The 283,362-nt window shown below is 32.7% G+C and overlaps 32 protein-coding genes and 1 non-coding gene across 57 annotated transcripts; 18 read left to right on the top strand and 15 right to left on the bottom strand.

Annotated features, from left to right (window-relative positions):
• The first annotated feature begins 5,700 nt into the window (after positions 1-5,700).
• On the top strand, positions 5,701-13,758 carry LOC100804771 (protein STRUBBELIG-RECEPTOR FAMILY 3). Of its 2 annotated transcripts, XM_006597346.3 has the most exons (14): positions 5,701-6,265; positions 6,586-6,715; positions 6,904-6,972; positions 7,294-7,359; positions 7,481-7,552; positions 7,805-7,876; positions 7,972-8,037; positions 8,154-8,219; positions 8,502-9,243; positions 10,558-10,829; positions 11,141-11,279; positions 11,773-11,909; positions 12,033-12,189; positions 13,404-13,758. In XM_006597346.3, exons 1-14 carry the CDS (start codon positions 6,166-6,168, stop codon positions 13,464-13,466), a joined length of 2,151 nt encoding a protein of 716 aa, XP_006597409.1. In that variant the 5' UTR covers positions 5,701-6,165; the 3' UTR covers positions 13,467-13,758. The 2 variants fall into 2 exon arrangements, with proteins under 2 accessions (XP_006597409.1, XP_014623770.1); XM_014768284.3 differs by lacking the exon at positions 5,701-6,265 and having other exon boundaries at positions 6,853-6,972.
• A 6,692-nt stretch (positions 13,759-20,450) lies between these two features.
• LOC100779263 (katanin p80 WD40 repeat-containing subunit B1 homolog KTN80.1) lies at positions 20,451-30,931 on the top strand. Of its 2 annotated transcripts, XM_003545813.5 has the most exons (18): positions 20,451-20,798; positions 21,409-21,539; positions 21,957-22,074; positions 22,402-22,628; positions 22,740-22,842; positions 24,430-24,500; positions 25,052-25,126; positions 25,211-25,354; positions 25,848-26,022; positions 26,550-27,071; positions 27,524-27,580; positions 27,659-27,927; positions 28,637-28,762; positions 28,981-29,055; positions 29,187-29,299; positions 29,500-29,616; positions 29,704-29,772; positions 30,325-30,931. In XM_003545813.5, exons 1-18 carry the CDS (start codon positions 20,774-20,776, stop codon positions 30,383-30,385), a joined length of 2,478 nt encoding a protein of 825 aa, XP_003545861.1. In that variant the 5' UTR covers positions 20,451-20,773; the 3' UTR covers positions 30,386-30,931. The 2 variants fall into 2 exon arrangements, with proteins under 2 accessions (XP_003545861.1, XP_006597408.1); XM_006597345.3 differs by lacking the exons at positions 20,451-20,798; positions 21,409-21,539 and having other exon boundaries at positions 22,397-22,628.
• Positions 30,932-32,739: 1,808 nt separating this feature from the next.
• LOC100804245 (uncharacterized) lies at positions 32,740-38,343 on the top strand. Its single transcript, XM_003547086.5, has 5 exons — positions 32,740-33,463; positions 35,861-35,910; positions 36,058-36,135; positions 36,327-36,939; positions 37,457-38,343. The coding sequence occupies exons 1-5, from the start codon at positions 33,317-33,319 to the stop codon at positions 37,994-37,996; spliced, it is 1,428 nt and encodes a 475-aa protein (XP_003547134.1). The 5' UTR covers positions 32,740-33,316; the 3' UTR covers positions 37,997-38,343.
• Positions 38,344-43,209: 4,866 nt separating this feature from the next.
• LOC100778191 (uncharacterized) lies at positions 43,210-50,684 on the top strand. 6 transcript variants are annotated; one of them, XM_014768056.2, is made up of 17 exons: positions 43,210-43,492; positions 43,606-43,687; positions 44,785-44,889; positions 45,014-45,121; positions 45,368-45,403; positions 45,615-45,725; positions 45,839-45,919; positions 45,992-46,110; positions 46,720-46,821; positions 47,269-47,385; positions 47,465-47,530; positions 48,331-48,397; positions 48,834-48,887; positions 49,338-49,433; positions 50,116-50,142; positions 50,258-50,293; positions 50,398-50,684. In XM_014768056.2, the coding sequence occupies exons 3-17, from the start codon at positions 44,830-44,832 to the stop codon at positions 50,551-50,553; spliced, it is 1,236 nt and encodes a 411-aa protein (XP_014623542.1). In that variant the 5' UTR covers positions 43,210-43,492; positions 43,606-43,687; positions 44,785-44,829; the 3' UTR covers positions 50,554-50,684. The 6 variants fall into 6 exon arrangements, 5 of the variants coding, with proteins under 5 accessions (XP_014623542.1, XP_006597402.1, XP_006597404.1 ...); XM_006597339.4 differs by having other exon boundaries at positions 50,255-50,293; XM_006597341.4 differs by adding an exon at positions 44,374-44,457 and having other exon boundaries at positions 43,221-43,687; positions 50,255-50,293.
• Positions 50,685-54,129: 3,445 nt separating this feature from the next.
• On the top strand, positions 54,130-61,020 carry LOC100777657 (secretory carrier-associated membrane protein). Its single transcript, XM_003545811.5, has 13 exons — positions 54,130-54,538; positions 55,178-55,243; positions 55,783-55,899; positions 56,024-56,086; positions 56,803-56,836; positions 57,082-57,204; positions 58,220-58,282; positions 58,388-58,481; positions 59,661-59,706; positions 59,795-59,862; positions 60,353-60,401; positions 60,556-60,621; positions 60,723-61,020. The coding sequence occupies exons 1-13, from the start codon at positions 54,482-54,484 to the stop codon at positions 60,807-60,809; spliced, it is 933 nt and encodes a 310-aa protein (XP_003545859.1). The 5' UTR covers positions 54,130-54,481; the 3' UTR covers positions 60,810-61,020.
• Positions 61,021-65,285: 4,265 nt separating this feature from the next.
• On the bottom strand, positions 65,286-67,052 carry LOC100776783 (uncharacterized). Of its 2 annotated transcripts, XM_014767337.3 has the most exons (2): positions 66,452-67,052; positions 65,286-66,091 (listed from the first exon to the last, which is right to left on the bottom strand). In XM_014767337.3, exon 1 carries the CDS (start codon positions 66,901-66,903, stop codon positions 66,463-66,465), a length of 441 nt encoding a protein of 146 aa, XP_014622823.1. In that variant the 5' UTR covers positions 66,904-67,052; the 3' UTR covers positions 65,286-66,091; positions 66,452-66,462. The 2 variants fall into 2 exon arrangements, with proteins under 2 accessions (XP_014622823.1, NP_001240061.1); NM_001253132.2 differs by lacking the exon at positions 65,286-66,091 and having other exon boundaries at positions 66,174-66,992.
• Positions 67,053-73,750: 6,698 nt separating this feature from the next.
• LOC100776247 (PAP-specific phosphatase HAL2-like) lies at positions 73,751-77,994 on the bottom strand. The gene is made up of 3 exons (XM_003545808.5): positions 77,483-77,994; positions 74,697-75,384; positions 73,751-74,258 (listed from the first exon to the last, which is right to left on the bottom strand). The coding sequence occupies exons 1-3, from the start codon at positions 77,886-77,888 to the stop codon at positions 73,955-73,957; spliced, it is 1,398 nt and encodes a 465-aa protein (XP_003545856.1). The 5' UTR covers positions 77,889-77,994; the 3' UTR covers positions 73,751-73,954.
• An 8,313-nt stretch (positions 77,995-86,307) lies between these two features.
• On the bottom strand, positions 86,308-92,205 carry LOC100816862 (lysine histidine transporter-like 8). Of its 3 annotated transcripts, XM_006597337.3 has the most exons (7): positions 91,870-92,205; positions 90,774-90,958; positions 90,253-90,638; positions 89,091-89,224; positions 88,358-88,785; positions 88,135-88,266; positions 86,308-87,255 (listed from the first exon to the last, which is right to left on the bottom strand). In XM_006597337.3, the coding sequence occupies exons 3-7, from the start codon at positions 90,621-90,623 to the stop codon at positions 86,770-86,772; spliced, it is 1,551 nt and encodes a 516-aa protein (XP_006597400.1). In that variant the 5' UTR covers positions 90,624-90,638; positions 90,774-90,958; positions 91,870-92,205; the 3' UTR covers positions 86,308-86,769. The 3 variants fall into 3 exon arrangements, with proteins under 3 accessions (XP_006597400.1, XP_040865840.1, XP_003545851.1); XM_041009906.1 differs by having other exon boundaries at positions 90,253-90,958; XM_003545803.4 differs by lacking the exon at positions 90,774-90,958.
• Positions 92,206-95,999: 3,794 nt separating this feature from the next.
• On the bottom strand, positions 96,000-97,998 carry EN1 (endonuclease). Its single transcript, NM_001248396.1, is given in 9 exon segments — positions 96,000-96,124; positions 96,327-96,400; positions 96,494-96,558; positions 96,660-96,755; positions 96,845-96,928; positions 97,024-97,079; positions 97,302-97,409; positions 97,542-97,722; positions 97,861-97,998. Coding segments are annotated over 9 exon segments (927 nt in total).
• Positions 97,999-99,943: 1,945 nt separating this feature from the next.
• LOC100775705 (60S ribosomal protein L26-1) lies at positions 99,944-100,681 on the top strand. The gene has a single exon (XM_003545807.5). The coding sequence runs from the start codon at positions 100,128-100,130 to the stop codon at positions 100,566-100,568; it is 441 nt and encodes a 146-aa protein (XP_003545855.1). The 5' UTR covers positions 99,944-100,127; the 3' UTR covers positions 100,569-100,681.
• A 266-nt stretch (positions 100,682-100,947) lies between these two features.
• On the top strand, positions 100,948-101,030 carry LOC112999656 (small nucleolar RNA R38). Its single transcript, XR_003264867.1, has one exon. It is a non-coding gene; the product is annotated as a small nucleolar RNA R38 (small nucleolar RNA).
• Positions 101,031-102,713: 1,683 nt separating this feature from the next.
• On the top strand, positions 102,714-105,041 carry LOC100813682 (quinone oxidoreductase PIG3-like). 2 transcript variants are annotated; one of them, NM_001253315.2, is given in 6 exon segments: positions 102,809-103,114; positions 103,203-103,382; positions 103,465-103,546; positions 103,724-103,831; positions 103,977-104,135; positions 104,699-105,041. In NM_001253315.2, coding segments are annotated over 6 exon segments (978 nt in total). In that variant the 5' UTR covers positions 102,809-102,862; the 3' UTR covers positions 104,896-105,041.
• Positions 105,042-105,197: 156 nt separating this feature from the next.
• On the top strand, positions 105,198-108,601 carry LOC100820072 (transmembrane protein 184A). 3 transcript variants are annotated; one of them, XM_026125594.2, is made up of 4 exons: positions 105,198-105,842; positions 106,176-106,614; positions 106,762-107,052; positions 108,006-108,420. In XM_026125594.2, the coding sequence occupies exons 2-4, from the start codon at positions 106,225-106,227 to the stop codon at positions 108,213-108,215; spliced, it is 891 nt and encodes a 296-aa protein (XP_025981379.1). In that variant the 5' UTR covers positions 105,198-105,842; positions 106,176-106,224; the 3' UTR covers positions 108,216-108,420. The 3 variants fall into 3 exon arrangements, with proteins under 3 accessions (XP_025981379.1, NP_001341908.1, XP_025981380.1); NM_001354979.1 differs by having other exon boundaries at positions 105,340-105,842; positions 106,179-106,614; positions 108,006-108,601; XM_026125595.2 differs by lacking the exon at positions 105,198-105,842 and adding an exon at positions 105,876-105,991 and having other exon boundaries at positions 106,179-106,614.
• A 3,054-nt stretch (positions 108,602-111,655) lies between these two features.
• Positions 111,656-117,939, bottom strand: LOC100810456 (pre-mRNA-splicing factor SYF1). 3 transcript variants are annotated; one of them, XM_041009888.1, is made up of 7 exons: positions 116,282-117,939; positions 114,949-115,133; positions 114,686-114,856; positions 114,013-114,465; positions 113,359-113,921; positions 112,913-113,196; positions 111,656-111,910 (listed from the first exon to the last, which is right to left on the bottom strand). In XM_041009888.1, the coding sequence occupies exons 1-5, from the start codon at positions 117,786-117,788 to the stop codon at positions 113,481-113,483; spliced, it is 2,757 nt and encodes a 918-aa protein (XP_040865822.1). In that variant the 5' UTR covers positions 117,789-117,939; the 3' UTR covers positions 111,656-111,910; positions 112,913-113,196; positions 113,359-113,480. The 3 variants fall into 3 exon arrangements, with proteins under 3 accessions (XP_040865822.1, XP_040865823.1, XP_003545847.1); XM_041009889.1 differs by lacking the exon at positions 111,656-111,910 and adding an exon at positions 112,206-112,452; XM_003545799.5 differs by lacking the exon at positions 111,656-111,910 and having other exon boundaries at positions 112,763-113,196.
• Positions 117,940-124,643: 6,704 nt separating this feature from the next.
• On the bottom strand, positions 124,644-126,510 carry LOC100818999 (syntaxin-124). Its single transcript, XM_003545804.5, has one exon. It carries the CDS (start codon positions 125,962-125,964, stop codon positions 125,050-125,052), a length of 915 nt encoding a protein of 304 aa, XP_003545852.1. The 5' UTR covers positions 125,965-126,510; the 3' UTR covers positions 124,644-125,049.
• A 960-nt stretch (positions 126,511-127,470) lies between these two features.
• Positions 127,471-138,205, bottom strand: LOC100807252 (B3 domain-containing protein Os07g0563300). The gene is made up of 14 exons (XM_006597336.4): positions 137,851-138,205; positions 135,482-135,563; positions 135,242-135,340; positions 134,708-135,035; positions 134,250-134,586; positions 134,035-134,131; positions 132,383-132,557; positions 131,502-131,581; positions 131,006-131,050; positions 130,654-130,917; positions 129,981-130,030; positions 129,454-129,567; positions 128,648-128,718; positions 127,471-128,551 (listed from the first exon to the last, which is right to left on the bottom strand). Exons 1-14 carry the CDS (start codon positions 137,979-137,981, stop codon positions 127,788-127,790), a joined length of 2,637 nt encoding a protein of 878 aa, XP_006597399.1. The 5' UTR covers positions 137,982-138,205; the 3' UTR covers positions 127,471-127,787.
• Positions 138,206-144,306: 6,101 nt separating this feature from the next.
• LOC100805656 (sphingosine kinase 1) lies at positions 144,307-149,304 on the bottom strand. Of its 2 annotated transcripts, XM_003545793.5 has the most exons (10): positions 148,736-149,304; positions 148,519-148,641; positions 148,320-148,420; positions 147,567-147,639; positions 147,225-147,311; positions 147,058-147,135; positions 146,803-146,873; positions 145,416-145,715; positions 144,794-144,916; positions 144,307-144,666 (listed from the first exon to the last, which is right to left on the bottom strand). In XM_003545793.5, exons 1-10 carry the CDS (start codon positions 149,052-149,054, stop codon positions 144,475-144,477), a joined length of 1,467 nt encoding a protein of 488 aa, XP_003545841.1. In that variant the 5' UTR covers positions 149,055-149,304; the 3' UTR covers positions 144,307-144,474. The 2 variants fall into 2 exon arrangements, with proteins under 2 accessions (XP_003545841.1, XP_006597398.1); XM_006597335.3 differs by lacking the exons at positions 148,519-148,641; positions 148,736-149,304 and having other exon boundaries at positions 147,567-147,642; positions 148,320-148,405.
• A 2,506-nt stretch (positions 149,305-151,810) lies between these two features.
• LOC100802994 (calmodulin-binding protein 60 C) lies at positions 151,811-157,083 on the top strand. The gene is made up of 9 exons (XM_003545790.4): positions 151,811-151,967; positions 152,071-152,296; positions 152,916-152,991; positions 153,563-153,621; positions 153,774-154,267; positions 154,336-154,496; positions 154,611-154,814; positions 155,165-155,408; positions 155,880-157,083. Exons 2-9 carry the CDS (start codon positions 152,184-152,186, stop codon positions 156,434-156,436), a joined length of 1,908 nt encoding a protein of 635 aa, XP_003545838.1. The 5' UTR covers positions 151,811-151,967; positions 152,071-152,183; the 3' UTR covers positions 156,437-157,083.
• Positions 157,084-163,156: 6,073 nt separating this feature from the next.
• LOC100803180 (heterogeneous nuclear ribonucleoprotein U-like protein 1) lies at positions 163,157-166,486 on the top strand. 2 transcript variants are annotated; one of them, XM_006597332.4, is made up of 9 exons: positions 163,157-163,327; positions 163,634-164,397; positions 164,482-164,670; positions 164,751-164,859; positions 164,983-165,041; positions 165,155-165,317; positions 165,445-165,521; positions 165,623-166,121; positions 166,194-166,486. In XM_006597332.4, exons 1-9 carry the CDS (start codon positions 163,186-163,188, stop codon positions 166,301-166,303), a joined length of 2,112 nt encoding a protein of 703 aa, XP_006597395.1. In that variant the 5' UTR covers positions 163,157-163,185; the 3' UTR covers positions 166,304-166,486. The 2 variants fall into 2 exon arrangements, with proteins under 2 accessions (XP_006597395.1, XP_006597396.1); XM_006597333.4 differs by having other exon boundaries at positions 163,168-163,327; positions 166,269-166,486.
• Positions 166,487-173,604: 7,118 nt separating this feature from the next.
• On the top strand, positions 173,605-174,844 carry LOC106796036 (uncharacterized). The gene has a single exon (XM_014767451.3). It carries the CDS (start codon positions 173,838-173,840, stop codon positions 174,669-174,671), a length of 834 nt encoding a protein of 277 aa, XP_014622937.1. The 5' UTR covers positions 173,605-173,837; the 3' UTR covers positions 174,672-174,844.
• Positions 174,845-184,139: 9,295 nt separating this feature from the next.
• LOC100802661 (external alternative NAD(P)H-ubiquinone oxidoreductase B2, mitochondrial) lies at positions 184,140-189,378 on the top strand. The gene is made up of 10 exons (XM_003547084.5): positions 184,140-184,507; positions 184,933-185,182; positions 186,350-186,556; positions 186,752-187,002; positions 187,383-187,605; positions 187,752-187,856; positions 188,157-188,429; positions 188,526-188,647; positions 188,760-188,879; positions 188,972-189,378. The coding sequence occupies exons 1-10, from the start codon at positions 184,416-184,418 to the stop codon at positions 189,057-189,059; spliced, it is 1,731 nt and encodes a 576-aa protein (XP_003547132.1). The 5' UTR covers positions 184,140-184,415; the 3' UTR covers positions 189,060-189,378.
• Positions 189,379-197,998: 8,620 nt separating this feature from the next.
• On the top strand, positions 197,999-200,126 carry LOC100788707 (uncharacterized). Its single transcript, XM_014768158.3, has one exon. The coding sequence runs from the start codon at positions 198,243-198,245 to the stop codon at positions 199,920-199,922; it is 1,680 nt and encodes a 559-aa protein (XP_014623644.1). The 5' UTR covers positions 197,999-198,242; the 3' UTR covers positions 199,923-200,126.
• Positions 200,127-202,153: 2,027 nt separating this feature from the next.
• On the bottom strand, positions 202,154-203,252 carry LOC102667247 (protein MAIN-LIKE 1-like). Its single transcript, XM_006598247.3, has 2 exons — positions 202,884-203,252; positions 202,154-202,771 (listed from the first exon to the last, which is right to left on the bottom strand). The coding sequence occupies exons 1-2, from the start codon at positions 203,250-203,252 to the stop codon at positions 202,154-202,156; spliced, it is 987 nt and encodes a 328-aa protein (XP_006598310.2).
• Positions 203,253-205,192: 1,940 nt separating this feature from the next.
• On the bottom strand, positions 205,193-208,461 carry LOC100786563 (vesicle-associated protein 4-2). The gene is made up of 7 exons (XM_003545779.5): positions 208,099-208,461; positions 207,368-207,438; positions 206,998-207,079; positions 206,787-206,899; positions 206,472-206,549; positions 205,769-205,888; positions 205,193-205,656 (listed from the first exon to the last, which is right to left on the bottom strand). The coding sequence occupies exons 1-7, from the start codon at positions 208,340-208,342 to the stop codon at positions 205,594-205,596; spliced, it is 771 nt and encodes a 256-aa protein (XP_003545827.2). The 5' UTR covers positions 208,343-208,461; the 3' UTR covers positions 205,193-205,593.
• Positions 208,462-210,332: 1,871 nt separating this feature from the next.
• Positions 210,333-211,277, bottom strand: LOC100783932 (uncharacterized). The gene is made up of 2 exons (XM_003545777.4): positions 210,883-211,277; positions 210,333-210,742 (listed from the first exon to the last, which is right to left on the bottom strand). The coding sequence occupies exons 1-2, from the start codon at positions 211,126-211,128 to the stop codon at positions 210,575-210,577; spliced, it is 414 nt and encodes a 137-aa protein (XP_003545825.1). The 5' UTR covers positions 211,129-211,277; the 3' UTR covers positions 210,333-210,574.
• A 4,249-nt stretch (positions 211,278-215,526) lies between these two features.
• LOC100780695 (putative PAP-specific phosphatase, mitochondrial) lies at positions 215,527-219,487 on the top strand. Its single transcript, XM_003545776.3, has 9 exons — positions 215,527-215,700; positions 215,802-215,898; positions 216,041-216,143; positions 216,792-217,003; positions 217,317-217,376; positions 217,672-218,048; positions 218,471-218,549; positions 218,627-218,677; positions 219,218-219,487. The coding sequence occupies exons 1-9, from the start codon at positions 215,615-215,617 to the stop codon at positions 219,362-219,364; spliced, it is 1,212 nt and encodes a 403-aa protein (XP_003545824.1). The 5' UTR covers positions 215,527-215,614; the 3' UTR covers positions 219,365-219,487.
• A 6,159-nt stretch (positions 219,488-225,646) lies between these two features.
• LOC102660551 (transcription factor MYB102) lies at positions 225,647-227,585 on the top strand. Its single transcript, XM_006597330.4, has 3 exons — positions 225,647-225,959; positions 226,071-226,200; positions 226,545-227,585. Exons 1-3 carry the CDS (start codon positions 225,827-225,829, stop codon positions 227,386-227,388), a joined length of 1,107 nt encoding a protein of 368 aa, XP_006597393.1. The 5' UTR covers positions 225,647-225,826; the 3' UTR covers positions 227,389-227,585.
• An 8,836-nt stretch (positions 227,586-236,421) lies between these two features.
• On the top strand, positions 236,422-241,001 carry LOC100819724 (probable serine/threonine-protein kinase abkC). Of its 2 annotated transcripts, none has more exons than XM_006597329.4 (6): positions 236,422-236,620; positions 237,224-237,432; positions 237,571-238,912; positions 239,445-239,711; positions 240,359-240,514; positions 240,664-241,001. In XM_006597329.4, the coding sequence occupies exons 2-6, from the start codon at positions 237,413-237,415 to the stop codon at positions 240,781-240,783; spliced, it is 1,905 nt and encodes a 634-aa protein (XP_006597392.1). In that variant the 5' UTR covers positions 236,422-236,620; positions 237,224-237,412; the 3' UTR covers positions 240,784-241,001. The 2 variants fall into 2 exon arrangements, with proteins under 2 accessions (XP_006597392.1, XP_014623695.1); XM_014768209.3 differs by having other exon boundaries at positions 237,224-237,450.
• Positions 241,002-241,844: 843 nt separating this feature from the next.
• Positions 241,845-247,527, bottom strand: LOC100802129 (lysine-specific demethylase JMJ25). 3 transcript variants are annotated; one of them, XM_041009885.1, is made up of 13 exons: positions 246,847-247,527; positions 246,618-246,754; positions 245,794-245,899; positions 245,570-245,702; positions 245,429-245,492; positions 244,607-245,333; positions 244,225-244,365; positions 244,042-244,146; positions 242,994-243,527; positions 242,844-242,916; positions 242,677-242,762; positions 242,237-242,356; positions 241,845-242,120 (listed from the first exon to the last, which is right to left on the bottom strand). In XM_041009885.1, exons 1-13 carry the CDS (start codon positions 247,321-247,323, stop codon positions 242,049-242,051), a joined length of 2,775 nt encoding a protein of 924 aa, XP_040865819.1. In that variant the 5' UTR covers positions 247,324-247,527; the 3' UTR covers positions 241,845-242,048. The 3 variants fall into 3 exon arrangements, with proteins under 3 accessions (XP_040865819.1, XP_006597389.1, XP_006597390.1); XM_006597326.4 differs by having other exon boundaries at positions 244,042-244,365; positions 246,847-247,511; XM_006597327.4 differs by having other exon boundaries at positions 244,042-244,365; positions 246,618-246,745; positions 246,847-247,501.
• A 5,491-nt stretch (positions 247,528-253,018) lies between these two features.
• Positions 253,019-256,648, bottom strand: LOC100801604 (equilibrative nucleotide transporter 3). Of its 4 annotated transcripts, none has more exons than XM_006597323.4 (11): positions 256,401-256,647; positions 256,211-256,307; positions 255,612-255,728; positions 255,414-255,518; positions 255,069-255,224; positions 254,820-254,963; positions 254,565-254,670; positions 254,172-254,347; positions 253,925-254,085; positions 253,345-253,603; positions 253,019-253,233 (listed from the first exon to the last, which is right to left on the bottom strand). In XM_006597323.4, exons 3-11 carry the CDS (start codon positions 255,651-255,653, stop codon positions 253,123-253,125), a joined length of 1,260 nt encoding a protein of 419 aa, XP_006597386.1. In that variant the 5' UTR covers positions 255,654-255,728; positions 256,211-256,307; positions 256,401-256,647; the 3' UTR covers positions 253,019-253,122. The 4 variants fall into 4 exon arrangements, with proteins under 4 accessions (XP_006597386.1, XP_006597387.1, XP_006597388.1 ...); XM_006597324.4 differs by having other exon boundaries at positions 255,612-255,690; XM_006597325.4 differs by having other exon boundaries at positions 255,612-255,663.
• Positions 256,649-261,074: 4,426 nt separating this feature from the next.
• On the bottom strand, positions 261,075-264,142 carry LOC100801056 (equilibrative nucleotide transporter 3). Its single transcript, XM_003547081.4, has 10 exons — positions 264,038-264,142; positions 263,859-263,910; positions 263,659-263,763; positions 263,389-263,544; positions 263,070-263,213; positions 262,534-262,639; positions 262,193-262,368; positions 261,945-262,105; positions 261,599-261,857; positions 261,075-261,484 (listed from the first exon to the last, which is right to left on the bottom strand). The coding sequence occupies exons 2-10, from the start codon at positions 263,898-263,900 to the stop codon at positions 261,374-261,376; spliced, it is 1,260 nt and encodes a 419-aa protein (XP_003547129.1). The 5' UTR covers positions 263,901-263,910; positions 264,038-264,142; the 3' UTR covers positions 261,075-261,373.
• A 5,623-nt stretch (positions 264,143-269,765) lies between these two features.
• LOC100800514 (cation/H(+) antiporter 15) lies at positions 269,766-273,270 on the bottom strand. Its single transcript, XM_003547080.4, has 3 exons — positions 272,863-273,270; positions 271,547-272,542; positions 269,766-271,459 (listed from the first exon to the last, which is right to left on the bottom strand). Exons 1-3 carry the CDS (start codon positions 273,082-273,084, stop codon positions 270,158-270,160), a joined length of 2,520 nt encoding a protein of 839 aa, XP_003547128.3. The 5' UTR covers positions 273,085-273,270; the 3' UTR covers positions 269,766-270,157.
• Positions 273,271-275,500: 2,230 nt separating this feature from the next.
• Positions 275,501-278,267, top strand: LOC100799985 (putative cyclin-D6-1). Of its 2 annotated transcripts, none has more exons than XM_014767481.3 (6): positions 275,501-276,272; positions 276,358-276,438; positions 276,590-276,685; positions 276,789-276,987; positions 277,079-277,209; positions 277,299-278,267. In XM_014767481.3, exons 1-6 carry the CDS (start codon positions 276,108-276,110, stop codon positions 277,437-277,439), a joined length of 813 nt encoding a protein of 270 aa, XP_014622967.1. In that variant the 5' UTR covers positions 275,501-276,107; the 3' UTR covers positions 277,440-278,267. The 2 variants fall into 2 exon arrangements, with proteins under 2 accessions (XP_014622967.1, XP_003547127.1); XM_003547079.5 differs by having other exon boundaries at positions 275,504-276,272; positions 276,352-276,438.
• Positions 278,268-283,362: the final 5,095 nt, after the last annotated feature.

The raw sequence follows: 283,362 nt of genomic DNA, 5'->3' as shown, positions 1-283,362 counted from the left end.
GGGTACACTGCAGATGGAAGATTTATTACTAATTAGGTTGTATAACCCTTTCTGATGGTGCTTGCGTTTAGATAAAAACATGCACTTGGTGGATCCCACGGCTGCATGGACGCTTTTATGTGCAGTTTCAATACATTTTGCATAAAATAATTAAGATATGACAATTGTTACAAGGATGTGCCTCATCATAATAATGTCTTGGACGTTGGACCACGACTTGCTATATGGAAAAGCCACATGAAGAAACAAATTAATCAGCGTTGGAAAAATTAATATTTTGTTGGCCCGTGACGCTGGCAAGTGAAATCGTTGGATGTTTGAAAAGATTAGTAAAAATATAATAGAGTCAAATAGGAAGAGGCATGATGAGGACTTTAGAAAGCTTAACTGGAATGGAAAAAATAATGTAAAATGCACGGTAAATAAAACGGATCTGGGTCTTGTCAGTATATGTGTTGGTCCACCCTACATTTATGCACGAGCAGGGTGACAGTAGAAAGAGTGTTGTTAAGTGCATTTAACATTTTTGTTATGTTGGTGCACTCTACATTTTTTAAAAATGATAAAATTATTTATGCTAATTTTTTTTGTTACAGATCAACTTGATCTGTAAATTTTAAAAATTAATTTACGGATTAACTTGATTTATAAATGATATTTTTGTCTTTTCATGATTAGTATTAGGTGTACTAATAATAATGCTGGATGCACCTAACAACACTCCAATACAAACCGTGATGGCTTAGTGTTACATGAACCCCACTACACTCACAAGGATAAATTACTGCAGTTTAGCCGAATAACTTAAACCAATTAGACATAAAAATGTTATGTACGCTTATCAATAGTTCTATTTAATTACAGGTAACATGATGTAATTGTATTTAGTGTTGAACTAACGACTCCTCTTATTTAGATGTAACCGTGATTAACGTTTAGAATATACTTATATCACTTCTTATTGCTGCCACCCACATGGTAGACTTATTTTTTTAATTTCAACCTATACGTTAAGAATGTGGAATAATGCAGCATGCAGAACAGGCCTAATTACCAAACATAAAGAATGCAAAGAAACTCGACTAGCCGCTACAAGTAACGACTTATTTCACTAATTGAGTTTTTAAACATAAATAATGTACGGATCAGCATTCATCAAAAACATTTTGTGATTGTGACCCAATTGAAGTCTGGAAAAGGATTAACCCCTTAATGGAAGAGTACAAGAACCTCTCATAAAAAAAGGAGAAAATATATTTCAACAACTATTTCTGAATCTAGGAAAATAGATTTTAAAAAGTGAGATAAAACGAGAAATGTGATAGAAAGATGAAAATGAGTTGTTAAAAAATATTATAAAGTATGTATACTAGAAAAATACTTAAAAACTGATTAGCATGTCCATGTGGAACGGATAACATAAATCAAATCTATATTGATGAACAATAGAATGGAAGACAAAATGGACAGATCAACAAAAGAAGATGGGTGTTAGCATTATTTTTTTAACAAAAAAGCAATCATCACTCAAAGTGTAAACATTGGTTGAAGCAAAAGTTTTAAGAAACAGGGATGTAGAGTATAAACACCCCATTTTAACTTAGGATTCCAAAACTCAGTCAGATTCACCCTGTTGCTTCTTGGGGAATATTCGACCTGCATCAAAACTGTGCAAAGATAGAAGCAGTACGTTTTTTTGGAATGAGTGCCATCCTCAGACAGAGGTAATTGGCAAATGCTTTTGCATGTTGATCAAACAAAACCTCCTTCACCATCACCCACTGTTGCTCCATCTTAACATGACTAATCATACAAATGAAGGTTTTATTACATAATGCTCTAATTGCTTTTGTTAAATTTGTAATGAAAGTTCTCTTTAATTACTTGTCGGTTGTACTAATTTATTGTTACAGTGTTGGAGCTTGTCTTGATAATCCCTCATACATAATTTCTTGTAATCAAAGTAACAAAGAAGATTTTGATATTTGTTACATGAATATGCAATCAAATGTTAAATCTTCCAACACAATAATATGAGTAAAAAGGAAATCTGTTTTTCTTTAAAATTTTGAATTTCAACCTTAAAATAAAAAGGATAAGTGATGAAAGAATTTTATCTCCTTAAATAATCTATTGAACTCGACTTAAATTGGATGAACTAGCTGCTAGAATAAAATAAAATGAAAGGTACCATTTGATAGAGTGGAATGAAATGGAAAAAAATGAGGTGAAAATTTTGAATTAAAGTAAAACGTAAAAGTATAAAACTCATCAAATTTTAAAACTTTTACTCATTTTTTTACTTTTTTCCACACAACCAAACACTACATAAAGTAACTTCTATCTAATGAAAATATAAGACAAAAAAAAAAAAAACAAATTAAACTTGTTTTTTGTTAGCACTTACGTATGTGTGCGAAAAATGAAAGCATGAAATGCACATAGTTTCGTGTTGGTTCATACAATAAATATTTCCTGACATTTAATAACTTTCCTTTTTCAATGTTTGGAAAAGAACAAGAAGGTGTAAAAAAAAAGAAAAGAAAATAACAAGAATCAAACAAATAGGCCCAAGGCCCTAACCTAGTAGCTACTACATGGCATATTGAACTCCAGGCAATTTCTTTGTACATTCAGTGTTTTTCTTGTACACCCAATACTTTCTTATTTTTTCTAAAATTATCCCTCATAAATTTACGGATGGACAATTCGCATGTTCATTTGACATTAATATATCAAAATTAATTGTCACAAAATTTATTATATAAATTTACATGTACATTAAATATAAATTAGAAATTTTAGTGTTATATATAACGACATTAACTATTTTATAACATAATTGATCTATTAGTTCAGTTGGTTAGAACATTATGTTAATAACTTAAAAGTCATATATTTAAATTTTGCATGAACTATTAATTTTAAATTAATTTGTAAAATATTTTAAAAAAATATGTAATCCATACATACATATGAATTGTCAATTCATAAGCTTGCGGATTATGAATCCGCAAGTTTATTAGGAATCCATAGTTTGTTAGGGGTAATTTTAGAAAAAATAAAAAAGTATTGGGTGTAAAAAAAATTCTGAGTTCACAAAGAAATAGCCGAGCATGTAATTTTTTTCAAGCCCAATTACCCATATCAACTCTTTGTGCATTTCTTCCTTCATTAAATATGGCACCCTGCAATGGCAACATTGCAATATGACAATAATTAGTAAACTTACATAGCAAGCACAACAAACCGTGGCAGAGGAAAATTTAAATAAAAACAATATAATTATAACGTGGATATTTAACCCCATCCAATATACTCTTCTAACCACTTTGGTTTTAGGGTATATTTGGGCTTTTCCAAACCCATCCTAACACGCACAAAAAAACTGTTAAAAGAGTAGGACATGGTATTTATTCCATATTAAATCGACACGTAGGTGAAGAACGAGCAATGAATTCACCATGCTAACGGCTAAAAACATTGACTTACTCCAAATTTCGTTATGCTGTCCTTGTCTGCTTCCAAAACTAAACCAGAATCAGTCTATTTAAGGATTAATGAGGTGAAGAATGAACGTATTGTTCAATAAACAATAATTAACAAGAGTTTTGCCAGTTTGGTCCTTTCCATAGAATTAATCTTTTGTGGACAATAAATATATATAAAAAAAAATGGTAACAAATTCTAACAAAGAAAGTTCAAACTCATGTAGAGGAATTTGGTATACTTGATCTATCTTGTATATATAGTTATATACAGGTCTTATACCTATATACAAATGAGGGGAAAGAAATTACGTGAAATAAAACTTTAAATTAACCAAGTATACCTAGAACTGTGAGACTAATTATACCAGTAACAATAAGTTGTCAATCAGTTGGACTTTCTCATCATTATTATGATTAAGCATAAGAACTAGTCATTTAAGTTTACTTTTCTCAGTTAGTGTAAGATATATATATATAATCGCACTAAACTGGCCGGAGGTCATTGATTGGATTTGTTTGATCCATTCTAATTCTAAGCGAAAGTTCCACAAAAAATGTTATTTCTAATATTTGTAAGTATCATCAGATGAAACATGCAAATTACTTAATATTAAGATACACGAAAAAATTCTGGTCTGCCTTTTTCTTTTCCCCCTTGATTCACAGAGACTCGTAACCAATTTAATATATTAGAGAGCTGGTAACTACGGAACGATCTCAAGGAATCTAAATTAATAGGATCCTTTCATTTCATCCAATTTGTAAAAGTTGACAACGTTAGTTGAAAACTAGGAATCAAGCATTTGTGGTTCAGAACCCTTTGGTGCTTTCCATAGTTAACTGCATGGTTTCGTTTACGGCATTGAAAGTTTATATCAGTCAACGGCGGGTTGTAATGTGGTGTATGGATTTCTTATTTGTCATCCAAATAATCCTTTCCTATTGGATCAGTCCATTTTAGGATAAATGAGTACTTTCATTTTGGAATCCATGCTTAAGTCGGAATATCGGACTTCAAATCTTAGTTAAGAGACTCGAGCATCGAATCATTTGTGTCAAAAACTTTTAGTGAAATGTGATCTTCACCCAAATATAAATTAATTGTACTTTTGCACTACTTAAGACACTCTAAATTATTTCATCCATGTATCAACCATCTTGTTTTCTTGTTTCTAGTCTAATTCTTACTAAATTTGCTTATTCTGTGTCGCAAGTCAATACTAACTGCCACGAAACCCGTTCTCAAATCAAAGGATGACAAAAGAGTGATAAAACAAGCAGTGCCGTGGAGTGCATCTATGAAGGCAACTTAAGACTCTGAATTCACTTCATAATTATACAATTACAATAGTTTCACATATTATATAAAATAGGCTAACTTGCATGTTATCCCTTCCAATTATTATATGTCAAAAAACTGTTACAGTTCAGAACTCAACATCTCAACTACTTGAATTTAACATATGCAAATTAACCCTTGGAAAGAAATCAATATATAAAATTTAATAAATTGAACCGATACATTTTAAGCCACATGAAAGTATCTTGCAATTAACGGATAGTTGAAGTTTTTTTTCTTTTCATTTTATATATTTTAGCGGATGAAATATGTGTATTTTTGTAGATGATTAAAATAACGTTATAATAATAAATATGGAAATAATTCTTAATTATACATAACCGTAGCAATAAATTCATAGGTACTACTATATCAGTGAGATTCATATTGTTGACTCACAAAATTTCAAATTATGAACTTGACTACAGCTTGCAATTTTAGGTTGTACAAATTACAACGTAGTATTCTTAATAAGTAGTACTCCTTCTCATATTTTTTTGTTGATATTTTAGCTTTCTAATTTTTTTTCAAAAATAATTGATATTTTAAAATTTAAAAGTTTAATTAATATTTTTTCTCTTAAATATATTATTATTTAATATTCACTACTACTAGTAATACAAGTATCAAAAATTAAGATATTAAATAAAAATATATTAGTCTAATTTTTAGTTTCATTAAATATTTATTTATTTATTTATAATAATGTTAAATATCACAAGATGGGAAGATGATTGTATATTTTTCTTCCCGTTTCACAGTTGGTCCAAATAAACTTAGCAGAAATCCCATAATTCCTTCTGTGTGGGAAGGATGGTGGACCCCTCAATAGACAATTAAATATGCAAAACAATTTTTGAATGATGGCTCAAAACTTAGCTCTGTTTGTCTCTGCTTTTGAGGAGAAAGACAGAAAAAAAAAAAAACGAAACATAGTGCCTCTACTCTCTACACAGTCACAGTATCCTAATGTGCTTTGGATGACGCTACTTCCTTTCTACAACATAACCATCATTAGGGCTTTTTTCAACTCCTCATTGCATTTCCCACTTTTTGTTTTTCATTTACCTCTTATCCTAAGTCTCCTTCTTTCTTTCTTTCCCATTTTCTATCTCCATATCATACCAAAGCCTTTTTCATTTTGGCCAATTTTTCTCTGCCATTTTTCATCTCCCTTTATTTTCTTGGCTCTGTTCTGAAAAGGGTTTGTTTCCCTTTTCAGAATTACCTGGAATTCTTGGGGAAGTTTCTATCTTTGTCTTGTTCTGTTCTGTAGTGTGTTTTCAGTTTTTTAAGTTTTGAGCTTTACTTACTTCAGCATACTCCTTTGAGTAAATGGGTAACATGAAGTTGGAGTTGCATGTTGGAGTTTTTGTCATCTGCATGGTGATTCTCATAGGGAGTTTCTGTGTTGGAGATACTGACATGGTTGATGGTATTGTTAATGCCTAGTTTTATTTCTATTTTCTATTTTATAAATATCATGCTCCCTTTACTTCTTAGGAAAGGTGTAAGAAAACCAAAGAAAAATAGCAAAATAAATTGAGGAAGAAAGTTCTAATTCTACTTTATTTGTTATTTTAGCTTATAACAACTCTTTTTATTTTTTATTATGCAATGTTTGGATTTTTGCTACAACATAGTATCTTCTACAATGCTTTCTCTGCATAGCCATGCTTGTCTTCCTTTGAAAGTTGATGGTTAATCTCACTTGGTTAAATATCTTGCATGTTTTGCTATGTGTTATGGCCACAGTTGCAGCAATAAATAGTCTATATGTTTCTCTGGCGTCACCACCACTTCAAGGGTGGAAACCCGTGGGAGGAGATCCATGTTTGGAGCTGTGGCAAGGTGTGGCTTGTGTCTTCTCCAACATAACTGCAATGTATGTCCATCCTCCCTTTCTTAAGTTATTATTTGTCACAATCGTGTTATTGTTTTCATATTCTAGGTAATTGATTTTAATTGCCAAAGGGCAGTGTTACATTTAGTATTGCATTGAATAAGTTGTTTGATTGATAGTGCTGAATGTAAACACCTGGGATAAGGCTCAGTTGAATTTATATATGACAGACACCTCGGAGGCATGAATTTGGGTGGACAGCTGGGCAGCAATTTGAATTTCCCATCCATTATAGAATTGTAAGTAGTGCTTTTTAAGATAATTGTACATGTGCCGATTGCTCATGCGAACATTTCTTGTTTTTCAGAAGCACAACATTCAGCAGTATTTATGTCCACTGTGATTTAAAATGAGTAAATCGGCCATATTGCATTTGCTTCCTTAGTAACCGTAAAAATACTGAAAATATGTACACTAGGCTCCTATTCGCCTAAAGTCACTGATTCACTGGTTATAACAGCAGTCAGTTTTGTTTAAATTAATCAATTGGGAAAATTTAGCTCTTGACCGGTAGTATTTTTGCTAGAAAGCTCATGAAGCTTTCTGTTTCAATTGCACAGGGATCTTAGCAACAACCACATTGAAGGGCCTATTCCATTTACTTTTCCCCCTACTCTGAGGAGCTTGTATGTTATCATTATCATCTCTAAATTCATGACTTTATTGTTGTATTTAGTAAATGGTCTGTTGATAGATGCATGTGTACAAGTAATACTTAACTAGTTATTGTTCATTTTTAATATTTAGGTCTCTCTCAGCAAATCAGTTAAATGGAAGCATTCCAGATGCCTTGTCCTTATTAACTCAATTGTCAAACTTGTAAGTTCAAAAGATATCTGCAACTCATGATTCCATATTTATTTGTTATTATTTTCCATGTGTTTCTCCTTTTTGAACGACAAATGCTGCCCATAGATCATTAAGCAACCTTTTCAATGGTTAAATCCTAGATTTATTTGTCAGCTTACTAGTTTGATTAATATGTTAGAAAATGATGTTAAATCACATTGGTATTTTGATGTCTTTATTCCATTTCCATACACAATTTGTGGAAATCCTATGCTATGCTAGGGACTTGTCAAATAACAACTTGAGTGGTCAGCTACCTTCATCAACAGGGAGTTTATCATCTCTTACCACATTGTGAGTAAAATTTCTTGCTATGAATAGATTCTTTTTTCCTACTTGCAATGAGGTGTTGATTGTTATTGATTCATTTATTCATTTTGCACTTGCAGACACTTGCAAAACAATCAACTTTCTGGGACCCTTTATGTTTTGCAAGACCTTCCTCTCCAAGATCTGTACAATTCTTACTACCAAAATACTTTTTAGATATATAAATGAATAATATGTATATCCTGCAACTGCATCAATCCATAGAACTAGAATTTTTTACTTGTGATTTATTATTATGTAGGAATATAGAGAACAATTTATTCTCTGGGCCAATTCCTCCAAAATTGCTGACTATCCCTAATTTCAGGTGAGGCATGTTCTGTTTTGTACTCTTATTAGCCAAAGTTCCCGTTTTTTCAAAACCTTTGTTCAAAGTATGATAATTTTGGTCTTCCAGCAGAAGCCACATGGGAAAATTTCCCATTGCATTTTATTAAAATACGAGAAATAACAATAAATCATGAATTATTACACTATGATTCTTTTATTCCAGATGTTTCATGCATGGCATAGTAGCTTTGCATATTATTATAGGATAAATCTATTCATTACCTTATTTCTAGTTAACATAGTAGCATGTCCTGTGCAGTAAAAATGGGAATCCATTTAATACTACTATTATTCCATCACCTCCTGCTGTGGCCCCTGCACCTGTAGCTATAGGTTCATCCCCCCAAGAATCGCCTTGGAAAGTGGCACATGGTCCTTCTGCCCTGACAGCACCAGTGCCTGCAAGTACTAGGAAGTCTGTTATAGCTAAGAGCGTCATTTGGATTGCTGGTGCAGGTCTTTTAGTATTTATTATATTGGGAGTTTTTCTTTTAATGTTGAGGTGCATTAAGAGAAGGCCGGAGAAGAAAAATGCAAATAAACTTGATGTGGGTGTGTTTGTGGGACCTTTGAATAAACCTACACGCAGTGACTCTGATGTTGAAGCAGCTAATCAAGAGGAGAAAGGTAAATTTGAAGTACCAAATAGAAGTACAGATTTCATTCCAAAGGTTCAGGAAGAACAAGACATATATTGGAAAGTAGTATCTGCAACATCAGAAGGCAATAATGGTCGTGAATCAATCAACACTGGAGGGGGTTCCAAACTTTCATCCCTGCAGCCACCACCACAACACTTTCTCCCAACCAGTCCTGGTGAGAAGGTCATTATTAATCCGGCTATAACTACACAAGTAACCAAAAGACAAGTCATGTCAAATTCCATCAGAGTTTATACTGTTGCGTTGCTTCAACAATATACAAATAGCTTTTCCCAAGAAAACTGTATTGGGGAAGGTACACTTGGGCCTGTTTATCGGGCTGAGCTCCCTGGTGGAAAGGTAACATTATTTCAGCTTGTATGTTTTTATTTATACATAAAGGATTCTTGTAGCTATATAATAATATGTTAGCTTATCAGCTGGTATTTGACATTCTTTCATAATTTGTATTCATTGCCTCTCAAATGTGGCTATACTTCTCCTTATCAATGCATTCTTGTTTGTTTTTAATCTTCTTCTTCTAGCAATAGGGATACTTCTGCTTTTCCCTTTTGTCTTGCTGGGACCTGGGTTTTCTTGAGAGAGGAAGAACTTGTTTGTGTTGTTCAGTTTTTGTCTGTCACTGATTATGTTGTGATCATATTGAATAGTATCCAAGTCCAATCTATATTTTATTTCAACAATATACAAATAGCTTTTCCCAAGAAAACTGTATTGGGGAAGGTACACTTGGGCCTGTTTATCGAGCTGAGCTCCCTGGTGGAAAGGTAATATTATCCCAGCTTGTATGTTTTTATTTATACACAAAGGATTCTTGTAGCTATATAATAATATGTTAGCTTATCTGCTGGTATTTGACATTCTTTCATAATTTGTATTCATTGCCTCTCAAACGTGGCTATACTTCTCCTTATCAATGCATTTCTTGTTTGTTTTTAATCTTCTTCTAGCAATAGGGATACTTCTGCTTTTCCCTTTTGTCTTTCTTGGTCCTGGGTTTTGTTGAGAGAGGAAGAACTTGTTTGTTGTTCGGTTTTTGTCTGTGTCACTGATTATGTTGTGATCATATTGAATAATATCCAAGTCCAATTTATATTCTATTTCTATGTGGACCCGGCCAATGCTTTCAAAAACTAATCTTCTGATGACCTATTTGAGAACAAGTTCTGATTGGTGGTTTGGTCCTCTAAGCCATTGTGGTCTAGCCAGTTCATCTGCAGAAATGCAATTCACGAACACTGATTTGATCATTGATATTTCTTAAAACAAATTTTAATATTGGTTAGTGAGAGCTTTTAGTAAACCAGAAAGTATCAACACTTAGTACTACATACAAATACACTCCCCCTTTACTAGTCAATCAGTCACTACAACATGTAGTTGTGCACTCCTGGCTATCCATTTTTGATAGTTCTAATCCAACAGCTAATATTGAGTGTTGCATTGATGTGCCCATCTTGGGTGTGTGCACCATTGATTTTGGCTTCCCTCATACTTTAGTATGATAAATATACTGCTTTACGTATTTTGAAGCTCTCTGCGCAACCTTTTTAATTTCATTGCTTGTGATGATGTGTAATTATTTAATTTTCCTGGCTTCACTTCAGTCATCTGGTACTTCACATGCTTATGTCTTTCAAATGTTCTTTGTAGCTATTGGCAGTGAGGAAATTGGATGCTACTGCTTCCATGGGTCAGAGTCATGAACAATTTCTTCAATTGGTGTCCAGCATCTCAAAAATTCAGCATGCAAATATTGCAAGGCTTGTAGGCTACTGTGCTGAGCATAGCCAACGACTACTTGTATATGAGTATTGCAGTAATGGGACTCTACATGATACACTGCATGGGTATGATAATCATTGTATCAAACTCCCATGGAATGCACGCATTCAGGTGGCACTTGGAGCTGCAAGAGCTTTAGAGTGAGTTTAGTGACCAACTCAATTTATTTCCATGTTGTTTTTGCTAGATAAACTCAATATTGGTCAGCAAGTAATGCCTTTTGGAGGTGGGAAACATGGCTTTTATATTTCAGTCACTTTTATCCTAGAATGCTCCTTAACTAGCCATTGGTACAATTGTAAAGGTCTTTTAGCATGACATAAAATTGAGTTTCTGTCAATATAAATCAGTTATGTTCTAGACTATCAGCAATAGGCTAAGGCATTGTTTTTTTTATTTTATTTTTCTCGACAGCCTTAACTCTGATATACCTTTTATTTTCTTGAACCAGGTATCTGCATGAGAACTTTCAGCCACCTATTGTGCATCGAAATTTTAGGTCTGCTAATGTTCTTCTGAACGACAATTTGGAAGTGTGCATCTCTGATTGTGGATTAGGGCCATTACTCTCTTCTGGCTCTACTGGTCAGGTATCTCTTTTGTTTTAATTTCTTCAGCTGTAAATTTTCAACTGATGTCTAGCTTGGGCTCATAAGAAAACATTTGGTTGGACATTCTTGTAGTGCTATTCAATGTTATGGAATAACTGGCCTAAAAAAAATTATATTCATATGTAAGCAGCAATTACAAAAGCATATGATCAGATATTTTTTATCAGACCTGTCAACAATGATGTCTGCCTAGTGCTCAGCAATTTTGATTATAAAAATTCTTAGGTCCCAAGAACTCAAATGAATTGTCTGGTTCCATAAACCCTCTGAAGTGTATAAAAACTTGATGACTTGGATTCCAGTTCTCCCAGTATTCAGAATATCTGAAAATCATATCTTATTCCACATATTAAGAGAGTTTTGCTTTGTGCAAGATGGCAAAATAATATGGTTATGGACAATGGACCTAAGATTTAAGTTTAACTCTTCTATTTATGTGACTTTTGACTGACACTGGTGCATCTAATCTCAGTTATCAGGACGCCTCCTTACAGCGTATGGTTACAGTGCTCCAGAATTTGAGTCTGGAAGTTATACGCAGCAAAGTGATGTCTTCAGTTTTGGTGTCGTAATGCTAGAACTTCTCACTGGACGAAAATCTTATGAAAAGTGAGTAATTCCATTAGTAATTAAGATAGTTGTGTTCATTATTCCAGCAATGATACCTAAACCAGCTTAACAGAAACCATGTTTAAAATATTGAATTTTGCTAAAACACCATACATGATTTAGGTCACTGCCTCGTGGAGAGCAAGTTTTGGTCAGATGGGCAGTCCCTCAACTCCATGACATTGATGCATTGTCAAAAATGGTTGACCCCTGCTTAAAGGGAACCTATCCTATGAAGTCCTTGTCACGTTTTGCAGATATTGTTTCTTCATGTATACAGGTAATCTGAGTTGCATGAATGTGATGTGGGTATGAGAAGGTGCAGCAGGTATGGCAGGATTTATAGAAATACAAAATAAAAAAAAAAATAGTGATTGAATCATAAGATAACTATAATTTTCATTATTTCTAACACCAAAGGTTTTCGAAAAGCTCCATAAAATATATTTAGCAAAAACATTAAAAAGAGGGACATGATTTGAAAGGAGTGAAACTGCAGTTTTGCATGGACTTACCTGTACGTGAGTGATATCATGTACCTACTCATTGAGTATTGGATACTGAAACCATTTAGGAGTACCCTTCTTGCATCATAGCTGGTAATTTTCTGTTCTACTATTCTATACCAAAGTGATAATGCTTTTAGGAAAAGTGATGTTCGAGTTGCATGTTGTCTCCTGGTTGCATTGCACAAACGTAATCTTTAATGATCAAATATCAAAATATGCATTGCTTTGTGGCTAGATAACATGATCTCTAAGAGTGTGTTTGGACGGAGAAATTTTAAATTCTGAGAAATTTTAAATTCTAAGAATTTCAAATACTTCAATTGAAATTCTTTTATTTTCCAAATTTTGTGTTTGGATTAAAAAAAATTAAAATTATGAGGATGAAAAAATGAATAAAAAAAAAGAGAATATATGGTTAGTGTGTTAGTTATAGTTGTTCCTCTATGCACATCCGATCAATATTTTAGGAGCTCTGACAGTGTTTCTTGAAGAAGACGGTAAGAAGAGAATCTTAATTTCTCATCTTTTAGAAGAAAATTGAAATTTCAGATTTTTAGTTGTTTAAAATTTTATTTTAAAATTTCAAAAATTTTAAATTCTTCGTAAAAAGTATCCAAACAATGAATTCGTAAAAAGTATCCAAACAATGAATTCTAAATTATAGAAATTCAAATTCTTTGATAAATTATTTTTCTCGATTAAAATTCTCTATTCGAATGCATTCTACATTCTAGTGTACTTGGAAATGTGCAACTATGTCATGAATAGCCACTATTAGCTTTTAAGGAAACATTGTCATGAATGCAAAACATATATAGCCAATCCATACTAAGTAACTACTAACTTCATGGCTAAGATATTAAACAATGTCACGATGTTCATTGTTTTTTTCTTTTTCAGACAAAGGTCAAAAGAAGAAATATATATATATATATATATATATATATTTATAAATATTAATATATTATTATTATATTTTTTCCAGCGGGAACCTGAATTCCGGCCGGCAATGTCGGAAATTGTTCAAGATCTCTTGCGAATAAAGTAAATGGATATGTAGCTATCTGTGAGAAAATGAACTACCTTAGCCATGAAGTAGAGCCGAAGATAAGCTTTTGTTCCTAGATCCTCATATCTATTTTTTTCTTTATTAAATTTTGTGAGCCAAAGATATTTTCCTTGTGTGTGGAAAATCTGCTTACTAATGTAATTATGAGTTAACAGCAATGGTGTACCATAGTTTATACTTCATTACTCATTTTTTTTATTAAGATAAATTATATGGGGTCAGATTCATGAAAATGTCCTAGGTGTTGCTAGGTGCAGCTAGCATTTTTCCATTTTTCTAATTTTGCCCTTCACTATGGAAAAATTTCTTCCATAAACTCTTCCGTAATCCTTCCATAAGAGTTTTTTTTTTTTTTACGGAAAAACTTCTTTGTAAGCATTGGTGTAGACTGTGGATACTATGATTTTGGGCTATGTAATATGTATCATGTGTAAAGTATGAACCTAACAAAATTGTGTCACCCTTTTAAGATACGGCATTGGTGCAAATTGTATTTCGGGGTTTGCATGGTGATTTATGTTTTTACTATTTTGTTGGTTGAAAATCTGTATTTAGGAATAAACTGATATTCTCGAAGTTGTCCTAATGTAGTTACTTAGTAGCAAGATTATTGCGGATATCGATAATTCTGTGACTGTTTTTGGTGTTCGGCCAAGTCGAAGTACTAAATTCACTAAACGGATAAACAGGGAAAAAATATTTTTTTTAACTATTACATTGAAAATTAAGAGTTTTCAATTTAAGAAAAGTTCATATTATTATAAAAAATCCATATTGACTTAAATTTGATCTCAATGCGTTAAGGCGTCAAATAAGGATGAATTGTTTGACTTTTAAAGGAAGAAGTCAAGTCGTACTATGATTTGGAAGTACTCCATCTTTTAAGAAACTATTTTTTAACTTTTAAGAAACCTATTAAAAAAAGTTTTTGAATTGATTTTTTTTCCCGTAAGAAACACAATAAACAGGGTTAATAATTTAGATAGACGTGAAAATATCAACTTACTTTAAACGGGTGTTTGAAAATTCTACCTTTAAAATATTTCTAGCAAAATAGAATATATTAGTGTATCATCAATAAATTTATTTAACTGATACAATTATGAAATAATAGTTTATGTAATAACAATGTAAAGTAATTTGTTAATTTTTATAATAATTATTTTTAAAAGTTAGATTGATAATAAATTTTAATTAATTGATAATGTAAACGTTTTTATGTTGATAATGTGTATCTATTAAATTCTATAATTATTATATGATAAAATTTATAGAAAAGTAATATAATTAAACTTATTGTTTGAATATAAATTTATTTTATATTCTTTTATATAAAATATCTTTTAATATATTTGAATGATCTTGCAAATGCGACTAGTATATACCATGCAAGAGAATGAAGAACCTTCATCCAATAAATAGGCCGAAACAATGTAGGCCATGTCAAAACATTGATCCCAGTCAATGAGAGCATGGTCAAATGTCGTTGTCACATTTTAACACCTCTGGATGCATTATTTCCCTTGTCGTTTTGTGCTGGTTTAAAAAGAAAAGAAAAGAGGAAAGGTAAAAGCCTAATACAATGAAGGTGAAAGTTGCTGACATCGAAAACGACTACATCAAAATTTTAAAAAAAGGACCCAAACGACAAACCATGACGGTGCCACGGGTTGTACGACAATTTTTCTCCGTTTGTCCGTCAAATATTTATTAATTTAAAATATGAAGGAATTAGTAGGAAAATGGAACTAGTTCGATTTTCATCCCACGGCTTCAAAGGAATCTCTGTGTTCTTGTTCGTTCCTGTCTCTGTAGTGGGTCACATTTCACAAAAATCCACCTTTGGATTTTTATTTATTGGATTGGATTGGAAGAAAACAAAATAAAAATGTTAAAAATAGGAAATAAGTTTCAAAATAATTAATCATAGATTTTTTTGTTCGTTTATTAATACAACGTGGGTGAACTCAGCTCTACACACGACACGAAAAGAATCTTGCAAAACAAGTTCTAAACAGTGTAACCTAACAGAAACGTACTACCAATAATGCATTTTCCTATCCTTGTGCCCTCCAACCATTTATGGATTGATGAAATTTTTATTTGATGATTTTGTTTTACGTAATCCAAGCCAAAAGCCTACAAAAATTATATTTTTCTTGCAATTTTTTGTGCTTAATTTTTCCCACAATTTTGAAGCATTCGAAAAGATGAAAACGAGATTATATTATAAGCTTAAAAGAATTTTAAATTGTGTTTAGAAAAATAATGTTTCATCTACTGGAGCAGACATTAGCCTGTGGTGCCAACGCTTAGTCAATGATTCCCTTTTTCTTTACTTATTACATTTATATAGGTCACGGCTATGATTCTCATGATGCAAGGGACATTCATGTTTCAGTGAATGTGGTGTTTGCCAAAACATTCTCTTGCTGTCTTGCACATGAAAAACATTTCACTTTCACCAATTCAACCCCACCATCATAGAATTGAGAAGTCCAACATGATAACCTTCTCTCTCTCTCTTTTCTTTCTTTGGGACTTCCTTTTATAATTAAACTCCATGTAATATTTTTCGGCAGGTTCAAAAAGCAATGATAGAGGGAGAAAAAGGTAACCAAGACAACAAGGCACACACATTGCCGTTGGAAAAATCATTTGAGGGAGAGAAACCAAGTTCAATGAATGTGAATAGACTTTGAAAGCTGTGTTAATAATTTTAACAAGTATGTAGAGAATTGATTTTGTTTCCAAAATCATTATTTTGATGGAGGGATTTTTTTTTTTTTTTGCAGTGGAAAATAATTGCATGTGTTTACAAAATTATTCCTGTAATTTTATGTAATGTTACTTTAATAAGTAATTATACATATAATTATATTTCTAAAAAATGTTAGCTTATCCAAATATTTTGATTGAAATTACTTTACTGTAAACTCACTCTTAATATATTACAATTTTACAAAGCTACCTTAAATTACATCACCTGTCTAAGGCTATGTTTCACAAAAAACTATGTTGGGTAAGCAAAATTAACTGAAAATTTAACTAAAGATTGAAAGTAGTTTATTAAATATAAATATTTAATAAAAATTATCTGTTAAAGTTTTTAAAAATTATAAAATGATAAAAAAAATAACTAAATTATATTTCATTTAAAAAGGATAATCAACATAATTTTATAAATATATTAATGATAAAAAAGAAAATAAAATATAAGAAGTTTGAAACTAATATTTTAAAAAACAATAGAACTATTAAAAAATTTATTTATTAAAAATAGTCGAATAAATTTTTCAACTAATTAAAAAATTAAAAAGTAATTAAAATGTCTCTAAGAATGATAATTAAAAAAACACCTACTTAAACACACACATTGAGTTTTTTTTTTCATTACATATTATTATTTATTTATACTATAATGATAATGTGTTCTTCACTAGCTCAACAGGAATGGATTTTCTGTTGCAAATAATTAAAATGAAGGTGCTATTCTTCTTTTATTCTTCTAAACAGACAATGAAAACGGGTTATCTATAGAAACTCCTTAAAATTAAGAGTTAGATGAAAAAAATTATACAAGATTGTGTACCTCTTAGACGAATGACCTTTTGTTTATATACTAATTTTTTCTCTTCTACGTGAGTGCCATATTTGTGTGAAAACAAAATGATATCGGTACGTGATTATTCCCTTTTGTGATCTCCATCAATTGTTATTTGATTTTTTTTACTGCAATTTTTATTTCATATTTAGGAAGTGTGTTGTTGTGTAACGCATGTATATGATGTGTCTTCGTTATTGAGCATACACATCTTTCATATAAAGTGGCTCTTAACACCTATTGTGTTTTTACTGAATCAATTTAATGAATTTGTATTTATTTCGAATTAATTGGATTGTTAAAGAGTAGTCCAAAATTTTATGATGTACACGGATGTGTTTGGAAACTTATTTGATCTATGTCGAACAAAAGTTTTACACATTTCAGTGCATAAATATAGAAGCAAGGTGATTGTTGAATTGACGTTGAAAATAGGTTTACTTCAACCCGAGTGATATCTAAACATACACTTGGATAGATTGTGGAAAAAAACATTAATATCTTCTAGTAATGAACACGTAAAATATTTGAACAATTGAGATTTTGAAATCACTAAATTCAACTACTCACATGCAATTAAATTTTAGCTTGCGAAAATTGGCCCACTGCACTAACTATAAGAAATGCTGATTGCAACAAATTCGAATTAATTGAAAGAAACATTTGATCTAAACCAATGTACAAGTTACTGGAAATCATATACAGATAGCTCCCAACTTCGTTTGACACACTAGGAAAGAGAGGGAGGGGGCAGGGGAATGTGCTGCAATTGGATGATGAAGAAGTAAGGTCACTTTAAAAGTAAGTATAATAGTAATTAACAAACTTATTTTTTAAATTGTTTGACATGAGTACGTTAATTTCTAAGAATATAAAAATCTTACTCTAGTTAATTAAAATCACAAGTATTAATTACATTACATTCTTAGAAATCAAACATTTTAGTTTTTAAAAATAATCATCGACATAATTAACATTTATGATTTTTAAAAAGCTAATGAGTTTTCATATTTTTAAAGATTAAAGTATTTGCGGACATGTGAAATAAAAAAAAAAACAAAATAAGAAGTGTGTTCTAAAAGAGGATCACTTATATATCTACTATAAATAGATTATAGTCTCTAGAGTTCATCCTCTTAACTAACTATTTTAACGCAGTTGATATATGGTCATCCATATTATTGAATGACAATGAAACATATCCCGTTCTAAGTTTTCCCCAACATAATGAAAAATTAAAGATGAAGAAAGGAAGATTATGTCATAAGGAATCTCTCGTCGTTCGACAGAAGTCATTTTCCTGGCTTTTATTTTATTCTCTTCAAACTGCTTCTTATTCAATTGTTAGTAAAATTACTCAATAAATTAGGTAGAGAGCGAATGAAAAGTATTTGTAAATATCTTTAAGGTTTATACTTATAATAATAAATAAATATGATTTGAACATTTTTATGAATGAAATAGAATAAAATTACTTTCTTCCTTAAAAAAATAATAAAATTATTTTGTGTAGACACTAACGTACAAGACGCAATAAAATAGAATAAAACCACAGCCACCGGAGCAATTCTTACCTCACATCAAATAATAAATATAATATAAAAACAATTAATCAATGCCTCAAAGAATGTTATATTACAAGTCAGCAACAAATAAACGGGCTTTTAGGTAATTTCACAAGTATAACTGCAAGATGTGGAGGGCATTTGAGTCCGAAGAGGTCACAGTAGCCGTGAAATTTATGTTTTATAGAAATTTTATATGTGTATTTAATATTTATAAAAATTTATAATGTTGTTTCAACTTTCAAAACAATTATTTTTTTCCATAACAAAAATTATTTTTGGGAAACATAATTAAAAAGCAAAGCACTAATTTCTCAAACATATTTTCTTAAAAAAATGATAAACTTACAAATTTAACTTAAGATCTTTGTTGTCTAAACACTATTAATTACATTTTTTTTCCAGTGCAACACAAACCCGTCTTTGCTGGTTGCTCCACCGGAGCGAATCTCCTCAATTTATAAAAAAAAATTCATAATCTTAATTTAAATAAATAATAACTGTTCTATTAAAATTAGTAGTTAGGATGAATTTTACCAAAACTCGTCATTTCATTAAAGTTACAAACTACTTTTCAACCCTAATTTCATTCTCTTTTTCCAAATCAATTTGTTGTAACAAGATAATTTTTAAAAAATTGACAACGAACAATCAAAAAAAGATACGATTACTTGGAAGTTGTGATAACTTTTGTGACGGATTTACAAAGGTTAGTGACAAGGGATGAACAAGTTTTCAAAAAACGACACGATAACTTCGGTTTTGTGTGATGGTTCTAGCGAATAGAAAACGTGACCGTCACCGTGACCAAAGAGCGACACCGATAAAGTTTCATTATAAGACACCTACGGCGACGACCAGAGGGCGTGTCGAATCCAATTTCTGGTATGATTTCCTCTTCTTCTTTTTTTATTCATTGCTAATTCAATAAAATAAATAATTTTTCTCTATTTATGAATAGGATGACCATTGATTATTTTATTATTATTGATAAAGTTGATTTTTGTAGTTTTTTAATTTTGAGAAAATTAAAGAAAGTGAAAAAAAAACAATGGACAAATGCTAGCCATCAATGAAATATGCATTTATCAATTGTTCTAGTGTATTCTTTTTTATCTAGACTTGTCGATTATTATTCTAAAATGAATTATTTCGAGAACTAATTAGTTTAATTAAGTTGAAGATTTTGACAGTGTTTGATGGGTATTTTTTTGTGTTTTCTATTAGGATGAAAAGGTGGTCATAATTGAAATTGTTTTTGTTGTCATAGGACTAAAATTGGTCTCTATAGAAGCTTTTCTTTTAACTGCAAGTTGTGTCAAGGAGAAAAAACTTTTTGTAGTGAAATGAGATTTTTGGAAGGGTTTAAAATTGCATTAATATTGTAACCTGACAAAGATAGAAAACAAGAGTCAAGATGAGCAAGATTCCAACACGAGAGATTTTTTAGTGGATTTTGTTCAAAATCCGTGAGATATGCTTATATGGAAGTTTAAGATGAAAAATTTATTAAGAAATTTTTTATATTGAAATGAGTTGAAAAAGGAAGTTACATAACAAAGTAACTTTTCCATTTCAACATTTAACGTGACTTAAAAAACATGTAAAGTAAAAATGTGATATAAATTTTAATTCAATAATTATTATTTATTTAAATTGAGATTCTATTTTGTTTTATAAAGGAGATCCTTGCTCCACACATAATTAATGTTAGAGAAGAAATAATAAATATTTTTTTAAAAAAAAGCAAAAGGAAAGAAAGTATTTATTGAGAAAAATAAATTCCTAGTCATAATTTTCATTCCCCGTTCTCATTTCTCACTGTTGAATCTGAATTCTTCTTCTTCTTTTTATTATTATTTTGAAACCATTTCTCATCTGACACATCTAATCCAATTCCTACCTTCCGCTTCGGATTTCCATCTTCACCCACCGAAGAATCTCTTTCTTCTTCTTCTTCTTCTTCTTCTTCTGAATCGTTGTGGAGTAGTAACAGGTGGCAGCACCAGCAGGGGGAGCCATCTTTGGAGTAGACCCAAGTTCTGAATTGATTCTTCAGTTAAGAAAGGAATTTCATTTCGGCTTCTCAAGCTGGTTTCTGAGGTGCCCAACAAAAAATGGCAAAGCGTGGATACAAAATACGTATCCTTTTTTTTTAAGACAGAAAAAAATCAAATAAATGTGTTTTGCTAGAGAGAATGCTTGTCTGGAACTGTTTTTGGTTGTTTTTATTTTAAGAAAAATAAATTAAAATTATTTACGTGTAGCCGAGTTTCTATTGAAGTCTAGGTTAGGTGTTTTTTTATTGCTTCAAAAGCTTTTTTTTTTTTTTTGGATTTTTTCTTCTCATTCTACCTTTTGGTTATCATGTTATGGGAGAGGGCAAGGTGGGATTTGGTGTGTTTGTTTTCTGGGGAAAAAGAAGTGATGCAAATTTTGGACGTTATGGTGATTTTCTTTTTCTTTTTTAACATTTTTTTTCCAATTGGTTGCCAGGAAATTGTTGCAGAAGTTAAAGGGAATTTTCAAGGTTTTTTTTTTTTTTTTTTCCGTCCCCTATCTGCACACATTCTTGTTTCTCTCTGTGATCTTCTGGAAATCGGATGTTGAAAGATATAAAATTTTGATGTTTTAGCTTAAAGGGTGTTTTTTTAATTTGTGGGGTCTTAATTTATTTATTTACCTCTTCAATCTGTTGTTGGCTGTGTTGAGTGTATTTGATAATGTGAATTCCTTAGCCAATAAACTGTAGAGGAATTTGTGGCTCATTCAGCAAGCGTCAATTGTTTAAATATTGGAAAGAAGGCGTGCCGTCTTTTCATTACAGGAGGGGATGATCACAAGGTCAATCTGTGGACAATTGGCAAACCAACTTTTTTAACGGTCAGTGCCATTGCTGTCTTTGTTTTTCTAGCATTCTAGTTAGGATATGGCTACTGCTAGATCATTCACCATTGATCAGGCCACTTTAATGGAGGGTCTATTTCTATTGTCCCATACTTAATTTGCAATTGCTATTGTAATATACTGAAGGATTTGCTTTTAGTTTATTTTAAGTTGTAAGTTTTGTTTTCCTTACTTATCTGTTTCACATTTTTGGCATTGCCACTATAGGAAGGATACTGCGAAACTGGGATTTACTACCATATTTAGATCATAATAATATATCATCTGTAATATTTTTCCTGATTGGATTCCCCATTATGAGTTGTGTGTGACTTTCTTTTGATGGCAGTAGTGACAGGTGGCATGTGTATAACTGTGACCTAACAATGCTTGACTTACTGTAAATATATGCAGAGCCTATCCGGTCATACTAGTCCAGTTGAATCTGTCGCATTTGACTCAGGAGAAGTGTTAGTTCTTGGTGGAGCATCGACAGGTGTGATAAAGCTTTGGGATTTGGAAGAAGCAAAGAGTAAGTCAATTAGTCCACTCTACTGTGGTGAACTTAGGCTAATATTATAATCTAGAATGATGTTTATTTGTGGGGCATTAGATTGTAAACTAGAGAAATGAAAACTGGATGATCATAAATAAATACTTGATTAAAGAATTATGAATTTGGCAGTTTGGCTATATACCTTGCTTGCATAACTTTATAAGGGATTCCATAAGTACTGCTACTGTTGCTGATTTTGAAATATTAAAGCATTTTTCAATTCTTGGTCACCATATAGGTTCCCACATTTGAAAATTTATCGGTAACACTTCTAATATATTTGTTATTGTTCTTGAAGTATAGTGGTTCGCACTGTTGCTGGACACAGATCCAATTGTACTGCTGTTGAGTTTCATCCCTTTGGTGAATTTTTTGCATCTGGCTCCATGGACACTAATCTAAAGATTTGGGACATCAGAAAAAAAGGATGTATTCATACATACAAGGGTCATAGCCAGGGTATCAGTACTATCAAATTCACTCCAGATGGCCGTTGGGTTGTTTCTGGTGGATTTGATAATGTTGTGAAGGTAACAATATGGACATTCTTAGATCCATGATGCTATAACATGCAATGTAGATTTTAATGTACGCAATTTTTATACCAATATATCATGAATCTGCCTCACTACAATGTATAGGTGTGGGATCTAACAGCTGGGAAGCTCTTACATGACTTCAAGTTCCATGAAGGACACATTAGGTCAATAGATTTCCATCCGCTTGAGTTTCTTCTGGCTACAGGTGATTTACTGACTTTTGAACAGTTGAAGCATTTAAGAGTTAGGGCCGTTAAAATCTAAAGTATATCTTAAAAAAAATAAGGTAGAAATTTTATGGAAATTTATTTGAAGAGTTTTATGGCAAAATCTAAACGGGCACTAGTGTCATACTTTAGTATATTTAGAATTTTTGTTAGGTCTTGGGTTCAATCTTATTTGAAATTTGACGAATTCAAACCTTAAACCTGTGATCAGTGTTTACAGTTTTGATCATTCATGACAATAACAATGACATCAGTACAATATAATTCACATTTTATTCTTTATTTTCGTGGATGGATCATTTACTGCTGACCTTAGTAATGAGCAGTAGACTATGAGCTCCCAAAACTTCCTGTTAATTTTAGATGATCTGAGAAAGCCAGTATAAAGTACTAAATGACCCACTTTTTTGTTTATTCTTTCTCAGACCTTTGTTAGATCCATAGCTCTTCCAATACAGATTGACTTCAGTCTTGGACATTTCTGTAACATACTTTAACATGCTGTTATAAGAATCTGTGGTGGATAAGGTTTTCACATCTTTGCTAAGTTTGCACAGATGGATCTTTCACTGCCGACGTAAGTAATGAGCAGTAGACTCAAATCTTGAAACTCAATAACTTTTTGATGATCAAAGTAACCCAAGCTAGAGCACTGAAGTATAAATGGTTTCGTTAACATCTGCCCTGAGGGTTGATTTTAAACAATTAAAACCAGAAACTTTTTATTGAAAAAAAAATTACATGGAAAAACAAATGTGCAATATAATAAATGCTTTCTTTTTTCCCCAATAAAAACTTTCTGCTTTTATATAAAATATTTAACATGCTGCTACATGAATCTTTCGTGAATAAAGTTTTAATATATGCAGTTGTTGAACAGTGAAACGAGTGGTGTGGATTCCCAAAATGCCAATTTAACAAAAACCTAAAACTTTTAAGTTTTAACTAAATCTCTAGCAGTGGCTGCCAAATTTTTTATCACTTTCATAAGTTTTGAAATAACTCAAGTGCATGAATTTACATTAGTATAGTCCAGTTCAGGGTTAACTTCTAGGTATTGAAAATTTTCCTCAACCTAGTTAGACAAAATTAATTAAGATAAAAATTAATAAAATAGAAATTCTAACAGCAAACAAATATTAAATCTAATTAACCAACTTTAAATTGACTAAGGTTTATAATCTGCCTATTTTAATTCTAATTTCATCTAGATCAAATATCTCATACCCAGATATTTATTTATAAAAAATAAAAAATATTCAGATATTATCACACTTTTGTCTCAGGGATGTGAAATGTGTTGTATGGTTTTGCAAAGTATCAATTGTAATGTATTCTATAGTTGTGTCTTCTCGACCTCCAAAATCTCTACAAACTTATTGTTTGTATAAATTTGATGTTAAGATGTCCCACATTGGATAGGAATATGGCTAAAGTACATTGTTTTAAGGCCTGTGAAATCCCCCCCTCCTGAGCTAACTTTTGGGGTTAAGTTAGGCCTGATTTATTTCTAATATATAAGTCAATGAAAAAGCACTTACTGAAATTCACAAACTGTTTTGCAGGTTCTGCAGATAGAACAGTGAAATTCTGGGATTTAGAAACCTTTGAATTGATTGGATCTGCTAGACGCGAGGTATCTAAACTTTCTGAATCTTTCTAATTCTGCTTAAAAGGAAACAATTATATCGATTTATGCCATAATTTGTGCTTGCATATCTGTCTGTTCTCTCTCTTTCACAAAATCTCTAGACATGTTTTGTACTACCCCTAAGTACTAACTTCCATGATAACTCTTTGTCAACTAGTATGCTGAATCACCATTCTTAACACTTCTTTCCAGTTTGTCATCGCATTGTTGTTAGTTTTAGATAAGTTTTTGGTCAAAATTTTTTAATGTAGTTATGGACAAGAACATCTCTCCATTTTCTGCATTTGTCAGGGTTAAATTTTTATTTTCTATAACCTGCAGATTCTAGTGTCTTGTCTTAACTAAAAGCTTATAGATTCCTAAAATGATCTGGTATTCTATATAGTGCCATATATGTATCAAACTTATTGCTTTTGAAGCATGCCTAACTGTCCACAATGCCAAACACAAGCACAAGTGTGGTGCACACACACACACATTTTTGATAAATATTAATTATATTACTTTTCTGAATTATATCATATTACTTTTGTAAGGCTACTGGGGTACGCTCAATAGCTTTTCATCCTGATGGAAGGACCCTATTTACTGGACATGAAGATGGTTTGAAGGTAAAAAAAAGTTAGATTATATAAATTATTAATGCAGCATGTGGAACTGATTAAAGATGTCATTTCAATGATGATATATTATAGGTGTATTCATGGGAACCTGTTATATGTCATGATACTGTTGATATGGGATGGACAACACTTGGTGATCTTTGTATTCACGATGAGAAACTTTTGGGGTGCTCATTCTACCGAAATTCTGTCGGAGTCTGGGTAGCAGATATATCGGTAGGATCCACTATTATCAATTTAGGTTATTGGTTTCTTTTACTTTTTAATTTAAACATTATCTATCTGTTATAATTATAGATTTAGCTTTTTTGTGATTGTGAATTTGTACTTATAAAGGCTGTGTAATGCCATCACTTGTGCCCTGCTTATGCCAATACTGAAATTGGGGAAAAACTAATAAACTTGAAAACAGAATTCTGGCACATATACTGAAGTACGTGGTGCAATAACACTCCAGGTTTGCATGAGAATAAATCTTTTTTTCTACCATTGCTCATTACTATTGTCGGCTACCAATCCTAGTGATTGGATTTATATACTTACTTTTCGATAGTAAATAGATGAGATAATATTTCAGAGAATTTGAGTATTAGCTGTAACATGAGTACTTGGCATCCATTTAGTGTGTGAATGAAATATATTTTGAGATGGATGTTTTATTCTTTATTTTCTGTTAGCCATATTCTGACTAGTAGTTTCAAAATTTCAGCTTATTGAGCCATATGGTGCTGGCTTGGATCCCAAGAAAAATGAAGGCACAGAACAAAAACTTGGTCTTCAGGGAAGTAAACTGGAGAAAGTAGAAGTTAATGTAGGACCAACCTCTGGGTTCCGCAGCATGTCTCCTGATGAGTCAAAGGAGATAAAGAATATATATATTGACTGTAAGCCATTGTTTTTTTTTTTCCTTTTGTCTCTCCTTAGTTGCTCTTTGGAAATTGAAATTCTGTATTATAAGTTGCACTGTTATTGCCGCATTTGATGGCGGAGTGTTGCTGCATTTAATGCTTTGCAAACACAGATATTCCCTGTTGGTATTGGTTAACTTGATAGACCCTAGTTGTACTGAATCACTGCTCTTTATCTGCTTTAGCCTTCCATCCTTGATAATGTTGATTTAAGTTGGTTTAGATTTGGATTTGTCAAGATTCTGAAACAATTGAGCCCGCAAGATTAATTGACAGGAAGCTGCCATTGCATCAATGAGTTGTTTTAGCAAAGAATATGTTTACAGTTTTGTTGAAATGACTTAAAGTGGATTTAATTTTTATGCTGACATCTAATGAATTTCCTGACATGATGAATGAGGATACATACATAAATACTTGCATAATTCTGGTGTCTGTGTATTATGATTCCTATTGTTTGCCAATTGTGTATCTAATAAAATGCTATTTTCTTCCATATAAAGCTTCTGGAGGGAAGCCAGTTACTTTACAGAGATCAGGGTCTTTAAGTTCAACAAAAGTAGATCTCCCAGAGGAATTCAAGGAAATTTGCAACTTAGGAACAATGAAGCAGAGTCCTGCAACAGGAGCTCGTGTAAAATCAAATGAACAAGCAATTAGAAAATCTTTCATTGCGCCAAACATTGTACCTCGTGACACTCCTGATGGTAAGGTATCGGCAAAATCAGAAAAAGAGACCATCTCCTTTTCAAAGACGAAACCTGGAATGTTACTTAGACCAGCTCATGTACGAAGAGCATCCACTGGCAGATTTGATGTTGATAGGTTTTCAGAAGATGTGAATTCTAGAACTTTTTGTGATACTGCTATTAAATCAGGCATCACAAAAGAACCCAGCTTCCAACTGAATCTAGGATTTCAAAATGAAGTTAAGGAATCTTGTGAAGATAAACATCCTATCAAGAATGTCACAGACAAGTTTGACAAGACTCTATCTCCAAGCAGATTTTCTGAACAAACAAAACGTAAGTTTTTTTATCCCAGCCTATATTTCTAGTTTGAGCCACATGCTACCTTAACCATCTCAAAGAAAGCTAATTTCTAGTCGTATTTTGTTGCTTGCTCTTTCATCATACTTGCAAATATTTATATTTGGCCCCTGCTTTTAAATCTGTCAAGATGTTATGAAATTCTCTGTAGTATAGCTTGCCTTTGATTTCCAACTTCTATTTCCTTTTGAAAAATAGTGAATAAACTATTGGCCAAGATTCTTGACAGACAAGTTCTTTTTAGGGATGTGAACAAGCAGATATTCTGACAAGTAGCTTGTTGAGATTTTGGTTCTGCTTTAGTAAAAGAGCTGAACTGCCATGTATAAAGGTCATTCAAACAGAGATGTTCTGCATACTTTGGCTTATTATTTATGATTGAAGTTGAGTCTTTTGAGTTTACAAGTGATATTCTCATTATATTTCAGGTGACGAATCCTCACCCTGCAAGGAAGAGATTAGTCCAGTTAAATATGTCAATGGAGGTTTGTAATCCCTTATATATGTAACTTTATATTTTATAAAAGCCACTGATAATTGAATATTTTTATGTTCTATGGCAGTTGCTGTTGTACGAGGAAGGACCCGGTCATTGGTTGAGAGGTTTGAGCGAAGGGAAAAGATTCAAATTGATGAAGATCAAACTAATGTATTCCTTCCCACAATAAATGAAACAAGAGAAAAAGTTCACAATGAAGATCAAATTAAAGCATCTCCTACACCCACTGCGGTATTCGAGAGGAGGGAAAGAAATCCCTTAAATGAAGATCGAAACAATGTGCCCCCCATTCCCAAGACAATATCTGAAACTGATAAATCTCCTAACACAGTGGTAAAATTCTATCTTGGCTTTAAAAAAGTTTTGATACTAGCAAGTAGCATCTGAGCATCTTCACTGTAGCTTCTATTTTTTTTTTTTTTTTACTGAAAAAAGTGTTATATGTAGGTCAGTATGCCCCAGTTTACTAGGCAATCTATACTTACTAACATACTAAGCTTTAAGCTTATTATGATAGGAAACCCAGACTCAACAAAATAAAGTAAAGAATACAAAATTAGACCTATCAAACTAATGAGCTTTTGCAATAAGCAAGCTCTTTTTTTTATCCAGATTGAACTTTAGTTTAAATGCTATGTTGTAACCAGTATCCACTTACAGCATTTCATAATTGTTGGTTGGAAATAGCTAGACAAATTGTAATTGTTTTAAAAAAAACTATTATCTATTAAAACAGACTCTAACATTGTACATGGTATCATAAGTTTAGGAGTTAGCTTCTCAGATCTTTTCTCTTGAACCTCTATCTGAACGCATCCCTATCTGAATTTGGAACATTGCTCTAGTGTCTTTGCTCTTGTTTCTGTTTTGATTTCTCTGATTTTTACTGTCTTTTCTTCTATAATGTACTAAATAACAAATGAAATATCATATGCCTTGAAAGATTGTGAAAGATCAAACTTAATCGTGCACTCATTTTCACGAATTGTTACTTTGGGGTAGTTCAACTAATTCATGTTTATTCTGTTATATAATTTTGCAGAAAGTTGAGCCTCAAATTTCTAAAGAGGATTCAAACCCTGCAAATGAAGAGGAAATCATTGAAGGTCTGATGCAAACTCATGATGTAACATTAAGTAATCTTCGCTCACGCTTGACAAAGTTGCAGGTAATTTTTGCTAGTTATTAATATTATTTGTTTGCGTGCTTGGTCCTTATTTATTAATACTTGATGTTTCAGTCTGTATTATTCTTAGCCAGGGAACTTATGACAGTGTTAGGCCACATGTCTGCTAAACAGGGCTAAATAAAGAAAATGATGAAAAACTAGAACCATTTATTAACGTCACCGACTGGTTAGTGGTAATAATGTGTGTGCTTTTGTAGGTGGTGCGGCATTTTTGGGAATGTAATGATATTAAAGGTGCTACCAATGCTTTGAGAAAGCTGCCAGATCAATCTGTGCGTATTTTATGAAGTAGTTGTATACCACTTGTTGGCTTATTTTTTGTTGTTTTTTGTACTTTCTAACTTAAAACTTATGGTTTTCTTATTGAATATATAGTCCTGAAAATAATTTCATACTGATGCAGGTTCAAGCAGATGTTATCAGTGTCCTTGTGGAAAAGATGGAGATTTTCACCTTAGATTTATTTTCTTGCTTACTTCCTGTGCTCACAGGCTTGCTGGATAGCAAGATAGAAAGGTAATTGTTTAATATTTTATAGGCTTGAAAACTCATGGTGGGATTTGAACACAGAACCCTATTACTTTCCTCATTTTAACATGCTGTAATATGGGGGCCAATATCTTCCAACAGGAGCTTTAAATATCATGTTTGTTACCATTATTGTCAGCCTATGTAAAAAAACTTGTGATAAACATTTACTCTGTTCTCATGTGCAGACATGTAAAGCTGTCACTGGATATGCTGTTAAAGCTTGTAGCAGTTTTTGGTCCAACAATACGTGCAACTGTTTCAGCACCTCCCTCTGTTGGTGTCGATCTACATCAAGAAGAAAGGTGACCTCCGTTTTCACAAATTATTCGTTTCACTTTCTCATCTATTTTATGTGAATGAAGCTAACTTGTATGAAATCTTGAGGACAGGCGGGAATGCTGCAACAAGTGCTTTATGGAACTGCAAAAGATCCAAATGACTCTTCCAATACTGATACGGTAATCATGCAGTCTTTAATGTTGCTTTCCTGACTAATTATGTAAATTGAAAACAATTTTGTAGAATTATTGTTTTTAATATAGAAAATAAGGGAAGACTCTTGCTGGTCTCTATTTCAGAATTTTGAAAATCCAATTGACATTGAAAATAACATTCTTATGTTGGGAAAAGACAAGTAGCGTATGCAACTATCTATTGAAATAGTAAAAGGCATATTAAAAAATTGCATTTGTGTTTCCCTTTTTGGCAGATTATTCATTTTTCTGGTAATAATTTGCCTATGGTTTTTATCAAGCACAAATCTCAGTTTTCCTAAATAAGTATTGTTTACTTTATAAACACTTTCTTTACATCCCAATCCCATCAAGGTTGTCATTATTTTTTGGTCTCTTCTTTGGTGAGGGACGTAGGGAGGATCCAATTGAATTTAGTAAAATGATGCTCAGTAGTTCTTTGAATACCATGCAACTTTCACTAACATCTCATTCACATGTAGACTCAGAAACCAAGAATCACAGCTTCATTTTTTATTTTTTATTTTTTTGCTGCAGGAAGGGTGGTATATTAGCCAGGTCTGCTCTAGAGCTAAATCTTGTTCTTCAGCAGTCCTAACTGATGCTGATGTTGTACGAACTTAAAGCCAAATTGTGAAGAAGTAACATGGCTCAATATGCTTTTAGGCAGGATTGTGCTTAAAACGTGAAGGTTTCATGTTGGGTTATTGAGATCATAGCCTACAATTTTGTCTTGATGATTTGCTCTATTAGCTGTCATCATCGGCTTTGTTGATGGAAGAGCTCTATATCTAATATGTTTGGGAGAAAGTTCTTTTACTTCATCTTAAGAGTTAAGGTGGAAGCAGCCATCTGAGGATCTTGGTCTTCCAACAGTCTTGAAGGCTTTGTGTCCATAACTTTCACTGATCTTGGCTATTGCTTGTATGTATTTTTTTTTTTAATTTGTTTTCTGGTTCTTACCGGTAGTAAACTAGTAGTGATACCGACCCAAAGTGGGGTTTGGTGCACCTTGGTCACTGCTTATAATAGTGACTATCAGCATTTGTATCAATCTGATGTATGTAGTAGTAGTCATGCATATTTCTATGTATATCTCATGTTCTATGTTCAATGAAATGGATCTTCAATTTTTTTGTTCAAACTGCTCCAGCTTCTGTTGATTATAGTGGCTACTATCTGTTCCTCCAGGACTATCATGTTGAAATCATGTCCATTGTGCTTATTTTGTTGTCCTTCAGGTAGATTAATGTTATTGGACCAAAATGGTTTCGGATTCCCTTAAAATAAAATTCAAATTACTACGAATTGAGACAAGACTTTTAAGAACATAGGTAAGTCACTAAAGCTAAGCAGTAGTTGGACATTGGATTAGACTACATTCTGAAGTTGTATACTATAGACAATTCCACGTCATCATATCATTGAAAATTTCATACGACAGGCAATCCTACGTCATCATACTATGGTGTCAACTTATTAATTGATATTATAAAATTCTACATTGGCATTTGGCAGTATATTAAAAATAATTTCTTATTGTGTTTATCTCAAAATAATACTTGCTATTATTTTGTTCGCGGAAGAAAACATACAATAGAAAAATCACATTCGACCAAATTAAATTAATCAAATAATAACATATACCTAATTACTGTCATATTTTTAAGACGGTGAAAGCCTTGGTGATTAAGGGTCTGTTACGTTGGTCCAAAGTCCAAACTGGTCTTGTATCATTCGCTATGATCATATTTTTGGTCTTTGTTTTATGCAACTTTGTTGGTTATGTAAGCCATGCAAATGAGCTTCATTTTAACCCTTGATAGTGATTGGCAATTAAGTTTATTTTATTTATTGGTCAAGACGGCTTCTAAACTCTAATGCTGTGGTCATTAGAAAAATGAAAAAAAAAAAAAGAGGCACACAGCAAGTTATTTCAGGGTAAACTCCAATGTGGATGATGTTTAGTGTTCAAACTGACACGTGGCGTGGGAGATGCCACGTTAAACAACGCAACTCCTAACATTTCCACTGGCATAACATTGAGTTGGATTTTGTCGTGCCAGATTAATCACTCCACGATTGAACAAGTTTTTTTTTTTTTAATATGTTAAATGATGATTTTACTTCTTTACCTTATGTTTTTGCCAAGTTTAATCATTCATCATTTAAAAAAATTATTTTAATTCTTTATCTTATTTATTTTAAAAAATCACTCTAATCTTTTATCTTTTTTAAAAGATTCAAAATAGTTTCTCAACTATTTAAATATATTTAAAATAATATTGAGTGTTATTTAGAGGATAAAATTAAATATATTAAAATAATTAAGAGATTATTTCGAATATCTTAAATAAAATAAAGTACTAAAGTGAATTTTTTTAAAAATAAATAATTATTTGAATTTGTAAATAAGATAAATGATTAAAACAATTTTTTAAAAAGATAAAACATCACCAAGAAAGAAAAAAAAGATAAATGATTAAAATAAGTATTTAGCCTTTTATATATTATTGTCTCTTTTAGTTGAAACCATACAAGTGCGATCAAACACATTGAATAATTATAGAAGTGCCAAAAAAGAAAAAAGCATCCCATAATTTTTCTTGTAAAATCTAACAAACCAGTTCTTGTCATTATATTGACCTTGATAACAAAATTTCTCCATCCTCAATCTTAATATGGCGCTATCATAACACGTACACAGGACCAACCACGAGAAACACAAAAACCCATCATAAAGCAAAACATAGCATTAAACAACTAAACCAAAGCATGTAAATTATGAAGATGGACAAATCCAAAAGCACGTTCTAATATTAGTTTTCCACCCTTCCCCCACTAACAAAAAGCTCGCAATCTATAAAAACAAAAAAGTCATCAATTAAAGAATATAGAGAAAGTGGTGGAGGGCATAATCGTTATTTGGCACGAAAATTCCCCCTATAAAACACACCACATATGGAGAGAGAGAAAATAAGGGTAGAGAGAGAAAGAGAGGACCCGTAATTAGGAAAATACAATTGTCAATTGTTTCATCATCCATTATTTTTTCCGATTTGCTTATGATGTTGTTGTTTTCTGTTGAGATCTTCTCACTTCAAAGTTGAAACCTTTCTGTGCGCAACAATTAGAATCCCTCAGCCCCTCGTCTAACGCATACTCTGTTATCTAAATTTGCATTCTTTTACCCAACAAAACCAACCCAAAAATTATAACAAAACATAACCTCTCAGAAAACCACCTTAAACCGGAAAAAACCACTATTTCCCCACAATTTTCGCCGGAAACCCGCTATTGTGCCTTGTCCCTCCATACCCACGTCACCGAAACCGGTTTTCCGATACCCAAAAGCCTCTTTTCTGGCCCCAAGTCATTTTTATTCCGTCTTTGACGGGTTTTTTGGTCGCCGGAAAGTGTGGTGGCTTTTTCAAACGAGGGCGGCGTTTACTAAATTGAGCCTGGTGCGTAGGATATTAATAAAAAAAGGTTGTTGTGGTTTTGGTCAGAGGCGTACACGTGTACGGTGATGGGAACGGAGGTGATGGGGAGGTGGGGCACCTGGGAGGAGCTCCTCCTTGGTGGGGCCGTTCTCCGCTACGGAACCCGGAATTGGAACGTCGTCGCCGCCGAGCTCCGGGCACGAACAGCTTGTCCCTACACCATTACTCCTGAGGTAAAAAATAAATTAATCATTCAATTAATAAATTTGATTTTTCTTTCCTTATTCTCTCCATTTTTTCAAAAATAAAATAAAATTCACTTGCATTCATTCAATATTATATACTTTTAAGTTTAAGCCCGAAATTCATTGCTTATTTATTGTTTTTCATTAATGGGATATCTTCTTCGATAAGAATGATATAAAATCGAAGCAATTAATATTTTATGAATATATGTAAAACATATTTTGATAGTAAAAAAATTACTTCATGGATTGATGTGAAAGATTTAGAAGAATTTTCATTTTGATTATTTACATTTTTGGTAGGAGTTGATTTCAGCATTATGGCAAAGGAGTTTGTTTGTATGTAGAAAAAAGGGTTTTTTTTAATAAAAAGGTAAATTTCATTGTATTTGTTAAGTTGCCCCCGCACGGTCACAGAATCTTCCAGGTCATTTTTTTCTTATAAAATAACCGTTGCTGATAGTCTTTCTAGTCGATGACACATTTGTAAGGAAGGGCCTTTTTTTTTTATCACGGGGTATAAATGGAAATCCAAAATCCTAGAAAGTAAAGATAAAGAGTAAAAATCAAAAGCAGGTAGCTTAGCAGTTAGGAAAATGAAATATTCATATTCAGGCAATTTTCTTTTACTTTTTTTGTGTATTTTTTTAATTCTATGGCACAACCATTACGCGGTCGTGACTCGTGGTGAGCCATCGCTGACTCGATTTCGTAGCTTATAAGTTATGATTAATTCCTATCAAACTAATAAATAGGTTATTCGTTAAAAAAAAAATAAAGTATGATGAATTATTAGTCAGCGAATTTTTAGTCGGTTTTATGAGCCGTTATAGAAAACCAAGGATTGTTTTAATCAAAAATAGAAAAGAAAATAAACGATTGTAACTCCAAGCCAATAGCAAGTCTTGGACCTTGCTAAGTAAAGAATATTATTAACTATAGATAAAGATAGTACATAAAAGAGATGGTTCAAAAATAGAAAAGAAAATAAACGATTGTAACTCCAAGCCAATAGCAAGTCTTGGACCTTGCTAAGTAAAGAATATTATTAACTATAGATAAAGATAGTACATAAAAGAGATGGTTAGAGTGACGATTCGGTGGATGACACGTGTCATGTATAGAATGGGTGGCATCCACGTGCCAATTGTTCTCTATAGGTGCTGATCACTTAGTCTAAATGCGTTACACATTCTAGTACATCATGACTTCCGCATGGTCACTGAGGTGCCACACATCCTTTTTCTTTGTTTGTTCTATGATATGTTAAATGGTAATAACCAATTATTTCTTTTATAATTATGCTAATCAGCATCAGCACATGCATGACACACAAATCGTGATTAGCATGTCCATTTTGGGTAAAATGCCCAGAGGTTTGAAAAAATTGCTTTACTAGTTGATAAATAATTTTGTCAATGGCCAAACCACACTTCTGTGCTTGCATGTCTGTGTTTGACTCACTTTGCGTAATTAAGTACTAGCTGATCTTGTGACCTTGTCATTCTGGCGTTGATAACTTCAACGCTAACCAAATAGTTCAATGAAGGGAGCACAATAAATTTAGGTGTGAAACTTGCACCTTAAAATTATTGTACAAGAATATACTTTTTTTTTTAATATTATTGATATGGAGTATTCACTGATTTGATAAGTAGATTTTGTGGGAAAATTAAATCTCTCAACTATCAACTTGTTGGTTGTACGAAAAGTATACCATGCCTTATATGGCAGTAACTGATGGGTTTCGTTATTGACTATTTCTGTATCAAATCATCAATGATATCATTAAAAGCATTACATTGATGGCAATTAAACTACTGACTAAATCTCCATTTTTGTCTGAGATTATCAGTGTTGTCTCTTCAGTCCCTGATTTTGCAAAATCCTTAATTTTGCGAGTCTTTTTTTTTTTTTCATTTTATTTTTCATCATCATTTTGTAAAGTCGCTTACTATAATGAGAATATTGTAAAGTTAAGGACAAAAATTATTGATAAGAATTTTGAGATTTGTTAAACTGCAACTTAGTTGGGATTTTTTTATTCGTAGGAGGATTTGTAATAACTCAATATCTTAGTTGTTCGGGTTTGATTTGCTTTTGCTTTTTTTTTTTTTTTTTTAGTTTACAGTTACAAAAATATCATCTTATCTTTTTTGCAATATTTGTTGTTTCTAATATAGTATTACAAAAGAAATGAAAATTAAGATATCATTTTTATAATTATAAAAAAATGTCAAGTAAAAAAAATCAAATACCACCATAAGTCAGATTGGGCTTTTCAATTAAATAAGAAATGTTTGATTTTCTTCATACTTATCACAAAAAAAGTGAAAAAAAATTACTTGGTGAATATTAATTATAGTAACGATATTATTTTTGTAGGTCTGTAAAGCCAAATATGAAGACTTGCAACAGCGGTACACTGGGAACAAGTAAGTAGAATACATTTCTTTTAAAAAAAAAATCCCAAGTTTTTAGTACATGTTTTCTGGCTTGAGATTTAATGAAATACTCTTTGAAGATTGCACTGCTGAAGTTGTGTTGTATCTCATTGAATTGTGGTAAAATGTCATTCTCAGGGCTTGGTTTGAGGAACTTAGGAAGACTAGAGTAGCAGAGCTGAAAAGAGCTCTGGAGCTGTCTGAAGATTCAATTGGGTTAGTTCCATTTTATTTTTCTCTTCAAGCTCAGATTTTTGTGAGAAGACAACAAAGTATTCATTCTTAAATACAGATCTCAATTTCTTTGTTTTTTTTTTTTCTTTACCTTGAATGAAATATCCATTGGAATTGTTGGAAAACTAGTATACTTTTTTTGGGTGTAGTTTACTAAATATCTTGGTTCCCAGGTCTCTCGAATCTAAACTCGAAAGCCTCGAGGCTGGAAAGAATGAGAAAAAAGATGATTGTCATGTTGACAAAGGATCAGCTGGTCCAAAGTTACATGTAGCTTCACAGAAATTGGAAAGAGTTGAATCTTCCACTAAAGAGACATCAAAGGATGGGCTATCCGCTGGGAGTTTCACACATGAAACCAGGACAAACTGGTCTCCTGAATGTCCAGTTCCCGCAGGGTTTGCAGAAGATATGGAGACTAAGCCCGAGGTTTCACACTCCACTGAGCAGGCCAAAGTTTTGAATGTAGATGAGTTGACACGTACTATATATGAAGGACAAGGAGGAAGTTTTAAAAAACGGAGAGGGAAGAGGAAGAGGAAGGACTGTGGCAGAAATATGAAGGAAGCAAGTGTTGGGGAAAGTGACTTGTTAGATTCGGCTGATGTTGTGTCATGGTGTAAAGAAAGTTCTACCAGCAACTGTGGTGAAGTTGCCAAATCATGTGGTGTAGATGATCAAAATAGGAACTTGAAAAAGGATAGGGTGGAAGACATGATGGAGATTTTGGATTTTATTTTTGAAACTAAAGGTGCTTCGGCTTTCCAACGCAGACTTGATAGTCAGGTATGTGTAATTAAAGTCTCATTATTCCATCTTTAGCTAGTTTCTGAGTTTTTTTCACCATAAAGCCTTTGATGATAGGTCCATTAGTTTCATAGATGCAGATGCACTGGATTTAGTAAGCTACTCTCAGACAAATGGATTTGGATTTTTACGTAGTGGCTTGTGATAGTAGTTTGTTGTTCTCTAGGGTGCATTTGTTCTAGTCAAAATACGAAGGTCCTCCAGTTTGGCAAGTATTTGGCAGTAGGACTGAATATAAACTTCACTAACCTTAACTGTTTCTACAATGTACTTACAAATGAAATTGAAACTACTAATTACTCCATTTTCACTCATACATATATTACACCTCATCACATCAAATTTTACCTCTCCTTCCTACCATTACCAATCACACCATCACGAGGCATATGTAGAATTTGCATACCTTTGCATTTTTTTTTTGAAACTGTTACAAGTGGAGATCCGAGGCATTAAGTAGTCATTAAATGACTTGTGCACTACTATTTAACAACAGAAGAGAGGAAGGTACAAGAAAATGATCCTGCAACACATGGACTTTGACACTATAAGGTCAAGAATTAGCAGCCAGACAATTAAGTCAAGTGTAGAACTTTTTCGGGACTTGCTCCTACTTACTAACAATGCCTTAGTCTTCTACTCCAAGAGCACTCGCGAATACAAAACTGCTCTACTGCTTAGAGGCATTGTCACCAAAAAAATGAGGGAAAGTTTGAAGGGTACGAGCAACAAAGCCACCACTCAAGCTACTAATTTTCCTATTAAATTACTTGTGCATAATCCTCATGTGAAACCAAGAAGTGTACGGCCAGGCAACAGAAAAATAGTTGCAAAGGCAGTTGGTGGCAAGAACTCTGCATCTGGGGAGTCACATGGAACTAAGAAACCTAGTAAAGTTGATTCTCCATCCTCAGTGGAATCCTTAACTATGAAGAAAAAAGGTTTTGGTAGACCAAAAAAGGTTGGACGTGGGGCTGCTGCAGGTCAAAGGCCTGCAATGCCAATGAAGGGAAAGAAAAGAGTTAGGACTAAGTGATAGTGCTTTAACCAATAGGTTTGTATGTACAAAGTTTTTTTCCTTTTTGGTTATATAGTATTTTTTTTTTCCTTTAATGAAGCACTTAGTCTCATGCAACAACCAAAAGGAACTTTGAGTTTGATAAACTGCAGAGGGAAACTAACTACAATATATGAAATAGTTCCAAACTATAGTAACTAATATGGAGAAGTTTCCAATGGAAGTAGTCACTCCTTTTCTTTTTATTTTATTTTATTTTTATTTACAGCATTTAAATGTTGCTGTAAATTGTAAGTACGAATTTTGATTGTACCAAAAGTGCACTAATTTTGATGGATGAGCATGTTAACGCGGGTGATTAACTTGATTTAGTGTTGACCTTATGTTGGTTCTTGATTGATCAAAATTTCATGTTAGTACTACTTTATTGATTAAATATTTTATTAATCGAATATATGGCACAACAATTGCTTGAAAAATAATTATTAGAGCACAAGAACAACAACTGGCAGACTAAAGTTTATCATCTATCTCAACTAGTTCCTTACCTTGACCTATTTACTAAGTTATTTAATGCATCAAATACTAGTAGGCGTGGAAATAGTTTGGGACAAGCAAGATTGCTTAAGTAGGTTTGACCTATTTAAAGAAATTAAGACGCAAGCCAAATTTGTAATATGTCATATAGTTTTTTGTTTTAGATTTGTTCTATTCTTTTAAAAGTCTGATTTGACTTATTAACTTAAAAGTCTATTTCATATTAACATTTTAAGATAAATTTGAGTTATCCCTAAATAATCTATTTGATCAATAGGTCATGAAAATTAAAATCACTTATACTCAAGGCAAGCGACATGGTTGAAAATAGGAAGGCTAAACTTTGTAAAAGTTAAACATGATTTGTTCATTCGATACAAGCCTAATTTTAAGATCCAATATTATTTTCATGATAACTTAATTAAAAATATATTTTGTAAAAAGACTTCTAAATATGACATAAATTTGTTCTTCAATAAAACTATCAAATTAGCTCCTTACGTAAGTCAACATTCTTAAAATTTAAAAAGATAAATATATAATTTTAATACATAATAAAAAAATATATAATAATAATGCTAACAAAAACCTCACCTGTTCTCATCCCAAAATACCAGATAACATAAGAGCTTATATTAACTATATCCTGTCTTACTTTCATGTCTCATCATATTTATTATTAGTGTGGTGGACTGACTAAAATCTATTTTTTGCTTTTTTTGTTTTTTAGATATCTTTTGTAATTGTATTTTTGGTAAACTAGAAATAATCAAGTCCAGAATATATATATATATATATATGTGTGTGTGTGTGGGGGCTATACATAAGAATGAAACTTGGACAAAGATTTTTTCACTTTAGCCCACTTAAAGGGTAGAAAGGTACCCAACCTTTACAACAAACTAAGCAAGAAAATCCGTACCAAAAAACTATCTGTTGATTATATTATATCCTCTATCCCAATATGTAATAATCAGAACTTTTTGGCTTAAGACTTGCCAACTTTTCCTTCCCCAAAACCAAATCTAAATTCGGGATGAATCATCTTATATATATTCCTATACCAAGGTCTGCTAGCTGCTGGTAACTTAAATCTGCTACCACAAACGGAAATAAGTCAGCCTATGAAACCAATAACCAGATTTCAACAATTCAAACAATCTATAGGGTTCAAGGACCATAATGTAAGAGAGTAATTAAACTCAATAAGGAAATAGCTTTATTGACCTAATGAATGATTCTTTAAGTAATTAATGTATGCATATACACTTTGATTTAATAAGCATCTACTTTTTTGGTACATTAAATTATAGTTTGAATTTATAATCTCATGTAACCTATCCTAGTCTTTTCTAACTATCCCCTATACACGACTTCAACAAATTTCATTAAATATTTACGTAGAGTTTTTGAAAAGTTAAATATAAACTAATTAATATTTTTTTATACATAGGAAATAAAGAAAGAAACAAACCTATAAATCTAAGATAATGAGACATTTTGATCATATATATTAGGTTAATTTTTAGTCATGCTTTTCTTATTTCTAAATCTAACCAATCATCATTATGATTATCATTATTATCATGATTGTTTTCACTATAATTGTCATTGTAATTATCACCGTGATTGTCAATAATAGTGGTAGTCACGACAACACTGATAATATTGATGACGACAATGGTAATCACTGTGATAATTATTATGTTGGTGATTATGATGATGGTTGTAATTGTGATAATCATCTTGATGTAAATTAAATTTTTAAAATGTTGAGTTTTTTATTTGATAAATTTTATAGAGATTTTATGTTTAAATAAGTTTTTATTTTGAATTTAAAATATTTTAATCATAGTCTTTTATTTTGATTTAACAGTTAAGATTAATCATTTTATTATTATATAAATGATATTATATATATATATATATATATATATATATATATATATATATACGTGTGTGTGTGTTAACTACATCGCTCTGACGTCTTCATGTTTTTCAAAATAAGAAAATTTATGAAATTTCAATGTTTTTGTCTTCTTTCATTACCTAACAGGTGAGATGTCATAGTTTAATAATTTTAAGTATGTATGGTTGGATACCCTCAAATAAAATAAAAAACTTTTTTGACATATATTTTGGTAAGGTTGCATACATCTTTTTTTTTTTTGTTAATAGACCCGTCTTTTGTATTTTTTAAAAGATAGTCTTATACGTTTGTAATAAAAAAAAAAGACACTCTTTTACGAATTTGATCCCTTTCTGTTTTTTTTTTTTTATAATTAAACTGTTAATAGAATCTCCGAATCCAATTTGGATGACCTATCGTTGATCGAACTTAAAATAAATTACTCAAATTGTATACAGTTCCAATAGCACGCGGCAAGATTAAAAAAATTAATAATAACAGTAATAGAATTTGCGATCTACACCAACAGTTTTATATCAACATTTCTCTTTCATAATGCATTTGGATATTTTTTAAAGAAGATTTTTTTTTTGGGTATCGTACTATTTTCAGTTTTTCACCTGCTGGCTGCTGCTGTGCTTTTAAATTTGCATATTATCATTCAAAATATTGTCTCACCCCTTTTGTACAATATAACCAAATAAGAGAAAAGAAAAAACATTTATTTCTTTACATTTTTTTAACCTCTCCATTTTTGTTTAGATTATTTTCTTATTCTATTCCGGAACAAAACTAAAAAGAGAGAGTAAATAATTGAAAAAGCCAAAAGGGCTGCATTCCGTGATGACATTTACTTGGTTTTTTTTGCCGTTTTGAAATCTTCGCAGCGTGCATGTGGGATCATAATCTCCATCACATGATGAGTGAGTGTGAAAATTAATTAAGTACTTCAATGCGTGAGTTGTGACAAAAGGGTCAATTCAATAATTTCCCTAAACTATTTAATGAACAGCAAAAGGTGAATGTTTGAGAGAGAGGACGTGTGTGTGTGGAGAACTTAGGGTATTTGTTAGGTGAGGTTGGTTCCCTACCACGACATCTTTTCAGTAGATTTCTTAATACCCGAAGCTAGAATAAGAATAAGGTGCTACATTTTAGTGGTGCGGGTCCAAAGGCTCATTTAAATATAATCATTTTGGACCTTGATTAACTTTTGCTTCCCCTATGATTGATACAAGCTGAGGCTCCCTCTTTTATCACCTATATTTTTATAACCCTTTTGCAAATAATTTACCCTTCGTCAATTGCTAGTATATATCATTAAAACATGTTACTTGTCAAAGATGAGATGAGTTTTTAGTAAAACTTAACTGCATACCAATAATACCATATAGATAACACATTCTAAAATTAGAATGAAAGAAAACACACTACCATTTTTAATTTTTTTTATTAAGACATTAAACTTACATTTTTATTTAATATTTGATTATCCAGTGTTAAAATTATTATTATTATTTTTTTAAAAATAGCACGAGTAGATTTTTTTATATGATAGAATGATTAGATTCTTAGATATTCCTTGAACAAAAACAATGCATTGCTATCATTTATCCTTTATTATTAAATGTGCAGTTTTCCAATTCCAATTATGCCAATTCTTTTGTCGCTTTTTTAATATCATAAAAATAAAAAACGTGGTTTGCTTGACGATGGATAGAGAAGACTTGGTTTATGTGACTGTTGGAAACCGACTCATGCAGCAATGCTAAACCTAGACGGAATCCTGCTTTGGTAATTGCAAATTGCAATGCAGGTGGCATCAACTTACTGGATAAAGCTGTTTCACGTCAAACTCTACAATATTAAAAAATAAAGTTCTTTTCTCTATTTTGCTTGCATAATATGATTTAAAATTTTACACTCTCATGGTGTGTTTAGTCTTTCTCTCAGAATTCCTATATTATAATTTAAGAAAAAATTATTAATCCAATATAGTATCATTTTTTTTTGGTTAAAATCACTATTTTAAGTTCTTATTACAAACAAAAAATGCACTTATATTTTTGCTCTTGCTAATGGTGAATAAAATTTAATAACTCAATTATTTATCACTTGTTGAAGTATTTTATTTTATATATTTACGGGAAACAGATGTCAGTAGGACACGTTTTCAATTAAACAGACTACAAAAACAGCCACAGTTGGTGACCTAAAAAATGTTATTATTATTATTATATTATTATTATTATTACAAGGCCCTGCCTCATATCACAGCATTTTATTTTAATTTTTTCTTTGTCAGGAAAACTCAATTTCACAACCACACATTACGCCCTGATCTACTTCATTTTCCAATCATTAGTTTGAAAATCCTCTACTAGAACGAACTTACAAGTTACAAACCTCGACTTCACGTGGTTGGTTTAGTCTTGTACACTATTGTACAAACACTTTGAAATGTAGTAGCATATGTTCATTTGTTTTTGTTCGAACAATATACTTACCACAATCTTATTGATATTCAGCAAAATTTTACGAATTGACTTAAATTCAACGAAAACTCATTAAAGCTGGTATTTTTTTTATGTGATTTATATTTTTTACAATAAATGATTATAAAAAAAATTAAATAAATTTTAAAAGGGATAAATAATTACTAACACGACACAAAACAAAACCTCAGAGCTAAGTAAGAAGAGGTCAGGACTTACAAATCAAATGGTTACTAATTTGGTTATTAACTTTATACAGTTGATATGTATTTATTAGGCTTAAATATCTTTCTAATTTTTACAGAAGAAGGAAAAGAGGGAGAAGTGAGAGTGAGACAGAGAGCGAAAGTGACGGTGTGATTAGAGCAAGTAAAGTAGTACTGTAGTGAAGAGTAACGACATAGATGGTGTTAGCAGGTGGGACTGATAAAGGTTTGGTTTTGGTTTTGGATGAGAAGAGGAGGAATTGACACGAGTGAGTGAGTGAGAACAAGACATTGCACTTGTCATCATCATCAAGCTCTACATTTCTTTATCATCAGTCAACAGACACGCATGCATTCATTTGTTCAGGTTCTCCTTTTAACATCTTCATCTTCTCTTTTCTTTTGTTGTCTTCTGTGCGCGCTCTCTCTCTATGCATTGATACTGTTTCTTTTATTTTCATCTGGGGTTCGCCGCTTCAGCTGCCACCGTTCTCGGTATCTCATGTGATCTTCAAAGTTTGTTGCTTTCAGCCTTTTCAAGCTGTCCATTTAAGTTTTTGAGGTTCTTCCCTTCCCTTTCTCTCTTCCTTGGCTTGCTCTTGTCTTTTACTCTTCTGGGTCTCCAAGGGAAGATCTGGGGTGTAAAAAGATGCTGGAAAATCTTCAATCGTGTTGCCAGTTTTACCAGTCAAGTATTTTAATTTTTGTGTTTTTAAAATTTTGGAGTTAAAGTGAAACTTTACTCTTCTTCGAAAGACAAAAAATAACGTGTGGAGAGGGTTAGATCTGACTGAGTTGTTGTTTCCTCTGTTTTTATCGGTGGGAGTTATTTTTACTCCTCTTTTTATTTTATTTTATATCTCTGTTTAATTTCTATGGGGAGGAAACTAATGGGGTTTGTTGTTTGTGAACGAAGGACTTTTGGTTCCAAGTGTAGTACACTGTTTTGTACCGCTGCGCGTTTTTACAATTTTTTCATGTGATCCTTGTACTTGGGGGAAATTCCAAGGTTTGCAGTTGTGTTTCCGTGATCCTTGGTGCTTATGTTGTAAGTCATTGACGACAGTTTCGGAGATTGCTCGGGTTGCTTTATTTGAGCGTTGTTTTTGGTATATTTTATCTACAAGTTTGGTTGGTGCGTGGATTTAGCAAGCTGGGGCGTGTTCTTTCCATCATCGCTAATATTCTAAGCATGTGTTTCCCTTTCTTCAATCCACAAATATTATCTCTTTTTTTTTTTTGGGTCAGTTATCACATTTCCCATGCATAATGTCTCCTTTTGCACAAAATATAGTTAGTGTTCTGGCTGCCTGGTTTTACACATGAATGAAGGTAATTCAGTTTTGCAATAATGTGTTTTCTGTTTTGGACCTTAGGTAGTGTCCAGCAATTGAGCTCAAAGGCAATCGTTACTTTTTTTTTTTTTTTTCAATTTATATGTCTGTGCGTGTACTATAGTATATTTTTTAGGGCATGATAGTTTTCTATGCCTATATATTTTGTGGTGTTGAAGAACATAGATTATCGTAACTTCAAATTTCGTTGTTTTGATCAGTCGGATTTGTTATTGATGCCAAATTATGCAATGTTATTGAGGAACTAATATGTTAAGCATTGGCTTGAAATAGCTTCTAAATTCTAATGCTTTATTTATGTCAGAGCAAGCAGTTTTTTATGAGGACCGAATAAAAGATTCAAATTTCTATGACGTCTATCAAATCATTGAGATGGCTGATGAGAAAAAAGAGTGGATTGTCTGATGGGGTCTGTCCTCTTTTCATCTAATCTCATTACTTTGGATTTTGTTAGGGGAGTTTGTTGTAAAACATTATTTAGCTCTTAAGATTCATGTGTAACATCATTGTTGTAACAGTAGTTTTTTGGTCAGGGTAAATCAAGTTTCAAGATGAAACATCTGCCTTTTCTGGCAGTTTTGTGCACGATAATGTTATTCATTGTGTATAGAACCACAAAGTATCAGTATCACCAAGAAGAGGTACGAGATCGGTTGAATTCTTTGGGCTATCGTTGCATGTATGTCATAAGAAAGGGCCAAAATGTTCATTAAATGTCTGGCTAATTGATACTTAGCAATTTATCATCTTATTAAAGAGGAATTGGTACTGCTTTATCCTGAGTCCTATAACCATGTCAATAAAGCATTGTTAAATGACCATATTCTTGTGCTGAGTGTTCTAACTTAATTTCCCCTCCTTTTCTGTTTATCATTTGCCACTATCAGATTGACAAAAAATGGAGTTTCTGGGGACAACCAAAGGTAAAATCTATAATGTTAGATTACTAGACCAAGTAGCTTTCTGATTCTCTTTTTTCTAGGTTTGATCTTTGATGCTTTACAAACACCCTGCTGGTTATAGTAAATGATGGCAACGATTGCTTTCAAAATTTGTGATGAACCTGTCTGTTTCACAATTCTTGCCTAATATGATTTTGTAACTTGGATAAATATTTTGAACTTGTTGGTGCAGGTGTATCCTTCAACTTATGGGAAGTTGAAAGGCTTGCCACGAGGTATAATACATGATAATTCAGATTTGGAGTTAAGACCATTATGGTCAAGAAGTAGTTCAAGATCAAAGGTCAGAATTTTTTTGCATTATTCTTCTATATTTTGGTTTTATTGAAACTGTCAGATGATAGGTTAAATTTGGGAATTTGTAATGATTGTTTGGGGTTGTTTATGAAATTGCAGGCTGTTTACTCTAACTCTAACTTACTGGCAGTTCCAGTTGGTATTAAACAAAAGCAGAATGTTGATGCTATGGTGCAAAAGGTATTTTTGATGACAGCTTAGATTATTCAAATTATTTGAATCAACATTCTTTAACTATTTCATTTATTTCAGTTTCTTCAAGAAAACTTCACAATTATTTTATTCCATTATGATGGCAATGTGGATGGATGGTGGAATCTTGACTGGAGTAGCAAGGCCATACACATTATTGCTCGGAATCAAACAAAGTGGTAAGTATGAGACCTGTCATCCTAATGTCTTTTTTTTTCCTCTGAAGTATGTTCATTTAAGGGAGTTTGCTTTAATTATTTTGAGGAAACTGTAATAATAAATAAATGAGGCATATTATATCTTCATTAAGTAAATGATTTTTTGAAAATCAAAATGTCTCTTTGACTCAGGATGAGCTGGTTAGGCTATGTAAGTGCCAACGAAATTTGGTAAACATTTTGGCTGCTCTCAATGTATTAAAATCAAAGTCTTAGTTTTTTTTCCCATTTTTCTGTTGGGAACCACCACTGAAACTGAAAATGTATCATTTAACAATATCATGTTAATGCCTAGGAAAGGCTATGGGATTAGCTATCTTCTGGTTATATATGATGAATTGGGCAATGTATCACTGCTTCACCCCAGGCTCTTTTAACATGGTTTTGTTATGGTATCTGTATTCAGTATGTTGTAACTCTGCACATATCAGACTGCTGGTTCTCTTGTGATAGTTTCCCAAGATTTGTAGTTTTATTACTAATTTTATATTCTTTTGTATGCATACTCACTTATATATGTAGTTGATTTTTTTTTCGAACTTACATATTAATTCATGAGTTTTTTGTCAGGTGGTTTGCAAAAAGGTTTCTACATCCAGATATAGTGTCTATTTATGATTATATCTTTCTCTGGGATGAGGATCTAGGTGTGGAGCATTTTTCACCTTCAAGGTATTAAGGATGCCTCTTTGCTTTCCTACTGCTGCTACTATTTTGATATATGTGTGCAGTCTGCCTTGATATAGGCTAGCAGGAATATGCAATACTGGTGTTAATTTTATGAAAAAAAGAATCCAATTTTATTTGATTACATGATGATATGTTAGTTTATTTTTATTTTTTTCCATTTTAAAATTTGATAGCTGAATGAAAATTGACTTTGAATTTTCTGCCATACATTATAAGATTATATTATCCTTATTAGGTTTGTTAAGCTTACATTAGGTTGCTAAGAAATCTTTGCTTGTCAGGGGTGGTAACAGACAAAAGAGGTTTTTTGTTGGGTTTATATTCTTAAACCTGTTCTAATTGTAAGACTAGTCAGTAACATCTCTTACAACTTTTGTCTCATCAAATCAAAGAAAGAATTAACACGGGCTTCTTTTTTTTTTTTTGCAGATATGTTGAAATTATAAAGAGAGAAGGTTTGGAGATATCTCAACCAGCTCTTGACCCAAATTCAACAGAGATACACCATAGAATTACAATTAGAGCTAGAACCAAGAAATTTCATAGGTGATTTTTTGTTAGCCTATCCATAAGCACTTGCTAAACAATGCTTATTGTACTTACCTTGATGTTTTCATTGAAGCAGAAGAGTCTATGAACGCAGAGGCAGTACAAGGTGTTCAGATTTAAGTGAGGGACCGCCGTGCACTGGGTAGCTGTTGCTTTCTCTGATCCTGTTATAGCTGTGTAATATTTCAAGATGTTTGTGCCAGATCTTGTTGATGCATTTTATCGTCCCTCCATCGACCATCAAGTTGGCAGGATATGTTTAAATTTCTTCCAAAGTTCATTTAAGCCTGTATTTATATTGTAATTAGGAAAAAATAGCTTATTGTCGACTCAAAAGTTTTGATTTAATAACAAAATCAAAGCAAATCACTGTGAGGCCAACTGAGTTATATCAAAGGCAAGTATGTCTATCATGTAGATGATGCTGTTTTAACGATTATTTTCTTAGGTAAAAGGGACATGTGCTACTGTCTTATGTTCTGTTTCATGTCAGCCATGGATGACTCATTTCTTTTATTTTGTTAGTCACTATAATATTTTTTTGTTTTTTTATTGTTAGGTGCTTCTAGGATGATAGTGCAAAATATGATTGAATAGAGTGATTCATAGAAATATATGGAATGATGCAACCTATAACTAGGTCTTTCTGCAAGATTGCTTTTTGAGAATGTTATCTTCGAATTGCTTTGGGTGCCCTCATGTTGAAGTTGAAATGATGCTATACTGGAATTGTCTCTTTAATTATGTCAGAGGATGAAAAATGCTGTTGGTTTTGTTATGTTTTAGTTGATTACCTTATAATATACTATGTTTTCTTTCTCTGGACTTCTGAAAGCATCACAAGAAATATGATAAGACAAATTCCTTTGTGGCGATTTATGATAAATCTTGGCATGCTTGTTGTGTTGTGAATGACACAGAACTTCAAAACAACTTGTGTAGGTTTGTGGAAGGTATGGCTCCTGTTTTCTCTCAATCTGCCTGGTACTGCACTTGGCATCTTATACAGGTAATATTACTTCCATGGTTCATAGGAATATTAAATCTAAGTTCCAACTACACATTGAAGAAGCCTTTCAAACTTTTCCAAAACTTTTGTTTCTTCCAACTGTACTATTGTGTGGTACTTACTGTGGACAACTTCAATATTTTGTCCAAAGTTTTATTATTGTTTTTTTCAGTTGGGTCAGTTTTTCAAGTTACCAAAATGCAAATAGGTTTTCTGAAATGAGGTTTGGCTTTGGCTGCTGTAAAGAATTTTTTTCTGATTCTCTTGATTTGCTTGCATTTTGTTTTGGTGGGCTTCCTGAGTTCCTAGTGAAGTTTGACCTTGTCTTGATGAAATTTTTAGAAATCTATTTTTCTTATAGATTACTAATAGATCAAATAGTCCATTATGTTGGTGTTCAGTATTGTCTCATCAGTATCACTTGTATTTTCTCCAGAATGACCTTGTCCATGGATGGGGAGTTGATATGAAGCTAGGATATTGTGCACAGGTGAGAAATATGCATTCTCTGGACATTTTTGGTGGTCACAATTTTTTCCCTCTTTATTTCCTTTTACCATGATGGCACTTGTCTTTACGATTCTCATTGACATGCAACTCTGTTTTTTGCTTCTTGGTAGTGATTGCCAATCATGTGTATGGTGTCCACCAATGCTGCAGTGATCTTTCCTGTGCTAAGCTAAAAAACTTTTGCCCTAGTTTCTAGTACCCTAGTTATATGATGTTGGGCAGTTACTACTGCCTCTTACAAGAGATATAGTTATTGAATATTCTTTTGCACATTCTCATGCTACGTCACTAGCATGCAAATTCGGAATGTGTCATGTGTTGATCTATTCAATTTATCATTTGTATACTTGGCTGGCTGTTCTGCCCTTACTTTTTTTGCCACCATTTCTGCATGACAAGTATCATTATGAGATCAATGTCATTTTTCTAGGGAGATCGAACTAAAAAGGTGGGAGTTGTTGACAGCGAATATGTTTTTCACAAGGGAATACAAACTCTGGGGGGGAGTGGTCACAGAATGACAAAGGTATATGCCTTCTCATTTCATAATGTTGGAATTCATTTTTTATTGTGTCACTGCAAGCCAAAGTATAGCGTAAGTGCTCCAACATGGTATTATTCAATATTCAGTAGTTGTAACTTGAAGATACTCTTGTATATGCTACCACTCCTACTTTACAGAAAAAAAATTCCTTATGACCCTAAACATAAGAACAAACATTGTTTGTTACTTATCATTCCGTTATGTACAAAATAGTGTTCCTTTTGCTCTATATTGATTTGTCTGGACAAATTTGTGGCTTTAGTTATACCACTAGTAAAGCCTGTGTTGTTTGCTATTCTGTTACCAAATATGGATTAGATATTATTATCTATTTGATCTTACCTCCCAAAATTTACCATATCTTTTACAGTTTGATTAACATTAGCTCTCAGATTTATTTTCTTTCTCAATAAAAAAACTTTTAATCCTTGACAACAAAACCATTTTTTTATGCATGTTGAGTATTTGAGATGTTTAAATGGTTTGGAAATTGTTAAATAATTAAGATAGCCATTCTTGTATTGTTGATCTCAATTTATCAATTAGATTTAATAATTTTCTTGCAATTAGCTGAGGATGTGGGAAAGGGATTATTCTACCATTTTTAGTAGTTTGTTGTTTATCATTTGCTTCATGTCTGTGATTTTTGTTTCTTTCTCTGCAGGTTTCGAAACTACAAAGGACAACTATGGTATAGTTTTAATGACATTCTGTGATTCTTGTCTGTAATCTTATCTTATTTCATTAACAATCCTAATGATGCTAGTATTCACTTTAGTGTTGATTTTCTATCCTTTCCTAAGCAGAAACAAGGTGGAGTAGGAATTGATGTGCGAACTGAGGTGAGGCTTTGAAGCTTACTTTCAAAACCAGTTAGTTGTTGTGGCATTGACCAAAGAGTAACTTGCATTCACTGTGTTTATATCTTAACGTATGGATTGAGCAGATAAGAAGGCAATCGACATGGGAATTTGAAATCTTCAAAGAGCGTTGGAATAAAGCCATTGGTGCAGACAAAAACTGGGTTGATCCATTTAAGAGTGACCAAAGACGCATAAGAAAATGGCGTGACACGCAACGCCTTGCTAAGAACAATATTTAACTCTGTTGCATATCTTACAGTTTCATTCACAGGGCATTACCTTTTATTTATAGGCATAATTTAGTTTGTGTAGATGAGTAAAAATTCATTCAATTTTGAAAAGGAAAAAAATAGAGAGTTTTTCTTCTTTATATTATCTTGTTATGGTTCGGACTTTCTTAGTACCCCTCTCTCTTTGCGAGTTGCAACCCCCTACCTACGTGTTTAAATGCATTTACTAATTAATCACCATATATGCAACTTAGTTACGGATCAAAAGGTAAGAGTTTGCCATCATGTGATGGTTTTGGTGGTCTATGGTCCCATTTTATTTTTAAGATAATACAATGTGTATTTATGAATCGGAGTTGGTGGCACTTGCTGTGGATTAGGTTTTGGTTGTTTTTAAACACTTCTATTTGGTTTTATGTTACTTAGATGGTATTTCCTTAGAGCAATTAGAATTGGAAAACTTGTAAATTTAAGCAGTGGTGGTTAACTGAAAACTATTATTAAAATTTTAAGAATAAAAAATAAGTTTCATTTAGTTGCGGGTATTTCTCAATTACAATTAAGTTAGACATATCAAGAACCTTCGTCACAATGTATTAATAACAGATTGCTAGCATGACTTGGACTTTCAACTCAAGGCATTGACTTTTTACTCATAGTATTGGTGTGAAAGGAATTAGTCTTTATTTTTTTTCCTATTCTAATTGTTTTAATAAAAAAAATGAAGATAAATTTGTTCGTCCTTTTTGTAGAAAAAAAAATGAACACAGCTTCAACATCTAGAAGAACATCAAAAAAGCGTAGAGGGCACGTTTGTGTGGCGGCCTGTCAATGTTGGTGGTTAATCGTTCCCAATTATTTTGATTTTTAGTTTGAACCAAAGACTTGACAACTTTGCAATTTCAGCCAAGTAAATAGAACAAACAACTATAGATCTTGCTGTTGTTTTTATTTCCTATTTAATCTTGTGATACAAGATTTAAAACACACGATCAATGTTTCAATATTTATGAAAATTGTTAACCTTTTTTTTATTTCCTTGTTTTATAGTAATTAATTTTTCTAAAAATGCACATTAATTAATTGTTATGGGTGGAATTAGAGAAAAATAATAGTTCATTAATATTATAAAAGGGTAATTAAAATGAAATAAAAAAAATCTGCTAAAATGTCAATTGAAAAAAAATGGAGTATAATATTTTATGTAACACAAAAAAATAGAATTTGACTTCCAATTAAACCACCATTTTATTCCATTTTTTTAAACATCTAATTTAGTTTTTAGAAGGTCAAATATAAATCAAGGTACTAGATCATTTTAACTATTGGTTTATTATTTCTTGGAACTTAAGGAAGTATTCAAGTTTAAAATATATTATTACCAAAATTTAATAGTTAAATAGTCAATAGGTGAATATAAAATAATACTAAAAATATTTAGCCAATTGGATGTACTGTGGTGCAGGCGTGCAACATCATATGATTCATGCCACAATGAGGCTATTTTAGCATATATATAATAATTATATATTTATTAAAAAGAGAAGTAGTATAAAACATTAGGCATTATACTCTGACTCATATATTCCGGGAGGATAACGTTTGTGATATTTAAATAAGTATGCTGAAGAATGAACTGAAATAATTAAGAGTTTGGAACATATGCAAAACTCGTTAGTTAGATGGTAAAATCAATGCAAATATCTTTAGCAGAAGATTTAATTGCTAGGTTCAACTTGCAAAGGTGCAGGAAAATATAAGGTAACTTAAATGGTCAAAAGAAGAAGAAAAAAGTCACAAATTTAATTTTTTTTACTAATAAAACTAATATTCTAGTCCTCTTGTTATATATATATATATATATATATATATATATATATATATATATATATATAACTTGCAAAGGTGTAAAAGTTCAAACATTGCAATGTATCCCGTCTATTTTTTTGTCTTCCATAGAGTCGCCTATGAGTTTTTTTTTTTTTTTTTCTATTCACAATTCACTTTTGATGGATCCTTCCTTGAATTTAAACTAAAAACATACAAAAATTAACTACCTTCATATTCACAAGCATACAAACATACACAATTTCCGTTTGCTGAGATGAGGTATTTATATTTTTAAGATTACGCTGAGGTAGAAGCTGATTTTTTATTCATTAAACAAAGTGGAATTCGGTGGGCATTTAGTAATTAGTTCAGTGTGTTTTAAAGTAATAATTTTTCTTATCATCTTTTTAATGAAACTTAAAAATATTATTTTTCAGAATTTATGTTTTCTCAATTTTTTATCAGCAATTTTTGTTTTCTCAATTAAGTACTCAATCTTTTTAAGTTATAAAAATCTCAGCAAAAGATACAGAAGACCCTGAAAAAATACACAAGCATGAATAAAATTACATAATGATAAGAACGAAAAAGTAGTAGTTGGACTGTAATATTATATAAAGCAGACTCTGAGGATTTGGTATAGGTACCTAATACTCTTGAATTATTTATTTCGAATATGCTGCAGACATTTTGAATTCATTTTCTTACGAAAATATCGTAACGAAAGAATATTTAATTGAAGAAGAAAAAAAAGGTGTTTCAGCATCCCTAAGAGTTGCAATTGCAAGTTTGCAACAACAAACACTTAGCATCTCCACTGAGAACTGAGAAGACATAGCAACCGGTTTTAAAACTCTAAAGATTATACGGAATCAAGATTTAAAAATTTAGCTTGTTGCTAAAAACCATTACACTACGCATTTATACAAAAGAAAATTTATTAACTATTATTTTTAACCAAGGTAAGAATATAAGATAGACCTTTTAAATTCATCAATCAACTTGAAGTAATCTGGAAAATATTTATTTACGTAAGTCTTTAGAGCGTGACCATGACTGGGTTTAACACTTTAACGGACATTGATATTTTGAATAGATTAACTTTGGATGTAGAAATTTGATGATGGTCTACTTAATAGTCAATTAACTCAATATATACGTATTTGAATTAAATTATTTAAAAAATCGATTATTTTTAATATTTTGTTTAAAATATGTTAAAAATAATTATTTCTCATAATTTAAATGCTCCTAAACTCATGTTAAGCAATAAAATGGACTAAAGTCTAAACAGTGTTCTATGATAGAGACATTGTCAACTTGGAGTGGTGGAGTGGACCTACGTATAAAATAATTTTTGTATGAACATAATATTTATAAACATTGTAATAAAAAAATATAATATTAAATGATTCCAATATGAAATTTAAGATTGATTTTCTTATGAATTTAATTAAAATATATTACCAGTATAATTTTTCAATAAATAATTGTACACTACACTATCATTCAATCATAATATTTATATTTTTTTCTTTAAAAATATTTTTTATATTGATAGTACATAAAAATTAATTTCTATTATTATATGTGATGAGCTTTTAAATAATGACATCTATTAACAATTAACATCACGCTCGTACATAAATTACTCAAAACAAAAAACAAAAAGTCTCAAGCCGAATATGTAAGCACAAGAAGTACAAGCTATACTAAATAAATAAATAAAAAGTTCGATAATCAGCAACTTATTCATTTGTTTAAGGCTCAGCAATGTCATTCAATTCTTTGAAATATAGTAATTTTCCCCCAAATAATTTGTATGATAGCAACGTTGAAAACAGAGTCTCTGTTTCTCTGAAGCTGACCAAAGACCATTCTCCTGTCTAATTTGCTGGCATTATTGCCGTCTTGTTGTTTTTGCACCCAAATTCCCTTCCCTTGCATAACAAGTTTCAATATTTCCAATTTTAAGATTCCAAACACACCCCCCCTTCCTCTTTTTTTTATCCCTTTTCTGCTTTGTTCTCTGTAGAGTAACAGATCTTTGCATTCTCTGGTTATAATTCCGAGCCGGGTTTCTTGTTAGCACTGTTAACTTCCTCTAATGGCTCATCGCTACGATAGTAATCCCTTCGACGAAGAAGAAGTCAACCCCTTCTCCGTAAGTCCCTTTCTCTCTTCCCCATGAGTGTTGCTTTCTCAAAGTTGAGTTTTTGTTAACTGGGTATGAACTTTTTTCTGAACTTGGTCTTGTTCAGTGGAGTTTGAGCTGGAAATAATGGATATGTTACTGTTTTGGATTTTGGGTTGGGAATTCTCAGTGGTTGTTTGTCGGTTGACTTGTTTCTTACTATATTTGAATTTGATGTCACCAAAGAAACGGGATTTTGGGTTGTCTATGATTTTGTTTTCCTTGTAGGATCTTATGTTTTATGCTCATTTTTTGGGCTTTAATTTGAAATTGAGATCAAACGGCACCTCTTTCAAAACTTTTTTTTGTGCTTGTCTGTACTCTCTATACAGATACATTGGAGATGAAATGTAAGTAATTCATAGGGTAAGGGATAAGATCAAATTATGTGGCGGTAGCTGATAGAATCCACTTCTAGTCTTTCATGAGCCTAGCTAATGACAAATTAATGGATGAAGTTTGAATTTATATCGTATCCCCAGTTGGAATAGTTTTATATTTAGTTGCTCTAAAGTTTGAATTTTTTCGTCTGGGTAAAATTGTGTGTGTCGATTTATTTGCAATACATGCTCTTGCCTGATCCTTCAAATTTGGTATACACACTTACAGGAACCAGCTGTAAGGGGAAAAACATCAAGCCAATCAAGTTATAGCGGGGGTGCATTTTACACTACAGTGAGTTTGTTAATTAAGCCCGAGTAAATCATATTATTTTGTGAGCATTACTTTTATTTTTAATGATTCTAAAGGTCATGACCATAGCCCAGAAGTGCTTTAGTGAACAATCTTGTTTGTTCAACTTAAGTGAGCTAACTTGTAGTGGTGATGTTGTTCGCAGAGTAGGAGGAGTCATAAACTATTTTCTGCTTTAATCTTTGTGCTTGCTGAACTATAATGTCCGGGTCCCTGATCAACTTCCTTTTTATAAAGTATAATCAATGTCAAATGACTCCGGCACACTTCTCAGAATAATTAGCCCCACAAAAAAAAAAATCTTGATGATAAATATCACCCAACGTATTTTATTTTGTCCCCCGCCCCTCTCTGTATTGTCATGGTTTGAACTTTCATAGAGCTGAAACAGGTAGTAAGAACGAAAATAATCCTCAGTGTTCCAAAGGAAACCATTTACCCATATCTTTCCCAGGGTGAAAATAAATCATTCACAATTTCTTGCCTACACCTTATGGATCCTGATGTTCTAAAGTTTTCAGAATCCTGGAAGTGTTGCCCCTGCCACAAATTCAAGGCTATCTCCTCTTAATCCTGAACCCGCTGATTATAACTATGGCTTTGGTGCGACAGTTGATATACCTCTTGATCCATCAACGGTATGTATTATAAAAATTGAGGCTGTTGAAATGCCAAACCTCTTTCTTTTTCATATATAAATGCATTACATGTGTTGTGAAAATTGATTGTGGGTTTTCTAATTGTGATTTGTTTTAACATTAGGATTTGAAAAAAAAGGAAAAGGAACTCCAAGCCAAGGAGGCTGAATTGAGAAAAAGGGAACAGGTATGTTAGCGATTTTATGACCTCTTTTTGTACATTTTGTTGTTGAGGTTTCAATAGTTGATACAGAGGTTGGGACCTGGAACAATCCTTTTTTTTGTTGTGGTCTTTTGATTTCTTTTTACTTTTCTGCTTTTTACCCTCTTTTCTCCATGATATAATCTTGATACCCTTGCATACATAATTATTTTATCCTGAAAAACTAGTATTCACAGTGGAATATATATCTATTTATGACTGAGTTACTATTTATAAATTACTGGAACAAAATTATGTTTTGTTCAGAAACAATTAATTAGACCAGCAGTAAATGTGCAAACTATATATTGAGTTAATTAACTTAACCATCCATCTGGTTAATTGTTCCAAATTATTTTTATTTTTATTTGTATTATTAGCATTATGAATTGTAATTCTAACCTTCTCTTAACGAATAATTGATTCTGTGGTTGCTATATTATTTTTTTAAAGTTTGGACATTATGAGGGTGTCTGAAATTGTTGTGATTAAATGATGTGCTGACCACTGAATTATGCATCTTCTTAAATGCTATCTTCTACAAATTATGGTGTTTTCTGTTGTATGTTTAGAATGTGTTTGCTTATATTTATTTTTGGTTAGCTTTGTATATGAGAAGCCTTCTCTACTGATTCCTTATTAACTTCACATGCCTGGAAGTTCAGCTGTCTTTCTGTATATATTAATTTATCAAAATGCAGGAAGTCAGACGGAAAGAAGAAGCTGCTGCACGAGGTAATTTACATTTCATTTATATTTGTACTTGAAAATTGTTAGGTTTTTGTAATTCCAAGAATCTGAATAGGGTGCAAGAATAGAGAAGAATGGACAGTATAGAGGTTAAAAAATGAGTTTTAAGGGAGGTTTCCCCAAGTGCTTGGGTGCTTATCAAAAAGTTTGAACTCATGCTTTTTGCTTGAACAATAAATATTTTTTGGTCTACTTTTATTCTTCAAGTGTGTAATTACATTATTTTACAGCTGGAATTGTTCTTGAGGAGAAGAATTGGCCGCCATTTTTCCCAATTATCCATCATGATATTGCTAATGAAATACCAATTCATCTTCAAAGATTGCAGTATGTTGCATTTACTTCATTGTTAGGTAAGTTATCCCATCTTTTGCTCCATTGCAATATGTTTTGTATCATTGAGTTGTTTTTAAGCCATTCTTGAGGGCGTCTCATGCGCATTGATTATTTCATTCTTTCATTTCTTTCTTGAGTTGATTCTGTATGAAGGCTCCTCTTTGCATGTTCTCAATAGATGATTGTTTTTGTTCTTTGCTGTGTTTGTTTAATTTCTAAAGCTAATGGTAGGATTGATATAGTTTATTTTAAAATGTAAAAGGGTGCAATAAAGTATCAATTAATTTTTAAATTGTATGAAATTTTGTAGACTTGATTTACTTTATGAGTGCTTTAAACTCAATGCTGGATTGATGTAGTTTTTTTTGTTTTTTTTTAAGTTGTTAAAGGTGTCATCTGTCATGTTATAAAGTTTGATCCTTGCATATTGCAACATCGATTTTAATTGGCGTCAATGACTAAAACTTTAGATCCTGTAGTAATAATTAGCCAGGGCAATCTTTTTGTGAGAGAATACTATTTCTCATGGAGTTGGCCATTTTTCTGTTACAGTTACCACTGTTTGAGTTAGTTGGCCAGCTGCATTGTTAGTTGGAGTTGTTCTTTGATCTATATTACTGAGTTACTGATTGTACCAGGAATAGTATTTTATTCAATACTGAATCTTTTTTTTCTGAACTCCTATACTTTTCTTTTTTATTTTTGTCCTGCTTTCATAAAATATATAAATGAAAGGCTTGTGAGAAAATTGAAGACTTTAGGTAGGGAAATGTATGAGAATAGGCAGTGATTGTTAAACTGGTTTTGTCTGAATGTTTTAAACTATTGACCTAGCTGGTTGGCACTAACCTGTTTTCTTAAGTTAGTCAATGACATGCTGATTGCACTCTATGTTGAGTTTTTCTTGGCTTGGTGAAGATGCTGTTTTAATTTTATTATGGTTATAATATATAAAGTATCTATAATATGCATTCTTCAAGTTGTGCAATGGAATACTATCTGCTATTGATGATGAAAAATGATATTATGCAGGATTGGCATTGTGCCTCACATGGAATATTGTAGCTGTCACTTCAGCTTGGATTAAGGGAGAAGGTCAGTTTAGATATGAAGCAATAATTTTTCTGGGTTATTGAATGGCTCAAAATCCAAATAAACTCAACAAATTAAATGCATATGGAACTTGTCCTTGTTTTGTAGGAGTGAAAATATGGTTTCTTGCTATTATCTACTTCATAGCAGGAATTCCTGGAGCATATGTCTTGTGGTATCGCCCATTATATCGTGCTTTTAGGTAATTATTTCCCAGACTTACAGGCATTAGGCTGGTTAATTTTTGCCAATATGCAATTGCAAACTTTCCTATTTATATTGCTTCACTTGTGTGAGATCAAAAGTTGTTCTTGAGAGACTGGAGCATTATGGTGTTTTAAAGGAACAACCCCTTGAGGCTTTAACATTGTGATAAAATTTCCAACACAATTAGTGATGTCCATAACTAAATCAACAGTAACTGTATTAAGTTTTTAATAAGTAAAGGAACTAATTCTTTTGAATTTTTATCAATACCAAAGGAACAAGCTTTTTTGATTGTTGAAGAACTCTTTCGAGGTCAACTACATAGTTTTGTTACTCCATTCTGCTGAAAAGATGGTGTTATTCATTGGGTCATAGTTTTTTTATATTTTTGGCCAACAGTGAGTGGGATATCAAGCTAAACGAAGAAATTTGTTGTCCATGAGATTCAGATATCTCAGAAGTATAAAACCTCTAGTAGTGGGCTAATGATTTGGGGTTTTGGGTAGTTTGAGGGTGCTCATAGTTTAAATGTAAACTCTGTCATTGTACCTCAAAAAAGGAGAATAAGATCCTCTGCAGATATGTACTACTTTTGTGATTTAATAATATGGTTGCTTGATCAGAATACTCACTCAAACTATCTGCTTTTCTGTATGACATATTTGGAGGTTTCCACTATTAGGGTCCAAAATGAAACTGGGGTGATTTAACTTTATTATTTAAATATATTTCTGCTATCACATTATTCCTTTTTTGCTTGGGGATGGTATCTAGTCTTCCTCTTAGTAGTTATTTTGTTTTCGTTCTATCTATTTTTCAATTACTTTCAAAAGTAGAAGTTCATTAATTGCTTTTAGTCCTCTATTTTTTTGTCTTCTCTTATTGTTGACAATATGATACTATTGCATTTTTTCATATCAACCATCAAGAGACCTTGATGAGATGTCCAGTCCTGACAATTATATTGCATGAAGTGCTCATGAGAACAATAAACTAGTAACTAATAAACGCATATTATACTGTTTGGCCCATGGTCTAATAGGTCACTCCATTGGGTAATCCCCCTCCTCCTGCTTCAATCCTGCGCAATCAAACAAAATGTGCTTGCATATTTTGATCATTGTAATTTGGTTACACTCTTGATTTTGAATTTGTTCCATTGTTATATTTGTAGGACTGACAGTGCTTTGAATTTTGGATGGTTTTTCTTGTTTTACCTGGTAAATTGACTGTTCCGCTTTTATGCATATGAGCTTTGCTTCATATTCAAACAAAATTTACTAATCATGATTCACTTTGTGCTTGCAGCTTCACCTAGGATTCTGTATCTTAGCTGCAGTTGCTCCTCCCATAGTTTTCAAAGGAAAATCCTTGACGTACGATAACGTCGTATATATACACTTCATTAACATGACAATATTGCTTATTACTTACTATTTACATACAGCTTTACTTGTGCAATATGAAGGTTGGGAATTTTTAATGACTTTCTGAAAAACTTGGTCTTTGATAGTATACAATGGCTTTGCTTGATCCATGTAGCATTGTAGGAGAAAGGATTTTGTTGTTGATTTTTTCTAAAATAAAAGTAAAGTATATATGAAAAGATTTATAGAATTTGACATGACTTTGAATTTAGGACTTGTATATAATTATGACTTTGAATCTAGGACTTGTATATACTACATCTAAATTACCAGAGCTGAAATCTAAGTGATCCTAGAATGACTAAGTAAATCAAACTGGTAGCCATGTTTGTGAGAGTAATAAATTCCAGGATACAATAAATAAATACTATCTAGAAGCTGGTGTTATTTTCATTTTTTTGGGCCTAATTCTTGGTGCTATGTACTCATTTTGGTACAGAGGCATTCTGTCAGCCATAGATGTGGTGGGTGACCATGCAGTGATTGGAGTAAGTATGCTTGTCTTGAACTATTTATTAATCTCACATGTTGTTTAATTGTCATTTGTCACACGATCCATGTGACCATTTTAAGCAAAACCTTGTTCAATGAAAATTCTCTGCTTCTAAACGATTGATAATTTACTTTGCATTTTTCCTGTAGATTTTCTACTTTGTTGGATTTGGATTGTTCTGCATTGAAACATTGATCAGTATCTGGGTTATTCAGGTTCGAATATACATCTGAATATTTTTGGAAAGTGGAAATACTTAGCACTTTGACTGAACATAACCAAAGTTAATGTTCACTTTTTGTTTGGTTGCATACAGCAAGTATATATGTACTTCCGTGGCAGTGGTAAGGCTGCTGAGATGAAGCAGGAGGCTGCAAGAGGAGCAATGAGGGATGCAATATGATAAATTACTTTGTGAATCCCTGTGTTTGAATTGCTGTTGTAAATTACTAGACACATGTATTGCGGATAAAGTTATTTTACTGAGGTCTTTTTGTTCTTAGTTGTTTCTCTATTGTCTAAAACATGCTACCTGTTCACCTCGTCTGTTAAATGTATTTGTTGATGTATATTTTAAGTAGAAAGCATACACATAGTACAGTGGTTGGAAGAAACGTGCTTCTCTATATAGTTTTGGTTTAGTCCTATCATTCTAATTTCTAAAGGCTAGTTGTGCTGTGGATCCTTCTTCTTTTCCCATTTCCTCCTTTTCACTAGAAATGCATAGTTATTAAACTCATAAATATTTAACATATTACATATATTTAATATTTAATACTTTTAAAAGATTTAAAATTATAAATTGGTTTTAAATTTTCCTTTTATATCGAGGTCTTTTTTTCTTCATCAAATCTCTTGTTTAGTTTTTTAAACAGGTTATTTTTATATTAAATTTACTTTTTTATTTTTTATAACATGTGTTCATACCATTATTTAATATTTATTTTATACTTTTAAAAGATATAAAATTAGTAATTGTTTCAAAATTTTCCTTTTTTCCCAAATATATTTATTTTAAATCAATTCTTCTTCTCTCTCTCTTTTATAAAAATAGCAGTGATTCTACGAATATACATGAGTAAATTTTTGTTTTATGCCTTTTTGTTAATTTATTTAGGTTCGATAAAAAAAAATTCACATTAAAATATTGAATTTTATTTATCTGTATTTTGTCTATAAGATTATGTATAAAATGTAGGTGAATCTTACAGCTAAAAATTATGTAAAAAAAAATCATATTTGAATCTGTTTTAAATCTAATCTATCATATTTCAGATTTTAATCTCTTTTAAATTTAATCTAATCTAAAATGTCAGATTAGCTAAGAATGTTCAATTATATTACAGGGATTATTCTTTTGGTATATAAAATCCCATTAGATAAATCCAATCTTATCCATGTTTATAAGATTTACTAAGATTATGTATAAAATCTAGCAGAATCTTAAAGATAAAATCCGATTGGATAAATCCAATAGCCACTAATATTTGGGATTGGAAATAGAGAACCGTACACTATATAAAAGAGTGAAATTCAACAAAAAATTATTTCTCTGCCACATCACCGCGAAAACTGAAATTTCTTTCTTAAATTACTGTGAAAACTGTACCGACTCCCACATTTCTTGTTGTTGGGTTGCACAGATTGCAGCAGCAGAAAAACCGTGTTTTTTGTTGGTGGATTAAATTTGCACTAGGAAACATGGCGGGTTACAGTTACGCTCTAACAATGTAAAGAAAGAGGAAGAAGAGGATGTGCAGTCCTAGAATCTCTCTCGACTCTGAGCAATCTCTCTTTGAAGCCCTACCTCGTGATATTCTAGTAATTAGGAATTTTTATACGTTTTATTTGAGTGAATTTCAAGCTTGAATTTTGATTGTTTATAAGTTTTTTGTTTTCAAATGTGTTTTCTATTTTTCTTCATTGCAGGTTCAAATATCGTGTGGTGTGAACCATAAAGATTTGAAGCAGGTTTTTATGTCTCAAAAACGATTAGAGAAATGGTATGTATAAGTAACATGAGGCTAATTGCATTACTGTTGTGTGTGTAATTTAATTCTTGATTATTCTGATCAGTAATTATATTGTTTATTATATGATGGCTAAAGAACATTTTGATGTTGGTACACCAAAGACGTTTGTTTTTCTTAATCCATTTTATTTATTCAGCGAATACAAATGGGTTTAAGGAAATTGAAGCTCCAAACACTGGTTGAGGAAAGTAAATTGCAAGAAGTTGGATGACAATATCTCGCAGACCTTGTAATAAAGTAACCCAAAAAAACACCTAGTACAATGGTTGGATTAACACATTTTCTTAATGAAGAAAAACCAGTGTAATGCAATAACCCCAAAAAATCATAACATTATTCTTTAAAAAGAAGCAGTTGAAGCTAAAGCAATGTGAAAAGGCAGCAAAAATGCTGCTTTGCTTTAAGGGAGACTGCGAATTTTCATTGAAGATAGTCTTAGTGTCATTCTTGATTGGTATTCATATCATCATTTATCACATTGGTGGGTTATTAAGTGTGCTTACTTTTTGTGGAACAATTCTTAGCAACTCAGGGACCGAAGACCATTACAGTTGTATGACTACAACTGGCTGAAAAGGATTTCAATAAATAGCAAATATTCCTTGGATTATATTGGATTAATATAACTATATGTTAAATATAGAAAGCATAAATTTAAACAATCTTTAAGAAAAAATATTTTATTGATAACTAAGTTAAAATATAAAAATGAGAAAGATACATGACTGTATAATTTTTAAGAAGTGTGCCCAGATTTTGCCACACCTTGTGTTGAAAATCTGGGGTCACTTGTTTTAAATAATATTAAGTTTTGCCTTTAATAAAAATATTCAAATCTATAAGAATCGTTGACCCATTTAAAATCAAATGATAACAAATCTTGTAAAAATGTTTTCTTTTGCTTAATTAATCCTACTCATTTTCCCCCCTTTTCTTACGTGTTGGTTCACAAACTATTTTAACTCAATTATATAATTTACTTGCCATGTTAATTAGCCCAAATTAAAATTTATTAGAATGCGTTATGTGTCTACTAAAATGGTATGCGTACCGTCAACTTTTCGAATAATAATTATTGAACTCGTGAGAAAAGAAAAAGAAACTGTTATATTAAAAACGATTCGCATATCTGGTTGGAATAGATTCAGATTCATGTGATTCACTTATGGGGAGAAAAATAGTTTTCCATTTGTCGTTTGGATATGGAATATTCAGATTTGTTATTAATTTATGCTGAAAAAATATAGTGCATCACTTTTACACATTGCAGGATAAAATTAACAGAATCTTAACACTATGAAGGTACAACCACAAAAATAGTTTTAAAAAGATAGTCTGTATACGTTGACCGCTTGACGAGTTTAGAGGAACTTCATTAATCTTACGGTGGCTAAATCGGTGATGCTTCTTATAAGTTAGTATTATTAATATTTTACAACCTTTAGATTCAATGTTAATACAGGAGTAATTTCCAATGTTAATTTTTCATTATTTTTTTTAAGTAAATTACACTCTCATCACATGTGTTTTTTTTAATTGTACTCAACGCTTTTTCTTTTCTATATCTTACAAAAAATCTCTCAATTGTTTAGCTCACATTACATTCAAACTCTCTTCCTACTAAACACGGTTTAATAATCTAACAAAAAATAGACACATGTTGATCACATAACTTTTAATGAAAATTTATATCTAAAATATCATAATCTTTTACCTCACACTTGAATCCCATGTATTTTTATTTTCTTCAAATTGCGACTAACACTTTATTTTTTTGCATCTTATAAAAAATTTCTTACTTGTTTAATTCATATTACACTCAGACTTCCTTCCTCCTTAACACAGTTTGATTTAACATAATAGACATATGTTGGTCATATGACTTTTAATGAAAATTTATGTCTAAAATACCCTCATTTATTTCCTCTTACCTCCATAAAAGACATGATATCATTTTCAACCTGAAAATATTTTAACACTCTTCATTCTTTTTCTTTTTTCTCTAATTGAATGTAAATTCACCTTATTGATATGCATGTATTAACATTATTCCTTCTTTTTTTTTAGTTCAATTTTTTTTGTGTATGTTGGGTTGTTTGGTTGCTACATTTTTGTTGAACGTTTCTCGCAATACCTATTAATTGATTATGATCTTTTGCTTCAAATTTTAGTGTTTTGTTTCTACATTTGTGTTTTTACCTTCTTTCTTTGAAATATTTATTTTTGATGGCTAATTGTTTGATATAATGTCTCAATCAAGAGCGACATCTTCCTCAAGTGTTAGCAACAATGATGAGTCAAATATTAAAGGAAAAATTATTATTACCTTAAGAAACGATAAAATTAATTGTTAATTTGTTATTGAGTATTTAACGATGTTATTGAGCATTTCTAGTTTGCATGGTCTAATCATTGATCCTGAAAATTTCTACAATAAGATTAGGTAAGTCACTCGCATAGTTCCCTATCCCAGTCGAAGAACCCCTTTTTTCATTTAAGGGGGTTAAAAAGAAGATTTTCTTTTTCGCTAAAAAATTTTAAATTAAAATTGGATAAGTGAATCATTTTGTCAGTCAATCATTCATTGAATGATAAATCACTACAAGTGATGGAGATACGCGATTTAAATAACGAAAAATCAAATATTTTAAAATTGTATCTAAAATGACTGGAAAAATGAAAACAAGACCAGATATAATTTGATCATTTTGAGCAAATCCAAAATCTTTATAGACGAAACCAATCACTAGTTCCCAACCATGGATTGAATGGAATCCTATACATAAATCAGTTAATAGAAGAATAGAAAAAGCTTTTATTGTGTCACTTAAATTATATATAAATTCTCGAACCAAAGAGTTAATAAGAACAAGTTCTTGATTACCAAGAATAGAATAACCGCTTAGAATAAAGAAACAAATTATATTTGTCTAGAAGTGCAAAATCGTATTCATAGGATCTTCGTTGTGCGTTTTGATTAATTAAATTGTTCGTCTATTCACATATTTCAATTGACGTTAATAAAATGGTGGTAAAAGTAATATAAAAAAGTGGAAGGATATTGAGTACAATTTGAAAAAAACACTGAGATGCGAGTATAACAAAGATGTTATAATTTCATCTGCTCACATATTTCAATTGACGTTAACAAAAAATGGGATAAAAGAAATGTTAAAAAGAAGAAGAATATTTGGTGTAATTTGAGAAAAACACAAATTTATTCTTTTTTTTTATAAAGATCAAATGATCTTTTACTGAAAACAATCTTATTCGAATCCATAAAATAAATATGGACAATATTTTTCTCTAAGTTTTGATGCTACTATATATAGATGGCTTGAACTCGTTAAGCTAATATTCCACAAACTTAAGGCTAGTTGATTTAAGTGCTTGTGTTTTTCATTAAATTATCTTAATTATTGAAATAAATGTACTATTAAACACTTTCCAAATTTTAAACATACTGAAAGGCTTGTATTTTTTATAAAGACATCCATTAATAGAACGTTTTTGTATTTATTGTTGGGTGAGGAATGAGATCTGGAGTTTGTGGCTGAAGGTTCATATCACATCGACGACCTAATCTTTGTCTCTTACCATCCGCATCCAATAATACGAGAATTTCATGTCAAAACTGCATCTCCAGTGTAGGCTACACAATGCATTGAAACGAAAATGACCAAAGTTGAAGAGCAAATCCACATCATTAATTAAAATGGAACAGCAAGCAATTAATAATATACTATCTTTATATTATATAGTAACCAAAATTACAGTCCATACTTAACACTATCTTAATTTATATCTCATAATTTTTTTTCCACCCATAGATATAACAACACATACCAGTCAAAAACAACACCCAAAACACCAAAAAGAAACCCACCTACGTAGAGATGTATCTACTTTTCATTTATTTATCTAAAAGGGTAACCAAAGATGACCATATAATATAAGTTTAATCGCATACATAACAAATAATACTAGTACAAGTAGTGATAACAAGTGTTACCATATTATGGCTTAGCAATAAGCGATGCACTTCTTTTTGCAATCAACGGTGCAGCCACCGCCACCGCCACCGGCGCCGTAGCCCTTGCCGGAGCGGCTGAATGAGGAGAAGCACTTGGCAGGACAAGTAACCTTCTTTTGGAAACAAGGGCCTTTGTCTTTGCACAGAACGGTTGGTCGTATGATACCACCTTTAGAGGAGCCACCATTCGGACCTCCATACCCGGATCCGTATCCTCCTCCTATGATGCCATTTCCAAACCCGTTTCCAAAACCGGGTATGCTGAACCTTCCTCCGGGGCCAAAGAACCCACCACCATCACCTTGGTTGTTGTTGTTTTTGTTGTCCTTGGAGTGCATGACTTGATCAGGGTTGGATGCGGGTCGGGTTGCCAAGGAGGGTGAAGCTATGAAAAGTAGTAGAGAGAACAAAATGGTGATCGTAGGTTTCATTTTTGTTTTTTTTGTGTTTGAGCTCAAATTTCAGATTTTTGTTTGAAGAAGTCTAGTTTGTAGCTTATGTGTGAAATATGATGAGAGTTGAGAAAGGGGAGATAGTTGGGGAGGAATATTTAAATGTGTTAGTGGAAGGGAAAAAGCATTTATTGGGAGGGTGTGGAGGACCGATGGGGTGATTTATGATCTTCTAGTGGTTGGCTGCATTTATTATATTTACTTCCCACTCTCTTTCTGCCGTTTGGATCGAGTTTAAAGCACAATTCTAACCTTTATTATTACTACTATTATGTAATGCTAATTTCACTAGCTAGCATATGAAAGTAAGAAGTCAATACACGCCATGTCTTCATCATATTAATGCATCGAGTATCTTGTCATAAAATCAAACACCTAAACTTAAATGCAATATATTGCATGTGTATTTGAGAACTTTTTTTAATCAAAATTACAGTTTCATTTTAGTAATTTGAATCCAAGTGAAACTCATATTTAACTTAAAAATAGTACTATAAATAATCAATGTGCATGTTGTTAGTTTGGGTGGAATTGAATTCTAATCTCTTAAATAAGATTTTGAGCTCAAATTTTATAAATAAAAAATATAATTAAAAGAAAATATATTACTAAAAACGACCAACTATATTTTTTAATAAAAATTAGTAATCAATAAATTGGTAGACATTCAGCTACAATGCCATAATGACCCAAAATTGATACTATAAGCATCTACAACACCACACCTAAATTTTATTCAAAATCATATTCCGATGCATGAATTAAATAAAATTCCTTATAAATTTTTCAAGTTACACTGTTTTAACCTTTAGCAACTGTACAACTAAAAAAGTTCAATTTCCTTATAAGTCAATTTTATGTATGATTCGTTTGTAGAACTTTTGAAGAATTTTATGGTATGTGTAACTCCTTTACACGGTATTGGCTAACCCAGAAGTTAAAGAAAAGGTAATTTTTAGCAAAACTATGATAGATAGTTAGATACACATGTCTCTAGTTGATTTTCAATTAACCTGGACAAGGGAAGTTAAGTATACGTTAATTACTTCACAACGAAAGTACCAGTTCAGGTTCATGTGCAAAAGTTGTTGATTGGGTTGAAGCTTTTTCCAAATCGGTTTCTTCCTTTGAAGGCTGAACAAATTAAACTGTATTTGAAGTTTCTTGAGATACTAACACTGGCAAGTGGTCCATTTAGTGGATAATGGGATGGGATGACACATGGAGACTATGTTAGGCATTTGATCCTTCCGACATGTACAACTACTAGCTCATTTACAACATTATACAGAAATTCCACTATCCATTGCAGTCCTAGATAATCCCATCAAAACTCGACTTCCCATGTTCGTATCTCATTTCCCCAATCTCAGTTCTTACTCCCGTTTATATCCACCCATATATATTAGATATCAGTAATGCTATTTGGTATGAAGCTTCACTGAATACAAAATTCACTTGTTATAATATTACTGGATAAATATTAAATTAAAAATAGTAAAAAGTTAGATAATTGTCAATATTCACAATGGATTGCCATATATATATATATATATATATATATATATATATATATATATATATATATATATATATATATATATATATATATTCGTAATGTACAAATTCGCACTATCCAGCATCTTCCATTTGATAATTATTTAATTACGTTATACTCTAACTCTCATGAAATTAAGAATGTTCATAAATTTATCTAAAGTATTTTTTAAGTTATTAAACTGATAGACTGGATTTTTTTTAATAAACTGATCTAAAAAAAATAAAAAACAAAAAAAATTAAAGATAAAAAACACTTATTTTCTTTTATCAATTTTCTTCCATAACTCAAATCAAATTGTAAACAAATGCTAAATTGGTATTAATTTTCCTAGTCTACTTCCAATAAACATGATTTACGATGATTGATAATTTTGAATAAACTTGTATATATTATGTATCTGTCTTTTTATTTAATGAGTGTCAGTCTCTTAAATGAAAATTAAATTAGCTATTAAAGAAATTCATCTCCTGATCTGGGACTTTATCTTACTTTAGTTAAGGAAATTTTATTTACTTGTTGACTACAAATTAATAATTAAAAGTCTTGCTCCTTAAAATATTGGTAAAAATAAGATTAAAACTATGCATTTTTTAAAATTATGATTATATCATCATTAAAATAAAATATGATCATATCAATTTTTAAAAATAAGAATTATATATTTTTTTACTCTTTCTACTTCAATATATTTTTTATTAAACTACTTTTTACAAATTAAATTAAAATTTCCAAATGTTACTTTAATTTTTTTTACCTATTTACAGAAATACCTATAGAAAACACAATACTTACTAATATGATGTACATTATATATTGATATATTTTTTATAATGTTTCATAAATTTTTAATTACGATTTATCAAGTTTTATTAACAAAAAATATATTTTCACGTAACAAAATCTCATACAAATTCAACATGAGAGATATTTATGAACTTTACTGATTAATACATTTCAATTAATATTTTTAAGACACTCATTTATTTATGACCCATCGCGTCCCCTCTCCAAAAGAAATATTTGGACATCCACTAAGCATATAGTAGTACTATATTTTAAGTTTATCATCATGCCGTTTTATAAGGTTACATCTATACATTAAATTCATCCACCAAAAAAATCTATACATTAAGTTTGTCAACTTTGGAGGGTCTCTCACCGTCTCACGAGTCTCACCTGCTTCTGTCCAATATGGGAAAAAAAATTATAAGACTATGGAAGAATTAATTCTTCAATGTTATTTCTCCTTTATATTAATTATTACCCTTTCTGATCTATCTTATTTTTCGTACAAATTTTGATTTCATAGCCTTAATATAAAACTCAAATTAAAATAATATAGGCACAGAAGAAAATCTAGGTTTGAATCAAAGTAACTTTTACAAGACACCTGACATATTTTTCTAACAACAAATTTAACATAATAACACATAAATAAAACGTGTACGTTTATATAGTGTGTCAATGGATTTTTTTTTTCTGACCTGGAACAGTGGCACGTACAAGTGAAACTGAGGCTATGATGCAAATACTTGTTACTAAAAGTAGGGTCTTCATGTAAATTATAAAAATCTAATCGAAAAATTGAACAAATAAAAAATAAAATTATATTAAATTAAATTTAAAATATAATTTATAAAATAAATTTAATTTACTCTAAATTAATTTTATATACACACTTCCATGTGTTATTTATAAAACTAACATATCACTTGTCTAAAGTGAATAATAATGAAGTGAGTATAACTTTTTTATAACAAAATTATATTAATGTTACCGCCATTCTAGTCACCGTTATTTTAATTAATGTTCAGCATACAACAATTATCTCGCAACAACCCGTTTTAATTAAAGCTGTGCATGCATGGTTTGAAATCTACTAACCAATCGCAATGAAATGACAAGAACTTTTGCATCCTATGTCGTAGATAGATCGATTTTCCGCTTACCTTCGAACTTTCATATATTGCTGTCCTTTTCTAAAGGATGCAACATATTCTAGAGAAAATTGAATTATACGAGAAAATTAATATGTTCATATAGAGTTATAAAGAAAATTATCATCTTTATATTTTGTGTAATTTTTCTTAGAAAAAAAAAGTCTTATCAAGTTTATTTTATTTTTCAAGTTTTACTATATGCATAGATTGTCCTATTTCAAAGAATGCAGTAGTGTCAAAATTTAATAAGGATCTTAACCGATTCAAATTATATTAGTAGTTTAATGTTTTTCAATAAGATGTTAAAATACTAGAATATCTTAGATGAAATAAGTGCACGTCTGGATGTGCATCCGAGTAGTCAAAACATGTGTAACAGGTGAAATTTTTATGTCAAAATTATATTGAATACAATTTTTTGAAGTAATATTTAGACCCACGTCCAAACAAGCAGTAAATTGTTTATTTTTTTATGAAATTAAATAAACTTAATAAGCAGCTTATATACTGAACAAATTGCACAATTTATATAAACAAACACAATTGGCTATAGTGTTAAAACGGAAAAAAATCTATTAGGACTTTTTATTTCAGATAACAAAAAATGTCGAGTTATTTTTTTTTCCTATTATACATTCTCCTCACCATTTCAATATTAAATTCATAAGTGAGTTTTAAAACGCTGAAAATAATACAATTTTAATTGACATAATTACCTGATTTTATCAAGGATTTGTGCTACGAGCTGTTTTTTATTATAATTTTTTCAACTAAAAATGCAACTCACCAAATATAAGTTAATTGAATTCCATAAACTACTACTTTATTGACCAATATTAGGCACAGATGTAAACAAATACTTAGCCAAAAAATAAAGAAAAACACTTGACATTTGTTTCTCATAATGCTTCGGCGTGTCCCCAGTGACCAGACACATAAGTATGTGAGCAGCATGGTCGTTCATGAGCATAACATAACTATGCACATTTTTCTTTCATTCTCGTTGCCGAAGTACAAGGTTATTTCTTGAATTTGATAATTGAAACTTGAAAGTATGATCATTTTTGGTCGATCCTTTAGCAGACATGCAGTGATAGGACTAGTACTAGTTGGGATCTATATACTACTTTATAAGCGTCATTAATAACTCAAAGTAGTAAAAATCAGCATTTTACTCCTCGAGTTCACTTTGAAAGTAAAAATAATAATTTGAAAGATGATTAACTTATATATTTTAATAATTTAAAATTTTAACTGTTAATTTTTTAATTAAATAGTTATAATTGCTCACTTTGTTTTAAAGTTAATCTCTCACTTTAGAGGAAATAACCCATGATTTATATACAAATGGAGTTATTTCCTCTAAAGTGAATCTTATAGATCAATCAAATGGTATAACTTTAAAGTGAAATTTAATTACCAGGTAGGGTTAAATTTTAAGTGTTCATTTTTTAATTAAATAGTTATAATTTCTAATTATATGTAATAACTTTCTAATTATGTCTAAATATAAAGAATGAATCTTACGTATCAAACAAATCGTGTCAAACTTTTGCAGAACTGCTCAGCTAGATAATAACATAAATTCAAATACTTGTACCATCCCTCAATCCATTTTGTAGAAAACTAAATTTCCGTCTTCTGATTTTTCTGTTCAATGAAATTACTAGGTGATATTATAATGCCAACAAAAGTTCTATAGTTTGTTACGTGCTAGTTATCTCCATATTTAAAAACAATTAATTATGAACTAGAAAGTTAAAACATTCGATTTTCCTAGAATCAGTCTCTTGGAAAAGACACAAAGAAAGAAGAGAATATATATATAAAAAAAAAGGTTTCTATCAGGAATTCACTGATTGTATCATCCCTACATATATAGGTGCATCCATGATGGAACGAAACACTAGCCACAATGTACGGTGTGATTGTTGAAATAAACTTGCCATATCACCCCCCACTGAACAAGTTGAAGACTTTGGGGAGCCATATTCAACAAGGTCGGGCCTATCACAAAGATTATTTTTACGACTTTCAAGTTTGGATATACTTTCTCCCTCTCTCTATCCATTTGTTTAACTTAAAATTCAAAAGGAAAGAAAAATTGTTTCATTTTATAATTACACTTGTTAAAAGAATTAAACTCGATATTATATTTTTGCACAGTTCAATTCTAGCAACATTACGCTCATTTGTCAAAGTGTATTTTACTGATTAAGACGGGGGCTACTTAGTACCAGGTTGCCCTCCTATTCTCAGGTAAGCTCTAAACAAGTCAAAATTCTGGTACCAAAAAATCAAATTGAATGCAATAAATGAAGTTTCTGACTTGTGAAACCAACTGTGTTGCACTTGCAGCCTCATCAACTACACGTGTTCATCTAACAAACATCTCAATGTGACCAATACGCGTTTCCTCTGCAGCCTACACCTGTCATCACTGCCAATGAATTAATACAGTGAGCATATCTATATAAGGTGTGTTTGGACTTTGGATCATGTCTTATCTTGAACTTAGGATGGGTTAAACATTATTTTTTATTAGTTATGATATTTAATTTAACATTGTTTTAAAAACATGATTCTAAGTTTTAGACTTTTCATTGAATTTGAAGCTCTTAGAAATAGCTTTTGAATCAACACTAACTTGAGTTGTATTATTAGTCATGCTATTTGTTCAATGTGTACTCTTGAACTCAAGTCATTTTAGTAATTGCCCACAAAATCAGTTTTGGTAGCAAATTTCCAAACAATAATCATATTATATACTACAAACTTATGTTTACTTACAATCAATTCTATAGAACCATGTTAATTCAAAATTAATTCTACAAACACCTCAATTCACTTTTAATATGAAATATGAAGAAGTACTAGACCGTGAACGTATGGAAAACAGAATGAAATTAACAGTAATTCAATGATAAAAAATTATATAAATTGTATCCGAATGCAGCCGAATGCGTTGTTCAATTAATTTAGCACTATCAATCGGCGAATTCCTTTTATATAGTTGTCAAACCGGCAGTTCCAAATATACGTATTCAAAATGAATTGATTCACCAAGTACGACCACTTTAATGTGTTCATGTGCATTTGCAGTCTTGCACGTGACCATATGATACACACCATGAAAATACATCTCCTAAATTTATTATTTTCTTTCTGATTTGTATATATGTGAAATGTTTGGGACAAAATAAGTAAAAAAAAAAGAACAATTGTACGACACAGAAGGTGAACAATTGTATAGAGTTGCAACAGTATACAAGTCCATGAATCCCTCTAAAGAAGAATCATTTTCAGTAAATGGCATTCAGTATGCTAAGAAATTATGACAATTACGTGTTATTATACTGGCAAATAATAGAATTGCAGGCTAACAAACTTATATATTGTTAGCATTACATAAAAAATAACTGATGGTAAGGCAGGGGGATTTATAAGATATTATGTAAAACAGAAAATAAAAGATGAATCATTATTGACATTATTTGCCGTGTACACATGTAAGTCAATAGAAGCAGACTCAAAGGCTAGAAGAGCCCCAGCTGGCATCAACCGCATCAATGATCTTTGCATGTAGTGTGGCTCCAGAACAAGCAACTATGCCACGATCAAGGCCTTCTAAATATAAGCCTTTTGAGAAGTCTAGGGGAAGTCCTCCAGCATCTGTTACCATCCCACCAGCTTCCTGAATGATGATAACACCTGCAGCATGATCCCATATTTTCTCCTTGTAACCAGCCCTTGCAAACTTCATGAAAACCTCAGCATCCCCACGAGCTATTGCTGCATATTTCACCATGCTGTATACCCTCAATGGTTGTTTCCTGCACACGTGATGAAAAAAAGATATCTTATAAAGCTAAAACTAAGCTAATAAATTATGTTGCATTTGTGTTTTTTTCCCTAAACTAAAGATATGTTTAATTTTTCATCATTTTCATAGAAATAAATGGGAATGTAACTAGTTCTTTGAGTAAGGAATATGCAAACTGCACATTACAAAAATTCTGCTTTCCATATCATATTTAATCAGCCTCTTTATCTCAGGTACTAAATTAATGATTGGACCTTACTCAAGAATTTTAAATTTTAATGTGCATCTAGTACTGGTTTAACAAGGATACTTGAAAAATAACAAAAGATAGGATTAGTGCCATGCTAATATGTTTATAGGTTGACAACCTCACAGGTAAAAATCAAGAGAGTAAATAGGAGAGGAAGAGGGTAATTGATACTGAGATTGAATGAAAAAATAAATGCACCTGAGACCAACACTGTGAGCCAGTCCTGCTGTAAAAGAATGGCTTGAATTGGCCTTCTCAACTGGTTCACAGAAAGTGGCAAGTGCAGGATTGTCAATGGAAGAGACAGAAACTTGTTTTGCATGGTTTGGCCACACAAACATCTTATTGACATGGAGCAGTGGTTGCATCCAAGCCTTCCCACTACCCTTTTTAGCATATAGCACACAACCTTTGTTCCAAGTTTCAGAAGTTGGAGGAGTCAACTTGGATATAATCCTATGATAGCGGTGATGATAACTTAACCATTCTTTCCTCATTGGGTAGTTAGGACATCCAAGAACGCCAAGTTTCACTTCTCCATCCTCTATGAGTGCTAGAGCTACAGCATATTGATCTCCTCGTACAAATCCTAATGTGCCATCAACAGGATCCAGCACCCAAAATCTTCCAGTGGGACCCCCAGTTGAGTTACAGCGACTAATGATTTCAAGAACATCTGAAGTTCTGAGAGCTGATTTTGGCTCCTGAACTCCAAATCGAGGTGCTTCGGCTAGACATTGATTCACAGTTTCAACCACAGCTTCTAACAGTTCGGATGCATTAGCCTTGGAAAGAGTTTGAACATCTTCTTCAGCAACAATTGAGACATTTTGACTCCCTAAACATTCTGACAACATCCAGCTGACAATTGCTTGAACACTCCAATCTGTTTAAATAGCAAAATGAAGGGTAAATGAAACTTGTTGTGAGTATGAATGTATCAATCAAGCTCAGAAAGTTTTATCTGCAAAACACAACCATAACCAGACAAGCTTCAATCATCACATGACAATTTACAAGGAAATATATTGAGAGACGCAGCATAAATTTGATTATAGAATATAGATCTTTAGTTAAGTCATTGTAACCTATGATTATTCATACATTGGAACTTTACAAAGAGAATATGGTATGTGATCAACTTCACAATGAAAATCATGAATTCATGATTAATGAAATATATTTCCAATTTAGTTTACGCCTAATTCAAATCAATGCCAATAGCAGAATCTGAAGTTGAAAGCGAAAATGACACCGAGAAAGGTCTAATCTAACCAGTCAATTGAAAAACATTTTTTTTTTCAATAGAGAACAATATCACCAGTCTTTTGGAAAACTTCTATTCTTTCTAAAGCAGAATGCTCTGCTTCCAAAGTCCTAGATACAGTTACACTTGAAAAAGTAATCAAGCAAGGTGTTTATTAGAACAAGGACCTATAGCCTCCACCTAGTATATGGTCTTTCTAAGAATCTTCTTGATAGACATCTGAAGGGATTATATAGGTTTTTTCTGTTAAAAACTTGAAAAACATTTTTTTCCTCCTCCAATGTTTTTTTCTTTGGACTATTTTAAATATGATATTTATCCTCTTCCTTTATATTCATTCTTTTGTTCTAATAGAATTTCTTATTTTGTAAACAAAAGGAAAAGTAAGTTTAGATATCCTTCTATTTTTCTTGGAGGACAAGAGATCAGTTTGCAACATAAGTAAAATCATATATCCTTGAATCTGAATTGATTCAACTAAAACTGAGGAAAAATAATATATTTACGCGTATCAGGGTAAACAATTCAGTTAAGTCAAAAGTGGTTTGCTTGTAGAGCAAGATGAGCCATTGAAGTCAGCATTTAAATATAGCAGAATATAAACCAAAAGTGAAGCATATGCTATTCTACCAGGAAGCCACATCCAATATGGCAGATCAACCAGCTGGTAGCACCAATATATGGACTTTAGTTCTTGTTACACTATTCCATTCCCCTTGTCTCTACCTTATTGAAAACCACTTTATAAGATAAAGAGTACCACTGAGGTTCTTTCCACTTTTATACCCTTTTTTTAGCAGTAATTTATAGTTTATAGTACTGTATAACAAAATAGTTTGAAATACACTTTGTTTCACCAACCATATTATTTCCCTGTATTAGAAACGTGAACCTTTGAAAATCCATGAAGCCTCCAAATTCAAATGTCACTTTCCATACCAATGACTTTGTCTTGACTTAAAACCAGTTTAGGAAATAAGTATTGATTTGGTTATGTCCTCGTGTATCAGACAACAGAGACAGGGTTTGCATTCCACCCTTTTTGGTCTTTAAGAACCAAAGAACAAGCCACTTGTCATAATTTGATTGGATATGAATACAACTCAGGCAAAGCCGCAAAGGCCATAATGTGAAGTCTCCTCGCTAATTTAGTTATTTAACACACATAAACTATCTTTCAAACACATATTTTGACTAAAGTTCAGTATCCTTGACTCCTGCCAATGATTCCACTTTCTGTTTCAGCTTTTTTTATTTCAAAAGTATTGATGTTTATCAAATCTCAAATTTCATTAATTATTTTTCCCATGTATACGACCATTACAAGGAATATTGCACATACAACTTACTCAAAATACATTTCAACAAACAACAAATCACATTCACATCTTATATTAAATAAAAAATCATTTTTTACTAAATAAATTAATATTCTACACCTATTAAACGCTTCTTAATTTGTAAACTAACTTCAAATATCAATTGTTAAAAAAATCATTATTACCTCAAAGTTGGTGCAAGATAGCATAGTATCCAATGCACAAATCCACTTGGCAAATTGGGTTAAACCCATTTGCTTCAAAAACATTGTTTTGGGAAAAACAAGCATACTTAATTAAAAAACTAGCCCCCACCAACAAAGAATTCAGAGCAAAAACAGAGAATTATGAGAACCAAAAGCTTTAGCAAACTACCAAGTTCAGAAAACAACATTCACCTGCAACTGTAACCGGAGAATTGTCGTCCTTGGACTGAACCTGACGATGATTTGTCCCAGCGTTGGAAATCAAAGTGTCCTGCACTCTCTGGCAGAGGGAACACGCCATTTGCACTGCTCTAACAGCCACCTCCAATTCCTTGGAATATTCCTCTGACTCTGATAATTCAATTTCAGGCAAAGAATCCAACTTTTTATGCTCGTCCTCCATCACAGGAGAAGAACAAATTTGGTCGAATTTCGATACAAAACCAATGTGCTGCTTTGAGAGGTTGCAGGGCACTTTATAGTTGTTGGACCATGAACCTGATTTTACTAATTGGTTGGTCACTGTGAACAACACATCATCGTATCCCTTTCCCATACGTGGGATTTTTGTAGCAAAGCTTGGAAAATATGAAGACATGTCAAGTGTACAAAAAAATCTCGCTCTCTCTCTCTCTCTTATCAATGTTGGATAGTGAATTTTCTTTTTATAATGTTGAAAGTGAGAGAAGCAAAAACCGAATGGGATATTAATTGGTACTATTTGACAGCAATGATGATAATGAATGATCAACCCTATTTGTAACGACCAGGGAGAGTTCAGATTTCACTGTATTATTATTATTATTATTATTATTATTAGGGCTGCTTTAAAAAATAAAAAATGGGTATCAAGTTAAAGTGGATTTGTTTGGATTGGATGATTGGTATCGAATTTAAATTTTAAAATGCTCTTTTTTAATATTCGATAGAATCTTTTGTTGTTTATTAGGTAAAAGGTAAAGATAGATTTGAGTTGAGGTCTTCATCGTCCTAAAAATAATTTATTCCAACAATGACAAGGAAATGTTAGAAAACACCCCTCTCATCAAATAAATAATAAATAAAACAGAATTGCATCGCGGCAGTACGGAGAAAAAGTATTTTTTTAGTTGTCTGCTGCATATTGCGCCGATTATGTAACAACAAAAATATTGTGACAATTATACTTTATCATTCAACTAAGTGTTAATGGAGTCCTCTAAAACCGCAAAACCTATTTGGTGATTTCATGGTCCAATCCAACTATTAATCTTTTTCAAAATGTTCAACTCTATTTGACTAATACTAGTACATTATCACCCAGGCACCTATGAAAATATGTTATCCTCAACCTATCGTGAACGTGATAAAACTTGTTTGCATTCTGCCTTCTTATTTGTCTTAAAATTGGTTTTTTTTTTTTTTTTTTACTTTACCAACCATGCAAAGTAGGAAGACTGTTTTAGTTTTTTTTTTAAGAAATGTTTTGTTGTAAAAGAAAAAAAAAATTGTCTTGTAATTGATAAAGTGAATTGTTTTTCGGTGAACACAAATAGAGTAAATTATGATTGAGTGCACACCTACACATAAAATCTTGCCTTGTGATGATTTAATGGTAAAGGATTTGGGTACTTCATCTCTGGATTAAAACTCTTTACCCTCTTTAATGAAGAAGGAACAGAAGTGTAACAAATGAGTCATAATGAGCTCATAAAGACATTACACATAACCATAATCATAATTGGATCTAATCGGTCACTCTCTTGCCGCATTCGGAAATGTAACCAATGAATTTAGTCACTTGGGTCAATAAAGGAGGCTAATTAGTGACAACAATCACCATTGAAGGAGGAGCAAAATCAGTGCTGGTCCTGAGAGCGATAGAGGACTACTGTCCAGGGTCTCATTTTTAAAGGGAGACCAATTTTTTTAGTCTATACTTTATATAAATATTATAATAAAAATTTATAAAATTTAAATTAAATAAAAAATACTATAAAAACAAAATAATTACCTACAATTTGTTTCAGGGAAACAATGGTCAGTAATTAGTCTACTAAAATATTTCAATTTCTGGACAAAAACCAATTTTGAGAAAATGAATTGGTAAATTATGCACAATATTGAACAAAAATGATATTTTAAATAATCTTAATTATGAACAGATTATTAATAATTGTACACAAAAAATACAAAAATTAATTTTTAAATGATTACGATGCATAATTAATTAAGATCGTCTAGAACAAAAAAAATCTCAAGACCTATCCTACCGACCCTGAGCAAAAATATAAGTTAAGATGTAAAAGTATCCAAGTTCAATAGTTTGGCCGGTGATATTACTTTTTTCTTTTCAATGACTGATGCACCAAATTGGTACATAGTCACTGTGCGGTTGATGTTTGTGATTTGAAACTCAAAACTGTTTTTCTTGGACGATTCGCGAATCAACACAGTAACTTGATTAAGGACCAGTTTGGATTTCTCCTATTAAAACGTGACAGATTTTTCCTTACAAATCCAACGGCTGAGATCTATTAATACATTTTTTTTTTTAATGTTGTTGGATGGAAGAAAGATTTTCAGTTCCGTCTTGCCGCAAATACAAACGGACTTTTAACACAGTCGCATGAGCGTGCGAGAGTGTGAAAGAAAGAAAACACAAATCAGCCACCAGAAGCGAAAGATTAGAACACTGATTAAGCTGCTAATGTTGAAAAAACTTGAATAATTTGAAGAGTATAGTCATATTGTTGGCACTATCAGGTTCTAATGATAATGATGTAAAGCTCTTGTTATTTCTCAGATAAGCAATTCTTTCATGACGTGGAGCATATGGAAGTATGATCTCATCCAATCCTTTTCATGACGCGCATGTATATACCAGTTGATCTATTAATTATACGTGGTCTTTAATTTTGATGAGAGTGATATTTTGTTGCTGTAATCAATGGTTAATCAAACAGAGTTTACCAGCTGATTGTTGTACATGTATAGATGATGCTACTTGTTGGTTTTGATCCAAACCATCCATGTTCTTCTAAGCCCAGGATATATCTGGGCTTCCTGTTTGGGCCTTGACCCACCAGCGTGACGGAAGCAGATTTTTGTTTTGGAGATTTCTTCCTGAAGAAGGGTTTCGTTAGAAAAAGGAAATGCCCTTCGGTTTTTTGTTAACAACTAAATATTCATCACTTCTCTCTCTCTCTATCATTACATGGTAGGAAGTTTTTCGGTGTGAATAAAATACGAATGAATGTGAAAGAATTTTATCAGTTCAATAATAAATTAAAGCATATTTTAGATAAAACATTTACTACACATATCATGCTGAGAAAAGCTTGTTGTCTACTTCTTGAGCCTTCACTGTCCTGTCGTGTAACTACCCTTTTTTAGTTCGTCCATGAGGTTGTAAAAAGATAAATAAGGACAAAGTGTGTTTTGTAAGTACTCATCTCATGTCTTTTGTAAGTACACTTCAAATTTTGGTTAACAAAAAAAATTTTAGTGTGTTTGATTTCATGTTTAATATTCAAAAATTTCATTGAAATACTAGCTAACATAATTTTATGTACATGTTTGATTTCATGTTTAGGAATAGATTCTAAGTCTAAAATTAATTTTAAATTAAAACACCTTTAATTAGTTTTTACATTTATTAACTTATATTTAGATTAAAAATATTTAAATTCAAATCACATTATTTCAAAATCAGTTTTATCAATCATCATCCAAATAGGAGGGATGAAAATAAAAGAATGAACAAAAACAAGTGAAAAATAAAATATAAATTAAAGTTGATTGGAGAGAACAGAAAAAAGATAAGAAGAAAAGAGATACAAGTGAAAATAAGTGACAAATAATGGAGTGGATCTCAACATTTTTAAAATTATTTTTACTCTTTTTTTTCTTTTTTTTTTTTGCAGAAAATATATATGTATTAATAAAAGTACTAGCAATACCATGGTAAGTAGACTCAAATAATGCTGCCGTTATAACATAATATTTTTTACTCTTACCAAACAGCTCAACTCAATTCCATCTTCTTTTTCCGTCTATTAATTTCTCTCTTACCCAATAACCTCTTAGAGTTTAGTCAAAGTAAACAATCCTACTTCAGATACAGCATTATCATATTTTTTAGTATAATTTTGTGCATGAAAAAAAGTATATTTAAGATACTTTTAATAAAAAAAAATGTATATTACGATGTTACTTCCTTCATAGTTTCTTATCGTGTGCGTTAAAGCTGTGTGTCAGTACCACAGAAGCTTAATTAGTGAAAATAGATATCAGGGATCCGCTTTTCAAATATAAGAATCTTCTTTAATCAACCTAAGATCAATTGTAGAAAACAAGCCGTGATCGATACTCTCCACCGTAGTGTAACTAATATAAGCAAATTCAGTTAACTTAATTAATATTAATTACTTTAACAGTGAGAATGATTTCTACAATTGATCCTCCCAAGATATGCGCAGCTTGTCTAAATGCAATGTGACAATTGAGAATGTATTATTAAGTGCAACTTCTCCACCTAAATTAAATTAGTTTTTAATCAATTTTAAAATAGTTCTAAGAGTCAAATTAATTTTGAATTAGTTTTTAAATTATTTATTTTTTAATAAAAAAAATTAAATGAAAATCAGTCTGATTAATTGAATTGATTTATAAAAATAATTGGATTAACCGAATTAATTTTATAGAATAGTGCACTTATTTTTCTTAAATTAGTCTAAAAAAAGTCAATTCAAGTTAAGTTAAATTTCATTATAATTTGATTCAATCTAAACTTTTTTTTTTCACACCACTGGCCCCAGCAACATTTTTCCCTATAATATCGGGGACAGAATCAGAGAGATGGGCATTGGGTAGCACAATTCAACTACAAAGGCTACTTGAATCGTCTTAGGTAGTGGCTTCCCTGACTAATTCCAAAAAGCGTCTGTATCATTCAGTTTTAATTGGATCTACATGCTTAAGATTTATCAATTTAGATGCTAAATGAATCGACTCAAATATAACATTACTATATAATTTGTATTAGATCTAAAAAAATATAATAAATTATATTTTCACACTTAATGTTTTTGGACTTTACTTCCTTTTTTAGAGACACGACCTACTAACGTCAATTGGGTCATCTAAAAATTTGAATAGAGACAGATGGCCACAATTCAGTATCCCCTGCCACTGTTGCTCATCTTTCTTATTAGACAAAAAATGCTGATAGGAAAACGACACATCCAATTTTGTGGATTTGTCTATCATGTGTTGTTAGCAATGGAACGCAGATCAGCAAAGAAGCACCCACCAGGGATAGTCCCAAGAGAGATACCAAGAAACCAGCCCACTATCAAGATTATGTCTGAATCACACAGTATATTCTTGCTGAGTAGATATTAGGATAATAGCAATTACAATTCTGTTATAGGAAATTGGTTTGAGACAATAACCAATTCTGTTATAGTTCCCTTTTCAAGTTAGTTACAGGGCAGCTGGATAATTATTGAAATTCAGCTTTATTATCAAATTCCATGTTATAAATACAGCATGAGTAATAAAATCAGCAAGAAGAATGTTTACCTTTAGCTTGTAGCGTGTAGTAGATAATTAAACTCCTAACAGTCTTCAATTTGATTTTCTGTTTGGCTCACGTTGTCTGTCTCGGTTGAAATGTTGGGTGTCTCATTCTGGCAGTGACATATATTTTAGAGTGACGACTCACTTCGGATCAAACCATATCTACACTTCTCTCTAAAGGTGTCAACTTGTCAAAATATATTTTTTCTAATTTTATTATTGATTGAATTCACACGTGACAGCACAAGTGAGGAACATAGAAAGTCATGTATATATGGTCAAAGAAAGAGTAAAAAAAGCAAGTGGGAAGGGATTTGAATGAAGTATAGCCCCAAAGCGAGGCACTTTAGTAACATGCGGTCTATATAATAGGCAAACGTGGAAGGTCTAGAAGTAGAAGAAAAGAAGCAGATTTGGGTGAGATGAAGGATGGAAAAAGCTTTCCCAGGATGTTCTCTGGGCGTCCAATTCCAAAGAGGGGACAAGTGAAGGTTGCAGTTGTATTGGGCTTGGCTCATTCCATTGCTGCCATCTTTTGTTGTGGTGCTAATGAGTACAACAACTCTTGAGCAATGAGTTCAGTATCATTTAGCTGAATTTGCATAATTTTTGTACTTATCAAGTGGAAGCATTTTGTGATCTGAACTTTATTTATTTAAGCATGATCGCTGTCCACATGCGAAATCTTTAATTTTAGTTAATTGAGCAACCCTTCAACACTCTGCTCTGTACTTAACTAAATTAAGGAATTAACCATGTTGATCTTTTGTAGTTGGGCTAAAGAATTGAGCTTTGTTATACTATCATCTTTTGAAGGTCAGCTAGCTTAACATCCTGGCAGGAACAAATTTACCAATTAAAATGTACTATTTATTAAAAGAGTTAAAATGCTCGCATATTATAAATAAGAAATAGAGAGGTTCATGAAAGTGAAGTGATTTTCTACGCTCAAAAGAAAAGATCAGAGAGAGCGTTATGGAATGGTGAGTTGTGGTAGAAGCCACTTTTGATTTTGATTTTGATTTTGACGGAGTTGCCATTAGCTAAACGACAAAACCCAGGCTCAGAGATTCTACAGCACAAAGATCACACCATTACTATTACTAAGGCTTATCTTAATCCGATTAAATTATAAACAAATACTTTATTTACTACTTCAAATTAATAATAAATAATATTTTAATTTTTTGTTTATTTTAATATTTTTAAGAACTAAGTTAAGTTATTACTAGTTAGTACTTTTTTTAAGTATCATATAAGATTAAATTAAATCAAATAACTTTTTCACACATCAAATTGAGTACAAATAGATATCATGAATTTGATACCTTGGATTTAATATGCTAGAATTGTATGAATTGTTATTTTTTTTTTTTTAAGTGGGAATGAGCATTTTTTTAACACATTGATATTTTTACATCACCATTTTTGCATCATATATAAAATATAGTACTTTATATATATATATATATATATATATATATATATATATATATATATATATATATATATATATATATATATATATAAATAATTTATATTTTGGTTTATCTACTAATTTGTTTACACTAATCAAACGAAAAAGTAATGTGAACATTTTTAGGAGCGACTATATTCATTTAATTTTTGCATACAAGTTTTAAATATTTTTCTTTCACGAGATTGGAAAATACTTTCCTTTAATTTCCGTTTGCAATATGTGATCATTACATTTCAGTAGCAATAAAAACAAATGATAAATCTTGTAAAAATAATAATGAATAATGTATTGTAATAATGCATATAAATTCAAGTGTTCTTACATTAAAAAAAAAATAAAAAAATCAATGTGTTCGCCTAGAGAGTAGCATCGGGCCCCCTAAGTTGACCTCTTTCTCTTCTTTTATTTTTTGTTTTCATAAATATCCATTGACCACTCGACTCTCCTTTTCCAATTTTGACTACATGTGTCTTCCCCCACACCTTCTTCTGCCTCTCACTCTTTTCACTCGAGTAATATACAAATGTAATTGACGAATACTTCCTCCGAATTTTCCATTCAAATCAAGCACCAATTATTCATCAATAGTATGCATTATGTAATCTTTTTCCTTTCAAAAAGCAAAATATGTAACCTCTTCTGTCATCAGCATTGAAATTTTATAATCTTTAAGCATCCGAGTCACTGACGATAAGCATGTTATAGGCAATTCAAAACTTTTTCTGACAAATCCGTATAAAATAATAACTTTTGTTAAAATTAATAAATCATGTCCTATATAAAATACGTAATCTCTTGTGTCATCAGCAAATAAATTGATAAATAACTTGATGAATAATCTTAACAACTCGGAAAAAAAAAACTGCCCCATTGACGCATTAACAAAAACTTTTGTTCCATGAGATGATAGTGATTATTAGGAGAGGACAAACTAGTGTGAGTGTGCTGCTTTAAAGCTCTTGAAAGGAAAAATAATTGGATAAACCTTGAAAGGTCAAGAATCGAAGAATACATGAGCAAGTTGAATAATATAACGGAAGACATTATTGGGGAAGTTGGTCCATAATTGACGCAACGGCTTAAACAATCTTAAACGCATTTGAACTTTGAAGTACAATTCTTACTTAATGATTTATTTCTTTAATTTTGTCATCTCTCTTTAAAGCACATCATCAACCACATATGCGAGATTTCAAGTGGTATGCATAGTGCAAAATAAAATTAGCATAATTAAATTGTCTAGTATAGCTGTTAATATTTATATGAGCTAATTATTAGGTATAGGTTTTGTTCTAGCCAAACAGTCACCTTTTGGAACATGATCCAAGGACTAATAGCTGTTATTCCAATAGTATTATAACTCTAAAATGTGCTACGTATAGCTGTATATTGCAATTAGTTATTTTAGTTTTCGTTAAGTAAATTATTAGAATTTTTTTATCAATAAATATTAATTATTAATTTTTATTAATATTGTTAACGAGAGATTCAAACAAGTAATTTTTTTTTCTTTCATTCTTCTTTCATCATTAGACCAATCTTATATCTCCTATTACTGCTACTTACTTTCCTATTTTGTTTTTATACCAATAATTAAGAATTATTTTTCCTCACTTGCTGCATCAAAAATTAAATCACAAGCTTAGTTCTAATCAGATTTGTAATATGAATATCCTTACGTTTTGTGACATTTTAGGATTCTATTTTCTAGTACCGAGACCAAAATGAACTCCTTCTTCTTCCATCATCTCTTCTAAGATTATGTTCCAATATCTTTTTGTCATTTATATTTATCCCCACACTTTTCTTTTATTTCAAAATTGAAATTCTATAAATTTTTTGAAATGAAAGAGGATAAACAATGTGTCTTAGCAAGTTTGTTTTTCACTAGATTGATAGAGAAGATTTATCTGCTCCTCATTAACCAAATTAATAGTCACCAGTACAGAGAGAGAGAGAAAAATTGAAAGGAGGATTCGCTGAGAAATTAACTTTTGAAATCACACGGGTTACAACGTACAAATAATTTGAAAGAGTTTGACGATTTTTGTTGGGGGAGGGGGGGTTGTTCTGGAGGTCTCTACAAAAATGAATAAGAGCAAACCATTAAATGTTCTAAACATAACAAGCTATATCACCCAGTGAAAAGAGAACCACAACAAGAGGAACGGTGAAGGCATGGAGAGATACTCTTTAAACTTTAGTAACTTGCAAGGTCTAACTCTGTCTCCACTTAGACATACAAGGATCATTCTCTTCATTAATTATTGGCTTTCCTTTTACCACCACTTCTCACAATACAACCAAATCTTCCACCAAAGATAGCTTAGGGCGGAAGAAGACATGCACTAACTATATTATTAGACCATTGGGAAACGCCTAAAGAGTAGCATTACCATATAGTGCATGTGCATTTGCATGGCCTATTATTAAAAATTCAATTGGGCTTGAAGAATTTAAGTTTAAGCCCATCATTGACAATGCTCCAAATACCTCCAATGGAAAAGGCCAAGCTAAAAGCAACCCCCAGCCAACCCAGAATCCAATTGAAGTACCAATTGAAGCTATATTTTGGTGGCTGCTTAATGAGAACCCACATGAAGCAAGGGTATGCAAAAGTGACTGGAAGAGTGAGTCCTCCCAACAAACCAGCAAGACTTGAGAGGAAGGGAAGTGCCACTCCTATGAAGAAGGAGACAAATCCATAGAAGACTCTAAAACCTGATCTCACCCATATGGAGCAGGGACGGTTTGTCCTACTGGTGTAACCAGCTTCAAAACTGTCAAAAGCAGGCATTGAGTATATCTGGAAACTGCTCAAACAGTTGAACACAACAAGAAGGAAAGCTAAGGCTAGTATTCCTCTTGAGATGTCATGACTGTGAAATGCATACAAAGCAGTGAGAATCCCTCCAGGAGGCATCTGTAAGAAAAAAATTGGAAAAACTAAGGGTGCTGCATGCATGATGAATACAATTATCATTATTGAAGTAATATAAAGAAACAAGTTTAATTTATATGCACCATAAATAAAAACTATCAGAGGCGTCAGTCCCCACTCCCAAGATGGTTCGTTTATTTGTTAAGTATGAAATATAATTGTGTAACTTTATATTGTCTTGCGCAATGGTTCCTAAAATTGCATATTGTCTTGCAGCACTCCTAAAATTTATGGATCAATTGCCTAAAATAACTTAGAAATAACTCTATAGAATATTAACCGTGAAACAGTACAACAATCATGAAATTTATAACAAAAATTAATGTCCTGCTTTATTTTTTTTCTTACGTTAAGGATTCAAAGCTCCCGTGATATAATCTTTTCATTTCTACCATGATTAACATAAGTTATCTTTCGTATATTATAAAATAAATATATTTTATATAGATATCATATTATTATGTCATAAATATGTATCGTTGTTATAGAATTTAATGACTCATAAACTCACTGATATTTGAGTTTGATTTCTAAAAAAAAAAAAATTTAATTGTTATTATGTTCGTAAGATGAGCCTTCCAAAGTTTGTAACAAAAAATTAATAGAATTTTTAGGGAGTAATATTTAAATAATTATAAAATAAATAAAAAAATTCAATTGTCCCTTGAATAGACTTCTCGATCCATCCCTACATATATCTAATAGTAATTCACCTTATATATTGTCAAATCATATTTAATGAATTGGATGATATCGTAAAATAATCAAATCTTATTAGATGGCTGTGTAATACACTGACATTTCATATAAAAATCAGTTGTATTTCTGTGGCATCAAGAATCTAGTTTTCAGTTTACTTACTTGGTTGCCATACGCCCAAAAGCCACCAATAGCAATAGGGAAGAGGCACATTGCAATGAAGAAATAAGCAACCTTGGCTCCTTTCCACATTGGCACACGAGCCGGGTGCTTAAAAGTTGAAGGCATTGTGGACTGAATAAAATAGAGCATATCTAAATCACTAGCTACAGAGAAACAAAATTTTAGGCAAAACTAGAATAATTTATTGTCAACTCACAAGTACCTGAATTTCTAGGGCCAAATTGTGGCCTCTGAAAGAAAAGGCTATAATTCCAAGTGCATTCATGGCAAGAAATACAGAAGCAGAAGGTTGTGCCAAAGATAGGGGTTCATAGGAGATGGAGGGTGGCCTTTGTTGGCTTACAGAGAGTACCCAAACCATGGTGGAGTAAGTTATGGCTGTCACTGCCCCGATGAGTGAGAGTCCTGCAATTGAATTGAGGTTTGGAAGCTGAGACAGGACAATGGATAGAGAAGTGAAAACCAAGTACCATTCCACTGTGGTTAAAGGATTTGAAGTACAAGTGGGACCACAAACTATTTGGAAGAACAGTTTCATGGTCTCCCCTCCTATAAGAATCAAAGCTGTTGCAGTTCCTGCTGACAAATAAACAGTTGGGAAGAGAGCAAGCCAGACTCCTAATCTTTCCCCTGCAAAAGAAGGTACAAACTAACCATTACATAATACACATAGGAATATGATGTAAATATGTAATATCCTTTTCAAATTATGCAATACAAGTTTTAGGACAGCTATATGTGTCTAAATTTTCAATCTAGTTTAAGTAGCCAGCAAGTTCTTTGATGATGGCTTTAAATCCAAAAACGCAAGTTTTAGGGCCATATATTAATCAGCTATGCTACAAAACATTTCAGCATTGTTAATTAATTAGCCTTTTTTTAACTATGTTACATCAACTTGCTAGAAAAAGTAATCGAGGGAAAGACAAGCTTACCAAATGCTGCTTGTGCTAGCTCCACATATCTGTTGTATCTTTTACCTGGAACTGCTTCGTGAAGCTGAACCAGAATCCATAACGTGTAAAGTTGCCAACAATATGCTATGGTTAAGGAAAGAATTCCCCAACTCCTGCAACATATTTGGATAAAGTATTTCTAAGTGGGCTGAAATATTTTTCATAAAATAAATTGGACAAATTCCATATTCTATAGTGTATACAAACTTTTCTAATCAACTAAATTGGACAAATTTCATATTCTATTAGTCTCTATACTATTAGACGTCTACAAATAGAAAGATAGTCAAAGGACAGGAAAGGTGCTTCCAGAACAGTATTAGAAAATGGAAATTATGATAAAAAGATGCATTCACTAATCAATTGAATGACCAACATTAGGGGCCCCTCTATTTCATTAAAAAGAGATAATATGGACAAAATTATAACTGTTCCCCAGAGTCCTAGACAATGGTGAGTTGATTGAACTTTGGGAAAAGCAAAAAATAAAGGGCCAAATTGGCAAGCATCTTGATGCCGCCCCACCCCACCCCCTTGTTTGAAATTCCTTCCATTCAAGCAATAAAACCTACGATGAACTTCGATATTTGTAAAAGGCATGCCTCGCAATTCAAAACCATCTTACTTTCATGCGTAGGGCCAAGACAAGGAGACAATATTTTCTTTTTTCTAGAGAATGAAAGTAAAGTTTCTCCTACAAATATAAGAGAAAGAAAACAAAGAAAATTCGCATGCATATTACAAAGTAAAGCATGGGATATTCCTTCATATTGAAAAAAAAAAAAAACTTTAGTTAAAACGGCGTGCTGTCATTTTGGAAGATAGCAACAAGCTAATTTGACTAAAATCAAACGAACTTAACATGGGGGTAAGATACAATCTACACGTAGGAAGGTTAAGAAAATAAATTAAATTGTACAGTAATATTTTTTCCCTTGCCACAAATTTGAGGAAAAAGATTAGAAATTATATTGATATGATAAAGTATGTCACAAATTCCTTCAAGTAAAATTGTAAAAACAAGGAAGCCATGAATAAAAAAAAATGCATGCTGTTTCACAACAGAAATTTTGACCAGTGCAGTTGAACTTGAACATATGCAAAATGTAATGTAACGTGGTGAACAGCTAGGAAAAGTTACCAGCCAAGATAAGCAAAAGCAACGGGCAAAACGAGGGCCTGAAAGCCAACACCAGCATTGAGGTTGTGAAATGCAGCATAGTGAGCATTTCCATTGCGAGACTCGGTGATGGGAAGCCAAGCATCTTGAGGGTTGAGTTTGGTAAGGTGTCCCACTTCCTCCAAGTAACCCTTCATGTTTACAAGCACTCTCTTCATTGGCGTCCCTATTGGACTCAGAAACCTTGGTGATATAAAAGAAGTTGGGGTCCATGATTTTCCTTCCTTTGATGCTGCTCTTGGTGACCTCTGCCCCGGTGTCAGTATCTCCGGGGTTGACACCCTTGGTGTCGCCGGTATAGATATCAGTTCTGTTTCTGGTCTCTCCTCCATTTTATATCACTCCACCTTATTACAAAAAACTAAAATTCTTAGACACACACACATATATAAGGTACAAGTGTGGTTGCCTTATTCATAGATTGCCTTCTATTGGAGTAAAGGAAAAGAAAACCCCATGATAGTAATTTGGAAATGGATTACCTGCACTCACGCATTCACACAATCGTGAATGTGGACTGTCTAATTTGATCAGACAGTTAGTATTTTAAATGTGTTTTTTAAGTTGAATTTACTAAAATAATTCATCAACTGTTGAATCTTTATGACAGTTCTAATCGTCTAACTGCGTGCATGCGTGCTTCCTCCGACCACAAGGAATCCGGATCCTGGTAATTTGGAAAAGTCATGATACAGCAACACTTGCTATCATGCTAATAATACGCAATTACGCATCCTATTATTGCTTAGTTGTCAAAAGTTTTATACAATCTTGTTCGACAAAACTCGCAAAAGTGATATACTTTAATGACCAAAATGTCATAGAAAACAAATTAATCATTGTTACAAGATCAATTCGTAATAAGCATGAACATTCACAATTGCTAACAATAGCTTCCCGACACTTGATTAAAGGAGGAACATCAAAATGTCATGAAACAGAACACAATATATCGAAACCCAATTTGCTTACAGAGCTCCTTAGTTTATCACGAGTAAATGGAGCTAAGCTTATGCCCTGTTCGCAGTTTTGGGTAAAAGTCATATACAGGCACACTCAAGTCAGAAATTAAAGCTTCTTCAACCAGGATAACAAAAACTACACGCTTGGAATAGAATCTGAACTCACTTTGGATTTGTATGAAGGAAAGTGAGATACACAAAAGCCATTAGGAAATTCTCAAATGGGGATTTTGCAAATCCCATAAGGCCATAATGTATACACTAACATGCTTGTCATAAAGACTAGTTTTTTTGCAATCAAACACTCTTCCAGATCTTGTTTCACTTGGATTTTATGATGGTATGAACGCACAGGGAAAACACTTTTTACATATGTTAAAGATATAAACAATAACCATTTTCTCCATCAATTTTTTTTTTCAACCAACTCATGGTCACTTCACTAGCCCGAGTCCCATACTCCAATAACAAAAAAGAACCATAGTTCCGTGACCATGAAGAAGAGAACCAGATACTAACATAATGAATGCAACACTACACATAAAGAAGCAGTGTTTTCAGAATGACTGAACCAAGAACAAACAAAACATGCAACACCATGAAAGTAAATAAGTACCTTGATATACACCCACGCTTGGAATGAGAGTAGAGGAACTTAGATCACAAGAATAAGAAGCTGCGAGTGAAAGTTCAAAGAAAGCCAGACATGGTAGGAGAAAATATCACAAACGCAGTCTTCTTTATGAACAACAACTCAGAGTGATTGAGTTCTTCTTCACTCAAGTAATCTTTCTATAACATCCTTTTTTAATTTGTAAAACTTTCTTTGGAACTAGGTATTGATGGTGTATTACATTGTCTTTCTCGAAGTGCGGCTATATAATAAATAAATAAAAGAGAAAAATGACGTTGGTACGAGAAACCATAATGTTGTTTACGACTTTGTTTACTTTGTTTGAGGAAAAAAGAAAAAGAGTCCTTCTTTCATGTGTCTGTCTCTCACTCTCACTTTCACTGGGTTGCAGAGACAGGCATAGTAGCACAGTGTGTGTTGTGTTGTGTTGGTGGGGACACAGTAGCCGAAAGGAAATGCATGTGGCCGTTGATCATTCAGGCGGTGGGCCACGTGGACCAACTCAACGGCGCCGATTGGGTTCTGCCCGAGTTGACTGCTTGGCCCACTGAATCAATGTCATTGTGAACGTGAAGTGAAGGCAGCTAGCTAGCTAGTGCTATACGGTATGGGATTCAATCATTCATGTTACTTGATGCGTCTGAATCAAAAGCTTAATCAATCAATGTTACGGTTGTGAGGTGTCGACTGTCCATTATAGCTTTCATTTAAGGAAAAGTATTTGAAATAAATAAATAATTATTGAGATATATCAATTTATTTTGAATATGATTTTTTTATATTCTTTTATGATTTATAAGATAAATACCTTTTACATTTGATTCTTTAAGCATGGTCATAAGAATGATACTAATTAGGTAAAATTGTAAATTTAATTTTCTATTTGTTTTAAAATTTAATTTTGATCTCCTTATAATTTAATTCACGAATTTAATCTTAATTGTTTATTTTGATGATTATGTGTTCCACTTTTATTAAACTTTGATTGTCATGTGTTATATTTTTATTAGATGTTAACGTTAATTAAGTGTACAAAATTAACGTCCAATAAAAATATGACATGTAATAGTCAATGTTCAATAAAAGCACAATACATAATGATTTAAATAAGCAATTAACAGTTTAATTTCATAGTTAAGGACTAGAATATGAGATTATAAAAAAATAAAGACTAAATTCATGAATTTAATATGATAAGACCAAAAACAAATCTCGAAACAAAATAAGGGGACTAAATTTATAATATTGGCTGCTGCTGATTAGTAAGAATCTTCATTTAAAGCATGCTTTCATCCAGTAAACTAGTAAATGCATTCACTCTCCTGTCTTTGTCTTGTTATTTTTTCATCTAATAAAATCCCCGTGAGTGATACTAATATAAAATTGTTTTAACTTAATGAAAAATTAATTCTTAAACTACACTCAGTAAGCTGAATCTAGTTGCTAAATGCATTTCAAGTCTTGACACAACAACTTCTTGTCGTGATTTGATTTTTTTTTTCAAATTGCATATGTAAAACATTGTAATATGTTTACAAAGTAAAAAACTAGGTTGGAATTATCTGAAAAAGTAAATTTGTAACCTATTTGTTGAATATAAAGTAAATAAGTTTAGAGTATATACTTATATAATAAATATATAGAATTTATTATGTATATTTCATTTTTATACGAGTTTTGGTCGGCCCAAAACTAAGGAATGAATTAAAATATGATTAATTTAATCTTCTAGCGTTTACTGAAAAATTATCACAAGAGATTCACAATTTCAATAAAAAGAAATTGCTTTCTTAAATTCTAATTAAAACATAATAATTAACGGAAATTTTTCTTCACTTGCAAAATCGAATGCACATGACAATGTTTATTTATTTATTATAACTGGTGTGAAGGAAGCATAAGATCCTTTGGCAAGGAGTGTTTAATGATTCCACGAATGAACAATAATTTCTGGTGAATGGCGCGTAGTAGCAATGAGCAGAGCCCAGACTCTCTCAGTCTCGACTGTCAAACAAAGCATAAAAAACAGTGGAATGACAGATAGAGGGAGGAGGGACCCTTCTCTCAAATTTAAACCTTGGAACAGTGAAAGTAAGACAGTAAAGAATTTTTCTCAGAAATTACCATCAGCCATCCACCACGTGTAACCTCTGCTGGGTTTCGCGTGTGATTCTTGTTGATCACGAACATGACTTTGTTGCCATCATATACCACAAAACATTATTGTGTTGCTTCATACCAAATCATTTCCTTTCCTTTAAGCATGAAACTCTTACCATCATGATGTTCTATGTTTCATCATAACAGAGATGATATTATATCTTCCTATAAATTTATTTAATATCGGATAAGTAAAATATTAAATCATTTAGTATTTTAAAAACATAAAATGTATTTGATTATTGAGAGAAATGATAAAAAAATACAACATTATAAGGGAATTAAAAATTATTATTTTAACTGCTATATCGCTTTGTATAATCTAATTATTAGTGATTAAAAACTAAAAATGGATATATAGTGAAATAAAAATTATAGTAAATATACTATACCCTACTCCTCTTAATTTGTTGGCTAAGGAGGTACGTCATACTGATTTTGGGCCCATTTGTTATTTATTTATTTAAAAAAACATGTTTTTTAAATGAAAAAGTAAGTTTTGTTGTGTTGTGAGACATTCCGAAACGAAAATGCATTTTTGTTTTGTATTAGAAACGCACACCCCAAATAGAAAATGGAAACATATTTTCTTGAGAAGGAGTAATTTCATAAAAAGAATAAACTAAAGAAGGGGTGTGTCGATAAAAAAAAAGTGTGCCAATATCAATGGCCTAGACACTCTCTTACTCAAGTTAGCAATGATCCCACAATGTGTGAGTGTTGCTAGGTGCACCCAGCATTATTGTTGTTATACTCAGTATTTTTTAAAAATGACAAAACTGTTCCTACTAATTTCTTTCTTTACAAATTAAATTAATCTGTAAGTTAATTCCGTAAGGGATATTTCTATCTTTTCATGGTTAATGCTGGGTGTATTAATAATAATACTGGGTACACCTAACAACACTCCCAATGTGTGCAGAATGTGAATATGTGCCCAAGTAAAATTCTTGTGTGGTGATGCTCTCTTTATGCTATTTTGTTCTTCCTATCGGTTGGACTGGATAATAACCAATAAGGACTTGGACTCTAAGCCCCGTCTGTAACTATATTATCATATTTGTTTTAATGTAGTTTTCAATCATTTTAAACTTCTCTCTCTCACACACACACACACACACATATATATATATATATATATATATATATATATATATATATATATATATATATTAAAACAACATTGAAATATATATTGAAATATTTATTAGAATGTGACACGATTCACATTGGTAGATTTATATTAGATAAAAAGTAATAAATATTTATTATAAAAAATGCGTATTTAATTATGATTTTAAGTATAAATTAATTTAATTTAAAGTATCATTTTGAATACATTTGAGTGCAAAATAGCCATGCCACATCTATTTAATTGGCGCACACACACACACACACATATATATATATATATATATATATATATATATATATATATATATATATATATATATATATATAGTATAATATTGTAAATTGATTTAGTAATGAGATTAATTTTAAAAAATTATTATTATTTTTTATTTATTTACTAGTTTGTTTTTTTGTGTAAAAAAATGTAAAACGACATTTATTATACGTTGGACGGAGTATTTGCTTGCAAGCTTTAGGTGATGGAATATCTTATTTTCTCCCTCTTCCTTTCGATACCTCCTAATGTGAATTCCTGAAGCACGACTCAAATGATGGAGTCTCTTGTAGCCAACAGGTCTAATATAAAAAGGAAAATAGAAAAGGTGGAGTAAAAACACATCATTGCTTTGCTAGTTGCTATGCTTATCAATAATTCAATTTTTCTTTTCTTCTCGATTCATTCTTTAGCTTTGGGGAATTCTGCAATGCCTAGTACATGCTGAAATAACTTACAGCAATGGCAGGTTGTAGTCAGAATGTTAATGGACTAACAATTGAGAACAAATTCAAAACAACTTTATGTTGATGGGTCTGCCTGCCTAAGTTGCTGTTGCAAATCCTTCTTCAGAGTCAGCAAACACCTTGTTCAGAATCATGGCTAATCGAATTCCACCTTGAGCAATTCGTTTCATGACAAATGGCATCCTTGAGTCGAAGTAATCATCTACAAAAGCATCATATGTGCACAAAGTCACTACACAGAGTCCTTTAACTTCTAATGAGTCTACTCATCTCATGCTGATATACTAAAACCTCAAACTAATCAATGTTGGTGCAGTTTCATGAACTAGTTATTTAGCATCTAAACCGGCAATCTTGTTAGTTCTGTGACTATATGTCCTTAAATAATTGGTAGAATTGTTCACCTGCTAGAGTTGTTCCAGGTTGAACTCCTTCGTAACCCCATTTGCAAGCTATTTGTATGCTCTCTTTGGCCCAACTACATGATTCCAAAAATGTGAGGAATGTGAACATTAACAGCCAGAGAAAAAGAGATGGTGGGAACTGAAGGTGGAAGAGAGGGAGAGCTCACTTATTTACACACTGAGAGATATCATTACAATGTTTCCAAGATGTAACATCATCTGACCAGATCCCCTGAATAGAAGAAAATTGATTTTGTTGATTTCATTTGGAATCAATCAAACGTGTTTAATAAATACAATGAAGGGTGTCAGACAAATTGTAATTAGTCTTACATCAGTGTAGTTCCTCTCAATGTCTTGGAGAAGGAAGCTCACATCCTTATCATAATAGTCTGCTAATCCAGTGAGAATAATTTCTCTGTCCCACACCTATTGATAGACAACAAAATTAATAGTTGTCACGTGAAGAAGTAATTTGTGAATACTAAATGGAGAATGGAGATGAAATTGAAGCTTACATGGTGCAGATTAGATTTGTGCCTAAACCAGCGTAGTTCTATCGTGTTTCCTCCTTCGTCAGTTGTGAATCCAACGTGCATTGGCTGAAAACATAAGTAAAAATTTTTAGTTAATGTGATTGGTAAAAAGCTATACAATAAAACATGATAAGACTTTGAAAAGGTTTTCACACACATACCTGATGTATATCTCCCATGAAGTGTGACAAGAACAATAACGCCTCAGTCATATTATCTGTAAGATCAGAAACCAAGGCATTAAAGAAAAAATACAAGTGAAAATCCCTCTAATGTTATTCATAACAAAAAAAAAACAAGTTATTCTATGATAAAAATGTACGTTTTCCGTAGTAATAAGTTTGGTTGTTCTGTTAAAATTAACAATCCGGTTGTGAAAAAGAAAAAAAGTTCAAAACTTCTCAAGAGGGTAAAAAAGATAAGAAACTTGAATCCTTACATCTCCGATCAGATGTCCCCTCTTTGTAATGCATGAGTTGAGAAGTGAAATTTTTCACAGCACCTGCAACACACATATCCTCCACGCCTTGGGGATCATGGCAGTCCCCTATGGTAACAAACAGCAACAAAATTTAGCATTAATATTGGAAGGTTTATTGAGAGCACGTGACAATATTAATTACTAGCTAATCACACACAAAAAAAAGAAGATTAATTACTAGATAGAAGTAATGCTTACTTGAATACTGGAAAGAACAAGCATTATCCGGTGTGTCAATGAAATGAAGTGGACTTGTCCACCTATATTTGTACCAGTGTCTAATTTGGTCAGGCCATGTGCAGAGGGCTGATAGGTTACCTTTGACATGGTCAGGTAACAATTGGTACACGGCTTCCGATGCCTCAGGCTCTAAAAGTGCCTATTTATTTATCACACACCAAAGGTCAATTACTTTTCAATAATTAAGATCCCAATCCAACCACTAATAATTCTCTAGTTTGATAATGAAATGATAATTTGTGTTGGCAAAGTGGGGTTTGCATGGCTTGAATTTTACCTGTGCAATTTGGCATGTCATAACATGACCCTCTTTGCTCCAGGCAAGGGCACCAGGTACTCCGATGAAAGCTGAACTAAAGAACAACAGAAATCCAAATGGAAGAAGAGACATCCACAAACGTCTTAGTCTATCCATCTCTTCACTAGAATTATCTTTTCGGCTGACCTTACATGATTTGTTTCAGGATGGCACATAAATAGATATATAGGCATTTAATTTATGTGATTAGCTTAAAAGAACACGTAACATGGGTTTCATTGAGTGCAAGAATTCAATATCTATTTTAAAAGCATCGTCCAAGTTGACTTCAAGTACAAGCAAGATGGGGCGCATTATATACAACGAAATTAGAGTTCTAAGTTCTTTGCTTATGGTACACTGTTAACTTCAAGCAAGCAATACGTTAGTGGTAAGTAGTCTTCACATCACGATATACGCTGGAAGATGCAGATGCATCGTTATCTCATTACTAATACTATCTATTATTAATATCTAATTACTAATACTATCTAATTTCGTTGTATATAATGCGCCCCATCTTGCTTGTACTTGAAGTCAACTTGGACGATGCTTTTAAAATAGATATTGAATTCTTGCACTCAATGAAAACCATTCATGAGTTTTTTTCAAGCTAACCACATAAATGCCTATATATCTGTACGTAATGTGCCATCCTGAAGAAAACAAAACATGTAAGGTCAGCAGAAAACAGAATTTAGTGAAGAGATGGGTAGACTTAGAGGTTTGTAGATGTCTCTTCTTCAGTTTGGATTTCTCATGTTCTTTAGTTCAGCTTTCATCGGAGCACCTAGTACCCTTGCCAGGCGCGAGCAAAGAGGGTCATGTCATGACATGCCAAATTGTGTAGTTAAACCAAGTGGTTGAACATAAGTAATTAATATGCTGAAAATAAGGTTGAGTCGTTTGTGTAGTATTTGAGTTCGATCCTTAACAAAAACAATTCTTAATCAGACTTTACTTATCTTTAAACTAAACTTTGCATTAGTCAATCTTCATTTCCCCTGGTGGATCATAGGATTAACACAAAAATAAAATTATGTAAGTAAAATTCAATCCATACAATCCTCACTTATCCAACACAATAGAATATTCATTATCATAAGATTTAATGGTGATTGGTTGGGTTGGAATTTTGATTATGGGAAAGTAATTGACATTTGGTGTATGATTATTATTCCATTAATTAATTTGAGTATTGGGTACGTAATTTATTATACATATTCTAAGAGAGGATTTTGTTGCCCACAGTAGTTTTATATAACTTAAGTAAATTTATCTTTAATGAAGAATATCCATAACTTATATTAGTGTTTTAAAATTCAACTTGAACGGGTTGGTTTAACATGTTCAAATAAAATTTAGAGGTAAGGATAAATCATAGAACCTATAATTAAAAGTTACAATTTTTTATAGAACAACAACTAAAAGTTACAATAACTTAACCCTACACCAGATGAATTTATATACTTACATATATTTTTTAACTATACTGTTTCATCTAGTTTAATTAATCACTTATTGATTTGACTAATAATTCCCGAACCTAATATTCCTACCGAATCAAACACTGACTCTGAGTTTTAAAACATTGACTATATATATAATTAAGGTAATTACTTGTAATTATTATATATAAACTTAAATTGTATAATCATATTAATTAAGATAATTACCCAAATTCCATAATTTGGATTAGTGCTACCATTTAATTTCCATAGACTTTATGTTTTGCAATAATGATGATTAATATTTTGTATAATATTCACATTTAATAATTATCATTTGATATATGTTATAAATAAAGTATGATATTAATATTAAAATAAACATTATCATACTTAATTCTATTAATAATATTTTGATTTATAATTTTTTTTACAATAAGTATTAAGATAAATATAATTAAAAATTTACATATGAATAAAAGTTATATTTAAGTCACAATTATCTAATATTACATGTGAAATCAAATAATCAAATGCTAATTTGTCATGTATTACACAGATTCACATACTAACAATATTAAATACTAATAGTCATCCAAAAACACTGTCAGGCGCCAAAGCCATGGCAATTGTTTTAAGTTAACACGGCTGACCCAGATGTAAAGCCTAAGTACCCTGTTCCTGAGCAGGCCCATAAGCCCAGAAGCAAAAGCTTGACCTAGGTTACACATCAATAAATTGGATTGCAGAGGGACAGAGAAACCCTAGGGAGGAAGCAGCGGCAACAGAGGAGAGAAGATGAAGTTCAATCCACGAGTGTCGAGCAGCCGCCGCAAGAGCCGAAAGGCTCACTTCACGGCGCCGTCGAGCGTGCGGAGGGTGCTGATGAGCGCCCCTCTGTCGGCGGAGCTCCGGTCGAAGTACAACGTGCGGTCGATCCCAGTCCGCAAGGAGGACGAGGTGCAGGTGGTGCGCGGAACATACAAGGGTCGCGAGGGGAAGGTGACGCAGGTGTACCGTCGCAAGTGGGTCATCCACATCGAGCGCATAACCCGCGAGAAGGTGAATGGCTCCACCGTCAACGTTGGGATTCACCCCTCCAAGGTGGTTGTCACAAAGCTCAAATTGGACAAGGATCGCAAGGCCATTCTCGATCGCAAGGCCAAGGGTCGTGCCGCCGCCGATAAGGAGAAGGGTACCAAGTTCGCTCCCGAAGACATCATGCAAACCGTTGATTAGTCTCTTTATCATACAAACCAATTTTATGTATGGGTTTTGGTAGCCTTTTTCTATCTCTCCATTTTGCAGGATTTTGTTTTCTTTTCTTATGTTAATCAAACTGTTTTATCCCATGAGCTTATCATTAACTATTTTAATTCGTTTTCATGCGTGAGGACAGTGATGCCAGTTATTTCAAGCGAATCTCTATCTCGCTCGCACCTACGGATTGTCTTGTATTTTTCGTTAACGTCTCCGTTATGTGGCTAATGCTGAATATTCTTCATTTGTATGTGAAAATTTAGTACTAGAATGAATGCCCTGGTGATGTAGGACACTTTTTGTTTCTCTATGTGATTGTGGTGTATATTTTTATCGTTTTGTTTGGCTGAATGCACGGTGCTGTGGATGATGAGATCAACAATTTTACAGTTATCCCTGGCTGATGTAGCAGGTGCTGAAAACTTGTAATCTGACACACTCTTAAAATCCATGTTAAGTACAACAACTTGGGTGTTTTGATGCACCATGGTTGGACGGTTTTAACTTAAGGGATGCTTCTTTGGTTGAATTAAAATGTGTGCTTTCGAGAATGAATTAGGGGTTTATGCAAAATTGCTCTCTTTTGTGAATTTTATTTCAATTGATAGCTTTCTGCTTACTTGGTATTCCAATCATTGCAGTCCGAGCTTTCTTATTGTGTGGGGGAACATTATCCTACATTTCGAAACAGTGCGTAAATTGTCCTATGGCTTTTCTTAAGGTTGAATCATGTATTGGTTTTCTTTCCGGTGCTAGCTATTTTAGTATTGTTGATATATGAATTAACACTGTTATCGAAGATACTGGTTAACGTGAGAGCATTGTTCCTTGCATTTGAGTTCAATATAAATAAATTCAGATGAGCGAAACTTTCGATCATCTTTTCTTTTCAAGATAAAATGTTTTTTAAGTCATAGAGAGATGTCATATGAAGTATCAAGTCATGGATAGTATGATTTATATTTTGTTTTGATGTAAAATGGGATTGAAATAGAGCCTATGGTTACGTTCATAATGCAGTCTTAGTTGTCGAGTTTCTAAAAATAAGTTAGTTACAATCTGCATTCATCTAGTCCGAATGGAAGCCTGGATGTGAAAAAAATCAATTTATCTGTCCATAATCTGTGTAAAATCCGTAATTGGTTCAGTTGAAAAAAGTATATTTGGATCAGAACGAATAAATGATTTCTTTTGCAAAGGCAAATACATCGTCCAAAACCAAGGACGGGACTTGTATTCCTTAACAAAACTAGTCTAGCTAGTTCATTAGCTACTGTTCGTAGATCTGTGAGTGCAAGTTAAACTATGAACAAAATTAGTACACCCCCCCATCAAAGCATAGTCACAATAATCATCTTTGTTCCTAGCTTTCAACTGTTGTACGCTGCCAGAACTTCCCCATGTCTCTTATACTATGCCAGTACCCTTTTGCTGAATGGAGACATCAAAATTATCTTTTGTTGAAAATTTTGGTAACTTAGCTCGGCATTGGAAACTCATGAAATCTTTGGTCACCATTTCATTGCACAGCACAATAATTATTGAAAATTGTATTACGTCATTGCACCGGAAATATTAAAATTATTTTTTCTCTTTTAGATAATGGGAAATTGAAATGTAATTGGTTTGGGTAAAATTTCTTGCTTTTGTTTTTAAAGGAACCTTATAAGTTAAATTAAGGTTTAACTTCTAAAATAGTTGCCGAAAGGTTTTATTTTCAACCTTTGCGATAATCCGACTAAAAGCGAATTGTAAGTTAACTTGCAAGATTTCTAGATCAAATATCATTGAGAGGGAATTTTTGATTTTTCACCCACTTTTAAAAATAAATAATTAAACTTAATTCGTAGAAAAGAATCTAAGTTAAGAAAAATTAACAAGACTAAAATGTGTATTTTTGTACTCGTAGAAAAGAATCAAATTCAGGTGTAAAAATTACAACAATTCGCATGATTAACTTAATTGATAGATATATATTGTCGGATAATATATTAAAAGTCATTAAAATTGAATCAAATTTAAATTCTTATTTTTTTTTTCCTGTTGACTAATCTCGTCGAAAAATCTAGAATTTGAGAAGTCTCAAAAGTAAAAATGAGGATATTGGAACCGCTAAACAGAAATATATTTTAGAAAAGAGAAAAAAGAAAGAAAGATGGAAGACGCAAGTGAGGTTTATTAGGGGAAGCGTGGCTAGCAGAGACTAGAGAGATAGAATTAGAATTAAAAAGCGTGAAGGACAGTGATAGGTTTGGTTTGGAAGGAAGAAGAAAATGAAGGCCATAGTGATAACGAGGCCAGGAGGTCCCGAAGTGCTCCAACTTGAGGAAGTGGAAGATCCCCTAGTCGGAGACGACGAGCTTCTCATCGGAGTCCACGCCACTTCCCTTAACAGAGCCGATACCTTTCAGAGGAAAGGCTCCTACCCTCCCCCTAAGGGCGCCAGCCCTTACCTCGGTCTCGAATGTTCCGGAACTGTCCTTTCCCTGGGTAAAAACGTTTCCAGCTGGAAAATCGGTGATCAGGTACTCCTAATTGGGCCTTTCTCTCTTCAATTTTACTATTCACTGTCACTGTGAGTGAAATACAAGGTATGCTATGGTTAATTAACAGGTGTGTGCTCTTCTCGCCGGAGGCGGATATGCCGAGAAAGTTGCAGTTCCGGTAGGACAAGTTCTTCCGGTTCCAGCCGGTGTTTCTCTCACGGATGCAGCTAGTTTTCCTGAGGTTGCTTGCACTGTCTGGTCAACTGTTTTCATGATGAGTCGCTTATCTCAAGGGGAAACCTTGTTGGTATGTATGTCATCTCTGGATCTTACCTACAAAATTGCATGTTGAGCTTTGCTGACTTAATAAGCAATATGTTAATTCTCAGGTTCATGGAGGTTCCAGTGGGATTGGTACATTTGCAATTCAGATAGCCAAGTATCGAGGGTCACGAGTGTTTGTTACTGCAGGTTCACTACTGCTTTTTGTGTGTGTGTGTGTGTGTGTTTTTCAACAACACTCAATTTTCAATCAATTTATTTCAACATGGAGATTAGATGTCTGCTATATTGTTTTCAATTACTTGTTTATTGAAATTCCAACCAATGTTTGCCCAAATTTTATTCTACATATTGATTGCTTAACAGGAAGTGAGGAGAAGCTAGCTTTTTGCAAGAGTATCGGAGCTGATGTGGGCATCAATTATAAAACAGAAGACTTTGTTGCGCGGGTAAAGGAAGAAACTGGTGGCCAAGGTATTATTATTATCTCTTGCTTGCATTATGTAATTATCCAGCATTCATCGCCGCTAAATAATCTATATGGTACCACTATTGTTTGTGCATTTTACTAGTTTTACGGAGAAGCATACTTAACACTGTAACTGATGTGTGGTGGCAGGTGTTGATGTTATTCTTGATTGTATGGGAGCATCCTACTATCAAAGAAATCTTGATAGCTTGAATTTTGATGGAAGGCTTTTTATTATTGGCTTTCAAGGTGGGGTTAGTACACAAGCAGATCTACGCCCTTTACTTGCTAAGCGTCTCACAGTACAAGGTATTGCAATTTTTGGATTATACCCTTTATCAATATATGCTCTCGATCATATTCAGTTTCTACTTGTAAACATTTGTATGTGCAAGTATACTATTGATCATGGTGCCATCTCTTGTATGTTGGATGATGAAGAAATTAAAATTAAATAAAAAGTCAGTCACTTGCGTGAATAACTAAAAAATGCAAAGTAGTTTATGAACTTCTATGTTTTGGGTAGAGGGGAGAATAATCATAAAATTGAAAATAGTGGAAACTTTCTTAATTTTCCAATGACTTCTAATAAATTATGTTTGTGTTTTCCTCACATTCTTATATATCTTTCTGCATTCTTATATATCACTGTGGTTACTTTCCTTCCAGAGTCCAGACTTACCTGCTGCAAGAATAGGCACATTTCCTTCTGAATTTCTACTTTTTTTTATCTTCTTGAAAATGAGTTTTGTATGAGGAAACATTTGATGACAAACTTTTTTCATTATTGGAATGTTTTTATGGAGCATGGTAGGATCTAACTTAGAGTTGGTTGAACTTAACATTTGTGAATGATGGTGGATGCTGTGCAGGAGCTGGCTTACGCAATAGAAGTCTGGAAAATAAAGCTGTGATTGTTAGTGAAGTGGAGAAGAATGTTTGGCCTGCAATTGCCGAAGGAAAGGTTAAGCCTGTGGTCTACAAATCTTTCCCGCTTTCTGAGGCAGCGGAGGCTCACCAGCTTATGGAAAGCAGCCAGCATATTGGGAAGATATTGCTTTTGCCATGAAAATTGTCGTAAATACTGAAGTTCGTGACATACTTCTGGATCCTTTGTGTTTGGACTTGTTTCTTTGTTAAGATCTCAGGATTCTAATATGGTTGCGGATTAAAATAACAGCTAAAGGAATTGATATGGCAAGTTCATTTAAACAATCACACCGTATTTATCAATTGATATGATTGTTGAAACAAACACTTTTTCGCGTCTCTTCTTTGTGGCTTTTGCAAGCGACTGATTTTAGGAAAATTGAATATTTTAACTTTCCAAGTAAATACAATAAGAATCTCTAGATCTAATCAGACTCGAAGTAAATACATTGTTAGTTTGGATTGTGTCGATTGAGCCAACCCTGAGAAAGACTTACTAGTATAACATCACTTGATTACAATACACAGAAATCAGAAGACTACAATAGACTTGGCTTCTTTTATTCAAGTGATGTTATGGTCTTAGTTATGGCCGTCCAGCAGCTACTTCACAATCTTGAAGCTTTTCAGCCTTCCATTACAATCCGTATTAGAAGAACTCCAGTTAGAAAAGAGCCCATAGTTTTTCCAAAAGGCTCCTAATACTATTCGCTCAAGCATGCATACATGTTTTAGGGCATTCATAACAAACTGGATTTCATACCACGTTCCACTACAGCCTAACTGTTCAATTACTTTGAGCTTCACTATTGAGAAAATAAAGTTTTATTTTATTATTTGGACATGTTAAAATTTTGTTTCGTTCTCTCTATAAATATTAAAATAAAAGGTAATGTTTTTTTTCTTCTAATTTTACATCCTTATTTTATCAGTTTATATTTTATTCATGAGAATTGTCATGATTCATAAGAGTTTTAGTACGGAATTGGAGCCACGTGTCTCAATTATTAACTTATACAATCATAAACCCTTTCTGTCATCGCTTCCGCTGCCATTGAAAGAAGCTGTTGAATCGCGTCGAATAAGGTGAGTTTCGTTTCGTGCTTTCTCTTTTGAACTTCTTTCCATTTTCCTTTGGCTTTTCGTAAATCAAGTTTGCTTTTTTACTTCCTGTTTGAACCCGAAATTTGTCTTTTTTTCAAAACGAAGTGGTCCTTGTTTACGAGAGGAACTAGGTTGTTATGAAACAAACATGTTTTGGTCTTGGTGATAAAATTATAGTGACCTCTTATAATTATGAATTGAACTGTGGGGCTGATAGTATCAATTATAGTTTCCTTTCTGAGGGTATTGTTTCTTTGTTTGTTTCATGCTCTGATTTCCTTTTGTTTGATTTGATCCCTCTTTGAATTTCTTTAGCAGGTTCTGAAATTTTTAAGCTTTCATCTCAGACAGGGTGTAATAAGAAATGATAGATATAAGTACTCTCAATGCTGCACAGATTACTGTGCTGGGATCCGCGTTTTGTGTTATGCTTTCCATGCATTTCACGACGCAGTTAATGTCTCAGCATCTCTTCTATTGGAAGAATCCGAAAGAGCAAAAGGCTATTATCATTATCATCCTTATGGCTCCTATCTATGCAGCTGTCTCCTTTGTGGGTCTCTTGGATATCAGAGGAAGCAAGGAGTTTTTCACCTTTTTAGAGTCAGTTAAAGAATGTTACGAAGCTTTGGTCATTGCCAAGTTTCTGGCTTTGATGTATAGTTACCTGAACATATCCATTAGTAGAAACATTGTGCCCGATGAAATTAAAGGCAGGGAAATTCACCACTCTTTTCCAATGACACTCTTTCAGGTATGGCCTGCTTCTGCAGTCTGCACACTTAGAATTGTACTAAAATTTTGGGGAGAATGAATTTGATCTACTAACAAGAAATTTGCATATGTATATGATGTTTGTGATGTCATGGTATTCACAATTTTGTAAATCGATCTTCTGCAGCCTTGTACTGTTCGCCTGAACCACCATAATTTGAAGCTTCTAAAATATTGGACATGGCAGTTTGTTGTTGTCCGTCCAGTATGTTCCTTTCTGATGATTGCATTACAGCTACTCGGGCTGTATCCAACTTGGTTGAGCTGGGCATTCACCATTGTTCTCAACATATCTGTGTCGTTAGCCTTGTATTCTCTGGTGGTCTTTTACCATGTGTTTGCTAAAGAACTGGCACCACACAAGCCTCTAGCGAAATTCTTGTGCATCAAAGGAATTGTTTTCTTCTGCTTTTGGCAGGTAAACTCATTATCATTTATATAATCATCTGATAAGCTGAGTTAAATGACCACTTAGAGCCATAAAAAGCAGCACAGAGCCAACAAGAGAATAAACTCGATGTAGGAAAAATGAGAATGTTGTGTTGGATTGGGTGACTGAACACAGTAAGTAAAATGGGTATAGGCCGAGCATGTGTGGATAAGACTTAGAAGACTCAGTGAGGAGAGAAGACCAAATGGAAGGTAAAATAATCACTAGAGGTAGAAGAAGGCTAAGAAAAACAATAGGCGAAACAATAAAGAAGGATTTAGAGGTTAATAATTATTTTGTTGTCGTGATTTACAACAGAACATTATGGTGTTGTTATTTGATACTTTGATCTATGTAACCAATCTCACCTATTGGGTAAATGCTTGGTTGTTATTGTTGTTGTTATAAAACACTTGATCAAACTAACGTTTATTAATTGGGCACCATAAGTTCCTATTGTGTTATACTTTGGGGTGTATTTATGTTAAATACTTTAGTCGATTTGCATGGTCTAAAGATGATGATGACCCGGGATGTAGTTAGTAAAATTTTATAAATAAATCTTCAACACCTGCTGAGTATTAGCCTAGGAATCTGTCCATATTTATTAATCTGTCCTTGTTCATGTACAGATCTGTGTAATAAACTAATAATTGTATCCCTAGTATAAAATGTGAAATTAGGAATTAGAGAATAAACATTTATTTGTTGTAAATTGGAAAATCTTTCCATATTTGTCCCTGCATTGTGTCTATTTATCGGAAAGAATACAAATCAGAAGACAATTTGACCCTGAGATTTGCCTGATTCATCCATTTGTCTCACATTTACCTTCAATTCTTTTCCTAGCCCTATATCTTTATATTATCCTTCATATATAATTGCATCATCATTCAGGGCTTTTAATGTGATAATAATGAACTATCTTTGGCCATGTTTAGGGAATGTTGCTGGACCTTTTAGCGGCAATTGGTGTCATTCAATCTCGTCATTTGCGGTTAGATGTGGAGCACATTGAGGAAGCAATGCAGAATATTTTGGTATGTCTAGAGATGGTTATCTTTTCTGTTCTTCAACAGTATGCTTATCATCCTGCACCATATAGTGGAGAAGTTGAGAAAATGCTTAAACAAAACAAGAAAAATGAATGATATGATAAGGTCAAAAGAAAAAAATCAGGGTACAGAGATGTATTCAAGAGCTGTTTATTGTGGCGCTAGAAATACATGAAAACACTGATGCAAAGTGGATGTGTTATTTTTATAATGTTATTGTACTCGTACAAGGTTGCCCATCCACCACCTCTGTAACGTTTCCTTTTTGGTTGATGTTAAAAGAGATTAGTCTTTATTATTATTATTATTTGCTATCAAGTATCTAGTATCTAGCGTAAGGCCATTTGCTTGGGATGATAGTTGTTTCTGGTTACTGTCTCGGATACTTTTATGGTTTGAATCAAGGGAATAACTGATCAATATACATAAACTCAAACTTGAATTCCTTTATCTTTCCAACATTGATTTGGATTGCTCCATGATACTCCAGTCTTGATATAAATTTAGCAATAGTCCTTTATCTTTCCAACGTTACACAAGTTTCAGTTTTCCATCTGCATTGCCAAATTTACAGAATCTGCATTCAGCCAAATCGTGTAGTTTATTTTAGGGGGAAGGGAATAGAGGCAAGAGGGAAACAAATTAAATACACAATGACCTTTTGGGTAGGCATCCCACCAACCCAATTTTCTGCATTTATTGATACATACACTGAGCTCTAGAGATATTTCAGATTTCGGATCGGACCTGCACCTCTCTCTAGAGATATTCGAGTAAGTAACCCTATCCGTAATTATATGATTCTTTTTTATTGTATAATTAAAAAACAAAATATAGATAAGAGTTATATTTTAGATGAATCATATGTCCATTAGATATACAGAGATCTAACGTACGCCAGATTACATAGGTGTACAAAAATTGTTTCAGCAAAAAACCTAGGATTCCTAACCGTTTTAATTGGTTGTTTTATATCAAAATAGTTCAACTGCTTTAAAATCGGTTCTGAACCGAACTGATTTTTTAAAGCCGATACTTTTTAAACTGATTATGAATCGTTCTGGTTTTTAAACCAATTCTAAATCGTACAGGTTTTAAAACCGGTTCAGAACTGAACTTTTCGAACCGATTCCAAATTGGACTGGTTTTTTAAAACCGGTGCTGAACCGGATTGATTTTTCAAAACCAGTTTGGTTTCTGGACTGTACTACTTTTGTGAAACCAGTTCTAAACCAAACTTTTTTAGAATCATTTTTTTCTAAAATCGGTTCTAACCGCACTGTTTCTCAACAACCGGACCATTTTCAAGAACCGGATTTGAAAGTGGATTGGTTTTAAAACCGGTTCAAAACCAAACTAGTATTCAAAACCAGTTAAAAACCAAACTGGTATTCAAAACTGGTTCTGAACCAAACTTTTTTAGAACCGGTTTTTGGATCGAACTACTTTTCTAAAACCGTTTCTCAAAAACCGGTTCACTATTGGACAGTTTAAAACGGGTTCTGAACCAAACTGGTTCGTGTAACCGGTTTCAAAACCGGGCTAGTTAACAAACACACAATGCACTTTGGGGAAGGATTAATGTTGTTCCTCTTTGTAATTTTTCGGGGTCATTTTTTTTTCGTCAAACCTCTTCATCCGTAATTAATACCATGAATGTAAGCCTGTACGTAATGTTTAGTTTGATATTCTTTTTCTTTTTTCTGATTTTTAATCATGTCTTGGGTATATATATAAACATGTACCTTCTTACTTGACCGTTCCCTGCCATTTTAATTTTAGTGATATTTAACTTTATAAAATTAAATTATTAAATCAATTTAACAATTTATTAAACACGTGTTTGCCATCAATCTGCATAAATTTATTATGTGCAAACGATAAAACTCTAATTGATAAATTTAAGGAACAAATTAGCTAAAGATTTTGTGTTACATGTATTAATTAACTCCCAATGCTCTAGTGACATGGATTGTGGATTTGCCTATGAAAAACTTGAAAATAATTTACACTCTACCAGATAAAATTCAAAGGATAGAAATTCATTGAATAAAAATACACTAAGAACTAAGAATGTAACACGTGGCTCCTAATTAGATTAACCACCCGAACTAAAAAACAAAGTCAACAAATTAAATAACTAATTGCAAAAAAAAAAAAAAAGCAATGTGAAAAGAAGTCTAAAACATTGAATATAAGATCACCGGCTTTCGTCTTGTGAACGTCGACACAGTTTAAATGAAGTGACTTCAACCCAGAAATGGAACAAGATAATGAAACGAGATGAAACTGAAAATTGTGTCCCCTCCTAATTTTTTTTCTCTCCCCTTCTAAATAATTCAGTGGAGAGCTAACGAGGCACAAAAGAAATCCCAGACTACATCTCCCACTCCCTGAACCAAAAAGAAAAAATAAATTGAAAATTATATAAATTATGATCACGTATACTGGAACCGTGTTTAGTAAGAGCATATCCGTCCAAACATCTCTTAAAGACTATAAGCACTTTCTATTAGAGGTGGCCTAATGGTTTGTTTTAAGAAAAATAAGTTTCTTAAAGTTTTTGCAAGAAAAAATTTATTGAAAAAGCAATTATTTAACACACAACTACTCTTTAATTTGAGTGGAATAATCCCTATAATTTTGAAACAAGAAAAAAAAATGACAAATAAATTTTAGTTGTTAATTTTTAGTTAGTCTTGTAACTCCTGACTCTTTACAACATTTATGTGTATGTTAGTTTAAATTTTAATTTACTTTTTTCCAAAGCATATTACTTCATATTTTTAATATTACTTAATTTAACTATAATCATTTTTAACACATCAAATTGAAAAGATGCACATGTGAAATTTCGCTAATTTTCTATATAGAAGTCAGTAATTTTTAGTGTGGGACTAGATTTACATAACTTTAATGAACGCGTTTCAAAGTTTCCCTATTATGCTGATATATGTTTGGAATTTCATCGGTGGGGGAGTTTAATGTCCGGTTGCAATATTTGATTATAGAGTGGAAATAGAAGAAATATAGAATCCTGAAGAAATTGTTGTGGAAGGTGAGAAGTTGCTATCTCATGCGTTAGAAATATGCCTTGGTATCGTGTGGGGACTGTTACATTCTAAAGAATTACACAAGCACTGCTTAAGTAAGTCATTATGAGAGAGGCAAAATTTGTGGTAGAAAAGACCATTAATAAGAGAGAAATGAAAGTGAAAGGGTTAAAAAGATGAAGTTAATGGGCTTCCTTATGGCCCTAATGATAATGATATTGCTTCTTCAAGCATTCTTTTTAAAATGGGTATATTAAGTAGAGAAAAATGATAACATGAATGTTGACATCGTGCGTGGGTTTGTATATGAGAAGTTATAATTATTGTGGGAAAATTCAACAGATAAGTAGTCATAAAAATAAAAATAAAAATTCAACTGCTAAGTGTCGGAAGATATTGTTTTGCTGGGTCAATCGAATGTGGTCCAGGGTTTTGAAATGAGATAAGGGAACAAATTATATCTAAAGTAAGTTGATGCCATCATTTTGAATTAGTGCTTCAAGTTCATTGTAACCATGTTTCCATTGAACAATACTATTTACTTTACAAAAGCTGTTCTGTTCATCCATCAACTACCATGTCAGAATTTTCCACATTTATGCTCTTATATAACTTGTAGGTAGAATCATATCATGAAGATCCACATTTCATATAAAGAGTTAACCCTGTATCATTGGTCTAAAAACCTTCGCAGAAGCTAAGTAGATCACTAACACTAATTGAGAAGCTTGTTAGGTCCTGCGACAAAGAATACATGAGAATGGCCATGTTATAGAACAAATCAGTAAATAAGATTTTCCTTCATCTTCTTGGACCAATATATATTTGCATTAATAAATGAATTTCTTAGTTGACTGTAATTTTGCAATCAATCAACCACCTCTTGCCAACTGTTTCTAAAGGCCATCAAGGAAAAAAAAAATCCATATATTTTAGAAGGAAATTAAACATTTTAGCATAAGATATTTTCAGCATCAAAATAAAGATTCCGACAGAGAAGAATAATAATCCTACTTTAAAAAACAATGTACAATTTCAGAGCCAACTATTGTTCTATTCTCATAAAATTTGAACATATCGCAACAGAACCTAAGCAAATCCTCCCAGCCACTAACACCACAATTCATCATAACTTAAATATACACATGAGCTGAATTTCCTCGACCCGAATAAAGAATCCCGTAAGACCAGACATGAATATAATAACAAATTTTTTACGTCATTCCAGATTCCAAGCCAAACCATGACTTCACATCCTGGGTCTCGATCCATTTTTCCATCTGATCCCACTCGCAGTTTTCAACCATTAAAGTAAAGAAACGAGTAAAGTCAAACATTTCAGAAAACCACATATAACTCAACCAACAAAATAACACACAGGATGCATACAGAAAAAATAATGAGTGGGAAATTTCAAAACTGGAAAACTAAACCAACAACCCAGTTTTCATGTAAAAATAATGCATCATGTAACATTCTCCTAGTGAATTACTCCCTGATGCTGCATGCATCAAATTTCAACAGTGCCAACTCAGAACAAGAAAACATGTCCTACTAGGATAATTTATAGAATAAGATTGCAAGGCATTGTTTTCTCCATGTAACAAGAAAACGCTTTTCACGTTTCAAGGTTTCAAGCCAATATACATCAGGGAGAAAGTCTAAACAAAAGTTTAGGAATATGGATATTGATCCATATTTAAATTACATATTAGGATTGTGCAATTTGATGAAACAGACCTGATAATGACATACTCAATTTTTTTGCTCCCGATTAGAGCTCTTGGATGTTATACTCTGCCATTTGCTCAGTATCAGCAATGGTGTGACATATACAGTAGCACACTCGTTAATTCCTAATGTTGAATTTGTGGGTTCAAATCCTGGCTGCATAATTAAATTGCAACAATTCGTTTTTTCTATTTTTGACAAATCTACATCAGCAACCATGTACCCTGTTTTGTACTTCACTGTGATCAGATAACTTGTTGCACATTGCAGGAAAAATAGAGGCCGTTTTTCCCCTGTATTGAAGAAAATATAAAATCATGTCTCAAGTTATCAATGATGCAAAATAATGTCATAAATGGCAGAGAAACACAGGTTGGAAATCAAGTTATTTAGGCCTAGCAAGCATTTTATAACACCATAAAATAAGTATAATGAAGACTCCACTGGGGATTTACCGATTTAGCATTGTCCGAAAGTGTCTTCAGCATTATCTCTGGATAGATTGATAGTACATAACACAAACCAAAACTAATTTCACTGCAATCAAAATTTCATTGGGAATACTTAGACCAAAAATTTAATTTTGTCTTAGCCTCTTGATTCTCTCAAGAGCACCAAGCCGATTTTCATTATCCTTATCTTTTGTGACATCTACTTCTCCATTATTTTCATTCTCATCTCTCTTTCTAATCAAACCACCAAACACAGCAGAAGGAACATCTTTTTGTGCAATTTCAATCTTATCATCATCATCAGAATCACTTTCTTCTGGTAACTCGATATCCTCATGATTTGCACTAGTTTTTACCCCTCTATCACACTGAGATTCCACTCCAGCACTCACAAACCCAACTTTCCTATCTTTTGTCACTGTATTGTCAACTGCTGGGGCTAATTGTCTTTCTAAAGCAGCCATTTCGTCCTCGGGGATTCCAGCCTGTTTCAATTTGTCTTTGGCCTCATCAAGATTCACAGTTTGATCCTTCTGCATCAGATATTCAGGCAGTATGAAATGTGTCTGGAAAAACAGAAGAAGCGAGATTAGAATAAGTGCCAAATATCAGTGTTACAGAATTATAGGGAAAATGAAAATGAAAACTTAAAGTAACCTGGCTGTAGCTTGCAGAGACACTTCGCTTAATACGAAGCATTTCTCTGAAAGTATCTTCGTTCCCATGCAGAACCTCAAACTCGTGCCACTTATTCCAAAACTCTGGATCAGATCGAGGATCTGCAAACTGAGAGGCAAATACAAATATTCCACGGGCCCGGTCGATTTCTCCCAAACTTTTTTCCAACTCAGCATACTTCAAACACATGGTTTTGACATCCTTGTCTGGAAGACCAGATTCAATTGCCTGTTCATAGATCTCCCTTGTTTTGGGTACACCAAATATCTCAGCAGCACGAGCAATATATATTTCATACATGCTTAACTTCTCATTATTAGGAACAGCCTTAGTTGCTTGATCATAAACCTTCATAGCTCGCTTCGCTAATCCATAGTCCTCCTCCAGCTTGGCATATTGCAGGTAAAGTGGTTTCACTTGATCAGCTGGGGCCTGTTTGGTAAGCATGACCCAGAAGAAGGATTATGTTAGCATTGTAATGCATTAAAAGAATTCAAAGGTAACATTTGACACAGGAATAACGTTTATCCATAATGACACATTTTGAACACAATCTTGCTATAGGTTCATCAATTTAAAACTTGAAAAGAAATTATAATTAAAGAACACATAGATTTTGGCAATAAATAAATATTAAAAAAAATGTGCATACCGATTCAACTGCATTTTCAAATAGTTCTCTTGCTCTCTCCAACTTATTCTTTCCATATCTCCTCACAAATTTAGAGAGATATGTAACCCATATGTCTTTAACATGTGGGTACTTAAATATCTTTACACCTCTTTCATAAACTTTAAAAGCATCTTCAAAGTATTTATGTTCCTGCATAAATCATTGGAAGGAATTGTTCAATCAGCGAAAACCAGTTGAAGCAAACTCCAAAAGATTTACTGTACCATAACAGCACACCATACCTCCAGGAAGTATGCATAATTGATTATTATTTGTGGTGTGGCTATTCGTAAATCCAAGATCCGCTCATAAACAGCACACGTAGACTCCAAAGTACCTAGGCTTTCCTCCAAATCAACATAAAATGTCCACAATCTCAAGGATTTATGCAGCTTCATCTGGACTGGTTCATTACCATCAGCAGCCACTAAAAGTAAAGCATAAGGCAAATTTAAAAGTTAGTTCACTCTCTAAACAAACATGATAAAACCAAAGAATGACTTAAATTAAAGCAGAGCATATTGGGAAGTAGCAAAGATGGGCATGGTTAGGATTTTTACAAATCCTAACCATTTTTTTAAACCAGGTTTATGCAGGTTATTCGGGGTCAGAGACATTAAAGCAATTATATATCTATAGCAACAACTGAAAAATTTATTGCAAAGAAAAATACCAAAAGTAATTTCATAAATAATTTTTATCACGTAAGAGAATGTAACTGCACTACTAGACCATCAGCATACTAACTCAAAGGATGTGATATGAAATCAGTTAATCAAGTTGCTCATCATTCAAAAAAATAAAACCTCTGGACTCTGGTTTCCTTAACTTTACAAAATTCAACTGAGAATTTCGTAAGCATACAGGGCCATTTGGAATGAAGCTGTAACTGTAAACACTACATAATGACATGGCCACACTACAATCAATAAATCCTACCCACACACTAAATTCCAAATCCTACACCTTTCTAAGCTAGCTAGAGTAACATGCTGTGCCAATAAGCAAATAATAAACCTCATTACAGCAACTTACAATGACAGTTTAAACTGTAGTGCATAAATGAATATATGATAACAGGACTAACAAGCATCAAAGGTGTAAAAAGTAGAGGCCCAGTAAGTAGCTTTGCCCCTTTACTTATTAGAATCCAAATACGCAAAGCAATTAAATCCTACATGCACTCAACAAGCTTATCAACACTAACAGCAGCCCATCAAGAAAAGCCGGGACAGGATCACAACAACAAGTTATTCAAAGCCTTGCATCTGGCACAGTATTACCATTCATACAACACATTGCTAACCACAAAACATAATATCTTATTACATCATCTAAACGTAGGATTCATGCTAGGACACATAACAAACTACGGCTCCAGATGCAAGCCAACTCTTTATGCGCCAAAGATAGAAATGGTTTGATCAACTCTCAACCCGGATTACCAAAGCCATTAAAGTGGATTAAAATTTAAAAATGGACAGGACTGGTCCAGTAAAAGATAAGTTTGGGTCAAATGGATTTTTGACCCATACTTAGGAAGAAGAAAATGTAAACAAGGTGAACTGAGGTTACCTCTTCGTTTGACCTCAACTGATGGCTCTGCTGTAGCCCGCCTCATCAGCTCAAGTGCTCCATTGAAATTTTTATACTTCAACTCCATTTCAGCCCACTCACACCAGACACTAGCCAGATTATCCACAGTTTTGTAATTCACCTGCACTGCCTTGTCAAATATGACACGGGCATTGGCTAGATCTTTGTGCTGCTCATACAGTTTGGCAAAAGCAACCCACAATGTATGAGGCTTTCCCACTGCCTTCATGGGATCAATCGTCCTCACCGCTTCCGTGTAAGTGAGTATCTGCTTGGTAGGGTTCCCTTCAAAGAGCTTCACCCTCCGGTGCCACTGTTCAACATTATGAGGATTTTGACGCAAAAGCACACTGTTAGCCAATTCAGGCCTCCTTTCCATAAGGTAATCAAACCGAGCCAACCTCAAGTCTATGTCTTTCTTGTCATTCAACCAAAACCCATGTAAAATCTTCCTCTCAAAATCCTCCTCCACCAATCTTCCTTTGAAACGAATATCCTCTTCATCCCCTTCCTCAACGCCACTCTCTTCACCCTCCTCCTCATCACCCTCTTCATCACTCAACCCCATCTCCTCCATCTTGTAAGCAAGCATGCTCTCCTCAAACTGCGAGTAAGAATCAAATATAACACTAAAATCCCTGACAGTAATAACAGTAGACATGCCCTCCTCAAACACATCCCTTGCCTTCTCATGCAAACCCCTCCTAATGTAATACTCAGCCAACGAAGTCCAAAGCCTACCCACCTCATCAGTGAACTTCCTAATTCCACCCCTAATTATAGCATCCACATTCAACCCAGAAACCTCATTCGCATGGCGAGTGAGCAAATCACACAACTCCAACCAAAGCCGGTGCTTGGTCTTACCCTTAATCGAGTAAAATTGGTCATCATTGAGCACAGAAGCCAGCCTCTCAGAAGCCTCTTGCCAGAGACTCGAATTAAGCAAAAACTCAATAAAATCCTCAATGTGAGAAGGGTCATACTTCAAATACCTGCGATAAACCCGAAGAGAGGTCTCAATAGGAATACCCTTCTGGCTCACGAACAGAAGATAGGGCTCCCAAATGCGGTCGTGCTGGGTAACAGGGAGAGCGCAGAGAGCCCTATCGAATGTCCTGCGTGTGCGAGTGACCAATTTCTGATTCGTTAGGGTTTTCAGATACATGATCCAAATTCGCGGCATTTTGTGCATAGTTACGAGGGCGCGCTCGAAGGTGTTGTTGAGCGTGTCGTACTGTGAGTGAGTGACGGGGAGGTTGCGAACGAGGTCGAGGCGCTCGCGGAGGTAGGCGTGCCACAGCTTGTAGCTTCCGGGAAGCGCCTTCAGTGCCCGCTCGTAAATGACGAAGCGCTTCTTGAACGGAGCTTCAGAACGCGCAATCAGGTAGCGCCACCATAGCTTGAGGCTGAAAGGGTTTCGAAGCAACTCCTCTTCGTACAAAAGGTCGTCTTCTGAGGGATACAAATCTTGCGCAATCGCCATTCGTGCACTCTCTCTGTGTAAAACCCTAAACCTAACGCTATGAGTGTGATTAGAAAATCCGTGAAACTGCGCTCTCTTTCGACTTGAATGAATTTTGACGAAGGTTTGGAGGTGTTGGACTTGGAGTTCGCAGATACAGATACAGAGAGGGTTTGGGATTTCTGTGTTTCAATCTCGTGTTATTTTCTCTGGGCCGGGTCTCAACTGGCCTGAATAAAGGCCCAATGAATAAAAGCCCAAACTATCAAAATACCACTTACTAGTAAGCTTTTAATTTTTGTTGATTCAATCTGTACTCTAATATATATTTTTATTTTAATAATTAAAGTAAAAAAATGATGTATTTTCTCCTCTTTTGCCTCTTAAAGATTGAAACAATATCATTTTTTTCTTCTCTCAGTTCTAACGAAGGAAATGGGTTGTCGTGGTGGAAGAACTATAGGAAAATGTTTTACTTTGGAAAAGGCTTACAGAGATAACACAGATAACTAGATCCCAATTAAGTTGGCACTTCCCAGACTATAAAAAAGTTGTTCCTACTCAACCCTCAATATCATTCAATTATATTTTTCTCCTTCTGAGTCATGGTTGGAAATATATGTTCAATTGGGGGGAAAAGTTCATTTTTTCCAATCAACATATGAGGATTATTGTTTTAATTCAAGCTCGTTGTTGTATGTGTAAAATGATTAAAACGATTAATAACATGATAATAGAGTATCTAAGCAAAAAGAATGCTTATATTTTTCTCTCAACCTATAAATCCTTTATCTAATTATATTTATTATATTACTTGAACCATGTTAAAGATTAACTTTACAGTTAAAAATAAAATTTTAAGGATTAAAAAGAGAAAGAAAGATGGTGAGTTCATATCCTTCCACTAACTGTTAATATTGACTAAAAAAAGTATTACTTCAACTTTATTTTTCAAAGCATCAAATGATTGATAACATTAAGTATGTTAGAAAAGCAAGGTGGAAGTTAAGGTGGGAGATCTTTACATGTCTTTCTTCCCTACTACTCCACCGACTCTTTCTCTCTGCTTGTGGCTTTCCTCTGTTTTTCCCCTTCTTCTTTATTGGAGATGTTAGCGTTGACGTGTGCCACAAACACATGATATTGACAACGAAGAGAAAAGGGTGACTCATAATGTCATTTTTTGGGTTGCATATGGAGAGATTAGGTGTAACAATGAGGAAATTTCGTGATCATTGGTAGTTCTTTTTTTTGTTACGGGTTTGGGTTAGTTGAGGGGAAGTGGATTGCATGAAGCTTCGCTACTAAAGAGGTGAGTGCAATAGATTTCGTGAAGGTTTTGTAGTGGGGGTGGTTTCTGGAGGTTCACGATGGTTTCGTGACGGGGGTGCTTCACAACGTTCAGAGGAAGAAGTGGTGACAATGGAGATCACTAAATCAGTGCTCCCAAATAGAAAATGATAAAATACAAAAAAAAAGTGAATTAAAAATAAATGAAAAATTCATGGCTATTGGTTTTTAAGTAAATTAATCTCACGGACGTAAAACATTTTTCATGGTGGATTCCCACCTTAATGTCTTTCATACTATTTAGTGTTATGTCAATTATGGTGAATGTTTGTTTTTTTATTTATTGTTTTTTTAAGATTCGAGCAAAATTTAAAAGTATAAGTCAAAAGTAATATTTTAATATTTATAGTTGACCAAATAAAATGGGTTAATCTAGCTTGTTGGGGTTATCCACCTTGACTTACTTAGTAGTTAAGTCATTTCAAACTAATTTATTTTTTAGTGAGTCTATAAAATAGTAATTCGTTTTAAACTACCGTAATTTAGTAGGTTAAATGGGTTGATTAAACTAATATTAAAAATAAATCATTTTTGAAAGAAAAAAAACAAATCTTAGCATCTATCATGCTTCAAATGCAAAAATTTATAAAAGAATATAATAGTAGCAACAAATATTATTAATTACAATTAACTTCTAATATTTTAAACTTAATAAACAACAATTTTAAAAAATGAATAATTATCTTAATACCTAAAAAGATTTTTTTTAATACTTAAGTAACTCACATGTCAACCCAATCTATCACAAGTTTAACTTGATGGGTAAAGTTATAAGTGAGCTAGACCGTTTTTTATTTATGACAGGAAAAGTTTATTTTTCAACTTCGTCTAGCCCAAATTTAGGCTGGTCTAGATTGGTTCATAGGACTATGACTCATTTTGACAACTCTAATTTTTAATATTTGATATAAATGTGTAGAGTTAATTATGAATCAATCTCATCAAAATTACATGAATTTTTTTTTATTACTATGATATTGGTATAAGTATCTGTTAACTTTGTTAGTGACTAATTTTTATCAAGAATTTAGTTTGATCATCTTTAGCAGAATTTTTCTCTCTCAATCACAATATTTTCATCTACACAATTCAAATCTAAGAATTTGGTTAAAGGATCCAAGCATGGTACTTGAACCAACAACATGTTGAGGTGTTTACAATGGGATCTTAATTCAACCTACCCAAGAAGCAACACAATTAGTAGGTTGTAACCCATTATGGATACCCTTTGTTCATCATGAGAAAAAAAATCTTGACTAATTTAAAGTTCAGTCAAGAGATAAATAAAATCTAATAAAAAATTATTTTTGTCAAGAATCAAACTTGGATATTATCTAAAAAATTTAATCTTATTTTTAATACATTAATCCCTTGTGCCAAAAAACTTGATTACCCATTATAGATTTGAAATCGCATTTCAAAGAAAATAAAAGTCCACTCTTTTGTATAAGATGTAACAAGTTTTGAGCCTAACCATTATACTACATTATGTGGGGAGCGAAAATAAAAATACAATTAATCAAAATAAAAAACATTAAAATCAAGCATCACCTAAAAGAATTATTTTTTTGATAAGTAAAATTTTAGAGAAGTTAAATTTCAAAAATTGATCATGATTAAAACATGTATATCTTTGAACACACTTACAAAATACTTACATATGGTCAACCGACAAAAGTTAGAGAATTCTAGAACAGTTGTATTCCAACAATTGAAAAATTGTTTGATCTATTCGAATCTCGAAGGTAGAGTGAGTAGTAAGTATAAAATAATAAGAATAGAAATAAAAATTGGAAGAAAGAAAGGTTGTTTTCAACTGCTACACGTCGATGCTGTAAGCTGCAATAATAATATGTGCTCAGCCACACGCAACCTCGTCTCGTCTCGTCTCGCGTAATAATTGAACAGAACCACATCACACCACGCACCTCCCATACGTCACACATCTATTCAATTTCAATGGCAATGAACATAGGCGTTTCCCTTCTCTCTCTCTCTCTCTCTCTCTTTGCAAATCGATCTCATTCTGATTTTCATGCCTTTCTCAACTCCTTCATTCGCCTATGCGTGTCACTATGATTATGTCCCTTTCCATGTTTGGTTCTTCACAAGCCAGCTTTCATTTTCATGTTGAAACCCACAATGCCAATCCCTGTTATGTTCCCTGTACCGTGTTACTCATGCATTGTCTGACACAAATTTTGCATTTTTTCTCATTTTCTTCTCTTGGGTCATCTTAATGCCTGCAAAAATGATGTTAGATCCATTTCCCTTCTGTTCCTCATATACATAATAACTCACTCACTCTCTTTTTGTGGTTTTAGTTTTAGTTTTGCTCTTCAGAACCTAAACTTTTCTCTTTGCGCGTGTCTCGTCCTCTTCTCCAATCCCCCACTCTCACAAAAACAAGGTTAAAGCAGTGTGTGCTGGTGTTCAGTTTCAGACATGGAACACAAGCGCGAGAGAGAAATGTATGACAACTTTGCTGAGGCCATTCTGAACGCCTATGTTGATGTTGGAGATATATTAATAATATCTATCCCCACATGATTGATGAATATATGTTATATTTGTCTTTACAATTGCATTACTTTGTTACATGATTTTGAGGGGAAAACAAAAATGAAGGAATGACTTACAAGGGTGTCAAAGATGGGTGCAGCTGATGAGTTGACACCACAACAGGCTCGGCAGCTTCATTTTCATCTTGCCTCTTCTTACTCTTCCTTCATGGCAATGTTGTTGCATGATTGGGTGGGGGTATGTTTGTAAATACATTTGCTTCCTGGTGCTTTTATTTTTATTTTTTTACTTTATTTTAAGTTTATTAATGTCTTGTTGGAAGGAGACCATTTATCTATTTTGTGACAGTTATAGAATATATTAATTTTCAAGGCCTGTATAATTACAAATTATTATAGTAGCTTTTTGGTGCTGATCATTAAAGCTTTTACTTTATGGGCAAGGCTTGAAGTCTGGGTTTCTTTCCTTTAGTTGTAGTTGTATGTCTTTTTCTTCCCTTACGTACTATTAATAGATCCCTAGGTAGATGCACTGGCGGATCTTTTAAGGGCAGGGCCCTCCAAATTTTATTGCATATATTTCAAACGTGTATGTCCTTCATTAAAATCTGTGATCAACATCTATTAATATTGCAGTTAAAAAAATCTATTAACATTATAATACATATAGTTATTGAGGTATATATGAGAAGTTAATTGTTTGGCTCACGAAAAAAGTAATAGGAAGAAATGAGTAAAGAGTATAGACTGTGTTACATGTATGAAAAATTCATTCTTTCTGTATCTGAAAAAAAAGAAAAATTCATTCTTTTTAATTAAAAAGTTTGATAGTATGAGAAAAAAAACATATTAGCCAAAGGGTCCTAATTTTTTAGTGATAAGTATACGAAATATTTTTTAGCGATTAATAATATAGTGAATATAAACAACTATCCTACTGATGGGTGATTATAACTAGATAAAATGATTTTTAATAACTTATTTTGTCTCCTGAGTTATATAATTATTTTTTATATATAAAAAATAATTTAGAAGTGACATTTTTAAAAGGTAAAATGATCCAGCATATGCATTTTTTAAGAGAAAATTTCTTGATGACAAAAATAATATAATTTCAACATTTTTACCTCATCACACATATAATTTAAAAATTTAAATATATAAATATTACATATTACTTTTTGTCCCCTCAAATTATTTAGTCAAGCTCTGGGGCTAGAAGGATTTACACTAAATTCAATTTTCAACATGGGAAGATTAAGGATCTTCTAATAATTGACAGTAGCTTTTACTTTTAGGGTGCGAGTTGCCGGAGCCTCTAAGTGGTAAAGTGTTAATTAACCATAATTTGGAAAAAAAGATTACATCTTAATTTTTGTCCAAACCAAGCTATGAGTCGTTAGTTGTGCAATAACTGGCTTGGTCCTTATGGGAAAATAAGTTAGAAAGATGTGCAGAGTAACTGATAATTCTTAAGTTGCCAATATTATATATGCAACAAGCTGTACAACATAACAAGCGAGTACGATTATCCTGAACAAACATCGCCATGAAAAGAATCCCCATGCATGTTTCTCAGTTCTCGCTCCTTTTCAGTTAAGGGTAACAAACACATTGTGATTGTGATACCTTGAATAATGGTAGAGTTTGATCGGCCTATTAAAACAGAACATGATTTAGAGTATTTGGTATATAATTTATTTCTACTAAAGTAGGTAAAAAAAATAAAGAAAACAAAATATAACAAAAATATTATGATTTGTCCTGTCTACACACTCAAAACTATCTATAAGCATGTCTCAATTTAAAGTTATATTCATGACGGTTTAGGTTTGGGATCTGGAAATTAGACATTACTGTACTTTTAGATCAAGTTTGGATTACCTTTTGGTGTACATAATATTTGAACAGCATTATTTAATGATTAGTGATGAAAACAAAACATTTTTTTAATTTTAATTTCATACTTTACACTTATTGGGATTTAACTGTTTAATGTTTGAATTTACATATTTTTTTTATTAAAATGATAACTCATCCAAACTCATTTTGATCACACAAAAATGAATTTAACTTCTCTCGTGTCCTTTCATATGTAATGTCATTGTGCTGTTCTTTAAAATTATACAGTTTTCATAATTTTTAAAATTAAATATCACCAATAAATATTAATACCACTGTTATGCATTATTATTTTAATAGGACAACACATGATATGATATGAAAAAGGATGGCAGATAAATCAGGTCCCACAAAAATTGGGTTTTGTGTTACCTTACACATTAAAACTATATCAGGTTAATTTTAGTATTTATAGGCTTAAATATTAATGCAGAATCATTTTTGGATAAGTTTGCTCTATTATTTTACTGTATATATTATTCTAAGCGGACATGTATTGCCACAAACATTTGAAGTCTGCATTTTATTACCGTTCGTGGGACTCAAACGAAGGTTGACAAAAAGGATTTATCCCCTTACTTATGGGTTAAAAGTGTCTTGGGAGTTGGGACGAATGATGTTACCGTTTCAACGGTTTTCCAAAACATGCACTTATAGTTCAAGTCGATTTCCAGTGATGCTCTACAAATTTTTATTATTTCTAAGTTAAAAATGTGGCTTTATATTATAAATCTTGTGGTGGAAATATTTTGTGAAACATCAGAGCATCCTAGAAATGTGTTAAGGAACACATTAAAAGTTGGGAAACATGCTAAAGCTTGATATGTACAAAGATTGAGCAAGATGCACCATATAGCCTTTTAAAAGATCATACACTATGTCCACGCATGATTGCAAATAATATATATGACCAACACTGTGATTTACCCTGGAGCATCATCCGATGATACATAGGATTTGTATCTTCTCATATTAACAAGTAACATGAGGATGTTTTTGTTACAGTCAAAGATAAAATTAAAGGTACTCAACATAAATAACGATGAATCTTATTATAATTGTTTGACTTTTTGTTGTCTCAGAGTCATAGTATAACCAAAACTAGATTTTTATTCTACTGGCCGATATCAAGTTGTTCTATATACTATATATCATAAACGGGCAAGACAAGATAAGAATATAAGACAAAAATGGAATCATTCAAAAGTAAGTCAACATGCTATTACAACTCTATGGGAATCCAAAATACTCAAGAGAATAACTTGATTCTGTGGCTTTCTTGGCTTCAAAAGGTCACCTGCATCAATAATTTCATACAAAGAACTTGAATGTTTCATGTTTCTGCATATGAAATGCCTAAATTAATCTGAAGAAAGCCATCACAGATGCTCCCCATTTTCCGCTGCTCATGCAGCGTGCGTGCTCACATGCTAGTAGCTCTTGGACATTTCATAGTGCAAAAATCTAATGTCGGGGTTGAAAATTAAACTCTTCAAGATATATATTCTTCAAATCAACAAGTGAGGTAAAAGTGACGTCAAGAGAGGAAACAGGAGTACAATAACGAGTACAATGCCAAGAAGAATGGCATAGCAAGTCCACTTCCTAGAACTCTTTTGATACTCTCTAGCGTCTTGAAGTTGCTCAGTGCCTCTTCTCACAAAAGAACTTGCATGTGCCACATGACTCTCTATGTTGTTAAGTTGTTGACCCTGAGACTCTACAAGAGCTGCCATGTCCAAAAACACCTGATGCAGCTCAATCAAATTCTTCTCTATCTCCTTAACAGCATCGTGTCTCTCTTGAATCTCCGATATGGTGTCCATTATCTGACCCCTCCCTTGTTCCTGAATCGCCCTCTGAAGAAAACTCTCACTTTCTCCACTTGATATCAAGTTCTCTATGGTGTCTTCATCAGCCTTTTCTCCTGTTATGGTGAAGTACCTTCGTTCCACGGTTTCCTTGTACTCATTCTGCATTCTGGCCCTCAACCCTTGAAAATCATCCATCAAGTCCTTCAGTTTCTTCCCTAAGCCACTAACCACTGAGGTTCTGGTTCTATCTGCTGAGGAACCTGGACCACACCCTGGAATGTTTCTGTTGGCTGCATTGGAACGTTCGAGAGATTCAAGCTTGCCCTTTATGAGTTTCACACGTTTGAGAACCTGCTGAACATCTTGGTCCATTCTGGCTCGAAGATCTTTCATTGTTTTAGCATTGTGAACAATTTTGCTTTCTTCATTGGACTCTTGCAGTTTTCTGTAGAGCTTCTCAACTAGTCTCATGTCTTCTTTCACATTCTCCACCTCGTCGAAGAATTTATCGAGGTTGACACTTTCCTTCCCCGCCTCCACATCATCGATGTGGGCCTGTTCTTTGAGGTCACTGTATTTTTTGAAGGAGCTTGAGAATAGGTCGTTCATTTTGATGAACAATGACTAACTTTTTTTTTTTTCTTCTTTTGGGTTTATTTTTTGTGTTGTTGGTCAAACTAGTAACAGAAAGGGCACAGATGGTTTGATGTAACACAATGCTTTATGCTTTGTGTTCTTTTTCACATTTGAATTGTCTGTGTCCTCGTCCTGCTATGGATTATGATCAATTTGACTAACAGGGAGGAAACTGAAGGTGACAAAAGGCAAAAGGAACCGATTGTCACCAACAAAAGGCTTTGAGGGCAAAAGTCCCTTTTTTCAAGTTGTGGAGGTATTAGAGGTGCATGATTAATGTGAAACGGGGACCAGCCAAATTAACTTGATGCTAATCATAGAAGGACGATTAGAAATTGGATGTACCAAAGTTTCCTCGTCTCGTATTTTTAACAAGTGGCAATGCGTTTATTTCTGTCCCCTCAGCCATTCTGGTATATTTTGTTTTATGGGTACTCTTGAGCTGAAATCTCATCATTCGAATAGATGTTCTCACGATAAAAGTATTAGGCACTGCAGGAAACTTTCATTGCCGAGTCATTAATTTCATCCATATATTCTATTTATTTTTAGCAGAAAGTAATGAAACTTTAGCATTTAACTTTAGAGAACGTAGTAAATTTATGAATATGGATCATTAATTAATTAATTTTTTTTTTTGCATTTCTGAAAAGCATTTATTAATACTTTCATATAGAGTAATAAAAAATTTAAATATTTAAGGTTAATGAAAAAAAATTATTTACCAAATAAACTTTTCTAGTTATTTTTCATCTCTTATAATATTACAAACACAATTTTTTAATGTTTTTTTATATATAAATCATTGCTCTTAGCGAAAAAGATGTCGTCTGTAAACTGCAGATTGATCATATATCCAAACAAAGTCATTTAAATTTAAATCAACGGAAATTTGTATTTTTTTAACTACCCTTACCTGTCAGTGGAATTTAAAAGGGGAAAAAAAATCACTTCACATTGCACCCTTATCTTTCATCTCATTATCAATGTACAGCACAAAGGGTTTTTTGGGTATCTCAGGGATATTGTTAAATTGTCTTTTAATGAGTAACCATCACGAGTCCGTTGGAGGAAGATTATCAATTACGTTTGGCCAATTGATAAACTAAAAATATAATTGCCGAACACAAGTTTAAGGGCAGATTAATCAATCCAAAAAGGGTCATGGGAGATCACGACAGCTATGATTTAAAGATAGGCTATTAATAATTACACAAGGGTAGATTTGTACTGAGGCTACATCACGAGTTTAAAGGGGGTAAAATGCAGTTGATATAGCCTGTAGTACAATAACAATGGACGAGTGCACTTCCCCTTAAAACAACCAATATTTCTCGGCCATCATTGGTCGTATACAGCACATAGGTTGCTTGCTGATAATTAGTAAAATTGTGCCTCCAAATTTCCAATCAAGGGAAACAGCGAACAGAACTAGCAGTTACTAGAAAGTATAAACACATCTTACAGGCTAAGAATAAATTGGGAGAACAAATTAGGCATAGTTACATTTCCAACGTTGTTGAAATCAGGTGGCACGGTGAGCTCTCAAAAGAAACTAACAGCTTCAACCTACTACCCCATTCAGCTGCATTTCATAGTTTTCCTACACAAACCACTATGATGCCCACTTATATTACCAGAATATATTGGTTTCTCACCATTTTTTCCTACCCCTCTTTATGTACAAACATGAAAAAGCAAGAAGCCGAAGTGGATAAAATGTACAGCAAAATCTTTCCCCACTTCAATATAGCTTTGCAAGAACGTATCAATTATGGCTAGTGCCGATATGATTTTCACACATTCATAGACAAAGATTGGGCATGTTCCTTATCAGTATTATGACTACCACTGCCATGGGCAACACCATTGCTAAGTTTATCTTCCCTCATTGCATCTCCTACCAGCCGTGATTGACTGCCTGATGAATCTCCAGTACCAGAGTTCACAGTCTGCTGTTTGAGATACCGCTCAGTAGCATCATGGAGCAACTTCATCATGCCGCCAGAATCTGAACCAGGAGATAGTTCTTCTTCTCGCTCTGGCTGGATATTGAGGTCAATTTGACCTTTGAATGGCAAAGCTGATGATTTTATTCGGTTAGGATCATCATCAGAACCATCATTACCCTCTTTGTTCTGGTTTGGGCTACTATCACCTGTGTTACTACAGGGCAAGGAATCTTCATCAAGCAAAATTTCAGATGAAGGTAACGGTTGAGGATGTTGTTGCTGTTGCTTTTTACGAGTTGTCTCTGCTTCTTTTTCTGATTGTTTCTTCTCACGCCGTAACATAAGGGTACGGAAACGTCGCTTCACTGTTAAGCATACATTACATGTGCATGTCTGCTTATGCTTGGGGCCCTTTCCACTGGGAGGTTGAATGCAAACGATGCAAGAGCAGCCAGGTCTGTGACGTGGATGCTTAGTTGTGGCCTGCGCGGATGCTGGGAGTGCCTCACCCTCTCCCAGGATAGCTAGATTTGCAAGGGTGTCAAGTCCCTCCAAAGCTTCAGCATTATCAGGATCCTGTTTGGCAGCCTTCATTTTCTTGGGAACAGCTGGCAAACAAATGCATTTAACAACATAGTTTTCATACCCTAATGTTGCAATTCATATATTAAAGATTTCAAGTAAAACAATCAAACAATTCAAACCTGAACTACAAGGAGGTAGCAAATTCTCAAGTTGCTCTGCTGTCAGCTCTTGCGCAGCTGAACAAGAAGATCTGGCAGCATATAGAATTTAATAAATAAAAAATAATGCACTAATATATTGGTTACATACTAACATAGGTTTATAAAGTTTGAGCAAATGATTCTGTGGGACAGCCTTGTTAGATTGATAAATTAATCTCGTGCCTTGTGCAAGTAAACATGAGCTAAGTTGAGGGAAGAGGGTGAAAATTGACAGTGTATCTTGACATGATGCATGGTAAGGTAGTGTCATTTTTCCAAACCCTTCTCCCACTTATTATATTTTCTTTCTCTCCTGCCAACCACATCCTAGACAGGGAAAGATATGTTACCTAGAGTGCTCTACACTACAATAAATTGAAATAGATAAATATTTCATATCAAAAAAACATCACCAAAAGAATCATATTTAAATAACAAACCTTCCTACCAAAGTCTAAATATCACTGCAAGATATCCCATGTATACAAAGCTTGTCCATAGCACTTTTAGTTGAATCCAAAATAAAGCAAGACATACATTCATATACTGCAACTCTATTATGAAAGGAAAATCATATGTACATGTTAGCTAGATGTATCTAAGGTTCAGAAAGATACCCTCTTGAACATCAAGGATGACTTTCTATCCATACTAATTGTTTAAATATGAAATACATTCTTATACACTCGGGAAAGCTTAAAAGGGAGGGGAAAAAAAGAAGCTAATGATAACACAGGAAACCAAAAATGCCTATGAGAATTAAGAGAATTGATCACTCTTGTTACCTTTCTGGATCCCACGAATTATCAGAACACGTCCATTTTGATGGAAGAAGCGCACTTGCTGGCAATTTGCGCCACTTGAAACAATCTTCACATTGAGCCCACTGGATCTTTTCACTGGCACAAATAAAGATCATTGCTGGCAATTAATTTACATATATAAATTAATTAAAAAATATCACCCAGTCTGAATGAGAAATTAATGTGTTTCTTGAGAACTTGGTAATGAAACATGCACAACAATAAAAAGTATATACATAACATCCCTCAGAAAGTACAGAAACAATCAAAAGCCAATGCTTGTCTCGAGGTGAGACACGAAATCAAATCCCATATACCATCATCATAATTAAAAAATATCCTAGGTTTCCCACTAGAAATGCTATGCATACAACAGAAATTCATTCTACATCTCTGAGAAGAACTGTGTGTGAGTGTAAAAGATATATGAACAAATACGTAAAATAATTTTAAAAAACCAAGACATACAAAGAAAGTGATCAAAATCTAATTAAGGATTAGTGATTTACCCCACACTATCACTGGTAAAAATTGTTGGCTTCCCAAGCACTGGAGCTTCCTGTAAAAGCATTCTCATCATAAAGGTTTCCACAATGCATAATAATTCCTAGAACTCTTGCAATCAAATAAAGCACCAAGAAAGATGACAACAACAGCAGACACTAATCCAATTCAACATTGGATGTACAACTCTAGAGAATGTGACTTCAGCATTTTAAACCAGAGACGTGTTTTAGTTTAAGGGCTGGATGATGAGGAAGAAAGGTGTCAGAATTTGAAGATTTAACATACACAATACTCAACTAAGACTAGTTGAGGATCATTAGTCTCCCTTCCCTTTCCTTTCCGGTTTGCTCAGCCAGTATGACAAGTGAACTTCAGTATTTCTACTCACAAATCTTATAATACATTGGATTGATTATATTTTCAACTAAGATTACACAGTGGATTAATTATATGGCCTGCATGATGGACACATCAGAACTATCATTTGGTTAGTTTTATGTGACTATAAGATATAAAGAATTACTTTTCGAAGATGAAAATGTGTTATCGTTTTTTATTGGTAACCACCATAAGAAAGAAAGTTTGAATGAAAGGTTTAGGTCATTACTTCACTAAAAGTTATAACAACATCAGCAATCCATAACCCTTTCTGATATGAAGCAGGAATACAGGTACCTCATATTCCTCAAATTCAAAACCTTCAATCACCACAATGCTTGGAATGTGGCTAGGAGGGGGCCGGAGCAGACCTTGAGCTTCTTGCCATGTAATCTTCAGCTCTATTAAATCCTCATTTTCAATTCTCAGACGTTTACTCTTTGAGCCCAATATGTTGCTCTTTCTTTTTCTAGAGATTAATGATTTGCTCCCCAGTGCTTCTTTTGCTATGTATCCTGACTTATCAACTTTAGACCATGAATTAGGATCAGCCAATTCAACCTAAACGACAGATGAAAAATGCAACCATGAGAATAACTTAAGTGGCAAACATTAGCAATTACAATGCAGTTAGCTATTTGATACTAACTTCACCATGTGCAGAAAATCCATTTCCAGTCTTGGTCTCATTGTCCTGCAAAAAGCAAAATATGCACATAACAGATTTAAGGTTTCAGTATACAAGTTCGAATTTTCACCAAACTATATAAATATATACAGGATTTGTTAAAAATACAAAATATACAAACAAAAATAACAAATTATTTATTAAATTGATAAATTGTCCTTTATTAGACAATACCCACAACTATAAGTCCAAACAATCAGATAGTGTACAAAATTGAAGTCCAATTATACAATAGGGCATGATAGAAACTTCAGACTGTACCCAAAAAATCTTGATTAAGGCAAGTGCTGAATTTGTACCTATGTCTCCTAACTAATTTGACATGTATAATTATCCATACAAGCATCCAGCTAATGATAGACCCAAGCAGACAAAGCTTCAATCAGTTATACAATTTAAGTTAAAACATACATGTACACCTCAGAAAATTATACATTGTAGCTGTTCAAACAATTACCTGATCGGATGGCACAGCACTTGAAGCCTTTCTAAATCCCATAACCAACCTTCCCTCTGGCTCCAACCGGCTAAATGTTACTGAGAAAAACAATTCAGGTCAGCCACAAAACATAGAACTCAACTAACAACAAATCAACCACAAGATGGTGGTACAACATACTCAGAAATGGAGGGGGAGGGGGGCTCATAATCACACAAGGCAAAAGGATTCAACAGGGATTATGAGGCAAAATCTTGGAGCATAATATTCTAGAAATCCTGAATACAATTACAAGCATAAATAATATGGCCAGCTTTACAAGGCAAATTTTTCACGGAAGAAACTTTAGAAAACCAAAAATCCTCTGAATTGAATAAAATAGCATCAAGGTCAGTTGTGCAAGAATTCCAACGTAGACAGGGCTGTTGGAAAATGTTAAGAATATCTTTAGATTGTCTTGGAATATATTTTGGGTTGTTTCCTTACTCAGGGACTGTTTTTGCACCTTTTTTTTTCCAAAGAGAGATATTTTCAATCAAAAGATATGGCTATAAATTATGCAAATTTTTTGGGGAAAAGAACAAAAAAACTATTAATTTTCTCATAAGTTAAAAATTTGTTTGCCATCTTTATCTCTTTTTCTTCTTTCCCAACACTCATGAGGCTAGTTTCACTTAGAGGATGTTTGGTTTGGTGGTGGAACCGCGGTGTGCAACCAAAACTGTGATGAGACCATAAAAAAATTGAAGCAGCTCAGTGTTGCTTCACAGCCACCGTGGTTTTGACCACAATCATGATCCACCGCACAACCACCCTAAACACGCACTTAACAGGAAGTAAATAAGACAAATACAATTATATATTCCAATACATGAATCACCTTCATGACAATGTCTTACCAGTATCACCAGCCTGCAACTGCATGGACTGTATGCATGGAGTGACACCCTCTAAAACATACATTCTGCTGTTATTGTTTGGCCAGAAGCGAAATTGAAATATCCATTCCTTGCCTTTTGCATCAAGGATTTTAAGTGGCAATCCTTCAGGCTGAGAAATTGGTGGGAAGTAGGTCTGTCTCATGGAGCAGAAATAATATCATATAACCATTGATTGAATATTCATGAAAAAACAAGATGACCATGACAAATAATAAACAAATTACTACTATGCTGCCTAGAAGCAATTTCACAAATTTGCAGCAATCCAAAATAATACAGATGACTAACTCTACACTCCAGTTAATCGAAACTATACTTGAGCAACATCAAGTACTTCAAGATTGCATAACATTATAGTATATATCATGGAAAAATTATTAGTACATTTAACAATATACAATTTTAACATGCTTCTTAAAAGACCTCTAGTCTTGATATCAATAAAATTTACTAGGGCAGCTCAGAAGCTAAGAAAAAACATGCTCGACCTAAAGCCTTTTCATCATACAAATCCCAAATTGCCTTTCTAGATTTCTCCTCAAAAGGTCAAGCAAGTCTCCTAGCCTTTTCATCCATAATAAACACCAGTCTAAGCCTCAAAAAGGACCACAAAATCCTTTTCACAGTGTTGAAATGCCTATTTGTGACCTCGACTGCAACAAATCAGGAGTCCATAATAGAGCTTCTTACACCTCCAGCCACTTAATCAAACTCTTCATACTTTCTACTAGTAGCTACTTCATGGAAGAAACTAGAGTTAGCCTACACATTCCTTTAGCCTATTTAAGCCTTATATCTACCACCAACCACACCCTTTTTCAGTATTGCCTCCTCCAAATCATTACTAATGGCAATTAGTATAGTATATCAATCATCAGATAAACAACTTTTAACAGTTTCTTATAACTAACAGTCCAAAAACCTTTTGTTCCACTGGTTCACCTAATCTTCGCAGATAGGTCATAACTTATTCATGTATTTGTATCATTCCTAAATTGTCAACAGAGTCAACACTATAATCTTCCCTCCATTCAACTGGTTATAAACTATGTGATGAACAATGATAAGCCCACAAATAGGATCTCAAATAATCTTGCTAAACACCAAAATTTCATTTGAGCATGTAATTTAGGGGTGTAGATGTGTAGACCCATTCTTTGGTCGATTTCTATGGCCAAAAACATGTCTTCTCACATTGATATTTTCTTGGTTCCTACTCTCTGGTCTTGAAAAGACACTATTCCTGATCACAAGTATGCAGCTCACCCATTCCACTTTACTACAAGTTTTGCAGAGGAATACAAGTGAGGAGAATATTATTATTATTATTATTAGGTCATATGAACTTACTAATTACCACAAAAACTAGATTCTTGTTGGACAGTGTATATTAATTAATTTGTTACAAATAAGGAGTCTATCAAACACAATTACAGGGCAAAACAAGAGAATTATGGTATGCAGGCATTACATAAGGCAGGTAGTCAATTGTTAATTATTATAAATTATAAATATAAATTCAGTTTACTATGAAAATAAAGCATCCACAGAACTTATACTCAGACCAAAAATACTATCCCCCTAGTAGCTTGAAGAATCTCAAGACCAACCTCAGCACACTTCTTGGGTAGCACTAAACGCCCAATTCGCCCAGCATCACTAGCACTCAAGGTTTTCTGAAACAAGGGAGTAATTACAGAATTTGAACTGGGATATAGTTAAGATATTGTAGCTTCCAGTATGGCATTAGACATTCTTGGAAAATGAAGTGCAATAAAATAGTTATATATAAACCAGCACTACGATCATGTGATTTGAAGGATACTCAATAGAAATTTGCTGTAGCTCCAGATCTGTACACCTTGGCCAGTACCGTGGCAATAACTGATTTCTTCCTCGGGCATCTGCTCGAGGCCGCCCATTGCGAACCTGAGCCTCACCTGATGAATCAGGTGCTAAATGCATAGTGCCATTAAATTGCTTTCCTGGAGGTGGAGTTTGTTGTGGATGACTTCCAGTTACCCCAAGTTTACCATTTCTTTCATTTTGGCATGAATTAGGCACAGGCAAACCAAATGGTTGAGGAGATGACTCTTCCTTCAGAGAAGAAGGCTGTTGACACATATTTAAACATGAACTTGATTTATCCTCATTCCTCATTCCTGCAATATAATGAAGAATCAGGTTATACAGTCATCTTCATGATATTAAGAGTTGACTTTACCTCCTAAACCAGATATCAGAAAGGGTAGAAAGTTCAGAGAATGTCAAAGCCTGCATTACCATTCATAAGCATCATCTCCCGCGAGCCAAGCTTGATGTTCCAATTAACTGACATTCCAGACAAGTCCTCATTTTTCTTTTCCAAGGCTGAGACAGGTAACCTTTCATTGCAATACATTTTGTCAAAGCTATTGGATAGTTCAACTAAAGAAGGCACTTCTGGGATCATGTCAGATGAAGAAGCAGAATTGAACAGACTGGGTGCTTGCTTCCATGGTACAGGACCTGATCCAGCTAGCTGACTCCAACCTTTGCCAGATAGGTCTCTAAGTCTATCCGATAAACGATTTTGAAGGGGAAAGGACTGTGGCCAAGGCAGGTTAGATGGCTGAGATACAGATAACAGAATAGAGTTACTATGCCAAAATTGTTTCATCCAATGATCAAAACAGGTAAAGTGAGATATTGTCCAAGCATCATCTCACAACAATCAATTGCAGCTTAATTACTAGATATGGAGTTCAAGATTTAAAGGTATAAGCCAAAAGTCACAAAAAGGCATTTGCAACTAAGAGGGAAACCATAGACACTTACCAAAATAATACTTTTGCGGGCACATGCATAACATTCAATTCCTCCGGGATCCAACAACATAAAAGCATGACTTGAAACAATACACCCACAATGAATCCGCTGCAAAGAATGATTAATCATCAGTTAAAACTACATAATTCAAACTCAGCTTTGGAAACTATGTAAATTTTTTTGCAGCAAACACAGTAACAGTAACATTAATAAAGCATTTCAAACAACCATAAAAAAGATTTGGCTCACCTTTCGACAAGTCTCACAACTCCTCCAACCAGAAGCATTTGAGTGAAAAATTTCACAGAACCTCCCTTCTTCAAAAGCAGAGCTGAGTATCCCGGAAAAACCAAATTTTACAAAAGGAATAGCATATATGCATCAGGCAAGAAAACAATATCAAAACACATATGATAAGCAACAGGCACGATTATTTACATATGGTCAATTAAATTCTTGATCAAGACATTTGTTATCGAGTACAAAAGACCAAAGTGTATTTATTTATTTGCTCTTTCTATCATAAAGGTCAACCTCTGTTACTGAACCAATTAAAACCTCTTATGGCAGAAAAAACAAAATTCTTTTGACCAGATAACACATTAGATCCTATATGTCGTCCATTCAGTTTGTACATAATCCAACGTAGGCATTAAAATATAAATAATTTAGAGAATCACATTGACTAAAGACAATATAGGATGAACAAGGCAGAATTTGATTTGAGGCAAGCATTCAGACAGAATAGGTTACTCAGATTAACTAAAGAAACAGCTTCTTTCAGATGAATATCAAACACAATATATCAAAACCATCATAACGAGAAGAAGAAAATGTTGAACTCAAACTAAGCATTTGAAAAGAGATATGCTCATGTAAAGAAAAAATGACTTCAAATATCATCATTACAAAAAAACAAAGAATAACCTCCATTACTTAACATCTACTGAAGCAACATAAAAAACAGCAGTCATGACTCTAGTAAGGAGATCTACAACTAGTGAAGCAATACGGAATCATCCATTTAATAGTAAACTTTAGTTTAATGAGGCCAATCCTAATATCACTCAATGTAATTTATAATTCCTCTGGTGAGGATTTATTTTAAAATAAAATGTTGCCCAATAGCACAATTAGGTAGTAGTTTCTTTAGCTTCCTCCCCCTCTTCAGAAGAGACAATTTCTCCATCACATAACATAGTCCTTTTGCATTAATGTAAATACTTTTGGTATATCTAATATCATTCAAAATGACAATAACGTGTAAGTAAAGTACTATACTCCCTCCGTTCCATATTATACGACGTTTAAGATTTTGGCACAGGAATTAAGGAATGCAATTAATTTGTTGAATTTCATAAAAAATATTAGGTAACTTCCTAATATACCATTTATCTCTCTACTTAATTACTCATTTACTCTTACTATACATTACTCTCACTATGTATTGATTAAGGGTAGTCCTAGAAAAAAGTATTTAATGCAGCATTGATTTTGTAAAATGACATCTATTCTGAAACAATTTTTTTCTCTCTAAGATGTCATATAATCTGGAATGGAGGGATTAAGGATACAGAAGTTGCCAGAGAAATCAGGCCATCCACTAGAAATTTCCTTTGAATTTGATAAGCACTATTAGATCAAGGATACAGAACTTGCCAGAGAAATCAGGCCACAAACTCAGTGATGGTCAATCCTTTTTATTTAGATAATAAGGGGTGCATGGGCTAGGGAAAAGAATGGGGTTTAAGTTAAACCGTGATGAGAAATTTAAAGGGGCCAAGGACTGTTAAAATAGTACAAATACTTAAATTAAAATAGTGCATATGGATAACATAGCAAGCGAAATACCAGCAATAAGAAACTTTTCACAGTATAGTAGGGTGGCACAAAGACCACTTGCATGTGCCATATCTCAGTACTAATAACTATGCACCACCAATGCCCACGCTCAAACAAATAATACACTAAGCACGTTCTGTTCTAGTTGAAATATCGGCAAAAAACAGCTATGGATCGTAATTTGAGAAGCACCAACCGCGTCTCTATGCTTAACTTAGTTCCAAATTGAAACGCTACATAATTAGAAAAGCTCCAATTACATTTCAGACTGCAATAACTGTAAGAGCTAGGGAAATCAAAGCGGTATGTGCAACCCATACCACCGGACCCCCAAAGAAAAAAGAGAAATACCATCCTCATTTAATTCAAAATCACCATAAGTTTATTTCTTTTTTTGAAGAGACCATAAGTTTATTTACTTATCGTTAATAAAAAAAACAATTCACAACACAAACCTAATACCCTCTAAAAAAAAATTCTTTTTTCCTCAAGACAACATACTTAAGGTCTAAAGCAGTAAACTTTATCCAAATTTGCAGGAGGAATGCCCAAACCTAGAAAAAATAACTAATAATCCCAATCTCTTAAACTAACAGCCACGTGTAACTAGCTCTGAAATCAAAATAAAAAAAAAAAACAGAAACATGGAAATAAAAATTTTAATTTTTTTTAAAAAAAAAAATAGAAGAAAGATATAGGAATTTTTGTTTTTCAAAAAAAATCAAATAGAACACTGTACGAGTCAACAAAATAGTGAAAGTTGTTAATTTACTAACCCGCATCGATCACAAAGCTCGGCTAGTTCTCCGCTGCGGAGTCTCCACCCTTTCTTAGGTCTTTCGGACTTCAACTCTTTGCAGTCGGAATTGAAGCATAGCTTGGAGGACGAAGACGAAGCCGAAGCCATAGCGACTCCGAACCCCAACCGAATCCACAACCACAACGGTTGGTGCGGCCTGATCTGCAATTAGAGAGAGAAAACGAGGAGGGTTTTAGAGAGAGAAAGTAAGGGCGTGCGTAAGTTAGTAGGAGTGAGTGTTTTTTAAGTGAGAGAAAAAAAAAAACGGGGTTTTTAAAAGTAGTTGTTGTTATAGCACTAATGTTCATTTGGCGTCGTCGTTTCTCTCTCCCTCCCTTTCATAACTTTTCTCTCTCTCTCTCTCCTCTTCCTCCACGGACAAAATGGGAAAATCTCACATCATCATTACTATAACTCTCTTACACCCTCCTTTTTAGTTCAAACCTAATGTAATTTGTTTATGGGATCTAGCTTAATTCTTGAATAGATTAGGGGGGTTATTATAAATTTTTTAATATTATTTATAATTTATATGAATAAAAAAATTAAAGAGATTCACATTAATATAAAATTTAGTCAGAAAAAAAACATTAATATAAAATTTTGATCAATACTAGTATAAATTAAGATTATCTTAGAAAAAAGGTTCTGTTAATGTTTTTTTCTTCTTATTGTTATCATCATGTCATGAAAAAATAAACAAGGAGACTTTTAAAGCACACTAGGCCACCCGTCTCTTCTTATTGACGTGGTTTAGCCTTTGTCCGTTCTCATATTAAAAGAAAACATCGTAAGAAAACAAATACGATGGATTGATTTATTAATAAAAATTGAAAGTTATTTATAAGTTACGTAATAGTGTAACTTTATGTTGTAGTAGTATTTATAATTTCTATAAGCTCTTTTCACTTTGGTCATAATAAAACCACTTGAATAGTAGCATACTATAACAAGTTTCCGTAATCCAAGAATGTAAAAGTAGAAATGCACATGCCAAATCTTGATAATATAGAGCCTGGAACTGAATATAAGTATCTTACAAACTATAATCAGTAAAATTCCAATCTTAGGATGTAAAATATGGTGAAGTGGTTCTATAAAAAGGTTGGAAAAGTGAGACGGAGAAAACACGATAAGGGCAGATCGGTAATTAGAAGGGGTTTGACTGGTGCAGGACGCGTGGAAATCGAAGTTGAGGAATGAGGATAGTGGGAGCACGTGAAAGGAATGGAAGGGGCGAGTGACGCGCCGAGGTGAGAGTGGGGGTCGTTATGGCAAAATACCCAATTATCTTGCATGGCCCGCGAGCTCACGCGACGCAATCACGTAATTGATAAATTCGCAACTCCCAATACCTACTTCATGGTCTTTAATGGACGACCAAGCTTCTAACCACACGCGCTTCTTCTTTCCAAATAACGTTGAGCAAATGAATTTCCATGTTATTTGTTTTAACATCAGAAAATTACGTTTTATATATTTTTTAAAATATTTTAATGCAAATAAATAATTTATATTAATATTATATATATATATATATCAACTATGTACAGCGTAATATGTACTTTATTGTTATTAAGAAAAAAATTCATATAGATTAAATTTAAGTAATTAAGATTAAAAATAATTTCACTTGACTTGTTTAAGTGGTTATATAACCATATTAATTCATTAATTTTTAATCTTGAGTATCTCTATATATATCTGTATATATAATTCAGATTACGGATAAAACATATATAATTCAGATTTTTATGTACCTTGAAATTAAGTTTTCATTCTTCAAGACTTTTATTTTTCTGTTACTATTGATGCGAAACTTAAGTCAATAATAATGCAGCGGCGTGGAGATCGATAATGCCCAAAAATTAAATGGAATCATTGTCAAAACACGACTGGTCCTTGTATATATGTTAATTAATATCGGAATATAATATGTGTTAGCAAATTACATAAAACATATAGTAGGTGGTAGAAACTTTTTTTTTTTTTTTACCAAAGTGTTGAAGAACCATGCAAGTCAGTGCTTTGCACATATCCATAAATAGCATGCATATTTTTTTCTCTCTTTATTTTAAATTGTTTCAGTCAAGATTGAGACATCCCGTGTTCCATGAAAGAACAAGTAGTTTTGGAACAAGGGATCTTCCAACTAAATACATGCATTCAAGTTGAAAATGACGAGGCCAACAACCAATTTGACGGGTGCAGGAAAATTCTATAGTAATCCTTAATTATCGTTGGATCGAGATGAACCAGGACAAGAAACAATTTGGTTTTTCGTCCTGATGATATAATAAATACTATAGTGTGAGGGATAGGCACACATTGTTTGGCACAAAAGTGATAATTAAGCAAACCAATCTCGACCACATCTATATCTCTAAGCTTCTATGATCCATGTAGCAGCAACACTGTTTTCCTACTTGGTTGTTTCTTCCGAAAAAGCAATACGTTTCCTTTTTATTATTGCCAAGAGTTGTGAATAATTTAAGGCTAGCTAATTCAAATATGTTCGAAATATAAGTTACAAAGGTATTCTTCACTAACAATGTGCTCACATCATGGGCAACAGAATTTTTTTATGATCTGATTTGAAGTCAAATATTAATTTTAAATTGGGCGAGGAACCAAAATAACTTAATTTCAGAGAGAAAATAATTTAACTATCTAAAAAAATAAGAGACCAGGCCAAAGTTACACGTAGTCCAAACTAAAGAATTATATATATCTCCTTTTCATTTGCCTTTCAATTTGGTTTGGCTTTTTTCACTCCACTAATCAAGCATTACACTGGTTTAGTTACAGCACATGCTACCTATAATACAAATCCTTTGACTTCAAGTCCTGGAAATTAGTAATAGAAGCAAAACAAAGGGTGAGAGGTTACCTGTGTCTTGCCACCCCATCACATCTGCCAAGGAGCAACTTCGATTTGATTCACATGAAGGAACAAATCTGTGATCTAAATGGCATTACTCGTAGCATAGGACTAAAAGGCAAAAAGAAATGGGAAAATAAAAATAGTAGAAGGAACGAGACAAGAACGTAAGTGCAAGTTAGAAGCCTAGAGCACGCACATAATAAGGAAATATTCTTGTCATACGTGCTAGGCAACTAAGGACAAAAAAAGACAAAAATTTCGGCTATAAACTATTATCTATTGGCTTATCTTGGGATGATAAGAGTTGCCAACTAACGCTATTAGAATTATGCTACTTTATATACTATCTTCTTTAATTTAATTATCCAATCTTCTATATTCGTAGTTGCCTAAAAATATGACTTCTAACCATTAGCTTTTGTTATTTATATTTTATAATTCGTTCATAACTCTTCGTTGGCAAATTTATTGTCACTGAATATATACATGGATACTATATGACCTTGATAATGACCTTTATCATGACATGTTTGATGTCACAAATTTGATCAGTGTTATCTTTATAATAATACGCTCAACTGCTAATCTCAAATAGGACAAAAAACTTTAGGTTAAATTTTGACATAAAAATACTCAATAAGCCATGATTATGACTTATGACATGTGTCCCGACCTTGTAATGTTATAACTTTTGAAAGATGTCAATGAGTGTTATTAAAGTATTGATTAAGAAAATAGTTGTAACATTTAATAAAATATATATTATATTAAAATATAAAAATCATTTAGTACTCAATTTTGAAGCGATTGAGAATATTGAAAGCAAAGTATTAATGTTTTTTAGGGCATGCATAATGTTTTTAACTCAAGCTCTTAAAATATATGTTAGCAAAAGCAAGAGTGCAATACCCGTAACATTATATATATATATATATATATATATGCCTTTATAATTTAATTTACAAAACATAATATATCAAAAATTAAAAATAATATGCAAATGCTAGGATAATTATACTAACTCTAGGTAAAATATATTATTACTTGTTTCTTATAATAAGAAACGGATGTAATATTTATAACTTGTCCCTTAAAAAATAAGATGGTTGCCTAAATCATGGTTCATATAATTAATATTGAGCATATTAAAGCTTGATGAATATCTATTCAACCACAAGACATATGTAATTATTTCATTGTTGATTCCATTTTTTTGTGTAACCAAGAGACATTCAAGACTTTTATTTAATACTCAACTAATCTCCTTTAACTAGATGAAGCCATTTTGAAATAAAGTGATAATTACCCTTCCGAATTCATTATTGATCCATGACGCTACAGGTAGTATTCCCAAATTCGGCCTTTTCGGGTTTTTGTTCTTTTTATTGGCCCTTTGAGCTCTTTTGTAAAAAAAATCCTAATGTAAGATCCAATTAAAATGAAGTTCAAGTACAACATCAATAACAACTCAGTTAATTCGTACATTAGTTGTGGCTACTCATTTATGATTATTACATTAGATGGTATCTATATTATGTTTAAGAGATTTAATTATTGACAATGAGTTGGTTATGTCAATTACATTAATTGTATCAGTTTCTATTATTTTAAGTTAGCTACCAAAGTTCATATGTGCGTGTGATATATCAATTGAATCAATGAATAAGAATAATTTTCTCTCTACTCTACAACAAAAAAGAAAAGAAGAAAGAAAAACCAAAACATAGCATTACAACACTACCAAAAAGATTTTCTCTTTACTCCATACAAGGTATGGTATTAGAAGGAAAATTTCTCTACTCTCTTCTCTAATCCTCTCTACCTTCTTTGTTTTTCTCATTCCATGAAATAATTACTATTTTGATTTCTCAACCATTGAGTGGAGACAAGTACAATTTCTGAATATGATGATCGCTCACATTTAAGAGGTTTTTTCCCCACAGTTTGATGAATTCAATCCTTAACTCTTTTTGGCTTTATAAGGCAACAGCGTTGTCACATCTTAGATTCTGAATTCAGTCTCTAAAAGAAATCACTACTAGTGTGATATACCCTTCCTCAACTGCAAAAATTCAGAGTAATCTTCACGAAAGGTTCCAGAGGCAAAATGGAATAAGAGCATTTCAATATAACCCATTATTACATCATTTGCACCAGTGATTGTATTCGGCTACTGTTTTATTATAACCATATGGAATATGCCATGAGTTTCTCGTGGGAATCGATTACTCCTTTTCCCAAATTTGGGTGGGTAGATTCTCCTCTTGAACCTCATCTCTCCAATTAGGTCCCTCCAAACTTGATGCTTTGGCTGCTTCATTTAATCCTCAAGTGGCATTTACTGTCAAAAACTCTTCTGACAGTAAACCCAAGTTGGCAAAAAAGATAGACTATGGATTGCTTAGTCACGGATATCTTCTAGGATGCAAGAAATACAAGCCAATCAAGTTTTTGATCTGGCAGCATCAATCAAGTTTTTTGGTGCTTCTAGACACAATTTCTATTGACTGCTCGGTAGTATCAATAGCTACTAACTTTGCTTCAAAGCTAAATAAATATCCAAATCTTTTCAACCATGCTAAGAAAATATCGTTTTTCTTTCACTATTATTAATTTCTTTCACTTACAGAAGGTTGGATGCTTATGTTTTACTGCTACTTTGTCGTCCAATAACCGAAGTGCCATGCCTGTTGCGTTTGTGGGCTATTCTGTTTCTATGGGAACAAAGGCTACAAGCTACAATTTTATGGGGGAACAAAGAAGATTACAAATAATAAATCAAACTTTAACATTGCATACTACAATTTTATTTAGTAATTTACTTTTTTTGCAAAATTAAAAATTCTCAAATAATATAGATACTCATAGAACAGATGTTATGTTCTCCATCACACTCTCATTTATGAATTTGTATTCATATCTCACTCTCAGAAAATTTCCAAAAATTGAAGATTTTTTCATTGTTTTTTCTCTCCCAACTCTTATACTTAAATATAAGTGTGCTTATATTGATTCAATAAAAAGAATTATGCCCATTTCTCCAACAACAAAAAAAAAGTAAATTTTTTAATTAAAATGTTTAAGAGAACTTTTAATATACAATAAAATGAAGCAGATATTGCTAGGGGTGACTAGAGAATAAAGTGAATATAGTAATTGCTAATAAAAAATCAAGTAAACTTAGTAGCAGAGCTAGTCACGATTTTTTTTTCTTTTTTTCTTAAAAATCTTGTTGAAAGGGAATAAGCTTAAAAAAATTATCAAACAAATGTGGATGTAAGATTAATAGAATTAAAAAAAAAAAAATTGAGACACAAGTGCTATGAACCCATGGCTAAGTAAATTCACGAGCATTGACGATATCGTGTTTGTATTTATAAAATTCTAGTTTATTATTATTTTTATTTATTGATGCTAATGGTTACTCGTAATATACTCTAAAGTGTATCATTCACTTTAAAGGATAAAAAATCCACAGTTAGTGTAACACCTTATTTAGACCCTTAGATCAAATTTAAATTTCAAGCAATTAAGCTTGGATTTCAATCATTTGAGTGCAAAATGGGATACGGGCTTACTTTTATCATTTATACTCACTCCAATTTATGCGGTGCTGTACACTGTACAGGATAAACCCATGGAAGGTTCTGTTTATACCAAATGTGAACAAGCACGGAATGGAATGGGCCGAGGAACATAATTAAACCATAAGTATTATTATAAAGGGGTAAAAAGTGTTGCTAAACCTTGATCCACTGTTATCTGTAATTTATCATAGGCCATCAAAGTCTTCTGCTCACACTTGTAAGTTCCTTTCCCTCTTGCAAGAACCTCACCATCTGAATCTATGATCCCTTCTTTCTCTTGGTCCTTGGTGCGTGGACCAGGTTGCAAGTTGAAAGCCTTCACCTGTAATTTGTCACAAGATACAAAACTTAGCAAATTTTGTTATGGAAATAAACCAATGCATGGACATTTTAAAAGCTCAAAGTAACTGCTACAGAAGCATTGCGCTGAGACATATTGACGATCACACCTTTAGGTACGTGACATATGGAGATTTTACATGTCCTCCTTTATTCAACTCTGACATCATTGACAATAATGGCAACGTTGGGCAATTCTTGATAATGATCAAGTCCAAATAACCATCGGAGAACTGCATTTACCGAATCATAAGAACAAAGGAAATGTCAGGCTCAAGCCCGTAAGTAATAATGCTTATCATACACATGCATTTATGTGTGAGCCTGCGTATAACAATGTCCCGCACTAGGCAGAAACTTATGGATGTTAACATTTAGACCACAAAACAGTCTTCAGCTGGATTTTGTTAGATGTGAAAAATCCAGGTAGCAATTAAAGAGTTCAGAAATTATTACTCTGTTGTGCTTACTTTAATCTTCAATTACCAAATCCATTGTTGTTAGTAACAGACTAGCAGTCATTAAAATCAAGCAAATTAAGATGTAAACTCCTCATTATTGTGTAACGGCTCCATAGGGTGCATTTGGAATCAAATTGATACAGAATTGATCCAAGTAAAGGTTCCATCACTGCCATGGTAGCAATTGCAAACATTTCCCAGTATAACATTGACAAATAAAAGTGTGAGAAATCAAACGACATACTTGAATTCTTAGTTACTCAAAACTGACCTTTGCATCAGGCGCTGCCATTGTGTCTTCGGCACCCCAAGGTACATTGTGAAGCCAGACAGAAATAAAGGGTCCATTTATAACTCTCCAATTCAGATTTTCCAAATTTATTTCAGGTCCTAGATAGCAAAGTCTTTGCAAATTAGCACGTTCTGCTTCACTTGGATCATTGTTGCTTCCTTTGCTAGTAGTAGATTTGCCAGGGTAACTTGTGGGCTCCCCAAAAGCTTCATACCCAGGTGCAGGCACAAAAGAAACACATCCAATGTATTGCCTCAAATTGAGGAGTCGACAGAGACCCTGAAGCAGGAAAGCGGTGAATAAAGAAAACAATGAATAAATTCAATAGCTTATCTGTCAAGGTAATTGCAGTGCAAGTTTTACAATGAAATTCAAAACTGCATCAAAAGCAAAGTCAGAAAAGCCTAGTTATGTTACATCCTTTACTTAAGTTCCCCACTAAAGGGTCACTCGTATTACAATAACTAGGAGGTAAGTGTTCAGAAATGAACAAAATGAGGATTTAACTATAAGTAAGAAATCATCATCCCCTAAAAACAAAGGCAAGTGTCATTAGTCCTTACAACAAAGCCATTATGTAGTTCTCTTTTCCTTTATATTTTGGATCTGTTTCTCAGAGACATATACAGACATGTATAGTTACCGTAAGATATACAAGTAGACAGAAACTACTGGAAACTGAAAATAAACAACAAAACTAGAGGTATACAATAAATATATTGGACTAGATTGGCACTTTTGTCAAGTGTGTCTAGCAACTAGTTTTGGGCCTGTTTGTCACAACTTATTTTCATAAAAGACATAATTTATTTTTAAAAGATAATCACCTTTTAGTTTTCATGCGTTTGTTTCAGCTTTTCAAAAATAACCAAAAGCTGAAAAGAATCTAAAATCTGATTAAAAACAGAAGTTATTTTCAATAGCTTCCAGCTTCTCATAAAATCAGTTTTTTCTTTTTTTAAAAAGTGATTTTTATTATTGTAAACGAACATAAATTAGTTTCTACCTTCTTTAAAATCTCTAAAAAATAATCACTAAAATATTTTTCATCAACATCACTTTTTTTTAATCTGTAACAAACTAGCCCATATGTTATTCTAGTGCTAGAAATCAAAAGTGTATTTTCTGAACTGAGTATTGGAAGGCATTCTACATAAAGTCATAAACAACTTCAAATATACCCAAAACTAAAGCAGATGACCTGCAACCGGCAATTTGGTGTTTGTTTATTTTTCATTCACTTTCCTTCCATCAAACCAAGTGAGTAGAAAATAATTGCAACGATAATCCATAAAAGAGACACACATATAAGTGAAAGAAAAACATCATTAATAAACATGCAAAAGTTATAAAATGGACTACTGACATAAAAATCTAGACGAGCACTTCCCATCCACCGGTACTTTTCAGACTCAATGTCAATATCTGCCACCAGACCTGAAATAAAATAATACCTCCAATGGATATCATATAATATGTCAAGTCAATTGCATGGTCAGAACTAAGAATCACCTAAGTCTGGATAAATCAAGAAGAGAAAGAAAAAATTGCGAACAGTTAGCCTAGATGTTTTAGCACATCTGCCACCACTTCATTTCTAGTACATGGTGAGAGTAATTACCCCATGCGAGCATCAATATACTGAAAAATCTGGTTTCCCCTTGTGTGATGGTAGCTACATCAAGCGGTCGTTTACTGCCTGTCAGTATTTAAAAAACAGTTTAAACATATAAGAGCACAGAAAAAAAATGGACATTACATGTTTGAATGACATAAATAGATTGAAACCTCGTATAATGGCAAGAACGGCATTAGCTACTTCACAAGGATCACCAACTGAATCAAGAAGAGATTTTGCCATGCCATTTCCCGTACCTTCAAAGCATGAAAGAACTTATTAGCTTGGCACAACAAAATTTGTCTAGTTACCCATGCACTCATTGCCTACAGACAACAAAATATAAACCTTTAAACAAAACCTAGTGAATAATACTAGCCCCACTTCTCCATTCCTGATAAAAATTTACAGACAATAGCTTCATTTTCCCACCCTTGACCAATAAGCACTTTAAAGTGACAAGTTTAATTAGATAAACCCTAATCAACAAAATAATGATGATGATAATAAACCTGCAGGAACTACCCCAAGGGGCATCTTTATTGCCGTATCCCAATCCTCTCTTTGGAGAAGACCATTTACAACCTACTAAATGTGCAATATTTGTCAGATTAAGAAAAACAATTAATGGAGACATCAAAAGTGAACCAGTGCAAAAGTATTTTAGAATGCACAGGTTACATGGCAAAACTTAAAAGTGAACCACATTACTATTTGATTTCCCACAGATGTCATAACTTGCATTCAGATCTTCTGAGCTTCATTGGTATTGCCCACAACAACCTAATCCCAAGAGACCAACAAGTTTCTCGGGAAAGAACAGAATCAAGGTATTGACTGAATATTTATCAATTAGTCCATGGGCATGATCCAATAAACCAGTTCAGTATTAGCATATCTTGGAAGGATACCTCAAATTCATAGGTGTAGAAGTAGTAGAAACGAATATTGCTCATTCATACATTAAGAACATCTCTCAAAGACTCAAACCTGTTCTTTATTTCTCTCATTTTTTTTTATTTTTTTTTGCGTTTCTAACAAGATTAGGAAAAACCATCACTGCCATCATGCAAATAACAAGTGTTGGACGGAACACAGAATTAACTATTCCTCAATATTTTGCATTACAAAAGTGAAGGGTGAAAAGGAGTGTGATCTGATCACTATTATGATCATTGTTTTGTATTAATAACCACGAACATGACGATGACGATCAAGATGATGATAACAAATAGTGCAACAAGTGTAATGGCAATGAAGCTAACCTCAACCAAAATTCCATCTCCACTAACACAAACAATCCCATCGTATTTAGTAATATCTAGCGAACGAGCAACTTCCTTTGCATGGAGCTGGTGCTTGGTTTCTGAGGAAAATCACATCATATTCATAAAAATATAAAATTACAAATGAAAAGGGCAATAGCAACAACAAGAAGGAAACATGGTCGAAGAGTTAGAGCACCTTGAACTGTGATTTGGATATGAGCATCTTCAAAAAGAGGTTTCACTTGTTCAGCGAAAATCTTCGTAGCGGATTTCTTCCCACCAAACGGATTAACAAAAACCAACAACCTCTTAGGACGACCTGCATTTCAGTACATGTTTGGATTTCACTTCAAGAGAGCTCAGAATTACTTTTAACCTTAAACGTAACGAGACAGAGGTGAAATTTAATTTACCGAGAGAATCAATGAATTCACGAAGTTTATGGCACCAGAGCCTGTGAGATTCCTCGGAGGAAGGCATAAAGACGACGTCGTTTCTAACGAGTCTTGCAGGGGCGCTGGTGATGCAGCATCCGTCTCGGGTCTCCACGAGGCTCTTGATTTTTATGTAGGGCCCACTGGCAACGATCCCGAGGACGTCCTTTTCGATCGACAAACACCGTTGGATTCCCTCAGACCACCATAGACGGCCGTCGGCGAGAAGAGCAAGCGGCGTGACGGAGCCGTTAACGGTGACCCGGTCCGACATTAACGGACGCTGCTGGGGATCCATATCCGGCTTCGCTCTGGGATGGCCCACCCCCTCGCCCGGTTCGATAGCGAACCGCCAAACAGTGACGATAATTAAAACCGGGTTTTGGCGTTTGAGAGAGAGGGAAATGCTATAAGCCAAGGATTACAATGCGAGTAACTACTAAACTTAGGAAATGGTAACCATGAATGATGGTGGTGTTTTTGCCTAGACGCCTTTTTTGACGCCAACCTGTTTAGTATGATAGGGCATCATCATCACGCATTATCATTCCATCCCTATTTATCCATATTTATATTTATAATTAATAATAAACGGGATTTGCTATTTATTAACAAGTGACACCAAAAAATTAGTTATAAACTAACTTTCTTAAAAATTCAGTTTAACAAATATTTGCTAACTTATCCCCACTTATTTTATATATAAAAAAGTAAATTAACAAGTTACTACATCTTAAATGTATTTTAAGACATTTGTAGTTGTAACTTGTTAACTTATTCCTTCTAAAAATTAAATAATGCAAGTTAATAAATCCCTTAATAAATTAATGTAATGGTATGAAATTATTTAAATGCTTTGATTTTTAATTTTACATTTAATTGATCAAAGTACCTTTGCCTATAAATTAGAGTAAGTCGGTATGTTGATCCGTGTGGATGCATGAGTTGTCTGAATTTTGATCTCAAATCCACTACATTATTAGACTCATTGCATTTGAAATATTATTTTTATTCTAATCTTTTTTAAGTTTTTACAATTTTATACTTAAAAGACACATTAATAGATTAAGAGAAAAGATATTTATAAATTACATTGACCTTAATTCCTGATCAATAGAAAATTATTTGATGTATCAGAGAATAGATGCCTCCCATCAGAATAGATACTTTGTGATAGTTATTTTTTTTTCTGCCTATTAGGCTCAAGGTTGAATACCATTTAAGTCCATCAAACAATATAGAGTTTATAGTATCTCAGCTTTATCTTTTACATGTTAGGATCAAGGTTGAAGGAATGTGTGTCTTCCTAGATTTAGGTTGAGATCTCATAACGTCGTTATACCTATCGCTCACTTATTAGTTAAGTTTTTTCGATTGATAGTTGTGTGTCTTTTCTAACAATTTAGCTCAATTAAATGTCGAGAACATAGGCATGGTGTTTTAGTCATTTTGGACCAAGAACCATCAATATCCCTAAAGGGATCCTCTCCCTGCAGTTATAGGAATGTTCCTCATACCATAGGAGGATTCTATCCCACAACGATGAAAACTACTTAGTAGTGTGAGGAAAGTATCAATACTCTATTTTTAAAAATCAGAAAAGAGAAAAAAAAAATACATTTTTTGAATGCTCTCATCACAAGTCATTTTTGAGACATTATCTATGAGTGATTTGTGAAAAAAAAACTATTATGTATTATACTAATATATTTTTCATCTCATTTAACAGTTTTTCGTTCAGATCTCATTTATTTCCTTTTGTCATCCTTCTCTTATTTTTTCATCATCCTAGCCATCATATTTCTTATTTTTCTCTCTCCCATTGTTTCTCTCCTTTCTTCATCCTCTGGTTCTCAATACCTAACCCACACACAATAAAAAGATGTATTCAAATTCAAATGATAAAATATACCATAAATATATCATCTAAATAATATTATTCTCTTAGATACATGTATTAAACCTTAATAACTTAATAACATCCTACAAGCAAGTTGATATTGGTAAATGATTAATCACGTTAACATCCTTCAAAAAACATTTAAAAATTCCATTTTTTTATAGGAAAATTTAGGTGAATTGAATCCCAGAGCTCATTAAGATCAGAAAAGACCTTAAAATTTAAAACACTTGTAACTATACTTATAGATTATCTATTAATAAAATTTTTACATTAATAGTAAGAATTAAACCTATATCCATTTGTGATATGAGTTTATTTCTTATCAAATGATAATTTTTTTAATTGTTGTGTAACATCAAACAATGCTAACGAAATATATCAAAAAAATAATAGTGCCAAAGATAACAAAATTTAAATGTGAAAATATTTAAACATAACTTTTCTTTTAAAATATGATTTTTTATTTTATTTTAGCTCACGTATTTTTATTAAAATTTTTAATGATTATATATCATGTTTGTACTATTATTTACTATCAAATCATCACATCACATAATTTTAAAGTAATTATCATAAATGTAAAAGTCAACAAGCTTTGTTAGTTAAAATTTGTGTGCTTATGTATTTTTTTTGTCCAACCTAGTGTGTGTTTATTTAATTATTTAAAACAATATATTTATTTTTCTTAGTTTTATAAAAAACTAAAAATATAAATAATTATTTTCCTGAAATAACATATTATTAAATATGTAAGGACACAACTTATTCTTCAAGTTAAAAACCGACAGAAAAGTCAACAATTAAGGAAAGAAAGTACTGTAGTCCACTGTGAGAAAATAAAACATGAACGTGGCTCTTAAATGCTGCAACTCTTGTCTATCTTTTCTTTTCTTTCAGCATGCTACGTAACTTGCATTATTATTTTCCAAGTGGCAAAAAAATATCAGCAATAGTCTCAACAATCAACATGACCATGTTGTGGTAGTGGCACTGACAGTGATAAAGGCACCCTGCTACTGCTGAATCACCCCACGTGGCAATTGGCAAACCCCCAGTAAAATATTGACAAAGATTCTCAATCCAACGGCCCAAATCCCGAGATCTTCTGCGCCCGCAAGATCCATACCCCACCAACAAACACTTCCAGATTCCAAAACCGTTAGATTAGAGTTAGGCTCATCACTCACACCGTTAGGCGTCAGCAGAAACAAATCTCCAAAAAGAGAAAAAAGTGTACATGTCCGGTTCGTTAACATAACAAGCGTCGAAAACGCAGAGAAAATTCGGGGAAATTTCTGAGATTCTGCTGTACTTTCTTTATGCTGAGGAATTTCAACTTTCTGCTTTTCTATCCGCTCGCGTTGCATCGAATCAGTCACAGTTTTACTTTGTGTCTCTTTTTTTTTTAAAGGATTTGACGAAATCCGGCAGCTAGCAGAGGCCCGTTTGGTTGCTGAGAAAACGAAGGAAAATTAGTGTGAGATTCTTTTCTTTCACTTTCTCTGCAAGCAAACGGTGAGGATAATGCAGACGAGGTACATTGAGAGGTCGAGCAGCTCGGCGAGGGAGAAGCGTGCCTTAGATTCAGGTTCCGCTGACGAAGATCAACCTCAAAGAAAGCGACCTGCTCTCGCTAGGTCGTCGACACTTCTTTCTACTTCTTCATTGTTTTGTTCTATAAGCTGCATGTAGTTATCACTTAGAAATATACTCCATATAGATTCGTTCTATGTGCCTGGTCCAAATAAGAACCTTGGTAGGTTCATTAATTGAAAGTTCTGTTTGATGGGAATTAAGCAATATGACTGGAATAATGTCCTGTTTGGACCATAACTATGTGGAATGGATATAGACATACCCATAGTTTTATTCAGAATGGATATACAATTATACACTTCTACTGTTGGGTTTAGTAGGGAGGGGTCCTGACCATATTAACTGAATAAAACTAAATATAAGTAATTTTTAGGATAAAACTTAGACATAGTTCCTTAGGTACTCTTGGTAGTTGGTACTGTTCTTATATCAAAATTGGAGTTTCCTCTTGGTAATCTATGTTGATTTTTTATGTAGACCTTTATTGTGTGGATTACCAAACTGAAACTCTAATTTTGATTGGAAAACAACACCAACCACATCTATGGAACTGCGTACCTTGTTATTAGGGTATTAACACTAATATGTTAATCTGTTAAAGCTTAATTTGCTGATCAATGCATTTGTTGTTTTTCTTCATTTATTCATACCAATTTGCAGTGTAATTGTTGAAGCCCTGAAGGTGGACAGTCTGCAGAAACTTTGTTCATCACTGGAGCCTATTCTTCGTAGAGTTGTAAGAAAATTAAGTTCATTGTGGTATTGATTTGCTTCTGGGAGGACTATATTGATTATTTGAAATTATCACTTGTACCGATCAATCAATTGATTATCCCTTGAAACAGAAACCATGGGTTACAGGCCCATTTGAGAAAACCTTTTGCCCTTTAGGATGGTAGGCCTTGGCTAGATATGTCAGTCACGTCACTGCTGTGAGGCTTAAGATAAAATTGGGTAGAGGACTAGAGATCTCATATTCAAACCTTAACAAGCTGAAAAAAGGTTAAGTCTTTTTTTTTTTAAAAAAAAAAGAAATTTGTCCTTGTGAGAAAGGCTTCCGGGAATAACATATTTAATTACCTCACTCAGGCGCTAGCGATATAGTCTCCATCATTCTGTCCTGTGGCTTATTTGTGTCTTGTGTTGTCTAATAGAATTCAATGGTCTGTCAAAAAATAATAAAAAAATAGAATTCAATGTAACAACTCCGTAGGTTAAGGGGATCTATATGTATGTATGCCACTTTGCATGAATGATGTTTGATCATGGATGCATCTCATATCTTATTCTTGCTTCCTGCTCAACAGGTTAGCGAAGAAGTAGAGTGTGCTTTAGCAAAATTAGTCCCTGCCAAGCTTAGTGGGAGGTATTATTTTGTCACCTCAAAGTCAATTTCATGACGCATATTTGTCTTTTTTTTTTTTTTTATTACTAACCCATATTTGTTTGATAATTTGATCTTATCCTAATGTATTTGTATCTATATTTTATTTTTCTAATACTCAAACTGAAATACAGGTCTTCTCCCAAGGGCATAGAAGGCCCTGATGACAGCAGTCTACAATTACAATTCAGGACCAGGTTATCCCTTCCGCTCTTTACTGGTGGGAAAGTGGAGGGAGAGCATGGAAGCGCCATACACATTGTTTTGATTGATACAACAACAGGCCATGTTGTCACATGTGGCCCAGCTTCATGTGTCAAACTAGATGTTATTGTACTTGAAGGAGATTTCAATAACGAGGATGATGATAATTGGAGTGAGGAATATTTCGATAGTCACGTAGTTAAAGAGCGAGAAGGAAAAAGACCTCTTCTGACTGGTGATCTGCAAGTCACACTGAAGGAGGGTGTAGGAACACTGGGTGAGCTTACATTTACAGACAACTCTAGCTGGATAAGGAGTAGGAAGTTCAGGATGGGGCTCAAAGTTTCCCCGGGTTGTTATGAGGGAATGCGTATTCGTGAAGCCAAAACAGAGGCCTTCACTGTTAAGGATCACCGTGGAGAATGTAAGTACATAAACTTCATTGTTTATGTTCTATCCTTCTTCTGTAATGATACTTATACTTGATTGCAGTATACAAGAAGCACTACCCACCTGCCTTGAATGATGAGGTCTGGAGACTGGAGAAGATTGGCAAGGATGGTTCCTTTCACAAAAGGCTAAATAAAGCAGGAATATATACCGTTGAAGATGTCGTACAACTTGTGGTCAGAGATCCACAGAGATTGCGGAATGTAAGAATCTATAGACACTTTTTCTCATGGGAAAGAGTTTCAAGTTTGATTTGACTTGGTGATATAAATTTTTTAACTATCCAAAATTTTCACGGATTAACTATCCTCATGTAGATTCTTGGGAGTGGCATGTCAAACAAAATGTGGGATGTTCTAGTTGAGCATGCAAAGACTTGTGTTCTTAGTGGAAAACTCTATGTATACTATCCCGATGATGCAAGGAATGTTGGCGTTGTTTTCAATAACATCTATGAGTTGAGTGGTTTAATTACCAATGACCAATATTACTCTGCTGATTCTCTCTCCGACGGTCAAAAGGTAAGTCAACCTGTACAATAAATTTTGCATTTATGTTTGAATTTGGACTGAACTATTGGATTTCTTCCATAGTATGTTTAATGTGTATGATTTTTCATGCCACTTGATTAAAATGTGGGCCCTTCTTAAAGCTTTGTTGTTAGTAAAAGCAATAACTGTAAGGAAGATTATTCGCTTAATAGGATCCGATGCATGACTGCAAGTCATTTTGCTTTTATTCTTGGAGTTCTTGCAGTACAGCATGAAACTTTTTGCCAGTTTTAAAATGTTGCTCTGGCATAGGATATCCACCATATTTTTTTTTAAACTTGTGTAAATTTCTGAAAAATGTGAGTCTCTCATTCTTGTAGGTTTATGTGGACACATTGGTGAAGAAGGCATATGAGAATTGGATGCATGTTATTGAGTATGATGGCGAGTCTCTGCTAAATTACAATCAGAATAAGACTTTGGGCACCTCCCAACCTCTGGCTCCAGTGGGTTCCCATGATTATTCAATTTCAAACTCACTTGATCAGCAGACCTCCATCCCAAGCCTACCAGTTCCATTAACTACAGGGCAGCCTTCAATGAATCCAGCAGTAACAGTTGGAGGTATATAGTTCCAACTATAAGATTATTATATTAGCAACAGTAACAAAGGCTTTTGCAGTTTTTGTTTGCCTAATTTCTTTATAAATTCCCTCCTCTATGTTTTTTCCTGTTGTTTTTCTTCTCTCTTATTCCTTTTCCTTTTTTCTCCTGTCCATTTAGCAAACTACAAAAATTGATACCTTCCAATGTGACAAATATTCTATTGTAAAATCTGTGGATGAGATGTGGGCACACATCTCAATCACATTCAACGAGATGCAAAATTAATTCTATTAAAATCTACTCAACATTAGCTAGGGGTTAATGTTAGCAAAAGAGAAGGATAGCATTACATATTAAATTTATTGTGTTGATTTTTACCACATATTATAAATGTGTAAACTACTTTTCTCACCATAGATGCTTGTCCTCAAAAGAATGGTTTCAGACTGAGTATTTTGGTTGCTGACTACATATGAATAATGTGTGCAGGTTATCATAATGTTACGACTACCAGATGCTCAATGCAACCACAGAATGATAATCTTCATTCTTCTATTCAGTTTGATAACACTGCATTTCCACTACAAAACCAGCTAATGAGTGCTTCACACCATTCTCAGTTTCCAAGAAATGAAAATGGGCTAACTCTTGGTACACGACAACCAGCCACTCCTGGATTTCAGAATGTCAGCATTTCAAATCCTAATTATAGAGGATTGGAGGACTACTTCCCAGAGGATGAGATTCGAACTAGAAGTCACGAGATGCTAGAAAATGAAGATATGCAGCATCTGCTCCGTATATTTAATATGGGAGGAGGGCAATCTCATGCTCCCTTTAATACTCAAGAAGATGCATACCCTTATTCATCTGCTTACATGCCTGCAGCCTCCATGAGCTCCAACTTAGATGATGAACAAAACCGTTCCTCAGGAAAAGCTGTTGTGGGCTGGCTCAAGCTTAAAGCAGCTTTGAGATGGGGCATTTTTATTCGGAAGAGGGCTGCTGAGAGACGGGCACAACTTGTTGAGTTAGATGACCAATAGAATATGAAATCAGAGCCATCTTACCTGTTATGATCTGAGTTCTGAGCTATAACTTTTATGGTTACAGCATCAAATACAACTTTCTGGTACTCAGAATAGCTGTCACGCTGAAGTTTTATAGCATGAGAAGACATGAAATCTGGATTGAATTATTTGGTGCAGCCTTAACTTAAAGCTCCTACCGTGCCTTCATAAACAGTTGTGCAGCGACCTCTGTCTGTACAGAATATCACCCTGCAACAACTCTTGTATCTGTTTTACTTGTCATTTTTTTCCACTCTATATTCTTGCCTGCATGTTGTGAAGACCTGACAGTGTTCCACCTGGTTTAAAGTTTAAACCTAAGTTTGCTGTGGCTTGATATTGCCAGGGTATCGATCCGGAAACTTGGAAAACTGGGGGAGTTTCTTCACACTTGGCAGGGTGTACTGAATTTCGTGTTGAAAGCTAGATGGGTTGCTTCTAATTGGTTTGTTTTGTGTAGTTGCCTTGTGGTACAGTAGTTATAATCAATGCCGAATTGCTGGATTTGGAACTGCTATTTGCTTATTTAGCTTTGTGAATGTTTGAGCAGACATGCATGCCATGTCACGGGCTACTAGTCCTGTGATACTGATCTAAAAAGTGAGAAAAGATTTCCTCGCTCATTTTTAACTGTGAATTACACATTTTACAGTTCGTACGTAAAAAAAAAAAGTACTGTATTTATAACAAAGTGCTGTAGTTTTTTTGTTTTTTTATACGAAAGATATTTGGGATAAACTTTTTTGATCAGTTATTTGGGATAAACTAAAAAACAAAACTAATAGTATATTGAAGTGATGACAATTCAACCAAAGATCGTTGATTAAAATATATAATTCTAATATGCATTAAATTTTTTCTTAATAAAAAATTCATTAATTATTTTATCACCTTAATTTTTTATGTGTCAATTATCACTCATAGTTATCTAGCTACGAATTTAATTATTTATCTTTTTTTTCTTGATTTCAAACTCAACTCTTAATTAAATATTAATAATTCATACAAATATTTTTTTTATCTTTACTTATTTGGTAATTCAAATTTCTTACTTAGATGTCCTTTTATTGCATTGTTAATATTTTTTTGAGAAATTGTTAATATTTAATTGTAGATATACAAAAGAGGAAAAAATAATTTCATTATAATTATTTTTATTTGATTTTTATAAGCTTTTTAAAGTAGTTTTATTTTCAAACAAAACTCAATTGGTTATTGTGACACATACCTCATTACCGATCGACATTTTTAAAAAAAAGAAGAAAAACTGTTTTCATTAAAATTGAAAGATTGCTACAAAGTCTCGATTTCTTAACAGTTTGATTACCATTTTCTGGCATAATGTATAAAAAAAAGTTGTTGCATAATTAATTATCACGATTTTTTTCATGGGCTTTATTTCATTCTATTAATAACATATAACAAATATATATATATATATATATATATATATATATATATATATATATATATATATATATATAAAGTGAATGTAACCAAAACAAATTTTATATTAGTAGTATAGTTCGCGTTCTCACCGAAGTTATTACTTATCACAAGATAAATTTTTACATGCAATGTCAAATTAATTAACAAGTCGAAAGCCACAATGCTTAGATTGTGTAGGGTTTTTTTCCCAACAAAAATGACCACTGACATATATATAAAGTTAGAACTGAAACTGAGTTTAAATTTGAATTTGATAACAAGTCTCTTTTTCCAATACATGTATGTGAATAAATGCTGTAACAGAAGGTCAAGTTCCATGTAATAATAATAAAAAAAAAAGGTCAAATTCCTGGCCATATGTGGAGTTACCTTTGTCACATGGTAGTACGTTACTCCTCAAAACTTCAAAACAAATTGTTTCACATACAATGAATCAGAACAAATATGTTTAAGATCGAAAAGCCAAGTCAAAAGAAAAACGTATGCAGTTTTTTTTATATATAAATTTATTATTTTCTTAAAAGTTTTAATAAAATTACTTTTCATCTGTCAAATACAATTAAGATATATGTAATTAAATTAATTAGGCTGCATACATTTGACATTAACAAATGAGAACTTGGTAATTTAAACATTAATGGCTGAAACAAAGATTTTGAAAATTGTAAAAGAATTCAAATGAGCAGAGTGAGTAAACAGCTCAGGGGCACTAATAGTGTGACTCCTTGCCATTCAATCTTGGTTGGAGCAAAAGACGTGCCAATGCAAAAGCATGCAGATAGTGAAACGACATAGCCTCGATTTGAAGCACATGTCGTTTCATGCGTTTGACTAGCAGAATATGAAGGCCACGTCACTGATTTTCTGTAACCGGTGCGAGTGAGCGCAACTGCATGCATATTTATTCCAAAGTGTGTTGTTCCATATATTCAACCTGCTACAAAAACAACGTTTAAGGTAACATCATTAATTTCATGTGTGTTGTTCAGCTATAAAACAAAGTCCAATGTCCCTAAATATTTTCATCAGGTTCTGGGTTGATCACTGTCCCGCTCACGGATGAAAGGCTTCACTGCACTGGACTTTCCCGAGCATAGATATTTTTGTTTCTAGCTAGTTTATTCTTTGTCGTTTTATTCAATTTTAAATCATGTTTGTAGGACAAAATTAAATACAAATACAGTTTCTTAGATGTTAGTATTATTCTCTAATCAAAATTAAAGTTTCACTTCGGTAACATGTGTAATAAAACTATAAATGTATTATTAGAGAATTAAATGAATTAACTATGTAAATTAACTTTAATTCTGGTTAAAGAATGACACTAAAACCATATCCACACAAATTTTATTCTTTTTTATGATAGATTGACGATGGCGACTTTCTTTTTAATAATTGGAATTCAGGCTTTATCGGCTAAGTTTCGCCATGCAATTTTTGGAGAATTGCATGTGCTACAATTTCTTAAATCTTCGGGAGCTTCACTTAATAATGGATGGAGGACTTTTTTGTAATCCGTATGATATTATTATTATCATGTTAACGAAACATTGTCTGATTCTAGAGAAATTATTCATCGATGTGAGTATACAACTACTAATTAATTAGTCCCCAAATAATAACTACTAGTTGCCTATTGATACGATCTTTAATTACATTCTAATTAATATTTCATCCAGTTAGGAATAATAGATTATCCTTTTCTCTTTGTTGTATTTCGTTCCTGCTCAGTCTTAAAGATGATCAGGGTTGTTGATTAGTTTCCCTGGTAATGATAGAAGTTTTTCACTGTTCGATTTCCATTCATAAGATTGTGCTTTTACTTACTTCTTAATTAATATAAATTCACTAACAAAAAAGTGTATACATTGATGATTACGGATAATAAATTATCCTTAACCACTGATGTATATAAAATCTTAATAATAAGAATTATATTTTATTATTAGATTTACTTTAATAAAAATATTACATTTATTTTATATATTTATAATCATGTGTAAATTATGCAAGTCTTTTGATTTTATATTTTATCTAATCCTTGTAATGACTTTGATTTATTTTTGTCTTAAAGCTGACTTTAAACTATATTGTAGATGGATGATTACAGTTTTGAATGTGGACCGTATTGGGAATTGCATCAGAAGCCTAAGCTGGAAAATTTTGATCACTACTTTGATCGGCTCAAATTTATTAAGCTCAAGGGTTTCAAGTTTCTACAGTCTGAACTTCAACTGGTAAAGATCCTTCTGAATAAAGCAACCCATTTGGAGGCTCTAATTCTTGTCTCACCAAAGAGTGGTCCTATTAAGTTATGGAGAGCAGATGGACCCAAATATAGTCATCTTTTTTACTTTTGGAAAGCATCGCCGGAAGTGAAAATGGTTTTATTTGAACATACGGCTGATCGTAGTCTTGTACATCCATCCCATTCAAAAGATTGGTTAGTGTAGAGTTTGGATGGATGATGACTAATTAAGGATATATGTTTGTAGAATATAAAAAAAAATATAAGAATTAGATAATACATAGTAAAAATTTCATAAAAAAAAACTTATGATATTTTAGTACAATATGGTTAGAAGGATAGCATCGGGATCAATTACCTTCAAGTTATTCAATTAGATTTTCAAAGTTTCTTAGGAAAAGGAATCACCATACACAGCTATCAGCACAAGAATTCAGGTTGTTTCATGCTTGGAATTAAGGTCTATGGTGTAGAATGTAGAGCTTGTTCTGTTTTATGTCTACATACCTTGTAATTTAGTTTATACAGGAGTAAAATGTACTTGCTCCTTGCAACCTTTTTCTGCTGTTGCGATTAAAGATATTGTAATGGTAAAGTGCTAATTCTGTGGAATTGTTGTTCTATTTGTAACTGTAAACTCAAGTGTAATGGTTTAGTGAAGCATTAAGCTAGTTTTCTGGTTCAAATACTATAAAATAAAAAAATCTTTAGGGAAGGGGTGAATTGATACAAGCTTCCACAGGACTACTTGAAAATGAGGGAGCCTTTGGATATACATAAAAAAATATATGATCACTAAAAGAACAATACATCTTTTCAATCATATTCTACTCCAAGACTAAACTTGAGTAGAATTCTCTTTGGTAACTGCGATGATTTTCATCCTACCTTTCGATGTGATAGATCTTGATAAAATTATGATCCTACTAATAAATTTGAATGTTCCTGCTGTATAAATCACAATACAAAATCTTATGTTCTAAAATATTTAGATATATATCTCATAGGTATAAAAAGGTGTGTTTTTTCTTGGTAAATTTACACTTGAAAACATGTCATTGGACTTGACGGTTACATTTATACTCTAACACCGAGAAGAAAAAGGATTGTAGTTTTCAATGATGTGGAAGTTTCTCCCCAAGTGAAGAGAATGTGCAACGGCAGAATTTCTCTCAACTCTGAGAGCTCTCTACTTGAAACCCTTCCTCGAGATATTTTGGTAATTATAAAATTTTCTATGTTTTATTTGAGTGAATTTCAAGCTTGCATTTTGATTGTTTATAAGTTTTCGTTTTTAAGCGTGTTTTCTATTTTCTTAATTGCAGGTTCGAGTGTCGTGTGGTGTGGACCATGAAGATTTGAAGCAGCTTTTTAATGTGTCAAGAACTATTAGAGAAGTGGAGTAACTCGAGGTTAATTGCATTATTGATGTGTTTGTAATTTGATTATTCTAATCAGTAACTATATTGTTTATTGCATATTTTGATGGCTAAGAAATTGCATTTTGATGTCAGTACACCAAAGAAGAAAACTTTTGTTTTTCTTAATCCATTTGATTTTGAGGATACAAATGGATTTAAGAAAAATGAAGCTCCAAATGTGCCATTAACGAAAGAAAAGTCAAAGTCAAGGTTGAATGGGAAGAAGTTGGATGCCAACATCTCGCAGGTCTTGTTTGCTTTCATGGATGAAGAATAGTGAGCTATGAAGGACAACTAAGGATAATGATTATTGGTTATAGATTACGTTGGATGGACATTACTTCCTTTGGTTAGAGAGGATTTGAGATCTACTTAGAAAGAGTTAGTGACCTATTTTGTTTCACACGTTAAATTTTTACAATTTATTAGTTATTTCTTCAAATCCATCGTTGAAGATTGAGTTTGGTATGAAATCTTTAATTTTCATGTACACATAGATAGGCAAATAGAAAATATATATATTTTAAAGATTTTGTTTGGAGGACAATTTTTGAACCTTCTACTTTGATAAATATGGGGGCATACAGTTGATAATGATATATTTTGTCCTATCTTAATAAAATAATAAAGTTTCAATTTTTCTTTAATAGTTTTTCTGACTTTCTCTCTGCATATATTGTTGTAGAAGATTCAATTCACTAAATGTTTGTAATTCTGTGAAATTTCCTCTTAATAGAGAAATTGATGAAGAAATTAATTTTACTTTTTTCTCTAACATTGCCTGTTAAGTTACTATTACCAACGAGTGAGGGAAGTGAATTGCCATATCATTATCATGGTGCACAGATGTGGAAGTTTTAAATTGTGAATAATTTTGGGGAATGAAAAACATAAAAGCTTTGCTTGTTAGGATTCCTGAGTGAAGACATGATTATAATCTTTCTCATTAAGTTTTTCACAGTGCATGGGGAATGGATAATGGTACAAAGCTACCTATTTTTTTATGTTTCTTTTAGGTGAATTGAATTTGTACTAAATTACACAAGATTCACAAAATATTTATAATTCAGTGATATTTCATCATAATAGAGAAATTAAAGAAGGAGGAATTCATTTAATTTTTTTTCACCGATGAATTGAAGTTGTATCATAAAAGAAACATAAAAAATAGGTAGTATTTATTCTCCTATTTTATATATCCAATAATTTAATTATATATTTGTTTCTACAGCAACTATTATTAACAATGAACTCAACAATAATAATCTCAAGCAGAAACGACTTCCATAAATTAAACTATTAAAATACGTAATTTATTTTTTACTTTTTTGGGATTTAAATTCTAAAAATTTGAAACGTTTCATCGGATGAAAAATTTTTGTTCTTTCAAATTTTAATTCCTAGAAATAAGAAACCAAACATCATTTAAAATTAAAAATTGAGGTGTTAATAGGAAAGAAAAAGTGTTAAAAGCAATACCCTTTCTCTAATTGGATTAGCGGGCTAAGCCCAAATATGAAGGATCGTAGTATCTTAGTGCCCAGTGAGTATAAAATGCATGTGGCTCTGGATTTTAATGTTTTGGCGCCTGTCCTTAACAAATAACAATGGCTTCGAACAAAAGGCATTTCGCGGAGGAAGACGACGATCCTCACTCGTTCTCCAAGAAATCGAAGGAATCTGAATCTGAATCTGATGCATCCCCTTCTTCTCTTCGTGTTTTTCTCAATCCTGCGGACTGTGACTTGGGTATTCATTCTCACTTCACTATCATTCTTGTTACTTGTTTTCATTGAAAACCTAACATCTTATCCGAGGCACTGTAAAAAATTAGACGCTGAATACTTAAAATTGATAGAATTTGAAAGGATCGCTAGTTATTGGTCTCTTAGGGGGAAGTGGTTTGGGGTTTTGTGAATTTATAACGTCATAATATTTTCTCGAGCTATCAATACTTAGTTATATGCAAAATAGTCAAATATTTTATTGTTTTCTTTGTCTAACTCATTTATCTGTTACCTTTGGCAAGTTAATAGTTTTATGATTTATTGCTAGATTTCCATATTGATGGCAATGGACATGTTGGATATGGCCTTCATGAGGAAGGGTTTGCTTATTGCTGGTCCGGTGCCCGAGCTAACGTGGGAATAACCAGAGGTAGATATTGTTTTGCCTGCAAAGTTGTTTCTGCACAGACGGTTAACATGCAGGACACGGCCCCTGAGCAGCAGCATATTTGTCGCCTCGGGATTTCCAGAGGGGACAATGCGGTTGGAAACCTAGGGGAGTCCAGGCAGAGCTTTGGATATGGTGGCACGGGCAAGTTTTCGAACTGTGGAAGATTCTTAGATTTTGGTGACAAGTTTGGTGTTGGTGATACAATAGTTTGTTGCGTTGACCTCGACCTTGAAAGCAGACCACTGGCTTCTATTGGTTTCTCCAAGAATGGGAAATGGTTGGGTGCTGCAACTCAATTTGATGCGGCTCGCCTTGGAGTGGTGGATTCTCCTCCCGGGAATTTACAATGGACATCGGCCCTTTTTCCGCATGTGCTGTTGAAAAATGTTGTGGTCCAGATGCAGTTCAGTGTCAAAGATGGACTTGTTCCTGAAGATGGGTTCAAACCTTGGGCCTCGGCTATGGAGGATGGAAACATAGTTATGGGACCTTCTTTTTCTGAACCAAGGGATTGTGAAGTGATAATGATGGTGGGGTTACCAGCTTCAGGCAAGACTACATGGGCAGAAAAATGGGTAAAAGATCATCCAGAGAAGCGTTATGTGTTGCTTGGGACAAATTCAATTCTTGATCAGATGAAGGTTGGTGCTTTGCTTGGCTCAATGTTGTGACTTGTGATTATTGCTTTCTGTTTGTAGTTTTTGTTGAAAGTCAATGTTGTGCAGGTACCTGGACTATTGCGGAGAAACAACTATGGTGAAAGATTTGATCTTTTGATGGATAGGGCAACTCGAATTTTCAATATACTGCTATCCAGGGCAGCTAATATACCTCGCAATTATATAATTGACCAGACAAATGTCTATAAAAGTGCACGTAAGCGTAAACTTGAGCCATTTGCTGATTATCAGAAGGTAGCTATTTATCTGATTGTTGGAGCTTGGAAGACAAATATTCTATTTTGTTTGGTAATATAATTTTTTGTCTGTTCCAGATTGCTGTTGTTGTATTCCCAAAGCCAGATGAGCTCAAGATACGGTCTGATAAAAGATTTACAGAAATGGGGAAAGAAGTGCCACCTGATGCTGTGAATAAAATGATAGGTACTGTTAGTTTTTTTTTTTTTTTTCATTTCCTTTACATGTTATCTGATGGTTTTAAGTTCATTATTTTTCTTAACTTACAGTCTTCTAATGGCCTATTTATTTTGTTTATGGTTGTGGCAGCTAATTATGTTCTGCCTAAAAGCAAGGATATGCCTCGTTCAGATGAATTTTTTGATCAGGTATTTAGCAACCTAGTTTACAACTTTGGTAGTTTTGATACTGTGATTGTGAATCATAACAGTACTACAAGTCCAATTCATATTCTGCCTAAATCTTTAATTTGTATTTTAAGGTAATGTTTGTAGAACTGAACCGAGGCGAGTCTCAGAAATATTTGGATCAGATGAAGCAGAATCTTGCATATATATCTAGTAATAACTCATCAACATTACCCCCTGGAGGTTCTTTTGAGTCTTTTGCTGGTTCGAATTTACCAAATAAAAGAAGTTTCACAGGTTTTTATCTACACACGGTTATTTGTTTACCTTGCAGTATGTTTGTGTTATTTAATAGTACTACTTTTTAATGATCTTAACAACAATGCTCTTTTGGTAAAAACAACAACTATGCACTTTGGTTCAGGCAGTGGTCTTCACCAGCCTGGCTCTTATTCTCCCATCGCTCCACCCAACTATGGGATGCCTGGTCAAGTTAGTCAGGTTTGCCCATTTTAGATATTTCTAATTGAAACCTTATCCAACTCATTTATTCTGTTTTTGTGGCAACGACACTGATACCTGGGTGGAATAACTGTTCATAGGTTAATGCAAATGGGGGTATGAATTCATTTTCTGGAGTATATCCAGGATGTCAAATTCCGCATGTTGCCAGAGCAGCCTCTCCTTGTGAACCTTATTACAATAATGAATCAAATTGTTTTGCTAGAGATATTGCCGGTTATAATCAAACTTACGGTGCTATTCCGACTGGTGATATGCGGAATTACAACAGCTCTGTTGTGCGTGGCCCATATAGGCCAAACATTGTAGAGAACAATATGATTTTCCGTGATGCTTTTCCTGATGCCTACAGGAGTCGCATGAATGAACCCTCTCCAATAGCAAGTGCAAGGTCAATGTCTTTCGATTATAGCACTCATACTGAACCTTATCCTGATGCCTACAGGAGTGGCATGAATGAATCCTCTCCAATAGCAAGGGCAAGGGCAACTCGTAATGAACCTTATCCTAAAGAGGATTCCAGCCATTCCTACAGAGGTTTCCGGCCTGAACTGCATACTCGCTTCCCGACAATATTTGGTAGTTGCACTCTTCCATCTTTTTGACATTTTTTAATTAATACAATCCTTATCTGTTAGTATCTTATCTCAGATTCACTTTCCCCATATGGGACACTGACTCCAAGACCTTCTTATGGAAGTTCACCTAATAACATGCCGTATTCAGGAACATATGCCTCCCAGCGTCCAAGATACTTCTAACTGCCGTGTAGATTCTGCTGGTCCACCTCATTGTCTATAAATTAATGTTGTGAAGGGGAACAAGGCTTCACTTCCACTGACTGCAAAAATTTGTATATATGTATATCTGTTCATGTTTCGGATATTTATTATTTGATTTATTTATGTACTTGAATGGAAAGTAATAAAGTGAGGTTTGCTTTATAGGCAAAAATATAAACGAAAAAGTAGTTTTCTGTTTATTCATACACATAATTACCAAATGCAACCATGGAAGAAGTTTGATGAATTTTAGTTTTTTCTTATGAAGGAATTTGTATAAAGTAAGAAAATGTGTAGTAAGAGGATAAGAGTACATCCACCCTTGACTTGAAGTTGGTTAAATTCATAAAATACTTTAATTCAAATCATGTATGGATATAATTTTGTCTTCTCACTTTAGGGGAGGTGAATCTACAAGTCATTGTTTTTCAGCAAAATTATATCTGTTAAGAGTTCCGCAAGGAATTGCTTGCATGTATCTTTTTTTGTGAACCAATTAAAGACTACATACAAACCATTTAACATTTTAATACGTTACTTATTCTTTTCAATACTAGACTACAACAGTAATTGGAAAAGGAAAAAAAAAAAAGAGGCTCAATGCTCTGAACAGTTCTATAGAAGCAAGTTCTGTTAAGGTGTCGGATTATTGTCGAAAAGGAACTTAATAAAGAAAGGGAGTTTTTCCAGGGCCTCAACTAAACCGCTTGGAGAGAAAATGATGAAAAACAGAAGCTAATCATGAATGGAGATGGAATCAAATGAAATAATCTAGCCACTTTACTTCTTTGAACAATGTGATAGTCAATTTCAATAAGTTTAGTGTGTTCATGAAAACTATGATTAGAAGTAATGATACACGAATTGTCTATCACATCACAATATTGTAAATCGGGAAAGATGATGGCCATTTCAAGATCTAGAAGTAAGTGGTCCACTGAATCTCACAAATAGTGGCAGTTAGTATTCTGTATTCAGATTTAGAAGAGTAAGCAACAACAGATAACGCCAAGAAATGAGAGTCACCAATGAAGGTAACCTGCTAACAAGATGACTGCATGACTAATAGCATGTGACCAGAATGATTTGGAAATGTGAGCTTGATAGAGTAGAGACCTATTCACATTAAGTATGTGAATGCTTTCGTTCTACCATGGAGTTTTGTTCATGTGTTTTAACACGAGAAGTTTAAGCCTTTATGGTAAAAATTCCACGAGTAGCATAAATTAATTTGTGGCAAGAGGATCTCAGCACCATTATCAATCCTAATGTACTTAATCATGCAATCAAATTGAATCTTTACAAAGGTAACAAAGTTGTAAAGTAGATTTCTAGTTTTAGCATTCGATCTCATAAAAAAAAATCCAGGAGTGTGTGCCTTAAAAAATCATCACCAGTGAGAAAGTATCGATGACCATGACTAGAAGAAATAGTTACAAGCCCCCAATCATATTCATCCTTATGAACCAAGTGAAAAGGAGCAGAAGTCTTGCTTTAATTTCAATTCTAAGTAAAAGATAGTTTAGTCAAATGACAAAAATTACAATCTTTATTTGCAGTCAAATTGTACATATGGGAAATGGCTTGAAATATGTTTCAATACATTAAAAGAACAATATGTATGTACTGATGTGCTTAATGACAGAAGGGTGTAAAGTCCATGTCTGCACATGGCAATCCATAAGTGGACCACTTCAAAAGTCAAAAAGGGAAGGCAAGGAAACTACACTTTTAATGTTCATATTACCACCAACTTTGATACTTATTGCATGTATTATTTGTGGATATTGAGTTGCCAGAAAGAAGGATGAATAGAATAGTGAAGATGCTTAATTATGGAAGCTGACAAGTCATGCTGGGGGGAAACTGAGCAATGTGAGAAATTTAGGTGTTGGGTTGGGTGGAAATGAACCTAAGCAAATAGGAAGTAATAAACTGGTGGGTTGTAACTGACCCAAATGCAGGGTATAATAGTGGGGCTTTTAATGCAGGGAATGTTGCGGAACAAGTAACTATTGAAGAGACACATGCTATTAGTGTGGGGGGAATAATGGAGCTCTTAGCATGGTAATGATTTTGCACCTCGGGAGTTGTAGGTGGAAACTGAGTATGCTGGCTTTCAGTAACTATTTATGATATTTGATGAACAACTACTAATGTTTGCTTTGTTTGCCCTATCATCTTTGCATGGATGTTACTGAGCTGTTAATACAACATACATATATTTGTGATTTGCATTAAATGTGACATATCAAACACACAATGAATTTAGTGTTTAGAAGTTTTTGGCAAATGGGTCCCTTATTTAATGTCTTGTTGGACTTGTATACTTAATGCGTGATGTGTTAGCTTTGCCTTTTCTTATTGCATGAAATGTAAAGTATAAACACCATCATGGAATTGCGAAGGACTAACTGGTTTGGTTGAAACAGCGAAAGTCAACCGTCATCAATTCATTTTCGATGAATAGTTGAATACATAACCCTTTAAGCATAGGCATAGTGATAGTACAATAAGGCTCCGAAATACTGGCAAAGTTTTAAATTTTCATATTGTTCTTTTTTTATAAAGATCACTTATAATTTAACTATTCTTAATGACATTACACAAGGTACTCTGAGATATTGGTACCGCTAACCATGGATTTTATTTTTATTAGATCGTCCAATGAAAACACATAAGTTCAACAATTAAGTACGTTTTCGAAATTAAACATTCCACCCTCCATTCATAATTCATAATTCGTAAATAAAAGATTGAAGCCGAGGCCAAAGCGACTTCACAAGTAAGATTGCGAAAAGTGAATGATAGAAAAGCAAGTCATCATTTTGACAAAGATCACAATCTAATTGTAACCACAAAAACTACTATTTTCTCTACCCCAAAATATTTCATTATCTTCAGAAAGCTCAACTTCAGTTCTAGTGCAACAACAATTTTTTGTTGAGGCCTAATTATGAAGAAAGTGTCCTATCAGATTGCCTCAAATAAATCTTCTATCAAGAAACGCAACCACGGATTTGAGTGTTTTCTATCAGATTGGGTGCTAAGGTCGCCAATTTCCGATTTAAGGTCCCATTTAGGAATCGTATGAAGCTACAGCTACAATGGTTTTAATTTATACAATAAAATTTACATTTAAAAGAGATAAAGATAATGAAGTATGAGATGCAATATAGTGAAGGATAGACACAGAAAATTATATTTAAATTGTTGTATAAATTAATATAAGAATATCACATAGCATTTGAAGATTCTCATTTTATATGCTAAAATTGTTTACATCTCTCTCTATATATATAAAAACAAAAAATTTACATGTCTCTTTATTTTTTAAATTTCTCCGGTGCATGTATATAACAAGGTTAAACTTTAGGCCTTGTTTTCTCTGGTTGATCCATAAACAAGTATAGAAAAAGGAAACAAAAAGTAAAAATGAAATAAATTTCTCTTACAAGGTGAAATTATTTTATGTATAAGTTAGAAATCATTTTTAAAAACTTAATATGAGAGGGTTCTACAAATGAATTTATGCTTAAGTTAATTTTAACTTATGAATAAAGTTTGTTTTATTTTTTTTTCTTATTTTCTTCTCTTATAAATTCTTCTACAAATGTTTTGTATCAACACCATATACTAGAAGTTATTTAAATTATTTATGTCCTAATTTCTTCAAAGCTTATTTAAGTTATTATTTATGTCCAAGTTTATTATTTCTTCCAAGTATATAAATTTCCCTGATTAGATTGTTTTGGCCTTTTCTTTCAAAGAAAAAAATAAACTTAAAAAAAGGTTAAATACTATATAATAGTATTTAAAAGACTAAAAAGATAACAATTTAGAATTTCGAGAAACTGATTTAATGACTAAATTTTTTGAAAGACTAATATAGATTAAGTTCTCATCTCCCTTTATCTCTTTGAAATTATATAATCTGGTGATTTATTAATTTAATGATATACGTTGTTTAATCTTTATAAACTTAAATTTTTATCATAATTAATTTATTCAATCAAAATCAAACCTTATAATAAATTTTTCTATATCATGCCATTTTTCCAAATTTAACTTCATTGCAAATATTTTAGTGTTTGAAATTATCATGAGATTTAAAAAATTACGAATTAGGATTATTTATCTATGAAGACTTCCTAACTTTAAACAATCGATCATATTAAAACAAATTTATTGAAATAATAATCCTGGATAGCAAGGCATCCCTAAGATTAAAAGTATTTTTATTTTAGTATATTATTATTAACAGTTTTTTAGCTTGACAAAATCCAGTGATCGCATAAGTAGTTCAACCGGTAAACACTTGAACCATTGTTATGGAGGAAAGGTGTCACAAGCTACAAATTCTAAGAAGACAAATGCCACTGACCTCAATCCAAGTCTCCATATAGAGATGAATTCCATCAACCTTAATAACCGGATTGGTACCCAAAATCTATTTCAATCAATACTCTTTTTTGCTGGTTTGATTTGGCAAGCAGCATGGGTTTAAAAAAAGAAATATTAGTTTTTTTTAATGGGTCTTTAATTCTTTATACGTTAGTGACAAGTACTAGTAGGCTAGTAGTAGCATAAGCAGGAAAGGACATTGAAAAAAAGAAATGAATTATGAATTAGACACAAGAATTATATTTTTTTTCTTTTTATCTAAATTTTATTAATGTGTCATTTTATTATTGGTTGTGTTTATCAATAGCAAATATATTTGAGTATATATCTATGAGCTTTCATTTTCCATGCATGTGATAAAAAATTGAATCTTAATTAACATGTTTAAAGGATACATAAAAATGGAATAGGAAATGAATTAAACCAATTCTAAATCACTAGGAAAAAAAACCATGAAATCTTTTTGTTGTTATAGGAAAAATAATAATATTATTAATTAGATAGGTATTGGAGTACAAGTGTAAGGTGAAGCTTTACATGGGATAGGAATGAAAAAGTTGAACATCATATAAGTGAGAATAAAACTCATAAACCTGAACTTTAAAATTTTGAGTTAAAGTATAGTATCAAATTTACTTGTGTAGTTACTCGAGGTCTATTGGTAAAATTTGCCCTATATTAACCACTCAAATTGAACAACAATTGGTATCAAAATCGACAATTCGATGTGGTGATTGACTTGAACGAGTATAAATGGAGTTGACGGTGGATCCATGGATATGAAGATCACTTGTATCGAAAGTCTTCTTGACAAGTGAACTCATTCGTAAAGTCTAGACAACAAATTTTGCAGGTGTTGTGGCGGTGCAACGTACTAGAGCATGTTAACGACAATGACTAGGCGAGTCAGGACAATCACGGTTATGCTCGAAAGGTCACCATTGAATACTCGTGAATTGAAAATAACTTCCGCTTGAGGGAGAAATTACTTTGTAAAAGAAACTCACATTTGAGGGGAAGACGGCTAGAGTTCAAGTGTGAGGTAAATTTTCACATTGGTTAGAAATAGAAAGGTTGAATACCAATATAAGTGAGGATAAAACACATAAACTTGAAACTTAAAGTTTTGAGTTAAAATGTGATGTCAGATTCATTTATGTTGTTGTTCATGATTCATTGATGTAAAATTCCCTGAAGGCTTACTCCCCTCAGTTTCCCAACAATAGGTTATATTATTTTATGAAAAATATAATCAATAAGTTTTTTTCTATACAATCTTAAAACTATGTAATAAAGTTTTACATAGTGCATAGTCATTAAACTCTAAATTATGAAAAATAGGCTATATACTAATCAAATAAAATAAATTCACATTGTCATTTTATGTATAACATGCTTGATGATTTTTATACTAATTATCTTAAAAATCATACCAATGACAATTTGTTATTGGTTGATAGTATAAAAGATTATACACTAATAATGTAACTATTAAACTCTAAATTATGAGAAAACAAGTTATGCATTGATATGATAAAATAATTTTACATTATTATCTAATCACAAATCATTATATATGATAAATTTATTGACTTTTATATATAATTATCTTAACATCATATTAAAAGTGGTTTCTTATTGATTAACGGTGTAAAAGATTTTACACTAATAATCAAAGTTATGAAATCGAGTCCGATCAGTGATCCGATTGAGGTAGTGAGTCAGTGGTCTAACCGATGGATCAATCATTGGCTCGATTTGATCCGGTATATATTAAAAAATTCAAAATTATATATGTATCTATCATATATAAATATATAACTAACATTATTTGATTAAAAAAAAATTCATTCATACTCCAAAATACAAAATAACATTTCAAGTATTAAAGTTGATAACACAAGTCCACAAATAATAATTCAATAACACAATTATACATGTCCTAGGTTTTTTTTGGAGCATTTTTTGTTTTGTTTTTTTTTTTTTTACGTGAAATGGGTTTTAAAAACCTGATTGGATTGTCGGATTTATCCCAAACCGACAGGGTCATTCTGGGCCATATGTATGACCCGTCCAATAATCAAACTAATTTGATTATGTCATAAAATCTGATCAATCGGATCAGACTAAATTTTTAAACTATACTAATAATGTATATTATTAAACTCTAAAATGTAAGAATATATGTTATGCATTGATTGTGTAAATTAAATTTATATTGTCATATAATTAAATATGATAGGCAATGTCTACTTTGTATCCACTTTAACTAGAAAAAATTCAAAGTAGTTGTTTATCATATATTTTTCCGAGATTTATTTGCAATTTTATTTTATTTTAGAAAAACAAATTACCTGCTAAACGTGCACTTACCTCCTGTAACAGGCAAAATTATAGGTTCCTCGATGGACCACTTGATGCGCTTCTTCATTGTAGATGCCACCCAATAATATCTCAATTCATATTAACAATGACTTTTAATTGCTTGAGGATATAAAAGTTTGTACATTAACACACAAAAAAATTAAACTCATTAATTATATTCTAATTTCTTTATGATCACATGTTAACCTTTTACCCAAAATGGACTGTCTAAGCGGCATGGTTGCATTTGGCTTGGGTAAAGTTTCACATCTATGTAAAGTAATTATTAAAAACAATGGAATACTTACCTCCATCTTGGATTGGTAATTAAAATAAAAAATGGAATAGATTCCATGAATAAAAACCTAAATTGAGTACGGAGCAAATACAGTGATTGATTAAAATGATGAGTTTGAGAAGTGTAAAAGCATAACAACTTTTTAGGTTGGATTTGTAGTTTTTTCGTGTATGCATAAAAAATCGTCTTGGTTATTGCATAACAGAGGACCACACCCCCTTTCTTTCCCACCCTATTATTCCATGCCTTCTTCTCACGCAAAAAGGGCCTTATAAACCCCACACTACACCCTGTCTAAAGCCCTCCTCTACACTGTTCCTTTTCACCAATCCATTTTCTGACTTTTCTCACTCTGCTCATGGCTTTGCTTTTCTTATCATCACCTATTCTCTTGGAATCATAGTTAGTTATCTTTTGCAACGTAAATAACAACAATAATTATAGCCAATGGAGGAGGAGAGCGAGTTTCTTTTAGAAATGAAGCTAATTATCATCTCGTTATGCACTGAAACACTTTCTCTTCTCTCTGTTCACTCTTCCCAACCTCTGTTTTCATGCATTGTCACTTTCTGTTTCTTGATTCTCCTTTATTTGCCTCATCTATTTTGGAAGATAGTTTTCTCACCCGTGCTGATTCTGTCCGGGGTTCTCTTGCTCCTCCTCCTCCGTCTCGGTGCAATTCAGAGGTCTCAAAATGAAGAGAAGAAAAACTCGGTTGAACCAGAACCCATTGCAAACGAAGAAAACAGGGGAAACAGAGAAGAGAAACAGGGGAACCCCATTGAACCGGTGGAAACCGATTCTCTCGATCATGTTTACAGGTGGGTCACGAGCCAATCTCAAAAAGAGATCAAATCTCAAATGGGTTTTCAATCAAGTTCGCGTTTTGACGAGTCTTTCGTGGAGTGGAATGTGAAAGCGCCGTTGGAGGTCATATACGAAGGTGAAGAAACAGAGCAGGATCAGAATGAGAAACGTGACGAGGGTATTTTGAGGTACCCGTCGTTGTCACGGTACTACCCTGAAACTGACTCCGATAGCTCGTCGGAGAGTGAGTTTCCGGCGACGGAGAACTGGGACTCGCCGGAGAACATGTGCTTCAGGTGGGATGAAGAAGACAGAGAAGGGTTAATTGAGATTGCTCTTGACGGTTGCAAGAAGAGGGACGTGGGGTTTCACTTCGATGAGGAGAATTTGATTGAAATTGATATTTCTCCGACGAGGCACAGGGAATTTTCCGGCAAGGACGACCCCTTTTCCGGTGAGATTTGTTGCAATTAGTGTGATGTTTACTAAAGATTAACATGGTGGATTATTATGTGATTTGTTTGGGGATAAGGGAAAGGGAAAATTAGAGATTTGGAGTTACTTTGGGTTATGGCAGAGTATGCCTGTTTTGGATGTGGTCACCGTTGTACTCTCTTATCAAAGCTTTAAGTGCAATTAATCCCTAATCCCTAATATTCAAATGTCATTAAATGACTAAGATACCCTTCCCCATTCGTCCCTCTATCTCCATTGACTTGGTTAGTCAGTCTACAAATTAATGCACACAGTGAGATTTTCCTATAATACAGTCAAGGTTTTGAATTATGCGTTTAAAATTTAAGTGATTCTAATTGCAGTCATAATGTGATTATGAAAACTTTTAATACCTAGTACTATAGTAATTGTAGTTGGGAATTGCAAGAAAATCTTGATTATATTAATAAAATATTCTTACATTATTATGGAGTTTCTGAGTATAAATAACAATTTTTTTAAAAAAAAAATCTTTGGTAAAAATTATTCTGTTGACAATTAAAATGTGTTAAAGTATAAAGTTATAGAGATTTTTTAACAAAAGAAAGTGATTTAACTAATAAAATATTATTTTGATGATGACTGGTAAATATTTTATTATACTTATTATTTTTAGAAAATGAATATTAATGGAAAATAAATATTTTAATTAAATAGTTAATTGAAGAAAACCAAATGATAAATACACAAAAATTGCATGCTTTATTGGTAAAAAGAATGCATTCTTTAAAATAACAAAATATATAAAGATTAGTTTGTTTTTAAGAATAAGAAATTCAATTTATTCTATAAGAATATAATTACTGTTCTAAAACTACAAATTGTTATTTAACAAAATTTGAACAGTTGATAATTGTGAGGAGGATTTTAGAATTCCTCAATGACATGATATGGTCCTACCACGTAACATTTGCAATACTAGTACTTGATTCGATCAAAGTTCAAACACTGAACCCCACTCGAAGGGGTTTGCATGTCCCAAGTAGCAATAGCCGGTAGAAAAAGTTTAATGGATTGAAGGGAGAGTGACACGACGTACTAAGAGAAACATTATTGTTTTTGATACATATCAATACATAAAAGAAGAGTATACATATAATCTAAATTTGAATAAAATTTGACAATAGTGTGAATTAATTTTTATATTATAAAGTTTCTCTTAGCAGTTGTGACAAATGAAAGGGACTTTCACTCAAGGAGTCTAGGAATAAATTTAGGCATTTGGCCTTCAGGTTTTGATGTACTTGGTATTCAGTTTATTTTATACATATACCCATGCGCATGTGCTTGAGAATTTTATCGGTATCGCACATGGTGCCTATCAAAAGTTGAGAGACGTCAAATTCCAAGGGAGTTTACAACCTTCTGTTTTCGACTATCTATGCAACTAGGATTTCTCTCTTCAAAAACATTATTTATTTTTCAACAACACACCACAGTTACAAAGCACATGTAAATGATGTAATAATTTCGCTGCACGTCCTTTTCTTCTACTATATTCTCTTATTTTCATTCAATTTCCGAAATCAATTTGTTTACAAAAAGATTTTTATATGTTTAAAATTGTCTTGCATTTCCTCAAATCTGATTCCAATAAATATTATTTATCCATTGAAAACAAAAACGCGACGGAGACTTAAAATATTATTGAAGTTTAAAGCAAATTTTAAAGCAGTATTTTTACTTTAAAGAAAGAAAACTATACATTGGATCTTTTTATAACATGAGACATTTTTCTAATAAATGTGACTTTTTTAATTCTATAAAAATTAACAATAAATATTTTTTTATTGATCTAAAATTTAAACTTTAATTATTTTATTCTTTGGTCAATCCTTCTTAACACTGACATTAACAACTAAGATTCATGAAGTGATTATTTTTTGTTGAGCTATAATGATCATTAGTAAAATGTTGAATGCATTTTACCTTGTTATTTTTTAAAAATACATACTTGTTAAATGAGTTTATCTAAACAGGAAACAGGCTATAACTAATTTACAAATACAATTATAACTGCTAAGTTCCAAATTATAATAATTACTCAATATGCACCAACTCAATAATATATATTTTTTTTTACTGATTTTTTTAAAAGTAGATTTTGTAAACTTGGAAATTAAGGCAATAAACAAGTCAGACCTTTAAATAAGAGTGGGAATTGGCTTCACAATATTTGGGAGAGTGAATGTTTTTAAAGATTGTGTTAAAGAAAATGTTGGTAATTAACATTTCCTTGTTCAAGATATTAATTAATATCTTTACACTTTGCCTGGGGACCGTCAGGATGTACATGTTAGTATAAAGCAACTAGCGTGTTGATCAGTCAGCCAATGTTTGGCCATGGCTTCCTCTTTCAAAGTTCCTTGTTAAAGCACACTTTCCATCCCTCTTTAAACTAGCTAGTTTGGTTTGCCAAGATTTATGCTAATGTTTGCTGGTCTCCCCTTTTGCTTATGCTTATGCTTTTTTGTCCCATCTTTTTCATTTTTTTAATTAAGGAAAATGTTAAATAGACATTTCATTTTTGGAATATATGGGTAAAATGAAAGGAAAAATAGAAAAAAAAATAAAACATAAAAAAAACTGATACAAATTTTCTTTTTGAAAGACAATGAATTTATTAAAATGATGGTGCGGCACACAAGATGTGTTCCAAACATCAACAGAGAGTACAACAGCATGTAAATGTACAATGGATTATAAATAAATAAAGAATAGAAAGTGTAAATGAGATGGAAGATAAGCTCAATGAATGATGATTTTTTTCTATAAGCAGCTCAAATAATACTTTTTTAATTCTCACTCAAAAATCTCTAGATGGAAGTAGAAGCAAGATTTCTATGTTCAAAAAAGAAAATTGGTGTGGTTGATTTTATTCTAATTTTGCATGCAATGTTTTTTTTTTAATTGGAATGATTTTGCACTAATTAAATTATTTGCATACTATAGTTTTTAAAAAAACTTATGACACCAGTGTCCAGTTTAAAATTATGATACACTACAAATTTTCAACGGGTTAAAAGCATTCTAGAGAGAAATGGTTAAACCAGATAAACCTAGTACCTACAATGTTGATCCTTTTCTAATGTTCAATGCTCATCAAATCAAGTCTTGTCATCAATAATTAAGATGTTTTCACTGTTCTCAAGCACGACACTACTTTCGTCGGAAATGGTATGCTTATTTCAGGGGCTCCACTCGATTAGATTGATCCTGTTAAACAATCTATCAATTTCGAAATTGCCACAAAAGACATAGACAAATCACTTGACATGCCTTCCGTTTAAACTCAGAAGCCAGATTTCTACGTTGAAATAAAGTTTGTTATATTGTTCACCAGCCAATATTTTAAGATCATAATCCAGTTCTCATGAAAACGAAATTGGAGTGTCTAACAAGGATGTAGTACCTGTTTGTTTTGGTTTGGTGTAAGAAAAGTGATTTTTGTATCTTTTAATACATTTTAATATAAATTTATAATTAAAATATTTTAAACATACAATTTAATTATATAAATGAATTTAAAAAATGATTTACTTAACTCAATTTTAAAATATTAGTTACAATCACAATTTATGTAAACGCTAAATTCTGCTGACACACATTCCAAACCAATATTTTGTGAGAAATAACCATTTCCTTACTTTTACTTGAACGTTGATTTGAAGGCAACAAACGGAGAAACAAACATGTTATACATGTGTTAACCATTTCTAACCTCAATTATGGACATAGCGGAGACTCTTGGAGTCTGAGGCACCTATTCTGGGCGGGATGATAATTTTAGGATGATAAATAAAGGTCTGCGGAATTATGTGTGTGTATATATATATATATATAAGCTGATATAAAATCAAATATTTTGTAAATCAAACTTAAATTATACATCTAAAATCAGAATCATCTAATCTTATAAAACATCCCCCTCCCCTAAACAGTTTGATCGTCATTTTTTTAATAATCTTTTTGAGCATTCGTCATTCCTTTAATTAATAGTTAATTTCTTATTCTTTAATAGAAGAAGTTTATGGTTAAATTTTTTATTTCAATAATTAATATGGACTAATATTATAAGATAATTATATAATCAAATTAAGTGAGCATGCTAGATAACTAAATAAGATAATATAAACTTAAATAATGAATAAATATTAATGAACCATTCGATCATGAAAATTCTCTTAAGTTAACACATTATAATAAGACTATGTTTCCCAATATATTAAGCTATCATATAGTTTATCTTCTTCTCAGTTATGAATGCCCATAAAAGACTAAAGAGGCTCTAATTGACAAAAAACCATAAAGCTATCAAGCATTTGTGATTCAACAATTGTTAAAGAATGTTTTGATAAAAAATCAACTATAAATCAAAATATTTTATCTAATTCTTAATGATCAAACATGTTATAAATCTTATACCCTTTGGTGATTTGTTCTAGGATTATACACATGTAAATTTTTAGCTTAGACATAAAGAATAAAAGTTAAAGATTACGAATATTTGAACAGTTTGTTGACATTTTTCCCATCTCACTTAACAATTAATTAATTCCTACTTTCTTTATCATCCATCTTTTTTTTAGTTTAATTTAATTTGTTATACTTAAATAATTAAAATATAAATATCTGATAACTAATAATATAGTCTTTGCGGAGATAATCTTTTATTATTTCACAAAATAAACCTTGCACTTGCGACAAGGATAAAAAAAAATAAAAAATGCTTGAGATTTGTCCAGTGAGTTAGTTATGCGGCAACTGAGTTGTGCGTTGTTTTTTAACTCATCAGTTAGAGAACACGTTTATCCCTTTCACATGTTTAATGTTTCTTCAAGATTTTTGTTTTCGTAAGCTGTTACTGATTAAGACCGAAATTTAATTTGCTCCTCAAAATTTCATTATGATAATATATAAATTAATTTATTTTGCAAAACACAGTAAGGATCGAGTAGAAAAAAAGTGGAAGGGATACAGAAAGCAGTTTGCCGTTTTAGGGTTGGGGATACATAAAGCATTAGAACCTTTTGAATTTTGATCACATTTGAGTGAGTTGACACATTGCAGCTTCTTCATTACTTGTTTTAAAAAAATATTTTAATTATATAGGGACCAAATTGAAATATATAATAAGTTTATTACTTAATATTAAATAATAAGATAATGATGACTTGATTAGGTTAAAAAATCAAAAGTATGAAAATCCTCCCAAATAATCAATCGAAATTTGCCATTTGACGCGAAAGATTTCTTCCATGCATGTTACGAGGATCCAAGAGATATATTCCGTCGGGTTTCACATACCATGCACAGAAAGCTTTACATCAAATTTCATATTTAGGATCATATAACACTATAATGAAGGCTACATCTGCAGAGCGTAGATGGACTAATCTTCTCGGTGAATCCCCATGTTCGATTTTCTCCTGCCTTAAGTCTGTCTATTGGCCTATGTTCGTCTTCAATATTGTCAAAGTAAGTAGACAAGACTCTACCCAAAGTGTTATACAAAATTACCTTATTTTAGGTTTTAATATTCTTAATTTCCTATTATTGTTAACGTCCTTCACTACCATCTGCTAGCCAGATGAAGCAACAAGCTAGCACTTGCCAACACCACAAATAACAAGGCCATTTTAACTATTAGGGGCATTCATTTTTAAATTAAGGTTGATGATTTGTTGAAAGTTTCACATGATGGGTAGGCATGAAAAAAATAAGACATGTTGAAATCCCATATCAAATAAAAATAATGTCGAGATAAACTATATAAGTAGACAACAATCCCCATTTATAAGTAGGGTTGATTTAAAGTTCAAACCCACTTTGGATTGTTTTGACTCCAGGGATGGTAGTGAAATTTTTGTTCCAACCCAAAAAGGGGAGAAAAACGCTTGCTAACCTCATTTTTTTCTTCTTCTGGTGAACGTTAACGATTCACTCTTAATAGAGAGTTTAAGACATTAACTAAATTATATTTCAAGGCCAAGTGGAAAAGATTTTTCTTTTTTAAGTTTTTAGCCACAAATGGTCATTATTATTAACTAGTATTCTTACCGGAAGGATACATGAATTTTGCAAATCATGTAACATTTTATTCTTATTTTATTAATGAATCATAGTTTATTAATTATAATTGCGTAAAATAAATTTCTAGATATTTTTTTCTTTCTTATGTTCATTAGTTTATATTTCAATATATTGAGTATTATAATTTATTTAAAAATACTAACCTACTTAATAGTTTTTTTTTTGTGTGTAGGCTTAATACCTTTTTTTTCTACAATTAATACCTATTTAAAATAAATTGGGTAAATGTACAAAAAATGTCAAATGTACCAAAAAATACACATTGGGTAAAAAAATCATTTAGTATGTAACATGATATCAACTTAATTTTTAAAATATTTATAACATTGAATAAAGCTATCAAGTGATATTAATTAAATTTATCATTCTATTGAGTTATCATATAACAAACTAAAATTCATTTTGTGTTTTTAAATATTTAAAGGACAAATTTTTATTTTAATATGCACGCGCATGCATATATATATATATATATGAATTCTATTTAAATTTATAAATATACAAATAATATAGGTGATCCTAGGAAATATAAAATAATTGTGGATGGAAATGAATATTCTATTAAAAAGTATGAAATGATAAGATGTAGATGAGATATACATGTATAAAATGGAACTATTCTATATATATATAAAAGCAACCCGGGTCAGTGATTCTTAAAAGTATTTATAAGTATACTGTTGATACCCTTTGAGATTAGAGGAATTTTCTATCACTTTTATTAAAGAAAAAAAATTAAATCATTATTGTACTTTATTTTTTAAAGAATATTCTCCTCACATTAGAATAATCAAATCCCTATGGGTTTCTTTCGGCTTTTTCTCATGCTAAAAAAATAAAAAATAAAAACTTTTCTTCTAGAAATAATCCTGGTCAATATCTATTCTCCAATTTTGTTGCTTGCAGCTTCCATATGAGCGTTTGGTCATCGGATTTTAGGTGCATTCCTCAACCATGTGATGTTAAATAGTCAACTCCTCAATGCGAATATGTCATCTTTCTAATTCTAACGACTTGAATAGTCAATTTAGTCCCTGAGATTGTACCCATTTTGTATATTAGTCCCTAACTTAATATTAAATTCAAAATAGTCCCTATCTTTGCATAAGTGTTGCAAAATAGTCCTTCCGTTAAGTTTTAAAGTAACGCCGTTAGTGAGGTTAATTTTAGTGCCACGTGAACTATCCACGTGACACTAAAGGATGACGTGGCATGACACGTGGACGTGCCTGATGCCACGTCATTTGATGATAATAAAATGAGTAAATAGGTAATTTAGTCCCTGACTTTGTACCCCTACTACATATTAGTCCCTAACTTAATGAAAAATTTAAAATAGTCCCTATCTTTTGCATAAGTGTTGCAAAATAGTCCCTAACTTAAAAGATGCTAGAAATCATGCTTAAAGTGTCCATGCATTGCAAAGGTTGTGCCTAGCACGATTTCTGGCAGCGCAGATTCCTCCTTGGATTCCTTGTCATCTTTTGATTCCTCTGGTTTTTTCTCTTCTTCTTTCTTTTCTTCTTCATTTACTTTTTTCTCCTCCACTTTGTTTTCCTCTGATTTTTTCTCTTTTTATTCAAAACACACAAAAAAATCAGAACCCAGAATGATACATTGATGATAATTGAAGTAAAAAAAAAAAGAGGAAAAGAGAATGGTTATGCAGACCTCGCCCATTAGTGTTGACAGCTACAGAGATAAGGTTGTTGCTGTGAATTTTTGGTTCTTTTTATTTGTGTAAGTGTGTGTGAGTTATTTTTCGTATATATGCCTCAATTGGTTCAAAACCATCAAATTTGAAGAAGTCACTCATTCTATCATCATCAAATGACGTGACACTAAAATTGACCTTACTAACAACATTACTTTAAAATTTAACGGAATGACTATTTTGTAATACTTATGTAAAAGATAGGGACTATTTTAAATTTTTCATTAAGTTAGGGACTAATATGCAACAGGGATACAAAGTCAGGGACTAAATTGCCTATTTACTCGTTTTGTTATCATCAAATGACGTGGCATCAGACATGTCCACGTGTCATGCCACGTCATCCTTTAGTGCCATGTGGATAGTCCACGTGATCCACGTGGCACTAAAATTGACCTCACTAACGGCGTTACTTTAAAATTTAACGGAAGGATTATTTTGCAACACTTATGCAAAGATAGAGACTATTTTGAATTTAATATTAAATTAGGAACTGATATGCAAAATAGGTACAATCTCAGGGACTAAATTGCATATTCACTCTAATTCTAACATCTCCGCTCAATCTTCAACGCATATTTTTATTTTATTTTTAAAATTAAGATATTTATTGATCGAAAATTAAGAATGTAAATAAATGTACGTTTTTCATACCCATGAGAGACATCAAACCAATAACCACGTACTTAAAGTATAAAGTTATTTATTTTGTTTCACAACTTCCATCCTTTTTTTATTTTTCACCTTTTTATTATTTTCCTTATTGGCATTTCATTTTCATACCATGAAAAACGTTAGTAAACACAATATTTAATTTGCACATTTTTTTATCAGTTAACTGTAAATGACTTTAACGAAATTTCTTAACATGTTATATATATATATATATATATATATATATATATATATATATATATATATATATATATATATATATATGATGGGATTTTTTAATATTTCTATATATAGACATACACAAATTTGATAAAAAAAAGAAGTGAATATGTTTTGGTAAGCAGAATAAAGGGAATGTATTTGTAGACTTCAATCCAATACATTGTTTTAAAGTATTTAGTGAAACAGACATTTTCCTTGCAATCAACCGAAAATATTATATATATCTTGCTATTATATATATGTATATAATATATTATAAATTAATATCAATATACTACTATATATTATATTGATTAAATATATTACATATAAATTTTACTATGACAAAAGTATCTTATTATTCTTATTAAATTATTTAATATGATAAATAATTAGAGTTTATAGCAAAAATATAACGTTATTCTTTAATTCTCATGAAATCTATATAAATATTCCTAATTAATAATGTTAATGGGCAGAAAAACAAATTATAATTTGTTCTTTCTTAAGAATCATGATCCTAAAAGATTAGTGATTTTCGAATATGAAAAAAAAATAATTATACCAAATACTTCCTGAGAATAAAAGTTATATTCAACCAACAAGATATCATTTATATAAAAGTTTTATTTTACGGAATTATCCACGTAAAATTCTATATAATTGATTGATTAGATTTAAAATAATTGATATAGTAGATATTTTAATTGTATAAATGATTCTCTCATAAATCAATCGCAGTAAATATTTACAAATAACGGATAAAAAAAATATATTTGTAAATTAAAAAATGCAGCATGAAAGGAAAAAAACTGAGTCGTGTTTCGCATTCACGCTGTCCAAACTTGGCCGCCAAGTCAAAAAAGAGTAAATCTGCCAAATTTCCGCACAAATGTATGGAGCCGTAGTGACAGCGTCTCCAAAGCCCTAAAACAAATTCCCTGTTTCTTGGCTTGCGTTTTCGTTTTGCATTCTCTCTCTTTTCTCTTCCCGGAATTTTGGACAAACACTTTCGTTGCGAGAAAAAAAAAAAGAAGAAAATGTCGAGTATCACTTTCTTCCAGCATCTCTCTAGAGCTTTCCGTGATAACCAGTCGCATCTTAAGCTTGTACTGCTCTGCACCGCCGTAAGGTATAGGATCATATCATTTAACTTCATTCTTCGCCTTGTCTTCGGTGAATATTATTTTTTTCATTATTGTTATTCGAGAGAAATTAAAGCACAATTATCATTCGTCGTCTTTGCAGTTATCTGTGTTGCGGACGTGCTTGTTTCTAATTCCTATTTTTATTGTTTATTTTTTAAAAAGAAAAAAGTTAGATCCGTGCATTGTAATAAATATGAAATATATTTTTCGATGTTGTAATGTCAAAAATATTCTCTGTTCACATTTGCTGCTAGCTAAGATCCTCTGTTTCAAGCAATTCTCTATTTTAGTTTATCAATTTTATGGCGATTCCTTCAGATTTATATGCAAGTAAAATTTAAAGACATTGCGTGGATGTAGATCTATTGTATTTATGAATTATGATCAATGTATATGCTGGTTGATGCAGTGGTGGTGGTCTTTGGGCTTATGGTGAGAGTGTTGCCCCAGAAGAGGCAGTTAGCGAGAAGAAGAAGGTGGTGGTGCTGGGAACTGGTTGGGCGGCCACAAGTTTTATGAAGAATTTGAAGAATCCAAAATATGAGGTTCAAGTAGTATCGCCTCGTAACTACTTTGCATTCACTCCTTTGCTGCCTAGCGTTACGTGCGGGACCGTCGAAGCGCGCAGCATTGTTGAGCCAGTTCGCAATATTTTTAAGGTGATCATTTAAAAGCCCATATTATTTTATTTCTTGCAGTTTAAATGGTTTACTCACGACGATAAAATAAATTTGCTAAAATTGAGCACTCTTTAACCTCATTGACTAATATTTTGGGAGTTTGAAAGAGAGTAGTGAATAATTTGAAGAATAATTCAAGCGTAAAATAATAAAATATATACCATAAAAGTATTCTGTTATTATTTAGGGTTACCTTTAAACTCTTAAGAAAATTGTACTTTAATACTTTCCGTTTAATGAGGAATAAGCAGATTGCAGAAATAATTTTTTATATCATCACTAATCAATTTCATGCCATCCATCAATAAATAATAATGCTATTTACAATAACTAATCATTGTCAACAGTAAATCTTAAGCTGCGGTTGACCAACTTTTATGATTTTCATTTTTTTTTATCTATATCAGGTACAAAGGTTAAGCAGTCGAAAAATATAAAAAAATTTAGCGAAATAAATTATTTTTATATTACTGACGTATTACGTGACATTTTATTTTCTTACAAATTTTTTTCCTTTAACCTATATATCTTCAGAGGATATAAAAAGTCGTTATTAATATGCTCACACTATTATACAGAGTATTTAGCACTATAAATGCCTTATATCGGTAACTGAGAAATATTTGATATCAAATATTATTAGTAAACATTTTAATTACTTTAAAAAATAAATATTAAATGAATTTTATATTTCTGATAATATAACAAACGTTCTTTATTTAAATTTATTTATTTTTTGCGTCTGCTTCACAAAGAACATATAATGTTGTCTAAGTCAACTGCATCTCAGTTAAAATGTTTTCACATCATTTTGTTTTATTTTCTGATATAAACAGAGCTCTTTTTCTTAAGTGTCATAACTCGTATGACTCATGTCTGTTAATTGTAAAGTTTTCCTTCACTGCCGTGCAAGACTTCCATATTTCTCTTCGTACAATAGTTGTGTTTGAGTACACTAACATTGTAGCTCATAACGAACCCGACGGCTATGTTAGTTTTTCACCAGTTACTATCAGGATATGCTGATTCTGGTGATTAGGTTTCCAGTGAAGTAATTTTCTTTAAGCCACGTTGTTCACTAGCGTTATAGTTGATTTTGGAGACAAGGACTATAACTCGGCCTTTTTCTTGTTTTCTTTTGAGCAGAAAAAGGTGGACGTACAATTCAGTGAAGCAGAATGTTTCAAGATTGATGCAGAAAATAGGAAAGTTTACTGTCGATCTAGTGTGAACAATAATTTGAATGGGAAAGAAGAATTTGTTGTGGATTATGACTACCTAATAGTTGCGGTGGGTGCTAATGTCAATACATTTAATACTCCAGGAGTGACGGAGAATTGCCATTTCTTGAAGGTAACTTCGTTCTTTATCTTACTTTATCATATTTTATAGTGTACGGCATTTAAAAAAAAGTTTCGTTAAGAAAAAATAGTCAGGGGAAGGAGGAAAGGGGTCAAATCTATTGTTATTATGGATGGTGACTTATGTGTGCACTGGATTCTATGTTTTTTGACATGCTTTTGGAATTTAATATCTCATGGTGTGCAGGAAGTTGAAGATGCTAAAAAAATTAGAAGAACAGTTATTGACTGCTTCGAGAGAGCAAATTTGCCCGATGTAAGTGAAGATGAGAAGAAGAGAATTCTTCATTTTGCTATTGTTGGAGGTGGACCTACTGGAGTAGAGTTTGCAGCCTCACTTCATGATTTTGTCAATGAGGATTTGCTCCGTTTATATCCTGGGATTAAAGATTTAGTTAAAATTACACTTCTGGAGGCCGGAGATCATATCTTGGGCATGTAAGGATGTGATATATTAATCATATTTTTACTTGTTATTAAGAACTTCTTCCAATGATACCTTGTCTAGTCATATAGTTTGATATTTGTGTGAGTAGGCTTCTAAAGTATTGTATTCAGTCATGGGCTTTAACTGTGCGGGTTGGATGGCTTTGTTCTGTGGAAAGTTTTTTGCACAATTTTTAACCGCTGAAAATCGTTATTTCATGGTTCAGCAAATGAGGAGGAATAGATTGAAAGTTTTAGCTGTTTGAACTGAACCAGACATGTATAACCAAAACATTTATAACTACTTATAGTTATCAGAAAGGACCATTAATATTTGAATCTTTTGTTATTTAGTTTATCATACTGGATATGTTCCATTGCTCTTCTTATAGGTTTGACAAGAGAATTACTACTTTTGCTGAAGACAAGTTTCGAAGAGACGGGATTGATGTGAAAACAGGATCCATGGTTGTTAAGGTATCCGAGAAAGAAATTTCCACTAAAGAACTGAAAAACGGAGGAGAGATTAAGACAATTCCGTATGGAATGGCTGTCTGGTCAACTGGTATTGGCACTCGTCCATTTATTAAAGATTTCATGGCACAAATCGGTCAGGTGTGTTATTGAGAAACTAGATAGTAGTATTGTATCTGTGCTAATTCATAGTTCCATGTCATGTTTCTCTGGTAGTTTGTATCTATCATTCAGCAAATAAATTTAAAGTCATTCGTCATTCGCTCTGTTTTTTCTCTTCTGAACAGGCTAGCAGGCGTGCTCTAGCTACAGACGAGTGGTTGAGAGTTGAAGGGTGCAGCAATGTCTATGCGCTTGGTGACTGTGCCACGATAAACCAGCGGAAAGTCATGGTAATTAATACTATTTTCATTATATATCTAATTAACTTTCTTCCAAGTGTCTACATACGCGAATGTAGGAGACATTCTTATCCATAGACTTCATTAGTACCAAAATTGTAATTTTTCATCTGGCTTTTATTTTGCAGTTTCTTTGTTTTGTTTTTCGTTGAAGACATATTTAACTTGGAAATAGAAATGCACATTTGCTTAATTGAAAATCTAGAGGGATGTATTAATTGACAATTATTCATTTCTATTCAAATGTTATCTTTCTTTCAGTTAACTGTGAATTGATTTTGGCCATTTTAGGAAGATATCGTGGCGATCTTTAAGAAGGCTGACAAAGAGAGTTCCGGAACACTTACGGTCAAACAATTTCAAGAGGTCATGAAAGATATCTGTGAAAGATACCCTCAGGTTGAGCTATATCTGAAGAATAAACAGATGCACAACATTGCTGATTTATTGAAGGAAGCCAAGGGAGATGATAAAAAAGAATCAATTGAACTGAATATTGAAGAACTCAAAACTGCACTTTCCAAAGTGGATTCTCAAATGAAATTTCTTCCTGCTACAGCACAGGTTCATGCCATAATTTGCTTGTGGCATTCACAACGGTATTTAAAAGATGCATGCTTCTCAGTGATATGATATTGAATTTCTGAAAATTCATGACAGGTTGCATCTCAGCAAGGCACTTACCTGGCCAAGTGTTTTAATCGGATGGAAGAGTGTGAAAAAAATCCTGAGGGTCCTCTCAGGTTCAGGGGAGAAGGTCACCATCGGTTCAAACCCTTTAGGTAATTGACTAGCTCCCTCCTTTTGCTCAATTATGTTTACATTTATACGATTTCAAGGTTTTCCATTCGCCAATGTTTTTACTCATTCGCACATTGTTGATTGTTCCCCAAGGTACAAGCATTTAGGTCAATTTGCTCCTTTGGGAGGAGAGCAGACAGCTGCCCAGCTTCCTGGAGATTGGGTTTCAATTGGCCATAGCAGTCAATGGCTGTGGTATTCTGTCTATGCAAGGTACTGTGTTCCTTTTACCAATTTTTATATTCACTGAATTTTGGGACATTATTTTAAAAATCTAGTTTAGCTTCAATTAATTCTTTGAACAGCAAGCAAGTAAGCTGGCGTACTAGAGCGTTAGTAGTTTCAGACTGGACAAGACGTTTTATTTTTGGAAGGGACTCAAGTAGCATCTGATTCCAGAGTCTTTTGCATTGGCAATGTGGCAGAGCTCCTTGATCCTATATTTCACATAGGAAAAATTTGTTTCGATTCCATTTATTCTTTGAATAAGTAAGGAAGCTAGGTGATGTTCGAACTCAAACAGCTGATACATGCTCACCATTTTCGAACTCGGGTTGAATACTCCCGCTTTTTGTATTAGAGTCGTGACATTAGTTGGTTTCCGAGTTTTGCAGATTAAGTTTGTTTTGGAGATAATAGGTGATGTTCTTATCATACCAAATCATTCTTGTTTTTACAATTAATCTTTTGTTCCTTTTCCATTTTTCCGATTTGGTCATCATTGAATTTATTGCAACTCAGTTGAATTTTTGTAATTGGGAAAAAAATGTGATTTTTATTAATCTTTCCTGCAAAACTTCCTGTTTGGGTTAATAAATCAAAACTTATCCATTGATACGTCCAAAATCTTTCCTGCACAGACTAGATGTGATTCCTTGATACGTCCAGCGCCACTTTGAAACAACCGGAGATATTCCCCCGTAGTATCCAAGTCCAACCCACCTTCCCTTTGCGTGCGTTTGGACATGTGATTTCCCAAAAAAATAAAATAAAGAATTTACAAAGTATTTGAGTCTGTCACTATTCTTCTCAGTTGACAAGGCTGCACAAAGTATTATAAAGTAATCAAGTATAAAATCGGAACATAAAAAACATGACAGATACTAGTACTTATAAAGTAATAATAATAATGCATAAATCAATAAACAATTTTCAGAGTTGATTTTAGAACCAACAAAGAGTCTTAATCTTTCTCTCTCTGTCATATGCATGTGTCCATGATTGAGAACATCAAACAGTTTGTGATAAAAAAAACAAACACAACCAATTTACACAACAAAAAGCAATTACTAATAAAATCAAGTATAAGCCATCGAATTGTTCCCAAATGAACAACAAATACATGCAGCGTGAGTTCTGATGACTACGAATTTGGGAGAAATCTCAAAATTAGTTACCTCTTATGGGCGTATTTCATTATCTTTACTTCAGTTCTCTACCTAACGTATTTCTCTTATGGTGACTACAAATTTAAAGAACTAAAAATTTATTTAAGTTTTTTTGTATATGCCTATCAAAATCTGTGTTGTGAACTTGTGATCACTAAAAGAAGCCATACAATAAAGATCAAAACATTCAAAACCAATGTATCCTAGTAACCACAAACTGTCTAATAACAGCCCATCAAAAAAAAAAAAACAGCACAATTTTCTAAAATTTGGCATGCATGATTTTCAAAAATGATATCATATAATTTAATGGTTAAATTTATGAATTTTGCATTTTATAAAAAATTATTGAGAGTGATCGTCCAAGACTTATTCCTAGAGTCAATGAATCTCTTTCTTATATATAGAGAAAATACATCTATTGAACATGCAAGAATGCTCTCATTGGGCTCATAATGTAGTTTATATGATGCTAGAATTTAGAAAATTACTAGCTAATTATAAATAGATGTAAATGATTCCAAACTAACTATAACTTCTTAATTATACCTCTAAGTTATTATGAAGTTTCAACATTTAGGGAAAAGTTTCTCTGCCTTTGAAAGATTATTCAACACCAAGAAAGTTGAATCCACTAAACCATCTAAAGGTCACCGACAAGTCAATTTCTCAAGCATTTTTCCTGAAATTGAAGTTATATGTAGTTTATTTATTAGCTAGGTTGTAGAAGAAACCAGCAGAAAACTTATCTAAAAAAATGGACATCCAAGCATGTTAGTTCCTTGCTTAACAGAATGAGAGGGAGCCCATTGCCAGCAACATGAAGTTTTTAAAGAGTTTTTTTGGTAGTGTGGTCGGTGAGGATTGTCTCTCTACAGTTTATTATATATAATTGTCTTTAAGTATAAGCTAATTATTCTGTAATGCCAGCCTGACTCCTTTACAAATGAAATTTTTTTAAACAGAAAGAAAAAGCAGAAAATTGTTTGGGGAAATGGAAGATGATCATGACTTGTCTAAGCAAAGGAAACAAAAGAACAACACATCCCCTTAAAAATGAGGGTCATTTGTTTTGGTCAACAGTAAAAGGAAAGCTTTTTATTGGTCAGCTCAAAAGAAAAATCTGAACGCATGAGCCTTGGGGCCATGACCCATTCCATTCTTCAATCCGCCGAAGTTCCACAGACTTTTTGGTTATATGACTAACCAGATATCTCCAATGGTACAGTCTATTGGAATTAAAGTCGCTTAACTTCATTGTTTTATAAATTTTTACATGGATTTCAATTTTCAATTCAACTTAATATTGTCAACTAATTTCTAATTCAATTTTAAGTGATAAAAACATATAAAGTATTTAAAATACTGAAAAATATAACAAATTTATTGCATAAATATAGTAAAACAATTTGTTGAAACAATATAAACATTAAAAAATCATTTAAATATATATATTTTTTTTGGCACAGAGATAAAAATATATTATACATTATATAAAGTACATAACATTATATAATTGAAATAATGTTTTATTTTTAGTTTGTATTAGAAACCTTTTTAATTATGTTCCACCAAAGTTTATTTGAAGTTAATGCAATTTGCCTTTGACAAATAAGTACTCTCCATGATAGTTATATTGTATATAAGTTAATTTTTCTTATAGGTATGTTGAAATATCAAGATGACCATCACTTGATACTCTATCTAATGATGTATAATGTTTGAATATTGTGAGAATAATCAAAACCATCGTCATGCGTATGTTATTTGCTTTAGACAATTATATTATATATGCAATATGATATATTTATATAGTATATATATGTTTAATTGCATTCACACGTCAAGCACATGCTAGATCATATATAAATGTGAATTGAGTTTGAAGAACGACTCTTAGGAACAGAGAACAAAGGGAAAGTCTTGTATTCGAGAATAAGGTAAAACTCTTATTCTAAACTATTGAAAATTAAGTGTAAATTTCTTTTCTCTCCCCTTATTACACCATTGCCTCCTATTTATAGCATCTAATATGATAGCATTGTGCAGACAACTAACAGAAAATATCAGACAATACAAATCTAAACAAAATCCTTGGGTTGTGTTGTGCTCCTGCTGTACGTATTTCCTCATTCCTATCAACTACAAATGTTTGCACTCTCCGTTCTTTTCACTTCTTGATATTGGGTAAACAATTTTAATTTATTTTCGTGGTATGATACTTTTGAGTTTTGACAAAATATTGTCCATTCTAAATAAATAACATGTACTTCATAATATTTTTATATTATAATATAGGTTTAAATATATTTTTAGTTCTTAATAAATGAGTATATTTTAATTTTGATTCTTGTATTTTTTTCATGAATCCTTCTAAATTTTGAAATAAATATTTTTGGTCACTATCAGATTTTTTTTTCCATCCTTTTAAAATCATCACCGTTTTTGTCTCCAATATTTGAATTTTTTTTAGAAGTGTCATATAATAGTAACAACTGAAAACAATAATTTCATATTTTTGAGAGATGAAAACAATTTTTTTTACCAAGAATAAAATTAAAAATTATTTTACATAAATTAAAAATATATTTAAGTCTATAATATATTTTATTTATCAACCAAAATGTCAAAAGTTTCTTTGCGACATTGAAGGTCATTTCTCCCTGTAATTCGAGGGATTGAATGTTTAGGCACAGAGGCTAAAACATCTTTTTTTTTTTCAAATTACAATGACTAAAAAGATCAATTTTAAATTTGAAGGATTAAAAACATATTTAAGTCAATTCATTATTTATTAGTTCAACTATAAATGAATCAAAATTAAATTATTTATAATTAAATACCCATTTTAATATTATATACTATATTTTTTCAAAAAAAATATTGTATACTATATTAAATTAAATAATATATTAATATAAATATAAAAAAATAGATTAGGAAAAATTTAAAATTAACATAAAAAATCTTATAGCATATTTTATAAGATAAAATCATGATAACAAATAATTAAATAATAGTATAATCTACACATTGATTTCGTTTATAAACTTGTGTTCATTTTAAAAGTAAAGAATTAAAATTAGAAGAAAAAGACATAGTGTTTCAGTAATAATTGTCTTACAGTTTTATTCCTCAGTATAAAACTATTTCCAAGTTGGGCAGCAGCACAACCCTCTGATAGCAGTTACAATTCTTCAAGTCATGATTCAATTCAAACATTATGTATGCATTGGTCCCCCTGCTCACTGTTTTAATCAACCACTTTACATACAATGATTGCCTGAAACCGGAACCATATTACCAGCTCAATTCACAAAGTAATGAATAATAATTTCATAAACTTGATGGTGAGGTTTGAATTAAAAATGGTTGTTATTATGAGATACATGTTTAGTATTTGATCATGCAGCAATTAATTATCTATAAACAGGGCAGTATTTTTTTCCTATACATAACACTAGTTAGTGCATTATGAGACGTAACCAAAGTTTTGGCAAGCCGTCATTTTCAAATTTCTAGCTAATAATAACCGTATGGTCTTTGGGCTATGCATGCAGGAGGACCCATGCATGATCCCCCATAGGCACATCTTTTTCTTGTAGTATAAGTTGTAATATCAAGCACTGCAGCTGGTCCATAACCATTAATCATCATATTCATAAGTCAAGATATTGAATAGGGATTGGGGTTTGATGCATATGGCTACAGCACTTGGTGTTGAACTCATATAGTCAAGATTTTTCAGCTTTTAAATGCATGGACATCATGCTTACTTCATGCATACATGTAGCAAACATTAACCTGGCAAGTAACTAAATGTACAAGGACATTTATAAACTGACAATATTATAATTAGGCATGGAAAACTGTAGGCAGTTTAAATTTGAAAATGTATTGAAGTATATAATTTTTCTAACTGAAATGTATGGTGTTTATTTAACGGTTGATGTGAAAGTGATTAGATTACAGAAGTAATAGCCGACCAATGATACTTTGCGGGGTCCGTTTCATATCCACCTTTTTTGGTTCTTAGGTTTCGATAATTGTATGGGTCCAAAAGAAGCAGGAATTGATTACTATTTAACTCCTTTAATACATCACATCGAGGTTGATAACGTGCAGATTCTCAGATCTGAATTCATGTCTTTTGTTCAAGATAAATATAAAATACTATCACGAGCATTAGGAAGGATCATACTAATGACAGGTTTAAGTAGTTTAAAAGAAGTCAAAATTTTACGTGTCATATTTGATTGCTTGAAGCTGAAAACAAATTAACTGTGACAATAATTGAGCAATTTCTATATAAACATCGTCTATGATATCAGTGGAATGATTGCGTAGCATATTATTCTTATTTTACGGAATTAACACATCAAACAATCTCCAACAGTATTGTTATTTCCCATGTTGTTATATTGGTTAGGAACATCTTGGCCCTCCATTGAGTTGACGAACATATAACATACTTTTTTAGATACATATCTCTTCAAAGCTAAGGTATTTTCAGACTTTTCTGCTGTCTTGAATTTCACTTTGTGCCTACTCAAAGGTAGCATTGCATTGCTTTTGCATATAAATTAATGACATTCTGCACCTAACATATATAAGCGGGTAAAAAAAACCAAAATAGCACACAGTTCTTCTTGACTAACATGGACAAGGGTTAGACAGTAATTCTCTTCTGTTTTGGTCCAACAGTGAAATTGAAATTCAAATGATTATTAGTGCTCATCATTGCTGGGCAATCTTACAAAACATGAAATCACAATCCATTGACAAGTGGAAGAAAGCCTTAGGCGAGTAAAATTCAATTATAAGATAGATTCATTTAGCAATTAGCATGATACAAAGTAACTTAGGCCATGTAGTGCACAACTGAATGAAAATATGAAATTAGAGAAAAGGGCCCCACTTTGCTTCAAAGATATAGAGAGACATATATGCAAGATACAGGGTTCCTGGCCCCCGAATTGAGGCATGTGCTGAGGTGCAGAACTGAAATTGCAATTATGTTGTATAGAGAGCAATAATAAGTATTTTCCAATGAATTGTCCCCCCCCCCCCCCCCCCCCACTCAACCACAGGACCCTCCGAGCACAATGCACTCAGCTTTGTACAATAAATCAAACTGAATAGCTTTTTAGTATTTTAGACTCGCTAATCTGAACTTCTGGTCTAGAGAATACTGTGTGGTACTGGTATCCAAACATGCTATATATCAGATACCAATTTTGTCCTTTAACATTGTTGAAACTTTCCACCAAATCACACCGTGAGTTATTCAATTTTTGTATTTGTTTTTTACCTAGTACTAGTATCCCATTTGTCACGTACCAATGTTACTTTACCTCTTCATATTTCTATAGTAAACCACCATAAATTTTTCAAAAGATGATCTTGCTTGTGGGGGATGGTTGGTATATCTTGATGCTTTTTTCGGGATTGTCATGACATGGGGCAGCTTTACCCTTTTGCTTTGAGCCTGTGCCCTGTGGCCTCTGGCTAATACCATTTGGACCTTCCGCTCAGGCTCTCTCGTGAACCAACCCCCTTTGTCTATTGAAAACATGCACACTTTTTTTATTTTAAAGATGTAGTGCATGTTTGGATTGAAATTAGAAATGTTGTGCATGTATTCTAATGTAAATCCAATGGATAAAAGAAAAATGAAAATAAAAGTAAGGGTTCTGATCCTTTAATAAAAGTACTTTTGCCTCAAAAGTACTTTTCACCTGAAAACCAAACATACATGTAGTGTGTATCATTTGATTTGATTTGGAATTTGAAGCTGATCAAACGGTTGAGGTTTCATTGCTGAATGTTGTTTACTGGGGAGGTGGTTGTATGGTAGTGATTTTCAGTGATTCCCCTTTGGCTTTCATTGGACTCATGTTTGGTATCAGTTTGCAAGCAACAAAAAGGGTAGGAAAAGAGAGTCACTTTTTTCTGAATTAGTTATGAGAGTCACTTCCACTTTCAATGCGAAAGGTCACTGCTGGCTGAAGGCGAATGCAAAAGGGGTTCACATGGTGGGGTGTGTGCAGTGTCATTCCCATTCCAAGGCCATTGAAAGCTGCCCCTTTGCTTTTGCTTTCCTAATCAAAGCTCTGTCCTTATTACTGTGTGGTCCATCTGCATTTTCCATCTATTCTGACTATATTAATTCACACTTCACAGCTGTGCCTCTGCTCTTACATTGCTCTCAACTATTATTCAATCGCTACTCTAATACCACTCTCTCGGATCATCCTTCATTCTAGTGCCCTTGGAATTGATTTGCAGCTGGTCTGTTTTGTCAACACATTTATGGAGACAATGCACTAGAAACAATATTTAAGATTTAGATGATTTATGTTATGATGTTGCAGAAATAATGCACTAGGACTGAAATTAGCTAGATGATTTATGTCTATTTTTTTTCTGAAGTATATCATTTAAAATTGAATAAATACGACACTTGTTCTAAATTATAAATGTTTCTGCTTGACTTCAATCTAGAAAATTGAACAAAATCATAAACTCAAAACAAGCTAGTTAAATAACAAACACATTCAAGTTTGCAAACGTGTTCTACTATGAACAAATCATGTGCTTGATGTGAAAACGTGAAAGTTAGGACTACTAGTTTCCATTTTGATGTGAAAAGTCATGTCCCTGGTCCGTTTCCAAACACGCATTAATTTTGACAGTGAATTCATAGAACTGAAAAGGGTTTATGTGGCAAAAGATGCCATAAAAATTTTCTTGTTCCAATATACTACATGAAAAAAAGCTTCAAAATACAACTTGATCTAATTTTATATCCTCTTCTTCCTTGAGATCTCCTAATTATAGGATTACTGTTATTCTCCCTATCCAAGATTCCAGTTTCCTAAATTATTATTAAAGGTAAAAAAAAAAAAAAGAAGGTTAATTCGTACCTGCTCGGTATTACGTGAGTGCATGCAGAGTATGACTCCTGCTATGGTATTTACGGAAAGTAGCAGTTAACTAATTATACTTCTGCTCTTACTTAAATAACTGTTAACTAATAACTTCCACCAGTGTCCAGAAAAATAACAGTAAAAAAGTGCATTTTGCAAGGCTCGGCTCGCTTGCTAGATGCTTATATAAATCTCCCTTGTCTTTTTGTTGATCCATAATTTGCATACCTTTTATGTCGCATATCCAAAATCACCTTGAGTATAGACAAATTCACCATTGCTGAAGCACCAATACAAAATCCCTCACTCACCAAGCATAAAATAAAGACATCACCTTGCTCTGAACCCTCCCTTTCTCTCTGGACCTGCATTGTCCCCCTTCTTTCCAAACAAAAACATCCTACAGATTGAGTTGCCCTATTCCCACCACATTGACCAAAATACCCATGTCCCTTTGATCCATCCATTTTTTTTTTGTGAATTCAGGATATTCTCCAACCCAAAAAGACAGGGTAGTCTTTTAAAATATTAAGATTAGTTTCTTTTAACAAATGTTATTTCATACACTTTTAATGTAGAAATTCATTGAAAATGAAAAAAAAAAAAACACTTTTAATGTAGAAATTATAACTAAGAAACTATCAACGAAATAAAAAAATAGAATTGAGATAAAAAAAAATTAAATTAAAATAAAAAGTAAAAATATGAATTCTATATATTTTACTATTCGTTTCTACTATCTTTCCAACACACCCTTAATTTCTAAAAATAAAGTCCAAATTAAATATAAAAATCACATTGACACTTTGAGCCAAACAACTAAGGTGTGTTTGGAAAAAGGTGGGTTGAATTAAGTATGTAACTCACGTTTTTTTCATTTCTTAGCCATTTGCAGTCTTGAAAGGTGTGAATGAATGTTTATAAGATGATATTCGACAAATCAAACACGTACTATACATGCTAAAAAAATATGATTACATGTGAACGAACGTACGTAAAGCTAAGAACGATAAACCAAACACCATTACACACGTTAAAAAATATGATTATTTGTTAATAGTCATTTGAAAAAAAAAATCAAAAAGGGTATTCAGGTAAATAAACACACAGGAGTCCAACTTTCTATCAACTGAAATCTAAGGATAAGTATAGATCTGAAGTGAGAAGCACATTACATTCTCTCTTTATATATCTCCTCCGACACCGTTACTCAGATATACCCACCTCCGAAACCAAATGGATTTGCTCTGAGAACCAAAATGGGTGACGAACAACCGTCGACAACCTCAGTCTCCGGTCTCCGGCGAGTAATCGCGCTCCTCTCTTCATTGATCTCCCTCTCCCTCTCGATCAGAGTCTTCGCCGGAAAGTGGCAACTGATTCGGAGCAGGCTGGAGGAGCTCCACTCGGCCCTCGTTGCCGGCGATTCCACGTCACTCTCCGGCGAGCTCCCGGCAATAACGGGCACGGCGGAGGAGTGCCTCGAGCTGGCGCGGCGGTGCGCGGATCTGTCCTACAGCGGGAAGCTTCTGATGCAGAGCGATTTGGACTTGACATTGGGAAAGTTGGAAGCTCACGTGAAGAAGCTATCTGAGATATTCAAGAAGGGCGTGTCGATGCATGGCTACTCCGTAGTAGTTTCAAGGCCTGGTTTTGGAGCTTGCAAAGATGACATGAGGTTCTACTTAAGGGACTTATTGACTCGAATGAAGGTTGGTGATTTGGGTATGAAGAAGCAAGCATTGGTGAACTTGCATGAGGTGGTTGTGGAGGATGACAAGTATGTGAAGTTGGTTGTTGAGGTTTCTGAGTTTGTTCACGTGTTGGTGGATTTTCTAGGTTCTAACGAGGTTGAGGTTGTCGAGGAGGCTGCTAAGGTTGTTTCTTTGGTTGCAGGGTTTGATTCTTATAAAGGGGTTTTGGTTGGTGCTGGGGTTATCGCCCCTTTGATTCGGGTTTTGGAATGTGGGAGTGAGGTTGGGAAGGTTGGTGCTGCGAGGTGCTTGCAAAGGTTGACCGATGCGTGGTGTGTATCTGCTCATGGGGGTGTTACTGCTTTGTTGAGGATTTGTGAGAGTGTGGAAGAGTGTAAAGGGGAATTGGTTGGTCCTGCTTGTGGGGTGTTGAGGAATCTTTGTGGTGTTGAGGAAATCAAGAGGTTTATGGTTGAGGAGGGTGTGGTTTCCACGTTTGTGAGTCTTGTGAGGTCTAAGGATGAAGCAGTTCAGGTGAGTTCTGTTGAGTTGATTCAGAACATTGCCTCTGGTGATGAGTTGGTTAGGCAGATGGTGATTAAAGAAGGAGGGATTCGTGTTCTTTTGCGTGTTTTGGATCCTAAGTGGTCTTGTTCGTCAAAAACAAGAGAGGTTGTGATGAGGGTTATTGATAATTTGTGTTTTTCTTCGCGTAGTTGTGTTAGTGTTTTGCTGAGTTATGGCTTTGTGGATCAATTGATGTATTATGTGAGAAATGGGGAGGCTTTGATTCAGGAGTTGGCACTGAAGGTGGCGTTTAGATTCTGTGAAACATCGGAGGAGGCTAAGAAGGCGTTGGGTGATGCCTGCTTCATGGCTGAGCTTGTGAAGTTTCTGAATGCGAAATCGTTTGAAGTTCGGGAAATGGCAGCAGAGGCACTCTCTAGCATGGTTATGGTGGCGAAAAATAGGAAGAGGTTTGTGCAGGATGACCGAAACATTTCTCTTCTTCTGCAATTGCTGGATCCAGGGGAGGGCAATTCAGGTAATAAAAAGTTGTTGATCTCTATCTTGATGTCACTAACAAGTTGCAACAGTGGGAGGAAAAAAATTGTGAGTTCCGGGTATGCTAAAAACATAGAGAGGCTTGCAGAAGCTGAGGTTTCTTCTGATGCCAAGAGGCTTGTGAGGAAGCTATCCACAAACCGATTCCGCAGTATGTTGAGTGGAATCTGGCACTCTTGAATGCAATTTTTTTTTCACCTTTTAACTGTATATTTTCACATAATTTTTTTTCCAAGTTTTGCTAATTTGATTTCCTCATCTCAATTTGTTTTAGTTTTATTTCATTTGCCTTGCCCATGACATGAGTAGCTCAGCATTTTTATTGAGATTGTAACAAGAAAAATAGTGATAACATGAAAGATTTGTTGTAGATTTTCGTGGGGACACTGGCATTGTTTTTAGGCTTTTTAGCTTTTTAAGTTCAGTTGTGAAGAAGAAAAGGATGATGATATTATTATTAGTATTATGGTATACTAGTATCATAAAAGAATGTAATTAATCACTGGTGATAGTTACTATACTAGTGTTTGTTCCAAAAATATCATTTCGTGTATAAATACGTGAATCGTGTGATCACATGGGGAGTACATCAATCCTTGAGGGGCATGTGAGTAGTGGCTATCTTGCTTCTCTCTATCTAGCATTATGTGCAAAGAGATAGTGATAGATGAAGTTTTCCATCTGTAGTGCTTTGTCTTTTAGCTAGTTTGTCTTTTATACTGTAGCGGCAGTTTCCTTATTGTTAATTGAGAAAGCACAACACGCCAATTCTTTGCATGCTTGTTGCCTGGGATCTTTCAGATAAGACAACAAAATGAACCTACATCCTTCTCTTTCTGTTTATGCTTCTCTTAATTAACCCCTATTAGCTTCTAGTATTAGAAAATAACATTGTGAAAGTGCAAGTTTCTAAATCTGGGTGAAGATTGAGGCACTTGGATTCTGTGAAGGAGGAAAGAGCAAAGAGCAAACTTCTTGCTTGTGTGGTGAAGTCAAATCAAAGAGGTTGGGCTGCATTTATTATACTGCGTATATGCAACCAATGCAAGAGGACTAATGAATGGGAAACATGTGAAAAGGTGGATCAAGTAGGGTGGTATTGGGTTGAGGGAAGCCACAGGAAACCCATGCTTCTTCCAATTCCCAAGATCGCATCCCAAATGAATGATTTCATTCATTGTGTTTATTGAAGGCCTGAAGAGGCATTCTTTTTAACGAATATTTCTGCTTGAATATATCTAAAAGGAATTGATGGTAAAAACAGAAACTAATGGTTGAAGAACTGTGCATTGTGGTAGGTGTGACCCACTTAATAACATGTAGAAAAAATTTGCCATAAGTTCGGTGCCCATGTTTAAGTTATATTTTGTGTTTTACTATGTCTTGGCTTGTTCCAAACGCTACTAAGAAAATTAGATCAATTAACGGGTAAAGTCATTTTCAATAAAATGGTTGGATTATGATCGCAAACGGTTTGTCTTTGCATCCACTTTGGGGCATTATTCAATTGATTGACACCTTACACTAGTCAAAAAGACTTTTTTCTTTTTTTCCTTTTAGTTTCCCGCAAGACATCCTTCAATAATCTTTTTAGTCCTCCGAGAATACGTGTTCGTTCCATTAAGTATAATCACGATATTTGGCATGTATGATTATTTTATATTTTTTTTAAAATGAGAAGAAGAAAAAAATACCAAATTAAAATTGATATTAAAAGAATGTATGGTACAGAAATGCTGAAAATTTCCTCCATAACCACGAACCCTGAAGTAAAACACTCACAATAAAGAGAGAAATTGTTTTTATTTTTTTTGTCTTTGATGGGCTTTGAATTTAAGGTTGCATATATTTCATAATGTAAAATCCAGCTGGTATCAGTGGTGAAAACCAACGTATTTATATGATTTGAGCTGAAAAAAAAAATATTGTTTGTTTGATCTGATATGTCCTTTTCCGCCGGGTGTTGCTAGGTGCACCCAGCAACATTGCTTGCTGGTGCACCCGGTATTTTATCAAAATGTCAATTTTGTCCCTCCCTTTTTTTTTTAAATTGGCAGTTGTGTGTATCATTTTACATTTCAAGCTTTGTTTTTTTCATTCTTGTCTGGTTTCTATCGTTTGTGGTGGTTTTTGCAAGTGTTGAGAGAGTTAGCGGTTCGGTGAAGGTGAAACTCTTACCAGGTGGTGTTTTTTTTCGGCGGAGGTACACATTTTATGGCTTTTCTGGGTATCTTGTATTTTAGTAGATCTGTTCGTAAGATGTAACATACGGAAGAACTTCTTCTGTAACTGTAAAATGCTTCTTACGGAACTTCCGTAAAAAGCTTACGGAAGAAGCTTCTGTAACATATTACAAACACAAAATTTACCTGTAATAAAGTAAGGTACCCAACAATCTGTCGTCTACTGCTCTAAGAAGCTTCATTTAACTGGTCATACATATGTACCAGCGCAGCAGCTCCCCAGGCATAGCTCCCACTCTGACCCAAGTCTCGAAAAGCCTCCAGATGCTCTACATTAACATGTGTTGCACTCTTGTTAGCAAAAAGAGTGCAACCAACCAAGTGGAGGAGATAAGCACAAGATGCTACAATCCACCGTCGGGCCTCCCATCTCCTCAGATAGATATCCCGTAGCCACGACAGGCATACATATGCCCCATGCGCCCATACAATCTCAGCTCTAGCCTCCTCACCCAAGACCTCAAGCAACTCCATCAACAAGACAATCACCTCGTCCACAAGTAGAGGCTCGAAGCTGTGTAAGGCACCTGTAATCGGCAGATGGAGGAGTGACGCCACATCATCTAGTGTGATGGTCACCTTTCCTACTGGAAGGTGGAAGCTGCTAGTCTCCCTGTGCCACCTCTCCACAAACGTCGATATAACTCCCGGATCGTCGATGACTATTAAGCACCCAATCAAAGGAGTTAATCCTATGGCAGCGACTAGCCCTTCAATCTTAGGTGCTGGCCTCCCAAATTTCTCAACCTTCCTTTCATAGGAGACCAACTTCAATTCAGGACGTTCCTGAATTGAAGAACACATGATTCCAAATAACAGTATATCAAAAATTTATTATCACAAACAACTCAACAATAACAAATAATTAACAATTAACTTTACATAAAAATTATAATACCTCTCCAGTCCATATGTTGTGTGCAACATGCTCAACAAATGAAGTCATCACCGATGGGTCACGTGGCCCACCTGGCAATCCCTCAGCATCATCAGCAACTGATCTCGCAGCAACATCACTAGTTAAGCCCTCTACACCAGGACCAAGTACGTCCATAGTAATCGGAGGAACATCCTTGGTCATTTGAGGAACTTCCTCAGTCATATCAGCAACGTCATTAGCAACAGAAACATGTACCCGTTGCCTACGGATGGATGCGGTAGGCCTACGTCGCCAGAGAACATCATTTGCATGATGTTCATCCTGTCCACCCCGAGCTCTACCTATACCCCTACCTAATGCACGACCTAAAACTCTAGTTCTAACCATGATCTGCAAATCATGATGAACATGTAATTTTTTTGGTCAAATTCAATATTCATATATATTTAAACCTACATAACCCTAACTCATCAACCCTACAATATAAACCCTAAACGCTACCGCCTATGTACTACATAAGTTAAACCCTAGACATTAAACCCTAAGCTAACCCCTAACATCTAAACTAACCCCTAACCTAAATCCTAATCACACACACACACACACACACACACACACACACACATATATTAAAACCTAACCCTACACCTAAACCCTAACAAATAAAATACAACCTAACAACTAAAATAAGCTTAAAGCTCAACCCTAGCCACTAGAATAAACCCTAACCACTAACCCTACCCCTACATATCTACCATTTCTAAAACTCTCAATAACATACCAACATAAATATTAAACCCTAACGACTAAACTAAACCATTAGCTCAACCATAACCACTAAAATAAACCCTAACCCAAAACCCCAAGCTCAACCCTTGGCACTAGAATAAATCCTAACCACAAACCCTACCCCTTTACATATCTACCATTTCTAAAACTACCTACCAACAACATACCACAACATATATTAAACCCTAAGCCCCACACCAAACCCCAATGCCACCCCATAACAGCTAAACTAAACCCTAACAACCAACCCTAACTACATACCATCATATATATTAAACCCTAACATCTGAACTAACCCATACGCTCAACCCTAACACTAACATAAACACTCCTTTACCCCCTAAGCCCTACGCCCTACGCCCTACGCCCTAACCATACAGTCAGTCCTAGGCACCCTTAAATAAACCCTAGCCACTAACCCTAATTTCTATTTTGATGCAAATATATTAAACATCAAAAACAAAAATGTTACCTAATATATACTATTTTCATTAAAAAACAAAACATACCTATTTTTAATACAAAACAAACAAATACAATTAAATTTTAAAAAAATTAACTAAATTATTAAAAAAAATTCAAATGTTCATTCGGAAGAACTTCTTCCGTATGCACGTTAACAACTCAACAACACATACGGAAGAAGTTCTTCCATATGTGTTGAACCTATTCATATTCCACAAAATCGTATCTTTTCTAACCTCAATGTCGTCTACCCTACAACCAAAATTCAATGAAAAATGTCATTACTAGGTGAGAAAGGGAACTAACCTCGACAGTGGAGTCCAACCACACAAATGCAGCTCCAAAAACGCAGGAAGAAGGAGTTACGCGAGGAAGGAAATGGCGGAAGAAGGAGATGCGCGAGGAAGGAGAAGAAGACAAAGCGAAAGAAGTGGGGTGCTGGATGTGCCTTTTTTTATTTAAAATAAAGCCAAGGACAATTTTGTCTATTCACCCTAATTGCTGGGTGCACCAACAATATTTTTGGGTGCACCTAGCAATACCTTTTCTGCCTAGTTTTACATTTTGGGCTAAATGAAGAATTTGAGCAGTAAATATGGCATTGATATTGACACTCCAAATTGCTATTAAAACCCCCCACTTTTTAGAAATATGTTTTCTGACAAAAATACTTTTGACATTTGAGACAACCCCACAGTGCAATGAAATTTTCATTATGTATCTTAATTTAATTAGATACACGACAGAAACATGTTTCTACATACATAATCCTTTTAAGCACTTTATAGAATTGAAGAATTTAGTTAATTTAGTTAGCAACATTAAATTTGTTAATAATTGATATATATCTATAGTATTACCATCGAGGCTGTAAAAAAAAGTATTACCATCGAGATTTCTCTCTCTTAAATCCTTATATCCTTCTATCTAATTAACTAATCCATCTGTACTTTTTTTAGGTGCAGAATCCATCTATACTTACAAGTGTTTTTGTAAAAGAAATAATTAATGTAGTACATAATTTGAATGGAGATTTGTAAAAAAAAATTAAGACAGACAGACATTCTAAAAAGTTTCTATAAAAAAGGATGAGAGGTAATATATAACTTTTCTACTTACATTCACATTTCAGAGTTTCACACCATGCTAAAGATCAACCCTTTTTCTGGATGAAAATCTCAACAATTGAAGTTTACCATGAAACCATGCCATGACAGCAAATCATCCATCTTACAAAAACTACCATTTTACATCAATCCATCAAAATATCATTCCAGGAAACCCAAATGCAATGACACTGACACTTATGTACATAATAGAGGATGTTCTCATCCAATCATAAGTTTCTCAAAAGAACACTTCACGCTAGTCATTCACCACTTTAATTTTCGCTAAGCCAAACGTTGCGATTAAATATAATTGTTTCCCTAAAGTCACCTTCCCGCAGTAACACAATTTCCTACTCAAAACTTAGCTATATAGAGTCCACTACCACTTCACCCTGCTGTTTGGCCAGGTATCTTTCCCTCCTCTCTTTCTGGAAACAAAATCAGAGATGTAGATGAAGACGTGAAGCATTTGTCAAAAAAGTGACATATTACAATTTACAAGGAAACTTTTCCAATAAAAAACTAAGTAAACATACTCACCCATTCATCTACGACGAGCCCTTCTCCGAGAATCTTAGGACCTGCATCTTCTGGGGCTCTCTTACGTGCCTCAACAGCAGCATCAGCCTCAACCAGCTGAAGCTTCAGTTTTTCCAAAGCCTTAATAATACAATCATACGTAGGCAATTAGATAATGTATATATTATGAGTAGCAAGCTTACAAACATGTACATCAAAATAAGAAAATACTTTTTAACAAAGAAAAGTACTTAATGTCTCAAAAATAGTATGTTTGGTTGAAAAAAAGAGAAAGGAGGTAAGGGGAGGGTGATAAGAAAGTCAAAATCCATCTCCTCCCATTTTTTCCTCCCGTCCAATAATGAGAGGATTCAGAAGGTAAAGAAAATGCTCAGAATTTGAGGATTGTACTGACCTAATTATCCTAAGTTTGAATATTAAAGATAATGGTTTTACTTGTCTACTTATGGGTATAATGGTAAATTTACTCATTTTCACCTTACCCAAACTGCCAAACCAAACAAGGAGCCCCTTCAGATAAAATAAACTGTTAAGCAACAAATACTTGAGCGAATGCGTTTGGAATAGTTTATTTACATTTTAATTGAACCTATAGGCACTAAGATAGTAAGAGAGAATAGATAGGGACAAGCAAAAGGTAACAATTAACATGCACGAATATTGCCACAAAGTACAAATGAAAACTTAAAAATTCAGCACTTACAGGACAGTTACGCTCTGGATCAAGAAAAACAACCTGCAAAATCTGCTCCACTGTTACTTGATCCTTCAGCTCATCAAACTGTTTACAGGAAAAACATACGCCCATGATTCAAAACAATGCTAAATAAGATTCTGCAAGGTGACAGCACCATCAATACTTCAAAGAAAAGCAGAAAATTGGGGACACTTAGTGGTTGATATATGAAGACAAAAACCAAGCAAATACAACAGAACTTATTTTGATTGTGTTCGAGACAGGGGAGAGAGAAACAAATTGAGACAACCGTAAGCTTGTATTGAAGATGAAATAACTAACCATTTCAGGGACATAATCAATTGGTCCTTTGACCTTCAAGCTCGTGATTTTGAATTTGAGTCCAGTTTTTTCTGGCTTTTCATTATTCAATGGATGTTCTATAAACTTGAACACTAGCAAACCAAATACAGACTAGTGAGATAACTTGGCATTATAAACAATCTTATGGTCCACACAAAGGAACATGAAGAAATGAGACATTAATTTTTACCAGTTGCAATTATACTCTCGCCCGGTGCCAGAATGCCCCCAGGAGGGCGCATGAAACAACTCTTGGGTGCATTTGTTTGAAACTAAATACACACAAAAAGATAGAGAATAACAAATAAGTATTATTAAAAAAGATAGAGAATAACAAATAAGTATTATTAAAATAGACAGTTAAGTTCAGTACTGGTTCAGAATCAGAGACCAAAAAATGAAAATTCATTCATTCATTTGTACAGATGAATTGCTCTCTTGCAAAAACTGTGACAAAGTAATGTTCAACATAATAGACCCTTGGTTGAAAGTGCCTCAGTAACATGAATATGCAAAACAAAGGCATAGATAACGAGGTGGATATGTTTGTTTGAGTATACCTTGAAAGCTACGTTGGATTTGCTGGTGTTTTTAATCCTGATGGCACTCCTACCCTGCTTGCCCGGCTCATCTACACATGACAAGAAAGGATGAGACTTTCAAGCAATCATATGCATTTATATAATAATTTTTCTTATAGATTACTAGTAATTAATACAAGGATGCATTAGGAGGGTATATAGTTACTAAAAGAAGGTGCTTATCATTATCCAAAAACAAAAAGAGAAAATAGTCTATTAGTAAAACAATTTTACAATGTGATCCAATTATAAATTCTATATATAATAAGCTTGTTGACTTTTAAAATAATTATCTAAAAAATCATGTTTTTGATTAGTTGATAATGTAAATAAATAAAAAAATTACATTGACAATGCATAATGGTTAAAATTAATTTTGAAGTGATATAATTTATATTTGGATGCAAGTTAGAAGTAAAATTCAATGCAAAATTTTGGATCGAACACAAAAGTAACTCAAAATTGCTTTAACTCAGAACCAGTTCTGGATCCAAAATCAATTATGAACTCTTCCCCATGTATAATCAAACATGTCAAAATTGATCCAAAATCAAATCTATACTCAGAATTATTCTCCAACATGAAACGAAACAAGTAAAAGCCACAAATAAAATTGGATCATATATAATCATATCCCAGCAGATGCAAAGTAGTACAGTGAAAGATAGAAGACTGGATAAAAGAAGAATTGGAAGAAGAGGGAAGCATACAAGGGAAGTAGAGCTTGTTGGAAGGATCAAGCTTAAGACGACGTGGTGAGGGGAGGAGCGATTTGGCAAAGGAAGAAACAGAATTGGAGGTGGAAACTTGATTGTGATTGTGAGGAGTTGAAGTTGAATGGCGAAAGGGAAGCTTGAACAAATTCCACACTTTGCCTTCAGATTGTTGTGGCTGATTCTCATTACCAATCGCCATGACTTCCAACTCAAGTCTCAAATACAATAAGATCACCATTCACCGCGCACGGAATGGAACAAATATATAGTAAAGAAAAATACAAAGGTTTTGTTTTTGGTTTATCAAAAAGGTTGAGTGTCGGGTCCCACAGTTGGGGTGTTCATGGTGGGAAAACTTAACTAATTCTAACAACTCAAGTCCGCGGATTCTTAGTCTTCGTATTCAAATGCTACCCATTTCGTGCTTTCACATCCCAACTTTTTATTTTTGTCCTTTTCTTATTTTTCCATTTTTATATATTCAATTTTGATTTTTTATAAGGGTGGGTGATTATGTTTTTAGTGAATTCTTTATACATATAAATTGTTTTAAATGAAAATATCAATGTCTTTTAGTGCATGTTTCCTTGTTTAGTTTGATTTACCTTTTTATTAAAGTTTTTGACTCTTCTTGTGTTAAACATTTCATATTTATCACTTTTTTAAAAAAATATATTTAATTTAAGGAGTAAGGTTAAATGTAAAATTGTCAATTGCAAGTTTTAAAATAATATATCAAATTAATAATTAGTTTATGTAATTTCACCTTTATAACTTATTCCGTAACTTTTAAACTCTTATTTTGTAGTTTTTAATAAAAAATTCTTTAAGTTATTAATATATCACAAAATAAATTTTCTATTTCAAATAATAATAATAGTGCTTTTCATTATAGTTGGTTCTTTATTAAAACACATAACTTCTCTATTAATTAACAACGGTATTATTTTCTTTTATATATTTCTATTTCAAATTTTACTTAATTTTTGAAATTCTTAAAGAAAATATTGTTAGTTTAGCATAAAAACATAAGGTAAGAAATAAATTACGGATACAATTCTTTGTTTTTTTTTTTTTTGTCTACAGCGTATCCTTAAATGGACTTAAAAGGCCATTGATTAATCTTAATCGACTTAAAAGAGATGTCTAATTCAATTTATTTTACATCCATAATATTGGTACAATCACCGTCTCTCATGTGATACATGTACATTATTCTTGGTAAAATTTTAATTACCACCCCCATCAAATTAGAATCTTTTTCTCCTGATCAGTGGAAAGGTTAAGACAAAAACAAAAATACTTGTACACGCGTGGTTACATTATTACAATAAATTAGCAGACGGGGATGGGTGCGTTAATGTCATAAGAGTATTGTTATTTATACAATAATAATTCATATGATAATATGTTTTCTATTATATTTTATATTTCTATTTTTTTCTTATTCTTTCCCCTCATAATTATACAACTTATTTATTATAAAATTTGCTGTGTATGTTTGAAAACGTGATTGCCTTAAAAAAAAAAAAAAAAACACACGATTGGTGTGAGGAATAGCGTCTAGTGACGTGAGAAATCATTTATATTGATTGGCGGGGTATGCGCAACAAGATAAGTACCAAGCAATTGACATTTCCAAATTGACTTTCAGCTTTAGACGGTGGAAAATGAGAGAATAAGCAGTTAGATTTGGCTATTAGTAAAGAGAGAGAAAAATAAATGTTTATTGTCATTTTAATTTTTTTTAAATTAAAATTAATAATAAATTTATTTGGATTCTCTAATGTTCTTGAGTAATATGATATGCTTATGTTGATTTCCTCGGGAAATACTCAAGCTATTCAAGCATTACGAGTGACGAGTCTATTGGGGAAAAGGCACTTTGATTTTCAAAAACTATTCCAGGCAAGATACGTTTGAGCCTATTAGCAAGTGTATCATATTACTAAACAACAATAAAGTGAACCCGGGTCCTCTCTCCTCTGAATCCTCTCCATTTAGAATTTTAGAACCGTATGAGTGACATCTTGCCCAACCACAATATCTTTTATAAAATAAAACATATATTCAAAAGAGTGTGTGTTGTATTGTTAACATTTTTCAATTAAAATATCCCTACAGAGTATAACTTTATATGCATTTAGTAAAGTTTTTCTTTTTGGGTGCATTCATGTTCAGTAATTTAATGCTAAAGAAAGTAAGAAACCTTGACAGGACTGATTAGATTTTGGAAACCCAATGGCATGAAACCAGGAAAGGTCCTTCAAATTACAACAGTTGTAATTAATTCAATACCTATGAAGAGGAGAAAATACTCTAAAAAGGGAACCTGAGCAGCATCAACAATCCGAATCATATACGATAAGAATTTTAGAATCGAATACCGAAAAAAAGTGTCACCCCTTTCTCGATAAACATAATCCCAAAAAACTCATGACTTAGAAAGAAAAAAGTATTAAATAGATAATTAAAATTGGAACTCTGAATCATCCCACTGAAGAACCGCAGAGCCTAAGTTCTGTTCTCTTTTGAGCTTATCTTTGAGGAACCAATCACATATCTTGGCAGCATTGAGCTCCTCAATTGGACATCCTTCTTGCTCTGATATCACTCTTAGCAAGTTCAGGGACGATATCTATAGTATAAACAGACAAATAAGAGTTTAATAATTATGTTATGTTAATGTAAATTTTTTTATATTGTGAACTAGTTAGAAATGTTTTACATTGTCAATTAATTAAAAATGTCGGTTGTTATGAGAAGAGAGGTACGTACCGTTAAACGGCATAGAAAGCGTTCATGTGTGCTCAAACCTGATATCTCAACCAAACCAGCTTCTTCCAGTGTCAAAAACGTTCGTCTCTCACCCTTGTTTTCTGCACCACTGCATTTCACTTGTATTCTACGTGATGTCTTCCTTGGTGCTATCAAGCATGTTTGTGTAGAGATTCCAAGCTTTGAAGGGTTGAAGAGAAACTTTGTTGTTTCAAGACATGTGTTATAGGGTCGTAGTGAAATCATTAGTTTTTCTCTGGGTACTAAGGTGCAGTACTGAGAGCAAAAGAGTATCAATGTTATGGATGAGGTATTTGGGGCTGAAAGATTAGAACGCGGGAATGGAGGCTTATCTGTTATTCTCTTTTCTTTCTATATTTTCGCTTCTAATATCTGTTGTCTTTTATTCTTTGTTTCTTTTATGTCATTTTAATGTTCTTCCCTCCTTGTTTTTTATTGGTAGAAAAATGCAAAAATATAGTTTTTTTCATAATAAAATTAAGAAATATAATTAACTTTTTAATCAATTTGTTCTCTATTTTTTTATTTACTACTAAAAAACTACTTTCTATTTAATTTTACGATAAAAATATAAAATAAGTGAAAGAAGGAATTCAATTAATATAATAACTATTAATGTTATCTTAAAATTTTAAAATTAAAATTAAAATTATTTTTTTAAAGAAAAATAACTTTTAAAAACAATAAAATAAGTGTTTTTTATTTTTTAAGCGGAAGAAAACTACAGGAATTTCAAGCATCGGCCTTATCCCATTTATATTTGGACAAACTTCAATCCAAACTGGTACATAATTGAGCCTTGAACTTTATATAGGTAGCCCAAATCAGACTACACCTGATAAGTTTCTCCTTCATTCTTCTTTTTTCTTGAAAAAAAATTATGTAAAGTTTTCCATTGCATATTTAATTAGTGTTTTTTTTTAAAAAGTCATAAGTTTAAAAACTCTGATTTGATACGTTAATGAATGAATTTTATTACTTATAAAGTGAAAGTTACACAGTATTATATTTTTCAATTGTATACATGTTAAATTTAAAAAAACAATAATCTTTTTTACTCTTCTCTAATTATGTCCATATTTTCTATAAATTACATGTGAATATTTGATTTATTTACTTTACCTAATAATGATAAATTTATTTAATTTTTAATTATTATATATACAGACAAATATATACATAACACATATTTTTTAATGTTATTTTATGTGTATCAATTATTTTAACAGTTAATCTTACCAACTTCAGTTAAAAACTTTTTCAATGCTGATCTTCTTACATGTTTTCAACAAAATTTGCATGATCAACTAACTTTTCAATCAATTTATGTTAAGCATGGCCATTGTCTAGACATATATGTTCGGATTTTTTATTTTTTTTTATGATGGTGGCAATAAGAATTGAACGTGTTCCCGATTAGTTAATTTTTCAAATTAATCTTAATTTTTTTAAAAAAATAATATCAGTGCTTTCTGCATAAATCCCGGTGTCTCTAATTTCTGTCAAATTATTTGTGTTGTGTGGTGCTGAAATATTGAGAAAAAATGTTTAATCGAGTCATGTTAGCAGTAGCGAAAAATGAGAAAAGCTAGCTACAGAAATGGAGAGCAGTGTGTATATGTAATATATAGGCACTTGAATTATGGATGTAATCACGATCTGCAAATATTTATACATGGATAACATAGGTATATAATTAAACTAGTGGCTGTGTGTTTGTGGCTACTAACTCTGTGGGCGCCTTGGGCAGGATTCAAAAGGAATATTCAAGTAGGATTAATGAGAAGATATTTTGGGTCAAAACTTAGGGTTCAGGAACTTTGGTTATGTCTTTTTCTAGAACAATAACAGATTCACATAAGAGATATAAGAAAAAGATGTGAAAGAATCCTCAAAAGGGGCTTTCATGGTCATTCTCTTTGTTGTGTCATAGATTTCCAAAAAACCATTAGTCGTATTCATTGAGAATCCCTTCTCCAAGAGTTGACCCATAGTGATCACGTTACTCTTCATTCCAGAAACATAAAGCATATCTGAGATCATTGTTTGTCTTCCATCTTGTCTTGTGACTAACACATTCCCAGCACCCTCAGTCTGAATGACTCTATTGTCCGCACATCTTATTGTGCTCTTCTTCTTTGCATCAAAATTAACAAGCCAATCACGATGTCCTGTCATATGATTTGAACACCTAAAATCTATGTACCAAATTTCATTGTTATGAGATTCTGAATTGGTGATCATCATCATCATCAAAGATTGTTTTTTAGGATTTGCTTCATTCTCTTCTTTGGCCATGTTTTCCTCATGATCACTATGTGACTGACTCCCCCGATGATCTATGTGACTTGGTGCAACTACACATTCTATGGAAAAATGTCCAATCCGATTACAGTTAAAACATTGAATTTTTTTTTCTGTCAATTACCTTTTTCTTTCCTCCTCGCCAATTACTGAAACTCCCTCTTCTACTGGAGCTTTCTGGTTGATCTTGATCAATCTTTCCTTAATCTTGGCTTCAAGTGTTTCTTCCAAAGCCACCTTTGGAATTTCTCCCATGGCCTCAACCTCGAAAATTTCCTTTGAAGTTATGGCCTCCTCTTCCTGATGTATGAGCCTGCAGTGCTTGATGATTACCAGACTTCTCTGAACCTCTTTCAATGAGTCTATGCTCATGTGCCTCAAGAGAACCTTGAAGTTCTTCTACCTGTAATTCCTCAAGCTTCTTGGATTTTTCAATGGCTACAACAATGTGGTCGAATTTGGGATTGAGTGTTCTCAAAATCTTTTCTATAATTGATTGATCTGAAATTTTCTCACCATAATTCTTCATGGCATTTGTGTGAGTAATGATTCTGTTGAAAAATTCAACTATCTTTTCATTATTCTCCATTTGCATCAATTCGTATTGACGCCTCATCGTCTGTAACCTCACCTTCTTCAATTGCTTTGCGCCTTCATTGCATTTCTCCAGGATCTTCCACACTTCTTGTGAAGTTGCAGTGCCTGCAATCTTCTCAAAGTGCGCCTCATCAACACATTGATGAATCGGGAAGGTCGCTTTACGATCTTTCTTCTTGTTTTCTTTGTGAAGCGCCTTCTATGCATCTGTGGAATCTTCAGTGAGCGTTGGATAACCTTTTTCAACGATTTTTGCAACTTCTTGATAGCCCAGGAATGCCTTCATCTGCACACGCCACCGATCCCAGTTCTTTCCAATGAGAACGAGAAGATTTGTTGAAAAAATCACGCTAGTTGATCCCATCGTGTGTGTCACAAGGATCCCTTGATCAAAACCTTAGCTCTTGATACCAATTTGTTAGAACAATAACAGATTCACACATGAAATATGAGAAAAAGATGTAAAAGAATTAAAATTTTGTTATTCAAAATCAGTACTGCATAATGAAAGAATCAAAGGTTATTTATGTAGTATATTCACTAAAACTAGCTTATTCACTTTCTAATAACAACCCACAATTCACTTTCTAATTGCTAGTTATTATAATCACATTCTAACATTTTTTTCCCTTCTAATTATTTTAATCACATTCTAACATTTTTTTCCTTCTAATTAATCGCTGTAAGCAAATTTTTTATCCAATTAGTCTCGAGGAAGATTCTTTATTTTATAATAAAATAATACCATGTACTGCATATATATTATACTAATGCAAATCCAAATCTTGCCCTTTATTTTAATATCGGGCTCATCATTCGTTATTTATTTAATTGTTATATATTAAGACTGGTACACATGAGAGGTTTATGTTGCAGTGGGCTATATGTGTAATGCATGCTTCTGTTGTCGTGTGGTGTAATCTAGAATACCATGTCTGGAGTACGTCGCTCATTGGAGTTGACCTTTAGATAAATGGAGATTTAATTTGTTAATATGCGAAATCCTAAGTATTATTTGAGTGAGTGAGTTAGTACGTGACTTTTGCAATGAGCACAGGTTTCAAAAGAATTAAGGTTGGCCTTGTTCCTTGTCTAGTTCAATCTCTTTACTAGATGAAATACCGCCCGTTCACCAAATTATTTGAATATGAAAGGATATCATTTGTGTCTACTAAATTATTTATTAATGTAGATAATGTTTTTAAAATCATGTGTAATTTTTTTTTGCTAGAATTAACAATATTATTTGTCAACACTTTAAAGGGATTATGATTAATAAAATGATATTATAATTTAAAATCACTTAGGATGTAGTCTAACCGTCACATAATTATTTCAGTTTAATTTAGGGTATTTAGTTAAAAAATATTTGTAATCTCTAAAAAAAAATGCATTTTTAATGAAATTTACATATTTCTCATTTTGCACAACATGATAAGAATTATAACTCCTTTATTGATGTAAGTTTTACCGATACAACATATAGAATTAATTGTATAATAAAAATAGAGGTAATGTTACTAGTTTCTATTTTTTAAAACCCCCGTCATCCATTCCTATATATATATAACTTAAATTTTGGAATTAATTATTTTTTTAATAAAAAATTCATTTAAAAAGTTAGTGGAAAAAATTATTATATTTAAAAATAATCTAAATTATATACTTTTATATTTTATTTGTTTAAGCAATTTATGCATATTAAACTTTAAAAAAAAATGTAATTTAAATTCATTTTCATTACCAACCAGGCATCTCCTTGGCACTATTTTGTGTTTCTCCTCTCCTCAACGCTCGACAGTCGACACTGATGGCGATGGATATCCTGCGTTCACCTGTCTCCGCCGTCCGATTATTTAACGGTGGCGCAACTCGTAGTCGTCGCTTCAACGTAAGGTCTCTTCAATCAATTTTGTTTTCCATAAAATGAAAACTCTTCCATTTTCTCTCAAAGTCAAAGCCTGAATTTCCCCTCGTTTCGATTTACAATCCATTAGGGCGACCCTGCCATTTCCGCAGCAAAACGCAAAGCATTACAAAGAGCTTCAAGCCGCTATTGACGTTGTTCAGAGGGCTTGCCGTCTCTGTCTTAATGTAATAACCTTCTTTCTCTCCTTTTTTTTTTGTTGGTCTGTAGTTGTTCTTAATTTTTTGTGTGTATAATCGTCAGAATTGATTCTGCTACAATTGGATTTTATGCGCATTGTGACTTTAGTGAAGTGTCCGCACTCTGCAGGTCAAATCATCCTTGTTCTCAACTGATGGAAAGGTTCTTGAGAAAAATGACCAGACTCCTGTTACTGTGGCAGATTTTGGAGTTCAAGCACTCATAAGTTTCGGTATTAACTTAGTCTCATGTCAAATATAACAAGTAGCTTAACATTTTTCTTAATTGTGATGCCTATATAAATCAAACCAATATGGTGTAATTGTGATGTTTGGATAAACTTCTTCATAAGCACTTGTAAGAAAATACGAAGGAAACAAGAAATAAGCTTCTCCATAAGATAATTTGTAGAAGCTCTCTCATATTAGCTTTTTCAAAAATTTATTTTTAACTTACATAAGCTAATTTTAGTTTATGGGGAAGCTTGTTTGATTTTTCTTTCCTATTTTCTTCTACAAATACTTATGGAGAAGTTTATCTAAGCAGGCCCTTAATGTGGTCAATTGTAGTTCTACTTAAGTTTCTCTTCTATATGGGGATATAACAACAATATGATGAACGTTAATTTAAAGGACTCGGTGAAACTTAAAAACTGCTAATGAACTCTGATTAATCCTCATAATTTCTTGTCAACGTGAGTCATCTAAAGTGTAATTGTAAACACTAGTTTGCTACAGTATATTTTCCTTGTACTAAACTACTAATGTAATTAGCGTAGTATTAGGATTAGCATGTAGCCTTGAAAATGATTTGTCAAGTTATTATTCGTTCACAGGGATTGAAAATTTTGGTTTTATATCTTATGTGGTTGTCAAAACAGAGTTAAATAAGCTGTTCCCTTCTATACCTTTGGTGGCTGAAGAGGACTCTGCTTTCTTGCGAACAAGAAACTTGGCAGGTACTGTGCTTGATGCAGTAACTGATACAGCTAGCTCCACTTGTAAACCATTGACACAAGATGATGTACTCGAAGCAATTGATAGAGGGGGCAAGGATGCTTTCGTATTTGGATCAAAGCCGGCCACATATTGGGTGGGCATATCTAAGCCGTTCAATTAAATGCTGTAAAATGATGCAGTATAGCTTCTTAAAAATTTGATTCATGGCTTCATTTTCTATGTTGTTGTATGAGATGTTTGTTCACATTGCATTCCTGGAGATGAGAAAATGGTGGTAATTATTTTGGCTGTTTTATGAAAACTACATACTTCTACAAGTTGATTTCTATTAGCCATTAGGACATTATCTATTTAAAGGTTAATATTGGATATTTATATAGTTATTTCTCATGTTTGGTTTTTCCCATCATAACTTATGGGAAGTTCACTCCATTGAATAAATACAGGTGCTTGACCCAATTGATGGCACACGTGGTTTTCTAAAGGCTGGCAAAGCCTTATATGTGGTAAGTCATAATGTAGGTTATACCTTTTGAAGTTCTTTTCATATAGTAGTATATAACAGAGAGAAATCCTAGAGGTTTCATCTGGAAGAGCTCTTTGTTGTATGGTAAACCTTGTGATAGTGCTCGAGTTATGATGTAATTTCCTCTCGAGGAGTGGGTAAATAAGCTGTGCATGTATGTCTTTGGATAAGGAATTCTTGCAGCGAATGTTATTTTCTTCACAGTGCATCATATGTTGATCTGACTTGGTAATTATTATCTTGAAATTTGTCTAAGGCATTTCCAAAAATTACAGGTTGGTTTGGCTCTTGTGGTTGAAGGAGAGATTGTAATTGGTGTTATGGGCTGCCCTAACTGGAAGGAAGATTTATCTGAGAAATCCTCTGTTGAGATTGAGGAGGGTTGGGATTCTCTTGGTGGATCAGGAACTGTAATGATTGCTCATAAAGGCTGTGGAACATGGATGAAAAGTTTGAATAGCCAACTCAAATCATCTGGTGTATGGACCAGATGTTTTGTTGATGGATCTGACATAATACATAAAGCACGCTTCTGTATTCCAGATAGTCAAACATGGGAATCACTGCCCCTGACTTCTTTATTTAATGCCACAAGCAATGCTGACAATGTAGGGAGCAACCAAATTCTTCTTTTGGGGGCATGTTGTGGAAGGTCTCAAATATTATCTATATATGTGTTTTTACTTGATTACACTCAATCAACTTTTCTGATAATTGATGTTCTATGAAGTAATGTGTGGAGTAGCTGGCAAAATCCAAAGCAATCATTAGTTTGTGTTATTTCTTATTCTAATTTTACTGCTTACATTTCCTGAGGTTTGTTTTTTTTAGTAGAATTGTAGTCTGCTCTTTGAAAGGAAGTCTTTGTTAATATCTTATATTTGAAGTTTAAACAGAGAAGTTATTGCTCTAATCAGTAATTACTAATTCAATTAACTGGGATAACTATTTTGCAATTCGTTGATAGTTTCATCTCATGGTGATAATATCACCAATAACTTTTAGCTTCATTGATTTTTAATCTTTTCTTTCTTTCATTTGCTCATTTCTTGACATTGTTATGGATCGATGCAGTTTATGCAAGTATTTGATGGTGGCCTCTGGTAGAGCATCTATTTTCATTCTCCGAGCAAAAGAGAAGACTATTATAAAGGTATCCTATCAATATTTTAAGTTTATAGTTGGATGGATAATTTACGTAGTGATATTTTTTAATTTGGTCTTGTGTAGGCATGGGACCATGCTGTTGGCATTATATGTGTTCATGAAGCTGGTGGGAAGGTAATTTTTTTTCCTACCATTTTTGTGTCTGTTAAATTATCTCATACTATCATCTTGTATTGTTGCGCATTTTCGTTTTCTTTTAGACATGTTGAAGGTATGACCGCATGAATAATTTCTTCCAAATATTTCCACCGAAACTATTACTACTGTAGATAATTGTTGTGCCCCCTATAACTGATGGCAGGTAGTTTAAATTACGTTTTTCATCTAATTAAACAAGCGTTGGTTTGCTATTTGATGTACATTGGCATAGTGCATTTCTTAGTGCTGCAAAGGAATTCTCATAGTGATAAACCGATAATGAGGTGTAGTGGGTTGTGCATAGCGGTGCAAACCTTTTAATTCTGCCCTGTTACTCTGTCCAGTCTTGGAATTTGTGAAATGCCTGTCAGTTTGTTTTAGCAGAGATTTATAATTCGTGAACACTACTATATGGTTCCAGACATTACTGTATGAATAAGTGTACTTTTTTAAGATGACCATTTTTTTTTTCCTTTCTTTTTAACTGTTTCATTTGATAATAACCAATTTGATCAGGTAACAGACTGGAAAGGCAGCGACATAGATCTTGCAGCGGATCATGTTGGCCGGCGGATTATATTTCCCTCTGGCGGTGTCCTTGTTGCCAACGGCAATTTACATAATAAGATTTTGCAGATTATCAATCAGACTTCAAGAGTTTGATGTTCGGGGAATTGCTCATTCATCCTCATTATTTTGTGAAATGATTTGTACCTTTTGATTAATTTTGTTTAACCTTTGTCACATGTATTCTTAAATTTTCATTTATATGAAATATAATTGATATCCGCCATTTTGTAGCAACATCAAACCCACTGCCTAATTCTTCCTGTTTATTAAATAAAAGAAAATGCTAGTTTTACATTTTATTTTGGGTTTCAAGATGCAAGGGTGAACTTTGGGTTTCACTGTTTCAGCCTGTGGCCCAGTTCAAAGTCACTACCTGGCCTTTGCTTCCTGCACCCCATAGGAAACTAATGAACAAAAATACCCTTTGTTTTTTTTTTTTTTTACGGATCTAGTTATAATTCCGGATTGGAGAGTCCAGAATAGACGAAAAAATTGAGCACTTTCGAATTACTCATTCCGGAATTATGTACACAATTCCAGAAACATTTGTTTATACATGCAAAAGCTTTGATTTCGAATTATGAATGCTTACACAAGTTTGTCAATTTGAGTTGAAATAACTCTTCTAAATAAATTGGATTTCGGCAGAATCCTACCAATTATTACCTTCTATATATGCAAAAGCCTTGATTTTCTTGAGAGATATACTACACTAAATTGTTTGAGCTTCTTATTCAGATGATAGTTGTGGCGTTGAATCAAATTGCAAACGGATTTTTCTGAATACTTAGTTCTAGAGTTTGCATTCCGTATCCAGAAATCATTTTTGGCATTCAACTATTGGCTACTCGATCGTTACCTATTTCATAATACTTATACGATTATTAAGTATATAATTAAACCCCAATTCATGCAGGAAAGTTCTCGAGCTCCATCAAGGGCCAGGTGTTCTTTATAAATTCAATAGCATTGTAGTTTGCTTATCTTTCACCAATTAATTGGATTTATATGTGATCGTAATCAATTAAATATTTAGATTGGAATATAGTTCTTACCAATAGAAGTAGCTAGCCGAAGACGATGATGTGTGCGTGATTACCTTAAAATAGTAGTGCTAGTTCTTTATTCGCGCAAGCTTCGGATCTCGTATCTGGAAATAATGCCATAAAACAAATAAAATAAATTTTCAAAGTTTGTTGGAGCTATTGAACAGCTCATAACAAATATTAACAAATTCTGAGACAGCAGTCCACCAAATCTTTGTACACGAATGCCTGTTTACTACACGTGGACACCTTCTTGTGGATGGTTACGAGCTAAAAAATAAGATAAATGCTCTCTTTAGGCATAGGGAAGAAAAAAATAAAATGGAGACAAAATGTATTTAATAATTCACGCAATAAACTATATGATGATTGCGTTACATGACATGACAACGTCTCTAGGCTATCAAGCACGAAAACTTTATCAACGTATCATAATCTTTAGTAGATTGCAGAGATCGAAGTTGGGTTTAATTAATAAGCATACATGATTTAACAATGGCTCCCACACCATCAAATATTTAAGAACTTTTTAATATAAAATCTTTAACATTTTCTAGAGGGAGGTAAACTGTAGCGACCAAGCCGAAAAGAGTAGAGTTAGGTTTATATAAATGGTGGCTATCTGATAGGAGAAATGTTAAAAGAAAACATAAGGGGAAACAAATCATGGGAGGAAATCTCAGTACTTGATTAAATTAACGTTTGACTTTTACTTTCTGTGCATTAGGCAGAGTTGGGTGAGACGCTTTAAAGACAATGTATCCGCAGTAACCAATAGTAATTTCACACCTTACCATCATTTCAATTCATGAATCTTGAAAAGTATGACAAAAAAACAAAAGTATCAATATCCATGAAAGCATCACAATTTTTTAGCAAACATGTATGAACGAAGGACACCAATTATTACATAAAAAACCCAATTATATGTATAACGTGTATTAGGTGAAAAATGACTGTGAAAACCGAAAAGACTAAATATTGGTCACATTCAAAATACATGGTTAAAATTAAACTTAAAAAATAATTAATAAATAAAAAATGCGAAATAAAATCTTATAATAGGGATAAAAAAATTATTAACTATATCTTATAAATAGGAACCGATGTAATATTCAATTAAAATAATGTTAGCATCTATATATATGACAATCAAGACTAACTCTTGTTAGCTTTCATATTTGTACAGACTATAGATCACCTCCTATATGTGTAAGTATGTGTTGACTGTTGAGAAAATTATTTTTATATAAGAATATAAGAAAAAATATTGATTATTAAAAATATAAAAAATATATAGACTCCATGGTATAGCAACATTCACGGCGGTGAGCTTCCAAAACATTTTATAATAGCCTAGTTAACAAAAATAAATAAATAGTAAAACTCAACTCATGAAATACAAGACTATAATGTTCACAACAATCCAATATAAAATTTAATTTCTTCTAAACATAATATGTTAAAAATGTCACAAAATAAGTAAAAGTATCTTTTGAAATTAGCAACAAATTAAAAAGATATATGAAAAGTATAGGAGTATGTAGCTCCCAATGAGATAAAAATGTCTGTTTGATGGAGAAATCATGATGTGGTCGAAATCATTATAGTCCTTATTAATCTCCTGAACATAATAAAAAAATTTCCTAATTTCTTTTTGTAAATTTAAAAAGTTAAAAATATGAAACGTAAAAACTAGTTGGGATGGTAAACAAGTGGTAATCCTAAACTACTTAATAACTTCTTCTCCGGTGATAATCATCTAAAATTAGGCTTCATGATCAAGACCTTTTATTTTTTTTCCTTTTCCTCCAGCTCTGGCTAACTTTTCCATGTCGGACAATATGGACTCATATGGTGTCTCTATCGCTTTCGTTTTCTGTACGTAAAACTCATTTATATCAATAATATGGGAGAAGTATAAATAGAAATTTGACTTGTAATTTGTTGTATAGCTAGCTAACTGTATTCTGAGACGAAGGTTTATGCCTACAAATACATTAGGACCAAATTAATTAGTTATTAAAGAGATAAGACGCTATAAATACTTAAAATATTAACAAATAATGATGTCGATCTTTAAGAAGGCTGGGTTTTTTTAATAAGTTTTAAACCATAATCATTACTTCAGCTATAAATTATAGTCTTGTTCGGATGAAAAATGTACCATATACCGCAAACTCCAAGATGGTTTATTCCTTTTTCATAATTAAAAAGTAAGCCTTGCATGTGACTTAAATAGCTTAAGCAGCTGAGAAACTGAAATTAGATGGTTTCTAGCATGCGAGAGGAATATAGGTCCTTCACGGTGGCAAAGTTTTGTGGATCGTCGGATAAGAGAGTTGTACTTGAGAGAAGGTTCAGATTATGTGGGAATGACAACACCTGATTACAATTTACTTTTTTTAAAAAAATTAATGTGAATTTCCAGGTGAACTGTAGCAATACGAGAGGAGCAATGCATGCAATTGCTTTGGAGAAAAAAGTCTGCATGCGGTTTCTCCTTTTTTTCGTTTTCATTCTTTTTGCTCTTCCATGACTACCTTCAACATAAGCATCAATTACAACGTGAGGTTATGATACAAAACAAAAAGAACTAAATAATATAATTCCAGTAATTATGAATAACTCTTTTGACACCCTTGCCTCGTTGCTGCTGGTAGAGTGAGAATCAGAGATTTTGCGGTGATCCACTGCATTTCCTCCTAGAGAATCTCCACCTTATGTTATGTGACTCCAATATCCGACGGTCCACAAAACTTTCACACGATGCAGGACCTGTACTTCTCTCGCATGCTAGAAGCCGTCTTGGAATTAGTATTTTGAATTTGAAACACTCACACTATGTATAGGGAGAAGTCAAAATAAAGTTTCGAAAGTTCACTCTCGTGTTTTCGCAACACAAGCTAAAGAGGAAATGAGCAAATTAGTTATGTTTTTCAGCTGGTTTTTTTATGGGAGTTTCATAAAAGTGTTTAATTTTCATTGACTATTAGTACAAAGGTTTTTATATTATTAATTTGTTTTTATTGTTATTTTTTTGTGTAAAATATTGTCAGATCAAATGATAATTAGGAGTTGTTTTAATATTAATTGCTAAATATGACTTTAATAATAAGTTAAAGGAGACAGTATCAGAAACAGATCATGAACATATATATATATATCAGAAACAGATAACGGATTGCAAAAGGCTGATAAGAGGTGTAGCATATATATAGAAACGTAAGAAAATAATAAAAGATTTTGCTGACAAATAATAAACAACTAAAAAGAAAAAATATTTATTATGAAAATTATAAAAATAAAAATAAAAAGTAACATATTTTTTTTTTTAATAAAAATACTTATACTTTAAGTTCTTTAACTAATTCTCTTAATATACTGGTTAACATTTTCTAATAATAAAAACCCATTTTTTTCATAATAATTTAGATAAATGAATCTTATCCCATATCATGCCTAATAAATGTTCGTACAGGAGTATATATTTTATATTTCGGTAAGCACCGAACTCTATTATTGCCATGGTGTATATTAAATGCCCATCCTCAATCTTCTTGACATTTATTATGTACATACATTTGCTCAGATGGTGCTGACTAAAACAGTACATACATTTGCTCAAATGTCTTTCTTGAAATAACACGATAAATATTTGGGGTGAACATTTGCTTAACTTAAAAGCCCAACAATTAACCTAATAAGTTAGTTTCTACATTTCCCTAAAAGAAAGCTAATTATGTATCCGAAACGAACATACCACAATATTATCATAAATTTATATTAACCACAAGAATATCATAAATTATCAATTTATCACCGACTCATGAAGAAAAAATAGTTGACAAAAAAATAATAAATTATTCATACAAGACAAAAGATCATTGCCTTATTACTGATTCATATAAATAATATATATATATATATATATATATATATATATATATGTAAAATTGTGCCACATACAAAACATCATGATAATGACATGCATATAGATTCACAAATCGCACACAATGACCTTATATAAAAATATAAGTTCCTGTGGTTTTGTATTCGACGTAAAGAATTTTTGAAAATCTTATGTATAAAACAAAAAAAAAATCTTGCTCACAAAATATATATTGTTCAAAAAAATCAATGCCGGATACGTAGAACCTTTATCCCAAATAGAATAACATATAAGTACACACGACACAAACAAAAACTGTATACAAACCCGTAAATCAAATACATTTGAAAAAAAAAGGAAAAACTTTATGACCATACCACAGAAATTTACTGGTTTTACATATTTTATTGATCGAAATAGTATCTCCCCAAAATAAAATTAGGATTCATATAACTAAAACGATCCATATATAATACATATCAAACCACTTTAAATCCCAATAATCTAACAATAATAGTGGCTCTGATACCACTTGTTGGAATTTTTAATAAACCTTATAAAATACCAAATGAGCACCAAAACACATTATGTTAGATTATCAAAAGATTTTAAGAAATACCTAGATCCATAAAACTTGATCAACACGCAGTAGAATCTTACAACGGTCACGAACAATATGATCTTTCTCAACCAAATCATTTTCTTCCTTATGGGACCTTCGTTTTCTCTTCAGATAAGGAGAAGAGAAATTGTTTCTTGATTTGATGTCTTGAGGATCATAATCATGCCCTAGATTTTAACCTATTAGGATTTTCATTATTTCCTAATGAGTTAAATTGGTTTTTGCTCATTAAGCTTAATTTTTTGTTGGCAGTCTAATGAACTTATTGAATTTAATTAAATCACTTTATATTAAACTCATTTAAATATAAATAACTAATATAAATGTTATAATATAATATGCAACACATATTAATTAATTAAAAATTATAAAATTTTAGACATAGTTAACCTAATTAACCTCATTCCAATTGATACATGTATTTGATGTTATAAAATTTTCTTATGATAAACATCATGTTTATATTAATGAAATCCTTTAATGTTATAGTTCTAGTAATTGATTTAGTATTATGTTATATTAACTAAACTCAAGTTTCGATATCAAACATACGTAATATAAAATGACCACAATGATGTAATTTAAAGATTTTTTTTCTACAATAACATTAACAATAGTTTAATAAGTGATCGAGATGTGCATGATTAGATACATAGAAAAAAAAAATCGTAGATTAGATGAGACACGTAGCCAATGCCCACAGAGATAACAGGAGGACGGTACCGAATCAATTTGACTTGCCTTGTTTCTTAACCTTAACTTTCTTCCTATTTATACCTCAAGCAAGTAGTACGTCCCACTACGGACCCTACTATCATAACTCCATTTTTTTTCCCTCTCTTCTCTTTCTTTACCTATTCTCTCCCGTCTCAAACATTTTCTCCTCCATCTCTCGTCAGATTCAAGATATAACTCATTGAGCAAAGTAGCTTATAAAATTTGCTCAACATTTATTAGCTCATCAAACAGAACTACTTAATTAGCTAGCTAGCAGTATGGGAAGAGCACCTTGTTGTGACAAGAATGGTCTCAAGAAAGGGCCATGGACAACCGAGGAGGACCAGAAACTCATTGATTACATTCAGAAAAATGGATATGGCAATTGGAGGACACTCCCAAAGAATGCTGGTATATCACGAAATTAAACTAAATAAAATAAATTTAGAAAAATGGGCCTATTTTTTTATATATTATATGTATAAATTTCAACTAATGGTTTTGGCTCATTACATTGAATAGGGTTGCAAAGATGTGGAAAGAGTTGCCGTCTCCGTTGGACAAACTATCTCCGGCCAGATATAAAGCGAGGTCGGTTTTCATTTGAGGAGGAAGAGACAATAATTCAACTACATAGCATTCTTGGAAACAAGTGAGTTATTATTTCTTTCTATTTTTTCTTTATAGTTTTTAGTCATCAAGTTAACTATTAAATAAGAGACAACAAACTTGATCAGTCAACTAAATTTGAGACAAAACTTACATACAGTTTAAGTGCTTTTCAATGTTTTTTTTAATATTAAAATAGAAATTTTATTTCAGTAATTTATGTAATAAATGTTTGTACATAAATTAACTAGATAAAGCTCTAACTCTGATTAGAGAAAAGCACTAAAAATACCTATGAGACAAGCCATAGGTTTTGTGCATAAATTTGTTATATTAATCTTATTACACTAATGAATAGTTATTATTTGTTATTGGATTTATGTGTAGGTGGTCTGCGATTGCATCTCGCTTACCAGGAAGGACAGACAATGAAATAAAGAACTATTGGAACACTCACATTAGAAAAAGGCTTCTGAGAATGGGAATTGACCCTGTGACACACAGTCCTCGACTTGATCTATTGGACATCAATTCCATTCTAAACGCATCTTTCTATGGTTCATCACAAATCAACATCCAAAGACTCCTTGGCATGCACCAGTACATGGTGAACCCTGAGCTTTTAAAATTGGCTTCTTCACTCTTCTCCACCTCACAGCAGCAACACAATGACCCTGATGACATGCCTGCTCAAAAAGGTCAATTACAGAACCAGCTTTGTGATCCTCAAATTCAGAATCATGTTCCACACTTTGTCCAATTTCAAGATCCGGTTCAAGAGGTGCCTGCATGCAGCACCATGTTCAGCACCCCTTGTGTTTCAATTCCTCTAACTCAACCACAGTTGGTTGAGCCAAATAATGTGGACCAATATCCATCGTCAACTTTCACAGACTTCAGTTACCAACAACTAAGTGATTGGCAACTATCAAGCTTAACAGATGATTATGTCCCTCAATTATCAAGCTATAATTATTATAGTTCTGATGGTCAAAATCTCATGTATGATCCATTGTCCGAGCCTTCAAATTTTCATTCCAATAACAGCAATCAGAACTTCAGGTTCGCTTCAGTTCTATCGACACCTTCGTCAAGCCCTACACCGCTGAATTCGAACTCCACGATAATCAATGGGAGCAACACAGAAGACGAGAGAGATCAAAGCTATGACAGTAGTAACATGTTGAAATTTGAAATCCCAGATATTTTAGATGTGAATGAGTTCATGTAATTAATGTGATCAGACAGATCTTCAACGATCAAATCAACCGAAACGTTGATTGATTATATCACATGCATGTCTCCCAATTGTTTTTCTGGGATAGCTTCATTATGGATCCATGGTGTTGATAACTGTAACATTTCCTAATTAATTTTCATTATTGATTGATTGTTTAAATTTCTTAATTAATTGAGCTATGACTTTATTAGCAAGTACCAACGTCCTTATCTATTTTTTAATCATATAAAGTTTCTATTATTGCTACAGACTACAGGCCTATAGTACTATATATGCATGTCTGCTAGTGCTTTCCCTTTCCCTCCATAGATTAGATTACTTTAAGAAAAAGCGCTAAATTAAAGACAAGTATATCACTCCAAGTCACGACCTGTGTTTTCCGAAATAGAAAAGCCAAAATTAATAATGTAACGTACATATCTTTTGTTTTATTCCATGGCAAAACCATAGAAAAATCGGAAAAGTGGTTGGTATTAATATATTTAAATTCTTAAAATGTATTGTTGTCAGTTGCATGTTTCACAGGATGCTTAACATAATATTCAATATTCTCTAGGTAGAGCAACTAACTAATTGTCTACTTAATCTTATATATATATTTTTCCTTTGAAATCGTATGCTTAGTATTAATAATATTCTGATGAGCCTTTCTCCAAGTAGAAATTATTACCCAAAAATAGAAGAAAAAAAAGTAAAAAAAATGGAGAGAGGAAATCTTTGGGAAGGAAACAATTAATGATGAGCTAGGGTTTCAGATATCCCGACAATGAGTCCAAGACACTGGCGAGGAGACCGGCGACGGCACGCCGGAGCACGTGTGATTGACACGTGACCCGGACACCTGCAATGGATAAAGTAATATGATTTGCATGAAGATTATGGGTAATTGGAGCGAAGGAAGCATTGACTTAAAGACATAGGGCACGTGTCCATGCTACGGCGGTGACACCGTAGTGTGTGGGGCTCACATGTTGCTTTTGAAATCACAACACAAGGCGAGACGTGCTTCTTGTGCTGTTCTTTTTAGCATTTGAGACACGTGGATTCAATAAAGAAGGAGTGAAACCGGTCCAAGTTTTGTTGAACCGGGAACGGCGTTACTGTAAAGTGTAAACTGAAATGAAACACTCGCCGTTTTTTACGGATAACAGGAATCCAATTGGGTTGCGTGCAATAATGTGTTCATGATTGCGTTGAAAAGGTACGCTGTTGCAGACTTGCATTGCTGGCAGTAAAAGTTGAATACAACACTGGAGCTATTCAAAGTGTTATATTACGCATAGAGCATATATATTTATATTTATCCCGTATTGTTCAATTGGTAATTTTAAAACCAGCAACTAATTAAGGATTCAAGTTTAGAGAACTTAAAATTAAACTAACACATCCATTTATCTTAGGTTGTGCTTGATGAGGAGAGGAGGAAAAAAAATAGAGAAAAATTGTGTGAATTGTAAGTGGATCTTATAATTTTTATATTCTACTTTGATTTATTTTATATTTTCATCTTTTAAACTAATTAAACACAACATAAGAAGATATAAATTTGGTTGGATAATTAAAAAAAAGGAAAGGAAAAAACATCAGGTTCAATCCTTTTATTATAAAAAATTAACAAAACTAATAATTAAGATTTATCGATAAGAAATTTAATATAATTTTACATTTTAATTATGCAACTTATTATCTTCTAAAAAAATAGTCGTGTTTCATGATTAATTGGGAATCTGCCTCCACGATAACGTAAATTTTGAATTTTATTTTGGTTGGCAGTAAAATGATATTATGTAGAGTACAACATGTACTCCTATCCTTATACTAAAGCATTAGAAATCTAATTAGAACATCTAGTTGTGATACAGCGCACTGGATTTATATGTATACCAAATTCAAAAATGAAAAAAAAAATATTACCTACATATATGCTTCGATCTAAGTCAAGATTGAAGACTTAATTATAAGGTTTATCATATAAATAAAATCAAAAGAATTTTGGCAGAAAGTAATTTTATTCCGCATTAAAGATAATGACCAAACCAAGGCATGTCATATAGAAAGACCTCTTTATCTTCTTATCTCTTAATTTTGAATTAAGGTGGTAGAAAAATCTGCAAATGTACGGAATTGATAGAGAAAGAAATAGTGGGTCCAGATCCTTTTGATTTTTCTTTGAGTGCAACATGTGATTTTTTATAATATTTTTTTATTTAACATTTAATAAAAATATTGTTAAAAATAGTTGAAATATTTAAAAAATATTATCAAATTATGGATAAATGTTACTGATATATTTCTGCATATAATTCATGTTGTTAAAACTTTTTGTTATATTTTTAAGCTTTAATAACATGACCTATACATAAAATTTAATAAAATATCATAAAAATATATTAATAATATTTATTTATAATTTAGTGATATTTTTTTAATGTTATTAAAGTTTTTTGGTAATATTTTTATTAAGTATTAGAAAAAAAATATTGTTAATGATATGTATAGTAGTGACTACATGATGTAAATAAATAGAAATTAAGGCCTAGAATTAACAAATTCTTGCTCAAATAAAAAATCTATAATTCAACTACGTATAAATAATATAATTATATGGCATGGAAATTATTACTAAAGTTTGTTTATCCAACCAGAAATGAGCTGTTGGAAGCAAATGAAAATTGAAGTAACAATAGATTGTGATGATATTGTCAATATTTTCAATAATTCATACTTTTTTTAGGATTAAATTCTGTCGTCACTGTAAGAAATAGAGATAAAGGGTTTACAAGAAACAGAAATCCTTAGCAGACATACTTATTTATCAAATAAATAATACTTAACTATTCATTTATGTCTAAAAGAAGTATAAAAATTGAAATTAATTATTTGGTAATATAATTAATGTGAAACAACTCATGAATCATTTAGGAGTGCTGGGAACCACGAATATGATGACATTCTATTTAGTAGATGCATTATTATTCATCACATTATCACACTTGGGTACCTCCGATGACTATCCATGCAGGAAAGTTGGACATTTTTTGGTCAACTCCATGTTTTCGACCACACACTACCTTTCAAGCATAGTTTTGCATTAAATAGCCATGATAATTAAGCTGCTAAGTCACCATGTTTCTCTTGGCTTGTTTTGTCCCACTCACACGTTAATTATGAAGATCCATAATCTAGGGTTACTGGTTGCATTGGCTAAGACCTTACCCTTTATCTTACGCATGTAAGATGTTCGTCACGATTACGTCAAGAAAAAAATGATTGACTTTGCAAAATGTGTATACGAAGTCGTAACGAAGTGAATCAGTTAACGTGTCCAACAATAGGGACGTACATGTCCATCTGTAACAATATTATTAAGGAAAGGATATTGGTGTATTATATATGGTTAGTCCTTGACTCGCATCTATGTAATGTAATGTGACCCTCGCTTTCTATCTCGACCGACCAAAGAAAAACGGTTTCGAACTTCAAAGTTTTTGAATAAGTAAACACTACTACTTAAAGTGGATCCATGTCTTATTGTCTTCGCTTCGTTTGAGTTTCGATCCCTTTTTTTCTTATCTCTAGTTTTTGTCAATGTTCTCTTTGTTGATTATGAGTTTGTTTGAGATAACATGACTACATATAAACGCACCTCCTAATTAACCAGGAAAATGTGCAATACGTACGCCTAAACATGTAAAAGGGTGTGGAGAAAAAGATAGTGGGCCAGAGTTTTCTATTGTTTCATTAGGCCATATTGACTAATGGTATTATATTTTTGTATGTAATTAATTTGGCTCTTCGGCTTCTTATTATGTACAACATTCTAACTCATCAAATTGTTTAAAGCTCTAGCTAGCTATATTAACTCTCTAATTAAGTCGAGATTCGTGAAATTAACGGTAAACTGTTATGTTGAAGTTTACTACCGCGGTTTCTTCCTTTAATTTGTGGGAAATATTAAAGCAACGTTTTTTCTTCTGCTTTGAGGCTACGTACGGATAAGAGATGGCAACTACTTATATATTGTAGTAAAAATTAAGTTTAAAAATGATAATTACTAAATGGTGTTTTGATGAAATTATATGTAAACTAATTAGGGTCTTGATGGCAATCAAAATGAGAATTTGAAAGGAAAGTTTCATCATTATTCATAATAATATTACTTGATTCGAGTAAAATTATGGAATTTTTACTTCTGTAGAAAATACATATAATCTTTTTTAAAAAAAATAATATATTAAGTATATTTTAATTCCTGAAAATATAAATTTTTTATTTTAATCTATATTTAAATTTATGTGTTTATTCTCTGCATTTAATAATAACAAAATATGTTTTATCTCCCTACAAATTCTTATTAAAAAAAATATTTTAAAATTTCTATATATTAAAAAACTAAAACTTAAAAATGTTTTTAAACCCTTTAATTAATACAGGATAAATTTGCTTAACTTTCCTGAGTTGAAGTTTTGCAGCGTCCAACCGACCATAGACCTTGTCCAGTCCCACCATATATCCATTTCCTTGAAATATTCAACACACTTTTAAGACTTTTTTCTTTTGAACTCCATGGTCCAAATAGAAACGCTTACCAGAATTTAGAGCATGGCTATGATTAACCCAATACCTCATTGAATTGAAAATGGTTTGAAATAGATTAAACTACCACATGAAATGTCAAATGTTTCCATAAATAAAGAGTGCACCAAATGTGTACTCTTCAGCATGTCTAATATGATAATGGCAATCTTTCTCTCACTTAATTATTTCAACTATAATTTTTTTATGAAGAGATTTCAAATATAAGTATTTACTTAATAATAGTAATGAACACTGTTATAATAATAATAATAATAATAATAATAATAATAATAATAATAATAATAATAATAATTTATTATTATTATTATTATTATTATTGCAGTCCCTATATTTATCGCTGCTAAACAAAAAAGATTATTAATAAAGAAACTTATAAGTGCATGCTTGTATGGCTCATTTAATCGTGTTGAGATGTGACCCAAAGAAATCAAAAGCTTCTCGAAAAATATAATTGAAGGTTCAAGTGCAGTTTTCAACGCCATACATGTTAATACAAGTGACTGCATGTGCGGAGATATATCTTGAAACTATGGGCGGAGAAAAAGAAATTGAATTGGCTATTGGAAACCTTGGAACTACTCTGGTTGCAATATAGTCAACCAAAATGCGATTTATAGTTTCATCGGTCAAAAGATAGCTTAATGATGTGATTCGACTCATAAATTTGATAATTAGGTTAAGAATGACAGCAATTAGATCTGTAGTGTCCGCAAAAGTACACCTGTCACCTAATTTCTCTACCAGTAATCATTATCATTATCAAAGAGTTAAAACAAAATGGAGGTTCAATAATTCTTACATGGGTATTGATTCTTCTCCGGAGGATGTTTTGAATTTTTTTTTTTCAATTTTGGTGTGACTTTCAAATAAGTTATGTAGATCTTTGTTATATATAAACCGATTATCAAATGCTATATGTATCATATAATCATGAGTCAATCAAAATTTGAATTTGTTTTTACAGTTCAAACTTGAGAATTTCATAGAAAATTTTATATTTTTTGGTTTTTAATTTTTGTTTTATAATTGAAAGATTACTTTATTCTTAATCTTCTTCGTTCAATCCCTAATTTTTTAATTCTGAGTTCGTGCCGCTTCCGCCGTGGCTCTTACAATTATAGTTCATCAAGGTGAATAAGTTTTAGCAAAATACATTTTAATATAAGAATCGTGAATTTAATAAGCATCAATTCTGACACATTATTTCCACATAAGATCTCTCAGAATAAAGAAAGACTCATAAAATGAAGAAGCCATAATAATCTACATTGTTTCCCACAGTGCTAAATATCTATGACTCTACGGCGTGCTATTATTTATGACTTCAAAAATCTCTTAATAAAACATATTCCTTGTAACTTATTCACCATGACGGACTATAATCGTAAGAGTCACGATGAATACCTAGGTCCCTCACAGTGGGAGGTAATGAGAGTCAAATGCTACTAAGGCTAGCATTGAATTAGGAAATTGGGAATTGAATTAGGAAGATTAGAGATAGAGTTGTTTTTTTTTTAATAAAATATTAAATATAAAAATATAAAAATTATTATAAAGTCTTTAGGTTTGAATTACAAAAATAAATTTTTTAAATTTGATTATCTGATGTATTTATACAATTTATATGGTGTTCCATAACTAAACTATACCTAATAAATACTAATATAATTTATTTTAAAATCACAACTAAGTAACGACTTTCTTATATTGTTAAGATAATAATTGAGATCATTGTTAAAGTCTAATCTTTATAGTTCTGTGATTCTTTTTTCCTTCATTCTAACATTTATACACACTTTAATTTATATTTTCTTAATTTTTCCTTTCGCTATAATTTTGTTTATTATATTTGTTATTTTTTCTTTTTTATCTCACTCTTTCTAAGATTAAGGTTATTTATTTAAAATAGCACACTGCAAAAAAAAAAATCAAATTAAATAAATATATAAATTAAAATACATAATTTGAAGAGTAAAACTTTCATTCTTCTTATTCTTTCATTTAAATATTCTCAATATCTTTACCTTTTTTTCTTTTAGCAGGGCATTTCATAAACTACTCTTCTAACCAATAAAAAATGTCTCTTTCAAACCTCTCATACTACCCTCCTTTTATATTTATATGTATAATTGACTTTCTAAATTGTTTATGTGTTTCAGTTTGTGTTTTTTTTTGCTATTATAATTGACAAAGCCCTCAAGATTCATAACACCTGTCTCACTTTTTTTTATAAAAAAAAATAGGTGGACATTATTGAATATTTGTGAGATTTGTTAACCTCACACTAACTTTTTTTTAAAATAAATACTTTGGTAAATTATAATTTTAATTTACTTAGAATGTACTTAACGTGTAACATATAAACATATTCATTCTAAAAAATTAATATTTGTACATTATCAAATCATATATATATAATTTATGAAAAATCCTTAAAATTTCAAAATGGGTTGGCAATAGATTGGTCTATGAACCCACGGCCAGAGAGTGACAGAGTCACAGACTTATCAGTTACACACACTTAATAGATAAAAAAAATAAAAAATAAAGATCATTAAACTGTGGGCTCACACAACTTAGCCCATTTATCTACAGACCTATGTCTATAGGGCCTTACGGTACAAAACGGGCTGACTTACTCTATTAGTTACACACTCGAAATCTTAAAATTTTTAAAAAAAAATTATTTAAGACTTTTAAATTGAAAATGTTTAAAGGGAAGATAATTTTTTTAAAGGGAATGATTTTAAAATATCTCCAGTATGAATAATTATTTTTTTCATCAGTTCAGTATCAATAATTATTAGATTAAGCAAAAACTACAAAAAAATTAAGGATGAAAATTAATCTATTCTTCTGTATAAAAGGAGAGTCAAACATATCAACCCCCAAAAATAAAAGATTATACGTTACAAACACATTTCATTGGGCTGAGCTATTTAATAACCATTTAACAGATCTGTTTGGCTACGAATTGTTTTCACTTGCTCTCCTTACATGATCTATAGAAATTATAAAATTAAAATGGATTATTACAGTAACCCTTGCATGTAATGGAATTAAATGTAAACCAAAATTAAATAAACGTCTCAAAACATTTAAATTTTTATATAAAAAAACATATTTTTCACTAAACATTAGTGATTAGTAATAAGTCAACAAAATTTTCAACTAGTTAAAAAAAAACTAGAAGTTAACTAGAACTCTCAAAGTAAATTATAACCTATGAGCTTGGATTGGTAAAAATTAATTTACCTCGATTACAGGCAAAACGTGAGTTGACTCACTTAAACCGCAGGAAGACTGGATTGTGATGAGTTTAGTTTAACGAAGTTGTCTTTTTCTTTACTCACCCAAAAGTTAATAGGGTTGGATGGGTTTACTTTTTGAGCAACTCCAAGTCAATCCGAAAGTTGAATTGATCAACTTTAACAACTCTAAAGTTATTTGAAAGTATTTGGTCAATATTCAATATTTTTATATATATGCATAAGATAATTTTAATGTTGATATATATATATATATATATATATATATATATATATATATATATATGTATATATATATATATATATATATATATATATATATTATATGGTGTATATCCTTTTAAAGAATATATCTTATATATATACATATTTTTGTCTCACATTCTAATTAAATTAAATAGAAATATTTTGTTTTTATGAAGTATATTTTTTTCTGTTAATATTTTGGTCAAATAGTAACACAAAAAATCATATATCGTACCATATTAGTCATTAAAAATAGTTAATAAATTAGTTTTTACAATTTGAAATGATCATATTATCATTCTTTTAAAAGATTTACACTAAATCAACTGTTTAAAAATTTAATCTTTCTCTGAATTAAATATTTAAACCATTGTTAAATTATTTTTTTATTTTTTATAAAGAACAAAAGTAAATATTTTTTATTTAAAAAAGATATAAAGAATTTTAAGATAATTTCCTGGGCAAGTGGAATATTTTTTATATAAGAATGAAAATAATAATCTTAATAATATAATTATATAGCTTAATTATTATGAATTATCAGTGTAAATTTATTATATATGATAATTTATAATTGAATAATAGTATAAAAATAAATACTTTTCAAATGCATGCTCTAATTTTTTTAGTAAACTTTTTTATTTTTTTATTTTGAGAGACATGCATCTTACTTTACCTACCAGTAAACCGATCATATTGGTTGTCTAAAAAAAAACCCCGATCATATAGGATTAACAAAAAAAACTTATTTTAAAGTTTTATGACCATTTATTTAAAAATGTTACATAAAAACTTTGTTTTAATCTCACCCCTTTATGATAAATTTTAACAGATGATATTTTCAGGTGTGAAAGTGATGGATCTATCTTTTGTATTATTTATTTAAAAAATATTGGTTTCCATTTTGGGAGAGAAATGAAATGAATTTCTTGGGCCTTAGGGTTTGTATTGGTTATGACCGCCTCAAAGACAAGACAGACGGACCGTGTTCTCACAATCGCACAACAAAACTGAGGCTCACCTCCTTAATCGCGTCTTCCATTCCATTTCCTCACCTTCTTCAAACTACCATACCATACCATACCATAGCATGTTCTCTTCCTTCTCAGGTCCTCTCACTCTCTCTCCATTCCTTTTTCTTTCACTCTTTACTTCGCTTTTTTCTTTTCTCTCAATTTTCGTTCGCCTCCGCGTTTTGTGGAATTGAATTGTTTTCTTTTTTCGTACTAGATTTTATGGCTATTGCATACATGCTGGTGTGTTTATTTGATTAAAAGATAAAATCTTTAGCGTGTTTTCTTTCTGGGGTTGAGTTTTAGACCTGGGATCTCTGATGTGGGAAATGCATCTGGACTCAGAGTGTGAATCGTTGATCCTTTTCAATTCTGGGCTACCCAAAACAGCATTAAAGGTCTAATTGTTGATTCTTCAACAATTTGGAGACTTTAATCTCATGTACATGTACAATTTGAGCTGGGTGTGTGGTGCTCAGACTAATGAGAATTTCATCTATGTTTCTATTTGATTGCCTTCACCACGATCTTGAAGAGCTAGAGATCTATTCTACCAAAGGAAATGTATAGAAACATCAACTCTTACTTCTAATTGAAATGTCTTACCTCATTAAGTTCTCTATGTATCCCTTCTTGGAGTGTAACATAATGTATTATAATTGTTTTAAGCATTTTTTTCCTTTTTAATATTTAAAGCAGGCAGTACCTGAGTGGAAACAAGAGGTAATACCCGCAAAGTAGGAATGAATTGGGACTCCAAAAAATGAGGAATTTATAGTGGGACATATTATAAACCTGGATCAACTGAGTTTTCATCTTGTTGATGCCTCTTAGAGGAATGGACATTGTGTACACTCATGTAAAATTTAACGCTCATCTATCGTGGTCATGAGTGAAGAGAAGTCACTGTAGGTTGCATTTCCAAAGTAATGTTTTACTTGTGTACAATTATTTGTGGATAGAATAGCGGGAAACATAGTTGAACTTGAATTATGTGATTGAAATATTGTTGTATTGACATAGTTTATTGTTTTGCACGTTTGCAGATATTTGATGCTTAGAAATATAAGGAGAGCCGCCCAATCTGTTTGTAGAATCAATAGAAGATACTTGGAGGTGAGTGAAAATGGGGCAGTTGCCTTAGTTGGACCGAATATCCACCACTGCCGGTTGTACATGCAATATAAGTTTCCAAGTGAAGCATGCAGTTCATTCTTGTGGCATGGGACAAGGGAAGGCTTTCGTAAATGTGGTTCTTTCAGGAACTTTTCCGTAACCTCAGCAAGTAATGCAGTCACACATCATTCCCAGATTGCTTGGAAAAGGCTGTACAGAAAGTATTGTTCCAGTGGTGATGGTACATTTCCTCCCACCGTAAATATGATTGCTCAGGCAGTAAGCTTGGCTTTGGCTCGTTCTTATTTTCTAGTTCCTGGTATTTTGGCATTTACATGGGGAGAGCTTGCATTAGCTCAGCGAAATTGGGCAGAAGCAGAACGTTACCCATCACAAAATGGTTTGTATATGCGCGCACAAGATGGGTATAATTACATGTTTACATTTACATTCATAATAGTTGAAGGACTTATCTTATTAATGAGGGCTCTCTATCTAGCAATATTATTCTCTCCTAGCATTGTGATGGCACCATTTGCTGATTGTTTTGGACCAAACTTTAGGAAACTGTGGCTCAATGTAGTTCATCGCACACTAGAAAAATCAGGTCCAGCATTCATAAAATGGGGTCAGTGGGCAGCTACACGGCCTGATCTCTTTCCTCGAGATCTGTGCACTAAGCTTTCAGAACTTCATACCAAAGCTCCTGAGCATAGTTTCAGCTACACAAAGAAAACTATAGAAAGAGCATTTGGTCGAAAAATTTCAGAAATTTTTGACAATTTTGAAGAACTTCCTGTTGCATCTGGAAGTATTGCTCAAGTGCACCGTGCTTCATTAAAATGTCGTTATCCTGGTCAGCAAGCAAAGCCACTATTGGTTGCAGTTAAGGTTAGACATCCTGGCGTGGGAGAGTCAATCAGACGGGATTTTGCTATTATTAATTTGGCGGCAAAAATTTCAAAGTTCATTCCTGCTCTTAATTGGTTACGATTAGATGAGAGTGTACAACAATTTGCGGTTTTCATGATGTCTCAAGTTGACCTTGCTAGGGAAGCTGCCCATTTGAGTCGCTTCATTTATAATTTCCGCAGATGGAAGGATGTTTCTTTTCCCAAGCCTGTCTATCCACTTGTGCACCCGGCTGTTCTGGTGGAAACATATGAAAAGGGTGAAAGTGTCTCATATTATGTTGATGATCTTCAAGGACATGAACGGGTTAAATCCGCTCTTGCTCACATTGGGACTCATGCACTTTTGAAAATGCTTCTGGTAAAAATAAAATATCTCTCATTTGCAGTTTTGCGACCATTATCTTGCGGTTAGGGATAGTAGCATTTCCATTGCTTTTATTCTGGGCATTCTTGATTTATTATGCACCATAAAGCATAAAACATCACGGCTGATGACCTCAAATCTCACATATCCTTGATTTGTTATGATGCTTGTTTTTATTTTATAAAATCACAAAGCATTTCTTTTAATAATTATCATCTCTTTCTAGAAACTGTCTTTACTGTGGGATGAACTGGTTTTTCAGATCATTACAGTATTTTAGATTTGGAGGGCTTTCTTTGTTGGATATTCATAATAGGTTTTCTTTGTGTTAGTTATACTGAATTTTCTTTAACCAAAATAATAGTTTGTTTTTTGAATGAGCATTTTGATCTATTAATAATATTCATATTATCAATTATGTCCTAATCCTTTGTATTAACTAAAAGAAACATGGGGTCCCATAATAGTTTTAAACTTGAACATCATAAAGTTTTAGCTTCCAAGACATTGCAATGTCTTCTTTCAGGTGGACAACTTCATTCATGCAGATATGCATCCTGGAAATATCCTTGTTCGAGTGTCTCAGAGCAAGTCTCGCAAACGGCTCTTCAAATCAAAGCCTCATGTAGTTTTCCTTGATGTAGGCATGACTGCTGAACTCTCTGGTAGTGATAGAGTAAATTTACTGGAATTTTTTAAAGCTGTTGCCCGCCGAGATGGCCGGACTGCTGCAGAATGTGCCCTCAACTTGTCAAAGCAACAGAACTGTCCAAATCCGGAGGCCTTCATAGAGGTATTTTTCCCTTCAACTTGAATTCATTTGTTATTCAATCTAAATTGCTTAATTAATTAATTCCATTGGAAGACTTAGGTCTTGTTTGAAATGATTCTCTCTTTTCTAAAAGAACTTATTTCAACAGTTTTCAAAATTTGTTTTCAGTATAATTTTTGAAAACAAAAACAAAACCAAAAAAAAAATGATTTATTTAAAAGAATTGTGCATGAGACATTACCATCTGTCAAGTATACATTGTACGAGGTAAAAAATATGCTTTATTTATCATGAGAATATCATCAAATTTAAAAAGAAACAAACCAAAACAACTCCAAGTTGTTTCTGTAGTCTTGTTTTTAGAACTGCAATTTTGGGAACAATGTAGAAAACAATTATCCAAACATGTTTTTCTATTCTTTTCTTTTTAAAAACTGAAAATAGTTTTTGAAAACTACAATCGAAGTATCAAACAAGACCCTACTATTATGGTCTTGTTCTGTGATATCCAAGTGTATGATATTATATTCTATTATTACAGTTTTGCAAGTAGCAAGTAGCAACCTGACACTGGTTTTTTCTAAAGATAAATGCATTTTATTTTCTTCTTTAAGTCCATATATGGTCTCCAACGACATCACACATTGTCTCTATTTGTTTTCCAACAGGAGGTGGAAGAGTCGTTTACTTTTTGGGGCACCCCAGAAGGTGATATTGTTCATCCTGCAGAGTGCATGGAGCAATTACTTGAGAAAGTTAGGCGTCATAGAGTTAATATTGATGGCAATGTTTGTACTGTTATGGTGACAACCTTGGTTCTTGAGGTAATTACTTTTCTTCATTTTATCATGTTCACTAAATATGTGAATGTGACCAATGTGATTATTACAACAAAGGATAAACACCTTCCTATTCCTTTCCCATATACAGTACTATGTGATTCACCTGATATTGGTAATTGTTTAATTTGTAGGGTTGGCAGAGAAAGCTTGATCCTGGGTACAATGTGATGCAGACACTGCAGACATTGCTACTTAGAGCTGATTGGGCAAAGTCTCTTTCTTACACAATTGACGGACTCATGGCCCCTTAGGGAGGAAGTTCCTTTCTTTGTTGAGGCTCTTGAGAAACAATTTTGACTAACATAAAACCCAAACACAAACATATGTCCTAAGGGCTCTCCCACATCTGTTTTTTTTTTTTTTAAGATTTATCCCTTGTATTTATCTTGGTTAATTTCCAAGTTATTTTTGTGAGCATCACAGTTAACTACAAAAATGGACACAATAAAGCGGTGAATATATTCTCCTCTCCCTTCTTTACCCGCAGGATGAATGAACGGTATAGTTAGACCCTACTGACGTGAGAATGCGTTTAAAGTTTCTGCTTATTTCTTAGTTAAAGTTAAATTACGAAAAATATGGCCTTAAATTGACAGTTGATTTTTTAAAAAGAAAATTATTTTATTCTTTCCTTGAATATTAGATGTAAAATTTTTAAACTAATATTTTTCTTTCATAATTTTGTTGCTTTCTTATTTTCATACACGAGACAAATGACATGAAAACTACGAAAACGTCTCATCTATGAGAATTATTATTATAAAATTATGAGAATCTCTACATGATTGTATATTTTTTTTACACTGTATATTTCAATTGAATTCTCAATAATAAAAAAAAGATGTAAAAGAATGTTACATAACATTGCTCTTAAATTTTATGGCATTACATGAATCATGGTTGTTTTATAGCATTTCAAAATGTCAACGAACATAGACAACGGATCTGTTTGCCATACTTCATGGAAGCTAAGCCCTACTTAAGTACGTTAGAGGTGCAGCAGAAATGATTGAAGAGTTTGAAGCATATGCACAATCCGATACATAACGTTGTTGGTTGTTTTAGACTTTTAGTTGTATTAACTTTTTCCGTGTCACTCCAGCTTAAACACATTCGAACAGATTATACCCAATGTCTTACACCAATTCCATAAACATTTTTTTTTAAACTGGTGGCTAAACAAATTTAAGAAAACAGAGCAAATGAAGTTCAAAAACAGGGGAAGCAAATAGATGGTAATGCTGAAACTGAATAAGTTTTTCTCTCTCACTATTTAAATTTCGCTCCAAAAAATAAACAATAGAGAAACATATACAGACCATGTAATTTTTATTTCAGATTCAGGTAAGGCATAAATGTAACAAAAAAAAAATCTGGAAGTAACCAATTTAAGTACCTTGCTATATCTTAATGAGTTTAAGAACTAATCTATACAAAAAGAATACATGGTATGGAGCCTGTGACATGAGCGAGGTTCAGATGCATCTTAAGAATATATATATTTTAGCTCGTGCAATCATGTTTTGCAGGTAAGCTCACGTATTTCTTCTATTGCTGTACTCATGCTATAAAGGGCCATTTTTTTCACCTGTTTTCATGAAATAAAAAAAAGAAACAAAGCTTGTCAATTCAGGTGTACATCTAATATAAGAACTAAAGAAAGTATAAATTGGTAAATAGGATTATTATTAAAATGAAGTCTACCTCCAGCTTTTCTCCTTTTGCTTTATGGTCTTCTGGAAGCAGCCGGACCTCATCAATCAATTGGATACACTCAGAGACATTCTCAGGGGACACAAATTCCAATTCCACATGTACACAACACTGCAGATCAATAATCAAATAATTGTCATGCACTAAAAAATTTAAGAAAAAAAGTGCAACATAAATCAATGCTGAGATAATATCCTCTGTCAGCAACAGCAATCATGTGCAAAGAACATTAATAGTGTGATCATCCTTCATATTTCTTAGACGTAACTTCAAATTTGACTTTGTCAGTAAATTTAAAAATGTAAAAATCATGTTCAACAAGAATTTATAATTTATATCCAGTTAAGAGTAGTTTAAAGTTTTTGTTATTTAAATTGTCTCAAAAAGAGAAAAATAGGGCAAGAAATCTTTTATACAATTGTAACAGAGACCTTAGGATTCCTAATCTGGTATGGACATCCAGAAGGAATGATGACAGCTTCTCCAACATGTTGCTCAAAAGTCCATGGTTCAATTTCTGGCAACAGTGACAGGTGAGTCAAATTTAGTTATGCAGGATTATAATTATAATATATGATAAAAACACGGGTATACTTACTAAACTCCTCCTTAAGTCTCATCTTGTGAGTATTGTCAAGAAAGAAGCTCTGATCCAGAATTGGATGAACCATCTGCATACGAGAGAGAATATTTATCATCACCAACACAGACAGCATCATGTTTAGGGATTGTATTCTTCTAAACTTACCTTCTCGTGACATTCACTATTATAAGAAAATTCATCAGAGTGTCTTTTGAGGTATTCTAAGAGCTTGGGCACATCCTGTCTTCGAAAGACATCCCAATGAGCACCAGAATTCTCAGTAAACTTCTTCCTTTTATCACTGTTTGAGTTTTCAAAGGGATTTCTAGGATTATGATCTGGAGACATTTCAGTGCTTAGAACTCTCCTTTGGAAAGGTAAAGAGCTTTGTGCCTTTTCAGTTTCAGAATCGGAACCACATTCTTCATCATCAGAAATATTGGTGTCTAACTTCTGATTAGATATCGGTTTGGCTTCAGTAGAGATGGAAGCTGTTCTATTGACTCTCCTTAGAAAGTCAGTTCCTTCTCTTACCATACCATGCATTTCATTTTGTTCCCTGTCTTCTGAATGCTCACTAGTAGTTTTAGATGATGACACCTTCTGACATAGAGTTTTGTGTTTTTTCAACAACTTACTTATTTTAGCAAGCTGATCTGTAGAGAGAGGGATGTCCATGGTATGTGCCATAATATTAACCTGGAATTACAAATCAGACATAGTGAATGGCACGTTTGGCTATGTTTTGGTTGTAATACCTACTTTTTGACATAGTTTAGTAATCTATTCACCATAACTATGAAGACCATGGCTATTAAAACCAAAAACAATGGAAAAATTTGAACAATTATAGGAATATAAGATGCAAGCCTGAATTGTATTGAAAAACATTTCATGCCTTACTCAGACACCTGAAAGCAAACATATATGCAAGGAACAGTCCAAGCATACAAGGACACAAGTCTTCCTCAATAGAAAGCATTTCAAGAGGACTTGTTTTACTTCAGAAGATAAGATCATCTCTAAAGTTATCATGCCAGGATACATGCATAAAAGATGAAAATAGCAATTTCTCAAAAAGCAAATATCAAAAGATGAAGCATATAATATTTGAAGTAACCTTTCCATGGTAAGTTTTAATTAAATAAACTAAAAGTTCAGGAAATATTACTCTAGATATATTAAAAAACTGAAGTATAACTAGGGAACACACCATATCATATGAGTCGTAACAAAGATTTGTCACGGAATCAGCTTCTTCATCAGCACAGCCATATGAAATATAAACATGAGGTCCTATGTCATGTTTTGTACTCCCCTGTGGCAAATTTGCAGCTAAATTCAGAAGACCAGACCAGGGATTCATGTATTCTTGAATTGGAAGAGAATCAATTACTTCAGCAAAATGAGCTGGAAATTGTTCTTTGAATAGTTGGGAAGACAACCATCCTTTAAGTTTCAGCATCTCATGCCAATTATTTTTCTGAGGTTGACATTTAAGAGACCCAGTAAAGTACTGACTAACGTTAATCTCCACCTGCCAGAGTAAGAGTTACAAAATTAATATTATACTTTTAATGGTCTTCTGGTTCAAGACTCAACATCAGATCCATCATTCGTTCATGTTTCACGGATCCGAGCATATGATGTGTATATGCACCAATGCATGCCAGCTACAAATAGCAAGAACTATGGACATTAAAATGTAGTTTATATTACCAAGTACACTAATTGCAATAAATAATTATTTAACATATACAACATGTTGATAAACTGACCTCAAACCAATCCAAACAAGCTTCAAGTAAGTCCTTATTATTCTCATATCTTGTCATGCTCCTCTCAAGATAAGTACAGAACATGACCAGTGGATCCCAACTAAGGTTTGGCATACTTTGGAGCACATCTCGCACTACTACAGGATGGCCTATTCCCCAGTGTTTCCGAAAGTGTTCAAAATGATTGCAACTGATGTCCAAAATTGTAGGATAAAACAAGAAATTATCATTAGAATCTTCTCTTTGAGCTGCTTCTGGTAACTGCTTGTATCTGCTAGTTTTATGATCTTTGTCAACACACAGTGAGCAGCTTGAACTTCTATCCAAAGTTTCAGGAAAGTCATAGCTGCAAACTATTTCTTCTGCCTTTACTTCCATTTCTTTGATCCAACTTAAGGGAAAGACATATTTCAAATCAAGGTGGCTATCACCACAATCACCAAGCTTTGTAGGTGGGCATGACACAATGTCAGCACCATTACAATTTGTCCACTCAACTAATGTTGAGGTATCAGTTAAATTGCCATTAGAAATGACCTTATCATCCAAAAGGTGACCTTCACTAAAAATGCATGCATTTATTTTGTCAGGTAGGTTGGATATAGAAGAGTTGATTTCTTCAGAGGTGCTTCCTTGACTTAATGCCTGAGAACAGCTTAAGCAAAGACTGTAGGAACAACTAAGGCAGCTTCTATGAAGATCCAAAATGGGTGTTTTGCAGTAATTGCTGGGACAGTGTTTAACAGATACATACATTTGTTAGCGAGCAACACTAGAGAATCATTTGAATTTTCCTAATAACATCAACAGAAGAGAACTTACCAGTAATTTTTCTCGTTGCAGACAAAATCGACAGGCTTGATGATAATATCAGAAGTTCTTTTCCCTGTCATGCACAAAATCATCTAAGATAACCAGGTTGTAATCTAGAAGCCATCATATCAGAAGAACCATAGTTACCACCTTTGATTTTTGCTGTTTTTTCTACGCCTACATGATGGTCTTCTTTTATTTGTTTTAGTACAGGAAGGAGCATACAGACCAAATAATGAAAATGCAATATCCTATCAACTCTGTTTTTACCAGCCAAATATTCCTGAAAAAATATAGCATAAAATCAAACTGTCAGCAAGTGCTGCTAAAGAAAAACTGTTGTAGAAGTGAAGCATCCATCTTTGATGTCAGACCTTACTTTCACTCTCTTCGTATTGACTTGACAAGCAATCTTTACAGGTGCAAGTTCCTCGACAAACTGGACATGCCATCTTAACCTCATTTTGAGTAGCAAAATACCTAAAGTTTTTTCAACAAATAAATTGGGAAATGTCTCATATTTTGATCATAAGCATAAAAAGTTCAGGCAAAAGAAGTTATGTCAGTACTAAATATCCTAGTTCTAGTCACTATTGATCATTGAAGTATTACTAATTCCAAAAGTGGTACAAAAGAACAGGACAAGAAAGTGGTGTGGAATTGCATGTACACAAACATGAAAGCCTTTTCTTCTTCCCTTAATCTTCTATTCTTATTAAACTCTCTTCACATGGACAATCATTCCACACATCTCTATGAACCAATGTTAACAATGGCAGTTATGGTGAAAGGCCAAAATTCTGCCATATAAACACGCCATTGCAGCCTATGGCACCACCATAACAGGCCTCCCTTCACAAATGGACTATGGCTGAATGATAAGAAAACACCACATTATAGTGTTGTGGTGGTGCTATAACCGTAATTAAACGAGTTTGCTATGAACTACTTCGAAGGGGGTATCTAATCCTTTCATCTAAGATGTTCTAGAACTGCATCAGAAATAATCTACAGCTAGGCGATCAACTGATCAAACCACACTTGACAGCATTGTCCAAAATGTACCATAGTCTATATTGTCGACAATAATTAAGAAAGCACCATGTAGGCAAGGATAACAATGAAGCCAGAAATTCACAGTGAAAAAAAGAAACTTATAACCGGTGGTAAATGAACGCGATAAGTTCCAAGTTCCAACCGTTGTTTAATGCACTCCATGCAGAAAAACTCTCTCTGGCAGCTTGAACACATTACAAGACTCCAAGAATCACTTCTCTGACACCAATGACACTTCTTCCTCCTCCCCTTCTTTATGCTTTGTCCACACTGCACAACCTTAAAAATAAAAATCAAACAAACAATTCCAACCACAATAAAAAAAAAAGAAAAAAGTAGAGGAAAACAAAAAGTCAAAAGTCAAAACCCACCTGCAACTTACTAACAGAGCCCCTCTCAGCATTCTTGGACCTGAAGTAACGAGAAGATGCCATATTGGACGCAATAGCCATAACCCCATTCGGCAGTTCCTTCTTCAACTCGTGATTGAAATGCAAATGCAAATTCAAATTCAATTGCGATTGCTTCTTCTTCTTCTTCTCAACCTCCCTCTGCAGAACCATCCTTATGAGCTCCAATTGGTTCCTCCTATTGACCAATGCCTCTCTCGATTTTCGGTCCCGCTTGGCCCCAATCTGAACCTCAACGGCGTCGTTTTGCCTCTTTCTCTTAAGCTTCAGCGTCTTCTTGTGCTGCCGACGCCGAGCTTGCACGTAGTGAATCTCGCACAGCTTTAGGTTTTCCTTCACTCGCCGCCGGCACCGCCATTGCCGCCCGTCCGTACGGCTGCACCGCAGATGCTCCGGCACCGCTTCTTCCCCCTCCGCCGGACTCGATTTTTTCCCCATAAAAAAAATAACAATTCGATTTATTCTTTATTTTATTTTGTGGCGGAATTGGGATTTTTTGCTGGGGAAAGTGGAAGCGAAGCACGCAGAACAGAACAGAACAGAACAGAACAGAGGAAAGGAATAAAAGAAAAGAGGTTAAGGCTAAAAGAGTAGTGTATTTATTGGGGAAGAAAAGAAAAGAAAATTCTAAATTTCTAATAGCATGGCGTGGCACATTCCCGTAATTATTGGAAACTAGAGCGTCCTGTTTAGTCTCGTAATTCGAAATGTATGATCATGATTTGATCGCTACACTTTCAAAAATCCAAATCTATTCTTATCTTTTGGTTACTCACCTGATACACTGCAAGCTCTTCTGTGAAAAAAATATACTATGAACTATGAATTTTGATTTTGATTTCACTTTATCTTTTTATTTTTTTCCGTTGGAGTTGGTTTTATATGGTTGAGAATTGTGTCACTGCAAAATTCAGGTTGCTTATTGAGGAATTTGTCTGAGTAAGTTTGCTATTCTTGGTGTTATTGGGCTGAAATCAATTCAGGGTCGTACTTTTCTAATTTAGCATTGGACTTTTGATTAAGCAATTGAGATTGAGGTAAGAGTAGATAAAATAAAATACATGATTGGCCAATGCCATGTGGTTTGATTGAATTAGATTAGTTATTTTATTTATTTCTATCATATAATAGTGCTTGTTTTTTATCTCATGTCTTAGAAGTTAGATCAAAGTCAATGTTTTTTATATATGCTACTTCTGTGCAATCTATGTCCACGAAACTGATGTTTGATTAAACAGGATGCCTCACACTTTTGTACTATTGTATATTCTTCTTTGTGCAAATTACTTGTTTGATAGAGATAAAATTGGAAAGCTTTCCAGAATCAAATTGTCAGATGTTTTGATTTTCATGTTAATTTCTAGTTTTAGATAACAGGGATTTACCAAAAGGATGATCAATAAACCTACTAACTGCACAGTTTTTCTTTTCCTATAGGAGATCATATGTAACTTACATGCAAAGCAAAGCAAAGAAGTTTGAGTTATATAAAACCATGACAAGTAACAAAATTTTCTCAAGTACTTGAAGTAACTCTATCCACACATTTATTATTACTGTGTATGCAGTCTAAAGCAATCAAATATACAATAACTTCTTCGTGTCTATTGATGCATATGCTCAATATCACTTCATAGACAGTTTAAAAGCAACACAGTAGTAGTGCATGGTATATATGGGATATTTCCCTAATTAGCAGGAGACTAGTTTATTTTTTTTTGCGGTTCAGTTGAGTAAATTAGAGTACCAAATGGGCCGAAAAGTAATTAAGTGTTGTTTGATGAAGTCCAGTTTTCTCGTGTTGAAATTTTGGGCTTATACTTAAATGCAGAGTATACAGTTATCCGCTGCATACATTTGATAAAAAAAATTCTCTTATCATGACAGATAGGGACACTAATAACTTAAATTGTTTTGTTTTGTTTTGTTAAAACTTCGCAATCTGCTTAAGCATTTGAAAAGAGAATGATTCTAATATATAATCACAGTCTTCAAAGCTGAAATTGCTATATTTATTTGTTTATTTTGTCAATACGTATATGCCAAATGAACTTTAGAAATGTGGATCGATCACGAGTCTTTTACCTTTATAGAAGATCCTGAATAAATAAATCATGTGTGCAAGTGCGGGATTACTTGTTTGAAAGTTTAATGAATTTATATATAGCATAAATTGATAAATACGAGCTTCTTAAGGTTTTTTGTTTGGTAAGTAAATTCTTAATTACCTTTATCACGAATGTCTTTGAAGCACTTACGCATTAGTTGTTGCCACCCCTTAAATTCAAAGATGAGCTCTTATTTGGGTTATTCTATGCATATATTTTTCTTCTAATTTTTTATTTTTAAGATTTGTTCCCCTGAGCCAATTAAGGAGTTGAGTACAAATGGTATAGTTGCGCTTTTTTAATTTGGCGTAGAATAAGATAACCGATATGCTACTCGCTAATTTGGTTATGATTCTCAATTTGAGAAATTTAAACTAAAGAAGTAGGAAACGTATTAGTAAATTCCTAACAAGTTGAAATTATGCATGCAATATACAAAATTCCAAGCGAGCGAGCGAGAGTACAAAAGAGAAAAATTACGTTTACATTTATTTTTCTTGAGGGGCTAAATTGAAGAAATCGAGGAAGAACTTCTGTGGCTACCAAAGACCCAATATCCGAGTATTTTTTGTTCCAAAGATGGATCATGACATATATATATTCAACAAAACCATGAGTTGCAGCTTGAACTTTTTATTTCTCGAGTTGCATCCGATGCGCGCTGCAAGAAAAATTGAGAAATTCCAAAAATGGATTGCATTGCTATTTTCGTCAAAACAAATTAATATTAATTCAATCAAACATTCCTAGTGATCGACACCGTCAAACAAATGAGTCATTGTCATGATGCAGCACTCTTGAATTTCGGCAATTACAATAGTTGGAAAGTGTATAATTGCTCAATTTTTATGCCAATTTTTTTTTATAAAAAAAAGTAATAAAATGCAAGATTTCACATGCACTAAACATCCGACCAAGTAAAAGGGTAAATTAAAGAAATAGAGAAGCATAACCTATCTCGTTAAATATGTGGTTTGATCCTAAGTCTATACATGAAAGCAAAAACAAACCTCTAAATAAATTTAAACACCTCAAAAGATTAGTTTCTAACTCTCGAGGAAACCCTAGCTAAGTTAGAAAAAAGAAGAAGCATAAACACCTTCCACTAAGCGCCACGATATAAAACCATTTAAGCATCTACCAGTGAGACACAAGGTAGTTGCTACGTACAACTTAGGACTTCATCAAAGCTGCACTAAATGATCGATGTTTCTCCAATATTGGGGGGTTTACGCTCACAGTACTCTATGGGATCCATATTTCTCTTCTGCCTAATGCATCTCTTATATAAATATCATGTGATATCACGTGAACAGCGAGCTTAGGCAAAGCACTAAGCATTATGCCAATACCAACCTTCATTCATTTGTACTACTTTTTCAGTACTTGACTAGTTGTTAGCCGTTACTACTCCTTCTCAAAATTGTACTAGAATGGTATCATGTACTGCTATTTCATCTATTTTTGTCTAGAATTATATTATTCATATAACTTGTTTTTTTGCTGAATTTTGCATGTAATAATCAATAATAATATTGAACAATATTTTTATTTTTTTTATCTCATTTTATTTCTCTATTGTTATATTACATTATTATGTATCTATCATATTTTACTTTCTTTTTCCCTTTCCATTTTTTACACTCCAAAATGGCAAAATGGAGTGCACCAATAACGCATATTATTCTATGATAATTAGAGGTAATTTTAAAAGACACTTTGATTAGCTGATTTATTATGCCAGATATGAACAGAAAACAATATACTCCATAATTTAAAATTAATTATCTGTGGCATATGCAGCTGCGCATGCATGTTGCAACTACAAACGTGGAAAGAGCGGTTTCTGAACGTAGCCTACTTTGCCTTTGGATAATATGATCCACCAGTGTCCGAAACCCATTCTCTACATTGTGCAAAATAGAAACTTCAAAAAGATGAAGACATAAAGTGTAAAATCAATTAAAGTAAGAAATGATCAATCTTGCATATCACTTCCAGCGCAAGTCACTTTCATTTAACTCATTATAAAGTGAATAGACAGAACAAATTCCTATAGGGCCGTGTCTACATAAATTTGAGCCTAAGACAAATTTTATAAAAATAAATAGTGAAATATAAATTTCAAAATTTTAAATTAATCTTCCTTCTAGTGTTAACTGCATACACATCCTTTGTCCAAAAAAAAAAAAATTGCACACACAACAACTTGCATATTCATATAGTATTAATTCAAAATATGCAAATAAAAAACCGCCTTTTTTTGTCCTAAGAAATTGGAAATTGGAAAGAGGCGCTGCAATATAATTAAAATTTTAATTAGAATAAAATTGACAATATAAAGATTTTTTTAACTCTGTTATTTAATTATAACTTTTCATATGGACTTTAAAAACTCATCATAAAAAAAATATGGACTTTAATATATAATTACTTTTAAAATTATATTTAAGATAATTTCTAATTAGTTAAAAGTTATAATTAATCCAAAAATATTAATTTGATCTAAGTGAAATTGATTTCTCTTAAGTCTTAAGTTCAAGTAATGAAAAAAAAAACATAATTAAAAGAAAGATTTCATGACAAAGATTACTTATAGATGAAATTAATAAATATATACTTCACAGTTATAGCGTGGTTACAATTATCTTACAATTAATTCACTTAATAATGTTCTATTACATATATACCGTGTACTATATAGAATTTACAGCATGGAATGACAATATAACAGTTAAATCATTATTCCAGTGACAAAAGATGCGGCTAGTTAATATCTTAAGGAGATTATTGTTCACAAAATAAAAAGTTTATTTTTACAGCTCACAAAATAAAACAGTTAAAACTTAAAATAAAGTGTGTGTGTTTTTCACTGTGTCGAATATTATTTAGCCACCGTGAGCGGCGAGCAAATTTTATTTCCTGGTCTTGCCTTTGGGCTCGTGCTTGAACCAACCTTTGGTTTGGATCATCCGTTTGACCACATAACATTAGCGGTGTCGTGTTGTCTAACATTTCGTGTTGGACGCTAATTAGTGTGCTTCATGCTTCCTCAATTTCTCATTCGCTCAAAACAAATCTTATTTTTCTCACAGCAATATTCTTATGGTAAGTATCTTTCCATCACATGGCTTTTATTTTAACGATGCCTTCGTGTACGATGAATGTTTGTTATGATGTATGTTTTAGTTTTTGTTTCTTTAATTAAAAAGTCGTAATTCAGTAAACAAAAATAAAAGTCAGGGAAAATACTATTTTTATAGAGTTTTTTAGAGGGAGAGAGAGATACTAGAAATGATGATTTCAATCCGTGCTTATGATATATATTTGATTTTTAGGAATAAGTTTTCTATTATTTCAGTTTTATATTATCTCACTTTGGCCACATATTTAACATTGGAAACTATCTGGTACGGGTTTGGTAACTTACGTTTACGTTGAGAACTCCTTCAAGTGGTTGTATATATCAAGGACAAATAAAAAAATTTACCTTATGGATTTTTGAAAAGTAGGAAAAAGAATAAAAATATTTTTATTAGAAATACCTTTACCATGAGATATTTTTCAGACCTTCATTTCCATAATACTTCTAGTTAATCATTCTTCTCATGACAGTTAATTCACAAGTTTCCTTTTATTCTTCATTTTGAAAGTGAAAAAAAATACTGTAGTGAACATTACAAGGAGTGAATCATGAGCAATGCATGATTTTATCGTTTTTTTACAAACTCTTCAATTTATCGTTAGTTATTATATCTAAATTTATATTAAAAGTTTATTAAATCAATATACATGTTATTTTGTTCAATATATAAATAACACCAAAAAAACTTATAAGATTCACTTGATTGTTGGAGAGAGAAGAAAAAAAAAAAAAAGAGAGATTGTAAATGTGAACATCAAGATAAAAAACAATCTTGAACATTTTCCTAGAGATGTAACTTAGCACGATTTTTTTATACATTGACTGCGAAACTATAATCACACATTCAACATATAGCTAAACAATAATTAAAACCATTCAATACCAGCCACCAATATAAATTAATTTATGAAGATTCAAACCACAAAGATCAAAGAAACTGACCGAAGGTTCGTCAATAACAATCAATATACATTTTGTATATGTTCAGAATGTTCCTTTACCTATGATCCACAACCAATCAAGAACAGCCCCAGCAAATATGCCGCTCAAAAGACACAGGACAAGCAAATTACCCAAAGCATTCTGCTCAGGACCCTGCAGCAACACCACAGACTCCAAAGTCATTTATTTGATGTTACTAATATTTTAAAGAGAAATTATTATATACGTAGAATGTATTTGTATAACGAAAGCCTTGTAACTTGCCTTGTAACCTCTTGGTGCCACAGTGAGAACACACACTGTGAGATAGCCATTGGTGAGTCCCAAGAAGGAGGTGAGTAGAATCATCCATCCTTGGTCACCATATTTTGCTGTAAAGTAGAATGCTGGGATCAGCAAGAATCGAGAAAACACTGCTATTAGTAGACCCTTTCTGGATTCCAACTTTAGCCATGGCACAAGGGGAATATATCTTGCTATGAAATCCACCACATTATACATAGCAATCAAAACAACTGGGTACCTGCAAACATCACCACCAGTTCCAAAATAAAGTCCTTTAACTTTTTTTTACTATCAGTTTCATCAGTCATCAGAGGGACCAAACAGACAAACACAAAATCAAAGGATCTAATAAAAGTTTTTTAGGCCATGGTCATGTATTTAAGCATATACTTAATTAATTTGCATTTTTTCCCTTGGGGATGGGGAATGTTATATCTACATTTTTTAATTACATTAAGTGGAGAATGTTTGCTCCAAAACTGTGCAGAAAACAGATTAAAATCATGCATCATGCATGTCAAAAGGCAATTGGATTAAAGACTAAACATAAAACACTTACCATGTGCCTAACTGATGTGTTCCAGTATTTTCATACAAAAATCCAGGGAAGATTGACAGTGTTACCACATATATAAGAAATAAATCAACTGCATAATCAAGGTTCTCAACAAATAATTGTTTGTTGCTCAACCGCTCTTCTTTTTTGCTATCATATCCACCCTACAAAAGTTCCAAATCTTTTAGGAGATAATAAAATATTATTTCCACGTGAGTAAAGTTTTATTGTTTTAGGATAATTATATTACTTGATCATTAGTCTTTGTTTGAATGCCAGCAGCAGCAAGGTCAGCTGCAACAGTTTTTGATCCCTCTAACGCTGCTTTTGAACGGTAATATTTCACTATGGGCAATTTGGTGAAGCAGATTGCATACAGAATGATACAAACTAACTCAATGAATGTGGAGATTGCCAAGAATAGTACTGCAAAAATAACAAACCAACTCCTTTATATTAAAGAAAACTTCTACAGCACTAAGGATCATTATACTGATTGGGAATTGACAGAATCTTTATACATGACAAAATAATTTAGTAACAAAATCAAATAATCAAGACAAATTTGATTTTGTTGCACAATAAGAATAACAATCATCACACCAATATAAATGAACATTGTAAAATAAGAATAACAACATACTTGCTCCCTTGCGAAGTCCATTATTAGATTTCTCGAAAGCTACCTTGGTCAGCATTCTCAGAATAGAAATTAGAGCCCCTGATGCTGCCAAACCAGCAAGGTAGGACTGCACAACATCATGTAATTATTTAAGCAAAAAAGATAGCAGAAGACCTCAAACTGCAAGTTTGTTAACCCCTGCCTCCAATATATAGGAATTACAACTAAAAAAGGCTATCACTGAAAGATATTGAATAAATTATATGGAAGACAAACCTGGATAAACTCAGGGCACATAAAACACAACTCTCCTATAATGCCACCTTCGACTTGAGCATCTGCAATTCCAAAACAAGCAGCAAGCACACATATACCAATATAAGGTCCAAGTCCACCTTTCCCTGATGATGCTAGATCCACCTGTCACAACAGATAGTTGAAGCTTCATGAGTCAAGGAAAATAGGTCACTATGGAATTAAAAATTCAGATGCTGCAAATTGTGGAATTGGAAATGGTGTACTTACAACAAGAACAAAGAAAGTGCTAAAAAAGAAAAGAGTGAATCCAGCCAAATTCCGCATTCTAGTATTGATCTTTGACTCATAGTATGCCAGTATTAACATTGTTCCAATTGCAAATGGTTGATAAACCAGGGTAAGTACCCTTGCAGGATGATATTTCTTCACAGAGGAAACAAAGCTTCTTTAGAAAGGCTTATGCAACCAATATTTGAGTTAGTATCAGTCAATCACAAATAGCATTTTTCTATTTCTCATTCTTTGTAGGACAAGCATTTATTCTTGAGAAAAAAACCTTTGCACAATGATGTCAAGTCCTATCAGAAACTGAAAGCACCATGAATTACTTACGGGGAACAATATGTAGTAGTAATCTCCTATTGTCAACATGCTGTTCCAGGAAACAAGGGACCCAATTCCAAGAATGAAACAAATTGCCATTGCTTTGTATTTTCCCTGGTTGCATTGAAAACAAACAGACAAGGTAACAAATTCCATTATGCATGTTAGCAATAAGTTCTTCAGTTGAAAATAAGACTCTGCACTTACCTCAGGTTGTCTCGGTGCTCCACTGTCATCATTGGCATCCATGACCACTCCTCTTACAAAAAAGAAAAAAAAAACGTACCTGTTACTCCACAGAAATTTGAGTCCTTGAATAAGAATCTACGTGTTGATTGAATAAGTGAATAAATAAGAGAGATAAAGAACAAGTATATATGAGCAAAACTTAAAGCACAAAGAACTTTAATTATATGGTTGCCCCAATTAATTTCGCTGCACCAGCTATTATGCTACTTTTTGCAGGTGGGATTGAATAACTGGTAACTATTATGGAGGAAAGTGATGGACCCACAACAAAAATACCAGCTCAAACAATGTGGAAGTATAAGAATAAATGACAAGCTAGAAACCAACTACATGCTATGTTTGGATGTCAATGAGTTTAAAAATACTTTTACTCATAAAGCAACGGAATTTTCCTTCTTTATTTTGTATCTTGGAATTGGAATTCTCAAAAGCGCATTTTCAACTTTTATCCAAACATATCCTAATTAGTTCAGGTTATGGCACATGTTGATGCTGGCTAATGCAACAACCAAATTTCATTAAAGGAATAAAAATCTCAGAAATTTCACTTGTTGTACCTTTCATGCAGATGTACTGTGTGCTATAAACTTCAATTGGTTAAGAAAATGCATGAATGGGCAGCATCTTCTTCAGTGATTTCATATCAATGACTTGCTATAAAAAAATGAATGAAGTGAAGGAAGATTTAAAAGGCAAAGAAAATGAATAATTAAGGAGAAGAGAGTAAGATTAACTTGGGTGACTCACCAAATATTTGATGCATTAGCAGATCATGGGGATAGATTAGAAAGAGCGAATGCAAATATGGTGTGAAGATTTAATTATTTGATGCTTCGTTTCCATTTGAAATTGTATTTTGATGATGTCGGTGGTGATATATTTGTATTGCGCCTTGTCACCGAACAACCTCGTAACATGCTTAGCCCAGGCCAGATCTTCTTTCTTCGCAAATGACCATGTTTATTATTTCTTATAAACAACTTGTCCTTAATCCTTGTATTCTGAGTTCTATTAATAAAAAATAATCATATACGTACGACTCAATCAATGATTTAAGCCCCTTCGCGACAAAAATTGAATCAGTTGTGGATTTACTTTTAGCCTTTTAATAAAAGCCACGAGGATAACACAATGATAAAGTTGGCTCATTTATTTAATACTAACTAATCTTATGTGTCTTGAAGTGAACTATGTATTTTTAATGAATTAGTCTGAAATTATATATATATTAATTTATTTAGAAATACAGAAATTTTTTATTTTTAAAATTATCAATGAATATATTTTTACTTTTTGACAATCTTGCTTAATTTTTCTTTTGATAGAAATGGTTAAAAGGAAGTAGACCTATGTTTATAGGAACTAAAAACAAATAAATTTATATTTATAAGAACTAAATTAAATGGACTGATATTTATAGAGAGTGACTTTCATGTGATTGATTTGGTGAAAGATTATAAAAGAAAATGACACTGATTAAAGTGGCTAACAAAAAATACCTCAGATCAGGGACTAAAGTATATTTAAGCTAAGACAACTTAATGTTGAATTTGTAGAGGCTTTGAATTTTTTTAAAAGAATGAGAAATTGAAATTGCAAGAGGACTAGAATTGCTTCATTTAAAAAATAGAGAAACTTAATTAGCTTAAAAAATTTAAAGAAAAATTCATCCATAATATAAACTAGAGAGATAAAAAAATATAAGATAAATATTTGCAACACATTCTTTTATTCAGTGAAATTTATGAAAGTTTTATTAAATACATGAATGTTATTCGCAAACTAGTATGAACCCACAAAGATTTTATCTAATAAGAATAAAATGTGTTAAAAAAACAGTATTATAGAGGGTGGTGATTTCAGATTTTGATTGGATTAATTTTGAAAAAAATGATATTAAAATAAAAGGTAAAATATGTTTTAAATCCCTTAAAATTTAATTAAAATTGGTTTCAATTCCCATGTTTTAATCCTGGCATTTTTAAAATGTGATAAACTTCATCCTTAATCTTATATGTCCTTTTAATTTGATTGACCAAGGATGAAATCTACTATATTTCAAACATATATGGACCAAAATTACAAATTTTAAGCGTAAGGAGTAAAACTAGTTTTTATTAAACCTTGAAAGGCCTAAAATACATTTGACCTTAAAATAAATTGGTTTTAAAAGAAATAAAGTCAAAATTATTTTATATCTAAATATATTTTGAAAATAAATTTAGAATATTTATTTTTATATAAATTAAAAGTAAAAAAAAAATTAGAGTATATTTATAAATATATTTTGTAACTCAAATCTATAAAATTCAATTCTATTTGACAAAAAAAGTTGAAAATTGTTATTTCTCCAAAAATGATTATATAACCAAACACCTTAACAACTTCTATACGGACAAACTGATTTCGTTGCTACTTTTGAACCCAATCAATAGGAGTTTTCAAATTCAACACACGAATTTATGCTTTGATTCTATTCAATCAGAAACGTAACTGCATAAAATCCTAATTATAAAAAATCATTATTAATCAAATAATAAAATATGGGTAACTAGAAGATCTTGCACTTGGTTTTCAAATACAGAGAACTCTGGCTCCAAAATTCTTGTTCATGGTCAAATATTCAATTATTCTTATTTGTAAGTGTGACACAAATGACAAGAAAGAAATAAAAAGCGTAGCACACATCAAATTGAACCCATCGCCAAAAAACTTGGCAGTGGCAAGGCAAAAGCATCAACAAATTTGTTGATAAAAAACCGTTACAAGTAAGATCACAACAACTTTTCGTCCAAAAGCACATCACAAAAGGTACATTACACGTAAACAACACATGACGCAAGGTTAGGTGAGATTAATCAATCCATTTACAACAGCACTATTTTCCATTATGCATTGAAAACAAAACAAAAGAAATATGGGGTTTAGGTATTTACCAGAAACAGAATTCTCGAGTTATGAGCAAGGTAAAGGCAGAAGATAAGACAACAAAATCCCAGAGTTTGGATCTTCTCACCCTCCCCTTTTCTTTACGTGTGCTCTCGCTCTTTTTTTCATGACCTATGTTGTTGTTCCTGCCTTTCCATTTTAAACACCTCACCTGAGTCAAATTAATATTTATTAATTTTTACAATGTTAATTAATCAATTTTCACCGAGTCTAATTAATATTTATTATTTTTTAAAATGTTATTAATTAATTAATCAATCTCAACAAATCTTTAACTATTTTATTTTCCTTTAATCACAAAATAAAAACGCATGCTAAAAGCGGATTCTATAAACAAGAACTTTTGTTTCTATGAACCACTTGTATGACATCATAAATCTAAATGATTTATTATACAGTTTTAAAAAAATTACACATAACTATTTTATCAAAATCATAGTAAGTTATTGAATTATTAATATGACTATTTTGTCATCAATTAATGTTATTATTTGGTAACATGAATTATAACAATTAACAAAAAAAAATTTATAGGAACCAAAAATATATTAAAAAAAATTGTTTAGAGACTAAAAGTAAAATTTGTAACAAATTTAGAGAATAAAAATACAATTAACCCCATATTTTAATTTGAAAAAAAAATATTCTTAATTTGAGAGTGAGAAAAGGTTCATCCAAATTAACCGAGGTATTAGTAATGATATTTTAAATTCATGCTAAATTGAAGTTTCAACTAATCAATTGTAGATTTTTTATGTCTCAAAATTTGACCACATATTCAAGTCTTCAAATATGTGATGAAGATGTTAGGTGTATGATCAATGCTTTCAAACAACAATTATTGGTGCGCTTGAGCTATATGTTGATGTTGACTATTTAGTTCTTCATCATTACCAATTGAGTCAAATCACATGCATCCTTAGATGTCAATTGGTGATGAAGATAGGGGTATCAATGCGTTTAATAGTGCAAGGGTGCAAGCTTATGCATATGTTGGTGTTTCTTAAGACTTGCATTACGACAATGTTGATTTGAGCAAACATTTAAGTGATGATGATTATGTTAGTAAAAGTCAAATTTCGAATGGAAGTTCATCTGACACAGATGTGGAAGGCGATTTAATGCTAATATTAAACCTTGCAACATTGCTACTACCATTGTGGCAACAAGTTCAACCAGGTAGTACTCACCAAAAAAAAAGTACAACCAGGTAGTTGGTATGACAATGTATTTTGTTTTTGTATGTAACAATCTAGTACCATGTATCTTAATTATATGCGGTTTTTTTATATATATAAATTTATCTCCAAATTAGAGTGATATCAATTTAGAAACACTCTAATCAAGAGGCGAATTTTCTTGGGTTGGATGTTCTTGGTAGCTAGCGTGTTGAAGATAAATTCCACTTTGGTTTACGTTTTGATAGCAAACGCGATCGATGTGTAGATGTGTGTGAAGCATTATTCAACGAAGATGCACCAAACGTTTTGTGGTGTTGAAACTAAGCAAACAATTTTTTTAATGAGATGCACAAATAACGCAAAAGGTTACCCTTGGAGGATGAGATCAATACTGTCAAAGAAGTCAAATAATGGTCATTTCTAAATAGGGAGGTCAACACTAGTATATGAAAACAATCTTATGTCAAGATCATAATAAATTAGACTCTTAATTTGCTCGCTCATGCATATTAGGTACAGTGCTCGAAGTTAATTTTTATATGTGAGTTTTTCAAGTAAATAATATGCCTTTTAAACTGTATATGAAATGTAGATTTCAATGTGTTTTTTAGGTATGGTGAACGAATACCCCATTGGTCTCTATTTCATTGATACAAGAGCGAATTAATGATCAATTTGGTTTAAAAATCGCGTATAGAAAGGCTTAGAACTTAGAAGGCTAAGCAGAAAGCAATAACATGGGTCTTCTAGATTGGGATGAGCCTTATGAACTATTGCTTAGTTGGTTAGAGAGAATGATGGAGTATTCTCCTAGATCTACGTATAAACTTGAGACAGACAACTTTGTTTTTAATAATCAAGTTGACAATCAATTTCGCAAGTTTCATAGTGTATTTTGGATGTTCAGGCCAACTTGTGATGCAATCAACTTTTGCAAACCCATTATACAAATTGATGACATGTTCTCTTTTATGGCAAGTACTGAGGATGATGTTAACTGCTACAACACAAGATGAAAATGGTTGTGTTGTCAAGTGCAAGGTATACAATGTGCAAACACCATTTTGAAAGAAAACTAAAAAGATTTCCTGAAACTAGCCCGAATATACTTCGATGAATTAATGACATATCGAAAGAGAAACTGAGGTGCATGACCATGAAGGGTGCATATATGTCTGTATGGAGATTATAAATATAATCTTAAAAGGTGTTCACAATTTACCCATAATTATTTTTGTGAAGTCTACAAACGACAGATTGATCAAGTATTTCGTGAGAAAAGGTATTCAAGAAAAGAAATGGAGTACTGAGAATTTCTAATTCAAATAAAATGAAGGAAAAAGTGAAAGTTTCACTTTCAAAATTAGAGATTCTATATTAATCTATTTGTTTTTTGAAGTAGAGATTCTAAATGATCTATATTATAAGAGTAAATAATAAAAGAGAACATACTGCTATATTCAATGCTTTTCTCCCCTATCTATAACATGGGTCAAAGATATGAATCTCTCACTGGCTATTTATTTTATACACATGCTTAAGCAAAGAGAAGCTGCCTGAATTTTTAGTCTTTACATATACTGTTTCATTTTAGAATCCTGATTTTCCTATGAGCCACAACCAATCAAGAGCAACCCCAGAAAATATGCCGATTAAAAGAAACAGCACGAGCAAATTACCCAATGCATTCTGTTCAGGGCCCTACAAAAACCATGAAAAGATGAAGAGAAATACAACCAATTGATATACTTAGTTCATCTTGATTCTTGACATGATAATTTATGAACCTTCAGGTTGAAAATAAAAAATATTTACCTTGTAACCTTGGGGTGCCACGGTAAATACACAAACAGTGAGATAACCATTGGTTAGTCCCAAGAAAGACACAAGAAGGATCATCCATCCCTGGTCACCATATTTTGCTGTGAAGTAAAATGCTGGGACCAAAAGGAATCTAGAAAGCACTGCAATGAGTAAGCCCTTTCTGGATTCCAACTTCAGGCATTTGATGAGGGGAATATATCTGGATATTAGATCCAATAGGTTGTACATTGCAATCAAAACAAGTGGGTACCTAAAAAGAACACCAGATCAGATGATGAGTCATGTGAAAACACACTTAGATGACCAAAAGATTTGGAATTAATATATAAACTCTTACCATGTTCCTAGCTGGTGAGATCCAGTATTTTCAAACAGGAATCCAGGGAAAATTGACAGTGTCAATACATATATCAGAAACAAATCAGCTGCATAATCCATGTTCTGAAGAATTAGCTGTTTATTGCTCAACCGTTCTTGCTGTTTAGCATCAAATCCAACCTGCAATAGTGCCAAAGTCTGTCAGGTTATTGAAATATACTTCCTAGAGGTTAGTGTATAAATCAGTTTAACACTAAGTTACATTACTTGCAGGTTGGTGTCATTGTGAATGCCGGCAGCTGCAAGATCAGCTGACACAGTTTTTGATCCTTCTGAAGCTGCCTTTGAACGGTAATACTTTACTATGGACAACTTAGGGAAGTATATTGCGTAGAGAATTACGCAGAAGAATTCAAAAAGTGTAGAGATTGCAAAGAATAGCACTGCAAAATGAGGAAATAACCAATCTTGTATAAAATATAGCCGCTTTTAGAGTTAATGGGTGATTACCAAGTCTACCATGTTGTATAAAACTGCTATGATGGAAAACAAGTGTGTAAGTAAAACTGATTAGTGTCGGTGTCCATTAGTGAATAAGAGTAACATACTAGCCCCTTTTCGAAGACCATGATCAGATTTCTCAAAACCCACTTTGGTGAGAAGTCTCAAACCAGAAGCTAGAGCTCCTGAGGCAGCCAAACCAGCAAAGAAGGACTGCACAACATTAAATTATTGGTATGATTAGGTTAACAAGTCAAAACAAGACTACTATTACAAGACAGTAGATGCCGTTTTTCTATCATGTGCAACCTTATAAATGTGAAGCTCTATTATTAGACTAATTAAAATAATTAATTTATTATTCTCTCTCAATAACAACAATTATTTTTTTCTTTCTCTTCCATTGTTATCCTATAATCTCTTTCCCTGTAATCTCTCTCCCTTGTCTTCTCTTTTTGAAAAAAATGATTAAATTTTTTCTCCCCATCAAAAATATTTTTTACTGTTAAGCATTACAAAATGAATCGCCATCCTTGCTGTTAGCCTATCCATCACCCTGGATAAAGATGTTTCATCCACTCCCCAAGTGCATAATCAAAATATAGAATACACGAACAATAAAGAAATTATGAGGAAGACCAACCTGGATGAACTCAGGACACATAAAAGACAAATCTCCAACCATGCCACCTTGGACATGAGCATCTGCGACTCCAAAACAAGCAGAAAGTGCACACAAACCAATGTAAGGTCCAATTCCCCCTTTCCCTGATGTTGCTAGATCTAACTGTTAACAAGAAATATTCTGAAGCCATTATGCACAAAGCAGATTAGATGAAAGTAACAATCATATAAATTAACTAGATGCAGCAAAGTTCAAGCGCTATAAAGATCATATATTTTATCTTTTCTAAACCAAAAAAGAAAAAGAAAAAACAGTGAATTGGAGAAGTTGTACTTACAACAAGAACTAGCAAAGTACTAATGGAGAAAAGAGTGTAGCCAATTAAGTTCCGCTTCCTAGTGTTGATCCTTGACTCATTATACGCCAGTATTGCCATAGTTACAAGTGCAAATGGTTGATAAATGAGAGTGAGTACACGGGAAGGATGGTATGTCTATAGAAAAAACTTGTTAGATAAACCAATAAACCTCATAATTTTTTCACAATGAATTTCAAGTATACAACACAGAAAGAAGAATAAGTCATTTTTGGTTCATGAGATACTCACAGGGAACAGATTGTAGTAATAATCTCCTACTGTCAACATACTGTTCCATGCAACAAGGGACCCCAATCCAAGAATGAAACACACCACCGTTGCTTGAAATTTCCCCTGATTGAAATACATTAATCCAATTATTGCAGGCAAGCAGAGCAACATTGGTGGATGAAAAGTATAAAAAGAAGAAACAAATAACAATAACATACCTCCAACCTTCTCGGTGCTTTATTTTCATTAGAAATAGTCATGACTAGTACGCTGTTAGAAGCAATTTATCATAACAATAGACTGGTCGATGTTCAGTAAAACATTCTCAAGGAGATGATACATTAACAACCGTTTGGAATTGGAAGAAAAAAAAATGAAGAAAAGAGAAACAACATACACGAATGAAAAAACCAGATGTGCCTCTTGAACCCAATTAGAACTTTGTACGAAAAGAACAGAAAGTTCGCTACAAGATTTTTAATAAACAGTGATCCCTACCAATGTTACATTTGAACCTTGTCAAACCATAATTTATGGTATAGTATATTCTCCTTATACAATGAATTAAAAAATATCTTAAAATGTTTGTACCATAAATGTTATAGCTTATTTTCTTTATAAATTTAATTAAATAATTTTTTATTAATACTTATCTAATTCATTAGATAAAATGAACCAGAAAAATACATTAATCCTAATGAAATTAAGTTTCAATTTATTAAGCAAGATCTTTGGTTGAAGCCTTTAAGCGTAAGAAAAAATATGTGATTAAGAAAAAAATCTTATAAAAATGACTAATTAGATCCTTTGTCAGATATCAATCATCGATGAAATAAAAAAAAAAGATATTCTACATTAAAGATGATACCTAAACCACAACGTCAATTAATTAAAATAACATAATTAATTATTGAGAATATGCATAATATTTTTAGTTTAAAAAAATAATATAATTTAGTTTTAAGAATTTTTTATTTGTTTATAATCTTGAGGATATTATTTAGACTTAAACATATCATAAATTAGTTAAGAATATTTTAGAATTTGTTTTTATAAGGATAGGATTTTATGAGTATTTCAATCTTGTATTACCATTTAGTTTTATATATAAAGCTGATGAGCAAAAGTTTAACAACCTCCTCTACATAAAATATCTTGTTTTAGAAATATATCTTAAAAAAACAACAACTGAGATGCCGTATCGATTGGGAAATAAAAATGCTATTGAAGTCTGAAGAAGCTTATTTTCATGATTGTATTTTCAGGGCTTGATTCTATCTTAAAGTTCAATCTCATCTCATAAAAGAGCGCCAGTAACGGTAGCTATTGTCTTTTAAATATATTCATAAACAGATTAATTTTTAAAGAATACGTACGATGTCACACTAGACTCTGAATATTTTGCTTCGACATCAAACTCATACTCCATCCGTTCCAAAATACCAGTTGTTTTAAAGAAACTAAAAATAATAATTTTATAAAATTAATTTTATATTACCATTAATTTATTTGTAAATTTTATTATCCACTATTAATATTATAAAAAATTAAAATAATAATTATTTTAAAAATTTGTTTCTTTTACACAACAATTATAATGGAACCGGAAGAGTTGCACTTTGTTAATTCGAACTTCAGACAGTGTTGTTGAGTGTAGAACCTAATTAATTATAGAAGTTAAAGTTAAAGAAGAAACAAAGAAGACGTCAATTAGTGGGTTTTCTTTGTCAAAATTTGTAATGTCGATTTCTATCCCTTACTCACGAATAATGTATTAGTGAGATTTGGATTTTCTGAATGTTATTTACGAACAAGATAAGGGCTAGTTATGGGAGAAAAAGTATATAAAAGTAATTAAAATATTTATAATTATTGATGAGTAATACAAAAAAAAGGTCAAATTAGTATAACTAATTTTTAAAAACAATTGACCGACTAAATATTTTAAGATTTAATTTTTATGCACCATTAATATAAAAGAATTTACATTGTCAATTCATTAAATTTATTTTAGTTATAAAGTTAAATAACTACTTTTTTTTACAACATTTAAATAATTATTAAAAAGTCAATCTACCATAATAATATGAAATTCAATGATAATATAGAACAAAAATCTTTATGCAGTGAATGTATTATAATTGAATTCATGTTTTAAACATTTTCCAATATGAAATTTCTTTTCTTTTTTTCGATACAATTCCAATATGAATTTTAAAGAAGACTTCAATAGTCCTTGTTAAATGGGTCATGTCGGTTTCCCATCTCTGCCGCACGAATACTTTACGAGTGAGATCTGGATTCTCTGAATGTTATTTACTATATTACTAGAGAATATATACATTATCAAAACTAACTAAGGAAAAAATATATTCCACGTGCCTCTTTATATTTTTTTAAAAATAAAAGAGAGATAATAGTAGAAGTTAAATAGAAAAACACTATTTTGAATAAGTTCATATTTCTCCGACTAGTACAAACGAGAGCAAAACAGATTCAGATATTTAACTCTTTGACTCGATCTCGTCCCGCTATGAATAAGAATTTTAGGTTCACTCCTTCCACAAAAAATAGGATTTTATTTTCAAATTCTTATTTTTTAATAAAGTTGAAATTATACATTTAATTTTAAATATGATCTCATTCTTAAGGTTTTTTTATTTATTTTTGAGATCCTGTTATTTTAAACATGTAAGCAAATTAGACTTCTTAAAAAAATGTGAAGTGGGTTCTGCATAGGTTTTTGCAAACTCAACAAATTGTCCAACATAGATAAGGTTAGAGTAGAAGCTTTTTTAACCCTACCTTTGAAATCCGTCCTATCTTTTTGAGAAATGGAGACATCGAGAATTAAATTAAATCTGCCATGATCCCGCGGGAAGTCATGCCTAGTCAAATAAAATGAAACAGAAAGAGTGGATAAATTAATTTAGACCCATAAACAAATCCATCAACCACTTATAACATCTTTGGGGTGACGGTCAGTTGGACCAAAATTAATTGTGGAACAAAATATAATTGTTTTAGAAAAATTATGGTCACATCATGATTTTAAAAAGTAACCATCATAATTTTAAAAGGTATTCAAACCTGCTCTTATAATCATTAACCACGCAAATAAAGAAATTAATAAATTAATATGCAACCCCGAAGCACGACGCAGTAATCTGGTTATGCTCAATACATTATCACCGTAAACAAAACATCAGAAGCAAAACAATGGGATGCAAATGCCTTAGAACTCACCGAACACTTTGGAAAAAGGGTTTTGGTCCCAAAATATTGCAAGACAGGGCCAACTCAACCCAAAGACAAGAATGAGTTTTGCTAATAATGGAGAGGATATACGTGAATGAGAGAATCATGCTGTGCTTAGTGACGAAGAATTTTTCCAATAAACAAATATGATTGTTTCTCTTTTAATTTTTTGTCGTATTGTTTCTTTGTTTATGTGCTTTTTCTTGAATTTTTTTTTAATATGATATTAGTACATAATATTTTACAGTTTTATTGATGAAAAATATTTACGGTCAAAAAACTTGGATAGTCACTTTTATTGTGATTTCCTCTTCCATTAAAGTTTTTTTTTTTATATTAATAAAGAAAATAAGAAATAATTTTAGGTAAATGAAAACATAATTCACAAAACAGTCCTAAATAAATGAGAAAAATACTAAAAAATAATTTTAGGTAAATGAAGAAATAAGTCACAAATATTAGGGAAAAAAAAGAGAAAACAAGTCATAAAATCTTGAGAAAACAAAATGAAACAACCTTTTTTTTTACATGAAAATAAAATGAAACTTTATTTGTCATTATATATTTTATTTTGTCTCACTTATTTAGGTGAAGAGGGAACAGATTAAAGAGATAGACAGATTTTCGCATACCCACGAGAAAACATTTTTTAGATTATAATTGTGGATCTATTCACGGTTGGATTGAGGACAACAAGTTCTACACACGTGACACTTCAAATTTTCTGGTTGAATTGTGAAAAAGATATCTGGAGAGAGATAAGTGTTTCACATCCTATGTTTTATATTTTGGGGGTTTCATCTTCTTGTCGTCTCTTTTGTACCAATTTAGGGTTTGTCTTGATTTGGTTGTTTGTAGCATATTTTAGTATACTTGTTGAAGACTCTCTTGTATCTTCATGGATTATACTGAAATTATTTCTTTGCCCTGGACAATATGTGATTTTTACCCTTACATTGAAGGGTTTTTTCAAGTTAAACAAAGTGTGTCTCTGTTTTTTTAATTTCTATTTTGTGATCTATACTTTATTGATGCTCTTAACAGGTTCTTACAAATTTTGGATAATTTATTTCCGCGAATTATTATTCTATTATAGAGTTTGTTATTGTGTTAGTTGGTCTATTTTCCCATGATATTATTCTACATCTATTCATCAATTACCTTTTTAGTAAATACTTGAGGCAATCCATAAAAAGCATATATACATCGTGTGAATTTGATCTTTTGTGTAATCGAAATATCAATTAAATCTTTTTTTTAAATAACATCAATTTAATCTTTACATCATGTAAAGCATGATTTATATTAATTCAAATTTTTAATCTATGTAAAACTAAATGTTAGCACAGTCGTATAAAATTTTGTTGCATTACATGTGAGAGAACAATTTAATTAATGACAGGAGAATTTATATCCGATACTTATGTTAACTTCTTAGTCATGATCTTTGATACAAAACAAAAAAAAATAAAAACATTGTTGAAAAAGAAAAAAAAAACTTAAATATGTAGCTTGTATTAAAAAGACTTGAGTTCCTAACTTATATATAAATATTAAAAAGAAAAAATGTATTGTCCCTAATAATTAGGAGTGTTTCACGGATAATCCGATTCAAATTGGGTTTTTTAAGTACTTGTATTAAACCTGACGCAATCTAATTAAATTCACTATTGAACTAATTGGGTAATTGAGTTTTGTATTTTAGACCTCTAACCCAACCCAACCCGACACATATATATTATTTTAATAATAATATACACAATCAAAATTCAGTTATGTCCAATAAATTACATTATTGCTTTCCATTTATATTATATCACTATTGTTGAATATGTGAAGTACTTCAAGTGAGAAACACCCTCAAAGTGGAGAGATAAATTAGATCTTTGACAAATTGACTAGGATATGAAGGATATTAATAGGTCATAAGACACAAAACAATTCAAAATTTAAAAAAGTACATCAAAGACTAGTATATACTTATTATTCAATTTATTTTAGTTTTTGCATAATTTATTCAAATTTAAATTTTGCAAAATAAAATCATTTTTAAAATATTGTGATCTAATTAATCCATCCCAACTTAATTCATTCATAACTAGATTGATTTGGGTTGGATTTGGTAAAAAAAAATTCAAACTCAATCCAATGTAATCCAATTTTTTTTATTGAATTAAACAATAGATTTAGTCGAATCCAACCCAACTCAATTGATGTACATCCTTAATAATAATTGTATCATACCAAAGGAACATTTAAAAACCTATGATTTTACTTCCAGTACTCTAATACCTATAAACACCACCCATCTAAGTTATAAAGTGGATTTCCATTTTCCAAATCTTTATGAAATTGTGGGTTTACTCGAAAGTATTTTTCCTATTTTTTTTAGAGACAGTGTATTTTTTCTATCAACTCAAAAGTGCCAACCTTTAACCTTTTATCCTCATAGGTGTAAAGGATTTAGGATGGTAATGTAAGAAAACGAAGGAAAGTGACGGAAGAAGTAATTGTAGAATGAGACATTTTGGGGAGTTTCGTTTGTGGCTTACAGTGCTTATGACTGATATGAGGAACTATTCCATGTAAAACTGCAAAAGTGTCTCCCTATCTATATTTTTTTCAATTTGCCTTAAGCAAAACAGGGAATTTCACCAACACTTTTTAATCTGACCAAACAACTAAAGTTTATCAATAGACTAATTTTTTCCACGAAATTAATTCAAAAACATTTTACATACTCCCCGATTAAGTTTACGTGACTTGTATAATTTTTGAAAAATATAGATGTAAACGTTGTGATCTTTACCTCATCATCTTGAACTAGTTAATTATAGCCATAAATTTAAGTGGGAAATGTTGAAATTCAAAGATATCCTTTTCTTTCTATAGCAAATTAAGCTGGAGAATAAACTATAATCTTTTGTTATTATACATTTGAAGTCAACCCTTTTCCTCCTTTTCTTGTCTTGCATAAATGGACAAGCCCCACCCCATTGCCAAATCCAAAATCCACAATTGTGGCACAACAAACTGCACACAAAAGCTTCAAAGGGTGACCACTTTCCATGAGCATCTATCACCGCACTTCAACGGTAGTATGCTCTTATGAGACTCTGGCACGAACTGTACATGCATAGCGTTGGGCTAATTTGGAAAGATTTACATTAACATGTACATATCCACCCTTGTGTTTGATTTGTACTTGTTTTTGTCCCTCTTGATTACGTGTAACAAGAAAACCTCAAAAAAGGAAACATTATAAAAGAGACTGCCCCATTCCCATTGGCATTGTATATCTTTGCATGTTTTGTTGTTGTTTCATGTTATGGTAGTGTTCACTTGTTTGCCATGGTCTTTCAACCACAAAATTTTCCTCCCCATCTGGGCCTTGCCCAACATATTGATGCATCACCAACACTGAAGCTGTTGTTTCAAAGTCTGAAGAAGCTAGCAAATCCCCAATGGCTCCTAACTCAGGACACTCACTCCAATCTGTTAGGCCATCTGTTAGTGGTGACATTGTACCTTGCCCTCTCCCAACTATGAACAAGTCATTGACATTGTTTATTGATCTTATTGCTGCAACGGTTTCCTCCCCATTATTCACAACCTTGTCTATGTAAACAACTGAATCATCATTTGTAATCATCTTTTTGAACTCACTTATATACTCCTCATCTAGTGTGTGTTCCCTCCCATTTTTTATAATGGTGAAACTTCGATCAATATTAGCCCACAAGTGATCTGTTTCCGGAGTTTGAGTTGGATGCTTGCTTGGAGTGAAATGCATGACAGTAAGGTGAACCCTTGGATGCCTTGACATTCTCCATCCATAAGCTAGTGCCTCTCTATCATCTGGCCCTCCGAAATATAATACAGCCACCTTATGAGATGCTAGATTTCCGATCAAGCGGTTAGATCCGTTAAGGCCTCTATCCACAAGTATCCCAACTGAGCAAGGTGAATTTTGTAATAGATTGTGGTTAATCATTCTGAATGCTGGAATAGTGTCATGCATTTCTCCATCAACTGTTTGTTGCTTATGGAAAGGAATGATGATTAGGGATACCCTTTTATCCTCAGCTAGATTGCATATGTCTTCATGCATGGTAGAGTAAGGGGAAATAGCTGTTAAGGGTTGGACTTGAGTATGACCAACATGTTCCTCAAAGTTCTGAAATGCAGTGATGATGTGGTCAGTTTGTGCTTGTGTTTTGTTGAGGGCTGGACCTCCTGATTGTCTATTAGCATGGACAACGAGCATGGCAGAAGCTCTACCAGTGAGTTCAACTAAGTGGAGCACATAAGCACATATGGGAGACCTTTTGTGGGGATGAGTTGCTTCAAGGAGATTAACTAGTGTGGGGACATTTCTAGGGGTGTGAATACACACCAGCACCCGTAACTCTGCATCAAGTCTTGAATTCTGTATTGTTCTCCTTTTATAAGGTATGAGCCTTTTTCTTGGCTTGTAAATTAATGTTACAATGGGTGAAACGACTGCTGTCATTACGAGTGTTACAATTACCATAACTGAGAATATTTTATCTCCTAAGACCTGCATATGCAAAGTTAATTTGTCATATTCATATGTTGATCAACTACGGAGGTATAATTAGATTACCAAAGAAAGTGAGTGCTGTACCTTTTGTTCCCTCCCAACATTTAGCACAATCATTTCAATAAGGCCTTTAGAGTTCATGAGTAAACCAAGAACAACTCCATCACGGTTTGGTATCTGGAAAATGAGTGAAATAAAGAAAGTCCCCAAAATCTTGCCTAAACAAGTGAGAGGAATCACCGTGAGTACAAAAGTCCATGTACTAGCTCCACTGATCAACTTGATATCAGTCTTAAGCCCACAAATGGCATAAAAGAGAGGAAGCAAAAGCCCGGAAACAAAGTCTTCAAGCTTTTCTAGTATAGCAGCTCCAAGTGGGCCATTTGGAATAACTAGGCCATACACAAAAGCTCCAAAAGCACAATGTGTTCCAAGGACATCTGTAATGAAGGCTGAGATCATAACACCAGTAAGTACAATGCATAATTGGAACTCACTGAAGGGTTTTCCCTCTGGGGTTCTCTCTATCAACCAAGACACTGCTGGTCTAACAATAACAAAGCAGAAGGAAACAAAAACAAGGTTTGATATTACAACCAAGACAGAGGCCCATGTGCCAGTATTTGCCTCTGATAAAGCAATAGCTAGAGCAAGCAATATCCATGCAAACACATCGTTGATCAGAGAAATTGAGAGAGCAAGCTTCCCTAAGTCTGTGCTGATGAGTTTGAGATCAGCAAGCATGCGAGCAAGCACCGGGAAAGCAGTGACAGATAGAACAATACCAATGTAGAGCACATAGCTGGCTTGGTTCATGCTATTGTCTTTGTCTTCTATTAAATGGGAGACACAAACCGCAATCAAAAAGGGCAATATCATACCAGCAAAGGCTATGGACACCGTCTTTTTTCCGGTGCGTTTGATGATCGAAATGTCCATCTCTAACCCCACCAAGAAGACGAAGTATATGAGACCCATGTTTGCCATTGTCTCCAGCACCATCACACTCTTCAGAGGGAACACGGCATTGGCAAATTTTAGATTTCTACCAAATATTGATGGACCCAATAGCAATCCACCCTACAAATATTATCACATGATTCCACCCAGTTACAAAATATTTAAAAGCAACAAAATCAATTCACACCTACAATATTATGGCTGCAAATTAAGGTTACCAACTTTAGTTTAATTTCCTGTTGGTATATGCTCTCTACATATGGTTACAACACAGTTTCTTGATGTTATGAATCATAGCTCATGTAACAACTTGTTGAAACTATAATTCATAACCAGGAGTTAATGTATATTAAATTTGGCTGATTTGCATGCATTTTGCCAAAGTTGGAAGAGAGGCAATAAATAATAAAGAATAAAAGTTGGAAGAGAAAAGAAGTTACCAAAATTTCAGCAATTACACGCGGTTGGTGAAGGGGCTTGAGGATGAAAACAAAGAAACGTGTGGCACAAACAACCATCGTTAATTGCAAGATGAAGAGAGGAAGGGAGTAATCTAAAGGGTTATCGCCTTGCCATAAACCATTTGTTGTTGTCATGAGTGGCGTGTAGCAAATTAGAGATCTATCTGACATATTATACGGTGCCATGGTTGCGTTGTTCATTTTATCTTTGTCCAGACAAAATGAACAACACAACCAACAAACACCACTTGCTTAATTTCTTATGTTGTTATGATCAAGGCGTGATTGTTATCTTCCCTTTCCAATAAGTTAGGCTGAAAAAGAAAGGGGCAGGTACCCCTTGGTTGAGTTTTTCTGGGAAGATGAACACAATCAAGCCTTGGTGCCTCCTTGCCCTGGAAGAGATGTTATCTAAGGTAATGTATTGAATGTATATACCTATTTTTGTAAACTCAATATTACACCCCATGATCTCTGCTAAAATGAGGTCATTGGTGTGCATGCCACTTGGACTTGGGTAAACATTATAATTACTATTAACCATCTAAGATCACGTATTAAATGTATCTAATTATCTAATTATCTATCGACGTGAACCATGTTTTCTCTTTTTTGGTTCAAGCCCCGCTTCGAGTGCGGCTCGATCAGGAATGGAAAAAAAAGTTTCCAATTATAATATAAAGTTATTTTTAACTATCCATAAATACTTTTAAAAAATTTGTAGGTTAAAAGGAATAGACAACTAGGAAAAAAACTAAATATACAAATAAAAAAAAACAGTAGTTTGTAATGATTGAGAGAGACAACTTTTTATTAATTGCGGAGATAACACGTGAAATATATATCTAAAAAAAAAAAGAAAGTTAGAATATTAAAATATATAATTAAGAGAGTGAAAATATTAAAAACCTAACTCTTTAAATTATGTAAGAATATATTGTTTCATTCAAGATGAGGGGGCAACTTATTCACGAGGAAATTTCCTAGAATGTGATTAGAAAAGCACAGTAACATATATAGGTCCGTTCCTGGGTCACAATTCATAAATGTGAGACTCAAAGATATACTAAACAATTGACTGATACGAAGATCCTCATACAGCAAACTTACCTTACAACAACATTGCGACATGGCCACTGAAATGTAGTTAGGTGTCAAGAGTAAATATGAAAGGGTTTTTAATTCTAACATCAGAAGATTAAGTCATTAAAATAAAAATTTTGAACTTCAATTGTAAAGTTGTTTTTTTATTTAAAATTAATATATTAATTATGTGCGAGTATGGGATGGATTGGATAATAAAATTCTTATGCACACAGTCTCACACTCACTCGTAATTTTTTAGGGATAAATACATATATCCAAATCTAAACCAATTTAGCGAGTAATTTCTCTTTCCATAATGAGTATTTTTTACATATACTTATTTAGCCCGGGTTTAGTTGTCTTCCCTTTTCTATTTATCTTTACCTGAAATTCATGAAATTTTTATAAGATTTGACACTTAGACAAGTACTAAATTAGATCTATTATCTATGTCTAACACAAGTCACATGTAATGTGGTACATCTTGTTGGTGGAGGCAATTTAATGTCCCTCAAGACCCCAATAGCCAAAACGTTACAGATAATCCCCAACCCAGACCACGGTCCATTCAAGCGAGACGTATCTGACACATTCTCGTCTTGATCATCATCATGTGAACAACTCTGCATTAATGTCTCGAACACAAATGCCGAATCAGTGCTCCATGATGAGCTATGGGAACTGTTTAATATTCTGCAACATTATTAATTTCACTATCACAGTGGTGGGGGATTACCCGGATAAAAATAATAAAAGCATTATCATAATCATAGTGAGTCTAACAAAAATAGTAAAGAATATCAAATCGAGTCAAAGTTATTATTATTATTATTGAGGATGTCCTAGTAAAAGAGGATTCCTTTTTGTTCTTGTTGGGATTCAGATAGGGAACGAGTCAAAGGGAATAAGGTAAAGATTTCATAGCTATCATTGAAGAGAATAAGAGTTTTCTTGCTTTTTCCCTTTATTTTTCCAGGCAAAAGGGGTGTGACTCGTATCAAAAGCCGAAACTAAAAATGGCTACGCATTACGACATAATTAACTAGAATGCCATGAAACATTGTTTAGCTGTTAATAAGCTCAATTTGTTCCTCAAATAAACACAATAAGGGGTACTCATGTTCACATTACAAAGGGTGTGACAACAAGTCCCAATAGGACAACTTGGTTTTCCAGCTGCTACTAGCTTGTACTTAGCGATGGATTTAACAGCGTGTTGCAATGTTTAGCAGCGCTTTTCTCGGTCAAGAGGGTGAATGCATACCACAACTGTCTCTACCATGCTCATATAATTGCCAGATCAAGCAGAGGACCACTTACACTTGATGGTGATATTATTAGACATGTTTTTCAAGTAACCCTCAAATATTCTTACCTTATGTAACGCAAACTACTAAGGTGTAACTACATTATACAATAGCATGCATTCCATTTTAAAAGTAAGGCTAATTAGAGGTTTTAAATTAATTAAAACTCACTAAACAGAAATGTAGATATCTTCTATAGTGAAATACTAAAACACAAAAGATGGCATCCACAACCACAGAAACAAAAGGGAATTACAAGTATATGCAATTTTTCCTAGAATATGTAAGCACGCATGGTAGAATTTAAAATTTTATGAACGTCATGATAGCAGTGGGACATGATGATTCAACCATTTGTATGTGGAGGGTGAAAGTAACGGTGACACTCCTAATGTTAACCAAAACATTGTCACTTCCATCTCAGATCAAACGCACATGCTACATTATTATATTCTCTTTCCTGAATTTCCATACCTGTAGAACTTTTCTTATCTTGGCGAGGTGGTAGAAAATGTAATCCTACTATGTCAAAACTTATTGAACTCTTTAGGCACTTCTCTGTGCTTTTCCTTATTTCTATGTCTATAGATGAGAAAGAGTGAGGAGCAAAGAGTCCATATTCCATAATATGTATTTGTAAATGCTACTACTGCCAATAAAGAAGGCAAACACAATCACTTTATCAACACAGAAAGCCAAGCTTCTCTTTCTTTTCCATCAACACAGTTACCATCTTGAAACTTTTTGTCTCTTTGTCTTTCTCATGCATTGAATTCCTCAATAACAATGCACAGAATGTAGAAAACAGACTAGGTTATCAGGAAAGGGAAGATGGAGTTTGATCTTGAAGACCCACTAGTCAGCTTGGAAGAAGAGCAAACCTTTACTATATCAGAACTCTTTGCCTCCGAATCTGAACACGTGCCTTCACCAAACTGCTTAACTTCAACACATTTTCGCGTTTTCTGTTGTGAAGCTATATCTCTCATTCTTCAGGTGAAATTTATGTCTATGTAATAGGTTCAGTTCCCCCTCTTTCATGCCACATTTGTTACATTAAGTTATGTTTCTTCAGGTTCAGGTTTCTTGCAAATTGGACCCATTTGTAGCTTATCTTGCTATAAATTACTTGCACCGTTTCATGTCAAGCCAAGAAATTCCGGTAACCATATACCTAATGAGTAACGGTTCCTCTTTAAGCATATATGTTCACTTCATAGAAAAGTAAAGAAACCTTTGAACAATTGTACCTTAATAGCATTCCACAATTTCCAATTTTTTACCCTTATGCCATTAGTCCTCTGAGTTTGCAGCAAGGGAAGCCGTGGTTTCTCAGGCTTGTTGTCATATCATGTCTTTCTCTTGCTTCAAAGATGAAGAACACAACTTTATCATTTTTGGTTATACAAGTAAGTCTTCAAATTCACGTAATTGCAATCATTTTAATAGCAAGACAGCCTCTAACCATGCCATAGTAACTTGAACATGTGATATTTACAATCAATGAAACAGAAAGAAGGTTGCTACTTTAAGGCTCAGAGTATTCAGAGAATGGAACTTCTTATTCTCGGGGCTCTGAAATGGCGTATGAGGTCGATTACACCTTTTTCTTTCCTTCATTTCTTTATCTCTTTAGCTGAAATTAAAGACCAATCACTAAAGCAAGCACTTAAAAGTAGAGCTTCAGAGATAATCTTCAATGCTCAAAATGGTAAGTACTTGTTTCTATTCACATCTAACTTGATTTTATCTTCAATTTCAACCAGCACAAACTCTGAATTGCATCTCTCTTATGGCTGCAGACATTAAGCTTTTAGAGTATAAACCTTCAACTGTTGCAGCAACTGCCCTTATCTTTGCATCTCATGAACTATTCCCACAGCAATATTCTATTCTGAGAGCTTCAATTACAGCCAGCGAGTACCTAGATGGGGTAAGTTTACATTCAATCAATACCCTTTAAAGCAAATGTTTTGATTATTTGTAGTTATAGCGTCTAGATACTGATGGTGGTTGTTTTAGGAGACGTTGTCCAAGTGCTTTGACTTGATGCAAGACATGATGAGAATGGAAGCAAAGGAGTTAATGATAGATACAAGCTTTTTAAGCACAGAAACTCCAGTGAGTATGTTGGAGAGAAACACTAAACGACAAAGAATTTAGTGGTTTATATATGTTGCAGAAGAAAAATCCAATTTTCTCAAACTTAAGAAGAAGAAAGCTGAGGGAAAAGGAAAACAATCATGTTTGGTCCATATGTTCTGTGTCACTGTTTCCACTCAGTCCAAAACAAGAGAGGACGCAAGGCCTTGATTTGGAATGAGAGTTGAGATATCCATACACTCCTGAGTGTTGTTCACCATAAAGAAATTATTACTGTAATCTAGTGCATAAAATGAAAATCAGGAGTTATTAAATCAAATGGAAGTTGTAAGGTGGCATGGACCAATGCAATGAAATAAAAAGGCTGATATATATATAGGGGTTAATTTGAATCCGATTGAGCCTTTATTAAGGTCGTGAAGCCAGACATATTTCCACAAAAGGAAATGGTAAAATTTTAATCCCAAGACAATTAGTAAATCAAGCCTTCAATCTCACACAAGATCTATAAACTGTGGTTTAGCGTGAGTGTTACTGTTTTAGGCTTGGCTGTGGCTGTAAACGAATACATGTCACTGAATATATATGTTCCCCTATGTTGCATTGTTACTTGACCGATAGAGAAGCCAAAACATTGTTCGATTTCTAGATGGATGATGGTGTCCATTGCTTTAAGAAAGGAGATCAATATCATGCATGTCTTTTGCCTTTTCTAATATTAATCATGTGTTCTCTGAATCTCTGGTCAAAAGCACCATGCCATATTGTTTACACTGGAATTTGGTAAACAACCGCTAGTCTAAGTTAATTGCTTGCGAGATCAACTAGTGAATCTCAGGAGCATGTCACTTGTGTATTTTGCGTTTAAATGTAAAGCTTTTGAATGTTCATCGTTGCAACAAACACTCACTGGTTCGAAATTTGCAGAAAGTAAAATTGTTTAACAGAAATCGAAATGCTGGAAATAACTAGGCAAGGAAAGGAAAATTGCAGAATGTAAAGGAGCAGTGAGTTCATTCGATCGAGTGAACCATTTAAAAGACAGGAATTCTAAAGTGAAATGAAAAATGCATTACATTCGAAATGTAAAATTTACAGAAAACTTAAAATGGTTCACAAACATACATTCTCCTTGAGTACTCGTTTCTCTCTGCGCTGGGTACTTTGAGTATATAAGGATCTGTATAAATGATTTGTGACCCCGAAATCTGACTAAAAAACTACTATATATAGACATTCAAAAATAAACTGCCCTAACGGTCGAACACTACCCTAATGCCAAGTGTCCTGCCACGTACATCTTACATGCACATAACTGCTCCTTAGAACGGTTATCCATATTGCTCGAAGTCGAAGCTGATTTTGTGGAGTTTGGTCAGAAATTGTGCTAAGTCCAGAAATCTTGCTGTCTTGAACTTCGACTCGACCATACGTCAGCTTGATGACTTCGACTCGACCATTCGCCAGCTTGAATCGCCCAGTGACTCGAAGCCCTCTTTCTTGTCCTAGCCTTGTACTTCGTAAATACTTCCTTGAACCTGGGAATCCCTTTCCAAAGACTCTTCTCTCTTTCCGATTCGAACAGGTCCTGACCATTGCTCTGTCATACGCTTCGAAACTCGAGACGACATCTAATGCATACTTAGAGCATATTTTAGCTCATCGAAAATATGGGCTAACAAATTGCCCCCAAAAAATGTCTGCTTCGATTCGAGATCGAAGGAGGATGAGAAGTTGACATTTTTTCTCTTCTCCTTCCAGTTCTCCTAAAACGGCGACACGATGGTCACGTTTATTGGTAACCGTCGCCTCGATCTCCCACTACCCATCATTAATTCCACCTTTCTAGGCAGAGTGGGACACGTGTCACGCTGGGGAGTCAAAAAGGAACTCTGATGTGATTGATTTCTGACCCTTGATTCTTATTATATTGTTTTTCCCCTTTTAAAAGCATAACTCCATAAATAGCGCCAGGACTCCAAACAAAAACCCCTTCAGCTTCTTCCAAAAACCCTTCTTCTTCCTTGCTTCTGAAACCTTTCTTCTTCTGCTTCATATCCATTATCTCCGGCGACGCTTCCTTATTTTCAGATAACAACTTGCTACTCCTTTCATCATCAAACTCACCGAATCTCTGAGCTCTGCCATTGTTCTCCGTGAGTCCACGCTTTTACTCACTGATTCCCTCAGTTATCAAACCCTTCACGAGAAAATCGCCCCCTTTTCAGATTTCTTACAATGTCGCAAGAATTAGTTCCGTTTGCTGGGAAATGGCACCGTTTTACAGTCAGGCCTGATGGAGAAAAGGTGGTTCCAGAACCACATGGTGACGCCGAACACACAGAAACCTGGGAATCGGAGGTGATGATCCCCTTCGCAGTAGAAAGGACAGTTTATGCTTTCGGTGGACCTCTGCCAGACCAAGAGTCACTTTCGAGTTCAATGAACAAGGTATTTCCCTGCTATCCAACTTGCGAACCCAGGATTTTTGATAGTGAGCCTTACAACTTTAATTGTTTAAGCAAACCCAACAAACTCTTTCGATCCGCCCCGTCAATAGCCCATAGGGATTACCTACCTTGGCTTGATAGAGTCGAACAAGCATATGAGGATTTTTGGAAGACATATGGCATCTTTGATTTGATACAATTTTCTCGATCTGGTCCTGAATATCGACCAGAAATGCTGATAGCAGCTATGCACTTTTTCGAGTCCTCTACCAACACCTTTCAATTTAAATGTGGCATGATGACCCCCACTCTCTTAGACGTAGCCGCCCTCACAGGCCTTAGGCCTAGCGGAGAAACTTATGATCCCACTAAATCTAGTGATAATATCAAGCTAGTATATAAGGAGAACACCTTTTCCAAATATATAGCTGAACACAAAGGATCGGTCGAAGAGGAAGTCTCTGATGAAGAGCATGTAGCCTTCTTGACCCTATGGCTATCTCACTATGTCTTTTGCACAAAATCCTTGCAAGTAGCCAAAAGATTTATTCCAATGGCAATACAAATTCATGAAGGTCAGAACTTTGGATTTGGACGCCTCTTGTTAGCGGTGCTATACGAATCGCTTGGTGAGGCATGTGATGATCTGAAGAAATCGAAGGATGGGTCTTCCTTCTTAGTGTCTGGGCCTATGTGGCTTCTCCAATTGTGGCTTAATGCCACTTTAGAACAAGAAATGGGATTAATAATCCCACAAGATTATGCTGAAGAAGTTGCGAATCGCTCGATCGAAGGCCAGAGAGCACTTCGATTAACACCCAAGACCTTCGATCAAAACCCACAAAAGCTGTTCCTAAAGCACATGAGGATTTTTCTGAGCTTTGACAAGTTTCTTCCCCAACATGCTCCATTCATTAGTCGAGAGGTTGGCCCGGCCTGGTTCACTGACGATTTTCCTGCTGTCGATCCGGACAATGAAGAAGAAGTGAATGAAATATGGTCATTTTACTTGAATCCACAGATCCTGTCCTGTCGTACAGGTGTTCAATCGAACTATTTAGGCCTGGTTGGATACCAGCCTAATTTGGTTTCAAGACAATTTGGCCTCTCGCAGATCCGTCCTAAAAGCTTGTTCGAAGATCCTAGAGACGTCATAAGAGGGGCCAATCTTTCAGAAAAGACTTTCAAGAAATTTTTGAAGATTTCTCTTGATGAAAACTATAACCTGCATCCTTTTGAGTTCAACCATTCCCACTTCTGCACCATGGGATTTGTTACCTGGTGGGAGAAATATTATTCGGGTCGTTCCGTTGGAGACACTACTATCATGATCTCCAGACTTGAGAGTGGTTTTACACAACCAACGGTCGAGAATATCCGCTCAAACCTTCAAGCTCGAGGTATTAAATTACTTTTGACTTTCTAAATTGATATGTATTCTTGCCTTTTCTAATATTCTTACTTTCAGGCAAAACAATCATGACGAAGAAAAGCGCTGAAACGTCTCGAGCTGATGTGAGACCCAAGAAACCCACTGGGGTAAAGATCCAAGAAGGGAAACAAGAAGAGAAGGTAACTCTTCTGAACTTATCTTTTACTCTTAACGTCTTTGCCTCATATTTCTTTATTTTTTCAGAGTCAAAAGAAAGATGATAGCACTGAGACTACCACGACCTCAAAACGCTCGAAGCGTGTGGTCATCGAATTCGACGAAGAAAAAGATGCAAGTTTTATTTCTAATGTCAATATTATAACCCTCTTTCAGGTCTATATTCTGACATTTCTTTACCCTCATAACACAGGAAGAAGAGGAAAGACCTCTTATAAGAAAAAGAAAATCACCTGAGACTTCGACCAAATCTGCTGACCAAACAGAGGCAGGCAATTCCCAGGCTCAAATGCCTAAGAAGAAAAAGAAAGTGAAGCAGGTCGAGCCTGAACCTTCTGTGACTGTCGAGGGTGGCGAGCCAGCCAGGAAGAAAAAGAAAAAGACCAAGTCTTCAAAAGAACAAGGTGACAATCAACCCGTTGACATTCAACCACCTTCGACTGATGTTGACGGTACTGAAGTAGAGGCTACTCCCTCTATTGCTGAAATGGGCAACCCTGTCGAGCAACCGAACTTACCACAAGAACAACCTACCGTCGAGGTATCATTCTTAATGTGATTTTAATCATAGCTAATACGAAACTATTTGTTAACCTTTTCCATGACAATTCGAATCAGGTACAACAAGATGTTTCTATAGAAGAAATACCCTCATGTGCTCGAACATCTCCCGCTCCTGAGACGGATGCAGTGCATGTTGAGGAACAGGGTGAAGGTCGAGGTATTAGATCCAGCAGTCCTCATGGATCAAGTCAGAAAAGTTCATCTGAAGAAAACTTTTCCGATGAAGAGGCCATACAAGAGGCTGAAGCTGGAGGTTCAGACATTTTCCCGGCGTCTTCGACATCTAAGCTTTCCGCTAGCATAGGGATCGCAGAGGATATATTCATTCAAATGCAAGACGAAGACCCTGCTGCAGCCCTTCGACTCCTACTGACCACAAGTCAAGGCAACACTTCGAGTGAAAAAATTCCTGGTGCTTCGTCCTCATCTGATGCTGACATAACCTCTTCAGTACGCCAAGATTGCCTGCTTTTGAAGTTATCAATGGAATACGCACGGGCAGACGTACTTAAATCCATTGAAGAGAACCCCTCTGCTGCTTTTGGACACCTGAATTTTTTGAAGAAATTGCACAACCCCCTTACATCTGATGAGATTCTAGGCAAAGTTATTCAAATCGAGGCCATCATCGACCAGTTTGCAAGTGCCGTGCAGAAAAAACGCGAAAATGACGCCAGACTGGATGCCCAGAAACAGGCACATATCCTTCTGCTCGAGAAAGCCCGAGCTGCTCAACAAGAAGTCGAACGTCTCACCAAAGAGGCAAAAGAAAGGTCTTCTGACGTCAAAGCCTGTGATGATAACATTTCCTCCTGGGAGGCAACTATTACGAATTTACTGTCTCAGGTCGATGATCTAAGGCAGAAAATTGTAACAGAGCAGGCCAAACGCAAGGAACTCCAGGAGAAGGACGCTAACTCGATTCAGAAACTGGTTGCTGAAAAAGGGAGAGAAGGCTTGAAGGCCTTTAGCGCATCTCAAGCTGTAGCAGATGAGGCGAGAGTTATGGAGAGTACTGACCAGGTCTTAACTAAAGAGATGGCCACCTTGAAGAAACTATATGAAGACTTGGTCATGCATTAGTAGAATTTATAATTTTCTTTATTTCGAATTCTGTGTTTCGATTCTACTTTTCGATGTAATATTGACACATGCCCTTTCGTGGCAATTTTACTGTTATCGCCATTTTTATGTTTCCCATATTCCTTTTATTCTATGCTTATTTTAACTTCGAGCAGTGTTGGTTTATATTTTTTCAAATACTTACCATTTATGCTCAAAGTACGTTTCTGAGGGGTTAGCTCCTCTAACTCATAAGCACCATTCGAATAAATCTGAATTATTTTAAACGGTCCTTCCC

Source organism: Glycine max, chromosome 15 (genome assembly GCF_000004515.6).
Source record: "Glycine max cultivar Williams 82 chromosome 15, Glycine_max_v4.0, whole genome shotgun sequence".
In the NCBI taxonomy this organism is placed as follows: domain Eukaryota; kingdom Viridiplantae; phylum Streptophyta; class Magnoliopsida; order Fabales; family Fabaceae; genus Glycine; species Glycine max.
Note: the sequence above shows the minus strand (reverse complement) of the source record. Positions and strands in the feature narration are given on the sequence as shown.

Bases quoted from the DNA above. Each gene is read 5' to 3' on its own strand.
- LOC100804771 (XM_006597346.3), top strand. From the start codon at position 6,166: ATGGGTAACATGAAGTTGGAGTTGCATGTTGGAGTTTTTGTCATCTGC. The intron at 6,973-7,293 runs GTAAGTAGTGCT...TCAATTGCACAG, and splicing joins TTCCCATCCATTATAGAATT to GGATCTTAGCAACAACCACA. The intron at 11,910-12,032 runs GTGAGTAATTCC...TACATGATTTAG, and splicing joins GGACGAAAATCTTATGAAAA to GTCACTGCCTCGTGGAGAGC.
- LOC100779263 (XM_003545813.5), top strand. From the start codon at position 20,774: ATGGCAAAGCGTGGATACAAAATAC. The intron at 21,540-21,956 runs GTCAGTGCCATT...AAATATATGCAG, and splicing joins GCAAACCAACTTTTTTAACG to AGCCTATCCGGTCATACTAG. The intron at 26,023-26,549 runs GTAAGCCATTGT...TTCCATATAAAG, and splicing joins AAAGAATATATATATTGACT to CTTCTGGAGGGAAGCCAGTT.
- LOC100804245 (XM_003547086.5), top strand. From the start codon at position 33,317: ATGGGAACGGAGGTGATGGGGAGGTGGGGCACCTGGGAGGAGCTCCTC. The intron at 33,464-35,860 runs GTAAAAAATAAA...TTATTTTTGTAG, and splicing joins CCTACACCATTACTCCTGAG to GTCTGTAAAGCCAAATATGA. The intron at 36,940-37,456 runs GTATGTGTAATT...ATTTAACAACAG, and splicing joins AACGCAGACTTGATAGTCAG to AAGAGAGGAAGGTACAAGAA.
- LOC100778191 (XM_006597339.4), top strand. From the start codon at position 44,830: ATGACGTCTATCAAATCATTGAGATGGCTGATGAGAAAAAAGAGTGGA. The intron at 47,531-48,330 runs GTAGCTGTTGCT...CAACTTGTGTAG, and splicing joins GAGGGACCGCCGTGCACTGG to GTTTGTGGAAGGTATGGCTC. The intron at 50,294-50,397 runs GTGAGGCTTTGA...TGGATTGAGCAG, and splicing joins GAATTGATGTGCGAACTGAG to ATAAGAAGGCAATCGACATG.
- LOC100777657 (XM_003545811.5), top strand. From the start codon at position 54,482: ATGGCTCATCGCTACGATAGTAATCCCTTCGACGAAGAAGAAGTCAAC. The intron at 58,283-58,387 runs GTCAGTTTAGAT...CTTGTTTTGTAG, and splicing joins AGCTTGGATTAAGGGAGAAG to GAGTGAAAATATGGTTTCTT. The intron at 59,707-59,794 runs GTAAATTGACTG...TTGTGCTTGCAG, and splicing joins GGTTTTTCTTGTTTTACCTG to CTTCACCTAGGATTCTGTAT.
- LOC100776783 (XM_014767337.3), bottom strand. From the start codon at position 66,903: ATGAAACCTACGATCACCATTTTGTTCTCTCTACTACTTTTCATAGCT.
- LOC100776247 (XM_003545808.5), bottom strand. From the start codon at position 77,888: ATGTCTTCATATTTTCCAAGCTTTGCTACAAAAATCCCACGTATGGGA. The intron at 75,385-77,482 runs GTGAATGTTGTT...CTATTTAAACAG, and splicing joins TTCTCCGGTTACAGTTGCAG to ATTGGAGTGTTCAAGCAATT. The intron at 74,259-74,696 runs GTGCATTTATTT...TCACGTGTGCAG, and splicing joins GCTCACAGTGTTGGTCTCAG to GAAACAACCATTGAGGGTAT.
- LOC100816862 (XM_041009906.1), bottom strand. From the start codon at position 90,623: ATGGAGGAGAGACCAGAAACAGAACTGATATCTATACCGGCGACACCA. The intron at 89,225-90,252 runs GTAACTTTTCCT...AATATGTTGCAG, and splicing joins GCTTTTGCTTATCTTGGCTG to GAGTTGGGGAATTCTTTCCT. The intron at 88,786-89,090 runs GTAAGCTTGTCT...CTTCTTTTGCAG, and splicing joins GCTAGCACAAGCAGCATTTG to GGGAAAGATTAGGAGTCTGG.
- LOC100775705 (XM_003545807.5), top strand. From the start codon at position 100,128: ATGAAGTTCAATCCACGAGTGTCGAGCAGCCGCCGCAAGAGCCGAAAG.
- LOC100813682 (XM_041009472.1), top strand. From the start codon at position 102,863: ATGAAGGCCATAGTGATAACGAGGCCAGGAGGTCCCGAAGTGCTCCAA. The intron at 103,115-103,202 runs GTACTCCTAATT...GTTAATTAACAG, and splicing joins GCTGGAAAATCGGTGATCAG to GTGTGTGCTCTTCTCGCCGG. The intron at 103,832-103,976 runs GTATTATTATTA...GTGTGGTGGCAG, and splicing joins GGAAGAAACTGGTGGCCAAG to GTGTTGATGTTATTCTTGAT.
- LOC100820072 (NM_001354979.1), top strand. From the start codon at position 106,225: ATGATAGATATAAGTACTCTCAATGCTGCACAGATTACTGTGCTGGGA. The intron at 106,615-106,761 runs GTATGGCCTGCT...GATCTTCTGCAG, and splicing joins TTCCAATGACACTCTTTCAG to CCTTGTACTGTTCGCCTGAA. The intron at 107,053-108,005 runs GTAAACTCATTA...GGCCATGTTTAG, and splicing joins TTTTCTTCTGCTTTTGGCAG to GGAATGTTGCTGGACCTTTT.
- LOC100810456 (XM_041009888.1), bottom strand. From the start codon at position 117,788: ATGGCGATTGCGCAAGATTTGTATCCCTCAGAAGACGACCTTTTGTAC. The intron at 115,134-116,281 runs GTAACCTCAGTT...CTTTACTTTTAG, and splicing joins AGTTGAGGTCAAACGAAGAG to TGGCTGCTGATGGTAATGAA. The intron at 113,922-114,012 runs GTTACTTTAAGT...CTGTTTTTCCAG, and splicing joins TCTCTGCAAGCTACAGCCAG to ACACATTTCATACTGCCTGA.
- LOC100818999 (XM_003545804.5), bottom strand. From the start codon at position 125,964: ATGAACGACCTATTCTCAAGCTCCTTCAAAAAATACAGTGACCTCAAA.
- LOC100807252 (XM_006597336.4), bottom strand. From the start codon at position 137,981: ATGGCTTCGGCTTCGTCTTCGTCCTCCAAGCTATGCTTCAATTCCGAC. The intron at 134,132-134,249 runs GTATCCTTCAAA...ACTATATCCCAG, and splicing joins CTACAGCAAATTTCTATTGA to TTCAAATTCTGTAATTACTC. The intron at 130,031-130,653 runs GTACCTGTATTC...ATGCTTTTACAG, and splicing joins TTGAATTTGAGGAATATGAG to GAAGCTCCAGTGCTTGGGAA.
- LOC100805656 (XM_003545793.5), bottom strand. From the start codon at position 149,054: ATGGATCCCCAGCAGCGTCCGTTAATGTCGGACCGGGTCACCGTTAAC. The intron at 148,421-148,518 runs GTGCTCTAACTC...GATTTTCCTCAG, and splicing joins TATCCAAATCACAGTTCAAG to AAACCAAGCACCAGCTCCAT. The intron at 146,874-147,057 runs GTAATTACTCTC...ATTTTATTTCAG, and splicing joins TATATTGATGCTCGCATGGG to GTCTGGTGGCAGATATTGAC.
- LOC100802994 (XM_003545790.4), top strand. From the start codon at position 152,184: ATGCAGACGAGGTACATTGAGAGGTCGAGCAGCTCGGCGAGGGAGAAG. The intron at 154,497-154,610 runs GTAAGAATCTAT...ATCCTCATGTAG, and splicing joins ATCCACAGAGATTGCGGAAT to ATTCTTGGGAGTGGCATGTC. The intron at 154,815-155,164 runs GTAAGTCAACCT...TCATTCTTGTAG, and splicing joins CTCTCTCCGACGGTCAAAAG to GTTTATGTGGACACATTGGT.
- LOC100803180 (XM_006597332.4), top strand. From the start codon at position 163,186: ATGGCTTCGAACAAAAGGCATTTCGCGGAGGAAGACGACGATCCTCAC. The intron at 165,318-165,444 runs GTTTTTATCTAC...ACTTTGGTTCAG, and splicing joins AAATAAAAGAAGTTTCACAG to GCAGTGGTCTTCACCAGCCT. The intron at 165,522-165,622 runs GTTTGCCCATTT...AACTGTTCATAG, and splicing joins TGCCTGGTCAAGTTAGTCAG to GTTAATGCAAATGGGGGTAT.
- LOC106796036 (XM_014767451.3), top strand. From the start codon at position 173,838: ATGGAGGAGGAGAGCGAGTTTCTTTTAGAAATGAAGCTAATTATCATC.
- LOC100802661 (XM_003547084.5), top strand. From the start codon at position 184,416: ATGTCGAGTATCACTTTCTTCCAGCATCTCTCTAGAGCTTTCCGTGAT. The intron at 185,183-186,349 runs GTGATCATTTAA...TCTTTTGAGCAG, and splicing joins CAGTTCGCAATATTTTTAAG to AAAAAGGTGGACGTACAATT. The intron at 186,557-186,751 runs GTAACTTCGTTC...CATGGTGTGCAG, and splicing joins AGAATTGCCATTTCTTGAAG to GAAGTTGAAGATGCTAAAAA.
- LOC100788707 (XM_014768158.3), top strand. From the start codon at position 198,243: ATGGGTGACGAACAACCGTCGACAACCTCAGTCTCCGGTCTCCGGCGA.
- LOC102667247 (XM_006598247.3), bottom strand. From the start codon at position 203,252: ATGGTTAGAACTAGAGTTTTAGGTCGTGCATTAGGTAGGGGTATAGGT. The intron at 202,772-202,883 runs GTATTATAATTT...TCTTCAATTCAG, and splicing joins ACAACATATGGACTGGAGAG to GAACGTCCTGAATTGAAGTT.
- LOC100786563 (XM_003545779.5), bottom strand. From the start codon at position 208,342: ATGGTGATCTTATTGTATTTGAGACTTGAGTTGGAAGTCATGGCGATT. The intron at 205,889-206,471 runs GTAAGTGCTGAA...TGTATTATTAAG, and splicing joins ATCCAGAGCGTAACTGTCCT to GCTTTGGAAAAACTGAAGCT. The intron at 205,657-205,768 runs GTGAGTATGTTT...TTTTGTTTCCAG, and splicing joins GGCTCGTCGTAGATGAATGG to AAAGAGAGGAGGGAAAGATA.
- LOC100783932 (XM_003545777.4), bottom strand. From the start codon at position 211,128: ATGATTTCACTACGACCCTATAACACATGTCTTGAAACAACAAAGTTT. The intron at 210,743-210,882 runs GTACGTACCTCT...TTTATACTATAG, and splicing joins GCTTTCTATGCCGTTTAACG to ATATCGTCCCTGAACTTGCT.
- LOC100780695 (XM_003545776.3), top strand. From the start codon at position 215,615: ATGGCGATGGATATCCTGCGTTCACCTGTCTCCGCCGTCCGATTATTT. The intron at 215,899-216,040 runs GTAATAACCTTC...CGCACTCTGCAG, and splicing joins CTTGCCGTCTCTGTCTTAAT to GTCAAATCATCCTTGTTCTC. The intron at 218,049-218,470 runs GTCTCAAATATT...GGATCGATGCAG, and splicing joins TTGGGGGCATGTTGTGGAAG to TTTATGCAAGTATTTGATGG.
- LOC102660551 (XM_006597330.4), top strand. From the start codon at position 225,827: ATGGGAAGAGCACCTTGTTGTGACAAGAATGGTCTCAAGAAAGGGCCA. The intron at 225,960-226,070 runs GTATATCACGAA...TACATTGAATAG, and splicing joins GACACTCCCAAAGAATGCTG to GGTTGCAAAGATGTGGAAAG. The intron at 226,201-226,544 runs GTGAGTTATTAT...ATTTATGTGTAG, and splicing joins CATAGCATTCTTGGAAACAA to GTGGTCTGCGATTGCATCTC.
- LOC100819724 (XM_006597329.4), top strand. From the start codon at position 237,413: ATGAGTGAAGAGAAGTCACT. The intron at 239,712-240,358 runs GTATTTTTCCCT...GTTTTCCAACAG, and splicing joins ATCCGGAGGCCTTCATAGAG to GAGGTGGAAGAGTCGTTTAC. The intron at 240,515-240,663 runs GTAATTACTTTT...TTTAATTTGTAG, and splicing joins TGACAACCTTGGTTCTTGAG to GGTTGGCAGAGAAAGCTTGA.
- LOC100802129 (XM_006597326.4), bottom strand. From the start codon at position 247,323: ATGGGGAAAAAATCGAGTCCGGCGGAGGGGGAAGAAGCGGTGCCGGAG. The intron at 245,900-246,617 runs GTTGGAACTTGG...AAAAAACTTTAG, and splicing joins ATGGAGTGCATTAAACAACG to GTATTTTGCTACTCAAAATG. The intron at 244,366-244,606 runs GTCAGTTTATCA...TTACTCTGGCAG, and splicing joins CTTGTTTGGATTGGTTTGAG to GTGGAGATTAACGTTAGTCA.
- LOC100801604 (XM_041009915.1), bottom strand. From the start codon at position 255,653: ATGGATGCCAATGATGACAGTGGAGCACCGAGACAACCTGAGGTAAGT. The intron at 255,225-255,413 runs GTAAGTAATTCA...TCCTCTGTGAAG, and splicing joins ACTACTACATATTGTTCCCC to AAATATCATCCTGCAAGGGT. The intron at 253,234-253,344 runs GCAAGTTACAAG...GTGTTGCTGCAG, and splicing joins TGGCACCAAGAGGTTACAAG to GGTCCTGAGCAGAATGCTTT.
- LOC100801056 (XM_003547081.4), bottom strand. From the start codon at position 263,900: ATGACTATTTCTAATGAAAATAAAGCACCGAGAAGGTTGGAG. The intron at 263,214-263,388 runs GTAAGTACAACT...TCTTGTTAACAG, and splicing joins GTACTTTGCTAGTTCTTGTT to TTAGATCTAGCAACATCAGG. The intron at 262,369-262,533 runs GTATGTTACTCT...CTCATTTTGCAG, and splicing joins TGGTCTTCGAAAAGGGGCTA to TGCTATTCTTTGCAATCTCT.
- LOC100800514 (XM_003547080.4), bottom strand. From the start codon at position 273,084: ATGAACAACGCAACCATGGCACCGTATAATATGTCAGATAGATCTCTA. The intron at 272,543-272,862 runs GTAACTTCTTTT...TAATATTTGTAG, and splicing joins GTGTAATTGCTGAAATTTTG to GGTGGATTGCTATTGGGTCC. The intron at 271,460-271,546 runs GTACAGCACTCA...TTGCATATGCAG, and splicing joins ATGTTGGGAGGGAACAAAAG to GTCTTAGGAGATAAAATATT.
- LOC100799985 (XM_003547079.5), top strand. From the start codon at position 276,108: ATGGAGTTTGATCTTGAAGACCCACTAGTCAGCTTGGAAGAAGAGCAA. The intron at 276,273-276,351 runs GTGAAATTTATG...ATGTTTCTTCAG, and splicing joins CTATATCTCTCATTCTTCAG to GTTCAGGTTTCTTGCAAATT. The intron at 276,988-277,078 runs GTAAGTACTTGT...TTATGGCTGCAG, and splicing joins AATCTTCAATGCTCAAAATG to ACATTAAGCTTTTAGAGTAT.